Below are 288358 nucleotides of genomic sequence, written 5' to 3' on the forward strand. Positions count from 1 at the left end.
CTGTGGGTGTATGTCTTCGGAGAGTACCCACCACCACCACACAGGGAGCCCTGTGTTGCTGCGCTGCTTGTGTGTTTCCTCCACATCCTCAATGATGTGTGTAGGATGTGATGTGTGTAGGGTGTGTGACTGTACATATTTCTGAATTTATCCATCATAGATTATTATAAGTGATATTCTTAGTTGACTTCCATTTGCCATCGTGATCCTGTCAATAAGGTCACTTCTCTGAACAATGGGTTTGTGTGGTTTGAATGTGATTTCCAAGTCTGTAAGTTTAAATTAAAACAAGAGATTGGGTTGTTATTAGCTAGGAGATAAAATATCTCGTTCTTGCAGCCATCAAAGTCTGCGCAGACGGAGATCGTAGATCACAAATTGTCTTGCTGCACTTGTGTTGACATAAATGCATGCTATGACATGCTCTGAGAAAGGCTTTTGTAGCATCAAGTGGGGAGAAGGAAGATGCTCTACAAAGCTCTTTGTGGTCTGTTTGTGGATGCTTTCGGTGTTGTTTTCTGTAATTGTGAGAAATCTGATAAGGTCGTTTCCAGCGAACAGTCTGCCGGCTAAAAAAATCTGAAAGTAATTGCACCAGTTTTGTCAGGGGGCAACTTTAAAAGAAACGAAACGTGCATGTAGCCAGACGTTTTGCCGGAGTTTGTCTTTTTAAAGTAGAATCTTAGGCTGAAATGTGTCAGAAGCGATTATGCTGCTGGTTATTTTATAAGCGCAAAACGCCTGTGAGGTTTTATGTATAAATCGCCTCAATGAGGGATGTAGCCTTCTGATGAAACACTGTGGGGCCTGTGTGCGCGTGGGGGTGTGTGTGCGTGTGTGTACCTTTCAAAGAGAAGTTTCCACTGTGTAGGTGGATGCGTGGGAGGCAGATAGAGGAGGGTTTCCTCTGAACCTGGCATCCCCAAACACAGAAAAGTAAAGGACTTCCCCATGTAACTACACACACACACACACACACCACACACAGGAAGATTTGATGCTGATTAGCTGTAATTAATTACCTTCTATAAAATTTACTCTTAATCCTAGAAGTTAATGTTAAATTAGATTCTGTTGTGGTTAGCTCAGACTCATTCCAAAGGTCTTCTCTGTCTGTGTTGACTTTGTTTTTGTGTTTCTTTTCTTTTTCCTTAGTTTCTTTTTATAAGTTAACATTTTTAAAACTAGTCAGAGCCAATGTGAATTTGAGTAGGAATATTCATATTTCTTTAGACAATTTAAAGTGCTGCGATGAGTCAGTGGCGTTTCTTTGCTTTTTCTTCTCTTATTTCAGGAAATATGCTATTTATTTTGTGTTTGTTAACCACAGGAAAATCAATTTTAGTGCTTGTTGCATTTTTCAATTTTTTTCCATTCTGTCCCATAAAATCTAAATAATTTCTTTCTTGTGATTTAAATCCACCATTTAGATGTAATTCAACCACATACACTGCTGAATGTCACGACAGCAATGCTGATGTCAGCCGGGAAAGGATGCCTCTCTCTCTCTCACACACACGCGCATACAAATGACACCTGCGTTGTTGGTTTCCACAAGATTGACTCTCTGATAAACTTTTGTCAAGCTGCAGCCAGGTGCATGGTGTCGCCGTGCGTAGGTGTGTATGAGTGTGTGTGTTTCACCACATGACTTAGACACACACTCTGTGGGTAGAGAGACATTGCTTAAGACACAAGATGCTCCAGAGGAAGCACAGGTGAAAAGTAGACACTTCCACATCCACCCATTGTTTAGGTTTTAACTTATTCATCTATAAACCACACTGCAGTTGTTTTGTTTTAGTCTTTAATTACTGATGTTTAAGAAACGTTGAGGGTTTTATTTGCAAATTATTGAAAAAAGGAACATGATGATGCTTCCAATCTCATTCCAGGACCCATTTATGCTATCACCATGTTCGATCATTTTGTCTTTTGTAAGTTAAATTATATTTTTAGGTGTAATAATTTGCAAAATAACATAAATTTAGTTATTGTTTCACATAATGATTTTGATAATTACAATTTGATCTTTATAATGCTGTGATAAGACAGATAAACAAGTGTTGCCTATGTTTTCCATGTGTAGCAGAACATTAGCTGTAGTCGCAATTTCCGGTAAATTTCATAGCGTCAAACTGGCGCATTACGTTGTCACAAAGCTTTGAACAAGGGAATGTTTTATTGCAGGCCAGCAAAGAGTTGAGGTCACAGCCTAGAAAGTTTAAGCGGCCCGTCTGGATTGCTGCTAGCAGCATAATTGCTAATTCAAAGAATAGCTAACTGGAAAGCTAAAAGCTAGCAAGCTGAAAGGGAACGTTAGCATAAGCCGAGTGGAGAATATGCTTGAACCATGGAAGAAATGCCACTTTGGGGTTTTCTGCCTCTGACACCAAACCAATGTCAGTGTCACACATCATGTAATGAGTGTTTGTTTGTCTTGTTAGTATCTGTGTTGACCTGTTACAGACCGTTAGCATGTCCATGATGTACCTTCCCTCAAGGTAAATTACTACTCAGATGGATGGATGACTATAATGATTAGTCCTAATATTATCATTATTGCTATTTTTATAATTAATGTTAGCATAGCCTCAGGTTTTAAATGTGCTATCTATTAAAACATAATTGGCATTTTTCTCTCCCACTATCACAAGGGTAAAAATGTAAACTCCACTGGGGCTTTACCTGGAGCTGTGCGCTTTGTTCAGGTGAGACAAAAAAAAATTAATTTTTGCTAACAAACTGGGTGGAGTTGGAATAAAAAGAGACAAATATGGGGAAAAGCATGACATGCAAAAGGTTAAGTACAGTGACGTGTCGTGAGGCCTTTTCTCTTCTAAAGAACCTTGGTATCACATCCTGAAAACTTTGTCACTAGACACAAAACAGTCTTTTCATGACCATTTCAGTCCCCAGATCTAAACTCCATAGGCAACCTGCAGGATGAGCAGAAGACACTTTGTTTAAAGGTTGTACTTTTCTAAAATGCTCTGTGTTTTTGCTACTTCATTTAAAAGCATGTACACAACTCTACCAGGGCTGCCAAGAACTACGCCCATGTCTGTAACTTCAGCTCCCGTAATAATTAAGATGGTTGCACACAAAAGTAAACAACAAAACACCTATACTCCTATCCTATGTGGATCAAACCCTTTAAGTTTTATTTTCTGATTTTCAATGTTTGTGTCTTGAATTGTGTTGTGAATTATTTCCATGTTTGAACACTTAAACTCAAGTAAAAATTTGGTTCCTGTTAGGCGTTGCTCTTCTATCTCCAGATAAAGGTTTGTACAAAACATAGCTGTTGTTTTCTGGTTTTAAAATGTCCTGTAGAAAACAACAAGACCTTAAATATTTCAAACCAGCGTCAAATGACATAGAAGACAGAATAGTGAATAACTAATGAATGCCTCATCTGTGCATGTAATTGCCTTAGAGGGGCGCTATTGGCTCAGTTCAGCTGATCTGTTCTCTCACATCTTGAGGCACTCTGGTCCACAGTCATTAATATGTTTTGTCACATTTTATAATTTGTGAGAATCCATCTATAATACATCACATATCCACTCGCTAATATCGCATGACTTTAAATAGGCCATAACAAATGCTATTGAGCTTCTGCTCTCAGCTGAATCTGCACTAACGCGATACGCTGAGAGCAGATTCATTCATGATCATGTCGTCAAACCGTTTTCTGTTAGGCCAGGTACCCTTACACACGTTAAAGTGGATCGTCTCTGCTGTGGGAATTCCCAGGGCTTGACTTTACCAACACTCACTGTAATTTGTGAATCAGCCAGTTGGCATATTTTGCAGGTCACTGTGACATTGTTAGTTGCTAACACGCTTAGATAGAACTGATTGATAACTTACACTGGAAAAGCTGGAGCATGCTCTCATGACTTTATCCTGAGATCAACTTTATGTGTGGTGACAAAGACTCACAAAAGTGTCTTTTTAAAAAAATATTGATTTATTGTTCACTTCACAATTATGATTTAGGTAATCCTTAATCACAGTAAACCCTGTTGAAAGACATGGAAGTTTGTGGTTGTGACGTGAAAAAGTATTAAAAACGTTTGTAAGCTACTGCAGATTGCAGCTACATACATCCATCACAAATGCATCAGTGGCCCAATCAAATTTTCCCTGAAAAGCCTGCATGCAGCTGCGCATTCCTTTTCAGTCAATGTTCGATCTTTTTTATACAGAAAACATTATTCACATGGATGCATTAACAAATAAATCACCATGTCTAGTCTAAAAACGACTGCTTCCCTGTTGCCTGTTTTGTTCACATTTAGCACTTCAATGTTGTTTTTTTATAAGGGTTGTGTTTTTTATTTATTCATTTCCTTTCAGTTTTTTTATTCTGCATTTTTAATAGCAGCCAAAGAAAACAAACACAAACGTTCACACCTTCGAGACGTAACCTTTCTGTTCTTTATTGTCCTCCCACTCACCCACAGACACATGCACTTTTGCACAGAGCAAAAAAAAAAAAAGAAAAACAAAAAACAGACAAAAGAAAAGAGTGACAGAAACAGGGAAAGGAAGACGATAACAAATAATCATAAAGAGGACGGATGAGCCGGATGAGTAAAAGTTTGTTTTTATTTTTATTTTTTTTTGCAAGCAGTCAAAGTGTGAGAGGAGTTCCCTGTTTGAATATCGAAACAACAAAGTACGCGGGAGCAAACACAGTTAAAGAAACGTTTCAAAAAAGAAACAGAGAAAAGTTTAGGGTTGTTGTCCTTTGTTGTGGTACTTCCCTTTGTCTTGTAGTCTGTTGTCTTTTGTCACTTTTTTTCCTTCCTAGTAACATCAAGAGATTTGATTTCCACTTTACATAATATGAAGGTTATGCTTATGATTTGTTGTGACCTCTAAAGCATTAAATCACTGGCGTCAAACTCCAGTCCTGAAGCGCCGGTGTCCTGCAGTTTTTAGATGTGCCGCAGGTACAAAACACTGGAATGAAATGGCTTAATTACCTCCTCCAGAGCCTTGCTAATCACCTAATTACTCTATTCAGGTGTGGCGCAGCAAAGGCACATATAAAAGTTGCTGGACACCGGCCCTTGAGGACTGGAGTTTGACACCCCCGCAATTGAAATTCAACAACGGATTACGATTTTTTAAACAAGTAGCTTTCCTTTGTACGCGTGGAGAGCTGATGCGCACTTCAAATAGTTCTGGTCTGCCCGTTCAGGAGATTTTGGGGGAATCCGACGCCGTCTTTGTGATGGAACTGTAAATAAAAGCAAAGTAAATAAATAAAATGAATTCTTACCTCCCCACATGTGAAACTATGATCGGACTGCATCGTTGTCAATTTGCTCCAGCTGCTCTACTGGTTTTTCAACCAGGGAGCAGGATGGATCGTTTTGAGCAGCAATTGCCGGAGGTCACAAGAAAAGACGTACATCTGTCCGACTCTTTCAGAATGATCTACAAAGATCGGCAAATAGAAAAGAGTTTGAGAGTTGACACAAACTTGGCTCCATGTGAAAGGGTGTTTGCTTTACCCACATATGGAGGCTGTAGTCCTCAACGTGGCCCTCGCAGTTCTGTCTTTTCAAAGTAACCAATAAACAATGGCTACATTTTATCAAAAGAGATGAATGTTCTTGTATAGCGAGGCAAAAAGGAATTTAAAAGACATTCAGAGAGCAATGTGAAGCTTTGAAATTATTATTTTACCAATCTCAAAAGAAGACACGAGCGCATTACCAAAATGGAGTAGCGTCAGATTTTTAGGGTTTTGTGGGATTTCTCATTTGTCTTTCGCTAAAAAAAAAAAAAAAAAAACACAAACCATTTCTCCCTCTAGTGTTACACTCACGTTTGTTTTGGTTGTATTTACCCAGAATGCCCTGCGCTATAGTCCTTCCTGATTTTGGAGCGGTCTCTGGTCCGCTTGCATCCACATATGCATTCGGACCACACCAGAATTCACTTCAGCTGAACCGAAACCTATTGTTTTTAGGCTGACTAAAAACTTTTTTAATTACTCTATTTGGTCCGCATCAGAGTTCGATTGCGCGTTCACACCTCTCTAAATAAACCAGATATTCTGGGCCAACGAAATGCGCCCTGATATCCACTGAAAACAATAATCTGAGCTTGATTTGTTGTCACTGGCTGCGTTTTTATCTGTACAAAAAGCCAAAAGGTCTCATTGTGTCAGAACGTTTTCCTTGCATGCAGTCGAAAGCACAAGTTTACATACACTGAATAAAATCATTGGATTTTCACAGTTGTTGATCAACACCCCTCGCCCCCTCCAAAAAACAAAGGAAACAGTAATCTATATTTAATATTTGAGCTAGGAATATAGAAAGCCATCTAATTTCAGATACTTTTCAGATAATTCGTTTTTTGGGAAGCTTACAAAGGTCATTGAGTTTTTAGGAGATAAGAATTTCTGTAACTTATTCAATCTAATTGTGCTGATGTAAGTTTGAGCTTAACGTTTTTTTTAGTTGACTAGAAATAACTAGAATTTAACAGACTGTATGAGAGCTGGACTTTAATTGAATCTGGCATGAATTTATGTTGACAAATAACTGTAATAACGAAGTGAATTGGTTTAATGTTTCATTAGAGGCCGTTGGGTGGTTCAGTTGGTAGAGCAGTTTTTTGTCCTGGTTTGATTCCAGCTCTCAGATCATTTGCTGCATGTTTTTTTTTTTTCTTTCTCTCTCTCTCCACCTTGTTTCCTGTCGATTTCCTGTTCAATGAAGGCCACTGTTGCCAAAAAAATAAGCATCATTCTAAAGAGAAACATGTCGTTAAAAACGTTCATCCTTTAAGAAAATCTACTTGTGGGAGTCATTATGTTATTTACACTAAGATACTTTTATTCATCGTTGACACAAACTGGTTTAATTTGGCTGCTTCCTGTTATAGATGGCCTTTTAAACAGAGGTATGTGTTTGTGTGTATACCATTTATTACACTATCCATATGCCCATATGCATGTTGTCTGTCACGTACCGTCCACTGTGTGTATTTGGAGCAACTTTGCACCCTCAAACTGCATGTTTTATTTATAGAGTATTTTGTTGTTGTCTTTTTGTCAGTATCTGTCTGCAGAGTTTTGTCAAATGCGGTGTTGGGGTGTGTGTGTGTGTGTGTGTGTTTGTGTTTATGTGTAAAACCAGTTTTCCACTCATCTTGTTTCTCACCAGCTTGTAGAGGAAGCCCTTAGTTCTCATTTTGAGTCAGCCCACTCCTCTCTGTGGAAACTTCACACACAGATATATTATAATGGAACATGCTGTTTACATGTGTGTATACGAAAAGAAAAAAAAAAAAAAGATGACTATCGCTTTATGCCCTGCTGCCTTCTGCAACTCAAATGTGAAATTTCTGGCTCCACTAACTTTGTCGAGAAATTTCTTTAAAAAAAAACAAACGATGTGAGCAGTTGAGAAATTTTAAAGCCTGCGTCGTCAGCCAGAACCGAACCCTCGGTTCGCCGTCATCCTCTTGCGTCCACGCGTGTTTGGGTGCTGATTTGCAAGCAAAACGAGGCGTGAAGGCTGATGATGCCACACACCAGTTTGAACAGCTTTTGTTAAAAAAAACAGACTTTTCCATTAGCTTTAGCGGTTGCTCTGTCAAATTGTCAGCGAATCTTGTTTGTGAAAACTGTTTCGGTTAATTAAACCAATGATTATTTGCTAAGTGAAAGTCAAATGGTCAGGTCAAAATGTTTGAAGTGTGGCCCTGTTAAAGGCTGTAAGAGTTTAAATGCTGTATGATGCAGATTTTAGCTACTTTAGATGACTTTGATGTGGTAAACCAGTCGGTCTCACTGTTTTTCAAAAGCCTAATCTGCCTATTGTGCCATTAGTTGCACATTTTATCAGTCAAGCAACATTGCAAATTGGATTTACTGCCAAAATTGTTCACATGCGTGTCGGAAACAAATTACTTGGGATGAGCCAAAGTCGTTTACAGGTGGAGTTCGGAAAGTTGGACCAAAATGCAGAGGAGAGCTAGGACTGATCTCAGTTGAAGGTTTCATAATAGGATAACAGGAAAATCGACATGTATTGGAGATAAACGTCCAGGACGTTTTTGAGATTGGAGTGGGTAAGATTTTAGCCGTCATTGTAGCTGTCTAACAAACCCCTACTTCTAAAATTCTAAGCCGTATTTTGAGTAGTTTCTCGTGAATTTTGGAATTTCGTTGAAAGTATTCAAGTCTACAAGTTTGTAGACTCTGAATAAGCATCCTAAATGACCACTGACCTAAATGAAATATATACTGAAGATTGATTTCGCACTCAGCCACTGGTTGTTTCAGCTGTAATGAATTAATGTAAACAAATAATATTAATTGGCCAGATAAGTAGTTGCAATTGTAATTGAATGACATAGGGGATGTTCTGTTTAATATAAATTTAACTTTTGGGTGCAAGGAGCAGAATGTGTGTCTTTCACAATTTCACAATTGATGTAATTGACATGAGCTCTGGTTCTCTTACAAATGCCAATTGAAAAAAAAAACTTCACTTGAACAGTCATGTTTAAAAGAAGCCTTTTATTCTATTAATACAGTGCTCATGCATTTTAATGTATTATGACTATGCATATCACAAGCATATCTAAAGGCATTAGTCATTCAACACCACCAAAAAATAAATCAAATGTGCCTTCTGGTTAAAGAAGAATTGTGATGTATTTTTAAAAAAATACCTTTTGACGGGGCGCTGTGGTGGCGCAGGGGCAAAGCATGACCCACGTTGAGGCCTTATTCCTTGTAGCGGTGGTCGTAGGTTCGATTCCCGGCCTGGCGACATTTGCCGCATGTCTTCCCCCTCTCTGGTTACCCTGTTTCCTGTCAAACAGGAAACAGAGCCACCTGTTGGCTCTAGTGGCCTTTTCAAATAAAGGTCACTAGAGCCAACAAAACCTTTAAAAAAATTAAAAAAACCTTTTGACAATATTAAAATGTCACCACACCTTATGTAGGGGAAACACCGTCTGCACGTTCCGCTTTTTCTGCCTCTTTCATCTAAATATCTGCATCCTGTCTCTGAAATATCACATTTTGGGTTTTTGATGGGAGTGTGTGGTGGGTTTCATATTTACATGCTCCAGATGAGTGTGTCACATGTGACTGCAGAAAGAGCGAGATTCGGTTTCACATTGCCAACGTGCTTGCCATGAAAATGTCATAAGGTTCTGTTTCTGAAGCCGTGTGCGTGGAGTTGGTCTTTGTGAGCAGTGTGGCCTGTACTTTTTTGTAGCACTTTATCAACTCCAAGGGGCCTTACAAAGCAGGAGCTTTGATACTCATGTTCATACACTGATGGTGGGGAGCCACATTGTAGCCACGTCTGCCCTGCGGCAGGCTGAAAGATGTGAGGCTGCCGTTCAAGTAGGCGCAAGACGGCTCTGACAAGCACCAAGGTGAAATTTCTTTTCCAAAGTCACCAGAGACAGTGACTGACACGGACAGAGTGGGGATTTGAACCAACAACCCACTGGTTACAGGACCTATCAACAAGCTTCTCAGAGAATTCTGGTTGGATGTTTGACAATTTGTGTCATCAGGGTTTGGTACAAATCAGAAACGTTCACAAGTTGTTTGTTTTTGCAACTCCAAATCAGGTGTCGAGTCTTTTTTCCTCAAGTCAAAGTCAAGTCTCAAAACTCTGGCAACTACATTAAACATGTTCTTATCAAATTAATGACATCTGGCCCTTTAACATCCCACCGCTGTAGGCTTGGACTACGCTGTTTTCCTTCGGCCTAAATTGATTTATAAAAATGCCCTCTGTTTATCATGCCGCCCTGGCTACTTACAAATAAAACATGGATAGAAGGCTTTGATAACAAGTTTTTATTTTTAGTTTTATTATTATCGTTTTGTGTTAAGGGCTTTCTTGTGATGTTTCTTTCAAGAGCACAAAAATTGTTTATCATTTAGAATTTAAAGGGTCTTTTGAAAGAAAAATGTCAACTAAAGGGACACTAAAATAAAAGTAAACGGGAGCAGTCTTTTTCTATTTTATTTTCATTAATTTCTTAAAGTGCACTTTAAATTGTAGTGTTGAATCTGCTACCATGTTGTGCTCAAATGAGCAGATCCGTCAGTGAATTATTTCCATACCCTTGGTTTGCATTGGCTAGAATTGATTCTTAAGCTGAGTAACTTTCTGGTTGATGGTTTAAGATGTTGGTTCAACATTTCCACATAGTTTAAGAGCCCGTTCTTTCCAAATGGGTCTTTATGACCAAACTGGGAAACAACAGAATGTCTCCAAAAATGAAGGTCTTTGTCTCTGAGTCTATTTGCAAAGTGTAATTTTACTTTCTAGACCTGTTTCTTTATGGTCAGACAACACGTCCAAAAAAAAAGAATGAAATGTGAAGCCAAAAACTGTTAAAAGCGTAAAACATCATTTTATTCATTTAGTGAAATGAGGCATGTGTGAAAAATAAATCTATATTTGGTATGAGCAGATGAAAGTATATAATTTTATATCACATGTGTTGAGCAGTCATAATATTCCATTGCCATGGAGACAAGCTTGTATTTGCTCAGTGGGTCTCAGATTAAACACTCCCACGTTTAAGTGCCAGGTTATGTAAATGCAATGCAGAGAAAAAAATATTTGATCACTTCAAAACTTATTCCATAAATACTGTCACATTTGTCCTGTACAGCTCAATTGTAGAAACAAAACTGTAAGGAAGATGAAATGTAAAAATAAACAAAATGGTGCTTTTTTTTTATATGTCTACACACCTGCAAGCTAATACCTACCAAATATTGTTTCATAATCCAACATTGTTGAGTTCACACCAATCACTCTTAATAGACTTGAAATACAGTTCAGTCAGTCCGACTGAATACCCCTGACTTCAGTTACACATTTATTAGTTTTTTTTATTTGTAATTCTCCAAAATAAATACCATATATACAGTACAGACCAAAAGTTTGGACACACCTTCTAATTCAATGGGTTTTCTTTATTTTCATGACTATTTATAAGGCAAGAAATCCCACTTATTAACCTGACAGGGCAGGTTGACCTATGAAGTGAAAACCATTTCAGGTGACGACCTCTTGAAGCTCATCAAGAAAATGCAGAGTGTGTGCAAAGCAGTAATCACAGCAAAAGGTTGGTACTTTGAAGAAACTAGAATATAAGGGATATTTTCAGTTGTTTTACACTTTTTTGTTTAGTGCATATTTCCACATGTGTTGTTCATAGTTTTGATGCCTTCAGTGTGAATCTGCAATGTCAATAGTCATGAAAATAAAGAAAACCCATTGAATTAAAAGGTGCGTCCAAACTTTTGGTCTGTACTGTATATGTGAAAAGGTTTTGAAATTATTCATGATGGTCTCATCGTCTACATCACAAGTACCAGGTGTTTTAATAGGTGTATAAACCTTTGAGAGCCTGCCTCATGAAAGCCTCTCCAGATAAAAGATGATCGGTCATTCTTTGCTAAAAAGCCTATAAAAATTAGGACGAGTTGCCGGGGGCACCAAGAGGCACCGTTATTGAAATGTTACCGTCGCTATCGGTGCACATGCAAATGTTCAAACTGACAGTTGTGAGAAGAAGCCGTGCAAACTGAGCTGTGTTTTGAGAGCAGAAAGTTGATTTGTTTATTGGAAAAGAATAGCTCGTGGTTAGTGAGTTACCTCAACTGCTCAGTGTGAAGAGAGGAAATGGAAATATAGACATAGGTGCTTTAATAGATGGTCTCTAGAGTGTGCTTGTGTTGGTCTTAACTGCCAACTGAGGTCAAATCAAAGAGTGGAAAAAACACACTTGCACACGTACACTTTTGCACTGTTATCTCATTTGACCCAATTACCTGCGATGCAGATCTAGACCCTCTCTGGTTGTCACTAAGAGATTTTCCATGTTGTTTCCCAGAATGTTTTTGCCTTTTGTTTCTTTTTGTAATTGTCAATGAACAATAAGGTAAAACTGGTAGCATCCTGGTTTTCCAGAATTTATAAAGAGGAGGTGCATAGGGTTGAGTTTTGGTTTCAGGTATTTATTGGGATGGCAAAATCTGAATCAGTAGATCTATTCACTTGTTGCACATAAATAGCAAAAAAACAACAAAAAAAACCTCAATATAAAACTGTCATGATCAGCAATTCAGAGCTGCAGCAGAATTGGCTCAGTGAAGCTTCAGTAGGCGCTTAATAACAAGAACTCAGCTAAAGTGTTAAGCGACTCCTGGCTCCATATTTTTAGACTTGCAATCTTTAAAAAGGCTGTTAAATAATAATTTTTTTTCTCTCAGTTTTTGAAACATTTCCAGCAGAAGTCGGGTTTTATAAGAGAAGCTGCGGCTGATGGAAACTCAGAGGGGAGAATCTGCCATCGGGAGAAAGGATTTTGCGAAAACAACCGTAGTCGTGTACTCTACAGATCCAGGCTCACAATAAGATCGTGCTGGAAGGAAGTCCAGTTTTTTGGGGGGTTTTTTAAGTTTGAAACAAGCCGTTGAGGGGACGGAGAAAAACATTTCAGTGACACGAAGAAGGTGCTCTGGTCGAATGAGACGAAAACTAAGTTGGTTTGGTTTTGGGAGCATAATGTTTGATCTGGTTAAGTGTTGCTGGGCAGAGTCATGTCTGAGTTTCCTTACAGGGCCCGTTTACCCGACCTCAGCTGAGCAGATGATGATGGATATATAGATTGTGTAATGAAGAAGTCTTCATTACTGGAGCCATTGTTACTTCAATAACATGTACAGCACTCTTTTGCACTTTATTGTTTAATTAGCCCTTTATTTAGCACTGTGTTAATAACCACTTGCACACTAGACGTTTTAAATATTTGTTGAGTATTTTAGTAATTAGCATGTTGCCTTTTGTTCTGGGCCCTGGAGAATAATTGTTACTCAGGGCAAATAAGGGCTACTGTTCAGTGAAACTCAAGCAAATGTTTGTGTACAATCTGTCTGTAAAAAGTGTAGGTGAAGAAGTAGTGATGTGCAGGAATGACTCACCTGTCTTGTCTGTTTCCTCTCTGGGGTGTTTGGACAAATTCTTCCCCAGAGAATCCAGACGCCGTTTATAGGTTCCAGGAGAGGCTGTGGAAAAGTGCAAGAAACAGGTTTTTGCTGCGTTTCATGACGGTGCTTATGTGTAAGGATAAAATGTAACATATTTATAAAAAGTAAATAGGAAAGTGTTTGCATATTTGTATTTAGTAAAATGTAGTGTCAAGTCAATTAATTAGAAAACAAAACAAAATGACAAAAAAAAGAAAAGATCTGTGATTTTACTTTCACTTCCTAACTTGATATTGGCCTGTCACAGATAATCCAAATAAGATTCAACACGTTTAAAATGATGAAATGTGTAAATGGGTTGTTTTGTAGGATACCCAATCTACCAATTACTGCTGTAATTGACTGATGTAAAGATTTGTTAAGTCCAAAGTTAATGTTTGGGGTTTACTACTGCTACTGGCATCCAAACCTGGATTCACATCGTCATCTTGCCACTTAGGAGCCAACTCTAGGGCCAATAATTTATAGTAATTTCATGTTAATATGAAAAATGTCTAAATGATAGCATTCACATCTGCCTGTCAGAAATGTGTAAGATTGAAATCACTTCTTTTGCTCTCGCAATGCTTTCTTATTTTGAGATGAAACACGAAGTGAAAACAGGAACTGGAAAAATATTTAGTAAATCTGTGTAAAACTTTGAAAAGCTACACATAAATATACAAATATTTAAAATGTATTTTTTATTTTATTTTGCTCTTTGTTTTGATTTTTAATTATAGCTCTTTTTTACTCTAAATAACAGTTATTTCCTCTGTTGCAGGCATGAAGCACACACACACACACACACACACACACGCCCACAGCTCTGCATTTACTGAGAAAACATGGAGCAGCATTTCTGGTGGTCCATGTTTGTGTGCTCGTGCACAGCTCCGTGCCTGTCGCTGCGGTTTGATCACCGTAAAGTGAGAACAACTGTAGTACCAGACTGCTGAAGACGGTCAACAAGCAAATGACACATACGCACAAACACGAGGACGCTCTGCCGTTTCCGTGCCTTTCAGTCGGCAAAGTGGTTCCAAATGGAAGTGAGGAGGAGGAGAGTCCAAAACAAAAGGTCATCATAAGATAAGAAAAAAATGAAGAAAGAGCAAAAAGCTTCAATTATTATTCTACTGTTTACGTTAGAGTGAGTTACGACAAGCATTAACCATTAGACCCACTGTGTCTGTGCAGTTGTAAAAGTCTGAATAAAGCAGTGCAGGGTGACAGATTTCTTTTTTTTTTGGTTTGTTTGTCTTTCAGTGGAGCTGAACAGTTTGTCCTGCAGCAACAGATCAAACTGTCACTGAAAGCACTGTCTCCACCACTGCGTTTCAAGCTAGCAGTTTAAGCTTCTTACTGTTTCATTTTGACAATGTTCATTTACCTGGACAAGATCTGAATTGATACAGCTCTTAAATGCCACATCCTACAAAAGCACTGCCTCTGTTTTTAATTTTTTTAAAAAATCCTGAGCCAAATGTAAACTTTAGTTCTCTCCTACCACATTAGCCTTAAATCTCTTTACATTTTGTTGTGTTTCAGCCACTAACTTCAATCTGTTTAGCTGGATTTCATTTTTAGCTGGAAGCAGTTATGCACTGCTTTGTGCATAACTGTGCACAAAGCAGTGCATAACTGTGAAGTGGAAGGAAATGGTCATATTCAAAACATTTAACAAATAAGTTTGAAAGGCACACTATGTCTTTAAATCCATTTACACCCATCCCCAGAATGCGGTGCAGATGTTATGAAGTCACTTCATTAGTAAATACACTCCATACATGTGTATTTTATCCCAACAGCCTATTGAAGACCTGGGAACAAGGCAGACACATCGGGGATAAAATTGTGGAAAAGTTTGAAGGAAGAAAACATTTTGTACATCTAAAGAAGCACTGAGCTATTCCTATTGGGAAAATCGAAACAGTGTGGCACAATGCAAGCCTAATAAGACATGGCCATCCACCAAAGCTGATGAACACGGCGAGGAAGGATTTTGATCGAAAAAGCAGCTAACATCTCCATGGTAACTCTGGATTATTATTTTGCAACTCAGGCGGAAGGATTTGTCTAACATCTCCAAAATAAAAGATAACCATAATAAGTTCTATCTGCAGTCAAAAAAAGAGCTCATCACCCTGAACACACCATTCCTGCTTACACCAAAATCCATTAGATTTTCTTTTTTTATGGAAATACACCAAAATAAATTCCAGCAGTGCTTAACTAGCAATGTTTTATTGCTAGTTAAGCAATTTAACTAGCAAAAAACTAGCAGAGACATACACACAGGCACCATGCTTTGGAGATTTTATTTGAATACAAAAGTTGGCTTCTGCTTCACGGCTAAGCGCTGCTTTGTGTTTGTCAACAACATAAAATCCCCCAAATAATAGTAACCAAAGCTTGTTCATTCAACAAGACGAAATGTTTGTGGGTAATGAATTGTGCAAGGCGCCGTTTGTGGATGAGCTACCGTAAGAACAATAAACGACCGGTCGTTAGCCACGCAGTTTGCGTGCGGCATAAAACTCAAATAAGCCCATCAAATTCCAATAATGCCGTAACATTCTCAATTGAAACTGATAATTGATTTGAACTAGGGTTGGTGAGATTAGTAGTAGCACGGAGAACACTAACACTGTCCCATCATTACTGTGGGTGTGGAGCGTTTTGCCACTTAGCTGTGACCTTTCTCAGCGTGGTGTTACGTCCTCAGAGTCACAGCTCTATTGTGTCCTGACCTCTCGCATTACAGCCAGCCTACGTTGTGGACACATTCCCACACATGCAGACACACACACCCACACACACCCCGACACAGTATTAGTGTGGTCCAGGTGGTCAGTATTGTCTTACTGGGGGTGAGGGTGTCATGCTTCAGTGCAAAAGAACTGCATGGTGCTTCCCATTAGTACCCAATGGCTAGCAGTCAATATCTTCAATCTCTAGGATCTCACACACACACACACACATGCCTAAACACCCCCACCCCCACACCCCTGCACGCACACACTCTTTGTGTCCCCATGGCACTCTCTTTTGACATCATGCATTCCTTAGGTGTTACCCATTCACCACTTAAAGCACAACTTTTACCGTAAGCTGGACCACAACCTGCTTATGTAATTAAAGCGAAACAGAAATAATTTGGGGAGAAAAAAAAGTGAAGATCACAACTAGTTTTCACATTTACGAAAAGTCCTGACCAGTTGGTATTCATTAACCTTTTGTACCTAGACATGGCATAAAAGAGCAAACAACACAAATTCACATGTTTGCAAATAATCCCTGTGATATTATTACCAAATGTACAATCCAGCATGAGGCCACATCATTGGACAATTAATTGGACGATTGATTTTTAAGAATTGTTGCCGATGACTCTTGTGTTGCAGAGAATTAGGATAGTTCTGACAGCGACGTGGGTTTCCATCTGGCACTAGGAAGGCCTAGCTAAAGAAAAACGTCAGCTTGCAGTAAACACAGAACCTGCAGCATACATTTTTTGCAGATTGATAGTAACCTGACTTCCATCTATTGTCTATTTTTGGTTACCCTGCAGGGTCACATGGGGTTGGTGCCTATTTCCAGCAGTCACTGGGCGAGAGAGGTGGGCAACACAGAGACACAGAGATACACAGCCACACGCGTAAGGACAAATTGAACAGACCAGTTAACTTAACAGTCATGTTTTTGGACTGAGGGAGCGAGTGGGAGTACCTGGAGAGAACCCACACATGCACAGGGAGAACATACAAACTCCATGCAGGAAGACCCCAGACCAGGACTCAAACCCAAGACGACGTTATAGTGCTTATATGCCAATAATTATACTTTAATCATACTATCCTATGAATATTACCTTTCATTAGGTGCCTGGTCATTAGAGCCCTCATCGATGATTGTATGTTGAAGAATAAAAGAGTGACAACCATTTGAAATTTGCATGTCAAGTGTGTCCACCACAATCCGGTCCAGCTGGGGAAAATGCCTGGACATCAACATGCAAAAATCTTTACATTTTTTCCATTTCCATTTTTGAGCATTTTTTTTTTTCTAAGTACATAAAATTTCTTATCTACAAGTTGATAAGTTTTATTTTATTTTCCAGTTCACATCTTCAATATTGCAATATGTAGCTGGATGAAAAATAAACAAGAAAAATCCAGGTGAGGCAAAATCTTTCATTTGTTTTTGTGTTACAAACTTAATGGCCACATATCTTTGTAGTCAAACATGTTGCAGTCAAACAGATGCAACATGTCTGACTGCAGAGATAAACAATTTAGAAGGCTATCTTAACGAGACCAAGCTCATGTAGAGGGGTTGGGTAAGCTCCGTCAGGCACTTTTTGTGATTTTGAAGACATACCACGCACCTTTTCTATATATTTTTAATTTAATGATTTTTCCTGTCTTATCTTTTGACTCAGCTCTGTGTTCAACACTCGCTGACATTTCACTGAGCTTTACGGTCGGGTCAAAAGCTGGAATAAAGCCACTGCTGACACACCACTTTTGAAGCTCTGGCAGTAATAGCAACAGTAAAAAAAAAGCTCTAATGTGTTTATTACCCTTAACTATGGGTGTGGCTGTTAAGATACATCTAAAAAGAAATCTAATATTAGGTGGCTGGAACTCCACAGTGTGCATAAAAGTCTTTTTAAATTTTTTTATGGTCAGACTGGGGAGATATTTGTCTGATTTATTTAAGCTAGCTCAACACAGCTGAACCCTCAGCCATCAGTTTGTTTGTTCAGCATGAAATCCTTAGCTTGGCACGACAGTGCAATTTACAGCTATTTATGATCCACTGTGTATAATGGTGTCTACTGTAGTGAGTAATCTGTAATTACCCTTAAATTTCCCCAGGGGCAGCTAAATGATGCCATAAAACTCTGCAGGGTATCGATCGTCCAGTGACTCCAATTGTTATTTGGCTGTTAAAGCAAACAGGCTGAAGGGAAGCCAGACTACCACAGATGTCAACATTGTAAAAGACTGAACATTTTAACGCACTGTATCAGCCATACCAGGAAAGACTTTCACACACACATATATGCATATGCATATATATATATATATATATATATATATATATATATATATATATATATATACTACAGACCAAAAGTTTGGACACATCTTTTAATTCAATGAGTTTCCTTTATTTTCATGACTATTGACATTGTAGATTCACACTGAAGGCATCAAAACTATGAATAACACATGTGGAAATATGCACTAAACAAAAAAGTGTAAAACAACTGAAAATACCCCTTATATTCTAGTTTCTTCAAAGTAGCAACCTTTTGCTGTGATTACTGCTTTGCACACACTCTGCATTTTCTTGATGAGCTTCAAGAGGTCGTCACCTGAAATGGTTTTCACTTCATAGGTCAACCTGCCCTGTCAGGTTAATAAGTGGGATTTCTTACCTTATAAATAGTCATGAAAATAAAGAAAACCCATTGAATTAGAAGGTGTGTCCAAACCTTTGGTCTGTACTATATATATATATATATATATATATATATATATATATATATAAAGATGCCCTTTCATGAACTGGCGACCTGGCCAGGGTGTACCCCACCTCTTGCCCATTGACCGCTGACAATAGGCACCAGCACCCCTCGCGACTCTATGTGGGATAAGCGTGTATAAGGAAGGATGGATGGCTTTACATATATTCTTGTACTTTCTTTAAACTCTACAGAAGTGGAGAGAGTGGAGGCTGAAGAGTTTGCTACAATACAAACGTAACACGCAAACATCTTGGTTGAACAAGAACCAAATATTTTGTTGTTAGTCAGTTACCCTTGCTGAGTACATCTGGTCATCTTTAGAACATATTGGCATGTTTGTGATTTCGGGAGTGACCGATTTTCATGGAAATGAAACGCACTCTCTCCGAGTGGCTGGCAAGAAAACAATCATTTTGAAACCGTTTTGTTCTTAAAGTACTAAATAGCTGTTTGGCTGTGGTGGAAAATGTCTCAAATGCATAAAAAGCCTTTCAGAATGACTCTCAAATCAGCAATTTCAGCTCATTTCCAGAGTGCTGCAGCACCATAATGAAATCCTTTTGTAATAAAGACAAAATAATTCAAAAGGCATGTGTTTGCATGACAACGATGCAAACAAATGCTCCACCATGTCTAGGTGTTTATACTTTTGTCATGCTTTGCCATGCGCAGAGATCTTTTAATAGGTGAGACAAAGTCAGTAATCAAAGTTACTGACAGGAATAACAGAGAGGAACCAAAACACAGGAACCAATGTACGAGAGGAGAATCCAGTCCAGGACATTGGGAAAAGTATTAAAAATATTATTTCGTTTCCATCAATTAAAACTCTAATAAGCATCTAACACTTTTTGAAAAAAAAAATCACCTCAACTGCCTCCTGTATCACTAAAACTAATGTTGCTCAGGAATTAAACAGTGAAGACAGAAATGGGAAGCACTATCAGAAATATTTTCCCACACTCAGACACTGACCGGTATTGATCACATGCAAATGTTATTGATCGCCTCACTCTCGTCCGTCTGTATTGATCCGACTCCTTTCTTTGTCCTTAAACCTTCCAGCTGTCGGAGTTCTGTGGACCGGATCCTCTTGTTGCTTTCAGCGAGTCGAAGTTCTGCATCAGCATTACTGAATCAGTGAGCACTGTGATTTGCTTTTGCAATTCGTGTTTTTGCATGTTGCTTTTGCAATTCACAGCACTCACTTGATTAAAGCGCCATGTGTGATGCGATGGTGTGGCTTTGAGTTAATGTCATCTATTTTCTACAGCTGAGCACCTGTAAACTGCTTTGATTCATAATACTTATGTTATACTGCCTAACACCCATTTGTTTGCCAATACTGGATGCCAAATTAGATAAAATGAAAAATAAATGTGTGCTATATTGATTTACTGAAAGACCAAAACCTCTTTTTTGATCATGTGACATTTAATCATTAGAAAGACAACATAGTAGTACATGCAAAAAGTTTTGTTTTTAAGTAGATTTTATTCATCCATGCCTTTCTTGATAAACAATGAGAACATTTTTATTGGTGTTATCGCAATCAAAGGTAATGATGAGCAATCTATACCTGGTAGTTTAAGAAACAAAATAGTTTGTAGAGTGTGAAAATGACAGGGTTGTGTTAACTCTCAGACCTGTGCAGGTTTGAATGTATTAATGTCATAGTCTTTGATTAAAAAAGCTATGACAGCCACAAACCTATAGACCATGATGTATCCACTGTGGATTTTTAAGGATTTTGAATGTTATGGGTAGAAAGGATTTATAGAATTAACTGAAACATTCTGTGCATGAGGAAAAAACATGTAACTTAACCGTCCTATAACCATTTGGCCATAAGCTGCAGACTTAGATCTACAACTTGGCGTAGAGGAAGATGGCTGCCCCTTTGGACACTTCAGCTAACCTCCATAACTTCCAGTCAACTGGTGGACATAAACTTAGGATGCAACGGCACAAAATCCCCCTGTGCATATCATCCTAATCACTAGGTCTGTATTTCTTCATGAATTCCACTATTGCTTAATCAGTACTCTTTATATGATTCATAAGTGGAAAGATATTGAAATGTACTTTCATTTCAAGAGTGGTTTTAACCTTTTCAGTATTACTCAAATCGCTCTCTTGCCAACGTCAATATATAGCAGCGAATGTGTTGAAGACATTACATGTGATTTTGACAGTTGGGTAAGTGAGCTCTCAGATCGCTTTGAGGTTGGTATTTTTGCTATGAATATTTGTAGAGTCATTCTAAAACATGGCATTAGCTTTAAGGTTAACTTTGGGCAGGGTAATGGTCCTAAAACACACAAGCAATAAAATGCTATAGAATGGCCCAGTCAAATTCTAGATTTTAATCCATGTGAGATTAGGTGTCAAATCTTGAAAATTGATGATCAAAGACACCTTTCATCCAATGTCACTGAGCTGGAGTTATTTTTTGAAAAGAACGATGGTCCAAAAATGTGTCTTACTCTCTAGACGTGCAAAGTTGGTAGAGACATTCCCCCAAAATGCAGCAGCTGTAACTGCAGCAAAAGGTGAATCTGCAAAGAGCTGGCTCACGGTGGCTTCAACAGAAATGCACGTTACGCATTTCTGCTTTTTACTTGTACAAAAAGATGCAAAAACATGAACACACACACAAAAAAATCTTTACTTTGGTCTATTAGGTGATCTTCATTAAACTTTGTGGTTGAAACGTGGCAAAATGCGAAGGGTTTGTTTAATGCATTGCTATGTTCCATCACAGAAGTGAATCTAACCAGATTTTATTCTTAATATGCCGTCCGTTGCCATGACTCATTTGTTATTGACTGTTTTAATACCAGCCAGAAGATCGTCTTCTCATACGAGAAGCCGTAAGTTTAAACATTTTAATGTTTTTTTTAAATGTTTAAATTTAAACATTTAAGCATGTTTAAATGTTTCATCTCTGCGTTTTGCTATGCGTTTTTGTGCGCGTTCTGTGCCCATTTTTTTTTTATTTCCCTCCACTCAATTCCAGTCACAGGTGTTTCGCTTGAACGCCAGAGGGCGACGGTGAACCGCCTATTCACCCAGCAGACCATTTAAACCCAGAAAACTGCGTCACACAATGGGGGCGGAGTGATCTCAATGCAATTTATATACAGAGAACTGAGAGCTTTTCTCCCTGTAGCTTCACGGAGAGCGAAGGAAACATCTCAGCAACAAAGGGCAGGCTGGAGTTTGTTTACCTCACACGGTGGAGTTTCCACACGGACTATTCAACCACTTTTCAACCGCTGCCCCCGTCCGACTCTGGAATATACTCGCTTGTTGACGTCGACGTCTTTCCCCTCCACCTTTTATTTCTTTTTCGGGATTTATTGTCGCCACTTTGGACTAGTGGACCAGCATTAGAAGTCCCGCAAACTGCTTTCCCACAGTTTTTGAAGTTAGGGCCAATGTGTCAACGCATGTCAGTCTTGTGACTGACATGCACTCTTTAAGGTAAGTTTTGTCAGCACGAGCGAACAGTGAGCGCGCGCGTTGTTCGTCACCCCGCTGTTTAATTGGAATAATATGATCCGCCGCTTCACGCCGGCTTTTCCGTGACTGCGCTGCACCCGCGCGCACTTTATCCGGGTCTGTTTGCCATTCCTTTATTTATCGCAGCATCACCGCAATTATAACAGCAGCAATAATATGTGCATTTATAGTTTAATGAGGGCTTTACTAAACCTGCAGTTTGCCAAGCACTCCGAGTAGCATGTCCGTAAACACATAATCTGCTTATTTCACGGTAGTTACTGAACTAGTTGGAATAATACTTGAAGAAAAAATGATTCGGTAATTATTGTGCTTTTCTAAGCTCCGGTGTTTAAGAACGACACGCTCCAGCTCCACTTCTTTATTGACCCTTCAGGCGCAGGTCGGGTTGCACCGGGGATAAAGGATTTTTGTGTATTGCTCCAAATGTTGGTCGGTTTTTGTGGAATCTGTGCTTTATTTGCTAAAGAGAAAGAGAGAGTGGTCTTTCTTTCTCTCTCTCTCTTTCCTTCCTTTTTTTTTTTTTTTTTTTTAATAAAAGACGCGTTTGCGGTATGACGGAAAGCACTTTTGGGCAACAATTGCTTATTTTCCCCTTCTGGAATAATAGAGACACTGATTATTTCTGTCTTAAGGATCTCTTTGTGCCTTCAGATTGCAGCGCAGAACCCAGGTCACCGGGTTTACGCAGTATAAGAAGTAACCGAGGATTAAAAAACAACTTTAAAAAAAAACAACAACAACAAAAAAAAAACCCCATCCAAATGCACTTGTCTTTTTGCGTGTAATTAGATGTAGCCATAGCGGGTAATTAGCGGTCGTTGACTAATATATTTGCACCTCAATCGCAACATTTGCACGTCCCATTGCACCTCCGGTGGGAGGCGCACACGCACTGAAGCAGAATCCAGAAGCTCGCGACTTCCGTATGCTTGAGCGGCGTATATATGTGCTTCTCTTCATGTCGCAAACTGCATGCTTATGGTGCAATCTTAAAATGTCGCATGTTTTCCCGCCCCACGGCTGACATAAAAACACGCAAACAAACTCCACTTTATAAGTGTACGGTGGCGACGGTGAAGTGCACTGTGGACGGATTTCCTTCAACATTTCATCACACGGTGGCTTGGTTTCCTTCCTTTTCCTCTGCCTGTTTTTCCTCTGTCTCCCTTCCTCTCTCTCAGTGTGTGTGTGTGTGTGTGTGTGTGTGTGTGCGTGTGTGCCTGCGCGTTAGCAGCCGCTGCCCGTGCCCGTCGAGTTGCTGTTTCGCTTTCCAGTTTCTCCTCGTGTTTGGATTCACGCACAAATCCTCGTGGGATTCGTAAAAAAAAAAAAATATATATATATATATATATATATTATAATGTATCCACCAGGAGAGAGAGCGGCGCGTCCAGGTCAAGTGCAGTAGCCGTTTGTGCGCGCGTAAAAGGAAATAGTTATTAAACTCGCGTCTGCGCATACAAAATGAAAGAGTTTGCGCTAAAGAAAACACAACCTAAACACATTTTCTTTCTTCTTCTTCTTTTTTTTAATGCCAATCTGGAACAGAGGCTTATCGTTAAGGCTCTAAACCCAAATTTACAGATTACTCTGAGCAGTTGTATTGAAGCTACACTTCTGAGCTTTCATTTAATTTAGCGCATTCTGGAGATACTGCAATAGGATCCCATTAAAAGCTTCCAGATTTGTCTCTTGAGGCGGGTGCGTTTCAGGTTGACTGCCTGTGACGCAGTTAAAGTCACCCCAGCCGCTTCCTATATGTCGGATTTGGTTTTTTTTTTTTTTTTTCCTCTCCAGCAAAAAACAAATAAAAAATAAACAAAGACTTGCCATAATCAGCAATTTCTGACAAACAATAGATACTCGCTGGACGTCGGTTTTGGAACAGGAAACTGGGTTTTACCGCTTGTGCTGGGGGGGAAAAAAAATAGGCTGTGGGAATCAGGTGCTGTGGACGCCGATGAAAATAATCCGCACAGGCCCCACAGGTGAAACGCCGACTTCTCTGATGTAAAGACACTAGAAAGGTCAGCGCGCTATTAAACGAATAGGGTGTAGAAAAAACGCTGCGATTCCGCATTTCTAAAAATAAAGAATTGCAGAACAAAGTCCAGGCGTGACACAGCAGGTTGCGCTGCACGCGCAGCTGCGGCTCCGGAAAACACGCAGCACAAACGCGGAGAGGGGCTGTTGTAGCCGGGCAGAGGGATGAAAGCCCATGCTCACGGTGACGCTCTGTTCATCCAACAGACCGCCAAATCTGCTCGATGGCTCGACCGAAGTAACGCCAGCAGAGGGGACCGGCGGAGACCCAGCATCCTCAGCGCGAACACCACGTTCCTCGAAGCACACAGAGCGGAGCCGCGCGCCGCAGGCGGGCGCCTCCACAGCCGGGGGAGGAGGAGGAGGAGAAGGAGAAGGACGAAGAGGGGAGCCGGACTCGGACTCGCCGCCTTGCTCCGTGAGCCCGGCCAGTTTAGACGTCTTTCGAAGCAGGTCGATATTTCGCCCTACCCGCCGCTCATCCAGCGGATACTTCTCCTTTGACTGCGACTCGCTGCCGAGCTCCCCGCTCTCTCCGCACCCAGTGACGGCTGACAAAGCCACGCAGACCCCCAGCCTCACCGGCCAGGTGATGAACCACGCCCTGCAGCGAATGGCTGTGGAGCACGGTGGACTCGGGCTGCAGGGTGAGCAAACTTCAGTGCACTGCAAAAAAGAGAGAAAGAAAATAACAAAGAGGGAGGGGTGAGGGATTTAAAAGATCATTCCGTTTCAGACATTATATATTAAATTATAATAAACTATGGTAGTTTGTAGATGGGATGGGTATACAGGGAAGGCTGAAATAAAGAAGAACAACAACAACAACAACGAGCCAACTGAGCCCAAACCTCTTACTTGTGATCACTCTCCTCATCTGGTTTGTCCACTTGTGTTAAAACAGAAAAAAATACTGTTCAGACTTTAAAGGATGAGATGTTAGTGAAATATCAATAATAGGTTTTGAATTGATATTAATAAGTTGGCAGATACACCTTCTCTGAGGCATAAGAATGAACAATGCACCGATCTGTAAAATTTGGGCCGATATCAATATATTACTGTTACGGCCGATAATCGATATTTACCAGTATATATTCCACCATTCTTTCAACATCTTGAAAAAAATCAACCACACCACTGACTTCCCCTCTGCATCTCTGCTTCTCCCCACAGTCACATGACCAAACAAATACCACATGACCAGCCTCCCTCCTCCCCCTTCTGAAACATCAACAACATGGGAACAAATAGCTGTTAATATCGGCCCAGTTTTATTTATCAGGCCGATACCGATGTTAGTGCCGATATATCATGCATCCACGTTAAGAATCTCAGCTCTCGAGTAAGTTTGACTTTAGCATTAGCACTGCCGCTAATCTGACTAAAGCTGGAAACAAGCTTAAAGTTTTGCTCCTCTACAGAAACTTAGTTCATGCATTTGCCTGCAATACAACCCTTATGAAAATTAGCTTTAAATTTCTCTGCTGGACACTAGACATGAGGAAGAAAAATTGATTATTATTCAAATTTAAATAATCTAAAATGAACAATTAACTCAAATAACTTGTGAACTTCTCAGAACTTTCCTTTCCTTAAATTGTGATTATTTGGGCCAAAGATGACAAGTGTTGCTAAGGGGGGAAAGAAAACAATCTGCTTTGCACGTGAAAACCAGAGACTTGACTGTGCAATACAGGCTGCTTCAGATGTTTTCACTGGCTGCAGTTTTTGTGTGGGTGTGCAGCAACATGCGAAACCAAACAGAAGCCCGACGCCCGCTCCTCAAGCGCTTCTTCATCAGAGTTTTGGAGGGGCTGATATTGATATTGATATTAAATACATGAACAACTCTCAGGGAGCGTTTTCTTTTTTTTGTCTGTTGGAGTTTTCCTCGTGAGGGAAACCTGGATTTTCCACTAAAGCGTTTGCAACTCTGTCAGATGAGTAATACCAACACTTTTACACATTCTGGTTTATTGACTAATACTTGGCTCAGGTCAGCTTGTTGGCTCACTGAGGAACCTCTGACAAACTCAGGCAGAAACATGTATCCTCCCCTGATTCCCTCATGTTGCCCAAGCCACTTTTACACAGCTCAATTTGAAAGGAAAAGAGAAAAAAGGGAGAGGGGTACTTCGATGAATATTACTCACCCTGAGGTAACTCATCAGTCATTATACCAAAAAGAGAAACAAACCAACCCGTTTTGTCTTGTGTCCTCCCAGTGCAACTGATGATTCAGCAGTTTTCTCGTGCAACTTCCATTGCTAAGAAAAAAGGAGTAGGATATGATTATTAATATTATTACTACATAGATCGTTTCGTTTTAAAATCAATAATTAAATCCGATGTAGTATAGCATGTTTTACCGCATTGTTCTCTGGAGTCCAGCGCTACGTTTAGACTGCAGTGTGCTCAAGATACACCATAAGGCATTTTGCTGTAACAAAAGGAGCACACTTCCTCTTTAACACCGGATGAAAAGCGCACACCTAAAGATGACCTGCACAAACGTTTTGGTTAAATGGGAAAAAAGGTTGTTGGACCCTGACAATAGAGTCTCCAAAGACACGGATGAGCTGCTTGGAAGATAGGAGCAGAGGGTGTATCAGCTGATACTTTTTAGGAAGTGTTTGTCATTTGAGTCCGGTCCTCAAACCTTTTTTTCTTTGTTCACCTAATTCTTTCAGTGGGAACGTGAGATGTCTGATGTATAAATTAGTCTGACAGGACATCCTGTTGACTTTAACCTGCCAGCTACAAGGTCAGGTACAGTGTAAGGGCTGTGTGATGCCTGGTTTTCCTGGGATTACTTCACGGTGTAACCATTCCCAGAGGCTAAATAATCTGACAAGCATTGTTGGCAGCAGGTATCATAGGACAGAACTGTTATTGTGTCACCATTTGTGGTCATATGTCACTTCCCTCTCTTTGTGTAAATAAGCACCTACACCACACAGTCAGCTGTGGTGGGTGGCAATCTGGATCTCAGTGATTTTTTTTTTTCTTCTCTGTCCCAAATGACATTAAGTGGAAGCATTGCCATAGATTTACATGCTAACACATTTAGGATTCAACAAGCCTGACTTAGTGGCTGCACATATTTGAGTAATGTAGGTTTTTATCATGTAACACATGTGGTTAGAGAATGATGCAAAGCAAGCAGAAGATGACGGATCTGTGAATGTTGCAGAGTGTGTTCACTAGTGAAACAAAGGTTTCAGTTTGAAACTCCGGAAAATTTGCGAAGAAAAGCTGAAAGGAGGCAATGGCGAGTCAGCAAAAAGGCGACTTCTTTTCTTATCTCTCAGCTGAAATCTTACTGTGCTCCCATGCGAACGGAGAGCCACATTTATTTTCTTTCTTGCTTTATTCACTGCAAGTTCTCTCAACACTGATGCCTTACCAAAAATAGCTGTCAGTTTGTCAGCAGAGGATTGACAAAGTTCTTCCTCACTTGTTTAAATCGCGTTGTCTTTTTCATCATACAAGTGAATGTGTAGAGGTCTCAGGGATATAGACTTCCAAGACGTGCGTCTGGGATGGCGGAACCAAAGGGGCGTGGCCTATAACGCGCAATGTGCAATAATGTTGATGAATTTTGCGATATTCACATGAGTATAATAAACAAGTAATTTAACAAAGTTATTGTATTTCTGACAAGCTCACCAAACACTTTATCTTATAAAAGATTTCTAAGTGGCAAAAGGTCACCAAATATGCATAGGAATCCTTACATAAGTAGCTAACACTTACTGTGGTCAAATAAGTTTTTTGTGATATGCATGTTACATACAAATTTACAACATATCATGAAGCTGTTTCTGCATGATGCTCTGCTGAGCTACATATTCTGTGTTCAGACTCAGTGTGGGAAACGCGTGTAGCTCACACCTTAAAGGTGTTAAAGTAGCCACTGGCTGTATTTAGATCACCTCAGTGTCAGGATGACAGGACATGACATCAAAATCGGATGGATTTTCCAGGTTGTACAATTTTTAAACACCAAATGAGTCATGATGTGGAAAAAGTTGCATATTTTTTTTATTGTTTTACAGCAGCCAGTGAAGTGTTTCATGGAGTTTCAGCAGTTCTCATGGTCCTTCTGATTCTGTTTTTGTGTTTGTTGTATGGTTCGATTGAAAAACAGAGCGAAGCACGCAAGGCTGTCACCTCCAGCAATAAAGATCGAAAATAGTGCTGCAGTGGACTTGTTTATATCGACATCATCTACAATAGAAGACTTTTTAAGTGCTGTGCTGCCGGCTAGAGTTGCAGTCTGTGTTGACTTGTAGCTTGGTAACAAAACTTGAGGCGAAAAAAGGGCAAAAAACAGCAAATATTGAAAACAAGCCATGAAAGAAAAGCCTTAAGAATATAGAGGGGTACTCTCGGATTTCACAAATGCTGCACAAACAAACACTTTACTGTTCATTAGGAATGAATGGTTACATTTAAATTCAAATGCCACAACAAATCAACTGAGATTGAATTATGTCCATGCATATTTCTGTGTTTATTCTAGAGATACACTTGTGCTATCTCCAGATGCTAGCAGAAAACCCTAAGAAGCGTCAGGGTGTTGTACTCTCTATAAGAGAATATAATAGAAGTGATTAGCTTAACTGATTTCCTTGTGTCTCTTTTATTTATTTTTTTCCACTGCAGCCAGACAGATAGCAATCAGAAGATTGTGCATGTGTGCACAGGTCACTCATTAATTGCGCATGTTAAGCAGTCAAAATAGGCCTGCAGCTCCTTTGTGTGACCCAGACGGAAACTTTATGCATCTCAGGCAGTCTGCTTTGTCTGTCGATGACAATGTTTAACAGATAAAAACACACGCGCAGTGCTGCAGCTTGTCATGTGTTGTCGCCAGCATGCAATAAAGGCTTCAGATATGAAGAATGTTTCCTTGTTTGTGTGTCGGATGCCAAAAGGTACCGTAAGAAGGATCAGTTTATCTTCTTCTTGTCAGAGTTCGGTCTCTCTGCACTTCCTCATGCGGCAGCAGGAAGAAAACACAATAGTCAGCTGTCTGGAGAGTCAAAGTGAAGCTACGCGAAGCGTTTTTGTTCTGTTTTTGTTTTTTCTTGACATGAACACCTTCGTAATAGAAGAAACAAACAAACAAATAGCTACACAAATTGCTTGATGATCAGCTTTGATTTGAGCTGATAAATCTGTATAAAATAACCAACATGCTTAATTGGACTAATGTGTAATCAGTTTTCATATTCAGTCTGGGTAACTTTAGAATTTGGACTTCTTCTACAGATTTAATTCACAACAAAGTTGTAAACATCTCTTTGGCCATTTGGTTCCCTTTGGAACAAAAAGACAAAATTGTTGAGTATTTGTGTATGCTTTCAAATAGACATATTTTTATGTTCACGCCAAACATTGCTGGTATTGGATATAGGCAGTGTGGTTCTCTGCCCTGGGCAACCTGAACATGGGGGATGCCATTAGCACAAACACAAAGTGTGCTCTTTAAATAAGTTATTTCCCTTAAGAGTCTGATTCTTTTACTTGTTTGCATGTCAAGTGTCAAGTCAATGTGAAGCTTCCCCAACCACTGCTGGATACTGATGCTGAACCTGGTGTCCGATTCACCGCGTTTAGTACTAATTTAATGATCTAGTTCTTGGTTTAAAAAAAAGAAAATCAATGACAGTAAACAATCATTGACAGGATAGGATCAGTTAAAGGTGCAACCATCTCTTGGGTTCTTTTCGAATACGGTAAAACATTTTTCATGCAGCCTAGTCACATTTTGGATTAATCATCCCTCTGGATAATTTGTTGCAATGTTGATCAAATCTAGGACTACTTTATAAATGCTGAAGACTTTTTTTTTTTTTTTGCTGATTTTGACACTTTTGGAAACCTTCCATGCTGTGATTTGATATGTAATATATAATTTTGCTTTGCTTAACTCTGCTTTACATGGTTATAATTTCTTTGCGCTCTAAAGCATTTCAATTGTTCACTGTTTAACAAGCATCTATTTGAGCGAATTGACAAATGCTTGTTTTCAGTTGCATTTCCAGCAATGATGACACATTCTGAGCCTTTGCAATTTTTCCTTGTCTCCTGCTTAACACCGTTCTAGCCATGCTTCAGCAGCGCCTGACGGATTTATCGCTGAATCAGTAGCTTCAATATTGAAGGATGTTAGAAATATTAAGTCTGGGTTTCATAACGGCGTGAATGAGTCATAAGCGGAGATCGGTAAGAGGTCAGAGCCTTTCATACTTATACTGTAGTTCAGACTGAAAATTTAACAGATAAACCACAAAAACAAACACACACACACACACACACACCAATGCAGAGGTACAAACATGCGCTCACACGGTCAGCTGGTGTGTTTTTGTTTCTATCACAACTGTCAAAGATACATTTTACATGTTATATTGCAAGTAAATAATAAATATATTTTATATGATCCATTTCCTAGAACATACAGTGGCATGTTTTACATTTTGTCAGAGTACATCTACAAACTCCAATGTATTTTATTGGGATATTGGATGTCAGATCAACACCAAACAGTGTATAATTGTGAAGTGAAAGGAAAATACATGGTATACGATACTACTACTGCTAATAAAAAGAGATTTATACTCGGTGCACTCTTTTGGATGATATCCAAAAATACAATTCAGTGCCACCAATTACCTACAGAAGTCATGTATGTGGTAAAATCTCAATAACATACACTTAAGCTTGTGGTTGTAATGTGACAAAACAGAAAAAAAGCTGAAGGTGTCTGAATACCTTTGCAATGTGATGCTAACTATAAATGTAAAAGAAAATGTTCTGTGACCCAGAATAGTACGGGGTCACCCATATGACAAACAAAGAAGCCATTGAACATCATACAAGGCTTTGTAGAAGCATCCACTGAGCTTAGTTCCTCTGTGGTTTCCTTTAATGCAAGGAGTCATATTTAAAATATGTCAGTGCTCAGGTTGACTTGGTTTTCAAGTCTTAACCCCCGACCACAGATCCTGTGTGATAACGTATTTTTCATGTTTCACTTAAATGAATCATAGATGAGCGAACTGTAAATTTAACAGGGAAGCTCTCGTCTTAACACCTAATCACTGCAGAAAATGCTGCTTCTGACTGTACTGACTCATAATGTTCCAGACACACGTTACGGTTTTACGAATATGTTGAAAAAATTACTATGTGTTTTCTGCTCTCTGTTTCAGGGCACTCTCCCAACCACTATAGCACTATTAACGCGGCACGGGATATGCAGTCAGAAGCAGTTGGTCGTAAACTCCGTGCTATTGGAGATAACTTCAACAACGAGCTGATGGTAAGGGTAAGAGTCAGGGATCACATATCAAACTCTTCTCAATGTAAAGTTTTGTGCAATACATCTGTAAATGTATCTAAATTATTTGAGCGCTGATGAACTTAACCCCTCACTTCCTGATTTTATTAAAAATTATTTTTAAAAAATGAGGTATTTGCTTTTGCTTGGCAGTTTTTGCTGCTAAACAGATTTTTCAGATTGTTTTTCTTTTTAATCATTACAGTATTTCAAATAGTAAAGTTTGTTAGTTTGAATATGACTAATTCAACTGCCTGAATTAATGCAAAGTTAAGGTATGATGCAAATTAGGGACATTAGGCATTATTGGGAATAATAGTAACTAAACAATATTGCTGTTAGTGAATGGCTAAGTGAATTAAAAGGAAGCTTTGAAAAGGGAAAATCTGCCGCTATTAACAATATGGATGAATTATTTTTGATACCATTACTCACCAAGAGTTTTGAAGTTTTGATATGTTTTTGAATATCATCACAGTGCTTCAAACAGATCGGGATAATGCTAAGCCACTTTCCCTGCACACACCCAGGTATTTCTGTTACCTTTTTTTGCAATAACAAAACTGTTTGTTATTGTTATTGATACAGTGACACAGGCAGAATAGATGGCATGCATTTGAGGACAAACGTTTATTTTTATCATCTAATACTTGAGACTTGACTAAAACTTGTGAACGTATGATAACTAAATTAATAAAAGTTGTGACCAGTCGGTATTTTAGCTAAGCTAGCTAATGGTAATGAAAACACTGGCCCTTCAATCACAATCTGATTATAATCAGTGGAATCATAATTCAACAGAAATTAAACATTCACGGAAAAGACAAGGGGAAAAAAGAGATGAGATGTTGTTTCTTCTGTTTACCATCTAGTTTTAAGCAATAAAAACAAAGTCAAAAGCAAAACCTTGTGGCACAAATTGCGGTGGAGCTGACATTTTCAAATACCAAATTATTTGCACAGCATGTTAAGCTGCTTATATCCTCGCTGGCAGGCATGAAGATGAAGCAAAGTGTTCACAGATGCTGAAAGCAAATCTCAGTGCCGGTTTACCTCTGCCATGTTGCATTGTTTGTCACCTTGTGGCACCAGTGTGGCTGACACACTTTTCCCTCATACTTTGGCCTATTTTTCAAAACTCTCTTCTGCAGTAATCCAAAAATAGATAAGACATTTAGCGCCTGTCTCTGATTGTGACATGAAATTACAGTTGCATTAGCCTCACAATTACTTCCCTGAAGACATGATTACATTATCACAGGGAGCATATAACCACTGAATAGACCCTGTTGTAAATTTGAATAACCGCAGTAAGACTCGATTTCCTCTTGGCTTCTGATTCCTTGGCAACGTTTCTGCATGTTGCATCATCAGAGATTTACTTACTGTCAAAGGGCAGACTAGCAAACTGGAAAATGCAGAGATGAAGGGGAAGAAGAGTCTGTGCTCATTTAAATTAACTTTAATCTCATGAGTGTAGTGAGCTGAAAAGTAAAAGTCAGGAAAATGCATGACGGGAGTTTTATATCCCTCCGAAGAGCTTAAAAATCTCCCTTAGTGTCAGAAGCTTAACATCTAGAAAGCTTCAAGTCTGCATCTCAGCAGTTTGATGCATCACAAATGTGCTTCCACCCATTTTGTTTAGTGCCTGATTTGGTAATGAGCAGCATCAGGAGAATTAACCCGTTAGATGTTTTTCTTAGTCGCACCACTTGTAGAATCCTCCCAAAAAACATCAAAAATAGTCAATGCTCTTTCTTTATGCTTTTATAATTATAATATTAACAGAATGTATTGTTAGAATTACAAAAAAATATAGGCTCCAGTATTTAAAGATATTTTCCAGGATTATTAGTAGAAAATGGGGTATTGTTTTGAAGATACTTTATGCTTTTTAAGTTGCCTTTCTGTAGCCTCTATTTACACCAGCAGAACTCATATTTCTATGGCCCATATTCATAATGTTGGCTTGTGTTTGTAGCAGTTTGTCTACAAACAAATTCTACATGCAATATATGTGAAGGCACAAGAAATAAAACCCAGTGACCTATTTTGTGCATTATTGGTTGGGTTGCCTGTTTGAGGCGTTAAATAATCATTTATCATTTCAGTGGAGTTAAATCTAATCAATGGTGATGGTTGATGCACTTTCCAGTTGCATATCAACTGATGCACTTTCCAGTTGCATATCAATAGTAAGGATGAAGAATATTTTTTCCACCAAAAAAAGAAAAGAAAAGTCTGAAATGGGAAAAAACCCTGAAGAAAGAAGAAATTTGAATAAAACCTCTCACCTGGTGCACACTGTACAACTCCATCATTCTTTTTTCTTTCTTTCTGTTCTTTCTTTCGGCTGCATACATTGGTTTTGAGTCGCAAATCCCAGCAGGCATTAGGAATCTCATGTAAAATTACACAACCTTGAAATAAGTAGAATTTTAATTTGAAAAAACAAGGTTTAGTTTGAAAGGCCTTGTCTGGTGACACTACTTGTGTATCCTTTACAAATGTGTGCAAAACTTTGTCGATATTCCACTAATGTCAAAACCACCCCCACAATTTAGCAACTGCAGTGTTTCCACAGCATAAGAAACGCAATTAAGATCACTCATGAATAAGGTTGTTCTCGCGATAAGTCTTTAAAAAACTTGCAGTGACAACATCCTCCTACCACTTCCTGCTGTCTTCTTTGTGTTTCGTCAGTAGTAACATCCGGTCGTTGATCACATGACTCAAAGAAAGTGTTGCCATGAGTTGTTTTATGAGTTTTTTTTTTTCTTTCAAAATTTTTGGAATTACATGGTCAAAGGAAATGCAGCTAAAGATAATTTAAAATCTGTGGGTTTGACACGGAATTGAATTTTGGAATATTGGTGCTTTTATTTTGAACAGTACTTGTTCGCTTTATTTTGAAAAATAAATGTTGATTCTGTTGTTGAATCTTTAATGTAGACCTATTAGGGTCTACATTAGTGCCTGATTTCTACATTAAAGGGTATAAGGGCTTTGAAACCTACTTCCAACCAATGTAAAACTGAATCTTTTCTTATCTGCTAGTCCCTATCAGTTTGTCCTGTTTTCAAGCATTACAACTTAAAACACAATGCTCAGTAGCACATTTTATATCACCACTTAGTGCGCTAACATCAGGAGGAATGTAATGTGATCCTTATGTGGAGGATTCCCTGGACTGATGTTTGGTACGTGATAAGAGACACGTAAGGCCTGGCTGCTTGTTAACCTCACTGCTGTGATTCAAATGGTCATCAAACGCAGGCAGAAGGGTGACTGAACGTGAGTCAGCACCTAGTCACATTAAGCAAGTTGGGGGAAAAAAATCTGAAGTGTGTATGTATGCGTGCGTGCGCGCTTGTCTTTGTGGCGAACCTAATTTGAACATGGCTGCAGAGTTATCTGGAGTATGCGCACGCATGTGTGCTCGTTCTTGCTGTAGAACAATGAAGAGGCACAGATAAGAAAGCGGAACAAGGAGACTCGTTCCTTGTTTTCTGGCAGGCAAAGTTACACATCGTTTGACAAACCGCTATTGTACAGCACGTTTCAGGCTGATCACTTTTAATCACTCGCTAGGTAATGCAACCTTTATAAATGTAAATTTGATTGAAGCTTTCAATTATTTAGCTATGACATGTTCAGTTACATTCACTCCCAAAGGATTTGGTTTAAATTTGAAGAAAAAGACAGCTCTACCTTTGATTGGATCCTGCACTTCTGAAGCAAAGTAGGATGAAAAGATGTGAACCAAGCTCTGCTTTAAACTGCAGACTACATTCTTCCCCATCTGGATGTTGCAAACCACAAGCCGTTCCGTGACCTTCTTCAGGTTTTGACCTCTTAAACAGCTATACCACAAATATTACTTAATCACTGAGCAATCTTCATAGGCTATAAACCCGTGACAGCATGAGTCACGGTCATCTTAAAGCCAGTAAAATCTCTATGGTTTTCCCAAGTATCACTTGACTTAAGGTGAGTCACAATTTCTTGTGTGAACTCAGTCACAGAAGAGGTCGTACTCTTGGTAGCCTGACCTGAGCAGTGAAGAAATATGAAAGAAAAATAGGCTCATCTGAAAAACTTAGGCAATCCCAATGAACTGAGCAGGCCCATCACATTGACTGATTCATATCTGGCCCTTGTGCTGATGAGTTAGACAAGTGAATATGGGATGTTTTTCCACTGTTCTTTTCAACAGTGATCCTCAGTTTCCTATATTTTTCCTTTGTAACAAAGCAATTCCTATTTTACAACACATTTTGTAAGCAGGTTTTCGTCTGTTTTGGACGATCTAATCATAGGGCCTTTTTATGTTTTAGGAAAGGCAGAAAAACAGTGAAGCTATAAAATTATATTCCTATTCCCATTGACAACAAGACCATGCCTCCTACGTGCATTAATATTTTTTTCTGATTTTTAGTAATAAGGACATTTCAGAATGTTTTTATTTATTGTGATGCACCAAGAAATCAACGCAATTCTCAGCAGCTCTGACAGCTGGAAACTCAAAACGTTCCATCTTTTTCAGGTCAGTGAAAGCACCATAGCCGGTCTCATTGATGTTAACACTGTTTGTTATGGAGGTACTTAACAAGTGAAATGAAAAAGACTCAATGTTAACTATTTTCACTGTCGTGTGTTTAAAAAGAAAGACAAAGACAGAAAGAGTGAGAAAGAATAAGACTTCAGCAGATAACAGGAAGGCTGAACAGATACGGCAACTTTGGCAGGACTGTGGGACAAAAAATGAGCTATTTTCCCCTATTATTTTACTTATTTTCTGTCAGAAAAGTAAAATAAGAATCAACAAACCAATAATATGTTTGTAGGCCTGTCACAATAAGTAATAAATCAATTAATCGCATGATAAATTAGAACAAGTTAAATAATTTTCATTTGCATGATTTATTTATCGTTTGTTCTCTTTCTACCAAAAACTGGATGATAAAAGTCTTCAAACTGGTGTTTTGGTCTTAACTACCTTTTTTTTTGTGAAGGACAGTTTTGTTTAAAGAGACGTCATAATTCATTTTATTTGTTTTTTTCTGTTGTTTATTTTGCATATTTAAAATGTCTTCTAGTACCAGTGTTAAATGTTCACTGAAATTTAAAGAAAGTTTATTAATCTTTGAGAATGTGTTCTTGCATTATTATGCCTTGACCGTTATAGTTCTTGAATGTTGTCTCAAAGCAATAATGTTATTGTTTATCGCGATAACTTCTGGGGTCAATTTATTGTCCAGTAAAATTTGTTATCGTTTGTCTGATTCTAGAGAGTGATCTGATTTCTTTTTAATTCACAATGCATTACTTTTATGGAAAGTTTACTAAATCCAAGGATGGATTGTTGTAAAGATTATACTTTCTGTTTTGCTACACCGTCATAATAGAGTTTATTTCTTTGGTGGCGAAAGACGAGGTCAAAAGAAATGCAATATTTGGAGGAAATGACAGCAGACATCTAAACAGCCTTCACATTTTCTTGTTTAAAAATGTAACTAATGTGTCTAAAAACACAATAATTGTCTCCACACAATATGTAAAGTGGAAAAACTACATTAAACATTGAAGCACACCTAAGGATGTTTTATGGTACAATTTCTTGAACTACTTCACCACGTTTTCCCATTGTTAGGTTTTCTATAAAGAGTTAGCCTCCTGTGCCTGTACTGTTGACAAAAGAGCTTATTTCAGGTTCAGTGCTTGGAAGCCAGCGGGGAGCGAAGGCTGCATATGGCTATGGAGGATTTTGACTCATTATCTGTAAATACACTAATTCAGCCACACGGCGTTGCATCACATCCATTTTGTGCCAGAGAGGTAACTAGAACTCTAAAACACATGATTAATAAAATCTTAGTGATCTTTTTTTTTTTTTTTGCATAAAAAAATAATACATTCTGTACTTTTAAATTCGCTCTTGTTTCTTTGTCCTCATCTCTTCCAGAATCTCTCTGTATCGGTGTCTCGGTTAAACATTTACACAGCGCATGCATGATTGTTGGTGTGTGTTTGTTTTGAGACATCTGTGAATGTGCTCAGTACGATGTACGTGCCCATTTCTGTGTGGTGTGTCAGCCTGGTGTCCGTGACTGTGTAGTTTCATTACGCCTCAAACCTGTGGTTAGAGAACTCTCAGGGAGGAGAGCACAAGGTCTAATTATCCTGACCAAACACGAACACGCCCACGCACACACGCGCACCCACCCCTGCAAACGCAGAGGCACACACATACTAACTCCAAATGCATGATCCGTCATCTGTCACTAAGAGGTGAAACCCTTTGTCCTGAAGGCAGAAATAACCCTCAGAAATATTGTGGACCAGTAGAGTGTGATTTTTTGGCTGCTTATGTCATTCTCTGTGTTTCAGAGTGTGTTGAAGGAAAAATAGCGGGAAAAAAAAGACAGGATATTTTACCCCTACCTTATCGTTTTCATTAACCTGTGCAGTTCAGCTCAGGTTTGGTGTTGAGCCTGATTGGAGCGTGGCTAGTTGAAAGATTGTGTTGTTGATTCGTTGTGTTGGATAAAACCATTTGTGTAACTCAAGGAAGGTTTGTAGTAAAAAAAGAAAATAGAAAACAGGAGAACAGGAATCATTTTCTGACTGAAAGTTTTCATTAGTCCGGTTTCTGCAAAGCGAGTCTCGTGCATGTGCCCCTAAATGTCAAAGTATTCAGCTAGTCTCCCACTGCTAGTTATTGAATCTGGAGTATAGCAAGTATATTTCACAACACATTTAAGATTGTAAAATCCTTGCAGTTTTTTATTTACACTACAGGATATATCAAGCACACCCAAATGTTTTGGGTAGTGTGTTTAAGCTTCAGAACCTCTGTTTACTTCTGCTGCCTGCTGCTTCCAGGTGCTTCTCTCCAACCCCTCCTCCACCTTGGCAGCTGAATTACAGTGAATCCCCAGTCCCAATATTTACAAAGTCACCTACTAGCAGATTTGTCTGTAGAGCACATCTAAATTATTTGAAAAAAAAAAAAAATGCAGTTTTGGAAGCTGAGATACCTCGATGCTATCTGACATCAGTGCACTTTGCAAAGCAGTCAATCCAAGAGCGCCATTCTTTTTTTGGCGCTGATTGACTGTAAGAGCAGAAATAAGGAACAAGGTAGCTACTGGGGTGTTGCCAAGACTGTTTCTACTACACATAATAATGCATATTCTATGAACTATAAAATGGGCAATAATAAGTGTTTTTAGAGAAGGTCTCAAGGTCTCACAAATTGTTGCTATTTGGGCAGCTGTGCTTAAAGGCGCAGCGTTATGTAAAATTGACATTTCTGAGTTTTACATCTTTGTTATAATGTTATTCCCTCAGCAACATAGTACCTGGAGTGTTTCTTTGATTCTTTGATGTATGTTTAGGAAATCCTTCAATCTCCATGGTAACCAATCAACTTGACAAAACAACACATTCTCACTCCCAACTCGTCATATATTGACGAGATGGGACGATTTCTGACCATGCGTCACATATTGACGTGAAGGGTACCCCCTTTGCGTCAATATGTGACGACTTGGGCAGGGTCCTTCAGCGTCACATGTTGACGGTTTGGGTAGGTCACATGTTTTACGTGGATTATTGAAGCGAAGGGTTCTCGCAACCGCTGCCGACACTTCAAAACCCGACGATTTGGTTAGGTTTAGGGCAAAAATTACGGTAAGGCATAGGGTAAAACACCTCGCGTCACATATTGACGCAAAAGGGTACCCTGCGCGTCAATATGCGACGAGGACGGACCGTCCGATGCGTAAATATATGACGAGTAGGGAGTGAGAATGGGCTGGACAAAAACACCTGGTTGAACATAGCGTCTCCTTCAAAGTGCAACTCCTCCTCGAAGCTGCAGTTTCCAAGTTTCTGAGCTTCTGCCTCACAGAGATGCCTCCCCAACAATGTCACCCCTCAGCTCCTTCAGACTAGCCAGCAGCATTTAGCAAACACCTGGTAGACTACCCACCAGGTGGGTGGACCTGGTGGACCACCAGCATAGCTGGCATCAGATGGGTAGTTCATTATACAAGCTACTTCTCAGTGAATTGCTGGTAAAAACGCTGTTAAAGGGTTGGTAGAGGAGTGATGTTATGTGTGTTTCAAAAAGAGCAGGAGTTAGAGACAGTGGCCCAATTTCAAGATGTAAAATCAAGAAGTAAAATTTATTTTAAGTCACACACACATACCCCCCCCACACACACATACTGTATATACGTATATATATATATATATATATATATATATATATATATATATATATATATATATATACACTGCTCAAAAAAATAAAGGGAACACTTAAACAGGTGTTTAACACTTAAAGTGTTCCCTTTATTTTTTTGAGCAGTATATATCTATATATATATAAATAGATATATATATATATAGATATATAGATAGATAGATAAATATATATACATATACCTGTATATATATGCTGCAACTGGACAAATAGATGTTTAAAAATTTGTCTAAAAAACTTCAGAAAATGAAGGAACTGATTCTAAAGAACCAAACAAAGTTCAGACAAATTTGAGCTGGAAAATAGAGATAACTGGTTTCCGAACATAATAATCTTGACCCAGAAAGAGATGGTACGACACAGATGGGAAGTTTTGACATCACTAGCACTTCTTTTTGTTTTTAGGCCAGCTGCCTTACAGAAATGTAGCAGCCTAAAAACACAGTTAGAGCTGTGAGACCCGTTTCAGTGCCAGTACATATCAGTACTTCCTGAGAATCCAAAATACCGTTATCCTGCATATCGATTGCCTTAAAGCAAAGAAAAAAGAAACATGTTACTCCTATAACCACCACATCAGAAAGTTATGGCAATGACACCAGTCTGACCAAATGATTGTTGTTTGCGTTTTACAGTTGTTGTTTCACTTAGTTGTTGGATCTTTAATATTGTTTTGGTTCAGCCAAAAGTTGTTGCTGAGCTATAATGCTACATTTATTCAGTGGCTCCCACAAAGAAAACAAACTGTAAAGACATATTGTTGCACACTGCACACTGACTTTGCATGCAATTTCTAAATCAGTGCATGTTTGAGAGTGCTTGTGTTTTGCTGGCTTGCATGTAAAAAGATAATTGGCAGCCACAAGCCAGGGAGCGCACACATGACACTCTGAGAGACTGCAAGTTTTGTGTTTAAATTTTGCTTGGAGGTCTTGCAGCAAATATATCATTTAAAAAACCTTTTGAACATTTGGAGGTATGCATTGTGGCAGAAAGAAATTAAGAGTAAGGAAGGCAGAGAAGGAATATAACAAAGCCAGAGTCCCGTAATGTGGTGTGTGTGTGTGTCTGTGTTCTTGTAAGTGTAGCTTTGTTTTGAGAGCTATTTTTAAGAGGCAGCATAGTAAGTTGTGGTAACCAAATAAAATCACATGAGCTTTTTGGCTGACTCAATGTTTCCACTGTGAAAAGAGCGACACAAGAAGAAGAGCAAGAAGGCAAGCTGTGAAAGTTAGGATTTACTGCAATGGAGATTTGTCCTCCTCTGCTGAAATTCAGAAATAAAAGGTTATAATTAACCATTCAGCAAGCAATATTATGTGAAGCAATGAAGAATTTATTGCATTAAAGATTTTGTACAGAAAGAAACCTCAAATCATGCATTAAATCCCAAATCTATATAAATACAAAGCAAACAAGCGAGCCCATCAGGACTATAATAAGTCAATATAGTATGTACTATAGACTTTAATAAGTTTATATTGGTTATTGTTTTGGCAAGTGATTAAATGATTATGTTTCATTTGGTTTTTCTCTGAAGTCAGAGCTTTGAAATGGGAAACATGTCACACCCTAGCTCGGACCGTTCTAGTTACGAGTCAGAAAACACTACTTATTGTTCATTGTTATGGTGCTTACTCCTACTAGCAGTACAAACCAATGTCAATGTATTTCTTTCAATTTTGTGTGTTAAAAAATGAAAAGAAACATGTTCAAAGATAGGTATTTGTTTTAGGGCTGACCATATATTTCAGTGGATAGTCATTTTTTTAACACATCAGTATCGGTCTGATAGATAAAACTGGGCCGATATTACCAACCAATGTTTATTTACATCCAGTTGCTGTTTGTTTCTGGAGGATGAGGGAAGGAGGCTGGTCATGTGGTATTTGTTTAGTCATGTGACAGTGATAGTGGAGCTGCTTCAAGAGTTTATCTGAAGTGGAGAAGCAGTGGTGAAGTCAGCAATGTGGTAGTTTGTTTGTTTGTTTTTCCCAGTGTCAAAAGAGTAGGATGTATGTTTGTATATATATCAAGTAGAGTACATTTCAAAAAGAAAGTGTCTGAGCATTGAGCCTAGGGGTACGCCACTGGAAAGACAACAGGACAAAGATGTTTGTTCTTGCTTTGACACCTTGAAATAATATACAAGTTTTAACCAATAGGGAGGCATGCTAATTTACTCCATCCTCTAACATAGAGATAGTTATAATTGCTAACAGTGGCGAAGCAACAGTAAGGTCCAGGAAGATTAGACCCTTTTCCTTGTGGTGCACCTTTTCGCCCCGTCATAAAACTGATTAAAACATGAACGTTAGCCACTCTTGCACGTTAGGAAACTTAAATAGTCAGCTGTTGGTGTTTGTATGTGCAAGTGTTTATAATGTGTTTCTATAGTCTCTTAAGTTATGTCCCTGGAGATCGTTTTTGTTGCATGTTTTGGCTTGAAATCCCACACTCAGCCTGCAGTTTGTCAGCTGAGCAGCACATCTGTTTCTAGTTGTGGTGAAAATCCAACCCTTCACTCTGACTGTGATGTATTACCATTTATCAAGATAACTCATCAGCCCTATTGTTAGCTACAGTATAGTGTATGATTTGTATCCTCAGCTCTCCAGACATCACTGTTTTTATTTGGATTAAAGCACAAGATTAAAAAATAAGGATTTGTTTCTAATAAATTTGCGTCTAATCTTTATTCCGACCTTAGCAGTACATTTTCTGTTTTTACATTTGATTCTAAGATGCAGGAGTAACATTAAATCAATATTTTTCAATTGCTAATAGCTAATCTATTTGTGTTCAGAAAGCTAAAACAAAACTGAGAATTTGAACACTTTTTAGCTGAAATAATTATGTTATCAGTTACAGTACATGGGCAGTTGATCAGGGTGGCATTAGAAAGGGGGTGCACAAGCACATGATTAAAAAAATACAAATGATCAGTTCCACCTTGAACAAGTTTTTTTTTAAATTGCTTTTGCATGTGAGTTGGAGCCTCCTGTTTGCTACTGAAAATCGATCTGAGGTTGTATTGCACTGCATCGTACAGCACCTCCAAATTTGAAAGATTTCTCCATTTTGATTGGCTGGGGTATGGATGGGCTCGCTCAGGGTGCCGTTTATGCAAGAACCACAGGAAAGAAAAGAAGACGTCATTTAAGTAATGAAGGTTAAAAATAATATACAATACAACTTTGGAGCGAAGAGTGGGGCCACAAAGTCTCCATAACAACTATTAGGTGCTCTCTGCATCCCAGCTGACTATAGAGTAGGCAGCCAGAGAAAAATCAATTTCTGCCCAACCACCACAGATGCAACAAGTGGTGTTTGCTAATTGTAGTTGGGACTAACTGTAACTGGGTTTTTTTTTCAGCAGAGCTAAGATTGCGGATGATTTGTTGATAATTTCACTTTTAGGTATTGTGGCATGATGCTGTGGGCTTTTTGCCTCCAAAAGATCACCAGAAAATTTTTATTATGCCTTCTAATATGACTCCAAGAGCTTTAAAGAAAGACATTTCTGGAATAATTATTCAACATCAGTCTGCTGGTTAACTATGCTGCCCTACACATTTAAAAATAAGAAAAGTATGTCATTGAATGCAAAATTAGTCTTTATCTCGACAAAACAACTGACTAAGATATGAACTGTTTTCCAGGAAATTGCCTACCACATAACAAAATGAAGGAGTTCAAGATATAGAAATGTAATGTTCCAATAGATTTAGAACGACACATCGTAAAGTAAAGTAGCAGCCATGCAGTATTGAAACAAGGTTTCAGTATTCTGCAGTTCAACCGTCTTTAGTGTCAAGTCATTGCTGTGGTCGATGAGGTGAAGAACGGGTTCCAAAAACTCTGCCAAGAAAACCCGCAAGCCTTGTTTATGTCTTCCACAGTGGATTTCGTGATAGATAAGTCATTTTGCAACGATTAACACTGCTGCAAGCTAATTACCTGTAATGACAATATTGTTAGAGTTTCCAATACAACTTTCGGTATTTACACACCGCAAGATTTCTTTTTTCTTGTAGTAAAACTGAAACTTTTGATAATAAACAGAAAGCCGTGTTTTCTCTCCGCAATCAAAGGTAGCCCTCTTTTTTTAAAAGACTTGTGTGCAGAGGCTGACTTAATAAGTGTTCACTCGAGCTTCTGCTCTGACAGAAATTCTCATGTATGAAGATGGCAGACATTATGGTTGCAGAAATGAAATAAAATTCCTAAAATAAACTCCAATCAAGTTAAAACTTTACTCTTCCTTTTTCTGCCAAAAACAACAGGTCTAGTTGGTCAGCTAGGGACAAGTCAGCATTAAAGTACTGAGTCTGTGTCTGTAGTTGGGTATTTGCTCCCATGGAGTTCCCTTAAATGTTGACTTGAAAGATTTGAAGGTTCCCTAAGGCGATGATATGAAGGAAAATATACCCTGAAAGAAGGAAAAGTATCACATGTCCTGTCAAAATAAAGTGCTTGTGCAGATGTGCTTCATTTCTTCATCTATGGTGGGAAGTCCTACACAGTAAAACTGAGTTTGGGGTGATATTTACGGATGATAGTGCACATAGTCCAGAACAAGAAAGCTTCTATTTCTGCACTTTGCTTCTTTGCTATCATTGTTATTGGTTGAACTGAAGAAGCTGCTAAGCCCAACTTTATGTTTCTCCCTACTTACTCAGATATCCAACCTATTCAGTTAAATAACCTATCAAACAAAGATCAGCTTTGTTCAGCCAGAGGGAAGCATTTCCCCTTTAAAAACCAAGATGGGTCAAAACCAGCCAATATGCGGCATTTGGACCTTTGCTTCTTGTCAGTGGTGGGGCGTTGAGTGCTTCAGCTCTTCTCTGTACTTAGCCACAGAGCAAGAGAGCCACTCTTGCTGCTCTTAGCAGTAAAGTCAATTTTACTATCTTCACATACCAGGTATCTCAAGAGAATTTTGAAATTAAGATTGCCCTCTTGATTTTGATATTGATATTGATATTATCGCTTGAGGTGCGTGGCGTTCGCTGCAGTTCCTGCTTTAAACAGTGGATGTTGCTGCAAATGAAATCTGCCTGTGTTCCACAATTGGTAGTGAAAGAACTGATAGAAAAAAAATCATTACTAGTATTATGTAAATATCTACTGATTCAGCTACAAAACTTGTCCTTTCAATGTTAATTTTAGGTATTTTTAGAATCATATGTCATGTTTTGTGAAACAGTCTGTTGATTTGCAACTATGCACATGCATGTGAAAACAGAAGTAGCCTACTTCCAGACCTTTTGTGCTCTTCCTGCTAGGCAAGCACCACTTGCACTGCTTGTTGGCTGCTAAGCTGTAACTATGCTTTTACTCAGCAGATGTGTGTGGAGAGAATTTGGCCATGACTAACTACCTCTTTGAAGAAGTAGTCAGCTGTGCCTACGATTGAGGCGCAGTTGGCTTGATGTAGTTCTTGTTTTTTTTTTAGCTCATAAAACTTGCTAGTATCTATCAAGTGTGGCAATTGAAGGAATTTGCCACAAGAATCAGTATGCTCAACCATCCACAGAGAGTATGAGAGGATTGTGCGCTGCTCACAGAATACGTACAGTGTGTCAGAGCATTTAGTACCTTAATTGGGAGCACATTGACATGTGACAAAAGAACACTGGAATCAAATCTACACTGTCCCAATTGCAGTAAAACTACTCCAGTCATTATATGACGTAGGTAACGAATGAATTCAGCACTGTTTTATACCTGAGCATTTATACCCGAAGAGCTAAGTGCACAATGCAAAGTTTTGTGGCACAACTTTAAAATGTGACATCAAAACAAAGCAGAATGAACTTCCCGTTATCACTAACTTTAAGTTCCTGTGATAACTGGAAGTTCACTTTCTCAGGCAGCTGCAGGAGAACATCAAAGTTTCTCAGGCAGGTTCAGTAGTGGGAAAACGGTGGGCTGCACCAAAACTATATGTCAGCAGCTGTTTTTCCATCAGTGTTTTTGTGTGCATGTTTTGAAGTATTACATCAGAAAAGGTGAAAGAGCAACATTTGAAGTAACTTTCTCAATGCTTCAAAAAAAAAAAAAAGGATTTTGGAAAAAAAACAAAACACTTTTTTTCTCTTTTTCAGAAAACAGCTCTTGTCTGAAAAAGAGCTGTTAAACACATTCGCTGAATAATTTCTGACGCAGCAAACACTTCAGTCCACAAGTGGGTCCGTGCCTTACCAGAGGCACGAAACTCAGAAACGTTTCGAGATCTAAACCTCCAGTATGGACGGGAAGGGTCACTCCACTTTTCTGGGATGGATGGTCCATGCTATGCTAGCTTGCAACCTCCACATCTTGTTTATTTCAGTAGCGCCAACATCTGATGAAATCATGCTTTGTGTAGCCTGGTTGATTTGCTCCAAACCTGTAGATGGAAATGCCCTAATTCACATTTTCTCTTTTTCCTTTCCTTTTTTGTGACATTTTAAAAGTCCACTCAAAATTTGCACAACAATTGGACAGAAACATAGCTAGTGAACACATCTTTCAACAGCAATGAGATGCATAGTGTACTTATCCTAATTAGTCACCTGAGACACAGTCAAGCCAAATGTAAACATCATTGGTACTGTAGAAAAATCAGCTAACGTCCAAATGCCCTCCTGTACGAGTCCAAACTTGCACATTGTTTGAGATACAAGTCTGAAGAAGGTTCATTGATGAGAGGATTTTCCCAACAGCTGCACATGCTGCATTGAGTCATATCAAAAACATACCGAATAGTGACCAGGATATGTACCAAAAATCTTTATTAACATTGTCTGTTTTGCCATTTGTATGGCAAAACAAAAGTTTTTTATTTCTCTATTTATTGCTATTACATCATAGGGTAATTATGTAATGGTATGTAAAATATGTACAGAGATAAAGTGTACTTCAGTTTCTTGGAATCATAACAATTGTGACAGACTGCTTCCACCTTTATGTTCCTGTCAGAGTCCATTTGCATAAAGTTTTGCGTTATCCTTCCCCAAGTCTCATAATTCAGAAACGTGTTTTGACAAAGTCTACTTCACTGTTATACTTTGGACATCTTTTACAAACCCAAATCAGCGGAAATGGATTTAATACAAATGATTGGAAAGACAGAGTGTAGTGCTAAAACTGAAGCTATTGTTTGCTCAGTAGCTGTATTTTATGTTTCCACCACTGGAGGCAGTGTCTCTATAACTGGTAAACTGGTTCAGGGCCAGAAGAAAGAAAGAACCGTGTTCTCAGGAAGGTTTATGGAGACTGCCAATCAAAATGTTCCACCACACACACACACACACACAACACTGTGTTTAACTCCAGTTTTCAGATATTAGCTGATCATGACTGTGGAGTATCCATGTTGATTATACCAACGTTAATAAATTCAGATATCCAGAAATTAATTGTGAGATTTGTGTAGCTTAACTGTCATTCAGAGAACATATTCTCTACAAATAATCAAAATAAAACTGATAAATCTTCACACCCTAACTGGACATTTAAAGTGGTTAAAATAAGTGGTTCCACCTCTTTGCTTGTCAAAACCCAAGGCGGTTGCTTTATTGCACCAGTAAAGAAATGTTTGTAATACCAGTCCAGGTTAGGCATGCCCACTACTTTGATGGAAAAAAAAAATCCTATTCCTTAAACTAAATCAGAAAAAAATGCTTCACTTAAAAATGGTACAAGATTCCCTCTGTATAGAAGTCAAAAATACAGATTTGTCTTTGATTTGTCACTCATCTTTATAATAATACGTTTGAATGCAAAGCTGGTTCTTTGTCAGTCAGGAGCACTTTCTTTATTTAAGTTTACTTAGTCATCTGTGAGCAGTGTGTTTGACTTGGATCCAAGTGAGAAGTGAAATTAGAACCAGACCGTGTTTCAAATGTAGGGTTAAATAGTCTTCCCCTCACCTGTTTCCTCTGCTGGCAATAAGCTTTTCTGTGGTTTCTGGCTCACCACACCGGCTTTGATATGCCTCTCTTACTTTCATCCGAAAAGATCCTGTTTTTCAGAGTGAAGTCTTGCCCCGAGGCTGGAAATTTATTCTCTGCCAGCCATTGACTGGGTAGAATTGTAAAGTCCTTCCGGACAGGCCGCATTTTGTCAGCTGAATGCCAACTTAGGTTGTAAGGCTTGAAATGGGGATAGAAAAAAAACTGGGTACAGCTGCTTCAAAAAAGAAAAATTCTTATATTACTGTAAATGACCTTGTTGCAGCAAAAAAAGGTTTTCCTGAAGTTGTATCTATTAGAATGAGAAAAACAGTGTGAGTTTATCTAAGGCAGTGTCACCTTAGAGGTACAGTGTAGGCTTAGCTTTTTACTGTCATTCCTTCAAAGTGGTTTTGTGAGTCAGCTAAAAGTCCATTAACCCTAAAGAAACAGCTTTGAAAAGGAAAGCAATTCTTACTTTCAGACGTCCACCAACATATTAGCAAAACTATTTGTTTGCACTAAACCACCAAAGTGGTAATAAATCAAAACTGGAAATATCTGTTTCCAGTTGGTGAAATTAAAACTATCCTGTACTTTGCATGGTGGATATCCTCTTTTTTATCAACAGGAACCATACTGTTTCTGAAAAATGTTTGATAGAAATCCTCCCGGTGTGTATAAACCCAGAAGAAATTTTTATTTCTCTTATTACTCAGGCAGATCTGTTGTAATGGAGAATCTGCTGCTGAGCGATGAACCAAGTCCAAAGCACAGAGCTGTCAACAAGCAGCAATAGAAAGAAAAAAAACACTGTTTGGGTGTAAATACAGCCAAGTTTCTGTGAATCACCATAGAGGGGTTGCGGAGCAGTCGGGGGAAAACAAGTGGGAAACACTTTGTGAGTAAAATGTTTACTAACAGCCCCAAAATAAAGAACAATAGCACATGGTTTTAAGTTAATTGTTTGAACAAATGTTTTAAGAGTGAATTGCTGAGAAGAGCTGCCTAATATAGAACGATCTGATGTGAAACTTAAATAAATATTGAGTTTAAAATCTCTCATTTCTGTTTTTGCCGCTCATAGAGCTTCTGTTCAATCCAGTAGAAAAGCAATAGAGATATTTATTTTCTTTCCTCAGCAGCCTCCGAACTGCTGATGTCAATTTGGAAACTCAGACGTTCATTTTTTTCTGTTTTCTAAAGTCATTTTCCGGATAGACATCGGCTTTTCTCCTAAATAAACTGTAATCTCTCAACATGTCTTATCAGTATTTTCTTAGCTTTGTTTATTTATTGCTATTCACAGTAACTACTTGTCATCAGAGGCTGCCAATAGTTCTTCACCCAGGTGTTCCTGCACCTTTTAGCACGACTCCTTCTCATCACGGAAACACTGATTTGCCATTCGTGTAATACAAAACTCCAGGTTGCAACATGAGAAGTTTATTATTTCCACTTGCCAAAATTAACAGAAACAATAAATGCATATCTGGATGATTCACCCCCTCTAACATGTTGACGACATGGGGCCCCCAATAGGGCCCCCAATAAAAGCCTTCCACTTTTAAGAATCACAACATGATTTGGCCTGCTTGTTGTGCATGTAGCATGCTATTAAAGCGTGACAGTGTTGTTTCCTTTCATTTTCAGTTTCCAAAGCAGACTGCAGTAGTCCTGACAAACATGCCTCTGGAAGCAATCCAAGTTAGAACAATATGTGTGCCTCTTAGCAATATGTTTCAGTTGTACTTTTATATCCGCCCAATGTTCCTCTTGTTAAAACTGATGTGATAGCAAGAAATAGCAGGAAATACATTTTTTTCCCATTCCAAGTAAAGTGCCAAGTCTTTAAAGGACAAGTCCAAGTCAAGTCTCAATCTATATCCAACTTAAGAAGCATTATTTAAATAACAGCATTGTTAACAGATACAGTACACAAAGTAAAGGGAGATGGTGTCTGAGAAAGATTAGTAGCCTTCATACAAACCTAAGCTATAAAAGCTGGACAACAAACACGTGTTGGCACCTGGAGAGTCAAAGGTAAAGAGAGAGCTGCGGCAGGATGTTTGACGTCTATACTTACCTGCTTCCTGTAGATGTAAACATGCAGAACATATGCCCGTTTGATTTTTTTTATGCCATAGTCAGTCCTGAAGTGTTCACTTGAACATCTGATGTTTAGGACTGTACACTCAGAACTTTTCATGGCTGATCAAATGTCTTAATGTGAGCCTGAGGATTTTTTTTATCGATAGAACAGAATGTCCTTTGAAATGATGTGGTCAGGCAGTGTGTGAATTGAGTCAAATAAATAACATGTAATAATAGAAAAAAGACAATCTTTGACGCTTTGGGGATCGTCTTCGGCCCTCTTAGCCTTATACATCTGAGCAGCTGTTTGGACGTTGACCTAATATTTTGGCGGTGGCACTAATAATGTGTTTGTGGTTTCTTTTTGTGCCAATAATTAACATTGTTTGCGGAAAAAGTGGGTTTCTCATCTGTTTCTTACAGAGAAAATAGCAAAAGCACTAGCTATAGATGTTGTTCACTTGCCTTCATCAAGATATAGGTGTAATATGCAGTGTAATAAAAGAGCTGGACAAAAATAGAGAGTTTCAAAGAAAAAAAAAAGAAGTTGTCTCATGTTTACCAAAAACATATTATTGACCCACAACACTTCAGGAAAGATTGTCTGTGGACTGGCAAAAGGAGGTTTTCCAACAGGACAATGATCCAAAGCACACCAGTAAGTGCACATCCCAGGGGGTAGAGAAAATTATTTTTTTTCAGAGCGGTCTAGTAAAAGTCTAGATTTAAATCCAACTGAGATGTTTATGCACCAGAGACCTCAAATGTGGCTGAAATAAAATTATTCTGTTTAGAAGATGGAGCCAAAATTCCTCCACAGCAATGTGACGGATGGATTCCCACTTAACATTGGCTTGTTTTTACAAAGCTTTTTTTCGCCTTTCTAAATGAAACGATAACTCCAAAAACACTTTCTGTACTCACTTTGGTTGTCTTTGTTAATAAACTTTATTTGAACATCTGAAATATGTAATTGTGACATAAAGCTCCATTTGTGCTGTCGGGAAAACGAACATTTCCATGACTGTGAGTACAGTTGTGTGAAAGACTAAGTGCACCTTTTCTGCTTCTGTTTGAGAGGGAAGTAGGTCCGGTTTCGGTGGAACATACTGGCATTGGATGTAAGCTGTCAAAATCATGTCTTAGAAGGATTTTTTACAATTTTACCAACGTCGAATATGAAAAATTGACAAGCGTTAAACTGCAATTTGTTCCTGCAGGGCTTATCAAGCTGAAAATCCTCCATTTCTCTCACTAATATAACGCGTCCTTTCTTGTGTTTTCTTTTGTAGGGGATGGCGAGAAGACACCAACGGAATATAGTCCCTCTAAACCTGATGCCGCACATCCAGCAAGAGCCTGTTGCCATGCTTTGTGTCTGCCTTCTGCTCCTCCTGGTCGGACGAATAATGTACATGCAAGGCAACACAAGCAGCCATGACCACTCTCAGGTTTAGCCTTAGGAAAACCCAGCAGACGTAGCATTCTTCTTGAGTATGTTTTGAACATATATCAAATCTTGACTCTTTTAAATATATATGATTTAATATGCCTGTTCCTTCCCCCTTTGAACTCTTCTCTTTTAGGAAGGAACTCTAAAATGTTTGATTTTCCCTAATGGCCTCCGAGTCTCCATCATTTTACCAAAGAGGCAAGATTTGCACTCCGTTTCTTGAACAGAGACAGTCATTTGACCTGAAAAAATATGCCTGTGGAAATTCAAACGTGCCTTGTACAGTTTGTTGTTTACTTTATTAAGATTGATTTAAGTTGTGTTTTGTTTTTACTATTGTACAGAGATTATGTGCTTCCTGAGCGACCACGGTCTGTGACCCAGATTTGTTCAAGTTTATGGGTCTAAAATGATTTTCTCTTATTTTCCGCCTGTCATGCCTTCAAAATATAAGTGCATTTACGTTGTCATAATCTGTGTTCCCAAACTACGATCATTTTAAGGTTTTATTTCCACAAAATATGTTGTTCTATATCATCCTTTAAAGCTGATGTAAACAAAACTGCATTTTTATCCAGAAAGAAGAAATATATTGTGATTGTCTCATAACATTGACTTTAAACGCGATGAAAAGTGTTTTGCTGGTTGATCCGGACGGCTGTAAACCTTCTTAGAACTGTCATGCTGTTTAAATGATTTGGAAATGGGATTATGAGATGCAGCAATACGACGGCGCTTTATGACGTTTGTAGATAGAATAAAAATTAAGTAAATTTTTGCCAAAAAAATCTTCAAAAGTTTCTACAAAAAAAAAAACAAGAACATTTCTGATGTTGAAAAGTAAAAAAAAAAATTTAAAAAAATCTACACAAGAAATCTAGAAACATTTTGAGATTAATCACAGAAATCTTTAGCGAAATCTTGGAAATTTCTGAGTTTCAGAAGTCACAAATTTTCTATTTCAGAGTTTCTTTCTAGAACATTTCTGAGATTAGTTTGAAAATTTCAGCGTTTTGCCTAGCAAATGTTTCACTTTTTAAACTCTAAAATTTTCTTGATTTTGAATTTCTGAGATTAATCTCAAATATTCCAGGTGTTTTCTGGCACTTTTTAAACGTTTCAAATTGAGAAACTTCTTTATTTTTCTAAAAAATTTCTGAAATTGATGTTAATTCTTTTTTCGCAGAATTTCACACCCTCTTTTTCTACCCATTCCAGATTTTTTTCCCCATCTGCAATGGGCCTCATATGCCATCGTACAGCAATAATTCTTTTTTTAAATATCCTCCAGTCTTCCATTTTTCTCAAATTCAGTTTTATTTTCAACATAACAAATCAAATAACAACCTTTACCCATGCATTTCATGTCAGAAATACCTTAAAGAGCATTTTCTGATGTAGTTTCAGCACCAAATGTTTATTCAATACTTCATTCAAAAATGGCAATAAAAAACAATTCCGTATTCAGCATTAAAACAAAGGTTTTGCACCGTTTTAACTCAAACCTACTGCTCAGTCAGCCACTGGTTAAAGCAATGACTGTTACCTAACTAGCCCTACAAGCAGAGTGATGTTGATGAACAAAGTAACAATTTAAATCAAGTCAGTCATTAAAACTAGTCAGTAGTGTCATTTCTTGCTTTGCTGTTTATTAATCTATAAACTTTTCCATTGCTCTTGCAATAAGTGATCAAATTTTACGGTCTTCCCTCATCTGGTTTTCTCGTTAGCAGCCAGGGTGAAAGTAACCAGCAGGTTTTGGTTTGTTGACAATTTTCCGTTTATTAGCACAGTGATTCAGACTGAGCCAAGTCTGCTCATGCCTGCCAGGTCATTAAACACTCCGAGAGGTTTCTGGATAGCATCCAGCCGTGGCTAAAACAGTGAAGGGATGGGTGGGGTTTTTGTTTTGGAATGATTGGCTATTAGTAACCAAACTAACAGAGAAAATACAATGGTGAAGATGAAAGAAACATTTAGATTTTAAGCTGTGCACATTAAAACTGTTCAACTCTTATGAAGAAAAAAATAAAAGTTTTGAGTATTGTTATAAAATGTTTTTTTGGTGGAACAATAGTCTTTTCCATTTTGATTTTTAGAACTCTGCTTCAAAAGGCCCACAGCTGTTAATAGGCCTGGACCGGCCTGAACGTATAGTAAAGTTTTAGAAAGTCACAGTTTCAAAACTTTCCGCCGTCGACGGTTTTCCTGCTTTCCTTTTCTCCCCCATCCGTCATGTCTGTTCTTTTCTTTCCCACTTTTCTTAGTTTCCTCCCTGCTTTGTTTACTTCCTACTTTTCGTACCTTTCGTCCTGTCTGTATTTTCTTCGGTCCCTCTTTTGTTTTTTCCCGTCCGTTCTTCCGATGTTTCCTTCGTTTTTTTCCCCTGTTTTGTAGAACTAGAACTGAAGTAAATGAATCGTCAAATGTTATGTTTGTGAAAATTGGTCATAGATTCTAGAAGAATATTTCTAAATTGAGGACTGGCCAGTTCAGAGTCTGGACATGAAAAATGTGTAGAAACTGCACTTTTACGGACAAATTGGGCTACAAATTCAAACAGTCATGCTGCGGAAGCTGTAAATCGTGCACAGTTTTTACAATATTTGTGTAAATTAATGTGAATTTTGTCGTATTTGTGGTAAAGTATCACACCACGAGACTCTCGTACCAGCTCTAGCCTAGTTGCTAATTAACCAACTGGTGATGCTAACAGGCTAGCTTCACCGGTTTCACATCCAGATAAAATAGTTTCCAGTACCTGCTACTGCATCTTTACTAAGTACTTCACAAAGTGACACATTTGAAGTAATAATGAAATTGCAGCTTGCAAATTAAAATCAGCATGTTAGCTAATTTCCCCTAGCATCATTATCACAGTATGTGACACATACGTTTTGATGAAATAGTCTTCTGAATGCATAACGCTAAACAAAAGAGCCCAGTCAGTAATCATAGACAGCTATTAACGTTGTTAAATATCAGTCCAAATGAATCTACGCTTCATGTCTCAAATAGTTTTAACATCCATGTATCACACTAATTTCCTTTTTTTGCTATATTGGAGAGACGCTTTCCTTTTCCATGTAACTATTCTGATTAGTTAAAGCGATGCCGTTGGTTTTTTCTGCCCCCCTTTAAAATGCACAAAGCTTGTCTTCCTTCCTCTTCACCAGTGTTTAGCTGCTTCGCTTCTCCTTCACTGTGACACTGAGAGCGCTGTGACTGCATGCTGATTTCTGATATTGTGCCATGTGAAACCTACAACCTCATTTTGAAATACTGTGTTACAGCCGGTGTGCGAGAGGAGAGCATTTCAGGGAGGAAACCGAGAGACGATTTACTGCTTTCTGAAACTGATATGGAAACCTTGTAATGAGCATATTGTTCGCATGTCTTCTGAAGGTGTTCGAGCACAGAAACGCTTCTACGCGTGTTTGTTGTGTATGTGTGTGTGCGTATGTTTATGACACATTCAGGGTTTTAATGACTTGCATCAAGCACTGCTGGAATGACTGTGTCAAATTGTGTTGCCCATTTCGGTTTATTTGACTTTTGGACCATGTGAAAGCCACAACCTTTAGCAGATAGATAATTGTTGCTTGCTGTAATGCAGGAGGATGGCCTGTTATTTCATTGGAAACGTTAGACAGGTTAAATGCAGGAAACTTGTGGGACCCAGAGACACTGCAGCGCGCTGTGCTTTCGCTGAAAATGTTGTAAATGCTTCTATTGAACCTTAGATATACAGGAGCCAAAACAAAAAAAAATAAAAAAACAAGAATGACTCCAGATGACCCAGTACAAGTGTAGCAACCAGTACGTTTTGTTTATATTGTAAACTATAACAAAAATTCAATTGCTTCCAATTTCTGTCCTGGAAACGATGCTTTTACAACTTTGTACATTAAAAGAAATGAATCATGTTGTATGATGTGATTTTTTTTAACAAATAAAAATGATTTTTTAAAATATCTTTTTTCTGTTCTGGTAATGATGTGCATGAAGTCTTCTTATGAGTCTAATCTCAAGAAACAACCTGGCAGACTACCATACGCTGCAATACGTGGAAGAACTTACAGTCTTTAGTTGTCACTTGTGCAGAAACATTTGTAGTGTGAAAGTTTTGTCAATTAACAAGTGTGTTTTACCCCCAACTGTAATCATTTTCTCAGACTAACCTATTTAATTGACAAATCTCAATCAAAAAGTGTAAAAAAAAAAGTCAACATCATGTGCAGGTGCATATCAAAGATTCAGATTCATTTGTAGCTTTATTTAACCAGGAAGTCGTTAAAAATGACCAAGTCATGCCTAAACAGAAAGCTAACAGGTTGAGTATGAGTCAGATAATCTGTCAAAAAAAAAAAACTGAGCTCCTCTGCCTTCTCCCAGTGCTACCTAGAAACAACCAATCAGATCCGAGAGGAGGGCCTTAGCGCTGTCAGTAATCTTCCATGTGGTGCTGCCCTTCTCCTCTTTGTTTTCCTTTGCTCGCTGAAGCTAGCAGATCCTGTTGTGAACGCTCAGGCTAGTTAGTATGGCCAAACGCCTTTCTTGTAATGGTAAGTTGTTTTTCCGCTACTTTGAGTTTGAGAAGTGAGTACATGAGCTTGATGAACAGCACTAACACCCTCCTCCCTGCTCTGATTGGTTGTTTTTGGCCGGGAGTGGTGCATTTCTTAACGCAGCAATAGTATCTCAGGGAGGAGGTGGATCTTTTCACAGTTTATCTGTCACCATGTCGACCGTTTTAACAAATATGTAAAATATTTCTTTCTTTATTTTAATAAAAGTTACATACTTTTACAAAAGTTACATGCTTTAATGTCCTTGTTTTTTAAAAAACTGACTTTCAAAAAATGAATAGGAGTTGGTGAGTAATTACCAAACTCTTTTACTGTACTTTGAAGATATCAAGTTTTCAAACAAAAATATTAACCTACTGATTAAAAGATACTGTAATAATACCAGAGGCAGATTAAGTTGAAATAAGTATTTTCAGATAACAAGCTTAAAACCTTAGTTATCAAATAAATAACTTTTAAAAACATAAGTGTTCACACTGACTTCACAGTTCAGCTTAGGTCATTTTGTTATAAAAGGTTTCTTAGGTGAAATGAGGACAGTTTTCCTCTTTATTTGAGAAACTCTGTCTCTCTTCCTCTTATTTTCATCTTTCTCTTGTCATTTTCTGTGTGTGGGGGTGTGTGTTGGCGTGGGTGTGTGTGTGTGTGTGTGTGTGTCTGGAAAGTACGGTGCCTTCCACAACTTGGCACAAACACATGCCTGGATAATTATATGTCATCCACACAAAGACACACACACGCACTCATTAACATTCATAACTCACACATACACACACAAGCAGATCATGCGCAACAACACCACCACCAGATGTGGGTCAGAACAGCAGGTCAGCAGGGTGGATACCTCCACCTGTTGAGAAAGAACAAGTTTTTTTAACCCTTTGCGGTTTTTCACGGTGAAACTGAAATAATTCCATCGGAGAAAGAAATGAACAAAATGTTCTTAAACTGGTCATCGCTTTCCCATGACTGTGTAGCAGTGAGAGTTTGTATCACTCTTTGATAGTGATATAATATTATACTAATAATAATACTGGTGGTGCTAACATATAAGTCCTCTTGAGGTGACTGTGGCAAAAATTAGAGGGGTGTGATAACATGTTGTTATTTTAAAGAGCCAAAATATTTCTCATGAAAGTCAATTCTGTATGGTGAATCATTATCAAGCTGCTGTCCACAGTCAGCCTGATAAACGTCAGCTGGTGAAATAAGTGTAAGCTCATTGAAATAATAAGCTTTCCTATTCTTAGAGTTGCTTGGCATTTTTTTTTTTCTACGTGTCAGCCTCTTCCTTTGAAGTAATAAATAAATAAGTGAGGATTTCTTGATAGGTTAGCAAGCAGTTTCAAAAGCAAGAAGAAGTCTCTGCTACTTGTAAATCATCTCACAACATGCAGCTTAATCTGTGTTCTGTAGAAAAAGGAAGCAGCAGCGGTGAGACTCTCAAGGTACAAATAACTTGTTAGGACTTTGAGAATACTGCAACTGGCTAATCCACCAGCTGCTAAGGTTGGCAAAGTTAGCATCTGGTTCATCCTGCCAATAAACTGACCAGAGATTCTTGAAAACAAACCTTTATTATATTTGCGAAAACACAAAAAATGTAAAGTTTTCAACGCTTGTGTTTGGCTTTAAGACCACCTTAGAACTAGACACCCGCTGAAACTGCATTATGGGCAAGTAAGAGCTGAACTGGATTATTCAACACTGATTTCATGTGTAAAGCTAAAACTATGTGATTTGTGAAACCTTTACTCTATTGCAGATGACTAAGGAGTTTGTTAATTTTCTCAACTGAATTGCTAACAACTTGTCTCCATTACTGTCTTGTGAGGTTGATGCAAAGCTTTTCCTGTAACTCTGGCCCTGACATTACTTTTCAATGGCTTCATGGTAAACATCTGTCCCCTTTAAGCTATCGCTACCCAGGGTGTGAGACACCGCAGGAACCAGGTGTACACATAGTTTCCTCACCGCTACTGTTTTCCCTCTTAACTTCGCCCTGCTTGACACAACGACTGAAAAAAATCTTGTTGCTGTGGCTTTAGGGCCAAGAGGAGACATATTCAGGATGCTGTGGTCAAAGACCTTCGGTCTATTGCCTTCCTCTACTCGATACCGCGCCTGTGGAGCGTAAGCCAAAGGAAAAAAAAAAAAAAACAATATTCGTATTGTGTTGAAAAGCCGCAGCACACAAAGGAGTTCTTCCTTGTCATATGTCTTGTATTAGCAAGTTAAATGGGGAAAGTATGTGGTGCTACTTTTTCAAACACAAAAGGTTTCCACCCCCGAGATGGTAAAGATGCGCACAATAGGAGTAATTCATAGAGTAGATTCATACAGAGATTTGTCAAGCGGTGAAGAGGACAATGCTCATAAAGAAGGTTAGATCTACGAATATCAGATAACAGGAAAGTGACGTAACTGCAATTCAGAGAGAATTGCTGAAAAGTCAAAGTTTTAAATGTCATAAAGATTTCTTTCTGTGTATTAAAAACCATGTTTGTTTTGTTTAACAGATTCTGGAATCAAATTCTGGAATTTGCTGGTGCATAGAAGATTGTAAAGTTCATTTTCTCAAGGAAAAGCCATGTGCAAATGTTTACATCCAGCTCTAAATGTGGATTGAAGTCGTGTTTACAACATATCGAAGTAGGTGATAAATTAGTGTTGGTGCAGTTTGGCCTGCAGAAAAGCTAAAAGTCAATTTAATTAAAAAAAAAATAAAATATATATATCAAACTGATTTTGACTGCAGAATGGATCAAAGTTTTCAGCGGGATGAAGATCAAGTTACTGCAGTGACTGTCATTTGTTCTATAAAATTCAGTTACTGTTTTTTACTGTTCATCTTTGGCTTGTTTTAAGTACAACCTGCAAATAAAACACAACAGACAACACAACATGATGGTTAAATTTAAGTTCGTTTAATGTAAGATGTACGTATATTCCTCATCATATATATAAAAACATCACTTACGCCACTCTGACACTTGCATCCATGTGATTTAGAGTCAAATTTGCGCAGCCGTGAAAGATGCTACCAGTTACAAAGAAAACATCTTCCTCCAAAGTTTCCCCACTTACGGAAATTAATTTGGTTTACAGCAGCTACCGCTGCGCTCAGTTCCCACTTCCCAGTAACATCATGATGTCAGAACACACCTGTCGCCACATGCTGGCAGCAGACGTTACAGACGGTTCCAGGCTGCGATGCAAAATAGATGTTTGGTTTTGTGTCCTATGCAAAGTTGAAGTTCACTGAAATCTAGCTGTCCGACAATGATGCAACTGTTTGGCAGCGGTGCTGTCTGATGCAGTGACCTGATGTCATTGTGGCCAAAATGAAAGCCTGTTATTGAATCAGTTGGCTGACACACATTCCTCTACTGCGATCTGACATTAGAAAACATCCTCCACTAATATTTCATAGCACAATCAAGAAGCCATGTTACCTTCAGTTGCTATAAACATGACTTAATACAAATTGGACTTTGCAAACTGATGCCTTGAAATTGGCCTCTGTCTCTTTAAGAAGCTTCCACTCTTTCAGACATTCATTACAACACCCCTCCTCCATGATGTGCATAGAGATTACTCTTTAATGTTGGCCTGTTCAGCCAAACTGAATAAAAAAAAAAAAAAGTACCTTGCTGATTTATAGCCAGCGCGTGACTCAAGGTCGACTAGTGCTATTGCGAGGAGCCCCAGTTTGATCAGCGGCTATATGGACACCAATAGCTCTTCACTGGGTAAAACCTCAATCAGTTTCAAAGGAATTGCTTTGGGTGCAACATTTGAGAAGGTGCGCAAAAAGGAATGTCAAACCATTTCAAGCCAAAGTTGCCTCTTGAAATATATGTATAAAATGTTCTTTTGAGCATAAGCCCAAGTGGTAAGCACCTTTCACAATACTCATCATTGCACGTCGTGAAAACACATTTCATAGAGCTGGGGGTCTGGTAAAAGACGATAACAAGAACAAGAAATCCTACAGCAGGTTTGGGAAAACTTAAAAAAAAGAAATCCAACCGACACAAACTTGTACGTGTTCCTGTCCATAGCAGTGAACTTTTTTCTCTTGTTTCATCTAAATTAAAACAAACCAAAAAAAAAAAAACCAATTTAAAGAGCTACACCACTCACAGCCAACAGACGGCAACGCTAAAAAAAATCCTGGTTACAGGTCCGAACTCAAATGCATTAACTGGTTTCATAAAGCTCCAAGCATCAACTAATTACCTTTTCCTGTTTAATTCTGTTCAGGATCACAGATCTGTCAAAAGGCAAATATCTTCTGCAGGCCATTAAAGAGACAAATACTTCAAACATCATGGATGGATTAACAAAAGGACAAAGAGGGCACTAAGCTCATGCTTGAGAGTTTCAAACATCTGTTAAGTAATGCAAAATAATGCAAATGTTATGCACATTTTATTATGTAAAATAAAATGTTATTATGCAAAATAAAAATAAAATGTCTTTTTTTGTCACAAAGAAAAATATTTGGGGCTAGATTGTGTGGGTGTGCATTAAGAATGAATGATCAATATGTGTATTATGAGGAAAACATTTAATTCAAACAAATGCATTCATCTGAACATTCAAATACATTGTTGTCCTCATTTACATTTTACATCATCTGCTTTACCATTGAAAACCCTGTTATTTCTCATGGTGCTTTCAAAGATTCAAATCTTACCACTTTTTCAGAAAACTTTAATATTAAGTATTATTTGTGTCTTATTTTATTTCTGTCCGATGTCTTCTAGGGGCAGATTTGTTGTGGGAGAGGAACGACTGTGACACGTGTTCAAACGAGATATTTGACGTTAACGCTGGTAGCTGCTAAGTGGAGTCAAATAACCACAGTATCTTGCACCAGGCAACGAATACGTAGCAAAAATTGCTTTAAGCTGTGGTTTGTCGAAGTGGGCATAACCCCGCTGTGGCAAGATTTCACGTATCATGAATACCAACCATCAAAGAGTAAAATTGCTCACTTTGGTACACAGGAAGTCGATGCATAAAACAACCAAAACCACAAACATACACATTGGTGAAATGACCAGAACTCAATCTGAATACAAGGTGTCTCAATTTGAAATCTTGACCTGAATGTTTCCATGACTCCAGGCGTTTAATAATCTTTATTAAACACGACCATACGAACGAATGAATTTGTTTAATTTGTATTCCTGCGTTTACGCAACACCTTATTACACAGTAGCGACACATACATAATTAAATTACAAACAAATACGCCACTTATTTGGTGAGTACGTCTGAAAAAGGCCAGGAAGAAGTTGATTAAATCAATCAAAAGATATCTAAGTACAACTTAGAGAAAGCACAAAACACTATTTAGCTGCCCACAGTCAGGGTGGAAATTTGTCCTAAAAATATACTGTAGCTACAGTTGTTTGTAGGGCAGCTGCCATTGCAAGTCTTTGCAGTATTTATGCGTGGCTATGTCACAGAGGCTTGCATCATGTGACCCTGTTTCTTTATTTTGAAGATTTTAGGCTTCTCATTAAATGTTCTTTGAAAAAAAAAAGTGTTTTTTGCTATACATAATGTTCCTTTAATGACTAGAATGATAAGAAAGTCTGATCTCTTTAGAAGGGTCAATATTTCTGACGAAATGTGTGTGTGCGCGTGTGTGTGTGCGCGATGTGTGCACATGAATCTGTTTTGTGTGTAGTATCAAAGCACTACTGTTTGCGGAGCTGCACCACAGAGCCCAGCTCACGGTTGCAGCTGTTTTGCTCAGTGTTGCATCACCTTTTTTTTTTTTTTTACAGGCAAGATATGCAGCTCCAGAGCAGTTGAATTTAATATAAACACACATTTACAGGCCAGACCCATAAAGATAAACTCATTTAAATGTGGCCGTTTGTAGTGTCACTTTAATAAGTCCCGGCTAAAGTCGCCACAAACAGCTACAGATAAGCAGAGCTCAGGAAAGTACGTTCGAATGCAAGACAGTGGAGACGACACATCCAGGCCTTATTCTGGTCTGTGACACTAATTACAACAGACATGAGAAACTGCTATAACAAACAGATGAGATGTATTTTGCCTGTTACAGTAGTTTCCAAAACAAGATCCCCCAAAAAACCCAAATACATTTTCACAGAGAAAATACAACGCAGGAAACAGACAGGGACAGGAAAAAAAAATTTGTTTAACTCATCCATCTTTGACTGACCTGTCAGAAGCACACAGGGCTGTTCTGTCAATGGTACACAAATCAATGAGAACACGTTAGCCACTCAACGCTTGGCAGCAGCGGCCCCTTGGCTCGACCCGGTTCTCCCGTTTAGTCTTTGCTGTTTAAACCCAATTTGTTTTATTTGCATTGGACAGACTGAGGACTGAAAATCAATTAAACTCGCATTGCATATGGCTCAGCTTCTATAAAACGAAATGCCAGGTATAAACCTTCCTTTTAGTCAGGTCTGTCTTGCTGTGTTGTTGGAAATTGATATGTAATTGGATAATTAGCCAGCTTTCTAATGCTGAACCCTTCAGTAAAAAAAAAACAACAACAACAAAAAAAAACCCCATCATAGTAGTCGTCAGCCCGCACCAACAGTGTTTATCTAAGGCACAAAATACGACTACTTGTTTTTCTGCCTGGTTTTTACTCACATGTCTTTCTTTAGTGAGCTACATAAAACCACTGAGGCACACCGTGAACCTTGCAAAGATTTCCGGGTAATTCTGCAGAAAAGAAAAACAAAAACGAATGTAGATGGTTAATGAAAATAACCTGGAGAGACTGGAAGGGACAGATTACATTATCAATAACCAACTTCTATGTATCCTACTCTGAGCCACAAAACCACCTGACGTACTGGCCAAAGTCTGGTGGGCAATATGTCATGATCTAACCAAAAAAGTACGTTGTAACTCATTTTTAATGGCTGTGACGGCCCATTGGTTGATTTTGCTGAAGGACATTGAGGTAGTCCAATGAAATCAACTTGACAAAAAACGTTACACAGCAAACAAAGTAAAATATTAGCTAAAAACTTAAAAAAAGAAAAAAGAAAATTAGACGTAATTAAAACAACTCATTTGTTCTGAAAGGGAGTAAAACTGAAACACGAAGACTGAGGTGTTTGTTAATGAATGAACAAACACTATAATGTATGTATGTAGTATGTAAACACAGCAAAGGAGTATATCTTGTGTAAAACTTTGAAAAAAACGTTCATTTTTGCATCCTACTCTTCATATAATAGTTGTGCAGCTGTAGAAAATGAAATCTGGCCGTTCACATCTAGTCATTAACTTTAACCTGCCGAGGAACCGCAGCTCTTGCTGCTGTTGCAGCAACAAATCAGTGCAACTAGAGGTTGTCATTTTATGAATGGAGTCAAGTTTCACAAATCTAATTTTTTTAAAACTTGTTACCACTGTAATAATAATTCAGTGCATAATCCAATTTATACACTAGAAATTCCCGGCTTGGCTGAATTTTAAAGCGCTTCTATGTCTAAAGAAAAAAAAAGAGGCTTTTTTGTGTGTTTTTAGGATCTTAAACTCTCCCTTTAGAGTAAAATAATCTGGCTGAGGTTTGACCTGGCCACTATAGTTCAATTATGAGGTACATATAATCAAACGCGGTCCAAATTCCTTAAAAAATGGACCCTTAAATTTAGGGACAAAAACTGACTCCCATAGTTCTGTTTTTTTATATCACTCCCTGATGTAGTGATGCCCTGGGATCAGAGCCATATTTCCTTTATCAAACTAATTTGATTAATTTGATACAGGATTAATTTGTTGCTTAAGAAAGCAATGATTTTCGAGCATTTAAAGGGGAACACGCATCTTATTTTGTGTCCATGCACACAAATCATAAGTCATCTTTAGCATGATACAGTATATGCTCAGTGGGTTGTTAAAATTGTAATATTTTTGTGCATAAAAAAAAGAAAAAAAGAAACAGGTCAAAACATTGGTTTGGTCGTATTTTGATATGTTTTATCCAAAAACAACTGTGCCTTAGAGTTACTTCTAGAGTCAAAAGTCGCATGTAAACAGAAGCATAAACTACTACCAATAAGAGTGTGATGGTTTGTTTCTGTAAACCTGTAAGTTACCATAAAAGGTAGCAATCTGACGTGAGTTATTGGAAATGATAAACTGTCTGAGTGACACACTTCCTGTGCTGGCTCTCGTGCTCAACTTAACTTCCTGTTTATGGCTCTAACATTCCACTAAAGGCTGCTCCTCTAATTTAGGAAACGCTACAGTCAAGCTTTCAGGTTGAGTGACTGGGTCATCCTAGTCTGCACAGTTTAAGTGAGGAACATAAAAATACTCAAGTCAAATCCAGACTTTGTTTGGTTGAAAATGTGTGGACCTGGTGCTTGCCAAGACGTTTCTCTTAGTCAGCTCAGTAGAGTATTTTGAAGCTATTTTACTGTATGCGAGAAATTTCTATTTTGTCATGTTGGAACCAAAATCTCCTATTTATTTTATTACCATTTCGGTGATGAATGGACACAGTGCAATACGCAAACAAAAGTTGTTGTTAGTTTCTAAGTTACAAAGGCTAGCATAAAATTTAGGAATCAACTGCACTTGCTATTATTTTATATTTATATGATGCTTATATGTTATATATGTTACTTTTCAAATGAAAGCCCACGTCTTATATTGGCTTCATCTTTGAATTTTACCACATTTCTTCAACTTTAAGCAGTAATTTTTTGGAATGAGCCATCCAGAGTGCCAACTTGATTGTGATAGAGGATCGGCAGAGAGCTAAACATTAGGGTGATGGAAAGGAGACCTTCACAACTCAATGACTCTGAACTCATCACCAAGTATAAATAAAACACCAGTGGAGTCACGTTGCTCAGAAAATATCTGATTTCCCCAAAAACACTCCCCCCCCCAATAATTACAGAGACATAAAATCATTTTTGACTTGCCATTTTAATTCTTTTTATAAACCAATACACACTTCTTTTTTTTTTACTACCTAATGAGAGATACCCGTCTCATTACTTTTAAGAATCAATCTTCTTGGCTGAACGGCAAAAATTCAAAATCAGGAACGTGCACGAGGCGCATGAATCATTTTGGTCTTGGCTGTTTTCAGTCTCTCTTACAGAACAAAGCTTTCACAACAACAGCGCCATCTGTGGTCGCAGGTCCACCCGAGGAGTTCAGCTGACAACGAATCCTGAATCTGAACTGTAAAAAATGTATTTTATTTTAACATCAGGCAACAGTATATATACAGTATATATATATATATATATATATACTGTATATATACTGTTTATATACTGTATATATACTGTATATATATATATATATATATATATATAAAGTACAGACCAAAAGTTTGGACACACCTTCTAATTCAATGGGTTTTCTTTATTTTCATGATTATTTATAAGGTAAGAAATCCCACTTATTAACCTGCCAGGGCAGGTTGACCTATGAAGTGAAAACCATTTCAGGTGACGACCTGTTGAAGCTCATCAAGAAAATGCAGAGTGTGTGCAAAGCAGTAATCACAGCAAAAGGTTGCTACTTTGAAGAAACTAGAATATAAGGGATATTTTCAGTTGTTTTACACTTTTTTGTTTAGTGCATATTTCCACATGTGTTATTCATAGTTTTGATGCCTTCAGTGTGAATCTACAATGTCAATAGTCATGAAAATAAAGAAAACTCATTGAATTAAAAGGTGTGTCCAAACGTTTGGTCTGTACTGTATATATATATAAATATATATATATATTTTTTTTAAAGATTGATATTTCCATACTGTTTATGTTTCGAATTATGTGTGTTGATTTTCCTGTTCGAAGCAAGATTCTCAGTTGGTTGAATGAAGATAGTTTTCATGTAATTCTGCCCCGAGGTATGAATAAATAAACAATAAGCTCCATCGCATGTGAAATGGCGTTCACAGCAGAACAAGCTCAGACATTGCATTAATCTTCTTGGTTTGGATGAGCCCGCATTAGTCAGTCGTTGGTCACTGTTTCGTTTTTAGAGATCCTGCTTCAGATAAACGTTCAGGAGTACACAGCGGGGCTGCTGTTTTTCTCGCTTTTTGGCTGGGATTTCACATAATTGCCTGATTTAGTCACTTTTGATGGTAGGATCGGTCGACGCTGGTTCTCCTCAGCCCTCCCTATTTGTGTCACAAATTCCGGGTAACTTATTCTCGGGAAATGTGATTAAGGTCATGCAGGTTTTGTGAACTCACACGCAGGTTTCCATTTTTTTTAAGAAACCGTGAAACATATATTTCTAACATCTGCCGTGCTTCCATTCGTGATTGATCGGTTGCTTTGACTATGCGCCCTGAGATCGGTTCACACACCGCTCTAGTGCCCCGAGGCTTGATGACAAGTTTATTCCTCACAGCATGTAATTGCTGGCAGTTAGAAGGGTAAACATGTCATGCAGTGACACAGAGCTACTCTGTCTTTTGGCATTCCCTCAAGAAAGAAGAAGCTACCATATCCCTTAACTTGGAAAAAAAAAAAGACTGAGTTGTTCTTACTAGACACTGTGAAACTGTTTAAAAGCATCATTTTTAAACTTTCCAGATTCAAAAGTGTAAAGCTGGGAAATCGTGGCATTGTTTTTCACCCCACGTGTCTCATTACATCACTTTTAAATTGCGGCAACCATTTTACTGTAAAGCAAGATGTCAGAAAGAAAAAAAAAACACGCCTAATCTCTGTGAGGCTGGTGAAAGACCTTTTAAATCCCACTGAGGGGGGGAAAAAACAAACCAAAAAAACTACTGTTGCAGAAACTCAACCGCAGGTTTCTGAATCAAAGGATTTCACATCTTCAAAAACAAACGTATCAAAGCTGCTCTATCTATCACCTCAGGCAACCAGAGGTGGATATTTCAAACTGAGCTCCAGGGACAATCATACGAGCAACACCTGACTAAAGTGAAAGGCGTGTGCAATAGACGGGACTTTTGGTGTTTATTTATCCTAGGTATAACGTTTGAAGTTTTGGTTTGAGGAGCTACGTTTCATTTCTTTGTATTGAAAGCTTGTTCTTGTGAATTTCCGTCTAAATCGCTTCAAGTTGCTTTAGTGTCTTTTGTTGCTTCTAATATTGCTGATCACCATCTATTTTTTTTTTTACCTTCAATGTAGGTGAAAGCTTGAGAAGACCCATACAAAACCTGATCGTTTTTGTTTTTGGACTCTATCTCTGTAATTAATGATATTGAACTGAATACATGTGCAATAAATGGCTAAAAAAATAACCAATTGTATTGCATACTTAGTATTAAAAATTTGTTGTCCCATTTTCTGTTAAAACCAATGTAAACTTTATGAAGGGCTGGTGTTGGTATAGACACATGACCTAGTGACGGTCTGCTGTCTGACAGCACATCAGCCGTGACCCTAGAGACACGCAGCCGCTTTTCGGGTGGTTCCTTTCAAACAAAACCGACTGTTTTCTAAGTTTTTGCTGCTCACAAAACTTCAATAGTTCGCCTATGTCTTTTTGTTTTTATTTATTACAACATCTGGATTTTACACTACAGTATAGATGGAAATGAAATGAAGATGGCAGAGGCCTTCTGTCTATCACTCTGCTCCCTCTGGTGAAGCAAGGGGCGCTACGCTTAGCGCAGCTTAAACATTAGTCATTACGTTTCCCAGCGTTTACAACATATGTAGCTGTAAGTTTGTGAGGCAGCAGAACAATCTTTGGTGTGCAGTTTGCTTGCATGTGATCAATGGAAAACACCTGACTATGCTATGAGTCTGATCATCAATGAGTCAGAGCAAAAATAGGGATAACCACGCTACAGATAGCATACCAATTCACTACCAATTCAAAACTACTCTGACTTTAAAATAATAACAGGAGCAAAATTGTGAGTTAAAATTAAAAACTATGACCATAAATGCACAGTCAGCTATCTTTAGTAAGAAACATTAAAGGTTTATTTATTTAAGTTAACACATTACCAGACCATTACATTCTTCTGTTAAAGTAAATGTTGTTTTTATATATATATTTAGAATTTATTCACAATTTTATGTAAGTAAACTGTGCAAAAAAAAAAAAACAACCCATTGTGCCTAAAAAAAATGCACTTTGAAATGAAAACATTTTAATTTTTTTAAATTGTTTCTTTTTGTAACATGTGCTCACGTGAAACTACATCGCGTATTTTACAAGTTCAAAATATACACAATTGCTATCCAGCACAAACGTCTGGAGTGAGTGAGAATTAACCAAGTTACAAAAAACTACTTACTGTATATTCACCATATGTACTTACTGGTGAGTATTTAATGGTGTACATATAATTATCATTAACAGGTATTTAGATGTCTTTTGTGGCTTTGGGGCACAAACAATTGAGAAACACGTGACAGTGTAGTCCTGTCATGTTTCTCGGTTGTTTCTGAAAAACTCATTAAGTAAATATATCTGGACGTGATGTTAACCAAATCAGTCGTGTTTTGATTTGATTCTTTTCCATTTAGTTTCATGACTGCTAATCTGTTTCAGCTGTTTCTGTTTTGTAACTGCAAAAGTTTTTTTTTTATTATTTCCTTTTTCCCAAAAAGCTGTATTGCTAAGAATCATGTGCTCTAAGACTTGGTTTCCTGTTTCGCTTTTGGGTTTTCAGAAATGACTGTCCTGAAATGTTTTTGTTTCCGGTTTTAAATTTGCATTTTGCACTCCAGGGCCACCGTAGGCACAAGTCACATCGTAGCTGTGTGAGCTGGAAAAAGCCACTAGTTTAAGCAGCTCGACTGAGCTGTTCACACTGTGGCATGTGAAGTTATTTCTCACAACCACCAGAAATAAAACCAGAAAAGCTTTGAAAAGAATCACAGGAAAAAAGAGGGACGATTACTGGCACTAAAGTGACAAAAACATCTGATGCCTGACTGTACCTTGAGAGATGCCTTGATTTCCCAGAAATGGAGCCTAAATGAGGAAGTGATCTATTTTTTTTTTTTACCGCTGTGAATTGTTCTAATTTCACAACAAATTCAATTCATGACTTATGATATGACTTTGGTATGGTATGCCACAAACTGAGGCAACGTTGCTGCTTGTGTAAATATTTCTGAGAAAACAGTAAAAGCAGTAACATGACTGTGAAAACAACTCGGTTCTTGGCAGCTTCAACCATTTTTGGAAGTTAATGTCCTCACACACACACACACACACACACACACACACACACACACACCTGCTATCAGCGATTGTGCATACATGCAGATACACAGAAGCTGGTAGTGGGGTGTGTGGCTCACGTTCTGCTTGAAAGTGGAATCTATATCACACACATTAAAGTAAACATGCTTCATCCTTCTGATTTGTATCTGCGACTGCCCAAGAAACAGTCTCTTTATCATAAATGCTTAGATAATGCTCAGATAGCTGAAAAGACAAATGGATTAGATTAGAACTTTCAGAGAAGGGCTCAAGGAAATATTTTAATAGAATCCTTAAAAGAAATTCGGTAATCCCCACGGCGCTGACCCTGTTGAGCTGCATTCAGACATGCAGAGCACTGAGAGCGAACATCAACTACATTCGCCTTTGAGATTCCCTTGTTAAACGAACAGAGAGACCATTACAATGTTTGCTCTAACTGGGGGGACCAGGAAAGCATTCTGGTGAGAGACACAGGTGACCGTCTCCATGATAAACTCACCACCTCTTCTGTGGTGAATGTTATCTGATTACTGCCTACAATCTCAGTTCAATGCAACTGAGATGTTATTGGATCTGACCTGAAGGCTAGCAGGCAGCAGAAGAACGTGGAGGAGCGCATGGCTAGAGCCATTTTAGGAGCTCTATCCATAATAATACGAATATGAATAATGATAGTTATGTAGTGCCATTTCCTTCCTATGCAATTTTGCTCTATTTTAATCCCTCTTCAGTACTCCGTCTGGGTTTTCTCCCATTGAAGTGGATTTCTCCGGTAAAATTTCAGCGAACAGAAAGGGGAGTTATGAACAATGACAGCCAATAACAGCCATCTTGTTCTGCTTGGCAATTCTCTCTTCAATTCTCTCTTCCCCATTAAGAAACCCTGTTTTTAAACGCTGCGTTTTGTTCCAGCAGCAGCATTTGTAAAGCTACTCCAAGACGAACATGTTGAGTCACAATTATTGTATTTAAGTTGAATCTGTTGCATCATTTTATCCATTTAATTGATTCGTTTTATAATTAAGTCGATACTTTTTTCTTTTTTTACTTTGTATTGCCATTAGTGTAGAAAGGTTACAGCACACACAATTTCCAGTTAGCTTTGTAGCATCAAACCGGCATATTACATATGTCACGGTCAAACGTTAGCGATTGGGTCATATTCAAATCAACAACGGAGACCATGTCTCCAGGAAGCAATCATTTCCTAACAACTGAGGGTCCAAACCCTCTGTATGAAGTGTGGAGCAAAGTGTTTTTACGAGTCAATCAAGATGGCTGTTAATATTGATTTAATATCTGGAAGCTTGGCCAACATGGACTTACTGGTTTCGTTCCCTTTCTCTGCTGCCATTGCTAAAACTACAGACAGTCTAAAACAATGCAAAAAAAAAAAAAAAATCTACATCTTTGTTCACAACTTCTTCTTTTCGCTGATTGGCCAGGTGAGATTCTACAGGAGAAATCCATTTGAATGGAAGAAAGTCCAGGCGGAGCAGTGAAGGGAGATTGGAATCGAGCAGAGTTGCGTAGGAAGGAAATCGTCAGCCTACAAAATGTCCTGACAAACAGCAACAATTCTTCTCAAAGTTGTAGCCCACAATACACACTCTGATTCAAACTGTATCTGTGTATTCATCCCTCTATTCCCTGTGCAAAATAGGTTAATACTGCTGGGCCATGAAGCCTTTGTACTGAAGCCTGTTTCGCCACATCACAAGCTTTTAACATCACTGAAAATGCAACATGGAATGGAAAACTCTGCTCCAAAAGACGTAGAGTAAGCAGACACTATCTTGGGATGTACCCAATGTTTACCAGGATGCAACTGAGGGGAAATCTAGAGAAGATCTGTTTCTGTTGTTTGTGTGCTGGTTCAGAGGCTTTAAAATTAGCATCCTTGTTTTGGCAGCACTTCATTTTTCTCTCAGCCCACCAATCATGCAGAATCTGTACTCCATGACTCCTTGACAGACACGGTTGAGGCAGTCAAAATTGTTTATGGCTCCATGACCACTTTTACCTCATGGACCAGCATTTGGGCACAGGCTCATGTTCTGGTAAGGTCGATATGCTCTGGTTAGCAGGGTTAATGATTTTGGTCTCAGTCCCTCCATGACGTTGAGTAGAAGAGAAGCAAAATGGCTCCTCTGCATCTCTCCTAAATCATTTTAAACGCAACCTTCCAGTTTACTGTCTTGTTCCTTTTTGTTTTGTTGTGTTTTTTTCCCCGCTCCCGTTTTCTGGCCTTCACTCTCACAATTTCTGTTGTTTGCTATTTAAACAAGTATTTACTAAAGACAGACACTTTGCGCTAGCAACTTGCACCACTTCTCCACTAGGCGATGGGTCAAATGGAGGCATACTTGTGTCACAGCTCCAACTCTCTGAGGCTTAGGAGTGTGACAAGGCATCCTAACTTACAGTCTCCATTCAAATTCACACCAAAAACGTTCAAAGAGTTGAGATCTCTGAACTTGACTAGGTGCGGAGTCAAGTTTCTCCGCACTGATCTTGCTAGTCCAAGTCTTTGACGTTGCTTTGTGCACTTCAGCCGTCCTGTTGAAGAGCGGGTCATCTCTAGACTGTTCCCACAAAGTTACAAGCACCAAATTATCAAACCGTCATTACCCCTGAACCAAACTTTAAGCGCGACACAGTTCAGTCAAGTAAGTCTGTTCTTCCTTAGACAGAGGAACATGATTCACCACTGCAGGAAACATGACTCCGCTGCTCTAGAGTCCGGTGGCAGGATGCTTCACACCACAGCATCTGGCGATTTATATAATGACATCGCCACATAAAGCCTGGAGGTCTGCAGCTATTGACTTTGCAGAACTCCATTCCACTTTGTCACAATACCACGAGGAGCAGACTTTGGAATTTAGCAGTGAGGAAATTTTACGATCTCACTTGTTTTTGCACAGGTGGCTTCCCAGAAAGCACCACACTGGAATTCAAACCATTTCATCGTAAATGTTTGCAGGAGCTTCACGCTGAGCTGCGCCATATCAAACACCTGTGTCCATGGAAGTGAAGAAGAAGTGACATTAAGACCTGAATTCAATGGTTCAGTGTGATGATGACCCAATACATTTGGCTACATAATGAGTTTCAAATGAGGGAACTTAACAGTTCTCTGGAAAAGCTAGAGCTTCTGTTGTCTGGGTTACAAGTCAAACAACTCAACTTACGCTATTAGCAAAAAAAGGTTCGCTGCGATTTAGTGACTCATCAAGTGTTTTAGTGACTCATCAATTTTCATCACTAAGTGCCCTCTGCGGGTCTAAAGAAGTGGTTGACTAAACTGTCCGATAGTTCAGTGACAACACCAAAAGAACTCTGACTCAAACTCATTCTCCCCATAAATGCAACACCACCCAAATGAATCAGTTAGATAACGTGTACTGTATTTTTCAAGATGTCGAACGTGTCACTTCTGCTGCAAGGTTTTGGGCCGCATGTACTCAGAGCGTCAAATCTTGAGGCAAACTTCTGACCCGCATTTGAGTAAACTCTCAGCAGACAGTGGTCGAAGCTAACGGGTTTATTATGACACAGGAAGTGGTGTAACTGTCTGGTCCTGGGATTTCCCTTAGCACTGTGAGGAAAACTGAACAAATGAAAGGATATGTTGAGGTGTGAATCGGAAACCGATCACTGGTTTGCAGAGGTTTAGACCAGGGAGGAGTGTGACGTGGAGTAGATGGTTAAATGTGGACAGACCGTGATGATGCATTCAAAGGATCAAAAGTGTTTGATTGAAGCGTTTTAGGACTGTGTTGGACATCACAATATGGTCACTACACATAATTGTGAAATGAAAGTGGAAATGCGACAAAAATAAAACCACATCAAAATGTGACCTCCTCTGAACTTTGAATTTACATTTCCCTAGATTGTGATCTCATAAAATGTAGTATGTTTTTTTTTTTTTTATTATTATTACACTTTAAGTAGGTATTGTCTTTACTGACTACAATGAAGTGTCGTAGACGACAAGTTGAGGTAAGCCTGAGCTGGCGGTCTCTGTTTTTACTCCTTCAGTAACAAACAAACAAGTACAAAATTACAGTAATCACAAAATTGACATTCCTAGCCTATTAAAAGACACAGAAAATCCAAAAGTAACATGTTTCGCTGGAGAAAAAGATGAATCTCCTGTGCGCTGATTATGCCTCAGTCTCCAGAGACAGACGGATGATTCTTGCCATCGTTTGTCCTCTCTCCCTGTCCTTCCTTTTTTCCTACCAGGCGCTGTTTTAGAGCAGCTGTGAGTGTTGCTCAGTGACGTCTGAGTGGGAGAGAAACAGGAAGAACCGGGACATTATTTTACTGATGTAGACAAAAAAAAAATTTAGCAAAGCATAATTTTTCATGCAGTTTTTACTGTTTAAAGGATCAATACAAAAGCAACAGATAAGAAATGATCCCTATATTCAGCCTGTTATGTCTGCCCTGTTTCAGAAATCATGCAGTCAGTTCCCAGAAGCTACCAGCTCATATCCTGGTGTCTTTGACTCATATTAGAATAATTCTCAAGTATTATTCCAATATGAGACATGAAAAGAATCATATTGGATCTTTAGGAATCTAATGTGATTCTCTAGAAGTTTTCTGGATCATCGGTAAACCATCTACACTTTTTTGATTTTACTTCAGTGTAATTTACATTTGTTTGTATCTCGGCACTAGGAGTCTCTACTTCTTTTTTTTGTTGTCTCAAATAGATATGTGTCACAATAAATGTGAACGCGTTTGTTGTCAGCAGGTTCTCACACACACCCACGCACGCGCACACACAACTGACTCTGCAAAAATCTCAGGTACTTTCCGCAGGGATGAGCCCACTTTTATGGGCGGTCACACCACTCTGAACATCCTCTTAGTTTCTCCAAGAGCCAATCAGCAGCCAGAGATTTACTGAATCACAGCCTGGGGGGGGGTTAGACTGACATCTTAAAAAGTGAGTATAAAGTTTTTAAAGTGTTTAAAACTGGAGCTACTTTAGAAACTTTACTGAAGACAAATCTAAAAGCAAAATAAACTTTTATTAAAAATGATGACGGAATATAATTATTGAAATATAATTTGTAAATGTAAGAGTTGCTTTACATGACTACCGGATCATCGCTGTGTCAAAAATAGCTGCTTTGTGTTGATTTTTGACCAAAAGTCAGTATCACATGCACAGTATGTAGGGTAGTAGAGTACTACTGTATATCTGGCTGAAGTTCTTTTTATCTGATATTCACCACCGAAAGCAACTCAGCCTGTTGGTGACTCATAAACTGTCATGAATTATTAACCAGAATTATTTAGTAAAAATATTTTCACCATTTCTAATCTATAACTCTTTCTGTCCAATGCTGTCTAATAAAGCATTTTGACACACAGTAAATTAGAGCATGTTGGGAGTAGTTTATTGTGTTTCACCTCAGATCAGCTGTCATTTCAGCAGCCACAGTGAATCGCGATAATCGATAACCTGATCTCAGCGCAGCTTAGACAGAACTGGCAATATGAACCAGCATTTGAGTTGCTGAGTTGGAGTTGCTCTTAAATTCATCTTCCTCCAAGAGTTAAGTCATAGCATGGAATCCTCTATAAACTATCTCTGTCTTTGCTCCTTTTGCGACTTCCGCTGGTTTCATTTTCTGCAGAGTCGGGTAAATTCCAGCTTCAAATGAAAGCACCAGGAAGCAGAGGCAACTGATTCGAACAACAGGAGCGGCTGCGTACTCTAAACATGAATAAACATGTGCCTGTTATTGTACCGGTCCCCGAATTTACCCAGATCTGCCCAGCCTCACCTGCAAGTACACCAGCGCTCCTTTTCCCACCTTCCTCTTCACTGCCGGAGGTGGAATCTGCAGCGACTGGAGGGGAAAGGACCTCATCATTTTTTTGCGTGCCGTAACTGGTCCAGTGCTGTTTAGAGGAGAACAGGTGTCCGTGTTTTATTGTTTCTGTGGAATCTGTAATCTTAGCAGGTTTCATCTCAAAAATCAATCAGCCTTGGCATAAATAATAACCACGATTAGTCGTAGTTACTGTTACAAAACAGAAATATCACAGCTTTCCTTTGGCTGCTGCAAATCCAGAAAAACCAAAACTAAAGTAATACTAAACAATGCTCTCTGTAGCAAAAGACAAACGTATCTGCAGAAAACCTTTCATTTACACATTGATTTAATTTTACTAAACACTTTTTTGCCAATAATGTAATTATTTCTATGTATTTTAATGTAAGTTTGGTTTTGATTTGAACAACTCACTTTTTTTTCAAACAGGGTAGGTAGAAAATTATACAACGGTGTAAGCATTATGAAAAATACACCATCATAATTTTGTGGCAGTGAGTTCAGTTTTATATTAATACGTTTTTTATCACTTAAAACTTTTGAGTTGCAGTTTCAGTGTATGGGTCACACCACATAGAGGTAAAACTGTCATTACTGGGTTAAACACTTTTTTATAACTACTGAAATTGTTTCAATAGTTATAAAAAAATAAATATCTGTTTCAAGGTTCTGCAGGTACTATTTGTGTTTTGATTTATTGAAAAAAAATCTATACTTCATCCTGTGTTGTGGGTACTCAGAATCTCACAAAGACCCATGCATGGGATTTGAAAACAGAGGACTTCCTTGTGTCAAAAATCAGGGATTTTCCACTGGAACGGCAGTGAGCATATTTACACAAAGCGGTGCGTTGTTCAGAAGGTTCAAAAGAAGCAGCTTTTCTTCCTCATTGTTATTATTATAATTCAATATAGCAAAGTCTGAAACCAAATAACACGACCAAACAATTCTATTAGCAGCAATTTCAAAATAATCAAAACTCACTCTCAACCTTTACTTAGGAATTTTTTTTACTCCAGATAACTCATATACTGTCATAAAAAAAACAACAAATTATCCCATTGATCCAGCCATTGAAGTATGGACTGAGCTGCTTCCTAATGAAGGGATTAATGTTTCTGTTTTCCTGCATTGGGCTGGAGAGTAACATTGAGATTAGAAGTAAGTATCTTGCGTTACTTAGACCACAACATTCACACACCGACACTTTTCAGCAGAGACAGGGAAGCTGGTCATGGAGTTAATAGCATGATCACTGGAGCTAAATACAGGACAACCCAGGAAAACAGTCCATGGAGTCTACAAAATATTTTAGACTGGGAGGAAGCTCCCCTTCAAATGGGACAGAAACACAAAGTCAGTCCTGCAGGAGAGCACAGTGGACCTCGCCTATTCGCACTACAGTTTTTGCAGATTCACCTATTTGCTCATCTTTCTCTGGAACGTCGCAAATATTTGGACAAGCGTTCCTTCTTCCAGATATTTAACATATTCAAAACAAAATGCAGACGGGGGAAACACCCAGACACAAATCTGTCCGACACGCTATGAGCTGGTGTTTGCAAAGCAGCCAATACAGGAGCACCATTTAGTTTCTTTAGCTCCTGGTTGGCTGTACCCCCTAAAGCAGACATGAGGAAAACTGTGCTAAGACAGTTTCCAATGTGCATAACACATATCGAGGTATGTTTCATGGTTAAACGCTTAAAATAAATGATGGTAAGTGTTTTCAGAGGATGTCTAAAGTATTTCACTGAGGGCTGTGAGGTCCTTTGAAATTCAGGTCAGATTATATGAAGCAAATTCGTGATTCATCTTTGTTTGACTTTCTGTTCTGCTATATTTTGGACACCGCAGTCGATGAACCTCATGAAACTGAGCAACTCAAAACAAAAACTGAACCTATTTGAGGCCCGAGGGTCTGATAGTATGAAAGTTAATAGAGCCTATTCAGAGACAAATGTTTGCAATTAGTAATTCCTGAAAACAATTAGAAAAATTTAAAACAACTTTTCTAATTCCTAATTAGATGTGTCCCTCTAACAGCGTTACAGCGTTAGCGTTAGAGGGACACTGACACATGCGAGGTTTATTCATGAGGAGAACGAACAAATCTGTAATAGTTATTTGTTTTTTCTACTGTGTTTTCAGAGCATTTGAAGACAACCGCATCCAGGAAGTGAAAAATGTGTTACAAATGAGAAGTGAATCAGCAGGCTCACAACAGCTGATTAGGGCTATCGAGAGTACCGCTCATGTAAATAGTCTGCCAGAGATTAGGTCACTCAGCAAGTAATAAAGTAGTATAGAGATAGGGAGATCACATGTAGAATAAAATAAACCACCAGTTAATTTGAATAATCCCAGAATAAAAGGGACACGATGCTGTTATTTACAAAAATGAACAAAGGAAGTCCTTTTTTTCTGGCTTGTACCTTAAAATTCAGTTTTGACATGCCTGATGTTTGATGTTGATGCCTCAGAGGAGTCTGAGATCAAGTAATATGCTAAAACAAGTAACCACAGACATGTAGTAAAATTAGGTGGAACAGTCTTAATATGGAGAATTCTTGTCTGAAAAAAAGCCATATTTCTGATAAAGATCATTTTAATAACTGTATATTTCTGAATGAGACCAACAAAGTTTGATATGTTGCTTTAGTAGCTGAACTAAACATTTGAGTCCAAGTTTCCTCGTTGTGATTTGCTCACATTTTTCTAAAAAATTATATTTGCATTTTTCAGGTAAACTGTAAAAGTGGTGGCAAAATATTACACCAGAGCACAGCCACCTGCGTAGTGTTGGTAAAACCTGCTGCTCATCAGTTATAGTGTAGCAGTTACTCATCCAACGGATCAGATGAAAATACCTGAGCCACACATATTTTTATGTTTCAAAATAAAAGTCTTTCCACGTTTTTATGTAGGAACTATACACTCATTGGTTCAGCCACAATCCAGATTGTTGGAAAGTAACAGAGTGTTTTGTTTAACAGACATTTATGACCATTAATTCTGGTCTTCGCAGGTAATAAGCAGTATTTTATTTCCAGTTTAACATGATAACTCTACTTCAGTGCATGTGTGTGATTTTAGAAGTAATAGACAAATGTCTGCTTTTTATTTGCATTCTATTTGTACCCACCTGCTTTGTACAGCTGAGTGAGCTGATGTTACCTGGTGAAAAACAAAAAACAACAACAAAAAACATGTTTATTAAGCACAAACAATGTCATTTATTTTTATGTCTTCTTTCAACTTTTCATGAATCCCCACTTGGTCATTGGTTGAGCAAATTAACCAATAAAGAGCTGTTGCTCGGTGCCTCAGCTCTCTTCCTCACCAACTGTGACTCATTTTGTTTTTTATCACCGTTTCAGCTGATTGGCTGATGATGCATGACTCAGACTACCTGCCTCTGCTGATTGGCTGAGCTATTCCTGTACAGCTATATAACCAGAGAGCCTTGAAGGGTGTCTTTTTAGAGGGACACTGACACATGCAAAGTTTATTTATGAGGAGAATGAGGTTATTGCTAAAAGATGGCCTCAGCATATTGTACATTTGGCACAGATGTCACACATTGGCTGTTGTTATAAGAACAGCTATAAGAACATTAGGTATATTAAACATTCATTCAGTAACCCAAAGGTTACAGCATTTGTTTAAAAGATGATGAGAATGAGAGCTTCTTAGATAGTTCTAGTGATAGGAGTGATGTGATTTTTATCATCTGGGTGAGAGGTCACTAGGCGTGGCTCATGATATTCCTTCCAGAATTTCTTAACTTAAATCATATTAATAATTTAAGATTTTAAAGTTCTAGTTTCACTAGAAACATTGGCCACTCACAGTCTGTAAAAATGTAGAACTGATACAAAATCACATTTGGAGGGATTTCACATACACAGTTTATTTTGAAATGCATTATTATTATTATTATTTATATTATTATTATTCATTTTTTTTACACCGAGCACTGTCAAAAGGAGGTATGTTCATATCAAACCTCCATATCACAGTTAGAATGCCTTTCATTCACTTCAGAGTGTTAATCCAATATAAATATTACAAAAAAGCTCTAGTTAATTAAACATTTTGTGAATGAATAACTAATCTTTAATAATTCCACTTAATCAGATTTTTTAAAAAACAATAATATCTGGTGCAACAATAATAATAATACAATTTTTGTTAACATTTTTTTTATAAATGCATCAATTAATAGACAAATACATGAACTGAAAACAGTCATGCTAGACAAAATCTATCTTTTGGTTGGTTTTGGTTGTGATACATTATCAGGTCATCTTTGGGAAGTCTGGACTATTGCACTTTAATTGTGGGGGCACTATTTACCCCTCATATAAACTCTGGAAGACTTTAATATCCAGCGTCATTAGAAATAGGACATGATCTGACATAGAGGACCCGTGCAAGATTTTTATTGATTTTAACAGCAGTGTGGGCGTCAGCAGAATTATGTGTGGAAAGACAAAATGGATTTTGTAGTGAACTGAAGGAGGGAGAGTTGGTTCACTCTCTGGCAGACAGGCAGTGATCCAGTTGGATCTCTGCCTCATCTGTATCAGATTTATAGTCATAAAGATCAGAGTTGGTTCATTCAGGCAGTGATCCAGTTGGATCTCTGCCTCATTTGTATCAGATTTGTTGTCATAAAGATCAGAGTTGGTTCGTTCTCTGGCAGACAGGCAGTGATCCAGTTGGATCTCTGCCTCATCTGTATCAGATTTATAGTCATAAAGATCAGAGTTGGTTCATTCAGGCAGTGATCCAGTTGGATCTCTGCCTCATTTGTATCAGATTTGTTGTCATAAAGATCAGAGTTGGTTCGTTCTCTGGCAGACAGGCAGTGATCCAGTTGGATCTCTGCCTCATTTGTATCAGATTTGTAGCCATAACGATCATTCAGATGTCTCATTTTGTAGTAATGCTTGAACAAAAAAAGAAAAAGAGATGTTATCAGCAATCGTTTCAGATTTGTTGTCATAAATTTTGCCTATTGTCAGTTATCTCTCTGTTTATTTCCTTCTGTTGTTGTTCTGTAGCTGTGGCCCTTTTCTACAGCGACCTGAAAAGTTGCTAAATCTTTTTTTCAGCGCATAAAGGCAGTTTTTAAAACCGCACTTGGATTCAGGCGTCACACTTTTAAAAACAAGAATTGCATACTTCCTGGTGATATCATAAACAACTATACCAGGGCCGGTATGACTGTGCAGTTTCATATTTCAACACAGAGACATCGGTTTGAAGAAGCAAAAAAGAAAGCAAGTTCCCTTCAAGTGTGAAACCAAAGTCGCGATATTTACGAGCCCATGCGTACCTCTTTGTGTTTAAAATGTAATAAATTAAACAAGTTCAACAGTTGCATCTTTTATACAATGTAGGGGATTTTTAAAATTGAACTAAACCGTATAGAATATGGAATATCTATGGCCAAAACCTATATTCAAAGCTTTTCTACAGCCACATTATTGTCTGTTACTGTTAGGGTCACGTTTTTTGGGGGTCGAAATTGGCTTGAGTCACTTTCCAGTGAGTTGGTGCAACAAGTGAGTGGATCGCATTTTCTTATTTTTACTAACTTAGCTGCAACACACATGCATCAATTTCTTCCATCTAGGAAAAACCTCGTAATCAGCCATTACTCAAGTAGACATGTAATGAAACCCTGTGGTCAGAACTTGAAGGAGAGCGGCCATTGTTTAATTCTACAACTTAAGAAGAAAATAATGACACACCATAAAGTCTGACTGAATAGACTGAGCAGACAGTTTTCAGTAAACAAACTCACCCCCAGATTGTTGGACTTTATCATTAAAGGTTATTTGTCACTTTTATGAGCAAGAACTAGATCATTATGCAACCGGTATGTAAATACACTTTTTTAGAAACAAGAACTGCCATAAAAGAATTAGGGAATTGGAAAACGTTCATTTCCCACCTCTCCCTTTTTTAGTCTCAGTTATTTCTTTACCCTCCATGACAGACAGGCATCTGAAATGAGTATGTCTCAGTTATGGAGGAAAAAATCTGTCTTCTTGCTGTGTGTCTGGGGTACAGAAACCCAGACATCAGACACGTTCGCCAATTGTGGATCCCAAAGTGCTTTCAGACAAGAATGATTCATCTTGACTGTTCAGGATGTCTTGGGTTGGGCCTTGGGCGAGGTTCCCTGAAAACCTCAAAAGAAAAGAGACCAGGACGCATACAGAGATGCTCTAACAGCCTCCTTCAAGTGAAGAAGAGTTGACGCTTTGCCCTGATTTTCATCCTGACGATGGAGGTTCGCACCATCTAAGGCTAAATCTGTTCACCATGTGGAGGAAGCTGATTTCATCCACTTGTATTAATGGTATGATTCTTTTCAATCACTATGAAAATATTCATTTTTACTATCCTTCAGTGTGATTCAACCCTTCTGACTTTTTTTTCTTTTACAGTAAATACTATTTACTGTATTTTCCGTACTATAAGCCGCTACTTTTTTCCCACTCTTTGAACCATGCGGCTTGTAACCCGGTGCGGCTTCTCTGTGAGTTTTTCTTCATCCACCAGGGGGCTCTTTAGTAGGAAGTGAATCATTGGAAGTCAAAATTGGAAATCAAAGAAGATTCATTTAGAACAAGCACATGCTAGCAGCAGGCACGACTGAGAAATGTTTTCAAACTCATACGCCCTCATCATGGAAACCACACAAAGAAGTTCATATGATGCAGCTTTTGAGTTGAAGGCTGTTGATCTGGAGGGAAATAGAACCGCTGCATGTAAGCTCTGTGAACGAATTTATGGTTCGGGGTTGGAGACGGAGGGCTGCAGATTTATTAAGGATGCAGCCCTCTGCTGTATTTCCAGTTTCCTGTTTTTAAAAAAAACTTTGTAGGTGGCAGCTTATAGTGAGGTGCGCTCTATAGTCTGGAAAATATGGTATTAAGAATCTCATCTTCATGTTTCTGTACAAATGTTGACATTTTTATATACATTTGTTTAGTTCTAAAGTATTGTGCCTCAAACCTTCTCAGCGCTGACCTCATTAGGTCAACCGGAGGATGTGCAGTTGAATTTTACTATTGGTTACAGCAGCACAGCTGGGTGTAACTGCATCACTCAACCAGGAGTTGGACTAGCAAACGTGGAGAGCAATGATTGATAGTGTTGCTCAAGTTTGAAACCGTGTGATTTATTTTATTTTGACAAGGAGTGGAAAGTGTCTCCTCTGCTACGACTGTCGGTGACATCCTGCCCTACAGACGACCTTGCAACACTGTGTTCACTTGGCCACGCCCATCAATGCCTCTTGGCTCCGCCCGCTGTCATTGAATTGTTCAAAAAATCGTCCGGGGCGGGGTAATGCTTCACACTTTAAGATGCCCAACAGCAAAATGTTTGATTAGGAATCAGTTCAGTAAATGTCTTCACCTTTAACAGTTGTGTTGACAATTATGTGAACATTAAACTTAGCAAGGTTGTTTTTTTTTTATTTGATTAGCTTGAGCAGAGAGTGGTTCACTCTGGAGATATTACACAATGTTACTATATTTGGAAACAGTGACTACTTGTTGGTTCTTGTAAGCAGACTCATTTACTCAGACTGATTAACCAATTCTATGCTGTGATGCCCTCTGTTCCAAATGGCCCCTTTGGAGCCATATTAGTTTGATTGTTGTTGATGTGTCAATTTGTGACCCCTGTTACCTCCAACCACATTCAGAACTGGACAAAAAGTGAAACGTCTCCAAAAAACTACGACAAAGATTTGCCTTCTGCTTGACATTCAGGAGAAGAGAAGCCGCTTCATTAATGGCTGTCTGTTAAAAAGTCTTTGCTGAAGCATCCTTGGTCGTTTGGTTGAGAGCTTTGCAACAAATTGTCACCGAGATGCACACAGTTCATGCGTGTCACTTTTTGACCCATATTTCTCCTTTTTTTTTTATTTCCCACACTTCCTGTTTACACAATTGTTTAAAAAACTACACCAGTTGCAAACGGCAGATCTGACCAGATAAGACGTGATTTTGTAGTTTTCCAATCTCATGCTCGTAAATCATGAACTAAAGGTAATGCACAGCAGTACGTTGTATTTGGGAGAGGCTTACACAAGTCATTCAAGTGAAAGAAAAACTATTAAGATTGGAAGAATTATTTTCAACAGTGCGAGATTTGTTTGGTTGACCCAACATATAAACATACGAGTCGCAGCTGAGATTGATTTATTATGGGTGGTAAATGTGTGGGAGCAGCTGGTGTTCGACTGCAGGCCCTGGCTGTGTGTGTGTCCTTGAGTGTTTATGAACACAAAGACAAAAATAACTTTGCCTATCTGTTTTAAGTGTACGCTTGTGTGCGTGCGCGCGCGCGCGTGTGTGTGTGTGTGTGGTAAGATTGGTTTGAGACATGTCTGGGCATATTCTCTCTGTCAGTGTTTCACACATGCCTGAACCCTCGCAGACGTGGACGGTCTTCTTTGCTCCGTTGACTTCCCTCTCCAAACCCACGCCTTAATAAAACGGGAAGGAAGCGTCTGCTCATGTGTGTAAAAAATATATTTTAACTACAGTTCACTGTTAGATGAATTGTTCGGATTCATCCAACAGTTTATTCAAGTGTATAGTTTTTGTTAGTGCAACTTTTTGTCAGTCTAGAAAGCTGTAGTCTGGTTTCTATAAATTTAGACAATACTTTGTATCAGTAGGTGCGTTATTTTTATTTTTTTTCACAGTTGTTTCAGAAATCAGTCACAAACAAAAATTCTACGGATTTGGCCATGAAATTGTAGTTTTGTTTATTAAAAGTCAATAAACTGATTTATTTTACACTGGAAGAACCAAAAGATAAATAAATGAAATAATTATCTCTGTACTGTTAGCTTGCATTGCCTTTCTTTCACTTTTGAGAGAGTTAGCATTTGCATACTTCTTTACTAAATGTGACATTGGTCAGTTGCATTGAACAAGGCCGTGTTAAGTGAAAAATCATTTGTGTGAAGGAAATTATTTTACAAATTGAACGTCAGTTAAATTTAAAATTTTTGTTTAGGTTTTTTTGTGATTTGATTTCCTTGTAAATACACTCATTGCACATATTATTGTTTGGATCTACAAACCAACAGAAAACAAGTAACTGTGATTTACGCCCAACGAACAAAAATAACCAAAACGATTTGCTCACGCTAGTTGATTTAGATTCTTTAGAAACTTTTCAGAAGAGAAGAGCAGCTACTTACACTATTTACCTGATAGTAAGGAATTTTCTCAAACCCAGTTTAGCCATGTTTCTACGTTTGAAAACCAGTAAGATTTTCCAGCCATATTAGCAAAGTAAGCCAAAAACAAAATATTTCTCTACATTTTCCACGTTCAAACGCTGTAGTACCATGTGCAGCAAGTGATCGTGTATATAGTACAATGTCTGAAAGACTTATTGACGAAAATAAGCACAAACAAAAAATGTTTTTGGTGCAGAAAATTTTATATGGATGCCAGTCATCCTGGATTTTGAGGGACGGGCTGCTGGGAAAAACTTAGACGTTCCTTGAGTTCCGTCTCTTAGGAACGCTCCTGTTAATGTTCCTCACTTCACCACTGTACATGTCAGTGTAGCTGTAAAAAGCACAATTACACTGCTTCTTTCAACGAATCATCCAGTTGATATCTATTTATTTTCTCTTTTGATGACATAACTCAGCAAGATTAAAAAGTCCTGCTCTATGCTGGTTTTGAAATAATAAAGCAATGCTAATTGGAAATGTTGGCATTTAGTGAAATGGTAGTTTGGGAACAGTGTATGTGGATATAGGTGGATATTGAAACTTCAGCCTAATCCTCATAATCCTTACGCCGGGTTAGTTTAAACTCATTTTAACCCTACTGAGAATAAAAGTCACATGTTATTAAGCAAGAAGGTTTCCTGATGTGTTATTTATGAAAATCCTTGAAACAAAAGACTGTTTTAACACAGACTGCCAGTAAAACCTCAACATTCTTACCATGATTTTTGGGTAAAGCAGTTTTATTAACCATAAAAAAAAAAAAAACAGTTTTCAATGAGACAGTCATACCTGTAAGGTTTGCATACGTTCAAAATTACCAGTTCTTCAGATTTAGAAGAAGAGCAGCGATAAGAAGACGCCGCGGTGAGTGAGTCACCACTGCTAAGAAAAACATGACACTCTGTCTGATCCCAGTGCACACACAAAGCACACCTTGATGAGTATCTGCCTGAGCTGCGGACGTCAGAAGGCAACACGAAGGTGAACTGTGAGTCAATTTTATCACAGGAACTTGTAAAAAAAAAACACCTGGGTGATTAAGTGGCAGACATTTTAAGAAAAACGTGCCAATGCTTCTCCCCGTGTTTTTAAGATGTCATGATTTACGGGTGGTGCTACTGAATCGTGTTGCTGGGAAATTTACAAAACCAGGTTGAAAATAATTAAGCAAGCCATTGAGTTTTTATTTCTTATACTATTGTAAAAAAAAAAAAAAAATTGTTGTAGAAACAAAACAGTATGACGATCAAAACACATTTCTGTTCAACTCACAGAAATGTGAGTTGAATAGTTTTGAGTGCTGAGTCAGCCTATGGTGCTAGTAAAGACAGTAGACTTCTTTTTTTTTTTTTACAGGAATCAGATATTATGTGGAAAACCAAAAGGTAGGAACACCCGGTGTGTGTGTTAATGCTTGCTGATCTTTGAAAGTTAGAGGATGGAGAACTAAAATGAAAGTTACAGAGAGCAGAAACCACTCTGTGTTTTTTGACAAAGACGCCTGCCCCGTCAACTAGCTTCCCCTTCTGAACTATTTTTTTATTTACAAAAGAAAAAAAAGAAGAATAGAGCTACAGAACACAAATGCTTGTGCTGTCACAAGTACAAGAAGTATTGTACTCGCTGTACTCAAGACTTCTGCAAAACTAAGTTCCTGGTTGCAAACTCGAAAGGCAAAAAACACTTCTGGAGTGCAACAAAAATCATAGCTCATAAATAATGTAAATATCAGCAGGGTGCAAGGAGTGATTCACGCACCAGTCCACACAAGAGACAGACAGGACTAAAACTAATAGAGGGAAATATTCATGAGTGAGACACTAAGGGTCTAGTAAATACCTACCCTGCACAAAAATGCTCTAGTGGCCAGTCCAAGATTTGCAGGTCTTGTGTTTTTTTTAAACACTAAAAAAAAAAAAGGGAATCCTGACAAGAAGAAAAACCCTGTCTCCCTCTAAAAAAGAAGAAAAAAAACCACAAACACAAATCTTATACAGGTGCATAAAGTGCAAGTCAGGGAATAGCAGTTTCACTGAAACGTGAAAGAGTTTTCAAGCAGAAAAGCTGTCAGATTTTTTTGCGGAAAAATAATTCAATCACTGCTGCATTTCTTCTTAACATTTCAGTGACATACAACGACATGCACTTCCACTGCCTTTATACTCATCTATTAATGCCAGACTCTTAGCTTAAACTGTACCACTGCAAACCAAGTGGAAGTAAATGGGAAAATGCTACAAAATGTCGTAGCCTATGTGCACAAGCATCTTTTATACAAGTATTTTCTGAATTTTGACTCAAATGCAAACGATATCCTGATTATTATAATTCAAAGACAGATGCAAAGAAGAAAGATGCAGCTGGTCATAATTTTCACACCTAATTTCGCACATAATGCTACACCCTCATTGTAGCATTTTTAAAATCAAGCACCATCATTTGCTTCGATCTTTTTTCTGCAGGTGTCTGTTTAGGTCATCTGATAAAATCAAACCCACGGAGAAATTAATTGTTTCAGTCAGCAATAAAAACCTGCACCAAATGCACAAAGATCATAATGTTAAATTTGTGGGTTTATGTCTGACATTTAGTTTGACCTTTTCAGCACAAACCGTTTTTCACTTCTAAGCCAAGCGTATCAAATATTTTTTTAAATTTTATTTCAAATGCAGCCAGCATTTCCAGCCAGTGTTAAAATTAAGGAAAGATATTTGTCTTTATATTTTCTCCTTTTTTTTTTTACCCCTGTCACAGTCAGTTCTGTCTTTAACAGCTACAGCTATTTTCCTTTTTAGTTTATGTGACCCAGCTGCAACACATTTGAGCATTCAGCAAAAGCAAAATACACTTTTGGAACAAATAATTAAGAAAATGCACAATGAACATGAAGCAGATTCAATTTTCAAAAACTTACCGCAAATCTTGTCATTCTATTTCTTTTTTTTTCTACATGTGTCCCTTCATCATCAAAACCACAATATGTCTAAAAAACAAGCTTTGCGGCCTTACCTTCTTCTTCTTCTTCTTCTTCTTGAGTTTTTTGGCGGTTGGCAACAAACTTTAAGTAGCATTACCGCCACTTACTGGTATGGAGTGTGGTTCGAGATGGACTATCTATTTATATAAATTTAAATATACTCCTACAAATAACAATAATGAATAAACTAAATAAATAAATCATACACATATATATATATATATATATACACACACATTCATCCATTTTTATACTTAACTTTATACTATACCTCTCTAGATCATGCACATATTCACAAACACACCTACTATAATCAAATTCTGTGAAACAATTTAGTTGTCTTTAAATATTTAATAATTATTTGTATGTGTTTACTCCCCAAATTCTTCCTCAAAATATCTAATAAATTAATCTTTTCCTTAATACATTCAAACTCTCTTCTCATGCATCTTCTTTCTCTTTCATACTTATGACAGTCTAATATAATATGCTCTATTGTTTCATATTTTCCACAGTAATCACATTTGCCATTATCATGCTTTTTTATTTTAAAAAGTGTATAATTAAGTCCTGTACGTCCAAATCTTAATCTTGTTATCACCCTTTCCTCCTTTCTATTTCTTCTTCCATTTCTTCTCTCTCCTACTATTTTCTGAATTTTATAAAACCATCTTCCTGTTTTTTCTTCATCCCACCTTTTTTGCCATCTTTCCATCAGTTTTCCTTTAACCATACTCTTTGCCTCAGATTTACTTGTTTTAACTGTAAAACCAATAGGATTTTGAATTGCCCTCTTTGCCATTTTATCTGCTCTCTCGTTTCCTTCAACCCCAATATGTGCTGGAACCCACACAAATATAACTATTAAACCCATATTTTGTATCCTAAATAATGTATGAAATATTTCTAATAAAATGTCCATCCTACTATCTGATTGAGTGTTCTTTAAACTTAATAGTGCAGAGCTAGAATCTGAACATATCACTGTTTTTAATGGTTTTATTTCTTCTACCCATTGTAAAGCTAATAATATTGCCAACATTTCTCCTGTGTATACTGATAATCCATCTGTAATTCGTTTTCCCATTTTTAAATTGAATTCTGGTACTACAAAAGCTACTCCTATTTTTCCATTTATTTTTGATGCATCTGTATAAATTTGCATATATTGATAATAATTGTTTAAATGTATCTGTACTGAATAACTATCTGCTATGTAAGATTTATCTTGTTTCTTTTCCATTATTGACATGTCTACTGTTGCTTCTGGTAGAATCCATGGTGGTGTTATTGATATTGGTGTCTGACTTATTTCTAAACTATTCATTTTAAATTCTTTTATTGTATTTTCAATTGTCCATCCAAAACTCCTCATTTCTTTCTTTTCTTTTTCCCAACATGGACTTAAAATTTCCCTAGTTGGATGATCAAATTTATTGCTTCGTACATTTAACCAGTAATTTATTTCTAGTTTTGTTCTTCTTAAATCTAATGGCATTTCTCCCATTTCTACTTGTATTGCTGCTGTTGGTGTGGTTTTAAATGCTCCAGTACATAATCTTAATGCCTGGTGTTGAATAATGTCTAATTTGACCAGATGTGTTTTAGCTGCTGAACCATAAACTATACAACCAAAGTCTATGTTAGATCTTATCATTCCAGTGTAAATCTGTTTTAGTGATTTTCTATCTGCTCCCCAGTCACTGCCAGCCAAGCATCTTAAAATATTTAAGATTTTTTTACATTTATCTACCACTTTTTGAATATGAATATTCCATTTTAGTTTTTCATCGAACCATATTCCTAAAAATTTTATACACTTTACTTGCTCTAATTCTTGATTATATAATTTCAATTTTATTTCCTTGTTTAATTTTTTCTGAGTAAATATCATTACTTTTGTTTTTTCAACTGAAAACTTAAATCCCCAGTGCAACGCCCATTTTTCTATTTCAATAATAACCTTTTGTAATTTTCTTACAATGAAATCTACATTTTTCCCTCTTTTCCAAACAGCTCCATCATCTGCAAAAAGTGAACATCCAATTTCTTTTCCAATATCTTTAAATACATCATTTATCATAATTAAGAACAATAATGGACTTATAATACTTCCTTGCGGAGTTCCATTTTCTACTTTATATTTTCCTGAGATCACTTCACCAATTCTAACTTGTATTTTTCTATTTGTTAAAAAGTCTTTAATCCATTTAAATAATTTTCCTTTAATGTCCAACATATATAATTTAATTAATAATCCCTCAACCCACATCATATCGTATGCTTTTTCTATGTCAAAAAATACTGCCACTACACTTTCTTTATTTACTTGTGCTTTTCTAATTTCATGCTCTAGACATAACGTTGAATCATTAGTGCTCCTCCCTTTTCTAAAACCACTCTGAAACTTTGATATATATCCTTTACTATTTCAATAATATACGATCCTATTGTTAATCATTCTTTCCATTATTTTACATATATTGGATGTTAAAGCTATTGGTCTGTAGTTTTCTGGGTTTGAATTATCTTTTCCTGGTTTTGCTATTGGTATTATAATTGATTCCCTCCAGTTCAATGGTAGTTTTCCCTCCTCCCAAATTTTATTATATAATTGCAATATTATGTCTTTTGATTTTTCACTAAGTTGTCTTATCATTCTATAATAAATCCGATCTTTACCTGGTGCTGTATTTTTTGTCTTCCTGAGTGCAGAGTTCAATTCAGCTTTTGTAAACTCAACATTTAACAGATTATTTGTTTCTTCAACACTCTCTACTAACTCTTTATATTTAAGTTTTGTATTTTCTCTCCCTTTTCTTCCCTCTTCACTAATATTATTTGAACTATGAATTTTACTAAATGTTCTTGCCAATATTTCAACTTTATCTTCATCTCTTACTATATTTATATTATCCATTTTTAATATAGGATATTCAAACTCTCTCCTTATGCCATTCATTCTTTTAATTATTTTCCAAATTTTTTCTATTTTGGTTTCTTTCCCTATTGTGCTACAGAAATTCCTCCAATATTCTCTTTTAGCATTCTTAATAGTTCTTCTTACCATTGCTTGCTTTCTTTTATAATCAATTAAATTCTTATAAATTGGGTTACCTTTTAGTACTTTAAATGCTTTATTTCTTAACTTTATTGCTTTTTTACATTCATTTGTCCACCATGGCACCATTTTCTTATCATTTCTACACCCTGTTTTCTTTATAGAATTATCTGCTGCTTCCATAATTATTTTACTAATTTCTAAATTTATATCATTTATATCCATTGTCATATCTACTTTCTCTAAATTTATTTGACTCAAGTATCTAAATTTAATCCAGTCTGCCTTATTAAAATTCAGTTTTTTATTGACCTTTATATTCTTATTTAAATTTAATCCTACTCTTATTATAATGGGATAATGATCACTACCTATTGTTGAATTTTTATCAATGAACCACTCACAAATACCAGCTAAAACATCTGAAACAATTGTTAAATCAATAACTGATTCCATCCCTGTTCTTACATTGATTCTTGTTCCTCTCCCATCATTAATACATACAAGATTTTTCATTCCCATTAATTCTTCTATAACCTGTCCATTTCTATCATTACTTTTACCCCACAATGTACTATTTGCATTAAAATCCCCACACCAAATTATTTTCCCTTCCAAATATTCGGTTAACTCCTCCAATATTTCAATTGATAATGTTTTGCATGGATTATAAAAATTTATTATTTTAAATTTGCCTTCTTGTTCCCATATTTCAATTACAATATATTCAAGTTCTTTCCCTTTCCCTAATACCTGATATTGTATCCCTTGTTTTATAAATATTCCACATCCTCCTCCACCTCTCTCCTCCTGTCGGTCTCTTCTAACACTATTATATCCTTTAATCACAAAATCTAATGTTGTTTTTAACCATGTTTCCTGAACACAAATAATTTCTGGTTTATCCTCAAGACTATCAACATAACCTTTAAGTTCCTGTCCGTTAGCAATTAAACTTCTTACATTCCATTGTAATATTAGCATTAATTATTTTCACCTGGTGGTCCTGATCTACCATCTACCTCCAGCTTTTTGTTTATGTTCTCCCATGATCCCTCTTTAAACCCCAAAAACTTTTCAGCTCCTCTCACTATTATTTTAATTTTCTCAGTTTTATGCTTGGCTTGGTCAGTGCAGTTGATAACATATGCTACAAATAATATTAGTTTTTCTACTGATACTGTGATATTATCTTCTGATTGTACTTTGTTTTGCTGTGGGATTTGGCTCGCTATTTGTTCACTCTTTCTTGTTATCTGCTCCTTCACATTTTTAACAGCTTCCGCATAACTAATGTTTTTAGTTGTTTTAATCTGTATAATTTCTTTTGCCTTCTTCCTTACCTCACATCCTCCATACGTAACTCTATGTTGCCCTCCACAGTTACAACATTTTTCTTGTGCTTCTTCTTTACATTCTTCTAATTTGTGATCTTCACCACATTTTGGACATCTTTGTTTCCCTTTACAAGCTGCTGCTATGTGTCCATATCTTTGACACTTGAAACAACGAAGTGGTGGAGGGATATAAGGTCTGACCTGAAAACTAAGATAACCTATTTTGACGTTTTGTGGCAATTCTTTCCCTTCAAAGTCAATGAGGATTGACAAACTTCCTACTCTTTCTCCATTTATTGTTCTTGACAATCTCTTCAAGTTATTTGCTTTTGCTCCTACAATACTTCGCTTAATTTTATCAAGATCTTCATCTGGAGGGATCCCATAAATCACTCCTCTAGTTTTTTTATTTTCTCCCACAATTTTTTTCTCCAACACAGTTTTTTTACATATATTATCCACATTTAAAGCCTTATTTTTTTGTTCTTCATTTTTACAAACTACCAATAGGTTTCCATCTCTCAAAATCTTTACCATTTCAACATCTCCAATTTTCTTTTTTATTTCTCTTGACACCACAATGGGGCTGATGTTATCCTGTTCTTCTTCGTTCTTAAGTTTTAATATTATTTTAAATTCCTCCCTCACAACTTTCCTCCTAACTATCCTTTCTTCTTCGGAACTACTTCCTTCCAGTTCTCGTTTATTTCCTTGAATATCACCCATTTCCTTTCCTTCATCTGTTTTATGCCTTCCCCGTCCTCTCCCTCTTCCTCTCCCCACTGGCGTCCACCCTTCAAAATCCATGTCTTCCTCATTTCCTGTCTCCATTTCCAACCAAACCATTCACATACCAGTTTATGCCAAAATCCGCCTTTTCCAACTCTGATATGTGTTTTGTTTTGCCGCACTCCGTCTCACAAAACCAGCAGCAAGGCCTGCGGCCTTACCTAAGCTCCACAGGAGTTCATAACCTTTAAGCTCATGAGATCTGATTTCCAATCTCCACCAACCTGCTGGTGAAATGCAAGCAAACTTTTCTTCAGAAGGATGCATGTTGCTGCCATAGCAGTGGACCTCATTAAAGGGCAGTAATATGTGTTTTCCAGGCACATAGTGCCATATTATAGTATAATCAAGTAATTATGCTAGCTTCAGTTGTTATCAAAATGCTATTTATATCAAATACGACTAAAAAGAAATTTTACTTCCTGATTTAATGCCTTGAAATTGGGCCTCTGTCTCTTTAAAAACTCCTGCTCTTCCTGAAACTCCACCTTCAGGAAGTCGTCACAACGTCACTCCTCCATTAACCCTTTAACAACATCTTTACCAGACGTAGCTTGCGTATGATGAGCTAAGCAGGTGCGCAGTTCCACCAGGTGTTTGCTAATTGCTGCCGGCTAGTCTGAAGGAGCCGAGTGGAGGAGCCATGAAGGAGAGCTGCTCTGTGAGACGGACGTACGGAGACCGCAGCTCAGAGGAGGTACTGCACCTAGTTGGTGGCGCTATGCCCACCCAGGCGTTTTACGCAGCTGGATGGTTGCCATGGAGATTAAAGGATTTCTCAAACATGCATGAAAGAATCAAGGTAACTCTCCAGGTGTGTTTTTGATGAGGCAATAGCATCGTAACATGATGTAAAGCTAAAGATAAAGGTACATTTTACATGATACTGCCCCCTTTAACGGCTTTCCATTGTTTACCTATCAGGCTGTATAGTTTAAAAGGCAGACTAGATGTTTATGCTTAGATGTAAGTGCTACAAAACCTGTGAGAAAACCCGTTCACTTGTTACCTATCATGATCTGCCATCCTGATCTAACTAAAGTCTATTATGGATTGATTTAAAAGTACATTCAGGTCCTAATTTAGATGTTTATACTTCCTCACTATGTTGAGAAACCAATAAACACATTATCTACTGAATCTAGTACATGCAAGTTTTGGTAGTTGGATTTTCTCATGTAATTTTTACTGTAAATGTAACTGCAACATACTGTATGTGTAAAACTTTAAAATTGGTTTGATTTTCTTTATATATATATATATATATATATAGAGAGAGAGAGAGAGAGAGAGAGAGAGATTCTGCTCTCCTTGTGTTTCTTATCACAATTTAGCAGTAAGCCTAACTCCCGTTGAATGAATGCTTGAGTATAATAGCTGCGTTTAATTTATTATCATTAGAAAAAGGTTAAACAGAGAAAATTATAATGCCATGCCCAAAATAAATCAACATAACCCCATAAGCACTATGCAGCTATCAAATTCCACATTTACTTCACACATTCTCAAATAAGATAATAAATAAAATCTACTCAAAAATATAGAAAGAAAACTTGCAGACAGTGATGTCGTGGGCATAAACAAGAACCTGACTACAACAGATGCACCTCTTCACGCGTGACTGAGTGAAAAACTCAACAAAGTGGCTGATTTCCTGTCCCATCCCTGACATGACCTTGAAAATAAAAGACTCAATGTACTGTCACAAAATGAACACTATTATTAACACCATCATTTTACAACAAATTACAGGGCAGAATATATATAATATTTTAAAATTTTTATATCACAAAAGATCTATTATACAAATCTATTGTCATTACTGTAAATCATCACTGGTTTCCGATGAAAACATCCAATGACCAAAACATTAAAGGAACTCAGCTCAGTGTAAAACTGAGCTGAGTTCAGTTTTACACTGAACTGAACTCAGTGTAAGCTGTGCTGAGGTGAACTCAGCTCACCTCTTTACAAAAATAATTCAATAGCTAAGCTAAAATTAAACAATTGTAAGTGAAATAAGCAACAGTGTTGGGAGCACATAAGTACAATTGACATGTTAGTGACCTCTGTCCTCAGTACCAACAACACCTCCCATGCTTTGACCTTTCAGCTGCCAGGGTGGATCTACCCACAAGTTTTAGCATGTTTTTTTTTTCCCTTTGAGCTGATAAACTGTACACAGTGCAAGACTAATTCGTTTCATGCTTTGTGCTTTAGCAGTCTGATGTGGTAAGTAGATCTGGTTAGTTTCTCAGTGTCTTTTTGTTTTATGAAAATCTGTTAATATCTAGTTTAAATCACCTTGGAGAAAGCAACAGTAAAGGAACAGCCTAGTGTAGCATCTTGTAAAGCTGCAGTATGTGGTTTGTGTTGCAAATTAGAGCCCGTACCTCCATCGTTAGATATGTTCAAAAATGTAGAGTTTAGATTTTTTTTGACGTTGGCAGATTTAAAAGTCTCTGAGAGACGCCTCTAATGTTTCCCCAACTGTAGCTTGCCGTGTTTCTGCTGCGTGCAGCGTTCAGTGTCATCAATCTGGAATGTTTCCCCACACACTTTGCGCTGTCTCAGTTGTCACTGACTGCACCTGGCGATGGTAATCTTCATCTCTACAAGCAGCAGCGCGAGGAGTGGCCAATGAGGAGCAGTTATCTGGAGTCTGCAGGCCAAGGCAGCTCCCAGCTCTCTCCTGGGAGGAAAAGACTGTGCCTACTTCCACCGCCACCTGGGGAGGCCAGATCCTGATCTGAGCAGAAACACAAACCTGGCAAATGTCAATAGATTCAGATTTGATCCAACTGAAAGAAGTTGTAGACTTAGGACCTTATCTTTTATACTTAAGGTAAGTTAAAATATGAATTTCCAGCCTAATAAAAGTTGATGGGAGGTGTGTACTGGTCTGCTTGTGGGATGTTGTGATATCAAGCCAGTTCAAAACTCCCAACAACTGATAAAGTAAACATCTATTAGAAATTATACTTTTCTTACAGCCTCCAGGCCAGCAGAGGGCGCCCAGGAGCATCTGACTTTATAGTATAGCTTATGTTTATGAAGAATACACCTACTTGAAATTTTTCTTAAGAGGTTTATGCCTCAACATGTTTCTTTAATTGATTACTTGTATTCATCCAGAGGAAAATATTCATAATTTGAAAGTTACGTTGGCATAGCTGATTTGAATAGTCCGTTTCTTAGTCATTTCTGATTGTGTCTGCACTGTAGTCACGCTTCAGGCTCACAGTAACTGCGAGTAAATGATTAATGACTATGCTTAAGGTTATTTATTGCCATTATTATTGAATAACATGCATGGAACAGAACAAAATAGCCAGTGGTAGCAGAGTGGTTTCTTCATGTAGGCCTATCAGAGCCGGCCAAAGGCAAAACAGACTAAGCTACTGCTAAGAGCTTCCAGTGTCCATCAGCATACAAGACAAAAAATTAATTGAAAGAATATTAAGGACACACAAAGAAAAAAATATACAAACATTTTTTAAAATATGCATGTTTATTACTAAATATTCTAAACAACATAACATAACTATTATCTATTTTTTTTAAAATAGCAAATAACTTTGTTAATTTAGGCTAATGAAATAAACAGATTTGAGAATCTCTTTCTGGGAGAAGAAAGAATGTGAGCCGTTTTCTATAAATCCAACTTCTTCCTTATCCGGTCTGCATGGAGACGGGCCAGATGTTTGGGGGGATTTCCCCAAAATTTTACTTAATTTACTTAATTTGATGTCGTATTTAGGATTGTAATGATCAAGCTAAGCAGCAGGTAACTGGACTGGCCAGGTAAATGAGAACATCATCTACATAATTAAACTGTTTTTGAAGATTTTAGTAAGTTCTCAGCTGTTACGCTTCACAATGACGCCTCAGTGTTGACACTTGTCTTCGTAGGCCAGAAATTATGTATAATATATTCATATGTTGCACACAAATAAATTCACACATATAGTCAAACACTGGTTGCTCTGCTGTCGAGTTTTTCTACGCATCAAGCATCAAATGCTCATTTTCTGGATTGCGAAAGCGTTGAACTGCAGCAGTTCACAAGAAACATCCAAACTTGAAAGAAAATGGTAAAAGGAAATAGGAAATAAATCACATTCTTTTGCATTTTGACAGGATGTTGGGTTAGTGTGTGTTCATCACACACTAACCCAACATGGGCACTAAACTGATACCCAAGAAAACCTGCAGTCTCTTCTGGTTTAACAAGCGTTTGTCAGGGTAAGCATAACACTTTGGATCATTTTTCTAGAAATGGGGCCAGGCTAATCAGAAAGATTTTAGAACGTACAAATGCAAACATCGCTTTGGGAAATTTCTTTCAAGCAGGTTCCAAGACCTCGAAGCTGATCTGTGACTGAATGACTGATGATTAAATGGCACCCATAGTTAGTCTGGTCTCATAATCTGATCTGTAAAACAAACATTCACCATTTAAAAAGGGTCATGGAGATTAGGGACTTTTGTAAAAATAAATGTATACTGTATACTTTACTCAGACTTGTAATTTCTCCTTAAAAATGAGAAGTGCATGGAGCGTGTTCTTCACGTTGTGTTCATTTACAAAAGGTGCTAAACTGAGAGTTATTGGCACAGTTTAGCCAACATGGCATTTCTGCTCATTATCACTTGAACTGATCATTCTCAGCATCTGTGGACACAAACAGAGCAGAAGCCAGAGGAAGCAGCACACTCACAATAGAAGAAAGGATGGCAAGCCGATGCTTCCCACCTCTATTTTTGAAGCTTTGTCAGCATAGATAGGTAACTCTTTCAACACAAACACAGTCACCTCTGAGTCACCTCTCTGACTGGATGACTCTATTTAAAGCACAAAGCTCACTGAACTGAACCAATATGTGAAGTAAAGAAGTTGGAGATTCCTTGAGGAAAAAGTGAACTGCGGTCCATTCGGGGACACGACAGAGTTTTGAACTTCCTCAGTTGGAGATGATTTCCCACTGCCAGGATTAACTTTTTCCAGAGTTCAAAACAAGAGGAGCACATCGCACTTTATAGGGACCAAAATACCGCTCCGTTGCTCACACCCTGACTCACTACAGCTTCTTTCACACACCCGCCTTCCTGTTCAGTTTCTTCCCTCTCTTTCAGGCTCCCATGCTCTGCCGTAACAGAAACACACTGGCAGGCTGCGTGCCTCCTTCGCTTTGTGTTCACTACACAAACAAAGAGCTGGCATGCTCGTGTTTTTCCCGTCCTCCTGCAATGCGCCGCTCAAGCTGATTGCCATCTAGCATGAGAAATGATTCCTTCTAGAGAAAAGCAATGAGTTTTCTCTCTCTTTTCTGATTTTCTTTTTCTTTTTTTAACACATCTGGTAAAAGTAGACAGCCAGCACTGAATGGTAATAACACACATGAAGCTTATAAGTCAAAGGAAACCATTTATTTTGATTCAATATTGGTGGAAAACAATTGCAAAAGGCATTAAATACAAAAATAAAGCGCAAAGTCTGACATGCAGCTTTACATTCAAACTCCAGGACATAAATAAGCTTGTTTTCAATAGAGTTACTAGAAAAGCTCATCTAAAAGGGCCAAACACATGTTATGATTTGAATGTTAATGAAGTTCAAGATCTGCACGTTTGTGAAGGAGGGAAGTCATCTGAAGGCCAGAAGAGATATTTACATTTTTTAGTTAGCTTGTTAGCTGAAAGCTGACTTGGACAGATTCGTCTTCAAAAATAAAGAAAGCTACTTTTATCTGATGTCGAGATCATTTATTTTAAAAATGCAGTCAGATTTAGTCACCTGTCAATACACTATTTGTTTTTGTGCAAAAACTATTGGTCAAACTTGGCAGACCAGACCTGTTTTTTTTACCCTCCAGTCTTTTGTGGGCTCTAGTGTCCCTTATATGACAATAGGCTGACAGGAAACGGGGAAGGAGAGGGAGGAAGACATGCGGCAAATGTTGTCGGGTCCGGGAGTCGAACCCACGACAGCCGCGTCCAGGACTCAAGGCCTCCAAATACGGGTCGCGCTAACCGCTACGCCACCACGGCACGCCCCACCAGACCTGTTTTTATTGCTATTGTTGACGAAAATGAAGCATCTGCTGTCCTCTTTATCAAATTTTTACAGTGTCTGTCACCTCGGGTGAAAATAATTGACAGCCTATAAAAAATAAACTGTACCTTTGAAGCAAAGTTATACAAAATTAGAAAAATGTAACCTTTACTTTGATTACATATTTGCAAAGGGGGCAATATCCCCCACATAGAAAATTGTCAAATTGTTTTTAGTGCTTTCAACAATCCCCAATAAATACATGTCACTGAAGCTTTCTTTTTTAAGTTGTACTTTTAACTTTTGATCAGAATGTCAATGAGATTTTAATTAGGGAACCATGACAGCCTGTTTGTTTGGGTTATAAATGTCTCATTGCCCTTAGTCGCTTTATTTTATCCTGTGTACAATAGATGACAATCTCTACATCAGATGGTTTTGAAATGCAGCCAGGAGTAACTTATTGGGTTCACCAAGGTGCTCTCATGCCAGCTGGTTGCTTTGGATCCATGCCAGAAAATAAAAGCCTTTTTACATCCTATTGTCACAAAGGTAAACATGTGGAGTTTGTGAAACTTTAGAAAGACTCACTGCAATTATGTGGTCAGATGAGACGAAGACAAACTTTTTGGCAACCAGCAGGTCAGTCTGGTGTCAAACAAGGGACGAACATGTAAAAAAAAAAAAAGCAAGAAAAAAAAAGCACCTCTTAAAAACGGCATAAGATGTGTGATGGTGTGAAGCTGTTTCACACCAAGAGGACCAGGAGTATTTGTTTTAGTACATTGCATCACACTGCAGAAACACAAAATATTATTAAGTAGTTTTGGTCCAGTTCCTACTGCAAATATCACAGTAAATAAGAGAAAACTAACTTACAAGTAATTTTTCAGCAATAAATATGAGCTTTTTTAAAGCCAATAATTCCTTAATATTGATGAAACAGTACTAGTTCCATTGGCAGATTATTTCACTTGTAACATGGATCTAGTGATTTTTTTTCTTCAATAAATCATTGACTTAAAACAATCTGGTACATCTTGCTGAAAAGTTACTGTATGTCAGTTTTGTATTATTTCTAGTGTGCTAAGGTGTTTGTACTGGAAGCTAGACCAAAATTACTTGGCAAGATTTTGTGTTTTTGCAGTGCACGACTTCTCTGAAATACCAGATTTGAAATAAAAAATCAGTTGGAAACCTGAAACTGATTAGCATCATTATTATTTTAGCAATTTGTTTTTTTGAAATGCCCTAAAAACCACAGAAACAAAAACAAAAACCAACCGTCTCAAAACTAAAACGTATTCAAAACGTGTCAGTGACTTTAAAAGAAGAGAGCAAAGCAGAGTATAGTACACTGAACAATCTAGAGAGGTTGAACAGAGTCAAAAATCTCTTTTTCTTTAATCCCTCAACGTTGTGAAGTAGCACAGGAGAAGACTAATCGCTGTCTTTTAACAGCAGAGGTGTCAATAGATGCATCATGGGAGATTTTGCTCAAAACAATTCTTTTGTATTGCCGGATCCACACCACTCCTCTTGCTCAAGTGAAAGGTATGCAAGTAACAGAAATGGGTGATAGATGTTTGTTTTGTTTTTGTCGGTGGCGGACCGAGTTCAACGAGTGGACAACCTGCTGGATGCGTTTTGGTTTTGTTAGTCGTGTTTCTAAACCTGATGGGACTTTAACAGAGTCAGCATGACTTAGTGTGAAGATTGTCGTAAAAGACAAAAAGAAAAAAAAAAAAAAACAGCCACAGAACTCGAAAACCCGTTAACAAGCCAAACAAACCCAGGCTCCGGGGGAAGTTAACAGCATTAATCTCCAGCTGGTGTTTTTATGGTCATCTGATGCAATGCATCGATTAAAGTCTTGCCTACTGCCGCTCAAACCTCTCCGCTTTGTTCTTCCTCTGAACACTTCTTCCGATTATTCCCACAGGCAATTCCGCAGCACAGTTTAGGTCACTGAGGACCGGCAGCTGCTAACCACGACACCCAGCGCCACAGCCTGCGGTCGCCAGCCTCCTCATCTTATGACCATGTTCTCACCGACTCAGCAGCTGGAAGACAACCAGATAAAACACTGTTAGCGGTGGAGTTGGGGGGGGGGGATACAAAAAGACTCTAAACTGAATAAAGGATTAAAAACTGCAAAAGAAATATATAAAAATACCACACTTCGGCCCTGCTTAGATTTCTTGCTAACATGTGCCCTGGGTAATTGGTTCAGCTGACAGTGCTGAGTATGAGTGTTAACATCTGCTGTTACATGTTTCCAAAAGCGATCATAAAACGAAACTGCTGCGATGTCGCAGAGGTTAACGTCCGTGCACTTCTTCAGATTAAAGTCCAAAACTGCAGATTTTCAACCTCGCAGTTGTCTTTGCGGCCCAGCCGTGGGGCCAAAGCCTTAAAAATCTGTGCAGCTCAAACACCGACGTTAACGCCAGCAAAACACCCGTGGGTTGTGAGCGCCGCCACATAATAACAGCAACATACAACCTGCTCGCTCAGACACCGTTTAGTGCTGATTTGCTACATTAAAGCCAATCAGAAAGATCCTGTTTTTAGTCTTTGCAGAAGGAAAATTCACTTGTCACAGCGGGGTGGTGCACTAAGTACACAAAATAAGAAAATGCACCTGGTGTGTAATTAAGTGAGCATTTAAATGCCAGAAGGAAATCTGCCCAGCAAGTTAAAGCATGAGTTACTGCCCACAGACAATTATATAAAGCGCAGCATATGTGCACCTGGCAAAAAAGAGAAAAAAACAAACAAACTGTACAGTAATTGGACAGTAATTGCATGTGGTAATTACACAGAAAATTGGATTTATATGGCATATTAAAAGCTAAAATACAGGGTTATTGGATAATAAACAGTATTTGCAGAAAAAACGTTCAAGAAAAACACGGTGTGGATACATTAGTGTGTGTTAAAATAAAAATTTTAAATAGGGGGTTATGCAGACTGAAAACCATTTGAGGTTTAGGCAGAGACATTAATAAGCAAATTTCCCCCATTCAAAGTCAAGTCTCGGGTTTTTGAAGTTCAAGTCACGTTACTTCCCATCCACTCATCCAACTTAAGCTTCATTTCTAAAGTCATTGACTGGAAAATCTAAAGTCTTTGTTGGGGAAATCTCAGTAAAGTCCAACTTTTTCCCTCCCAAATCCAAGTGAAATTTCAAGTTATTTGCCATAAGACCAGACGGAGTCTCAAGTCTTTGAAGGGAAAGTTCAAGTCAGTTCAAGACAAGTCTCAAATTATTTGCGTCAAATCCGAGTCTATAACAAAGATTATTTACCAGGTTTATTTGAATTTCATGTCATTGAAAAATTAGTCGAGACTCACAGAAATAAACATCAAGCCTTTCAGTCAGCCAATAACGCTGCAGTGCTTTAGGTTAAGGCTATACGTTGTTTTTGAAATTCCATATTTACCTCATTAGAAACAGGAATTTGCTATCGCTACAGAGTCTAAGTCAGTCATTGTTTGTGTGACTGAAGTGTGTCTGCAGTCTAAATCTGACGAAACTCCTGTCCCATATTTGGTCTTAGGACCTGCTGCTCTTAAAACATCAGAAAGCAGTTGGGCTTGACACGGTGGTTTTCCTGTAGATGGGTCACTATACTTTAGCTACTGCTAAAAGAGCTATGAGCTCCCTTCCACCGGGTCATACAGAGTCCAGTTACATCCCCAACTTATCGCATTAAGCACAATGACTCTTATTAAGCGGTTTGTAAATAAGATGCACTACAGTAAGTGTTTTTATACTTATGCAGTAGATATTAGACTTTCAACAATAAGAACTTCAGCTTAGTTCAGACAGTTGTAAAATATATATTTTTTTTGTAGTTTGTACTTCTAATTTAACAGCTATGCAGAGCTGTGACAAATTAACCTAAGAGTGTATTAAAGTAATCTAATCTAAGTCCATCATGAGTTGCATTTGAAGCTTACTCTTGAATAAATGCTGTTTCAAATAAGAGTCCTTCTAAAAATAAGCAATAATTAGGGTCACTTTGTTTAGAACAAGCCCTTCTTAGTCATGATGGGTCCCATCTGTCCAGAGAAAACAAATCAGGCATCGAATAATTTTTGAGGCTTTGCCTCGCTGCTAGGAGAGAAGAAGAGCCTTGAAGTTTTGGCAATACAACAGACAATAAGATCTCCTCCCTGGAGAGCTTTGTGCATTTTGTGGAAAAAAAACACAAGGCAGACATTTACAGTTAAAGCTTATAGCAGACAATGTTTTGGAAATCTTATGATCCAGCGTAGAGTCAACAAGGGTGAAACATTTGGGCTGCAAATAGAAATTGGTTCTGTTCGCGCTTGTTTTGCGATACATCTCAATGGATCTTAAATAGTCGACATTTAGGCCTATTTGACAAATTATGTACAATCTTAAAATAGATAAGATTTTATTAATGTTACCTGGGAATGTTCTAGCCCCGGCACTGACCGTCAATAACCTCTCTGGATGTTTTCAGTAAGAAGAGGAGAAAGAGTGTTATATAAGAATACAAATTCACATATTGTGGGCACTAAAGAGTCCCTGTAGAAAGATGCTGATTAGCTCTATAGCTGCCATTTCAGACTTACAAAGTAATGGAAGTTATTGAAAATGAAAGCCCTCGCATAATACCATGTGCTGCCTTCATTATCTAGACAAAGGCCTCCGCTTGTCGAATAACTGATAGGCTTTCCTGCAGAGGATAAATGTGTTTAGTCGTTTTACGAGTACTGTCGGCAGACACTTTGCCTGAAAAGCTAAAAACAAGTGCAGAAAGATAAATTACAGTCTTCAATTATTAACCCTGCCTTGCTCCTTTCTGTATCCTCTGCACTGATCGCAGCCCAGGCAGAAGGATATTCCTGGGCTCAGACATGGTGTTAATCATTCTGCTGAGAGCTGGGGAGATGAATTAGCTTGCTGCCCTTTTGGTAAGAAGCGTATCACTGTGTTTCACTCTTACTTAATCTCAATGTGTAAAATGTTTTTTTTTATTTTCTTTATTTTACTCCCAGCTTTTGCATTAACATCAAAGAACAGCAGCTCACTTTTAAATTCGGCCGTTCGTGACATGAATCATCAGCGCACATTGCTGAAAAGGCCCCGAAGTGCAAAATGCTTCAACTTGCGGCAACAAAAGCGCAATCATTTTCTCCTCAAGAGTAAACAGAGATATGAAAGAAGGAGAAAAAACAGGGATGTCTATTCAATCCACTGACTTTTTTTCCTCCCCCCCGGGACAAGTAGGTGTAACAATGATTATTCTACTGAGCAGACAGCACCAGATTAACCAGTCTGACAGATGACTCGGTGCTCTGTCATCCCGGTTTGATAAAGTGGATCTGCATTTAGCTCCCTGACAGCTGCTTTAAACACTCCACAGTTCATTTATTAGAAAGGAAGCAACAAGATGCCTTAAAAGCTTGGGACTGATTAAATGTGGGCACCCAACAGAGACAGAGATTCACATTTGTTTTGCTATACTACATTTTTTCCCCATGCGTTTCCTTCCTTGTTAGAGTATTTATTATTATTATTATTATTCTTATGAAAAGAGAAAAGTTTAAAAGCCTTTAACTTTTCACTTCACACTTCATAAAAACATCGCTGCCTACACATTCAGCTTAAAGGCCTTCTTGGCTAAGAGTTTTAATAGCTTAGCAATGACTGGACAGGGAGAGCACGGCTGTTCTCAGCTTATACTCTGGTTGAGTCATTAAATATGTTTTTTTTTCCCCCACATGTGTTTCCTTAAGGTTGGGTTAGAAAAGAAAGCATTCGCAACGGTCTGACACGATTCAAAAGTATTTCATTCAAGAGTACTCAAATTTGGTTATGTGCAAAATATTCCATGTTATGAATGATTTTACATGCACAAAAATGATTAATGTTGGGATTATGTTGCCATCAAAGCTACTGTAGGGGTGGATGCTAGCCTATGCTGTCTGAAAATCTAGTTAGAAAGTTTGTCTTTCACGGTCACCGGTCAGGAAATCCAGCTGAGTAATATCTGCTTAGAGGGAACTGGCTTTTGTTGGGGCCCCCAGAAAAGCTGAAGTGGACTCTCACGTCACAGGCGGGGTTAAACCCAAACACTTGATGCGGTGTCATACTGCAACGACTAGTTTCTGCTTTTACATGAGAAACAGACAAAATAGCATTCCCGCCGCGGTACCGCTCAGTTGAATCGAGGCATTATAGCGCCATCATGCTATTTAAAAAAAAATATTTGTATTATCTTTGTACTTCACCTGAATATCTAATATCTATTATTTGCTGTGCTTCAAGCAAATAATGCTCTGAAATTAGCTTTCAAACACATCAGTACGCATAACATGTTCCAATCAAGCTCCCACATATCGTTTGGACATGTGAAAATCAACTCTGTTGTAACTTAAAGATATTGAGTATACGCCACATACGCACCAATGTTACAGAAAATACGCAAGCATTAATCAGATTTAACTGAAATGGTCTGAAAATAACATTAAATAATCTCATTTTGTGCTATGCAGACGCCCTGTCTACACCGATGAAGATACACCCGCCGCAAATAGCTGCAGTGTCAACAAGGAGAGGGATTTCTAGTTTTCCTGTCTGAACATGGCATCTTCCAAAATCAGATAAGCAGGAGACTATGACTGGATGAATGATGAAAGAAACAAAAAGCAGAAGAAAGGTCATGCTTTACAACTAAACTTTCCCAAAAAGAACAAACTTAATTTTAAGACGTCAATCAGACTAGAAAAAGCAAAACTCTTACGAGGCTCGCTTGTGTAGAAGTACATGCCAAAAGAGAAAGGCTGGTCGAAGTGATTTCAGTTGGTGGTGGAAATGAGATAGTGAGATAAATTTTGGTAACCACTGCAGTCTAGCATAAAGTAATGTACGATGCCCTGATATTGAGAGCTTCAATTCAAATAATAAGACAAGTAATACGCTTCCTATCTTTTGAAACATAAAAGTATTTTTCAAAATGGATGACAACAGCTCTAAAACAAAATTCATCTCCAATTATCTGCGCCATATATTTGCATAAGAACTTCATGCCTTTGTGTGAAACAGCCGTCATAATGAACCTTTACAGGCTTTGCCACTTTAACAATTGACAAAAGTCGAGTGTGTGCATACAAATTACATATTGGTCAAAGATCAGAGGCTGTGCGATTAATTCGGTCTGGCCATTATTAGTGAAATGAATGAAATCTGATTGATGGATAAGTAGATACTTTATCTTGCTGTCACTTTGGATAAGGCAAAAAACCTTCATCGGCATTAAGTAGGTTTAGGTGTACTTAACACAACTTGTATAAATTGGGTGAGGATCAAAGGTGATGATAAAGAAAAAGTGCAGCAGATACATCACCATCCCGACGAGCCATTTTCCACACTACAACATTTTTCCATGTGGGTTTTCAAAAATCTTAGTTGCGTTTTGAAGCTTCAAGTTATTTGGCCGAATATTTAAACGAGAGCTTTCATTAATCATTTTAATCAATGCTTTTTATTAACCGGACGTAAAGTTATGCTAGATTAGAAACTAGTATGATTCGAATTTGTTTCAAAAGGCAGTTTGCAAAAGCGTGCTATTAGGCTACTTGAGATTTGTTCTCTGGAAGGGAGCAGAAATCACAAATCATTTCAAACCGACTTACTGATCTTCTGTGATCAAATAAAGAAAAATAATCAATACCAGCCGTCTCTTGTGTTTTATATTTTGCTTGATAGGAACCAGACTTTCAGATCTCTTTTTTGCTCTTTTTTTTTTTTTTTTTTTTAATAGTTCTACTGAAAAGCTGTGAAAATGTTATAAAGATCTGTTTCACATTTAGGCTTTAAGCTGGGCCCAATTGTTGCCACTTAAAGAGACACAATAGGATTTAAAGGGATGGATATGTTCATTACAGTAGTGTGATAGCGACGAACTGTGCTTCAAAGATACAGAGTTTTAGAACGTACACACTGCATTGATTTTTATTAAACTGGCTGAAATATGAGATTGTTACTCCGCATCAGCAAATTTCTAATCTTAAATGACCCAAACCAGTTGAATCACTATTAAGGACAAAAAAAAAGATCCCGATTCATACGTACGAACCACACTTCCAATGTAGGAAATCCTTGTTCCAAGATATAAGTCGTCTTTGCCTCTAGCAAGTATTAGGTAGTTTCTTAAATTTACCTTAAAAGCATCAGAGCCACACATTTTCTAATCATTCATGAAGAACCAGGCAATGGTGCAAGGTAATTTCTCTCTACCTGGTTGACCGCTGATGACCATTTGTCAGATTGAGATGATTTATTTTCCACTTGATGGAAACATCTGATCAGATCGTTCTTATTCGACAAAGAGAGAAATGAAGGTGGAGATAGCATCGCACAGCTAAGGACCCAAGCCAGGGAGCTGGGACATTTAACACTAATTGGGATCTTTTCCTGCAAATATACACACACCCTCATGCACACACACGCATACCCACACAGCTGTCAAAACAAGGGAAAGAACAGAGGTACTCCTGCACACAACATTTTAGAGGGGAAAATTAACATCTGTGGCCTTTGTGCCTGGTTTGTGTGTAACTTTTTATTGCTCATCTTGTGGAGATATGAGTATGTTTACAAAGTTAAATTGTGAGGAAACCAGCCTCCTTCGGGGACAAACTGCAAGAACCGAAAACCCCGAGTCATTTAAATTTGAGGGTTAAAAGTTGACGTGGAGAAAGTGTTGGGTTATGCTTCCAAACATCTTCTGAGGAGCAAATGTGAATTTTTTTTTTTTTTAGAGTTTTCTAAGAGGATGGAAACTAATGTGTGTGTTTGTAAAAGATTACCCAGAGCTGTCGAGCTGCACATGCTCTCACGCACAGGCGCCGAAGGGAATATAATTGAGTTGCATCTTGCGGGTCTGCGTTTAATTTCGTCTAAAATACTTTGGTCTGAAACGACCGGCCGAGCCATCGAGACTCGTGTCTGCAGTCTGTATTATTTTGGTAAAAAGGACCATCTTGAATATTCCTCCCAGGCCAGAACAGACACGTGTCTCAACAGCTGCCTCTACTTTCTATAATAACCCACCAATCCAACAGCAGTAACAGCTGGCCACAAGTTGACACTATGCAGTGCTGTGCCCAGCAATCCCATTTTCAGAAAAAAAAAAAAAACAACTTTCCATTTGTCTCCTGCTCTAAAATCGAAGTTCCTCTAACAACCTTTCCTCTAATTTGTTTTCAGCATTTCCCTTCCTTTGACCTATTTTGCAGCTCTGTTTTGAATTGAAGGGGTTTCTAAAATGGGTGGGGAGAGAGTGACTGCTGAAACCCGGAGCTAAATGTCAAGGAAGATGTTGTCTAAAGATGTAATCCTGAGCACTTTGGTAGCTCAGGTGGAAACAAGGTGCTTTACTAGTGGCATATAGTCTAAAAACAAATACTTTATGGAATACGTCTAGCTTAGTGAGATTGGGAGTGCCTGCGGTCACCAACATTCGGGACTTGCAACAGTTTTTTCACTGGATTAAAGCCTGGACTTTGACTGGGACACACGGATCTTTGATGTGAACCATTCCAGTATGGCTCCAGACATATACCGCCACCACGTTTCACTCCAGGGATTTTCTCCTCAGGGTTAGGTGTTGCGTTATGCCTTTCCTTTTCTCTCTCCGAGTAAAATTCTAAATTTGTTTTGTTTTGATTTCATCTGACCAGAGCACCAAACATGGAGAAGCAGCATTCACCTTCTACAAACCACAAATCTAGAACAAAACAGCCGAAACACTGAGTTCCTTTAAATCTAGACTGCAACCCCACCTGATTACAGTTGCTTTAGAAACATCATAAATAAAAGCTGACCAACATTTTGATAGGAAATGTCGGCACTTGGCAAAATGTATCGCTTCAATTGTTCACTCTGTATGCTACGATTTTGTATCTTTGCGTTTTGAACTGCCTTGTTGCTTTTTTTGTACAGATAAACCCGATTGATTGATTCCATTCAGGGCGACGGGCTTACAAGCACACCGACTGATGAAGGGGCAGAGCTCCAAACACTTTTATCAACGATGAAAGGAGAAATATCACGCTGGGAATGAATTTATTGGTTTCTGTGGAGGCCAGGTTTGTAAAGTGCATGACTAATAGTTGTGTAGTCAGCAGATTCTCTGGAGTTACTGCGGGCCTCTCGGCTGCCTCTCTGACTAATCCTCCCCTCGCATGGCCTGCTTAGGTGTCTTTGTCCTGCTTCTTCTTGCAGTTGTGCCCTTTTCTTCTTACAGATGATGGATTTGACAGTGCTGTGTGAGACGTTCAGAACTTGAGGTACATTTTGCAACCTGACTGGTTTTTATTTATCCACAACTTTCTCCCCGACTTGTCTGCTGTGCTCACTTATTGCCGTGACGCTGTTCGTTCACGTCTGTTGCGTTCCTCTGGATTTAAACTTAATAAATTACTCTAACAGGTGGACTCCATTTACAAAAATAAGTTGAAAGACTTAAATATATTGGATTTTGTGGTTGCAATGTAGCCAGATGTGAAAGGCTCTGTTCATAGGCCATTAAGCAGATGTTGCAAAGCTGATTTAAATATAAATTTTTACTAAAGCTTAAAATATATTAGTATCCCTGTGGTCAGGTGTGATGCTGCTGATTGCTCCAAGTCAAATATTTACTCTGCTCATAAAACATTCTGAACTACTTGTTCCTTTTTTTTTTGCTGTAATGAGTTTACATTTGACCTTAGGCACACACACTTCTTAACTTACCAGCATACACAAGTTAGAGGATAAAGTGTACCATATTTTAAATCCTGTCTGACATTCCTTGAAGCATTAGGAAAAAACAAGTTGCTCTTATCACAAGTTATCAACTACATAATTGCGGTGAATTGATATTAATTAAGCCATAAGCCGGTTGTAATTTCTGAATCGGCTTGCATGGGTCCAGACAGGTTTATGAGGGACATGTGAGCTATACCTCGGAGCTTTGCTCCTCTGCGAGACCTGGCTGTACATCTTGTTTTATTAGCAGCCTGTCGCTGGGTTTCTTGGTTTTGATTCTGTCGCCACTGTGTGCCCAAGTGTGAGGACTTCCTTAAATACCGACACCGAGGCAGTAAAGTGGCTCCAGTGGCGACGCAAGCTGTTTTTTTTTCTCTGACGCAATGACACATATTGACATTTTGGACTTTGATGTATGGATGAACTCCACTTCGGCTGATTACTCTCGGTTGCTAAGGCGTCCGTTGCTGCCTGTCAAGGAAACCAGCTGACGTAAACAACAGCTACCAGAGGAGAGTGATGGAAGTCTAAAGGTCTGTACGACTGGAGTTATGGCCTTTTCTAAAGTTTTTCTGGGATTTCGACTTTTAAGTAGCTTGATTCCTAAATCAGAAATTGATAATGTATGATCAGTGTGACAGAATAATAACTGGAAAGTAGTATAAAATTAAGAATAAATTCAGTCATATAAATTCAATGTGTTGGAGCAGGGACTTATAAACAAGCATCAGTCTTGGAGAACTGGAATAAGACAACTAGGATTAAATATCATCAGGTCTTTCAAACCAAGATGTTTTACAATTTCTGACAAAATAAGACAAATGTATAACACTTAAAATGTGTTTCTGACACTAAAAGAGCTTTCAAAGCCATTGATCTCTAAAACAGAAATGAACAGTCATATATGGATCATGATATGTTCTCTGGAAAAAATCATCTAAGACCGTCCAATGCCGTAAAAAGAGAAAAAAGTGGATTTTCTGTACAAAAATCCCCCTTCTAATTGTAAAATATTGAATATAAATGTGGCTATTTGTTGGAAACTTAGAAAAAGGGTGAAGTGTGAACTCTCCTTTCTCAAAGATTTGTCCATGCAGCTATTTGAGCATAAACACATCGAGAGGAAAGATTTTTTTGAAACAACAAAAACGGATCTGTGGGAAATTATTACGATTTTGGCATGAGGGCACAGAAACAACAACTCATGCTCTACAATAGATATCTTAGTAGTGTCTCAACACCCAGATCACTGATGAGACTTTTTTATTTTTTATTTTATTTGTTTGTTTTTGTTTTCTTAGCAAAACACTTCTCAGGCACTAATGGGGATGTAAATCTTTGCCATAATCATTTCACACTGGCTCTGGAGACGTTTTTCTTTTTACAACATCTTTGTGGTGGCCGCTGTGTTATGCACTGCCGGCCAAGTTTAGCACGTCGCATGTAAAGCAAATCGTCTTCTGTAACTTCCTAAAGTATTCTCAGCTGCTGTGGGCTCAGATTTTTCCTCAACCTTTTACCGAATCAGAAAACTTAATTTATTCCTGGAGGCACCATTGTGTTCATTGATCCAGATATGAAATAAATCATGAAATAAATGGCTCAGGAGAAAAATAAACAGAAAAAAACAAAACAAACACACGCAGTCTTATCATCAACAAGATTTGTTGACCCTTAGTGTAAAGGGTCAACAAACGACTAATTAGTTTGACGTGAGAAGGCATACAGAGAAACTGCTCCTCTAGGTCATGTTTCCGTCTACTAATGACGCCTTTAGCTTTTTGGACTGCATGTCCCTTCCAGAGAAAGGTCAGATTATTCAAATGGACATCTACGATCTTTGAGCAGATTTTTTTTACAATCCACGAGAAGACAGTCCTCATCTTTAATTGACAGCCCATCAAATCATACTAAAAAAAACAGGTAAGACTCTCTGAATAAAGGAAAGATTAAAAAAAGACATCAAAAATATATATTTTTAAAAACCTAAGAGAGTTTAGTCTTGACAGCAGGTAGATTATTTTTGTCCACTTTTGACCACAGAATGACACGGACATTCAGCAGACAGAACCCAAAGACTCTGTGATCTCTTGACTGGGGCTGAACTGGAACCAAAAAATAGCCACAGCGGCCCCCCATGATTATTTATATATGATATACAAAGGCACACGAAATACCCCAGGATACATGTGCATGTGTTGTGTTTCAAAAGTTAAAATAAAACGAAGCACAATAACGAAGAAGAGAGTAGCCACATATTTTTAAAAATCTGATACACTCTTTCAGTAGTCAGAGTTTCATCTGGTCCCAGACGATAATTATCATCATGAAGTAAAAATGGATGTCAAAGAAACACTGCTGCAGATTTCCTTCCAGTGTTTGATGAAATATATTGCATACACAAATAAACAATGACGCCCATAATAAAACCACATAGAATAAGACCATGTAAAATAAACAAAGAGCTCCTGATCAAAGTGGCTCCTAAAAAGGCAAAAAATCTTTTAATCTGGTTATCTACTAACGACAAATCATCCACTTCAGCAAAGCAGTGATTCTCTAGAATTACATGACAACTGTAAGCTGTAACATCTGCAAACTGGAACTTTGTGGCAAGCTAAAATAACACAAAGTTGGGCACCAATCTCACTCATAGCACTATTTGAAAACAAATAATGTTTTCTCACACACACCGACACGGCTTGTGCACAGAACTACAAATTAATGCACAGCTTTGTGCACTAAACAGCCCTGGAGGCTAATATTATTATGCATGTTTTAAGTCTTGCAATAACTTCCTACGTTGAGCATTTTATACACTTTTTGCTACAATTTCCCCAGATGCTACTTAGTGTCTATAAACTTTTTATCGCTTTTAAGTAGTATTAATGCTAACTGTTTACAACAACTGATTTTACCCTATCGCTAAACGTTAGGCCATGAAATATGTAATTCGCCAGCTGAAACGTGAAGGAAGCTACACTATTAAGCGTACTGGAAACCGAGTGGGCTGCATGTGGAGAGTCATTTTTTGCCAGCAATGGAATCTCTTACATATTCGTCTATTAATTGCACATTATTCGGAAACGTGGCCAACATGAACTGAAGGGCTTCGTTCACTTGCTGCCAAACTACAACCATGGCAGCCTACAATACTAAATAAGTACTAAAAAATAAAAAAAATTTTAAAAATCAGTGTCATCGTTCACAGCTCCTTCTCCTGTTTGGCCTGGATGAAATGCATCGTGGGAAACTGAACTGAAGGTAAGACGAGAATCCGGCAGAAACGCTCAGGAAGGCAGTTGCCAGGCTAGTGTGACGTATTACTGTCTAAAAAGTGAACCTGAATGAAATAACATCAAGAGTATCATGTCATGAAATTTGTTTGAAAAATGTTAAAAAATGCACACAAGTCAACAAACTCAAAAACAATGGAAATATGACAAGCTTATTACCAAACAAACCCGTCTGGTTTCAAGACACTGACCGGTCTGGTAGTACAGTAATTCAGAGATATAAACTCCTACCAGAAAAGCTCAGACCAGGTGGTTTCCCCGGCGCTCGTTATGATGGGCGAAGGCAGTGGAAACATGCCTTCAAGAGCTGTGGTGAATCTGCCTCCTCGTCGTGTCTCTGCCCTGCAAAAGAGATGACAAAAGAAAAAGAAAACCCCCCTCTTAGACAATAATCTGAACAAAACGGGAAACCTGGAGACATCCATTGTTCAAATTAACTTCTTGAGGTAATCTGGAGGCAAATTCACTCCATAAATATTAAAAACTATTCTCAGACAAGTGAAATAGTCTGGTTTTAGTTTGGTTAATTGAACCAAAAGCACCTCTAAACGTCACAGCATTTATATTCAGGGGTTCAGTTTATACTTTTACGAAATTAGATGTGCTGTATTTAACTTTGCTCTGTTTTTTTTTTTTTTTTTTCTTTTATAAATACAGTCAAAATACAATTGTTGAAATTGAAAATGTGAGAAATCTCAAGATTTTTTTCTGTCAAAGCATTTCTGGAAAAAAAGAAAATCTCAGCCAAAGCGATTCTTACATGTTATCGTTCTGCCGTTGATATCACACTCCTTTCAGCTGACTCATAAACATATTAATGGTGCAAAGCGTATGAGGAAGAATGCACACACAGCAACACTTTTGAGAAATCCCCATTTCTGTTCAGAATGAACAGTAGCTGCTCTCCTTACAATATCGAATGAATGCCTGAGAAAGTTGCTCAGGAGTCACTCGTTGGCATAAATAATGTAGCATTGGTGTCTCTTTTTTTTTATTTCTCGACAAATACCAACATGCCCTCATCTCAGGGATCTAACATGTCTCACATGTTAACCACCGAAAGACTCTGGATGACTACACCTTGTTTCATAATGTTTGAAAAGTGATTATTCTAAAAGGAACAATAATTTACGCAGTACGTGTCGTGTTTGGACGAAAAAGGAAAAAAAATCTAATTGATTTTCTGCTCTTCAAAACAGTTAGAAGGTGAAATGAAGACAAGCCTGAATGTTGGAAGCAAAAGAAGAAAAAATAAATAAATCAGTCACATTTAGGATTTACATATCAGATTAATATGAAAATTAGGTTGGAGACACATTAGCAAAAAAAGTGAAACTATTTTATTAACGATGCAAAAGTTTACAGAACTTTCACTCACACACACACACACACACACACACAAAAACGCTTGTTTTTTCATCTTTATCTAACATTTTTGGGGTTTTTGTTGTTGTTGTTTGTTTTCAGGTCTCAGATTATCACTCATGATTTACACGTGTTTGAGTTTTGTGTAACAGATAAGTCAGCGCCTGAAAAGTCGACCCACGCACTTAACGGACGGACGCATTATTTCGTGGGCTGAGCTCTGACTAGAAACGAAGCCCGTTTCTGTGTGACAGAAAAAAAAAGATGGAGGAAAAAAAGAGGCTTGCACTGGGTGTTCAACCTGACTTCAGCTCATACATTTTAATCAATACATCCCAGGCTACTTTTAGAGTGGATTTTAAGCCAAGTCGATTAGTCCACCTTTATTTTTAATTAACATTAATAAGATGATAAATAGATACAATACGTAACATTCTTGTAGATTTCTAAATACTGAAAAATCACAATGAAGTTTATCTGTTTAAGATATCTCTCTTTTTTTCCAAATTAATAACCACGACTCCGTGCATGTTTCTTTTCCCCAAAAAAGTTCCCCAAAATACGCAAATTGGTCAAAAATATAATTCCTACAACTCTCTTCTGTTGTGTACTTCTTTTCCTCATCTCACGTTGACTGGAAAGCTGTCAAACATTAGCTTTGTCTTGAGATTTTCACACATCTGTGCAGCTATTCTAAAGGAGCATCTCACACTTTAACAATCTACACCATAACAGCACAAAACCCAAAGTGCTTGTACTGAATCTGCACCAGAAACTTTACAACTTAGACAACTTTACTGTGTTTTCCGGCAGTGGGAGAAACATTCAGTGCTTGTCTTTTTAATCTAAGATAAAGGACTCTACATGATTGTGAAAAGCAAAGTAAAAAATGAAACTAATGCTCAGATGACTAATCTGCCAGGAGTTCACACAAACAATGCACCATAAATGCAAACAGATATTAAATGTGGAGCACGTTGCACTTTGCCTACAACCAATTTTAAGAAATCGCAACCTTTAATGAGGAAATTGTAGACATTTCCTTAACTCCAAATTAAAAATCCAACCCTTTCGATCTCAAATGGACATTGTCACAGCAGTCTTTCCCACATCCAGTGTAATAAAACAATATGGTTGTATTTATTTTTATTGGGAACCTGCACTCATTAACAAGTGAGAATTAAGTGTTAATACTGAACATTTTCTGTCCACCTTGGACCGTCTGTCTTATAGTATTCCTAATAATCCATTAAATTGTCTTGAAAACGTCAAGGCTTGGATAGCGCAACATTTTTTAAGCTTCAGTGAATCCAAAACAAACGTTACTATATTCAGACCTAAATGTACCTGAGGTAACTTGCTTATTAATTTTGCTTTCCTCAGGCCATTCATCAAACATCACATATCAAATTTGGATAGTAACGACTGACACGGGCTAAAAGATTTTGTCAAACAGATCAGATCTGTCTAGCAAAAAAACAAACAAAACAAAAAGTTTCTTCCACTTGCGGCAAACAGAAAAACTTCCGTCAGTTTTGTTGAGGCATGACTTGGAGAGAACAAAACACGCCTTCATCTCAACCCGTCTCGACTATTGCTATGAACTTCAGCCGGCGTCGGTCATGCATCCCTTTCCCGTCGTCAGCTGGTTGAAATCGCTGCCGTTGTCTCTTAACTGAAACACACAGATGCTTTTAGCTGTCGCAAAAACCAGGCGGAAACATTTCCTACTGTGGCTGAGTCTCTTTTTAAGAAAAGCATATTTTTTGAATAATATTTGACTCGTGTGAGTTAACATGCTGTTTTTGCTGTCTCTGTTTTATGAGTGTTTTAATGTCTGTTTTATTTCTTGCTTTTATCTCTTATTTATTCTATTTTTGTATGATGCTCTGGGAAAACTCGCTGGGTTTTAATTTTGCTTTACAAATAGATTGGATTTGGATTTGAATGCCGACCTGTCAGAACTGTTCAGTCGACTCCTCACATCCATGGTTCATGGAACTGAACTTTTTTTTTTTTATTGCACAGGAGTAAACAAAAGCAGAGAGCCTGCAGTGAAAAACAAAAACAAAACAAAAAAGACGCAACATTTTTGTTTTAAGGATTAGACATTGTCTCTCCCTATGTTTGTACATTAAAATGTATTGCTTTGCATTGTTGTTCCTCTCATAATAACCAATTGTGATCTAAAAAAAAAACAGAATGTAAAACAACTTAATTGACTAAAAAAAATAAATGAAGCTAAGATATAATTTCTTACATTCATAGAGACAAGAACAGACAAATGAACCGTTCATTTACACAGTCTGAATTACTAAATTGTGTAGATTTGTGTGTTTTACGGACTTAGTCTGAAAGTCCATAAAACCCACAACATTCAACTTGTCAAATGTTGCATCTGATCACCAGACCTCAATGTTGTTTTTACATAGTGTGTGATGCATTTGACTGATGGTAATCTGCTGATCTTCAGGTTTCATCGCTGACCTTTCACAAGCAAATTATTGGAAGTGCGACAGAAGAGCTTCTGCCTCGCAAGACCTGTTTTTGTATATAATCCTCAGTAGCCAGTGAGCGCAGGCGAGCCAGTAAAATCTTCCTTAAAGTCATCAGCACAGAACAGCTCAGTCTCGGAGCAATGAGGTAGTTTTTGTTCGGTTGATAGTTTTGTCATTTCTTTTTTTTCCTTTCAACTAAGATAAACAGAAAAAACAGCTTAAACAGCCAAAGCTAATAACAGGCCCAGAAGAAAACCTTCATTCATTTACCATAAAGACGAGGTGTAGAGAAAAACATCCACCCTACTTGTGGTGCATGATGCAAATTAGGCCTACGCACAAATTTTCATGAGATGAAAACTTCACATCCTCATACTTTTTGTTTATTTAACAAAGTATATTATACCACTGTATAATTGTGACTTAATTTGTTCTAATCTACGACATAGTAAGCTGACGCATGATTGCAGATGGATTTACAGTCTGCCCTGATGAAACGTCTGTTTTAAACGTGGTTCATCAGTCAGGCCATGAGTGCTGTGGTCTTTAGCAAAGGAAGTGGGTAGTTGGATCTTAAGAAGCAATCACACAAATGTCATTAAACATATTTTTCTGCAGCGATGCAAATATCGCTGCATCCCCTGTTTTACTTCAGATGAAGCCACAACTCAAATGAATTTCATACAATTTTTTCTAATTTGTTGCACATTTCTTTTAAACAGAGCATTTAATAACTATAAGGTATTATTTTTCTTATGTTGTAAATTTGCCCTTACTGTACAGCCTCGTTTCTATTGTTCTGTTTTTATGTTAGTTTGAACCTGCATGCTTCTAGTTTGGGTCAATAAATTTCTATCCTATTCTATTCTATGCTTCTTCTATCTGTGTTTGTATGATTCATAAATAAAAAGGTGAAAAAGCTTATTTTTCCCATCTATAGCTAATTTATGTAACCAGAGAAGACACCCCCTGTTGGTGACTGAGCAGAATATAACAATGTGGAGCTAACAGCTCAGAAAAAAGGAGACGGGGGAACATAAGTATGCAACACTTCCTTAAATGAAGTTCAGTCAGGTGTTTTACATTCTAGGGAAAAGCAAATTAAAATATGACGCAAACTATTTTACTTAAGAACGGAGCATTCTGGTTTTGTTAAACACACAAGATTACCTTTTTGAAGTTAACAGCATGTCCATTTTTCCAATGAAGTAGAGGGAAAAAGCATATAGTACTTTTTTCCACCTCGTCTGACTTTTAAAACTTAAATTGCTTAAATTATTTGACTCCACAGTTTGTGATTTGCTTCCAAATGCTAAATTGCTATTGATAGTAAATCTCCTTTGGTCTTCTTTCCTAGTTAAAGTCAGGGAAAAGGTTGTAACTTTGTGAACGTTGCTCTGGGCTACTACGTTGTGTCCTTCATCCAACATTTATCTATGTAGCGCAAGTAATATCATCTGTTTCTACTTTAATGGCACATCACTGCAAAAAGCTTGCAATATTTAATGTACATGGGAAGGAAAACTCTGAGATTCTGAGATTTGCTACCTAAATCCAAGTTTCACAACAAACGAACCAAGATCCATGAGCATGTAGCCCAGACTGCACTCAAATTTTACATTTTAAAGTTAATCCCTGCTGTTATTTTGGTAATTTAAGGGTCTTTAGGAACCAGGGTTAAAACAAATAGTGTGTTAAACATTAAGTTAAAACTAGCAAAGTTGCAGCGGATCCCCTATGAAACAGAGTCTGTTGGACAAATGAAGCCATTATGAATGAGTCATTATGAATCCCATCACTTCGTACAAAAAACATATCTAACATGTTATGATGAACACCTCACATCAACTGATAACCACAGAGGTGGAGGACTGGTGATTAGCTAGCAGAGAGAGGACAATTAGGCCAACCAATGTCAACCATAAAATCTTGCATATTAGAACATAACAGATGAAGGTGAGGCATTCTGTTCAAAACAATAAAGCACATATCAAGGTTTAACTCAACCTGACGGATATTCTGTCATCTGTCTGATCTAGACAGATGGAGAAAAAAAAAATCTGTTTAAAAATACGCCAAAATCACTAAACAATGATGTAGGAGGTCAGAAAAAATGATTACGTCAATGTATTTCTACCAGTGTTGGTTATACAAACTGCAGAATCCTATAGTGTTCTTGGTTGTTTGAACAATGCTTCCCAAGTCTAATTCAGTATTTATGACAAAAAAATAAAAATAAAAGAAACACAGGAAAACGCATGAGCCACACAGCTGGACAGAGACATCTGGAAATATAATTTATGTTTGAAGGCAATTATGATGCTGCTGGTCTCTTAGTAACCATAATTTTCCCAGATATTTTGCAGACATGCGTGTCTGCTCCCTCACCTTGTCACCTATGTCAGCAGGGACCCGGCCTTGTATGATTCTCTTGGACCACCGTCAGGATGAAGCTCTAGCACTAGAGGACCTCAACGCTGTTGCCTTGGTAACATGCATGTGCTGTGTAGTTTTCATGGCCTTAATACGAAGATTTTTCTTCCTAAATAGTCTGAAAGGGTGCCTTTAAAGGGGTTTTCCACATCCTGGTGAGCCTTTTTTTTTCTTCTTCTTTTTTTATGCGCGACATTCTACTCAATCAAAAGTAAACATCAAAGCGTGGGTTATTCGGGGATATCACCTGAAACTGCAAGGCTATAAAATCTGCATGAGTCACTAAGTCTGCTAGCACATCCTCCTCCTAAGTCAACATGATCCTGGCACTTTTGAGTAGCGGCCTGATATGTGCGCAGCACAGTCAGACTGGAGCTTGAAACAGTATTTCCTTCAGCCTGCAATCAATCACCACATTTAAGGAGGGGGTGCAATTAGGAGGTGTGCACCCTTCTTTCCAGCTGAGAGCTCTGTGCCTCCCAGAATCACAGATTCCTCCCTGGAAAGAGTCTCTTGTACGGTAGATGAGTTTCTGGCATGTGGATTGGTCATCAGCAGCTGCTGACAAAAAGGCAGGTGTGGCTACAATGTAGCTTACCACCATGTGAGTGTGCGTGAACGGTTGCTTTGAACGGTACCATTATGATATATACCGTACATCACCACTGCCTCCACAATGCATCCCCATGTCTCGCCATTGACCCCAATATGCTGCCATCATGACAACAAACAGTGTCAGTATGGACATTTTGCCAAAACTCAAACCAGTCAGAGTACTATTGTTATCACTCCATATTGTGCATGCTAGGAAACCTACTGTGTCCTTAAGAGAGTCAGGATTATGGCTGGTTTGCTAATACCGTGGAAAAGGCCTCAAAATCAGAAGATTGTTTTGCAATGTCCTGATTTGTGGGACCTTCACACTTTATTTCTAGCATGACTGTTCAAACTGCACATTTACCCATCAGGTCACCTTGCGGCTACTCTCGTGGTTATCTCTGCCTGAGAATGTCGACCTGCAAAAGTCATAAAATGATTATGATACACCTGTATGCGAGATGCACAGCAACAGCAGCACGGGTGGAGAGGACACATCCTTTTCGACGGTAAACGAACTCTTGCTGGTGAGAAGAAGCCTCCTGTAAAAATAGCTGGTTGGCTGGTAAACAAACCGGCCTCAAAAAGGAAGTGAGAGGTTTAATATCAGTGAGAGGCTGAGGCAGCAGAGCACAGGGAAAATCCAGAATCGATATGTTTCAGTTCTCAGTGTGGCCGACTGCAGCATATTTACATTTCACTGAGGTTTGTATACAGTTCACCACACATGTCTACAACAGCAGACAATATAAGACTTACAATAACAATGAGTGAAGCTGAAAGTATGGCCAATATTCACTGCAAATAAAGCAATGAATCCAGTTAGTGCAAACAGCTCTGGTATGAAGGTGATATTGTTAACCTAACCTGATTTTTTTTTCTTTTTTTTTTTTGGTTGATTGACTTGAACTCCAAATTTACCAGAGTTGGTCAAACATTTTAAAGGTTCGAAAGGAATCGAGTCAGAAACAGAAAACATTTCACTTACAAAAGTTCTGCTGATTCAACCCCCTTCCATCTCTGTGTGTGTGGGTGTGTGTGGGGTGTGGGTGTGTGTGTGGTGTGGGTGTGTGTGTGTGGGGTGTGTGTGTATGCTGGCTTTTACAACATCATCCAACTTCTCCTTTTTTTCCCCCCCTCCCTTCTCATCATATTGGCATCTGTGCTTTCGCAAGTGAAGGTAAAAACACACGGCTCGGAGGCAGAACGGATGTTCTTCTTGGAGTGACTGTTTCGACAGCCCACTCATGTTGCTTGTGCAAAATTTGGATTCTGCCCTGAGTGACTGTGAGAGCTGCAGAATGTTTCGTGTGCACCCTCCGGTTCTTGTGACCCGTTTCAGGTATCTGTGATTCCAGCAAAGTCGCTGTAACCACTTGGAACAAGTGCAACAATGTCACGATATGTGGCAACACAGTATGAGCCAGTACGAGTTTTCCATTGCATAATAATCTACAGTACAGTAAGATACTACAAATTTATAAAATCATCGTATTTAAAGGGAAAAAAATATTTAGAAACATATAATATGATGGAATAGCTTTTATTTTACAAAACAAGCTAGATGGTTTGTTACTGTAGCTTGAATAACCAAATATTACATTGGCTGCAATATTTAACAGTTGTGTCAACTATTATTCTAATATAAAAATTTAAGTAAAAATGTTCCCTTTTTACCATTTTGCTCATTTAAGTCTCCAAGTCACGATTGTGTCTTTCTTAATTGTACATTTCTCCAGTTATGTCTCTTATAAGAATATGCAACATCATTATTTCACAATAATGTTCATGCTGCTTCAGTGTGACATGAGAAAAAGTAACAAACGTAGGAATCAGAGCATGCTGGCGCATGTGGTTTGGAAGGTACTTCATATCAGGCAGGATATGGTAAGGCTTTAAGATGTTTTACTTAAACACCTTCACACCCACTATAAAGGAGAAAAACAACCTCAGAACGAACCGTGGCTTATTTTCTGATACACAGACTCTTGTGCTGCTGCAACAGACTTAACCGAACCCAAACAAAGTCATGAAGTGATGGTGGTGCTGTGGAGACAAGACAAAAAACTATTTCCTCCACACGGGAGAGGAGCCAAGCAGAGCAACGTCAATATCGCAGCGAACGCGAACCCTAAAATGCATCACACGAAACTACACAACTGAGAATGTCAAAATTACAGGGAGGAGGTGAAATCTAGAGATGAAAACATGACTGATATCTGCATGCGTGAGTGTCATTTGAATTTTAGTTTCAGGAGGTTGAGCCCGTCCAAAAACGGACCCAAAAATGGTGCCAGAAGGGCTTATTCACGCTGATGACAGATACAGTAATAGTAATGAGATCATCTAAATAATTTCCACTGATACGTTTCGAATCCAAGCCGTGTCGCACAGATGATCGTGTAATTAAAAACTGTGAGGGGGGAGAGAAAAAAAATGAGAGTGTTTGATGTATCAACACAGATATGAGTGGTTGTGTTTCCTGTCAGAAATGAAGTTGTCAGGAACATGAAAAAAGGGGAATTTTTTCACAAATAAAATAATTAGGTGCACTAAGAAGATCTTCTGGGGAACTAAAAAGTGACATATTTTCTCCAGTCAGTGAAAGTCAAAATCAAAGCTCCATTTTTTTCGCCAAAAGGAGTGGAAGTAGTTACTAAAGAGAGAAGATTGACGTTTAGCCTAGCTAGGTTCAGTATCAGTGAGTTGTTTAAGGTGAAGCCGGTGGAAGCACAGGGAAGTAAGAAGCTATTTCAAAGGAAATTATATTTTCTGCGACACCTCAAAGCCTGTGGCTCATTCAGGCTGAAAGAGAAAACCAGATTTTGAGCACATAACAGAAAGGCTGAACAGCATGTGACAAACTTGCATTGTTTCGTCTTTTTGAGCTCTCCGTCTCTTTCAGTTATGTCGTACGTGTCAAATCTAGAAACATTTGCAGACTTTAGGAAATCTCAGAGATAAGATAAAGAAGGTACTTCTCTAGGGAATACACAGACTGTCATTTACAAGAACTAGTACCGCTAACGGCTAATAAACGATGCTGAAGGCAGTTTGAAATGCTAACTCCATACTCATTTATGGAGTCTATTTCTGAAATATTAAGCATAGACATGTAATTTCACAAATATAATAAATGGAGATCTTGTGTCTAATTTTGTCACAGTTGCTGAAAATACAAAAGTTTTCAGGAGACAGTCGTACAAAAACTGAAAACGTCAAATCGGTCACAAACATCTGACTGATGCAGCGCTAAGATGACAAAAGTAGATAAATAAATGAAATTAGTACTTCTGTAACTCATTTACATTATTTTCACCAGTCCAAAATAAGCGGGACGCTCCGACTAAGGAAGTAAAATTATCAAACGAACTGAATATTTTCAAAGGCTTCCTTGGGAAACTAATCTTTTTTTCCAGTTATTGGCCTTCAGCTGTTGCCTTCATCAGTCAGTAAAAGGAAATGCTATTGTTCCAGCTGAGATTATTAAGTAAGTCAAAGTCAATGTGCCTTATGAATCATATGTTCATTTAAAACATAAAAAGGTATAAAGAAAGACAAAAAGGTTTGGGGACAAAAAGATAATAGCATCAACGCATAATAAAGCTGAGAGGTAATTATTAGTTTTATGAGTGACATGACCGAATATGAAATGTATTAATTTTTATATTATTATTATTTTTTTAATCTAAATAGTTGTGTAACTCTCTTTGTTTGGGGTCCCGCAGACCTTGCTCTTGTTTACATGCAAGTGTGACCTTATCAAAACCCAATTTGTGCTGAGCTGGTAACTCCTCCCTTTGCCACAAACTGCACATTGTACAAAGGTGATAATATGGAAATAAAGAACAGACTTCTAAAAAAACGACAAAAGAAAAACACTCTGACATTTGATAAAGTGAGAAGCATCACAGAATCAAAACAGATATAGAAGCAGAAGAAGACTCTAAGAGCAAGCAAGAACATCTAAAGTCAATTACACACAAAAAAAATCAACACTTGAGCTGAGAATATATTTAAAATTTAAGAGAAAAAAAGGGAGAGAGAGAGAGAGAGAGAAAAAACCCCATGAACTGCACAGTGATGAGGTTAAAACAGGGCCCTTGTTATGGTTCCTGAAAAGTTGCCGTCTTACAGATGCGAGGTTTCAGCTCGATTTCAAAACATCTGTGCTGAGTGAGCCTTTGCATGCATGTCTTCGCATGCAGTGACGCCGGTGATTAGCTTAAACAAAGCAAGAAATCTTGTCATGTGTCTCAAAACAGCGGATAAACAGTCTCTGATTTGAATGTGTAAATGTCAGGCGGGACAGATGATGAGCGGAGCGGAGAGGGAACAAACTCCTTCACACACCCATGCGCATGCAAATACATACTTACGCTGCTCAGCACGCACACACACACACACTTTTTGAACTTTTACTTTAAGTCTACAAACTAGGATTAAGATTTTATCTGCTATGATGTTTACACTAAAGGCCATCTGATACATACAAAAATGCCCCTCTCTGCACACAGTCCTCGGAAGAGCTACTCTGAACATAATCCTCAAATGCAAAGAATACATTTAAAAAAAGCAGCACAACCTACCCAAAACTTCAATATCTCAGGTTTATATTTCTGCAAAGACCAAGTAACAGGTTTGTGAAGGCCTACTTCACACATAAATTGCATGAACACACTAACATCAGCATGCATGCGCACCCCTACACTTCCAACACACCCACACCACTACAGTTGTGCATGCTATCTGAGCCCTGCAGATAGAAATAGAAGACCCCACACATGAGCAAACATGCATTTTCACAACACGAATGTGAACAAATTTAGGGCAAAACGGAACACATGCATAAATACCAGCCAAATTTAGAAAATGCTACTTTAATGAGTCACATTATTCTTGTTACTTTTTGTAATCATTATGTGCCTTAAGCATAGGAAACAGCAACTAAACACACCTGCTCTACAGAAAAGGATTCACTCCTAAATTCAGACAAAAAAAAAAATCAAAAAAATACTGAAATTATATAATTAAATATACAAAAACAATAGAACAAAATCGCACGTTGCAAATGCTCTTAAAACACAAATAGCAGACAGTAGCCCACACTATACAGCAATTATTAGCACATAAAAATATATAGAGAGAGACAGAAATACACATGAAAGACCATAGACAAGTGAATACCAATACTGAAATACACATATTAGTAATTTGATCTCTGCAACACATATGTGAAACACACATACACACACACGCCTACACCCACGCCCACACACACACACAAGCACATCCAAAAAGCTGTGTGTACTCAGCGGAGAAAAGTGTAAAAAAAATGCTGTGTGTCCAGGATGGAGCGCACACACGCATAAAATGTCACAAATAAAAGCAAATGTTTACTCATCTCAAAAACAAGCTAGTCGTTGCATTATTAATGCATATACTTACATATATGTAGAAAGGCATGTACACACGCAGGCAGAATCACACACTGCTGTGGCTGGAATATTGTGAGATGCAAAAGCCACAACAAGCCGAGACTCTCGAGTACAAACAAACAAACAAAACACATAATAGTTTTCTTTTATGTTTATGCTCTTGCACATAAATTTTAGAAATTTGAAAAAAAAAAAAAAAGACAGGTTCTAGTTACATGTGAAAGCACTGAGCTGTGCAAAGATGCAAGGAGACGGTTTAACAGCCGCCGATAGCAGCAAGCTGATGCCACCCACGGCCCCAAGCATGCCTTTCTGAAACTGCATGAACATATTTATATTTACTTATTGTCTCATTTTAGGTCAGGGGGACCAAATGAACGGTGTGTGACATTTAATGCCTTTTCAGAAAAATCTTTCAGAGAGCCAAAAAAAACGCAGCAAGAAATATTAGAAGGGGCTACAGACAGCAACAGGGAGCAGATGCCTCAAAAGTCTCTAAATGTCACCAAAAGTCTGTGTGTTCACCACAGCTTGATGTTTATTAATCTAGGAATAAAATTTGGATTAATATTAAAGGCAGAATTTGATTTGCAGCAACGAATTAGTCGAAGGTGTGGTGACACAGAAGCAACAGCCTGTGTTTGACACATAATTACCCAAAGACTTAAACTCCAGATGTGAACTAAATGATCCAGTCAGCAGTGAAATTGCATTTTACTTTATTCCACACTCTGCAGACAGAGTAGGGCGAAAAACTACTGAATGTGTTATTTTGAAACTTTTGGTTTGTCATCGAGCTGAAAGGCATTTTCATTCAGGCATGTAAGGCTGGAGATGAGGTGCTGGAAAAAAAAGAAAGAAAGAAAAAACGCCTGCATTCAGATAAAACGTCATAAGAAAAGCAGTGACTCAAACTGTGTTTTAGGATGACTGTGATCATTCAAAAAATTTAACTCTTTGTAGCCAGCAGCATAATTTTCTATTTGAACCACTTGAGCAGTGAAACACCACGAGAACCTGACAATATTCAAGCCACTATCACTTCAGATTTATTTTCTTCTTTACTTTTCCTCTTTTCTGTTCTCTTTCTCTCTCTGTCTTGTTCTTTTTTTTTTTTTTTAAGCCTGCATTTGTTGTTGCTGAAAAGGTTAAACGATTTTTTTTTTTTTTTTTTTTTTTCCAGTCGAAACTGAGTGGGTTGTCAGAGAACCGAACATTTCACAAGGCAAATTTCCCCTGGTGCTCTGGTAATATTATCACTCCAAAGCATCACGGTTTCAGAATGACTTATGGATTTATTTATAAGAAGAAAACAAGTCTGACACCAATTAAAACAAAAATACAGCCACATGCCACAGTTTATACATCAGTGTGACCAGCATAAATTAAATATCACGTCAGGTTTTTGGCAGTTTTGCAATTTCAAAGCCGATTCTTTTTACTTTTCTTGTTGTGTCTTTTTTAAAATTTTTATTTGCAAAGTACAATTTAAATGCCGCCTCCGAAACACTTTAACAATAGTACAAACAAACTCATGCCTCCCTATTTGAGATAAATGTCAATGCACAGCAACACCTCTATAAATGCACCTCAAAATAGAAATAATTGTTTCCAAACATTTAACATCCCTCCTACTACCGCCGAAAAACTTCATATGTCACCCTCAAAAGTTCATCGAACAAAGTGATTCTCGTTCTGATTCAGAGTTTCACTATTACTACAAAGTTTTATTTATCGAAAAACACAAACCCAACGCAAACAAACCGCACTTTTTGCACCGGGTCGGGCTTCCATAATTACTTGGCATTATTTTTTTACTTGACAATCAATTGTTTGGTTTGGTTTGTCACACTGTGGCACCCGGAGAAACCTTCAGGGGCCTGTGTCTAACAGGAGCTTCATGAGAGAGAGAGAGAGAGAGAGAGAGAGAAAAAAAAAAATAAACAGAAAAGCTACCGACTACAATTTTTTAGCGTCAGCCGAAAGCAGAAACCCAAAAGTCAAATCAGAACCAAGGTGGACAATTTTTCCCGAGACGGCAGAGACTGGGTTTGTCTCTGTGGGACGTAAACAGCTGCCACCGGGGAGGGGGGGACGACCGTCGAACCCGAGCCGATCTGCAGGGCGCACCTGAAAAACGTGACACCGTCCGACATGACTCTGTCACCTAAAAATACAAAGGGGGGAGACAGAGCGGCTTTACTCAGCGTCTTTTTTACTATCGCAATTAGTCAGAAAGCAAGAGAGAAGACGCAGAGGCTGGGGCTTTGATGCGATCAGGCGCCGCGCGTTTCAAAAAGTGAAAAGGAAGCCGAGAGGATGAGAGGCTGGAGGGCAGAGCAGCAGAAATCTGCCTTTTCCTTTTCCTCTGCTGCGTATGTTTTGACGTTAAAAAAAGGAAAAGGAAGGTATGAAAAAAAAAAAAGAAAGAAAGGCAGAACAAAAGAGCTGGATGGATTAAAAATGTGAGCTTCAGAGGAGAGTGAAGACATAAACAAATAGGGGAAGTCTGAAATTTAATAGGATGGTTTAAATGATCAAAAACAGACTTAAAAACAATCTAGTTGAAGTTGAAGATGTACGCACAAATTAGCTTTCATGTGTTTTTGCATTGGTGTTAATTTAAGATGGAAGTGAAAGGGTAAAATAATAGAGGGACTGTAAACAAAGCAAGCAAGAATTAGAAAAAAAAAAAAAGAAATGTCAGCACACCGAGCCGAACTGTGACGCTTCTGGACGCACGCAGCAAGAAATGAAGAAAAAAAACAAACAAATGTTCCGTCATAAATCAAGCTTTAGACGCAACAGTCATAGTTTACATTTCAGTTTTAAGCACAGGTTTCTAAACGACGGGCTCAGTCTGAATCATGTCACCTTTAATGCCTCGTCGATCAAAGCAAGCTTCTCTTTTTGATTCGGTTTCAGAGCAGGCAGAGAAAAGAGAAAGAAAAGATGTGCTTCTCTTTCCCTCCCTGTCGTGTTCCTCTGTGTTTTTCTTTTCTTTTTTTGTCCCACAAGAATTGACAGAAAAGTCAAAGAAAAAAGTAAAACAAACAACAACAACAACAACAAAAAAATAGGTGTGTGAAAAAAAAGAGAGAGAAGACTTAACAGAGAAAAGTGACACACAGAGAGACATGTTGGTTAGGCTGTGGTGCGTGTCGACCTGCCTCCGAGCTGACAGAGCAGGGATATGTGGGAGGCTGCACAGACGCACACTAAAAGTCCCTGGGAGAGCTGTGGCCTAAAAAAAAAAAACAAAAAAAAACCCGGCCGACTCCATTTTGAAGTGAGACGTGAAAATGACACCACCATCTGTTCGAAGTGTTGAAGTGATGAGGAGAGCAAGGCCTCACACACCTCTGCACAAGAAAAACTCTCAGTTTTTACTTCGCGTCATCTCCTCCTGAGTAATCCCTGATGCTCAGAAATGCATCTAATAAATTGTGATGTATTTATCTAGTTTTATTTTTTATTGCTTTTTTTTTTTTTTTTACAGATCTGCACCGGGTGACCCCGGCTGAGGTCTGGATCATGTGGTATTATGGATTAAATCAAGTGGTTTGAACTTTACTCATCGTGACTAATAGCGCAACCTGCCCGTCTGCAGCTGGCGTAAAACAAGGCGCAGATCGAGAGTTGAGCTCGGAAAAACTATGAGGAGAAAGTGAATGAGTAACACTCTCATCCACCTCAAAAAGAAAGAAAAAGAAAACACACTTTACAATCAAGGTGCTCGACATCAAGTGGTGTGATCCATGTGTTTTCTAACAGGAGGTCTTTGGATAATAAATATCTGTAAAGGGAACTCATCAGCCCTTCTGCATAACACCACACAGTTCTCAAAAATTAAGGGAAGCAAACTTTATATAACTCAAACACATGCTGTGCTTTTTACCTTATTTTGTTTTCTTATGCTACAACCACAAACCGCAGCACACTTTATTGGAATGCACCAATTTAAAAGCCGTGTGTCGTTGTAAAGTAGAAGTGTTTTATGATTTTTCAATTCAAAAATTCAAAAAGAAAAAGAAAAATAGCGTAGCATTTAGCCCCTTGGTACTCCGATAGCACAAAATAAAACCCAGTGCAAACAAATTGCTTTGAAAAGTCACCAAACTGGTTAAAAAAACAAACAAAACAAAAAAAACAGCCAACATGTGTGTAATTTTAGAAATAAGTATAAATCCAGCTCTTCTTTGAAGCCATCAGAAGGTTGTTAGGAAACAAACGGCATCATGGAGAACAAAGAACGCAGCAGGCAGGTCAGGGACGAAGCTTAAAACGAGGTTCAACAACAACAACAACAAAAATTACTCTCAACGTTTGAACATGTTAATGAGCATCCATCATCTGAAAATAAAGGGCGTGGTAAAAGTGAACACAAAAACCACGAAACGAGAACCAGACTCAGAGAAGCAGCCAGGAGAGCCATGCTAACTGTGGAGGAGCTGCACAGAGCAGCAGCTCAGGTGGGAGAATCTGCTAAGCCAAGCATTCAGAGCATGTCTGCTCCGTTAACCTTTGCCACATCAGTAACAGCCTGGAAGCAAGTGAACAAAATTTAACCCAAACAGTGGATCTTGTCTTCTTTTAAAAGACAAAAAAAACAGATACAGTATGAGAATAAAATGGCCTCAGTAGGACTGACAATCCAGACAGGATGAGAATTTCATGCTGTCACTTCTTTCCAAAGTTTACTAAATTTAAAATCTTCAGCTGCGACATTCAAATTCACGCACAATATCCTCCTATTGCTCTAAATATGTTGGCCTTTCACTCGGTCAGCCGTGCAGATAAGCATCATGCTTCACGTCATTTTTGACTAAGGACTTGTTGTGTGGAACCTAAAGAGAGTGAAAAGGCCAGGTCACAATCGAGCCCGGATGTGATGTGCTGCTTTTGTTGCTGATGAGTCAGTATCACGTGAAATTCTTAAATGTCACGTCGCAGGTATCCATGCTTAGTGTTATGCAACATTAATTAAAAATGTGCACTTTGCATAAGCGCGGGGGAGGAGGAGGTCGGCGTGAATTCATCACGTCCTCGTCCGACGGGCGCTTTGGTTTTCTGGGGATTTTCAAAGGACATTGAACTCCCAGCGAGCCGCGTCCCAGCTTACAGGGAACGGCCGACAACCTGTGCAGCCAACAGATCCACCTGCTGAAATCACAAGATATTTCACACATGACTGATCACCGGCGTTGCCCAGCAACAGGTAACAATGGGGAATCAACAAGCAGAGGTGAGCTCTATTCAAATGCGTGCTGCCTGGCCGTGTGACCGGCTCTATTAGTAATGGCTGGTTTTGCTCTGTGTTACTTTCGGTTTGGGACACAAAGGCAACAACAGGCATTCGTGAGGCTCGCGCTGTTTCCTGGTTTGCTGCCGCCAGAGCAGTCAAGGAGTTTGTAATGGGTCAAATATTTGAGACACGGTGTTCTGAGGAAGTGTTTCCGTCCTTACAGATTGGCAGATTTTAATGTCAGACAAAGATAATGTGAGTAAATACAGAAAGGAGTTTTCAAATGATTTTTTTTAAAGTAAAATAAAAACAACAACAAAACAAAGATATCAACACGACCAGGCCTTGTGTGTAAAAGTAATTTGATAAATTATCAATCCCTAATAAACCTCATGCTTTGGCCAATCATAAGTCTGATATGGTATAAAACTGGCCAAGCAGTTTATTTAGTTATAATTATTTATTTCATTTGTTTACAGTTTAAAATGCACATGTCCAATGTTGATATTAATAAAAGTTTGGAATGAAAAGGAGTAGTTGGAAGAAAAAAACAATTATATAGTCTATACTTGTTTTTTTTTTCTTACAAGTCAGTTCGGTCCAACATTAAGTAACTCAGCATCAATCAACCACACCGACTTCAACCGCGTTTTTAAAAACACAAAACAAGCAATACACACAGAAAACATACATTATCTTTATAACAATACAAAACTCTATAGAGTCCATATACTTCATTATACCTTGACACCATGCTATGTTTTCTTAAGAGAAAAAATTTATCTACTCTCTTTGGTTTCTTCATGAACAGAAACAAAGTTCCATTATTTTAGTTCTGGCTTTTTTAAAATTATTATTATTTCTGATCATCTCAAATTATAAATGCAATCTCTCTTAATATATATAAATTTTTTAAAAATGTCATCATACTTAAAGTCCAACATGTAGATGTATGGCAGTGTGAAGTCTGAATCTGCTTTGCTGCTTTTGGACGATTGAACTGAACCGTTCTGCTCTCTAAAGGAACATTTTAAAAGTGACTCTCCAACCACCGGTTCATGACCTTAAGCTCAGGTGAACTCGGGTTATGCAGCAGGACAGTGATTCAACAAAACCATAAACCATGTTCTGAGTGGCCTAGTAAAAGTCTGGACTTGACTCTGCTTGGCATGACCTTAAACAGGCCAGTAATGCCACCTGGTAGTTATTGGAAAAGCTTGACGGCAGCTGCTGTTGCCGTTGCCAACAGTGATGCAAACAGTTGTTAGGGTTAAGAGTCAATTACTTTTTCAATTAGTTTCAGGTTGACCTGGCTGTGTTTTTTTGTTTTGTTTTGTTTTTTTACCTTATTAAATAAAAACATGACTTGGAAACTGCTTTTTGTATTTATTTAAATAGTTTTTGCCTGATATTATTATGAGCTCGATGCATTTAAATGACAAAAGAAAAATCGGATGGAAATTATACAGGGACTAATTTTTACGTCACTGTAAAACACAGCTTGTGTTTATGAAATTATATGACATAGCCACCTCTTAACTCATTATGATTAACAAATCTTTCATTTTAACAGAAGAGTCTTCAACTAACATGTCTTCCTTGACATAAGGTAGTCAAACAAAAATTGATGTGAGCATCTGTTAATATTGAAAATACAAAGAAAACGTTCTGAATCATTTCAGCCAAACTGTGCTCAGATCAGAATACGGTCAGGCTGCTCAGACATTAAATGACTGGAAAGGGAACCGCAACCTAAGGCCCAATGTGTGGTTTCCATCAGATAGCATATAGTGAACAGCTTTGTCTTCCAATGAAAGGACAGGAAGTCATTTTGAAAGACAGGAAGGCTGCGCTCACGTGTCATTCAGTGAAATCATGAAAGCAACCACAGGCCGAGAGGATATCTTGGAGAAATAATCATAAAATAACAAGCCTGCTATAAGCGTGAGTCGTGAAAGCACTGTCGTCTCTGTGGAAAAGCTTTTTTTTTTGTGTGTGTGTGTGTGTGTGTTTAATCAGAGATCTGCATCTGACGTAGAGCCGGTTGCAAAAGAAGTGACCCGCGTTGTAGCAACTGAAATCTAATCCTGGGTCACAAATTAAAATGATCCAAAGGAAAACAAAACTACAAACTGTTTCCAAGTTCAGAGTTTACAGAAGAGACTCGTACTCCCACTCTCCTCACTATATGCAAAGTCTAAAGGATCCCGAAATGATTGAGCCTGCAGCCTAGAAAAGCCCTCTGTTTGCACCCAGCTGTGAGGAATTTATTTACAAAAGGAGCCAATTTAGACAAATGTTGAGATAATGAAACTTTTCTTTTTTTTAATTAATTTCAAACAAACAGGGTGTTGCTTGAACAAGATCAACTCTCTGATGACCCCAGAGCAATTGTTAATTACATTTACAAATACAAATACTTATTTAATCACATAAAGCACAGAAGAATTTACGTTTCAAATTGAATTCTTGATTTTTTATTTTTTTTTTCTTTGGGAACAAAATATCATTATCTACGGTTTAAAAAAAAATTTAAATAAAAAAAAAATCCTCAAAGTTCTCTGTGTCAGAAAGGTTTCAATCTTAGCTGAGTCACACTGATATCCATAAATGAATCCAAAGTGGGTAAATTAGACCACTTTACCTCACTCTCTTAAAACCTCTGCAGTAGAAAACATCATAAAGTCAAGGAAGCAGAGTCATCAGGAGGAAAACAGTCAAACCTCCCAGCAAATGTCATCCTGCCCATCTTAAAGTCATAACATTTTATCTCGAATCAATTTGGCCCTGAGTAAAAACAAATGTAGGAAGAAACATAAAAATAAAAAGTCAATTTTAAGAGCTGTGCTTTGAACAACCTTGAGAAACTCGAAACTACAAGATAGGAAACATTAATATTATTCACATCTGTGCTGCTGAAATGCATAAAACTGACTTGAATAGTTGATGGAATGAACGGAAAAACATTTTCCACATGACTTTCGATTCCTTTTACCTCGCAGAACGATAATTTTTTTTTTTTTTTTTGAGTGAAACGAATGACATCCAAAAAAACACTTGTGTATTAATGTTGTCTCCAAATGCTTAAATGTTTTGTGTTTTGTTTTCTGTTAAACAGACTAAAAAGCGGCTCAGTATGTGGAATTGCAGCCATAAACTCATGCTGCAATCGACAATAATTGTTAGCTTGTTACGTCTGGAGTCTCACGCGGCCATGCTCTCCATGCAACAACACAATGAACCATTTGGATGGAGTCACTTCTCACACCCTCCGTCACGTCCGACCCTCTGCTCACAGACAGCGACAACATGATGACAAAGAGGGAGAATTAGAAAGAGAAGAGGGGTCAGAACGTGGGTTAGCTGCAACAGATTTTGTGGTTGCAAAACTCAATAAAAACACAATAGGATGCTTTCCTAATAGTGCAGCTTCAGCTGACGTCAGAACAGCGAATCAGCAAAACACCAGCTGCAAATTTCAAAGTTCCTTTGATCTGAAGTCAGGCTTCTGGTTTTGCACCTTTAACTTCAATATGAAAGTGTAAATACAAATTTATTAGGCTTTCCCCCCCCCCCCTCCAGGATAGAAGCCCCTTCCTATCGATAGACTGGTAAGAGCTTTTAGCCATAAACCTGTTTTCTGTTAAAAAAAAGGCAGATATTCTATATTTTTGCAAAAGTACTGTATGTATCTATCAAAGATAAATATAATAAAAAATCTAATAGTATTACTACTAGAAAATTTGGAAAACATTGTGTGAATGAAGTGATATCTTCGCTGTAAAAAAACAAAACCTTATGTACTTTTGGTCTGGTTTCTAGTGTAAATAGTAGACTTGAAATAAGACAAAACTAACTTACAATAACTTTTCAGCAAGATAAAGGAGCTTGTTTTCTTTAATAATTCCTTAAAATTGATTTTTTTTAAAAAAGGTACTGGTGGGTTATTTCACTTATAACATGGGAATAATGCGTTGTTGGAAAAAATCTACACCACTTTTTATAATCAACATTAAGGACATATTTACTCAAAATGAGCTCTTGCTGAAAAGTTTACTTGCACATTAGTTGTGTCTTATTTCAAGTGTACCAAGATGTTTGCTCTAGAAACTAGACCAAAAACACACAGTAAACTTTTGTCTTTTTGCAGTAATGAAATTGCTGTTTCTTTCCTTTATGCCATTGTGAGAAAGTCACAACTAATCGATGCACAGGTACAGAAATAATCCACCGTCATCACATAAACATGAACAATTTGCACAAAAGTTGAAAAGCCTCAAAGATCAGTCTTTGCACAAACACATCAGACGCGTTGCAACGTCTGTCGGCATGGAGACCGATCTGGTCAGGTGGGAGGTAAGGCTTGAGCCTTGCCCTTAGATTTCTACTTTTTTTTTGTTTCCCCCTCCCCTCCCGTTTCATAACGTGTGTGTGTGTGTGTGTGTCTACTTGGTCTCTGCATCGCAGCACAGTGTGTGCACATCTGTGTGTTGGTGGCAAGCAGACGTCTAGCTGTCCTGATGTGAAACACTGCTGGCCTCCCACGGTCTAGGAGAAGAGACAACCACGAGTGGGACATGTCTCGACAACAAACACACACCACACAGTTTATGCAGTTGATAAGAAAGTGGTGGTGAGTTCTTTAATCTTTTTTCTTCTCTTTCTCTCTCTCACTGTCCAACCACCCATGACATGAGATTATCTCACTGCTCTCTGACAAAACAGTGAGATAATTTCAGTTTATTTTATACGTAAATCAAACTAGACTCACGTTTAGCATGGTAAAACTGATTATTTACTGTGGATTTGTTTTTGTTTTTGACTATAAATCTAGAGGGCTGCACAGTGGCGCAGTTGGTAGCACTGTTGCCTTGCAGCAAGAAGGTCCTGGGTTCGATTCCCGGCCGGGGTCTCTCTGCACGGAGTTTGCATGTTCTCCCTGTGCATGCGTGGGTTCTCTCCGGGTACTCCGGCTTCCTCCCACAGTCCAAAAACATGACTGTCAGGTCAATTGGTTTCTCTAAATTCTCCCTAGGTGTGAGTGTGTGTGTGCATGGTTGTTTGTCCTGTATGTCTCTGTGTTGCCCTGTGACAGACTGGCGACCTGTCCAGGGTGTACCCCGCCTCTCGCCCGGAACGTAGCTGGAGATAGGCACCAGCAACCCTCCCGACCCCATTAGGGACAAGGGTGAACAGAAAATGGATGGATGGATGGACTATAAATCTACACTGTAGTTTGAAAACTTTTGCTGTTTTTTTTTTTTCTTTTTCTTTTTCTGGCATTGAGGCGAAAGGAGGCAGATGATCTTAGCGGATCAACATCAAAAGAAAAAGAGAAACATTTTCCTGACCCGTATTTGTCTCAACACATTCTAAATGGATTACTTAACATGAATAATAACGTGGCAAAATGAAGAAATGGCAAAATCCCACTGTAGCTCCACATCCGGAATTCACCAAACTCCCTAATCTGAACACAAACCAAACCACAGACATCAGAGCTGGAGTATTCAGTAAACGTCACAGTGGATGACTGTCTCCCTTTCTACAGAGGGAGGAAAACACAACCACACTGCCGCAGTACTCATCCTGCTCCATATCGCTTCTTTTGATGCTTCCTTTTAATCACCCTTCACTGATCCAGATTAAGCTCATTTTAACGTCAAATGAAGAGAACCCGAATGACTACAAAATGCAGTTTTCAAATTAATATTTTACACGTCAAGAGAAAAATGCTGTACAAACCAAACAGTTTACTGTGTTACAAAAGCTTCATCCCTTCTTAAATCATGGTTTGACAGTCATTAATAGCTGTTTTTTGGGGGAGGTTTTTTGGTTCGGTTTCCTTATTCGCACCCAGGTTGGATTCCTGTCAGACGTGTGCAATCAAGAAATGATATAAATAGGACCTGTCTGCAGCTGGGCTAAAAGATCTGCAGTGACATTCAACAGGTCAAAATCAGATTCAGAAACAGCTATCAGTCTGGGGAAAAACAGGCTTAAAAATCATTTCTAGGCCTTCAAGTCAACAGCAACGAGAGTCTATAACAGGGGTCTCAAACTCAATTTACCCCGGGGGCCGCTGGAGGTAGAGTCTGGGTGAGGCTGGGCCGCATTCACACACACGGTCTCCTCAGCCGAACCTTTCTGATTGCCTATTACCATATTTGGCCGTAGTCAGGCGCTGTAACAGCCGTAATTGTGTAGTGTCTCTTTAAGATTGCTAATGATGTCAGAAGTATGCGCCACGGCTTCTCTGTAGAGCGTGGGAGAAACGTGCTAGACGGACATGTTAGCTCCCTAACTTTTTAGTGATGTTACGGGTTGTTTGGACGCTGCTCAATTTTCATGTCTGATAATATAGCAGCCGCTCAACCGGGCTTTGTAAGGTTGGTGAAGAGCGTATTTATTAAAGGACAACACTGTGGAATTCCCAGTACCAGTGTGGTTGTGAGTTTTTGACCATCCTGACGAATCTGCCGCCTCCTCTCCTCGCTTAAACACAACCCAAGCGTTACAGCGCCTAACCTTAATTACGTTACACTGATCAGCAACTTCCGGGTCTAGACTGGATGCTGAAGCACGTGAAGCGGGAGCGGACACGGAAATTGCGCATGTACCGCATGCAAATAATGACACATAGAAAATGCAAATAGGTCCCTTAGAGCAATATACTCCACCGTGATTGGTAAGTTCGTTCAGCTCCGCACACAACACTGAAAAGTGCCAATTATATCAAACTCGCGGGCCGCACTAACATTAAACTTTCATATTAAGGCGGGGGCCACAAACTATCGTCCCGAGGGCTGCAGTTGGCCCGCGGGCCGCGAGTTTGAGGCCCCTGGTCTATAACCACGCAGATAAAACCTTTTCCGAAGTGGCTGGACAACCAAAATTCATCAGTTTGCAACTGTGGTTAAAACTGTCCAGAGAAACTGAATTAGAATAATTTTGCACAAAAAAGAGGCAGCTGAAATTCCTCCAATGAGAATCTTTAAAAGACTAATTATTAGTACTAAGAACAGAATATAAACCCAAAAGGCTTTTTCCAAAAAGAGAGCATGCTCATGGGCCCTTTGGTCAAATCAACACTTTGTTCTGCTACCCATGAATAATGAGAAGTGCAAAAACACAACAACGTAAGTTTGCGATGAGCAGGACTGATTAGAAATTTGCATTTGACAAATTTCAAATGCTTCACACCAGGAAAGCTACAAGCTACAAATGCATAAATTAGCAGATTTGCAGCAAAGGCTCTACTTTCCCACATGATACACTCGGTGATTAGGCAATTTCAGGCTTAAAATAAAAAGTTTTGTATTAATAATCACTCACTGAAAGCCAGAGTTGAGTTCTCAGGTATCAAAGGAGGAGATGTACACTTCACTAAATGCAACAACGTAAGTTTGTGATGAGCAGGACCGGTGAGAGATTTGCATTTGACAAATTTCACATGCTTCACACTGGGAGAGTTAGAAGAGCAACTGCATAAATTTAGCAGATTTGTAGCAAAGGCTCAGTTTTCCCACATGATGCACTCGGTGATTAGGCAATTTCAGGCTTAAAATAAAAAGTTTTGAAATACTGTTAACTCACTGAAAGCCAGGGTTGAGTTCTCAGCTGTCAGAGAAGGAGATGTACACTTCACTAAATGTTTGCTTTCTTCTGGTTTGACGGAGAATAAATTTTATGCTGACATGATGTACAACATTTTTTCTGCTTTGACCAATATGTCAAATTATTCTTTTGACATTTTGCCACTTTACAACACCAAATTTCTGTGTGTTTTCTAGACCTTTTATGTAATAGATCCACATCCATGTAGCACATAATTGAAGGCCAAGAAACACACCAGCCATTTATATCCATTCACATTCATGTGTTAAAATGACCCAGTAAAAGTCCAGACTTAAGCCCAATTGAACATCTACATCTGGACTTGAAGATTGATGAGTATAGTAGAAACAAAATGGAAACCCTGTGTCATCTTCCATCCATTTTTAATGAAAGTATAGTTAGTGCTGGTCTGTCAAATAATATCCCAAAATGACACACTGGAGTTTATGAAACCGCTCAGAGAATATGAGCAAAACAAGACATGTTTTGAGTGACGCTTCACGAGTTTATGTCCCTAAAACATCCGTATCCAAAAGGCTTTAAAATGGTCGGCTTGTGTCCTGCGCAGTAATATTTAACGGCTCTTTTTCATCAGTGTTCGAATTTGAGGAAACATTTAATTATCCAACTAGCAGCGGTAGAAAAGAAATACTGTTTTTGATAGATAAACTTAGAAAACAACTTAAGCAGGACGTTTGAATTTAAAGTGCCAAGCCAGCATGAGAGCTTTATTGTTAAAAAAAAATATTTCAAGAGAAAATCAAAAGGGAAAATTGAAGAAATTAAATGTTTTATTAGTGTCAACAATCCACTAAACATGATGCTTTTTTATTCACACCAACCACAGTGTATTTTTATTTTTTTTACTAGAGCCACATTCACACGGCTGCACTCACAAATGCACAGTTTGATGCGTTCGACCCGCCTCCGACGTACACCGTCTGATTCTTTTAGAGTAAAAACGTTTTCGCAGTGGATTCCCAGAGGTTCCTTCGTGCAGGAAAAAAAAAAAAAAACACTGCATGTTTTTTCCTTTGTCCGCGCTTCAGTTAACTCTAAAACAATAAACCTATACAGTGGTGGCTTTGTGGCGACTTTTCAGACATGAAGACCAGACCAACAAACCGGGCAAACAATTCTGGAACAAGTGAGCACAGCTCGAGAAAATAAATAGAAACACAGATTCCCTATTTTATACGGCTTGTGCCGAGTAGAAACACACTGGTGCATTCTACTCGGTTGAGAAAAAGGAATCATTTGATGTCAATGCCTTCTTTTTATCAATTAATTTATTTATTTATAAGGCTCTTTTGGTTGACTACTTGCTTTTACTTTATTTGTTTTTTTCATGTGGCTTTTGCTTCTGTTAGAAGCCTTGGGATTAAATGAAAACACCTGTGACCAAGCTTGCCGCAATAAGCGATTAATCAACTAATCGTAGGATAAATTAAAATGAGCTTCATCATTACCATTCTGAAGATTAATATTTCTTGAAAGGCAATTTCATTGAAGACTTAATAATCCATTTTATTTAAGGTTTTGGGGGAATATTTGTGGTTTTTCTTTCTTTTGTTATTCATAGTTTTTGGTTACTGTGTTTTATTTTGGATATTTAAAATGTTTTCCAGTTCCAGCATTAAGAGTCCTTTACAAATTCAAAGTACATTACTCTTTGAGAGGGCGAACTTGCGCTGCTCTGCCATTATCATTATATTATCTTTATATTGCATACGACAATATTACGGTTTATCGCAATAATTTCGGGGACAATTTATCGTCCAACAGTAGCTGTTTTTGTGAGCTGTGAACATTAAAACGTTCCACCTATCGGCTCATTCACTCTATGTAGGAATGGACATTTCTTCTATCAATCATCATTTAGCATAAAAAAATATATATATATAGTAATAACAATTTAGATTTATCATTTGTCTTGAAAAATTTCAACTCATTTCGTAAGAAAACTGACTGAAGTTTCATTTACTATTTTCTCCACTGTTTGACGAGAACAACAAGTAAATCTAAAAATAGAATTAAATGGGCAAAATATGTGCAGCTCAGTGATATAAATTACACTTCTTTTAGTAAGTCATTAAGAAGTCTTCTTTGAAGAACAACATTTGCGTTTGTGGAGCTGTGAATGCTGTCACAGCCATGCGGTTACCTAAAAGAGATTTGTTTTTGTGTGTGTAAATCATCATTTTCACAATAAAATTCAAAGTCCATAACACCCAGATTCTAGCTGTGTGCGATTCAGTAAAACCTGATTTATGATAAGACTAGAGAGAGTCGAGGTATCTTTTTTTTTTTCCCCGTCAGCCTTACTTTGTGCGCTCTCGGATGGCCCCGTATGTTCACCACGTCTGAAAAGTCGCCGCAAAGCCACCGCTGTTTAGGTTGTCATGTTTTAATTTCACGTGAAGCAGAGGTTGAAGGAATAATACGTTGCTTTTAAGGTGGAGGAAATCTCCTCTGGAAACCCAGCACTTAAGCTTGGGACTGACTCAGTCGCTGCTGCGGTCAAAAGCTGTAACTGACTCAGACTTTGTTTTCTTCTCACATTGCACCTAAAACCCACGGAGAGTTCCCCACAAGCTCAGGTGGATGTGCAATAGCAGGAACTGCTTTATTTTTACATTTCCTTTTTTAGTAGAGTTTTGATCAGAGGTTCGCATCCAGTCACCAAGGACATGAATATAAGCAACGCTGGGTCTATACTGATAGATTTGGACCGTTCCAGCTGCAGGATGGAATAAACATACAACAGACATCTTAAGTTAATTTATAAAATAAGTAGTTGGTGCAGAAGTTTGAATATATTATGCATACAAGTGCCTGTATATGTACTTGCACTTGCAATTTGACCACTCTTCTTGGTTAGATAAACTGGACTCAGATTTCAGGCTTAGTCTGTAACTTTTCAACAGATTTTGATTCAACTCATCCCCTGATTCAACATTTTCTAAACCAGTTTTGATTTTTTTGGTTTGGATTCAAATCGAATCGTCTCTCCCAGCCTTTGGCCCGGTTAGTGTTCAACGGCCGAAAAAGTGGGATTTTTGATCCGGTAAAACAGTTTTGAGTGCCGCTAATGCACGACAGCCATCGACCGCTTACGGGAGCAGCACATTTACGCTCACCTGTGTCGAATGCTGTCGTTTGCAACTAACCAGGACCGCGTTTCAAGGAGAAACTACTGAAACGCCCGTTTGGAAGCTAGCTTAACGTCGACACAAACCTGTATGGTCAATAGAAGACGAGGCATGAGGTATATGGCCACAGTGGCAGAACAGGAGTTCAAGGAGACTTAGGAACGCTGTACCAAGTGTGCACAGTGATGGTGGCATCATTCTATAGCAGCTCCGATCTCCAAATGTTTTAATTTTACCTTAATGCAACAGCAAGACTGTTGAAATGAAACGTGGACATCCTGGATGCTTCCACAGCTCTGTCCAAATCAAAGCTGGTTTTGGACAGAATAATTGGTAAGCAACTGGAATGGGGTCTTCAAAGCCCTGACCCCACACCTATTTGCTTTTAAGCATTGGGTTTTTAAACCGGCTTCCTAAATGGAAACCAACTTATTTCAATAAAAGTTTGACAAGTCCACCAAAGGAGTGGTCAAATATCCAGGAATATTTATGCTGTTGAGAAATACAACTTGCTACGGGATTTTCTTTTTTTTTTGTCACAGTAAAGTCAAACTGGATTCCTAAAACCACATAAGATGTTTTCTCCACAGTAGAGGCTCTTCATTCAAAAATAAACATAATCCTCTGCACAAAAAGGAAAAAGTGCACCAGTGTAGAAATTCAGAATTGAGATTCAGTGAACTTTATGTGACGCAAAGATGCGTGGAGGGTTGGTGCTCCAAATGTCTTTTCATAAAAGCCAAACAATGAAGCCTTACGGTTCTAAAGTTCAGTTTTCATCTAAAGTGGCCGATGTGGTTGTTTTAGTGGTTACAGTTTGCAGAGCCGTGAGTCCATCGGTCTGTCTGTTGTCACTTAAAGGACGGAAACACATTTTTTACTCATCAGTTGACGACTTACTGCACACGCTGCAGAAAACGCACGTGTTAGCTTAAGCTGGGAGTAGCTGAGGACAAACTGATAACGGTAAATGTCAAATGCCGCCTGTGTTTTCCTTCGGTGCGGAACGTCGAGGATTTGGTTCCCTGTCGCTCCACAAGCAGCTCAGGTTTGTTTGCACTGCATCACGACGGTCCACCATGTTGGATGGAAATTAAGCCCCTCATGCTGCCCCACCTACATATCTGCTTAGCTGTTCAAAAATATATATATATATAAATCATGCTGTTCTCCATCAGGCTCTCCACGGGGAGCAGAAAAAGAGAAATGCACAATATGTGTTGGTGCTGTCGAATTGCACGCAATTTTAAACTCTGAGGACTGCTGCTATTGCAAACATCTCCCACGCAATTTCCTGCTCATAGCAACACAAAATGAGTTAAGATTTCAGTCTGAAAGTCTCTTAAACGAGCAGCTGATAACTATTTTAAGGTTTCAAAACATCTATCTTGTGTCTGATTGTCCATTTCTCCAGCAACTGGTGTAGTTAATGTTCCTGGATGATTATACTTGTCAGCAAACTTTCAAAGACAAAAGAAAACAGACTGAAATCACACTTTAGGCTTATCTGAAGAGAGTTTCACTGGAAATCTCTGCTTTCATTCCTTTCTCTGTGAGTGGTCAGGGTGGTCCTGGCCAGGATTCCCAGTTAGTTAGAGAGATGTTGATCGGAGCCGATGAGTAACGGGACAGCGCGGCTCTCAGATGACTCGAGGCTCCGCTTTACCGCTGACGCGGCTTGATATCTGCAAAAGGCTGGAGAGAACAGTGGCAAGGCGACGAGCTGGCCTCTGATAAATCAGCAGGCAGGAGGGGCAGACGCTCAGAGCGTTCCGCGAACACGAACGTTTTACCAGCTTTTAAGGTGAACCAACACTTTTTCTTTTTTTTTAACACCTTCTTCTGAAAAACAAAACTGAAAAAAGGCTTGTGGGTTTCAGACAAGGCTTTACTATTTAAGGAGATGTGTTTGGCAGGAGGCAGAGATGCTACCAGCAGATTTTTAAACATTTTCTCTCCGGCTGCCCACACACTCTTCTCACCTGAACTCTAAACAACTTCTCTGACTTATCTGCTTCATTTTCTGTCATTTACATCTCTCTTGCATGCCTCCTCTGCACCTTTTCAAGTTGGAGCGGCCATTTAAAGGTTTCTTATCTGGCGGCAACAACACCTAGCTCTTCCGATAGTATTTTAAATGCAGCCTCTGGCTTCAAATCTCAATAAAGGTTGATTTTTAAATATATACATATATATTAATGTGAAGAATTAAGCAAGTCAGGACTGACTGACTGACATTTAGACCATAATCACGTTCCCAACAAGTGTACAGGTCATAAACACTGTGTTGCTTTTAACGTGACAGACTAAAACAAAGGTTTGGTGAAGTGGGAAAAACAAGATTCATAGATTCATGTTTTTTTTTTATTGTTTTTTTTTTATTTTGACTCGAGTGTTTTACTAAAATTGTAAAGTGTTGTGCAAAATTTAAATAAGTGTCCCTCAGTCTGACACCCTGAAATAAAATGCAAGAGTAGAAAGCAATTGTCTCCAGGATGAACATATTTAGTATAGAGAGTTTTCCATCTATTTCAAGTGACAGGAAAACATGAATCAAAGAAGCAGCCAAGAACTCCGGAGGAACTCCAACGAGAGAATTCATCCGCAAAACAACTACTTGTCACTCACTCCACATGTCTGTCCTTGATGGAGGAGTGGCAAGAAAAATAAACATTGTTGAAAGAAACCCATCTCCGTGGTAAAACATAGTAGCGGCAGCATCATGTTCTGGAGAGGCGTTGTTCAACAGAGCCGGGGAGGCTGGTAACACTTTACACTAAGATTAATAAAGTTAAATTCAGGTTAAATTCCATGTCGAGAACATCTGTGACAAACTTTTTTCCACAGTCTCGACACAGATCCTTAATCTGATCTGACAGCACTTGAGTTATTTTTGGGAAGAATATTGGACAAATAAAACTCTGAAATCCAGATGTGTAAATCTGGCTGAGGCATATCCCAAAAGATTTGCTAATTTATCGTGGCAAAAAGGTGATTCCGGAACAGACTAAGCCACAATTTTCTTCCAGAAAAGCAAAAAAAAAAATTTTATTAAACGCCCCTATAATTTTGCACTAATTTGAGTCGATCTGTCAATTAATAATTGAGATATGTTTGTGAGTTAAACATGACAACATGTGGAAGGTGTAAAAGTTGCTGTGGATGACAACAATTGTCCTGAGGTTTTCACAGAGTAACTGTGTTTTGCTATGTTGTGTGTACAAGTAAATGTCTGCAACTGCGAAACAAAGCAGCTTATGAACCAAATTCAACTCACACACAATTATTCTCTATTGTAAAGCCACGTTTCTGCATATTTTTAAACTCTGGTAGATACAAGAAAAAAAAAAAAAAAAGAAATCCCTGTGTGCTGTTCACACTATTTACACACTATTTACAGCTGCGTGCAGCATTCAAATGAGTTTTTTTTATAAACTGACGTTCAAAGGTCACACTCCTCTTCTGTAAATGCCAAGCTCACAACATGTGGAACATCAGGAAATGCAACTAAGCTGCAAAAAGGAAAGTGACATTTCTGTCACAAGAGTCGGGCCAGGTGGTTATTATTTCACTCAGCTCAATGCATGACTGGCGAAGAGGTCTGCTTTAAAAAAAAAAATATGAACTGCAAAATAATCCATCTTCATTAATGGATCTCGGATGGACAAAAAGCCTAAAGGCGGCTGTTTGTGTAAGCGATACATTTATGCGTCAAATGTTCCTTTAGTGATTCTAAAAATCATCTAACCTGAAAAAGAAAGTTACAAACATCTAGTTCAATCTCAGACTTTTGAAATCGGGGTCGCTCTCAAAGCCTGCGTGCATTTTCGAAGGTCTCTGCAGCTGGAAGCAGCAACCTGGCGAATAAAATGCAGCTGTTGTCCATTGAGTTTAATGTGTGCTACTTGATTATTGGTTGTAAATTGTTTACTTCAGTTGAATAAAACAAAGATTTTCTCACACACAAAAGAAATAGTTTCTCACCAATCAACCCCGATCTGCTGTTCGAAAAAGGTCGACTCATTTGCGAGCAGATTTGTTCTCCGGCGGTTAAACGGTGATTCAGATTAAATTATAAATGGAAGCTCTGCAATTTTTTTTTTTTTTTTTTATATAAATGAAAATGACAAGGACATGACATAAACCCAGCACCAACCTACTGACTTTAGATCAAAATAAATCATCTTCCTATAGCTGCATATTCAAATACTTTCACCAAAGTAGACATGGACACAAAGGCAACGTCCACCTTGTGTCCACTTAGTGATCGTTTAGGTAACGATCCCCAAGTGTGGTCCAACAGTTTTCATTGAGATCGGATTTTTTTGTTTCTTTTGTTGTTGTGTTTTTTTAGAGTGGCTGTTTTTCGGAATCCATCAGAATCCAGAGCGAATAGTCTAGAATAGCCTGAGCCGCACACACACGGACACATGCAGCACTTTTCAGAAAAACTGTGCCTAGCTACACAAACAGTATCTGCTGTAATATTTAACCATGTTGTTGTGGAAAGACTTTTGATTTTTTTTTTTTTTTTTAGTAACAGGAAGCCAGTAGCCTATAGAGTGCGAATAAAGAGACACAGCTGAAACCATGAATGCATGCTTTTAGGCAACGGAGGCACAAACGCAACATCTGTCATGCTTGTTTCGTCCGTTGTTTACAACTTTCCGTCTCTGCCGGCGCAAAAAAAAAGGTAAAACCGTCACATGCAGTTATGTAAAAATCAGAAGTGCGGCGACGTGACCCAATGAGACTGATGCTTCTTTAAAAAAAACATCTGTTTATGTGTTTGTGTGAAGATGACAAGGACATGGCATGAAAAACAAATTTGAAGTGATGCGACTCATGCAAAAAAGAAAAAGTATCAGATAAGAGTCACATATGGGGAAAATAAACTGGATTAGAAGGATTTTTCTTCCTGCAATGAGAACACAGGTTGATTCTGATTTAGCTGAAACAGAGCAAGAAGTTATCAGAGAATATAATGTAGCAAAGCTGTTCTGTTTGTCACAGAACCTGAAGAATGAGGAACTGCTGGCCGCCTTCAGCAAACTTCAGAGTGAGGTGAGGGTCTCCTCATCATACAGGGAACACACACACACACACACACAGAGAGAGAGAGAGAGAGACTGGTGTTCGAATCACAAGCTCTGCTACTTGCTAATAAAAAGTAATTAAAGCTGACCACTTTAAACTGCCACCGTCAGCACGGTGTGTACAAAGTAACAATAAATCACAGAAGGGCTCAGTGTTCAGAGCGAAAATAAATGAATGATTCATCAGTTTGACATTAACTAACCGCAAATCAGCTGAGAAACGCCGAATTATACAACTGAATTGGTGAGAGGAGACATCATCCTGTGACCCTGAAGTCGGGGGCTCGATCACAGCTCTCTCCAGTCGCATGACGATGTGCCCATGGGCAAGGCAAATGGGCGTGGCTCTGGTGTGAAGAACTTCTAGTAGTTAGTATGACTTATATTCTGAGATATAGTAGAGAGCTACATTTTATCTTGTAAAAGGACTAAATGAAATATGTTGCAGTTCCTTTCAATAATTTTACTTTACAATAACCGTCTTGTTATTGTGAGGACGTCTACATTTTTTAATTTCTCAAGAAAGCAGAAAATCTACATTTTAAATATCCTCATTTCTGCTTAGAAGGAAAATATAGTTGACTGAGTGCCACATTCAAGGGTCCTCCAACTCTTGTTTACCTAAATAAATGCAAACATGTCGTTTCTTCTTTGAATCACACTAATAATAGAAAAATAAAGGTAAAAACAAAAAGATTACACTCATCTTAAAATAGCAACCAGGAACAACTCGTGTCTATTTGGCTAATCGGAGACAGACTGAGTCATTTGATTAAACCTGTCCTTAACTTGTGACCTAGAACCTGCGTGAGTTATGGTTTCTTAAATATGAAATTGCTTCGATACATTCAGAACAATATGCAAACACACCTCAGTGTTGTCCTGGTGAATAAACCCGAAAGCTCAAAGGTTTCACTGAAGTTTATAGAAAATAGTTAGAACTTTAAATTTAAATAGATAAACCAGCTCCCTTCCTTACACTCATTGTAAAAAGTCATTTGCAAAAAGAGCCACTAATAAGATAGTGCCATCGGATCTAGATTTTTTTTTTTTTTTTTAACAAACTTCAATCCCACAAACTCTATTTAAGCCGGTAGACAATTTGAAGAATTCCCTTTAAATCATACGCTTCTGCAGCAGTTTTTAAAGACGAACTAACACATCTAATATTTACTTATTATAACAATTAAAAGCTTAAATGTGAATCAATAGAGACGAGGGGCTAAACATGACAACAGATTTATCACATCAGTCAAGGTGACCCATTTAGTTCCTCCGAGCCAAAGGCCTCCATCCAGTCGGTAAACATGATTATGAGACGTCCAAATGAAAGAGCGTGCTGATGGATACACAGCTGAATGTGTGTGTTAGAAAAAAGGAGCGAGAGAAAGAGAGAGGTGAATAGGTGTGGGAGTGTTTACCTGCGTGAGACTGGATGAGGGTGGCAGCCGCTCTGGGTGGGGAGCCGTGTGTGCTCTAACCGGGGCGGGATGAGTCAGAGCGGTAACAATATCTCATTTCCCTAAAGCTGGTCCTGCTTCGCAGCAGGAACCCTCCCCTGGTTGCCTAATGATGTCCAAGACGACACAAACATCAGGTTGAAATTTTTAACCACTCAGTAACAAGTTATTAAAAAAAAAAGAAGAAAAAAAAGGTTGCGTTCATGCTTTATGTGAAATAAACCTGAACATTACCGAGGTAACGCGTCCTCTGGGAAATGCCCTGGTTCTTTTTTTTTTTTTTTTTTTTTCCCAGACAGACGTAAACAATGAGACAGAGACGTGTGTGTTTGGAATAAAGCTATTGATCCAACAACACCTCACATGGAGGCTTTACATAACCCTCATGAAAAAATAAAAATAAAAAAATCACGCATTGCTGGCAGGGAGCGTTGTTTCACTGCATCATTTAAAAAATCTGAACGTCCAGCAAACGAGAGGAGAAACATTTTGTGCGAAGGTTGAAGTTGAATCTTGTTAATTACACTTACTTTAGCTATCCCAGTGGTCAGCAACCTTTAAAATCATTTGAGCCATTTTTTCCCCAGTGCTCCTGTCAAATAAAATATATAAAGAGCCATACTGATTAATTATAAGCATTGAGTTTTTTTGTTATCATATGTGATTCAGCACATCTTTTACTGCCTGGTTCATTTCATTGTTTATATAATTTTTGCAATTTATCCATCAAGTAGAGTTGTGCCGTCAGCATTTTCCCTTATTCCCGGATATGAGGACCATGGGAATAAATCTTATCTCTGTACCTCGAGAAAAAAAAAAAAAAAAGAGAGGAAATTGAACCTTTGAAATGCTCTGAAAAAACAAGTATTATTCAAAGCTTTCTAAACTGTCAGCACGCTTTGCGCAGCACTCAAGTGCTTGGCACTGTCTTCTCCGTGCAACTCTCCACGCTTGCACAGTCCCTGGTAATAAGCCCCACTAATGGATTTCAGATGTCACAGCAGGAGTGGACGCGCTGATGCGTTCATGCAACAATTATATCCAGACACACAAACGGAGAATATACGACTGTGTTCACATTTCAGGAAAAACACTAAGCCCCATGGAAACTTTTACAACATGTTTGACAGAAGAAAAGAAAAAAAAAAAAAAAGAAAAGAAAGAGGGTAAAATAAATATGCACTGTACGCAGGAAAAGCTCGACTATTTTCCAGTAAAGTGCCGTTACATTCCCGGGCCTCTTTGTTCAAACAAGATTTTGTGTATTGATGCGCTCAGTGTTTCGGGGCTGATTTTTTTTTTTATGCAAACAATTTTACGCATATTACGCGTAGGGCGTGTTTTTTATTTTGTTGTTTTTGTTTTGTTTTTCTTATGCATATGCACACAGAGTGTTTGTTTCCGTTTGTGATTGTCTCTAAAAATACAGCAGTTATCCAGTGTTGTTAGTTTCCTTCTTGCCTTCATAGAAGCTTCCTAAAAGGCCAAAAATAAATAAATAATGACAGAGGATGATATAGTGCCAAATTCCCAAATTAGTCATCATTCATGTTTTTTTTTATCATTGAGAACTGACAAACTTTTAGCATTTTTGATCATTTCAAGTGTACTAATATTGTTGTGCACTTGAAATGAGACAAAACTAACTTACAAGTAAGTTTTGAGCAAGACACAGAAGCTTGTTTTAAGTCAATAATTGCTTACATTTTTTTTTTTTTTTTTTTTTAAAGTACTAGTCCCACTGGCAAATTATTACAATTATAAAAACACATTTTTTCCATGTCAGACGAAATAATCTGCCAGTGGAACTAATGCTTTGTCATTAATATTAGGAAATGACTGACTAGCTCCAACTTTTTTTGCTGAAAAGTTACTTGTAAGTCAGTTTTGTCTCACTAAGACATTTGAAGAAACTCGACCAAAAATACCGTGTAAGATTTGGTGTTTTTGCAGTGTGTAATCACCCTGGATCACTCTGATGCACTCACAGTTGTAGAGGGAAAGACTAAACGCAACAAGCAAATATTGAGGAATACTTAAAAAAACAACAACAACAACAACAAAAACACTGAATGTCAAAGAAAAAAAACAAAACAATGAATAAATCAATCTCTGGATCAGATTCTGACAATCTGCAGCTTTCCGAGAGTGTGACAGTGAAAACAGAACCATACAGAGAGACGATAAGAGTTCCACTTTGACAAAAAAACGCACAATTAACACAGAGCAACTCATAACCACAACAACAACGCAGCTCTGCTTTGATGCCCACGGCTTGCTTCGCGAGGGGAGCCGTCATTTTCCCCTGATAAGAGAAATTGTGTTTGTATGAAAGTATCAGACTTATTGTGCAGTTTCATTTGATGCAGCCACCAATTTCAGCAGGGGGAAGGCCGGAGTAATTTCTCTTGGAGGAAGGAGTTAATGTGAGGAATGGCTGAATGCAGGTAGAGTTGAGTTTATCCAGAAGAATTACTGTGCAAATCAATAAAGTGCAATCAATTACATCACAGAGGCTGAAAACTAATTAATTCAGACTTTGTTGTTTTTGTTTTTTTTTAGGATTAAACTGCACAGACAGCGTCTGACTTGTTCCTTTGTCAGGTTATGGCGCGTCGGCGCAGGCCTACTTTATGTTAATAATAAAACCGGCTGGGCTCATCAGCAGCGTACAGTTACAGTGATATGCAAAGGCATGAAACAGAAACGGCAAAATAGAAAACACGCGGAGAGCGGCCTTTACGGTGGAGCAAGGTCTTTTTCTAATGCCAACAATTGCAAACTTTTTACATTTCCTTTTTTTGACAGAGTAGACAGGAGAATTTCAAAACGAGATCCCCTTTTTAAAGAAAAAAAAAAAATCAGACAAATTATTCAATAAATTAGATTTCTTTTTTCCCCAGTTTGTACTGAGCCATATGCAGCCTAGTTTGAACAAAACGCCACATGTAGTGGAAAAAAAAACAAAAACTCAACTGCATCTTAATGGCTGGAAGCTTGGAAATAAATATATTTGATCATAATTCAGCATATACTGAGAACTCAGAATGATTCATTTAAACTGTCAAAATCAAAATATCATTTAACTGCGTGAGGTTTTCAAAACAACAGGAGTTTGGAAAAGGCAAATAGAATGAGATAGTAAAAGGTGCAAGTGAAACACAAACACACAGAGGCTGAAAATGAACATAAAAGATGTAATAACTATGTTTGTTCAGCTACAATGCTAAGGATATGATTTAGCACAAATTTAAGAAATTCAAATTACATGCACTTCTGTTTAAATATTGTTTATGCTCCCATTATAAACAGGGCTGCATTTGTCTGAAAGAAATTTAAAACTGCACATCAAATTTGTTTCCCCCTCATACAGGTTTGAAAGCTCATATTAAATCGTTGGAATGGAATGGAATATTTTTTTTATATTATTAAATTAAAAGATTATGAAATAGTTATTTATATTCTTGACATCTATTTTAACATCTTCACCCTGCCTTTATTGTAAAAAATAAAATAAAATAAAATAAACTGCAATAAAAAGAAAGAGCCTCAGAACAAAAGGATGGCCGAGCAGAATTAAGCATTCTGAAAGTGATTTTAGTTTTTTCATGTTTTGTTTAGTTTTTCTTTCCCCACTACAACATCTGGTTCTCAGATGAAGCAGAGTGGGAGCTCCTCAGACTCAAATAAAAGCAACAACATAAAAGTTTTTTTTTTTTTTTTTTAAAACACACACACACGCACAAAAAAAACAAAAACAACAGTGCGACACCTACACACTTCTTAGCTGCTCCAATTCAACCTTTAGCATTTCTAATATCCAGTTTGTGCTGAGTTAAAGCGAGACAAAGCAGCGGGGTGAATATCGACGTCCTGGAGACCGCAAGTGACTCAGAAGCATAAAAACACACACACACACACACACAAGAAGCAAAAGAAGAAGAAAAAAGATGTGAAACTTTATATATTCTAAGTTCAAAGAAAATGAAATTCGAAGACTGCAGTAGATTGCACAGATGAACGCTTGTTTAGGCTTGTTTACGTCTGTTTTTGGATTTTCCTGCCCCAATTCTTACTGTCAGAGGCAGTAATGACTCAGGTAAACCAGATCGATTTCTTCCAGGCTTTTGCTTCCATCCGTAATATTAATATTGGTATTGTTATTAAAGTAATATTACACAAATAAACAAAATGAGGAAACGTCTTCGATTTAGTCAAATCATTCACTTTTGCAACAGGATATAGTAAATGTAGGTTTATTGAATTTGTAGGGAATTCCTGCTTGTGTGAAATTGAATTCCCCTGCATGCAGGTGGGTGGGTGGGTGTGTGTGTGTGTGTGTGTGTGTGAGAGAGAGGGAGGGAGTGTGTGACAATGAGAGAAGGAAAAACAACCCCAAAATGTCAAATGTCTGCCTTCTCATCACACAGGAAGCTTATCAAGCTGTGACATTTTGATTATCTGCTCTTGTTTTTTGTGTTGTTTACTCGGTGCCCACGCAGGATGCAGCCATGGATGTTCGCGGCTCCTTCTGTCCCACATTTATCATTTGATCTGTTATTAAAATCACCACATGGTTTTGTCATAAAACAAACAAAAAAAAAATACAAAAACAAAAGAAGCGAGCAAAATAAACAAAATGCGGCTGCGGGTAAAATTAGAGCTCATTTGGATCCATATGAAAGTGAGTCAAATTTCAAAAAGCGTTTTTGGTTATTGTTTTTTTTTTTTTTTTTTTTTTTTTAGGTAGCCTGAAGGCGATGGTTTTTTTGTTTTTGTTTTTGTTTGTTTTTTACAATCCTCATTTGAAGACGTCAGAGAATGAAACAAAATAATAAAAAAAAAAATGCAGCGTAACTTTAGGATAAAAAGAGCGCACTTTTGTTGCGCTGATATCTTAGAAAAGTATAAGCGCAAAGGAATCGAGCCGATAACGACGCGACAAGTAATGAGACATTTAATAAGATTTCACTTTACAGCAGAGACATGCAAGACTGTCTTCTGTCTCTGATGCGTTCACGGACAGCCTCTCCTTCCCGACGGGACTGGAGTTTGAAAGGCCGTCGGATCTCCGTCCGATTTCCTGCGTGGATAACAGAAATGCTGCACACATTTCTCCACTTAATGCGCAAGAATTTTAAAAGAAGGGCTTCGTTTTGTGTAGTTTTTTTGGGGGGGGGGTGTGGTTCACTTAGTCGAGTCGTTTTTCTGCATTTTGGTGACGCAGAAAGACTTTCACAAAGCAATTTGGGGGAAGGAGGTGAAATTAAGTTCGAGGAGAAATCCCATTTGAGAAAACGGAATATTTTTTTGCTTGTTTGAAAATATCCAAACCTACAGAATTACAATCCTCCTAGTGAAATATATCTCTATGTGTGACTATTAATAATAAAAACATAATTTTAAAATGGATTCTCACTCAAGCCAAGAGAGTTAAATAATAATAAAAAAAGAACATACAAAAACTATTAGTATGGCCATTTCTTTCTGCGCGTACATGTATAATTCTTATTATACACTTTTCTATTTTTAGAGCAAATATTGGTTAACATAATGGTTATTTTTGAGGTTTAGACAGTCGCTTTAATCCACCTCGCATTCGTTTCGAAATCCCTGCTCCGACTAGGGAAAAAATATTCCCGATTTTAAATTCATAAAACAAACTATTATTTACAGAACACACTGCGTGGGTTGTTAGTAACTATATTAAATATTTCAATTTATAAAAGCCAAAAAAACATCTCGGGGTATGAGATACTTTTTTTTTCCTTCTCCATGTTGACTTTGATTAAATGTTGTAAAGAGCAGCAAGTACACATTATAAAATTAGTCAAAAAAATTTAACACTTAGAAATATAGAAAATACGACCAAGTATTTTAATAAATACCAGCACGAGATGGGGAGCATGCATCAGCTGCGTGAATTTACACAACTACATGGAAGTTTTTAGTAAGCTTACATCGATTTGGACCGAATGTGCCCCATTTTCCCGACAATAACAATCATTTGAAATCAACCTAATCCAATTGCCAAACTGATTTTAGTTATTCAGATCAATACATAAATAGACAAGTGGTTAAATTGTACAATTAATGTGCCGTTTGGATCGGAACTAGAAAAGAAAAGCGTTCAAGAAAGAGACGGTGGTGGTGGGGGGGGGAGGATATTTTGGTATTAGGTGGGAAGGAGTCGCCCTCTAGTGGTCGAGAAATATTTACACCATATTATTTTTGGCTCATCTACCTAATTTATTTTGATGTTTTCAAAGAGTTACCATGGCAAAGACTGTACGTCACCCAAATGTGTTATCAATTTACTTCCATGGCCCTACAGAGTGAGCTTCTGCCCCCCACATCACGGGTCAGCTCTCCTGATGACACATGGTAACTGCCATGCAGTGGAAACAGTCAGACTGTGCTAGTGTTTCCTGGAAAGCCCGAAGATTTCTGCGCGATCAAAGTAACAAAAACACAGGAAGGCTTTCTTTTCTGTTAAAGCAACAATAGCATCACGACATGAACCCATTGCTCCGGCAACAGATGGTAAAGAAGCCCACAGTCGTCAAATTGGACTATTTTCTACGCAATGTTCTGCTGGAGGAGAAAATGCAAAATGCTTTCATTAAGATTAGATTTTTTTTTAAAGAGAAGACCTGCGATGGTACAGATTTCTCCAGCTAAATCCAGAAGAAATATGACATCACTGGCACTGTGAAAACATTTTGGGCCAGATGGGGCCCGTGGATTATCCGGGGTTGATGCACCAACTCTAAATCCTGAATAGAGTTTTATTTAAATTCATCTAATCTTGAAATCTAAACCCTTAAAAGCCCCCCCCCAAAAATCTTGACATTTATTATGATTTTTTTTTAAAACAACCTAATGACCTGTAAAGTTATGTTTTCAATGATCTATTTACCAAAAATTATGTTACAACATCCAACAAAAATTAGTGCTTCTGCTTTTTTATTTAAAAACATTAAATTGTGACACCAGAGGACAAAGAAAGAAAAAGGATGTCTTTAAATAAATACATTAACAAATTAATTTTGAAACTCATCCAAGTTGCACATTTTTATGAACATTTTAATGCATAAGTAGATCTACTGATGTTAGTGAACGCACTCTTCAGATTTGTGAATGCAAACCTAACCTGTCAACATTTGTTATGACATTTTTTTTTTTTTGTATGTGTCTGAATGGCTTTATCATGTGGGAATAAATACAAAAAAATAACAGTTTCTCCCAGCATAATTATCGCATCCATCCGGTTTCCTGCTGTATCTACACCTTTAAGCGACCGAGTCCTAATCTTTATAACTTGCAATTAATGCATCATTTTTTTACGGCATAAACACAAGCCGGATTCAGCAGTTCCCATGGCAATAATTCCCAGAATGAAAGTCCAGAGTTTCCAGAAACCCTCCCCTCTCCACGGCTTTGTTCTGCAGGTCGGGGACATCTGAGGAAGGAGCCGGCAACATGTCATCGAGAACGCAAAGCAGGTGGAGAGACGTAGAGCCGAAACCGTGTGGTTAGAACGGGGAGAGCAGAGGAGGATTTCAGAAGCTCTAAAGTTTTTATTTCTTGTGCTTCGTACCAAGAAACGTGTAAGATATTTACAAAAGAGATTTACAGGAAACAGAGAAACAAAACTGAGACTTTTTTTTCTGTTTTTTTTTTTTTTTTTGCTTTTTGCAGAGCTGTAAGGTTTTTGGCCCATGACCTTCAAGAAAGCGATTTGCCCCACCATCTTTCCAACAAAATCCTTTCTGATGGCTTTGTCAGTATGTTATGCATTACTCACTGTGGCCTGTCTCTTATTTAGAAGAAATGACTACTCAAAGTAAGTTCACGCAGAACTGTTTGTCTTGGCAATAAGTGACCTAAAAAGCACAAAACAAAAAAACTGCACCCAAATATTTTGGAGTGCTTTGGAGGCAATCTTATCTGACATTGATTGCATCTGTGAGGATATAATAAGTACAGTGCCGCATATATTTACTAATATCCTCAGTAGGTATGTGTAAAATAAGTTAAAATTGATTAATCTTCTACCATATTAGCAGAAGACTTAAAAATGTAGTAAAAATTCACCCTATAATTTAGGTACATTTATTCAGTGGGAGTAAAATAAATTCTACAAAATTGCTGTTGCCGTGATCGCCTAACAATCCCTTTAAAATAAATATAAAGCCAATATTGGTTATTTTAACAGGAGGATTATCCCAATTATATGACCAAATCAACAATATTTGATAATCTTAGTCCCAGATCTAAATCCTATATAAAATATAAAAATGTTTATATAAAAAAATATACAAATCCAGCACACTCCATCCTTGTAAAACGGTACGGAAGACAAAATGCTGTCCTAATTGTAAACATATTTTGTAGCACAAAGCACTGATAGAAAGAGTATTTATGCAAATTCAACACACATTTTGAAGCTTTTTAAACATCATCGGGGGTTCCTTCAAATTCACCTGTGGCTTGATGTCAATCAAAGCTAAACAGCTGCTTAGCAATGCCCTCAAACCAGAAAGTACTTTTATTTATTATAAACGCCATAATAAACGTCGATAAACCACTAATCTAAGAATCTGAACTAAAGACAACCAGAATACATTATGTTAAAATGTAGACAGATTAATTCTCTATAAAGAAAATGAATGAAGACGGAGTACAGCTGTTAGACGTTGCATGCTGGGTAAATCAAGAAAATGAAGCGCTGCGGCCACTAGAGGCTGACAGCCCTTCCTATCACTGTTTCTGCTTTTTACACAAGAGCCACATTTCTTAGGCTAAATGTAGCAGCAAGGCGATCAAAAGGCTCGGCCCAGCAATTTTATCCTCGCCGTAAGCATATTTCACAAAGCAGTTTGAACCCTGCAACCTCTATATATCACAAACAGAGTCAGGAAATTAGCTCTGCAGCAGCAGGACATTAGTCATTTCATAAGAGAGTGAGCTAAAAGAGTTCGATAAACAAGAACGCCTCAGTCAGAAAATGAGACAGCGACCCGAAGAATATGAGCTTCTGAAAACACGTTCGTCATTTGGGCCTCCTGTTATAAGCCGAAGCAACACAGGCAGAGTGATGTCTCGAGGCGCTCTTTGTCATTTACTGTATCTGGCAGCGTAACCGGTGATGAGTAAAGGTGCAACAGAGCACACACGCCCACGAACGCCCACACGCCCCTGACCTACTACTGTTTTCACCTTGACAAGACAACTTCTGACATTTGTCGATCTCAAACCCTGACTCATGGGAACGCACGCGCTACAATCACAATTATGCTACAATCCTGAAGTGGTCTGAATGACTTACAGTCATCTGAGGAAATGATTCCCACCATCAGGCTGGCCTCACACAGGCTTAGCTGTTGATGCTTAGCTGAGATCCAATATTATGAGAAAATAGATGTAATAGTTTTGGTATATGTTATATATATATCTATATATAGATATATATACTAATGAATTAATTTCACCAAAGTCCATGTAAGTGTGACAGCCCGACCCTGTGTCTACTTGACATTACTGACTCATGAATTTCTAAAATGAAAAGGCTTTTTAAGGACACCGTCATGGTTTCATGTTCTGACGAAGCAAAACCAGCTTGATTGAAACCAGTACTAAACTTACACATACTGACACTGGGAGATACACACATTTACGACATACACATATTGTTGTGACCAGAGCTGAAGAGGAGGACGGGTCACACTTAGATATGGTTTAATTCTCAGTGTCCGCTAGTCTGAAGCCCAGTTTGCCCAGTTTGACAAATTTATCACCAGGCACAAATAAGATAAAGCTCTGTCAGACTCACTTTTGGGCATCTGCTTTGCATTTTTAATTAAATAGAAGTATAAACTTTAAGCAAATACTCCTTATTTACTGCTTTCTGACACTTCAGCAAATTCATTCTGACCAGTAGCTCAGTCTGCCACGGACATTTTTGGGCAATTAGAGAAATTCAAAGTGTTGCAACTCTGACGTGTCATAGACACCTACCCGTATACGCCACTGCAACAAAATGATTTGTGCAGCACAATTGTCGAAGCAAAGACCTAATTCTGCACTTTGCTACACTATGCAGACCTTCTGTCTGCGCTGATGAAAACTTGCTCGTCTTCCGTTAAATTACTGTCATTCATTTGCAAGACTGGCTGACTCAGCTTAAAAAAGGAACTCAAATGTTTCTTTGTCGTACTTGAAATCTAAAACATTTAAAAATGTTGCGTCTTATGCTAAAAGCAAAATAATTCCTCGGTTTCACTTCTAGTCTCGGAGTATGGGACGTTATTCAGCTACATAAAATCAACGCGAGTTTGAGTTGTGCAGCTTAAAGAACATGGATGTCCAGCTCCAGTCCTAAAAGGCCGATGTCCTGCCAGTTTTAGGTGTGTGTTTGAGCAGATGATTCAAATGGTCATCGACATGTCATCAAATTATACGGTTAGAGAGCTTTTATTTCATTCAGGTGTGTTGAGCCAGGAAAAGAGCTAAAACACACAGGATAGAGGCCATTAAAGGGACTGAATTTGAAAATCAGCGTTGTAGATTCTTTCTGGTGCTTTTTCTGGTGAAGGTTTTTATTCATACAGCAAAATCGACATTATGTGCAACTATTCTTGCAGAGTAAGCATAATTGTTCCCTTAAACGTGGACACAAATGTCATCATTGACTGCTTCTGTTCAACTGAGCCTTTTAAAGCTTTTTGTCTCTTTTTTTTTTTGCAGTTCAATGTGGTCCTGGTAATGCTATAAACAGAAAAAAACATCAACAACAAGAAACAGCTTTGGGTTGCTGCTTTAACACAAATACAGCACAGAAGCTGTTGGACGAGGAGATGATTAAGGTTAACCAAGCACTGTTAGTTTACAGTTTACAGACGGCCAAATTGAACTACAACAACCTGATTATACTGAACATCTGTCACTGGATAAAAAAGAAAACTACAAGATGATGTTGTCAAACAATACTTTACGTAACACTAGGGAATAAATTACCAAAGATACCATTAGGCCTTGACCTGAATAGCAACCAGAACAAGTTAGTGTCATATGTTTAAAATTCACACTTGGATGCAAAATCAATATAGGTAAGAAGCATTGTGTGAATCTGCTTAAAGGTGTCTTGCAATTATATTTTATGTAACGTTGTTATTAACTTTTGAAATTTCAATCAAAAATGTTATGAGAAGAACAAAACCCTGATTAATTACATACAGTGTTAAGTTCATGTATCAAGTTCAAGTTATATTTACTATACTCATATTTTGGTTCGTAGAGGTTTTATTATATATTAATAACAATACTTATTGTTATTTTTTTTTATTTCTTCCAAATATGTTTTATGCAGGGTTCAACTAAGGACAAAAACCAACCGTTTCAGCGAAGGTTAGTCTTTTTATTTCACTCTTTGGTAAGGACTTGAACCTACTAATGGTTCAAGTCCTACTAATGACTTATTTAGACAACAGTAGACAAAAACTAACCAATCGTCCAAACATCCGTTACGTACAAGTTACTTTTCTCATTGGATCTCAAAGAAAAAACAGAAATTAGTATAATGTTTTTTTTTTATTTGATTGGTGCCTGTCTTGGCACAATTTACTTCATGTCGAAATACTGATCCTCTGCATTAGATCAAACAATAAAGTGTCAAATTAAACCATAGCGGGATTGCTCCATGATTGCTACAGGACTGTGTGAGGAAAATCACCCAAACTGGGCTATTCTGAATATTATTTACATATATATACAGTACAGACCAAAAGTTTGGACGCACCTTTTAATTCAATGAGTTTCCTTTATTTTCATGACTATTGACATTGTAGATTCACACTGAAGGCATCAAAACTATGAATAACACATGTGGAAATATGCACTAAACAAAAAAGTGTAAAACAACTGAAAATACCCCTTATATTCTAGTTTCTTCAAAGTAGCAACCTTTTGCTGTGATTACTGCTTTGCACACACTCTGCATTTTCTTGATGAGCTTCAAGAGGTAGTCACCTGAAATGGTTTTCACTTCATAGGTCAACCTGCCCTGTCAGGTTAATAAGTGGGATTTCTTGCCTTATAAATAGTCATGAAAATAAAGAAAACCCATTGAATTAGAAGGTGTGTCCAAACTTTTGGTCTGTTCTGTATATTATTAACATATTTTAGGGTGCAAGTCCCTGCCTCGATGCAAAAAACTGTAAAGTTTTACAGTCCAACCAAGAGATTTCCTAGATATTATGTCAATAATTAGACACCTTAGGATATTTTATCAATAGCTAAACTTATGCATATAGGCTTCAGATGTCATCACTACATAACATTTAACTTATCAATCAATATGCAACAACAAAAAAGTTGACATGACAACATTAACTTCCAATCCTGTTCGATTATGATTTTTGCAGTAAAACAATCACCTTTGGTGTCTCCACAATGAAGGGTGACAGATAAACCAAGTAACTTTTTTTTTTTTTTTTTAATTGTATTGCATGGGGGTGGGAGAGCATTTCTCTGCCCGGCAACAGAGAGAGCTGAGTCATCTCTGTCACAGCCCTCCCACGCCTCGCCACGCTGCACTACTCTCGGTATCTCTCGGTGTGGAGAAGCACAACCATGGACTTGATACCAAAACTAACATCATCACTTCATCCAGGCCCACAGATGACAAAAACATGCAGTTACCGTAAAGGTTGGCGGGAGGAGGGGGGCCCTTGGTGGAACAAGGCTGGCATGGGTGGGTGTGGGTGTGTTTTGTAGCTGTAATGCGTGTGTGTGTGTATTTGTGTGTCTTAGCCTTTCAAAGATAATTTACAAAAACTGAAAATGATCAGTTTCTGTAAATGGATGACAGTCATCCATTACGAAGGGAGTGTCTGAAGGAGTAAAGAGGAAGCGATTAGAGATGTTTTCTCTTTGTATTTTCTGACCAATCTGCAGGCAGAAATACGCTGACTTGAGACAAATGTGATATAAAATGTCTTCAAGGCAAGACTTGGTTGATGCGCTGTTGTCATATTGCATTTGTAGAAAGGCATTCACAACTATAAAGAAAATATTCAATAATAACAAAAATCAAAATTACATACCCCCAATTTTAAATATTAGGAGTATTTAAAATACCCCTAATATGCTGCAGCTGCACCATAGATCCTTGCAGCATCTATGGTGCACCCATTACCGCCATTTTTAACACTCCCTTGCACTGTGCCAAATTTTGCTGCTCGTCTATTTCAAACTTTTCTGACATATTGACATCTGTGCAGTTTGTTTAGCTTGCTCAGCAATTTGTCTTGTAAAGTGTTAACTGGCGGTTTTGGTTACTTCACTGTGATCTAGGTTTCGATATTTAAAGCCCAGGTCAATAAATGAATTCCTATATTTCTGTAACTATGTAAAACAGCTGTGTTACTTAAAATACTTGAATCCTGATTTGATTTGATTTTTTAGAAAAGGTTCCAAACACAGATAACATTTCCAAGAAACTGAAAGGTTACATAATTGTTTCTCTGCTAAAAGAAACCAAACTGTTTTCTTTTTTTCAGCTTGTGCTCTTTCCAGAAGAAAGATTGTAAATCTCTCAGAGTATTAATGAAACCATTGTGGTTAAAGGCTCTCAAATTATCTAAAAAGGAGAAAAGAAAATCTCATTTACCTGCACAATGCTTCTACAGACTCTAAAACCTGAACTTATAATGTGCTTAAGACTAGACAAAACAGAATAAATATCATAAAATTAATAATTTTAACATCTTGGACTTTCTTTGTGAAATGCTTATTAAATTAAATGCATGTTGTCCAAAAGCTTTCCACAATATAACACCAGAGAAGGCACTCAATTGCCAGCAATTTACTTTCAAAACGGACTAATTGCTAATAAATGCATATACAAAGGATTCTATTACAAAAGTGATATTAGTGAACAAACGTTCTGTATCGATGCAGTTTTTAATTATCATCTTAGCGACCTGTCCGGGAGTACCCTGCCTGTCCACTTGATGACCACAGGAGACAGGCACCAACACCCTGTGACTCAGCAAGGAAAAGCAGGTAGAGACTCACGGGATTTAATAAAAATCCAATTATTACGCTGTACACAATAGTACTGACATGCAGTGTGCACTGAGGTGGCTGCATATGTCTAATCATAAACTTTGAATCAACAAGATGTAGCCTGAGTACATCATAGCTAGCCAAGTAGTTCCTGACATTAGCTAAGCAAGCTAATGTTGCAGGAGGCAGCAATTTGTGAGCACTGCAATTTTCTGATTAATGTTCTGGACTCAACATGAACATGGATTGGAAAAAAGACAAACGTTAATATCTTTACTGCGGTTCAGATTTAAAGTACTCTGACTGTTATTGTTTTAGTTGTATTGGGTCATTGTCCCCCTGCTACCTCTTGTACTTTAGAACACAAAGATGGTGAACAAACATTGATCTAATTTTTGAGGAAAGACTGAACCATTGGTAAAATACATCAACCAGGGAGCCCCAAATGGCTTGAAATTACTATGGGAACATACTTTACCAACTTTTCTAACATGTCATTATTGCCACTTGTTGGATTAGAGAGTTAAACTGTATACCAGAGTCAAATGTTGGAGTGAACATTAGCATTACCTTTAACTGATAGACTGCTTCAACTAGCTAGCAGGAACAAGAAGTGCTGCACAGCCTGCTCTAAGGTAGCTAACACCAACATTGTGCCAAGCTTAAGAAGGTATGTACTGTAGTTTCACAATAGTACTTTAGCTTACCAAGAATAAAATAAAACAAACACCAAGTAGTTGAAATCCTTACAGATCTTGGCAATTTTTAGTTTTATCGGTTATGCTTGATAAGAGATTCGTATGATTACATAAACCATACAGTAGTTAAAGCTAATAGACACTCGAGATAAGCTCCAATAGGGCTGCGCGAGGGAGTGGTCAGATATAGTGATTTTGAAAAAACAAAGACATACTGTCCTTGACATACATTCATACATTCTTTTTTTTTTTTTTTTTCCCATCAGACAGAATCGCTAACGCAAATTCAGATTTGACGGAGTTGTAACTTTCCTAACTTCCAGGAGCTAATGGGCCAAGATTTTCATATTGATCCATCACTGTGTGCCTGACACATTCTTACAAAACTATATGAGAGCAAAAAAGTCAAAAGTCAACTTCAGGCAACTAGTTCACTATCTAAACCTGGAGCTTGAGGTTTTTTTTTATTATTATGGTACAGCTTACGGATAATATGCGCGTCAATACAGACTGTGAAACTCTCACCAACACCACTAAAAGATTCATTTCTGTACATAAATTGCTCCCGAGTTGTACTTCTTTGATCGTGTTCTTTTTTTTTCTCATTGTGAGGACAGCTGCTGCAATATCACCTAGAAATCTAACACACACGCTTTCACTTTAGCCCTTCGAGGTGCGGACTGCGCATTATCATATGATTGAGCGACTAAATTTAGAGCAGCCGGTCACAGGACAAGTGGAAAACGTAGCCAGTGTTCACCACAGCCAGCCCTTCCACCAACAAAAAATGGTTCCTGTCCCCGTCTGTGATTATCCGCAGTCCGATTTTACCTCACTTGTGCTATTTTCAGTACTTTGCAACAAGACATTGAATTGTGATTTTTATTTTACACCATATTTGCTGAATGAAAATCAATCAGGGTGATCAATTTAAAGAGTGTTTTAACACTAAAGAGAAATTAGTAAGTCTCTAGTAGCGAGAGTTAAAATCATCAAAGATGAAAAAACGCTTTATATTTTCCGTCCAGACCTTTATTTCTTCCTGCTTTAAGTCTTATGCTGTCGCTCAGGTTATAACTTTCTTCGAAGCCTTTTCATTTGACCACCTGAAGTAGGAAAACGGCAACAAAACACTGGAGAGTGCAAACCAGTCATTAAGGTTAAATTATGAGGGGTTCTGCCCACCTCCTTTGATTTTCAAACAGAAAACGCCAGTAATGGCCAAAGTAACGCTCAGCTTGCTTTCACTTACCAGTTTGTCTCCCTTCATCCTCCTCTTCATCAGAAAGTCGCCAGTGAACACTGAGAAGAGAGGAGAGGAAAGGGGAAAAGAAGAGAGAAGGAATGTTTTAATCACTCTGAAAGAAGCCAACTACCTTCCCACTCACATTTCTGAGTATTCACCTCACACAGACACACAGCACAGCTCAAAGCACAAACTAGGAGATGCCTCCAACAGACCATGAATCACAGCAAGATGGGGGGAAGAAAACGTAGTCAGGGGGTTATAGAGTGAAAGAGTGACAGTAAGACAGAAAACGTAGATCCAGAATAGAAAAGAGGAATGAATAGAATGTAGAGAGGACAGTATGATGAAAGGGGGAGGAGAAAAAGAGCGAGAGTGGGGAAAGAAAAACTGAAATGCATGGCTTGGCTGAGTCATCTGTAACCACCACTTCCTTCAGTGCTCTTAGAGCTCTACTGATGACTGGCCAACTTCTAAAACAGGCACACACACACACACACACACCAATCATCTCCTGCTGTCAGCTTCACACCACTCAACATCTTTTGTTTTCTAAAATAAAAGAAGAAAAAAGTAACTCTTATGTGGCTCTACTTCTACATATACCATCCTGGGGAGCATTAGAATGGCATAAATCTAACGGGAGGTACAAGGTTTTAATGTTACTGCTTGAAGATTGTGTTTAATTATGTATTTAGGAGTTAAGATACTTCAAATAACTGCAATATGCAGGACTCAGACGTCCGTTGCATCCTTGAGATTATGTGAAAGCCTGGGAAAGCGAGTCATGGGCTGACCCCACTCCAACCAGTCAAATCAAGACCGTTTCCTTTCCCAGAATCCCCCAGGGGATTGTTTCTAAGTTAGGCATGTTCAGAAGCTCGCTTCATATGTTGCTAAATGATGGGGAATCACAGAAAAGTCAAAGAAAATTTAGCTTCTTTTCTGAAAAATATGTATTTATTCCATCTACCTGGCAGTTAAATGGCCCTTTTTTACTGGACTATAATTGATTAGGTACATTTTGTAGTAGCAGGCTGGAACCCTTTTTATCTCCAGAACCTTAGGCTTCGACTGCTGCTTGGAGATTTACAATATGTTTGGACATTGATTGGGAAAAATTTCCACCTTTAGAAGCACTGCCATGACACCTCGAGTCAGCTGTAGTTGTCATGCCAGGCCACTACATGGCGCTGTGATTTTTGAATGTCACTGAGCTCTGTGCTCTTAACCCTTAGCTTCCACCTCGCTAACTTTCACCTCATAGTAAACAGTAACTCATCTCCATCTGCCATGAACAAAGTGCTTATGTAATGTATTCCTCATCAGAAACGGTGATAAACTGAACAGGTCTAGTAGGACAATGCTAGCCGCGTTTGTTTGTGTTGTTTTATTTCCGTGCAAGCGTAGAACAAACCCTACAGGCGTCCATTCTGCACATCCACGCTGGGTTGTTATGGAAAAGTTTCACTCGGAGACCCGGTTTCAAATAATGCCATTGTGAGACATCCTGGCCCCTGATGTCGCGTAAACGAGTGTCTGGATCGCAACAAAAATGTTAGAGTTTAACCGTGAAAATGGGCGCTTATTTTTCACATCATAGATTCCAGAAGAAGTCCTCAGACATTTTGTTACCTCTTGACATTTGTTCACAGCATCAGTTCTCACCTATTGGATTGAGACCTGGTGACTGTGGAGGCCATTTAAGTATAGTTAACTCACTCAAGAAGCCATTGTTTTTGAGATAATTTGAGCTTTAGGAAGCCATAAGAACATAGACATACTGTGGTCATGTAGGGATGGACATGATCAGCAGGCTGGGGTGTTGAAGGAATGGTCAGTTGGTGTAAAAGTGAAAACAGCTTCGACACTTTGACATCACTGCCAGCACACCACCACTTTCATGTTGCTTACTCGGAATTTTGACTTTTACAGGTAGACTACTGTATTGCTTTTTTTAAGTTGTTACAGGAACTCATCCCACAAAGCATATTTGTGTATATTAGTGATACGCATTTCATTGAAAGTTGAAAAAAATATTTCGATTTAAATATCTCATGTTGCAACACAGACAGCTGAGAATCATATAAAAGTAAATATTGTACTTTTTTCATTTTCTTTTCAAAGTTAGAGGCTGAGACTTATATCCAAGTGTGCTCAGTAGTTTGGGTATTACTGTTTCCTTTTACTTCAGTAGTTTGTGTATTTTTGTTATGTTTGAAGACAACGTTTTACAGACAAAGGAACATTCCTCTGAAAAGTGTCAGATCTTGGGCTACCAATTACTGAAAATGCAGCCAAATTGAAGGAGAAGCAAAAACACTTGAAAAGTCTGACACTATTGCTAGAGGCCAGTTTAAATTGGGACAAGATGCCATGGTACCTCGTAGGTCATTTTTGGTTGCAGTGCTGTGGAAACGGAAATTCCCAACATTGCTGAGATAAAGAAATACCTTTATGTCTCCTCCATAATCGTGCAGACAACATTTAACCTTTTCAAATGTCATTTAGCCACACAGGCTTAGGCTTATCACAAAAAAAGCAAGCTTCATATAAACAACAGAAATCAAGCGAGTGCATTTTTGGCATAGTTGTGGAGAAAGACTTGACTCGAAAGAGGCCAGCCAGACTAGACTGTCTGGGTTTGGGGAAATAAAATGGCCGTAAAAGCACTTCTTTAAAAATGAAAAATTGTCTTGTTGAAGGAGAATTATGCAATATTTCCTGACAAAGATCTGATTATGCGTTGAGTGCTGAAGCAAGTGGCCTGATTTTTGTTTTAGATCTCCGAGAGAGTGAAAAAAAAAAATTTTACTGCACCATGACAAAAAATAAATGCAAGCTTTTCAGAATGTTGTGTTAATACCCAATAACTCATTTATAGTTCATTTATTCTTGTCAGAAGTTACATTAAACTATGTTTGTAGATGAGATGAATACATTCTTTATTTGTATTTGGGTTTTTATGCAGTTATTCAGATTTGCGTGTCACTGGCACACACACAAACACACACCGTTCTTGTGTCAATATGAAATATCAACTCCCTCATCTCAGAAACAGAAACAAACCTAATGAGCCGAACACAACAGCATCACACCCCAGGACTGTTCCTTCTGCGCACAAACAAACATGCACCCGTTGAACCGATGAAGCCCATTTGGTCAGAAACAAATTGCAGATTATTTTAAAGTTTGGCTTGTGACACTTCAATATCTCAAATCAAACTAAATTTGACGTCAGACAAAGAGAATTAACTCGATATAGTTACTAAAATAAAATAGTGATTTTATCAAGGGAAGAAAGCATCCAAAACAACCTGGCAAATTTGCTAGAAACAAACTGCAGCCTTTGTAAATCATGACATTGTTTCAGTATCGCGACTCCCACACGGGCCTTATTACCGGACGAACTGCAGGCTAAAGCAATCACTTCAAAAGAATAGTTTTGAAAAGCAACACATCAAAAGAAATTCAAGAACAAATCGGAAACAAAATCATTGCCAACTTTGCAAAGGGTTGCGAAGCCATTTCTAAGGTTTTGAGACTCCACTGAACCACAGCGAGAGCCGTCATCTAAAGGAGGAGAAGAGCTGGAAACAAAACTGAGCCTTGCTAAGAGTCTTGAAACGTTACTGCGAGAGCACACCGACTGCTTGCCCAGGAGGTCACAAACAATCCAAAAATAACAAAGCTCTTCAGGCCTCGTGGTTACCGCAAGGATTCATGATTCAAGAAATTAGAGACTGGGACGAAATGGTGATTGTTGTTCTGAAAAAAAATAACTATTCATCAACAGGAAAATAAGGGACAATTTCAGAATCTGCCCAAAATCCCGATGATCTCCAAGTCTTTGGGTAAACAATTAAGTTGACTGTTGAGACTAGAGCATAACTTGGAGGGTGCGAGTCCTTTACAAATGATGTTTAATAAACACATCAACAGAGAAAATACATTAAAACATGACAGTCTGGGACTTCTTTACCATTTCAGGATCTACACAAGTCGCCACAATTGATGGAAACGTCAATCCTCTTCTTTACCACAAAAGTGGAAAAGAATGTTGGGAATCATTTCACAATCCTAAATGTGTTTTGCAAAAAGTCACTTTGTGGTTGAGCAACAAATCAGAAGAACATTACCACTTACCCCTCTGCACCTGACAGGGGATCTGACATCTGGCGCTGTGATTTCTTGTAAATAACTTGGCATGAGTAGAAATGGTTTCGCTTAAAATAATTCTGTTTTTTTTTTTCTTCCATTTGAGGGGTAAATCATAACCCTTGAAACTATCTGCAGCCTGTGCTCGACCAGCGCTTCCGTTGACATTAAGAAACACGTCACAATGAACCCACCGTTCTGCAGAATGACACATCAAGAGCATTAGTTAAAATGAAAACAAAATTACTGCCTCATCATGAGAAGATTGTCATCAGCAGCATGCAACTTTGGCCTCCTGTTCCTGTTTGCAATGTAGGAGTCGGACTCCTACTCTGTCCAGCTGAGGAAACGATGGGAACTTATTAAACGCGAAGCTTCCTCTGCAGTTCCCACACTTATCATAACACACTTGAACACTCGGGTACAAATAGTTGCTCACAACTATTTGCCAGTCGTGGCCCACGTGGAGTCATAACCGCGATGGCTAAAATCGAGAGCACATCCTGATTGTGCGTTTCATTCTGCTGCTCAACATATGAATGGTCTACTTCCTGCTAATGATTAATAACGACACTGATGCATTCACTGGTTAGCCATGGAGTACAGTGAACGCAAGCATGACAAGTATTAAGTATTTTGATCAAAGATAACTTTTTGAAGTGGATGTAATGAGAACTCCCAGCAAACGAGTTCGACACAAAGTTAATATTCAATCAGATTGATCATCTGATTGAATCTGATTTGTCAAGTACCATCTGGATGTTCTTAGGATCATAACGCACTCACATACTTTATAAGCCGATATAACGTGTGCAACTTTATATTATCTTGTAAAGTAAGTATGAGATAATAGGTCCGACAGATTAAGATGAACAGCTGGACAAGATACAAAATATCAAACTGTATGTCGACAGAATTTTCAACAGTGTGGCCACCTTTTTCACAGACACAGATCTGTCTAATAAACATGTAAAAAATGTACAAACTTTAAAAATAATTTAGTGTTAATTGGGGCAAAAATATTAACTATTGGGCAACGTATCACCGTGTTAGAAAAAAATTTGAGTGTTGCTTTCCTTTTTAGCAAAACAGCAAATACTATAACACTTACTAGATTTAGTTCTGTATTTTTTCCAGTGTCGGAAAGGTTCTGCATCTCAACATGTTTCTGCAGTGTAAACATTGTCCTGGTCCATACATAAAACTCATTTGTACATTGTAATTGACGAGCTGATAATTGCTCTAAGTCTCTGTATCTTTCTTGAATTTTGCATCGTATTTTCTTTGATGCAGGGTGTGTTAGCATAAGTCCTGACTAGGTTTGGCTATTTTTCTTTTATTATTTGCCACATTACTCACTAATATCCCCTACTTTGAAACAGAGTCATGAAGTGAAGCATGCCAGTCATTTTGCTGCTTTCGCATTTCAAATTAATGCCATGCAGCGTTTGTGTAAAAACACATATTGACTGGTGAACGTAGACCTGCACAACACTGTGATGGACGTAACATTACAGCGTTTCGTCCATTAATATTTAAACAAATACCATTAGCTGTTGCTGTCTGGCATTTTTACAACTTCACTGTTGCAAGGTCATCAATGTTTTTGACATTTTTAAAGTCTTTTCAGACATCAGAGTGTTTGTAATTAAGATGCTTCTACGGGATTGTTGTGGTACTACAGCACAGCTAGCATCTGGGGGTTATCGGTATCTTCTGCTGTGTCATAAAGCGGTTTCCAAAATGCAGGGAGAAGGCAGGAAGCAGGCGGATTAAAGTCAACTGGTTACTTAAAAATAAGAAAACACTCAAGCTAAAGTCAAAAGGTGAGTCCAAAACATACAGCCGGAGGGAAAGACAGGGATGCAAGCTGCAAGCACAACAGGACCAACAGCTGTTCTTACGGAGATATTTATGCAGCAGAGATTGTCGCTGAACAAGGAGCAGGAAGAGGATTAGAAACTTGGTGCAGGTGTGAGAAGAGGCAAGTAACTGAAGTTGAACTGAGGAAATGGGAGAAGCAGCTGCCAGAATACACAGGGAACATGGAAAACATGGAGACAATCTAAATACAGACAGAGAGATTCAACCCAAAACCCAAACACCTCAGAATTGTGACAGTACATCAGTCTGATATGTAAAAATCTCCAGAGCACCTTTCGTTTTTGTCTTTTCAGCTAAAGATGAAGCAGATGAATACGCTTCTCTTTTTTTGCATGTCTGTGTCATTTTAGTGACGTTCGGGGAGCAGCTTATTATTATGATTCTCCTCCATGATTCCGGTGAGCCAATTAATTGAGGGAAGGGCGTGCGTGCACGTGTGTGTGGGGGGGTGTGTGCGTGTGTGTGCGCAGCCCTGCTGTGTTATGTACCAACAAGTTTGGATAATTTTTCAAGCTATACGTCTACCTGCAAAAAAACCTTTTTTGCATCTACTAAGTTTTGAATATTTTGCCAACCCCATTTAGCCATTCAGACTCCTGTAAAAACATTGTAAATGGTTTAAACATGGGCAAAAATAAGTGAATTTTAGTCGCATTCTGTGTGAACGTCATCATATAATAAAGGAGGGCTACATATAAATGCATGCTTTTCCTATTTTAATTGGTAAAAATAAACACTGAAAATTGCGCATACCTGTTTTTCCACTTCAGTGCATTGCACTACGTCGGTCTTATCTCATAAAATTCCAGGAAAATACATTCAGGTTTTGGCTGTAACCTTGCAATATATGAAACATTTGTAAAAAAAAAAATAACTTAAATACTCTTACAACAACTTACTGAGGTGTTTCTGAACTTTAAATTCCGATACCCGATTGTCATTTTCTCCAAGGACGGATTACATTTAGTCAAACAATTATTACTTCTCAATCTCAATAATGGTAAATAAAATAAAATAAAACTGGGAAAAAAAACACGACACAGTAGCAATCCCCACACATAAATATGCAAAAAATAAAAATAAAAATAGGATCCAATTGAAACTGAAACCTTATCTGCTTTTATCAGTAAGACCAGACAGCCTTGAATACAAAATCTGACAGGCCGTCATAGATAAACAATAACAAATGTAACAAAGACGAGATAGGTCTAGATTAAAAACCTAATATGGAGGTTCTGGGTGGCTCAGTTGGTGGAGTGTGTGCAACATGTGCAGAGGCTCTAGACCTCAACATGGCTGCCCTGGGTTCAATTCCTGCTCTCAGGCTGCATGTTTCCCCGTTTTCTCTCCTCACTATTTCCTGGCTTTGTGCTATTCAATAAAGGCCACAAGAACCTAAAGAAAAGTTTTTAAAAAAAAGACTAAAACTTAAATAAAATTATTAGTAGCAGCATTCCAATAAGCTTCAGTGCTCTGAAATCGAGGAGCAAATTCATTCTCCAAAACACAGCACAGAGTTGTCAGGACAACCAGAACCTCTGGTGCAAATTTCCTTCATGAAAAAAAACAAAAACCTACAGCTATCTTTGGTTTTTATCGCAGCTCATTTATCTCTCTGACATGGAGCCACGCACGGCCGGTGCCCAAACAGAAAGTAAGACTTTGACGAATGCTGGCTCAGCAGAGCGCTCGCTGTGGGAGGATTGTGGGAGATTGAGTTTGCAGATGAGTCAAGGAGACCCATTATACTCGATATCAGTATGAATGGGCCTGGCTGTCTATCTTTAGGTTTCGTGTGGGAATCGAACCAACATCTGCTCGGTTGTTACCTAGGAAGACCTCTCTGCACTGTGAAAAACATCTGACACAATGTGTTTTGTTTCTCAGCTTCGGGTGAGGTCTTAACTGGGTGGTTTTAAAAAAAACAACATTATTGCATCTAATGTAAAGATTGTATAAGTGGTTGTGTTACACTGAACATCTCCAGATTCTGTGGTTTGTTACAAAAGAATGAGAGAACTTTCGGTGACCTAGAGGGGTTTTCTAAAAGTCTAGATTATTAGAAAAGTTAAGCATTTCAATCAGCCTGTTCAAATTAACAGCTCAGCTGTACATAATCGATCTGAGAGTCCTGTGACACAAAAAGGAGGCAGGTTCTTAAAAAGACCAAGATACAGCTCTTCTTTGAAGCAGCCTAATTATTTTTCGAGCTAACTGGTTATCACCTGCTTGTATCAGCAGGCAGACAGCATGTTCACTTCTTGTAGTATTGTTTGTAATATTTCTGACAGATGACCGCTTATCTGTCTTTTGGCAGTGGTTCAGTGAGCCTGCTTTGCAGATTTCATCATGTGACGAAGACTCTTTGAGGCAGCGTCTTCAAGTTGTTGTTGGCAGCAAACAAAAAAATGAAATAATAAAATAAACAAGTTTGCGTTTCAGCATTTCATTTGCCTTAAAGGTCGAATCTGGACAAATTTCAAATATACCAGCCGCGACGCCTTCAAGAGTTTGACTCTGACACTGAGCAGTTGTGAGGTTAGTAATTCGGCAGCTGCACGTGTTGATGAACGATAACGTGCTGCAGTTTTGATTGCATCGCTTAGTCAAACATCAATGAGATGACTGTGCTCAGAGCTTACAGGGTCCCTCTGCCGAACTCCAGTCATGGTCAAAAGGTAACCTAAACTTTGTAGCGGTATTCACGACGGTTCGTGCCGGGCCCCAGTCCAGAAACCTGTCATGCGCTTTACCTTTTGCCCTTACTCTCCTAATCCCACCGTTTATCTCGCCAGTCAGGCGAACAAAGGCAAAGGCGACTTTTAAAGGCCCGCTCGATTCCCGTGTGATAACGTCTGGCTCCAAGAATATCAGCCGATGACGGATGACTGCACATCTGTTCTCTGAGTGTCAGAGGAAAATCTGTAATACAGACCTGGAAACGCAAGTCAGCAGTTCCTCGTTTCATTGTCCTCCTTCCAGTTCTTGCTGCTATGATGCACGGCGAAACGAATGAGATCATTTACTGTAAAGAGAGAAAGAGAGAGAAACAGGCAGGTTTAGAAACAAAATGCTATGAAAAAAAAGCTTCACAATAAAGGATTGTAAACGATTAGGGTGGCGGGTCTTAAGAAATCTAACCCTCTGAAATAAAACACAGAAATACCAACAGTAAGATTAAATTACCTAGCCTCTGAATCTTTGGACATATATTATGCATGATAGTATATTTTAGACTACGGTGAGTCCATATACATATATCCTTTAAATGATTATAAAATCTAGTTCGACCTGTTTAGGACACGTCCCACAGACGACATAGAAAAGTTGATTGGGGTTGATTTGATTTGTTTTTGGCAAGTCATGTAGATTTACTTTGAATTTCTACATAAAAGAAAAAACAATATAAAAGCAGACAGTGAAACAAACACAATGTGGGGAGGTAAGAGTTTAGGGTGTGAAATACTAGTAAACCATATTTTTAGATTATTAACCCACGTCTTCAACACACATTACTCTCTCTTTTTTATCGTCGTGATGAGCCAACACCATTCTGAGTGTTAGCATCTGAGCTCAGGAATCGGCATCAAGGGCAATGAAGTTCATCCAAACTGGGAATATGTGTATTGTTGGTGGGCAAAGTTTGAATCCATAGCAACTGAAATAGAAAACTGTCAACCAAATGATGTACATAAGCTTCAGGGTTTTTTTTGTGACTGCAACATTTCATACATTGAAACTGCAGGATGACCCGCAACCCAACATTGTGCAGCTCTGATGCCGACTGGAAAAGAAACATTTAAGAGAATCTGCATGCCAGTCAACAACCAGACAGATAGAAGAAAAAAATGAATTGAAAGAGTTATTTTTACAAATAATTGCATTCATTTAGCATAGACGCCGCCTCACATCTTCTGATTTTAGTTGGCAATCAGTTCTGAGTTGGAAACATTTTATCAGGTAGTACATTATGACTGTTAATCTGATGTTTATGTCGTAATGTATTACTCGATAAAATTCTCTTTAATTAATCAAATTAAACTTTATTTTATCTCCACAGCTTAGGTTTTCTGCAGCAGTGCTGCTGGACGGTTCCTTCAGTCGTTTTTGTGTCAAAATCTTGTCCATTTTGCTTGTTATGTTAGCTTGAGTAGCAAAGAACCTGATTTGATTGGCAGCCAATCAGAAAGACGAGCAGGGCAAGTAACATTTTCCTGAATTTTGCCCCTGACAGTAAAGGCTATTTCTAACTCCATGTTCAATTGTAACAGATTGTATAACAATGACGATGCACTTATACTGTGTGACATTTAAAAATGGTTCTCTACTGTGTTTATGTTTACGCTTGTAAACTGCTGTTAGCTAGTACCTCAGTTTGATGAAGTGAATTCATTCGGAAACGAAAGAATAAGTGCTCAGATGTGCTCTAGTATTTGTGGGGACTGAACAATTTCTACAACTAATGTAGAAATTGCAGCCTGGTCTGGATTTTGCCCTGATGAACTCAAACACTGTCCTCAACATCCACATGGTTGGAACATAGAATTCTCTGGTTCTTAAAATAATAATAATAATAATAATAATAATAATAATAATAATAGGCAAGTTTCAACTGCATGCAAAAATGAATGGAAATAGCTCAGACCAGCTGGATTGGATTTGTATCCAGTTTGTGTGCTTTGCTTATGCATATTCTCTAACTGAACATTGTGTCAACAGGATTACTATCGTAGCACTTTTTCCAGATTTTTTTTTTTTTTGAGACAAACACAACCTAGAAAAAAAAGCTTAATCAGGCCTCTTTTTTCTTGTTGAACATCGAACGTTGAAGTACATAACGTTTTCTACTAGAAACCATTTTTCATGTTAACATGCCCTTCTTATCATGCCATCTCCCCACCAGAGTCTTTCCGTACTGAGATCAACCCTCATCTGCCTCAGAATTTGCTGCTTTTGCGTTGACATAAGTGGAAAAAAAATTGCCTGGTGTTGTTTAGCAGTGGAAACACTTTCCAGCAGAACAATTCTGAGATTTTACAAGTGGGAATAGACACCCACACATCCACTTACTTAATTTTTTTTTTTTTTAGTTCATGTCACAAGGAGTGTGTCTACGTGTCTGAGCACATCTAGAGGGACAACAGATGCCATTTAGTAACTAGTGGAAGACTGTCAACAACTTTACCAGAGCAAACTAAATTACATTTAGTAACTTATGTTTTTAGTTAAAACGAGGCTTATGAAGTTACTTTTGCGATTCATTTCACAACCTGAAACAAGTCAAACTACTTTGTGCAAAAGTTTTGAAAATAGGTTAAATAAATAATTAAAGAGGAATTTGTGTCGCGATCACATCTCTGAATGGGACAGATTTCAACACTATTTTTACTTCCACCATAAAGGGGGAAGGGTCTTGTCTTTCGCCGTCCTTTCTCCTCCCTCCCTGCAGATGCCTCGCCGGCTCTGTTCCTGTGAGACCCCGGACACAGAGCCGTCGTGACTCAGCCAGGAGAGGATCTGACTCACCTCCTGTGGAGTCTCGGCACTTAATTCCCACGAAGGTGTTGCACAGAGATGCTATTGTGCGTCTGATTAGGCCAGACGTACGGACTGAAGGGGCGGGAGGGGGGAGCGCGACGCTCTTCCTTTGGGAACACTGGGTTATTTGTCTCTGAGAAAGTTTACAGTACTGGTCCTAATTCATCTTTTAAGAGCTCATTCAGGAAGCGAGACTGCATATTGATACGTTTGTGTGTGTGTGCGTGTGCGTGTGTGTGTGTGTGTGTGTGTGTGTGTGTGTGTGTGGTCTATGATGAATAATGGCTGGGGCAGACCACCATGGTCATGTGTTTTATACGCAGATGGCCTCTTAATGATCTCATGGAGTCTAAAGTGACCTTTGGGAACTGCCTTGTCAGACATCAGACATGCAGGCCGTATTAAACTTAACTGGCTGCACTTTGATGATTTAATCATTTATTATGTCGTAGAAAAGGTGAATCAAGAAAGCGGGCGAAACTGCAGACACAATGGATGGACCTGTTTGAGATACTCATGGAGAGACAACTTTGAGTAAAAAGAGTCTCACAGTAGACTTAAAACAAAACATTTTTAACAAAATCTATATGATTTCTATTTACAGTGTGTGAATTGTTTGGAGCATCTCATTGTAAAAGATTTTAATTGATATACTGGAATATTTTAGCTGAAACCTGCAATTTGATAAACCCGACAATGGGGCATCAGTTTAAATGAGTTGTTTTCATTTTTCTAAAAGGAAGAAACTAAAAAGACAATAAATATTTCTGACTGGAGAAACTAAATGAGTGACAAAAAACTTTTATGCTGTCCAATATGTAGATTGTACATAGAGTTGAGATCCAAATTATTCAAACACTGGGCAGATTTAGGTTTACTGAAATGCTTCCTTTGACTGGAAGTCATGTCAGCAGGAGTCCCAACTTGATTAAAGATTAGGGTGATGGCCGGGGGGGGGGTTCCAACAGAGGCGGTGGCCGGGACACCACTGGACACCCCAGGTGTCAACCATGATGACTGTCAGATCACTACAACTAGCATTCAAAGGTATGTGAATTCAATATGAAACAAAGACAGAAATAATTCATGTTTGCCATCAAAATGGCTAATTACCCTTATGACGCCGCTCTACGTAGGTAGAGATGAATCAGGAATGCACTTCCTCTTTACACTCGTCTTCTGCTAACACTTTTTATAATACAGGCAGATGTCATCTGCAGCTCCGTTCACCACTTCACAAATTACAGTTAATGTGTTATTCTTTAACTGCAAGAAGGAAAAAATATTAAGTTATGGAAAAATCAAAGCTACATTTAAAAAAAAAAAGTACTACTTTTAACTGAAACTCATATTTGAGAGGGCTCATCAGGAAATTGATCATTAGCAAAACGGATAGTTTTCTTGGTCGTTTTGGACAGTATGACCCCTGTGACAGAGAGAAGGTCAGATGCCGGGCGAGTCGTCAAGAAAGTATGTTCTTTAGGTATCAGCTTACTCAAACAGAATATTTTCCTTCATTAGTATAAGAACCCCCAAATCGCCACCCTCTCGTCACCACTTTTATGAAAGTCTAGCTCTGCCACGGTCTTCCAACCTCACAGGCATGGAAAAAGAAATCATCACTAAAGATACATGATCAAAATTATTAGAGGAAAGATGCAAAAAGTCAGTCAGAATTAGAGGAAAAAGCATAACTGCTGTAATGACTCTAAAGGATTTGTTAATAATTATTTTTAATTCTGTTTAACCATAAACAGATACATCTTTTTTTTTTTTTCTTTTTTGTTTTTTTATATAATTTCCATCTCCTCAAATCAGAAGCCACCTTGTTTGTTGAATTTGAATCATTTGAAAGCTAAATTTGTCAGGAATAAGTTTAGGCTCAACTGCAACTACATTAATGCGCATGGATGTCTTCATAGACCCGTGCATTTCAACGCTTTGATCAAATCAAAAAAGAGACACTATGTTCAGTCAACTGCAGGTTCATAAAAATTGACTGAAAAGAAAAAGAAAACCTTGCAATTTTGTCTGACAACGTGAAACAAGAGCTGCTAGGAATAGCCTCGCTAAGAGGCTATTTCAGCGACCATGGCACAAGCCCCTCTCAGGAGAGGCGTTAGCCCCTCTCCTGTTGCTTGTTGGAGGCCTGTTGGAGGCAGGAGACGGGTCTGTTGGAGTCAACAGCTCCCTCTCCTGTTGCTTGTTGGAGCCCTGTTGGAGGCAGGAGACGGGCCCGTCTCCTGCCTCCAACAGGCTCCTCCAACAGGGCTCAAGCGTCCGGGCCAACGCAACAGGAGAGGGGCCTCCAAGTTTCACTTGAGACACTGGAAACTAATAGAAGCTGAAGTTTCCAGGTCACTGTGTCGGACTGACTTTCACATTTGTCTCGACAATAAAACTTTCACTCAGACACCATCTAACAGTCACCATCCAGTCAGACCAAGAGACGCAGCGAGTGCAAACTGCCGCAGTGTGGGAGGCAAAAGTGGAAAGCGCAGTTGTTTTGCTTGCACAACCTCTCTCTGATGTGGACCGCTTCAGACGGAATTCATCTAAAGTCAGTCATCTGGAAAGACAGCTGAACAGAAGAAAGAGTTTGTCCTTTGTGTCAAGCGGACGACTGTTTAAGGTAATTCAAGAAATACCTGAATTTATTGCGGCGTCCTAATTTGCAACAACCCCCCTAGATCCAAGATGGAACTCATAGCTAACTACAGATATTACTGACTGCCTTTGATAAGCGAACAACTGTACGTGACCTAATGAGGCACGTCATGTAGTGTAGCTTTTAGAAAGAAACGTGATCATCTGCTGGGCTTTTTTTTTGTATTTATGCATTTGTTTTCTCGGCGAAAGCAGTGCTTGCAGATTTGCAGAGGCACCGTGTCTCTCTCCAGGAATCAGAGGGGTAGACCCAACGCTGAGACACATGATGCAAACAACCGGCGCAGCAAACAGCCACACCGAATGAAAGGTTTACTCTTCTGCTAAACCTGACCTACATGCTTCAGCCTTCTTACTTTTTTTGTTTCCTAACAGAACCACAAATCAATGCAGTTTATTGGAGTTTTATGTGATCGACTAACACAGCGCTGCTCATAGTTAGGGGAAAATAAAGAAAGCGGGACATGAAATCACAAATAAAAATAGAATATAAAGTGATTTGTATACAGGCCTTTGGAGAATTACATTTGCAAGTCTGACTAAACTCCCCTTTCCAAATGTTTAGTCACTGCTTTTCTTCTTAAAGCTCAAGCTGTCCTTTCAACAGATTCTCCCACATGACCTGTGGACCTTTGCAGCTCCCCCAGAAATATAATGAGCCTCTCTGCTGCTTCTGATAAATGTTTTCCTGGCCCTCCACGTCAGTGTAGGGCTGACATGAAGGCCCTACATTCATGTCAGTGTAGAGCCAGGAGAAGGTGGAGGGTCAAGCCTTGGCCGGTTTTGTGTTTTATGAGTGCAATGCCTACTAAAAACAGACACAGTTGATACACAACAGAACAAAAAGCGACTGAAATGATATTCTGACTTATTGAACATTTATGTATTGCTAAGTCAGCAGATCTAATACCTGCAGTTAGGAATAAAACTACATTTTTATTTGTTGAAATTTGATTTTACAGGTAAAATATCAACTGCTCACAATAGTTCATATAAACAATTTTATAAAAAAATTCAACTGAAATCCTCCTTTATTTGTCCCATTATCTTATACATATGTCTATTCAAATTAAAAGCGTACTTTAGTGGACTTTAAGGGTCTGATCATTGCAGGAATAAACACAGTGCAAGGTTTAGCTAAAGAAGCTAGATTATAAGAACAATTTGTCTATTATTGCCAAGTCTTTGAATTTAACTTAATTTATTAATTTGCTTATTTTCTGGTTGATCTCTTGTTCTTTTCTTTTACTTGTTTAGAATAAATTTGTAGGTAAGTTATTTTAGCTTATGTATTTATTTTTTGTGTGTGACATGGGTATTTCACATACAAATACAGAGGTGTCAGGCAAATTTGTATGCGTGTGGGTGGTCGTATGTAGGTTCACCAGTCAGTCAGTCAGTGGGCGAGCATGTGAGGCACTCAGCCAATCAATCGGTCACGCAGGAACCAGAGCAGGAGAGGCAACAGGGATCCTGTGAACACGTACTCCACTGTTTGCCTGCAAAATTTGAATCATTTCATCACGGAACTGCATTTTTGGACATTTTCTTTCCCCGTACCTCATGAACCGCAAACCCGCGGTGCATCGAATTACATTCACCTCGAGTTTGATCACTCTAGAGTTTTCTCATTTGCAATGGTGTTCCAGATGATAATAACTAGAAGAAGAAAAAACACAGGAAGAAATTGGAACTGCTTACATTTTCAGCAATTAAGTCATATTGAGAGCTGGTCTTCCTGATACACATGGAAACCGGATCACAGGCGGGGTCTATTTAAACCCGACAAAACACGGGAAAACTAAAGATATTAAAAAAAAAATTTTAAAATAAAAACCATTACTTTATAAAAAGTTCTCAGTACGAGACTAAACACCTGCAGTCACCTCTTTGTCATGTCAGAAGTGGAACAATACTACGCAACCCAATCAGTAATCACTGTAATAGGTGTTAAACACAGACACACACACACACACAAGACTAATTATTGCCACAGCTGCCTCCACCGGGCTGATTTAGTGTGTGAACCAAAACCTGGCTCTTTCTCACTGCTCCTCCTTTATTGTGTTTATAAAGGGTTCTAATCAATGACAGCCAATCAATATCTGAAATTCCCAGGAGGCAGAGTTTTAAGTGATCATCCATGGAAATAATAGCGATGCTAAAGACTCGATTAAAGGCACTATTTCTGAGCTAGAGGGCACAAATCCCTCACTAATTTGAGGATTTGGAAAATGCTGCCCTCTTCTGGCTTCAAAGAGAAGTTACATTCGAACCAGCAATAGGAGCTTAGTCTGACATTGCAGTGGTAGACAGATCAGATGTCTGACTGCCACTGCAAACAGACATCTCAGCCCTCCTTAGATTGGGCTGATTTGATCAGCACATCCCACAGACATTCGACTGGACAGAGATCTGGGGAATCCGGAGGCCAAGTCAACATCTAGCATTCGGTGATGCGCTTCTCAAACCTTTCCTGAACTAGTTTTGCTGAGTGTTAGGACACATGCTGCCGTCAGGGCATACATTTTCCATGAAAGAGTGTACACATTTCTTATGTGGATGCAATGAGTCCTAGGAACACATAAGAATAGAAAGACCAAAAGTCATTCAGTGGAACACAACCGTCTTGACCCTCTTCCCTTTTTCCCATTGTCCATTCTGTTGCAGTGTTTCCCAGGTGAGCCATGCACACACATCCAATCACCCAAATGATGCAAAAATAATTCTACTCATGGTTGGTTCTTTTGGCATCAAACAGGGGTCAGCATGGGCATCCTGACGGGCTTAAAGTTAAATATACTCCCATAAGCAAAAAGTGGCAATGCTGCAAAAAATTCCAATCAAAATCTTTCACTTGACCAGCAAGTGTGAGACTTTCAGCTGTCTTTGTACCGCAAGTCTGGGTTTCTGGCAAAAACATAAACAGTGATCTCAAAGCTGCTTCTTCAAAGATTCAAATGTCTTTCACCTGACCAACAAGATTAAGAGGTTCCCTTACACGGTGAGATGACAGAATTAAGAAGCACATTTTTTTTCCTGCCATACCAATTCTAAGAACTAAATGTTCACACCAACAAATAGGTACCCTGACCATTTCATCGGTGAGTCGTGCAAACGTTATGCCTGATCAGCTTAAGTCTCACTGGAATGGATAATAGAAAGGCAGGAGTGACTTAAATAACCTTTTATTATGACTCTATTTAGAGAGTAGCATCTCTAAAAAAAAAACAGCAACACCAGTGAAGCTGTGATTGCAATCCACACAAGATCACCAAACATAGCCCACAACGGCATTAGACTCAAATTAGCACTGTTCTCCAATGGTAACCACAGTCTCCAGTTCTTAATCCAACAAAAAATCTTTGAGGAAATTAGTCCAAATCAAAGGTTTAGTTTCTGAAACCTTTGTCCAAACTGTAAGAGCTGGTCAAAACTAAATATTTCTTAGAACCTGGATGTAGATATGTAAAAAAGCTTTTAAGAATCCAAGCTGTTTTCTACATGCAGTCACATTTCTAGAAGGCAAAGATTTAGTCCATTAAACTGTGTACCGTTTTTAAATCTTGGGAGCATGTCTTCAAAAGCCCCAGGCTTTGCCAGTGTGGTGAACTAAGAAGGATGTCTGTGAGATTGGCGCCCTTTTAACTCAGACAGCAGATGGAGACAGAGAGTAGTGAAAGACCTGGCCCTCAGTGTCTGGCTCAAGCCTTGATGGTAAATTGTTTGTTTAAACGATTTTTATAATTACATGTTTGTTGTAATCTCTCAAAAATTAACAACAAGGAAGTCACTGTCTAATATGAAAGGAAAAGAAAAGCTGATAAATCTTCCAGACTAACAGCTTTACATTTATAGTTTCAATATTCACAGCAAACACCCATTCCTCTAGACTACAGTGTGTACAAATATGACAGAAACCCCACTACAGATCGCTGACATTCTCATTTGCATGCTCCCTTGTAGCACTTAGCTACAAATCAACTCAATTGTTTTCTCTACAGTTTTGCTTTCATTGTAAGATTGAAACTTCTTTTGCTGCAGCAAACACTGAGCAGAAACATTGCCTTAGGGTTCCGTCTTATGTGACAAATGAGCTCTTCCACTAGAGGGCAATGTAAATCAACATAATGCAAAGCTTAGAGAATCTAGAAATCAAAACTACAGTGCATCAAGAGATTTTGTTCTCTCTTTTTTCTCACATCCTAAGTCCGAGGAGTTCTCTGACAGATAGTTGTGTCTTCATTTGCTAACAAGCACATATCGTAACCTTCCTAAAATAATGGCCAAAGTTATTTTTTGACAAAAGATGATTTAGGAAAATACAAAAAAAAAATCAGTTTTGACAAAAAAAAAAAAACTTAGGCCATTATTTTAGGAAGGTGACGTTATTCAAGACCTGCTTTTAAAATGCTCTGTGAAGACTGCATGAGAAAAATAATCAGTACCTGAAGCTGCAGAAAGTAATTTCTGTTTAATGCACCGTGTCATTCCCATGACCTTTGATCCTTTCTCTGATGGCGTACTGACAGGAAATCCTCCCAACATCGTTGCATGAAATACAAAGGAGAGGACGCATGAAAGAAGAGGCAGAAGCTTTTTGCCTGAAAGGGGAAGCAATTGACAGATGAAACCTCTCTTCTTTTTATGAACAGAGTTTCGCGCTCCACCACCACCACTTCCTCTGTTGTGAAGCTGACGGGTGCAGTTCTTTACTGGAAACCAGTAGCTCTGACTAAGAACACCACAGTAGTATTGTATGGCGAGCTTGTGGCAGCCGTTAGTTGCCTAATTCAGATTGTAAGACAGTTAACCCCTTAAATGGCATCTACATGAGAACCGTCGCATATCCTCCATGTTTCCCAGGCACACGCTGTGGCAACGTCTTACTGGAAACCAGTGGCTTCAACTGTAAACTGGTATGGTGCGGTGACCGTATGATATTCGCACGCAGCAGGCCTGGGTGTGGGTATAGGTGTGACTGAGCTACGCTGGCTTTGCAGGATTTGTTCTAGAGTTCAACTACTGAAATCAAACAGAGAGCCGTTGAAGGCATGAGAATTCGTCCTCTTGATCTTGCTTGGCCGCTGAGCATCGTCTAACTGGCGCCAGTGCAAGACTTCGTTCTCGCCAGCAGATTAAAGCAAGTCACATGTCAAGCCTTTTGACAAAGACCTCGTAAGAAAGTCATGAACTTCAAGATGATGACAGTGAATTCGTGCTTCCATTAAATAAAGTCTGAATACTATCAGAGGCACCTTATGTGTCATAGATGGAGTATCTAAAAATATACAGCCATCACACGTGCAAAAGAAGTGATGTCAGCCAGACTCAGAAAGAGACACTGAAGCCACAACCAATGAGCACACATGCTTTGATATCCACCATAATAAGATACTTTTTGCCCAAAGTTAACTTTTTAAACAGAAGATAGTGTAGGTCAGTTCACTAACACACCATGTGCACATTGATTTCAAACAGCTGGAATGAAAGACACGATGCATGCTTACAGTACCTTCTTACTTCTGCAATTTGCACCTTCACCCTCACGCCTGCATAAAAATGCGCCACACAAGTCAGTAAATACTGATAATAGTTCTTCTGCAATCTATAATGCAAAATACTCACTGAGGCAACTGTCTTGTCTTGTGAAACACTTTTTGTGGTTTTCTTGTTCTGCGTTATGAGAAAAGACTTAGATTCTCATAAACCCTCAGGCTCGAAAGCTAATCAGTTGAGTGTCAAGCTACAGACAAAGCTGCCGTTCCGAGTTCCTGAAAAGCTGAGATATTGAAGATAGCTTTTTTTTCTTTTTAATTTACTAAAATTGGCTGTATCACAATGTAGCTCGGCGTTGAGTGCAAGAGAGGAAGTGCTACTGTCCCTGTGCTGCAAGCCAGACCTACTTGCATTTACGACCACTGAATTGATGCTAAGCTTCTTGGCTAAATGTTCTGCTGTGTAGTTTTTTTTTTACAGTGATTTCTAAGAAAACACCCAAGAGTAGCTGAGTGGTGTTTTCTTGCTGGAAAAGGTTAAACACTTGAAGATCTTATCATGTTCAAGTTCAAAACGATTCACAATATTTCTCCAATCAGAAAATAATCTAAGATTTGAAAGAAAGAAAGGCAATAAGCAGAATCCATGTCGATTGGCTAGTAACAATGAAATAAACTCGTATTGCAACAGCTGGTATTACAAGAAATAGCTTTCTCAAGAGCTGATTAAAAATTCCTCAGTGGTAATCGGTCTTGTTTGTTGCCAGGAAGAGATGGTAGTTTAGGTCTTTCTGGAGGTATGGCAATCAAAACCTCTAGCTGTCACTAATTGGTATAAAAGCTTATTTTTAATTGTTCTCTATAGTTCTTCCTATAGAACACGTATGCTAATGGTTGTACAAACAAATAGTATTCACAACTATTTGTTTGTTCCAAATACAACTGGTGCAATAGCTAATTTGGGAACGCTCATTTGTTAGCAGCAAGATGGGACTAGCCAGTCTTAGTTAGCATAGCCAGTTCACATTTTCAGTAAATGCTTACAAAAAAAAATCTCTTATAATGGCCAAGTGTTGTTTTTTTTTAATCAACATATCATCTTTGTGTGCTTTCTTTTTGTAGTTCTTGTATAGTAAAGAACACGACTGAGGAGGAATGCTAGGATACATTATGTGCTATAAAGGAAGTTAGACTTTTTTCAAATAAAAATGTCAATACAACCAAAGAGAAAAAAGAAAATGGAACCAAGTAGATGTAACAAAGCGGAAAAACCAACTATACTGCCAACTAACTGTACTCTGTAGTTTTATTAAGATTTAAGGAAGTTACTAGCAGCTATGAGATGCTAACTGATGCTAATCAAATGTAGTTAGTGAGCTAGTCCTCATTTTAAAGCTAGTATAGCAGGGTAATACATTTTCTGTCATAAACTCGGAATTTCAAGATCAACTCTTGGATCATTTAAATTTTTTGTTTAGTTTGAGTATTTTTCATAGAATCTAAGGGGAATATTGACTATTTTAATTCAAACTTGACTGTAGTGATGCTAGGCTAATTTTCTCCCCCTGTGAGCCCAGGGTTTGATGCTACAAACTAGAATAAAGTCATCCTAGATCCAAGTGAATACAGACGAAATATGCTGTTTTAGCCATAGCAAGTAATCATACTTTCCAGAGTGTTAAACTATTTATGTAAGGGGAACAGCATGCAGCTTTGACAGAAAAGAGAACATGAAAATGGAGTCACAGCTGCAGGGTTTCAACACTGGTTATTTGTAGAAAGTGCAAGTAAAGTTCCTCATTCATAACATAACGTCAATCATAAAGGGACTAATTTGTTAAAGGCAAAACTATTTGAAAGACCCGTGTTGAAACCCAGAGGGATTTTGTTATTATTCATTTCTAATCTGGAAAATGAAACTGAATGATTAGAGACAAAGTTGTCAAAGTTTGAGCCGACAATGAGAAGACAACGAGCGAGCTGACTTGTGAAAAGCTTTAGTTGCTGCACAGTGGTTGACGCAAAAGCTGACTTTTGTCAATGCAACCTTAGACAGGAGGCCCGCTTTCATTTGAATGAACCACTTGTGATTTGCATTTTTGCAAATCCTAATAACTCCATGTTTGACTCCTAGCAGAATTAGCTGCCGGAGACGTGTCGACAGCGTGCTCAGAAAAGTGAAGTGATCCATCTATGGCAGAAAAGTCAGATGAGGTAAAAGTCGGCAGTGTTAGGACTGCATTACGGCTAATCTTCATCGCTGCGTCTTTTCCAAGAATATGCATAATCAAGTTATTATAAAGGGGTTTTTTGTTGTTGTTGTTTTTAGCACAACTACAGCACTAAAATTAGCAGTCCCCTGCAAGAATAATCTTACAGCTTTTCTGGTCTGTCATGAAGATTACTACAAGAAGGAAACCTGGTAGTCACACCAATTCGACAATTTTAATGTATTTTCCCCAGAACTAGTTGCTTTCCTTGGGGGTTTGAATCTACAAAATGGTACACGTTCATTTTAGCATCTAGGCCATGTCACAGTTTTATATTTCAATCTGGTTTTGAGGCCCCGTACTCGTACTCATGCAGCTATGTCATCAGCTGCACGGTTTGCATTTGCTGCATGTGGGTCATCTGAGAAGGTCAAAGTGTGTTATATTATTTATCTTTCTTTTATTTACAGGCCCTTATGCGGTAAAATAGTGTCTCAGTTTCAGTTGCTAATAAAAAAAAACCTTGATACATACTAGAGAACTTTTTCCACATATTCAAGCTTCCGTTCAGTGACTGACCTGTTCAATTCTACACCGTCCCAGTCATGTCCAGGTGGGACAACGCGGAAAGCATTTAGGCGTGACATGTTTCTAGAGCTCGGTTTCCTGCGTGACCCGTCAACCACCAAAGAGAAGGTTTACCGCGGCTCATCCAGTCAAAGACTGAGCCGATAACTTCAGCCGCGCCTCACCTGTCTGAGACAGTTTGAAGCCGAACTTTAGGTGACCTTCACAACTTTGGCAATCACTTTTGCTCAACTTTGGCCTGAGTTTCCGGAGCAACATCTTGCATGCACATTTCCCTCTAATTTGCCAACGAGGAGGCGCAGCACGCACAAAGCAACCTGTAATCAGTTGGTTCCGGCTTTGACTTCATTTCCATGCTTACCGACTCGCAACACAAAGGACGAGGGAGGGAGAAGTGGAGGGAGACATAAATGGTGGATCCTTAGCCAATCAGCTGCTATATGCAGAAAAGGTTTGCATAGTATGCAAACCTTTTATGCTAACCATTGTTTACAAATCCAAAATCTAAAACAGGATATTATAAGTAGTAACAACAGGGGAGGAAAGAATTTTTATCCTCCTGAGAGAGATGGAAATTGACCAAAGCAGCAGGTAATGTCTGCATCCATCAAATATTACTGAGAAAACACATTAGTACTAGTAAGACTAAAGTCTGCACACCATCACAAGTGTTTCACTTGTGTTTTGTTTAGTAAAATTAGTTCACCTAAATGGCACTTCTTTGATTCTATTTAATACTAACTTAACTTAATAAATGTATACCACCCTTCCTGTTTTATTGCCATTTGCAGCTCGTTTAAGAATTATTGCTCTTCCAACATTTTATATCAACACTCCAGAGCAATTTTATTGTCCAAGACTGATTGAGACCTTTCTGCTACCAAGACATTGCTTCAAGAAAAATTGTGCTACACTAAGAAACCACTGGGTGGCACACTAAAGCAAGGTAATCTCAGTTCTGAATAAACTATGTCAAAACTAACCCAGACTTTGGGGAAGAACATAAGTCCACTGGACTTATGCAAAGAGGATTTATCAGAAGAGTTCCTTTAAAACTCAAGAATGTACTCACACCTCGTCTGAAAATGGAGAATACTTTTGATTATGCCCCATGGAGACGTACTGCTGCATGTGAAGTGTGTGCAGAAACTTATGTTGCTTCGCTTTGACGGTGGCTGCAGAGTGTCTGCTGTTGCACCCTAATAGGGGTTAACTAAGGTTAGGTCTGCTAAAAGATTCTAAACAGTTATCATTTTACCTGCAGTAAGAAGCTGCCTGTAGTTTTATGCATACCTCTATATATGAATTACTTCAACAAAAACGCTTTACACATTGGTTTCGCTTATTTTATGCAGAAGCCTCATCTGTTTCCCCTGTAAATGCTTTCTTGGCTTATGTGAAACATGACAGTATAGCGTTTGGAAATCCCTTTAACGCCGCCGTATAAATAAACGAGGCAATGCTGTGCACCTTCTCAACCTTACCATAATCTAGGTTAAAAATACTTCTTACATAATCTAAGATCTTGTCACTGAGGTATTTATAATTCTGCATCAGTTAACATCTGGCAAGACTTTACAAGCCTCACTTCCTTTTGCATCCAGCATAGCTGCTGTGGATGCAAAATGGCCCAAGTGACAAGAGGAGGTTTGTGCTGCGAAGGTGGCCGAGCAGCGCATCAGGCAGAAAATAACGCGATAAAACCACAGAGCAAATTATCTCAAAGTACAGCCCTCTGAATAAATGCGAGACCAATAAAATATGCAAACACACTCCCTCGCTTTGTGCACACACAAACACGCGCATGCATGCTCACTCTCACATAGTTTCTCTTCCTCTCTCTTTTAAAACGCACTCAATATTCAGCTCATATCCGGGTTGACAGTTCTGCACCACCTCAGACTCCAGCCACATGAATGAAGGAAACAGGGACAGGGAATCCCCATGTCACTCATTATGAAACTCTCACACACACTTCACACCGCCAGGCAGGGTTAATGTACATGTTCAGTGGGGGTGAGCAGAGAAGTCGGTTGGCGGCAACAGGGAAAAGAAAATGTGAAAAAGGAAGGTAAAGCAGAGTTGAGCAAAAAAAAAAAAAAAAGTTTAAAAAAAACACCTGATGCTTTTTTGAGTGTTTGAGTTTTGCATGAAAGAGAGAAAAGTTACGTCTTTTCTTAGAAAGAGAAAATAGTAAGAAGAAAAATAATCAATCTAAGTGTGACAAATAAAGATGAAACACTTTTTAAAGTCAAAAGGTAACTTCAAATATTGAAAACAGGAAATTGATGTGAAAGGAAAGTGAAATAGATCAGAGGAAGGACTATTTTTCAGCTAAAAACCACATCTGCAAGTTATTTTGATCTGACATAACTGTAGTATTCCCCAATAAATGTTGTAAGAAGTTACATGGTTCCAATAAAATGTAGCTTGAAAACTTTCGGGAGGTTCCTTCAAAGTTCAGTGGGAGGCTATACGTTCAGTCTTGGGAGAGAGATACGAGAACTAAAACCTAAAGGTCCGACGTTACATCCAAATCAGACAGGACCATTTACAATAGTGGGTTTAAGAGGATGAGACCAGATTTGAGCTCAAATGTGCTTTAAAGAAACTCTTTTCTGTTCTCAGGTCAAGTTCAGGTAATACATTTCTATATATTTAGAAAATGTGCTAAGGGGCAGCTTCTGTGAAACAGTCAGTAGAAAGCTCTGAGGGAGATACTAGCTTTAGAATAGTTAGCAACTAACGCTTAGCCAGTCGAGGTATTCTTAGAGAGCGCACAAATAGTATCCATCGTTTTTTTTGTTTTTTTTGTCAGCATTTTCTACTAGACTCAAAATACTGCACTTCCTGTCTCATTTCAAAATAAGAGTCTCAAATGCAGTAACAAGAATTCAGCCATCTTAAAGCCATCTCCTTCACATCTGTGGCTCACAATAATAGTTTATTACCAAGAACAGGACACAGATAGAGACTGCACAAGACTGAGATAGACTCCGAGTTTGAATATGGCGTGCAAAGCATCCTGTGACACGGCTAATAAAAGCCATAACGCAAGTTTTCTTTCTTTTTTCTAAACCAAAAGGAGTATTTTTGCAAAAAGCAAATGAGATTGTTTTATTTCTAAAAGTGTAGTTTCGACAATACAACCCGGGAACTTATTTTCACATGACGTCTTATTCCAGTTGGTGCTTTCTTGTGTACTTTGAATTGGTGCGGATATGCACAACATTTGTGTTGAATCCAACAGAATAGGCTGGGAGGTATCAATTCAACCGTAACTGGACAGACAGCTGAGTCCTGACGCCAAGGATTTAAAATCTAAACCAAACAACTTTAACAGAAAATATAACCCTGAGAAAAAATATTGAATCAGCCCAAAATGTTCAGCACTTTTCCTTCACAAAAGCGGCTAGTCAAAAGGAGCATCCCCACAGCATCATGCTGCCACCATCGCATCTAAATATAGGGGCTGACGTTGATCTGCAGTGTTAGTTTCCTCCACCCAGTATTTTTTGCATTTAGCCCCAAAAGGTCTTGTGAGTGTGCTGTGTCCGCTGCATGGCTTGTGTCAAACATGGGACTTCTGTAGGCTTTTTTTTTTTTTTTTTGTGCCATTAAAGGCTTTCTCATTAAGGGCAGTTTTGAAGACTTGACAATAAAGAGTAGCTAAGTCGCGGACTTGAAAAGTCTAATTCTGGCTCGTAGAGGAACTTCAAGCGCCCCGTGAACGCACCACGCGACTTCCCGAGAAGCCGGAGAATGCATTAATAATTTAGGCGACGCCCATTGCATTCCGGCTTGAGTCTCCCATAGGAGGTGACGCAGGTCTCAAAGATAGGCAGCGAGATTTTATAGAAATATATAGGGGTTTTTTGTTGCTGTTGTTGTTTTTAAGTTTGTGGATGAAGATACAGTTACTGACAGGTGCTATGATGTATCACGCGGAGCTACTTAACCCCGCGTCAGGTCAAGCCATTCAATAACTTAAAAAATAAAATAAAAATAAAAAAGGAAGAGGAGGACCTGCATACTATCTCTGTCTGACACCGCACACTTCCTTTTCTCTGCACAAACCGCCCATTATGCATGAGTGAACGCTGCACGGCCTCCAGAACCTTTCAGCTTTTCAAAACTCCAACTCTGATGTGTCAAGTGCAATTCAAAGAAAAAATATAGTCGTAGCTGCAGTCTAGTTGCAAAAAAAAAAAAAAAAAATCAGGTTAGGTAAATGCATCTTCATCAAAGTCACAGGCACAAGCTGCTTCCTCATTTGGGCTTTGAAGGGACCGCACAGCTGTGAAGTGGAGACCTTATCTGAACTTTTTTATGCGTTTAATTCATAGAACAAAAATGAACTCACAGACTTACCCCGAGTCACTGGCGGCCAGGCGCAACTTTTGCATGTCTTTGCTCCTTTTTTTTCTTTTTCTTTTTTTTCTCTCTCTCTCTCTCTCTCTTTTTAAATCAGCCAAGCATTTACGAGGCGCGCACTGAACACCAACATGACCTGACACATTTTCTTTCACTTTCAAACTTCTGCAGGTCGGAATACATTTTTAAAAATCTCCTCTTCCCCTCCCACCGCCCCCATCCCACCTGAACGTGAGCTCCAGGAACCCATGTGCGCGCTTTCTGTCCCATCTCTCCCCCCGTAACCTTCCTAACTGCTGCACCAGCCTCCCCCGCTCCGCTGCGGCTCCACCATTCATACTGAGCCCGTCTGACAGACTTGCAGAGCAATAGATTTTCGCATTTCTGGGCACACCCACCGGTTCAGACCTCCCATTTGTGCCGCAGCGGAGAAGGCTTGGTCATGAATGGAATTCTCTGGTTCCCGGATGAGCCGTGATCCCACGCTCAGAAGCATGCAGACATTCCGGAACTTTAACACACAATGCAATAAGTGATGGCACTGATTATGGTGAGAAATGGGAGAAAAATGAAACCTTCTCTTCCGTAAAAAAAAAAAAAAGAAAAGAAGTTAAAACAGCTTAAAGCTGCACTTTGTAATAATATATATATATTTGTTAAAACTGTCACGATGTTATGATGGTGTGGTATGACATAATCTGTGAAACATTTGAGCTCCTCTGCCTTCTCCCAGTGCTCATTTGAAACAGCCAATCAGAGCCAGGAGGAAGGTCTCATTCTACACTGTTCACAACCCGTCTTCCCTTATTCACTGCTACGCTACAACTTCCTCCCGATAACAGAGTCTGCCATATTTAGCATGGTCACAAATGATATACATAAACAGTTTCCCTCTACCAGTATGTTGTTTCTCTACCACTGGTACATCAAGCAGCATGTACCTGAGGTTGATTGACAGCACTAAGACCCCCCCCCCACTGCCTCTGATTGACTGCTTTTGACCAGGAGCGGTGCATTACTTCAGATGGCAATAGTAGCACTGGGAAGAGGCGGTGGAGCTCGATCTTTTCATATGCTATCTAATAATAGCATACAATCATGACATAGTGACAGTTATACAAAATGTGAAAATAAGAAGCAAAAAAAAGTTACTTACTGCATCTTTAACTGTCAAAACCCTTAAACACATTTTTCTCCCCACATTGCCACATTAGCGAGACACGTTTTAACGTTTGTGGGTTTTTATCATAGTGCAAATTAGCGCACATATGAAAAGCAGAAGAAAATTTATACACGAGCTTCAATGAGACCATCAGAGGAGTAGACAAGAGAGCCATGGAAACTCTAGGTAGGAAGAAGGATCCCGCAGTTTCAGGCATGCACTCCACAAAATGGCAAATAGACCGACCACCGTTGAAAGGAAGTCACAAGAAGCCCGGTTACAGCTCGCCAAAACCCATATAGGACAGAGCCAACACGTGGAACACGGTGGCTCTGTCCATGCAAAGTGTTTGTGCGTGTGTTGGCACTCTAAATTTGCACACCATCTTTAGGGTGAGGCATGGCGGCAGCGGCATCATGCTGTGGGAATGTTTCTCTTTAGCAGAATACATGAGACTGGTTCACCTTAAGTCGGATGATGAGCCTGTATGTAGGACTGGATCATAGCATAATCATAAGATAAGATAAGATAAATCTTTATTGTCATTGTCACAAGGACAACAAAATTCAATGAGTTGGAAAGAACCGGTCCTGACCTAAATCTTGTGAACTGTCTTATATCTTTAGTATGCAATTGATTGTCTTTCAAGGTGTACAATTTTCTACAAACTATAAAGCCAGTTGAAGAGTAGCACTGCCAAAAACACAAAGATGTATTCATGAATGTCTTTACCTTTACAAAAATAAAACTCTTATCATTGCAGTACTTTGAATTCTACCACTATCGTCCATTTCAGTTTTGTACATTATCCCACTTCCATAGATTACATTATTGAACATTTCTTACTTGTGATAGCAAGTAATGAGGCAGACGACACCACGGTGACCGGCCTCATCAGAGATAATGACGAGGCCGCTTACAGGGAGGAGGTAGACCGTCTGGCTGAGTGGTGCGACAAAAACAACCTGCAGCTGAACACCGAGAAGACCAAGGAGCTTATCGTGGACTTCAGGAGGAACGCTGACCCACATCCACCCATCCACATTAAGGGGACAGTGGTGGAGAGTGTGGACACCTTTAAGTTCCTGGGAGTCCACATCTCCGAGGACCTGACTTGGATGACCAGCTGCTCCAAACTCATTAAGAAGGCGCATCAGCGCCTCTTCTTCATGAGGACCCTGAGGAAGAACCACCTGTCCTCAGAGATCCTCACGAACTTCTACCGCTGCACCATTGAGAGCATCCTCACCAACTGTATTACAGCTTGGTACGGGAACTGCTCTGTCTCCGACCGGCAGGCGCTGCAGAGAGTGGTGAAAACTGCCCAGTATATCGCCGGGGCACCGCTCCCTGCCATCAAGGACATCTACAGGAAGCGGTGTTTGAAAAGGGCCAGGAAAATCACAAAGGACTCCACTCAGCCAGCACACACACTCTTTTCCCTCCTGCCCTCTGGGAGGCGTTACAGAAGCCTACGGTCCAGAACCACCAGGCACCGGAACAGCTTCTTTCCCACAGCTGTCACGCTTTTGAACGCCTCCTGACATAAAACATAAACTATAAGGACTGTACTCCCCTATCCTCTCATACAACAATAACACATGGACTATCCTCACACACACACACATCACGGACTGTTTTCTTCACACACACATAGAACCTGTAAATTTTATCTGCCATTATTTATCTATAATCCATTCCCTAACATTCTTGTATATTCTGTATAATCTGTATAATCTGTGCATACAGCTCCCATATTTATATTTATACACAATATCTATATCTCTTGCTATAACCCCTTATAGTCCATACATACATAGTCTTGTAAATAACTTTATTTACTTGTAAATAAATATTTATATCTCGTAGAGCACTTCTGGATAGATGCAAACTACATCTTGTTGCTTGTACTTGTGATAGTGCAATGACAATAAAGTTGAATTCTATTCTATTCTATCTATCCAACTTCTGTACCCATTCAGTTCATTCAGGCTCTTGGTGGGTGTGCTGGTGCCTACGCCGACGGTCGATGGGTGAAAGAGTTGTGGGATCCACCCTGGACAGGACTCTGGTCCTTCCCAGGGCAACACGGCTCCTTGGAAAAGGGAAAATACCTGTCTCCAGGGTTCGGGTTACATAAAGCCCTCTCTGAAGGGTTCGTCTCACAACCTTTGTGTTTGCACATCAGGAACTGCAGACAATTACAGTCATCAAAGTTTTGTTTGCAGAGTCTTTTCATGTCCTGTGCTGGGAGGATTGGTACTTTCCCAGCGTAAAGCGAACCATCTGTGATTTAAATCTTACGGCAAATCATCCAGCTGTTGTGAAAACAGATCAGCTCAGTATATCACTGCAAGCCAACAGTAAAAAAAAAAAAAAAAAAAACCTTTATATATGTGTTCAATTTTACATGGACAGTAGATACAGTAGATATGCTTAAACCTTTTCGTTGTACACTGGTCCTATAGATTTTGTCACTGACACAAAGTCTACTGGATGCCTGTAAGGTCCAAAATTGACAAAGATGTAGTTTTGTCTTCTTATTGGCTTTTATCATCATATCACCTTTTAATGCTGCAAACAATTTGATTTAAAAAAAATTTCATTTAAAATCACAGTACAGTGAACTGTATGAAGAATAAGGGCTTCTCTAAGCTGATGGGAGGTCCTGTAGAGTTCAATTTAAACCAATGCTAAATCTACTAAGACACTATATTTTGCCATTTTCATATCATTTGTTTATGCTGGAGGAAGCTGGTATATTAACAACAAGTCATGCATATCCAAAGGGGAAATTTAGAGCATTTTTGTGAACATGGAGGAAGTAAAAGCAGAAGCTGATATAAAAACTGGAGTGACTTCCTTGCAGCTTGTTTCGTTTAGCTTAGTAGACACATGCTACCAACAGGAGAAGGAGGTTGTCCCTGTACTCCCCCTACATGCTCAAATGTGTCACCTTCTGTCATTCAATGTTGCTGCTCAAAGGAGTCAACAAGAGGATTCTCCCATGGAAGCAGACTTTGTTTTGTACGACACAAACCAGTGTGCAATCCAGCCAGTTTCTACATAAACACCAAATTACATAACTTGATAAGGTCTGCAATCGTCAACTACTGCACCAGATGTGACGCAACCGCTGGGTTTGTAGTTCGCTTGACCCTTGGAAGAAAAGTGGACGTTAGAGAAGAGGGAAACGCAGCTGTGGCGACATGTCAGGAAGTCCTCCCACACCAGATGTGTCAGTCTTGTTTCTTAAAAATTGTTCTAAATCCCGTTGAAGCAGTTCCCTCTGTGCTGTGAGCAGCATACAGAGGAAAACATAATCTAAGTAAATAAGGGTGTGAAAGCAGCCCGACATGCAGATCACCTGTTTGCACACAAGTGGCAACACTTTGTTTTGTTCCAACTGCACTGAGTTGGATGTTTTTAAAGGGGCTTATTATACTTCCTTGAACAGGTTAGGATAGGTCTATGGGCTATACAACACCTGCTCATTCATAGATTATGAGTTTTCAGTCTGGTCAGTTCTGCCTGTGTTACTTTCAGAAGGAGCTGTTTCAGGGCCTCGTCACTTTAAATCCAAATAAGCTGGTACTGGCCACGCCTCCCAACTTAATGTTTACACTCACACGTGAAAATGACTGCAATTAAAGAACCGTACATCTTTGACAAGCAGAAGTGGAGCTTCCTGCGCAGCCAACAAAAATGCAGCAAGTGGTTTCTGAATAGTTGGCCCTTTCCAGCAGCCATTGTACAGCGCATACAGCTGTACTGTAAAACCAACTGACCAAACGTGCAGGAGCGCTGCTTGGGTTGCTAGGTAACAGGGCTGGGTTCAGCTGGGGTTGCTAGGTAACAGCACAGTGAGTTAATAATTGGGAGGTTTGTGTTGTTTTCCAGACACAAAAAACTGTAACTTATCGTCAAAAAAACAGCTGGGTCTTTATTAAGGACTGTTTTTAGAAGCAGTTGAGACACAAATAGAAGTACAAAAATGTGCAAAATGTGAATTTTGCATAATAAGTTCTGTTTATGATTCAACATTACCTTCTTTAGGGGGAAAAGCAGATTTTTTTTGATCAAGAATTATATTTCAATAAGCTTTTAATAAACAAGGTATAATTAGGTTCAAGATACGCTTCAAGCCAGACAAATAAGTTCCGACTCCTCAGCCAGCATTTAGCCTACAGTTCAGAAGACGTCTTTGTTAGGAATAGCCCAACAAACCTAGACAAAGGCTCTGTATGTTCTCAACATTTCCTCGGTAGAAATGAGCTGAGATACTGAGAACATCCGTTTGAGACCCTTCCCCACGTCAGCCTGATTGTGTAAAATTGTTTCTGCAGCGCCTTTGTCCTGCTAGCTTCCATTTTAAGTGTTTTTTCTGGATTGGACTGACCAAAGAGATTCGACATTTTTATTTGCCTTGTGACTTTGGTGATTTTTTTCCCAGCTTATTCTGGGGGAAACCCTAAGGACTACCCTCAAATGATAGACCCTTAGTCTCCCTCTGTTGGAAAGCATAAAGGAGGCATGCTAGTAAATGAATGAATAATATTAGTGGACTCCCTTTGGTGCTAAAAAGCTGCTGTGACTTTACTCTATACTCCAACCCAAACAAAGGAGCTACAGTAGTTTCTCTGTCTCCATGGCTGAGCTCAGCTACTCTAAGGACAAGACTCATTTCAGTTTCTTATCCATTTTTTTGGTCCTGGTCCAGGCCTTGGTTGAGAGTCAAAACATGCAACACTAAATTCTAGCGCTTCATTTGTGGGCTGAACTCTTTCTTCACCAAACCAGAATGCAGTGGCACAGGTATTACTGCTGAAAATTTGACACAATTAGGTCTCCAGTCAATCTACCCCAACTCTTCCTGTCATCACTCAAACACCTCATCAAGATACCCAAATTCATCCACTGAGGCAGAAATTGGACTTGAAGAAAGCAATCCAGCTTATTCTCAAGCCCGGCCTCAGATGTAAGAGACGAGTTGATCTGAGCTGAGCTGAGCTGAGCTTACATCCAGCCGGTTGTAAGCTCTGGACAAAAAAAAACGAAGATAAAATCAGTTTTTATTAAACAAGACACCCTCTCTACTGCGCCATGAGAACTTGTTCACAAACGGAATCGGTGACGACCGTCGGCCATGTGCCCAACCCACAACGGGAACAAAAAACAGTGCCAGCAGACTCCATGGTGTTACTGTCTATTAAACAAAGATGATACCAAAAGACTGTAGTACATTATGAGTCAGTAACTTGTAATCTAACCTTTAGCAGACAGAGAAAAAAGTGAAGTAGTCACTTTCTGTTTGACATAATCAGTCTCTCATCATTGTGAGAGATTGCACTTTAGTTTACTCTTCTGTGCGACATTGCTCCATAAGATAAGATAAGATAAGATAAATCTTTATTGTCATTGTCACCAGGACAACAAAATTCAAAGGGTGCCATCAATCAGTGCACATGCCCAAAAACAAAAAATAACTGTCTCACAATTCACACACAACACAAGAATCAACAAACTGGCAAAAAAAAAAAAAAATCTCACTGAGGTTTTAAGCATCCATTAATGTACAGCCCTTATGTTTCCACTGCAGCTTTTAAATCAAGTTGAGATCTGGACTTTCTCTGGACCACTGCAAAACACTTAGAGTCTTTAACTTTTCAGCCATAATGGTGAGAGTTTGAACTAAGTGGGTCTAACTTTAGATGTACTCAAAATTTGACAACAGAATACTTTGCTGTATAAAAGAAGTAATGTTTGATCCCAAGGATCCCATGGAGGTTTTAGTCAAAGACTTGGGCTGGAGACTTGGGATTAAAGTCTCATGAATAATCTTTACACTAATTAGGCTGGTAAATAAGTCGTTATATATTGTTTTTGGTCTAAACAACAAAATAAACTTTATGAGTTCTTGTCCTGTGGTGAAAGAATCATTAGAAAAATCACCCAAGGTCACGACAAGATGGAAATAGAGGAGTGAGCGGGCTTTTTAACAACGTCTCCATCCCATCAATGTCCCTGATTGGGCTCCATTACTAGTTGTTAATGGCAGGATTTCAGTCATTTTCTCCACTTTTCATAGTCAGCAGAGAAAATGCTTCTTTGGAGGTAAAATCTGACTTTTCCAGAGGTTGTCCTCGATTCTTTTCTACTTTCCTTGTGTTTCATCTCCTTGGTGGTCCTCGGCCGGCAAGTTGTTTACAAGAGAAGATCGCAGCCTGGGAAGGAACTGTTTACACGAGTGTTAAAACTGAATGCACAAAACTCCCGTGTAAAGTTAAGACGTGAGAAAAGACAAAAGGTGGAGGGTGTGTTCTCTCTGACACACTTACATCGATTATTGTGGAAACAAACACAATGACGTTCCCCTCCCCCTCCCCCCAGAGAGACAACACTCCTTTTCCCACAGGCTTCACAGATAAAGAGTTGCTTAAAAAATAAAGCAACATTCACTCAAGGTTGTCCGTTTCCCAACACACGCTGCTGTGTAATCTGCCCCGCTATTACACAATAAAACATTTTTGCTACACTTAAACCTGATCAGGCATGACTGAGAAAAATCCACCCAAAGTGACATCTGATTGCAGTTTAATATCTGAATTTTACACATATTAAAATCCTTGCAGCATGATGATGGTTCAACACTTACACCTCTCTTTCTAAATAGCGTGTGTTGGCCTACAACGACCTCACCTGGACTGTGAACACCACGTCTCTGGTCAAGAGGGCACAGAAACGTTTGTATTTCCTGCGGAGGATGAGAAGAGCACACCTGCCCCCGCCCATCCTCAAGACGTTCTACAGAAGCACCATAGAGAGCATTCTGACCAGCTGCCTCTCTGTGTGGTGTGGAGGCTGCAGCGCCTCCGACTGGAAGAACGTGAGGAGAGTGGTGCGGACAGCAGAAAGGATCATCGGGGCCCCCCTTCCAGGACATTTCATCCCAGCGCTGCGTGTCCCGAGGCCGAAACATCGTCAGTGACCCCTCACACCCCCACCATGGACTGTTCTCCCTGCTGCCCTCAGGAAAGAGGTCCCGCAGCATCCGGTGCAGGTCCACCAGGTTCTGTAACAGCTTTTTCCCACTTGCCATCAGACTGCTGAACTCTTAACTGGACGGCACTCAAAAACTGGTCTCCACTTTATACCTTGCACATGTACAGAGCTAAGTAACTTCTATTTTACTGTCAGTTCTGCACTTTATATTCTATATTTATATTCATATTTTATACTGTATTTTATTTTATTCTGGAGTAACCTCACAACATTGAAAGCTCAAAACATTGTCCTGAGCCGTATGCAACGAAATTTCGTTCTGTATACACCCTGTGCATGCAAAATGACAATAAAGTCAGTCTAAGTCTAAGTCTACATAGTCAATGTCAACTCAGTTATCTCTATTGGAAAATAGCCTGTTCATATATAAAACCCCAAGCCCATTACTCAGGAGAGAGACTAAAAGCAATTCAAAATTTATTTTCTCTGTTAAACCTGATGAAATTGTGGCCCAACAACCTGAACTTGCTTACCAAGAATATTGGACCAACCAGAGGTTTTCAGTGAAGGTCTTGTCCATTTCAGCAAGATAATGCATCATCCTTTCGTCCCTGATGGGGAACTGGTTTTCTAACTGTGAGGATCCACTGGAGAAAAGTAAGGAGTCTGAATGAGAACCTGGCTAATTGCATCAAGTCTGGCTTTGTAACTATGTAGCCACCCAATCAAGCTTGAGTCCACAGTGGGAAGGAAAGACTAACTGGAACGTTGCCTTCATAATCTCTGATGGGAAAAACGTAGACCCCCAAACTTCAGGAACTGTGCTGAAAATGTGAACTAATGTAAATGTTAGCCTCGCTAGAACATTTGCATGAGCTTTACTCTGTTTTTAAGAAAAACAAACAAAATAAAAGAAACATACGAGTCCTGTCTTTGTAAAGTTCTTGACACACTTCAAGTCATTTATAAACATTACCATCGGTCTTTTGCTGCACGGAATAATGCAAAATGCAGCTTTGATACGCTGTGTGGGATTAAGAGTATGCTTTAGTCTGGAGTGTTCATATAGCTTTGTAGAGCAGAGTAATAAAGAAGTCTTCTAATATTTTTAATTTTGGTTTAAGGAGGCTTATCTCTGAACTCGAGTGCTGCTTCCACAGCTAAAGCATGGGCACATGGAAACAATCTAAAGCAGCCTGATGGTCTTTTCTTTAATTGTATAAAGCCTTCTGTGGTTTAAAATGGCATAATGCTGCTTTTAAACACATTTTTTCCCCTTAGCATCACAACAACAGGAGTGTTAAAACTGCTTAAGGGTTGATCAACAGAGGCTCCGGACTTCTCCGGCTGTTAAACACCCATGCTTTGATCATCTGGAAGACACCCATGGGCTGTACCGGTTTCCTGTTGGCTGTGGACTCTGCTTGCTGATCAATGTCATGTGACATTTCCCTGGAATATTTGCTAAGACGCACTGACTGGAATGGAATGTGTTTCCAGGAAACCACAGGAATACTAAAAAGCCCAGTGCAACGCGCTGGAAGCGTGATTATCTTACAAGTCTCACGGTGTGATGCTATGCGCCCAAGTCAGATGTAACGGTGCAAAGGTCACATGTTGGCATGCAAAGTATTTACCAACTTTACATAAAACCTGGATGGAAACAAGTGAAAGGGAGCAAATTGACTTATGTTTTCATCAAGCCTTTGTTACTTCCTCATATGGTATTGACCACTGCTGTCCAGGAAATCGTCACAAGTTTGGGCCATCATGACTTTGATCTTGTCCAACTTGATTAAATCTTTCCAAAGTCAACTGTTAATCATTTCATCTGCCAGTAATATTGAAAGCAAATATCATGCAGTTTGTCTTTTTAGAGTTTGGTTTTGTCACAAACGCTCCATGAAAATGTCGCAACTCTAAAGCAGATTAAGTGTGTGGAGTGATTTTTTTTTTAAATACCAGAATTACCAGATGACAAATCTACCTGGAAATCTTTTCTTAGCATTGTTAGCAGTGTTGGAGGGCGTCAGTTTTTATCAGTGTCTGATGTGACCGTAGTGACCGACTTCAAAATGAATGAAACCATAAGGTAAACCAGACTTCTGCTGCTCATAAAGAATCCCCCAACTCGCAACACGGAAGATGTGAAGTTTGATTTCCGTGCGTCTAACGTCTTTGCAGGAAAAAAAAAAAAAGGCACTGCAGTGATGAAAAGAGCGTGAAGCATTGTTGTTTAGGTGGAGTCAACTACCGTGTCAGGCCTTTGCCCAAACAATCTTGAGTGATGAAAAAAGCCAGGAAGTAAGACACAACAGAAATACCCGCAAACGTTTCCTTGTGTCAAAGATTCCTCCACACTCCTCGAGCTCTGAAAATCTCTTCCTTTTAAAGCCTCTGGAATCACGTGGATCCGGTCTGGATGCCTTTTCCGGCGTTATTAACCACTTCTTCCTACTTTGTGCTGCCACGGAGACAATGGAGTCTAAATATGGGTGGATCAGCTAATTTAAGGTTTAATAGACTCTTAAGATCCCACGTGTCTGGCATAACAGAGAATAAGCTTCAACATGAAGAGAAGAACATCCAAAACAGACAGAAAAGTCCACAGTTAATCGTAGCTTGCCAGTAATGGTACACAATAAAGTGAACCCAGCTGCAATTTGCATCGAGGCTAACTCTAGCAATGAGTTAAGGGAAGTCTCTTAGCAAAGCAAACACTTTGCACCACTAGTTTCCTACGGGAATGAAGAGCTGCTCGTTGTGTGGCAGTTCTGGGACAAGGGTGTGGACCACTTGTTTGTTCGGATGTTTTCCATTTGCTCTGGAATGTTCTCCGAGCTATTGGTTAAGAGAGAGATCCAGAACTGAAAGGACACACACACACACAACACATCTTCTCTCTCACACACACACACACACCAACCACATGATATAAGGATTTCTATGCTCAGCCGAGGATCAAGATTAAAAAGCTTATAGTCTCTTGAAGAACCGGGACACGGAGTAGGACTTGCTAAGAATCAGTTAAGGAAAATTCAACAAGACTCATTAAATAAAGTATATTTAAAGTCTTAAACAGTCTTGTGCCCAGTTTTAAAGCTATAATATAATAATAAAAAAAACAATCAAAATATCTAGATATGAAGCAAAAAAAAAAAAAACAATAACTTTTTTATTTGGGTTTTCCTCGACTGTTTCAAGCACATTTTCAGCTTGGAGTATGATAAATTATGGTTGTAAAAAATAAAAAAAAGACATATCTTTAAAAAATTTGGTAAACCCCAAACTGAGTGAATACATACATTCAAATCAAAGTGACCAAATAACACAGTCATATCACTTTTCACAAGCTAAGGTAGTCTGATCTAGGAGAAAATGAAACCGCTCATCTAAACTATGCAGCTGAACTACAACTGGCAGGAGAAACGGCTTCGATCTGCGTGACTGGAATTTTTCTTTCTAAGCCAAGTTTCAAGCATTTATAGTATGCAATAATTCCTGCACTGCTTGCTCAGACCCCGTTGGTCTCAAGATTCAAGTTGTTGCCTAAACAAATCCTTTTCCTGTGACTGAAAATGTCTGACAGTATCAGAAAGTGTTGGAATGTGCTCCAGGCAGCAGAAAGGACAGAAGAAAATGTTTTCTGAGCACTTTGGGCTTTTTTTGTTGTTGTTGTTTTCATAGAGAATCATTATTTTAACCAGTCGGATGCTTGTGCTGTGGTCTGCTGACTGTTTTATGGCGTAGTTTTAAGAAACTCTCTGCTTTTAATGGGTGCCACGAATTTCAGTGGTTGACTGATGGATTCTGAAGAAGTAAACCAAGCCGCTTTCTGTGTCATACTGAAAAGATTTCAGTGAAGGCACCAAAAAGGTTTTCATCAACACAGCTACCAGGTCAGATCCTAATATCAAAAATGTTTTTGTTTTTTCTTTAACAAGTGTTGGACAAAAAGTCTAAAAAAAAAATGTAAAAAAAGAATTGAAAGGAAAAAAAAGAATTTGATAACTTCAGGTTCAAAGGCATCATTTTGTTTTGAGGCACGAGACAAAAGCATGGACCTGAAAGTCCGCTTCTTCCCAGAACAACAAGTAGTGACTACAGATTTGGATCTCTGCTTTGGAAGTCGAGGGGAATCCTTTCATGTGGGGAACCACCAGAAACAACGCAACAACATGTCTTCATCTCTGAATAACTTCAAAGTGCATTTATCTTGACCACAGGGACGAAATGCTGCCAACACCACGCTGCCATCTGTGCTAAATAAACAAGACGTGACAGAAAACTGAGCACAGCATAGAAAAAAAAATAGACATAAAAAGACCACAAGGTTTACAGGTATTTTCTCTTTTATTGTCATGCCTTACTTTTGGTGTTCATTTCTGTTCAGCTCTTTGATGAAAGATGCTGGACTCAGTCCCACAGTAGATTAGTTGCACCATAAAATTGGTGCGTATGCAGCAGGATTGCTGCAGTTTTACCTGTTACGCTGTAAAAAATGCAAAACACATCACTAGCATATAAAAAAAAACTTACGTTATTCAATTTAACGGAGGTTTAAAGTCTATATTTTCCATTTTTTCACTGCAACATTGAAGGTGTCACAATTTGACACTTTTGTTTTCCACCACTTCTTGCAGCACAAGGCTGAGCTGCATCCCAGAGATTCAAACTGACTGGCTTGGAGCATCAGGATGAAAATGCTTGCAGGGGGAACAGCAGGGACTGCGGTCCAGATGCAGAACTCAAGAGGATGGGCACCAGTCTCAACAGGTCTCTCAAAGGGATGCCCAGCTGGTTGCTACGCAATAATAAATCTGCAAATGAGTTGCAGCCTGCAGGGAAACACGACAAGACGGAGTCACTGCCATCTGCATTTACTCTCCTATTGCAACTTACAAGCCCTGCTAGTGTAGTTGTTTCAGATGTTGTTTCAGATGCTAAATAATTAAAATCTACAGGTTTTTCAGTAGATTAGCATGCTAACATGATGCATCTCAGAGGCTGTATAAGATAAAAGTCCTAAACAGAAACTAAATTTGGATTTGCAGGTTGTGACTCGAAAATTATTCCAATTTTCATTTTTAAAACTGTGCTAAATGTGCATAGGGATTTAAAAATCCTTACGCACATCCTCTAGATCCCCTAAGGCGAAAATCCTTATCTGCAGAATTATCTAAGCCTTAGGCATGTCTTTATATTATCCTAATATTCATTAAGTAAAAGAAATTCTCGCTGTTTTCAAACTGCATTTTCGCAAACAAAGAATATACAGACTACATAAACACTGAGGCAGTTTTCTGCAAACGTGTGTGTGAGCCCCTCTTACCCTCCAGGTTTGCTTGCGTATTTCTGAAGCACGGGATGGACCGGTACACCAGGAAGCAGGCCAACATGATGGACTGAGCGTCTCTGGACAGAACCTCGCCCCTCATGTAGGATCTCACCAGTGAGCTGTGGTCTAAAAGAAGGCAGAAAAAATAACAAAACACAGATTTCACCAGACATCACACTTTATAACCGCCATACAAATCTTGATCTGCTTTTATTTTAGTTAGCAATTATAATGTTAATATGGGAGTATTTCAGTCAGGCAGCATCTGTTTGATGTGCTAAGATGCATATTGGAAACTACTAATAACTTACAGAGACAGACAGATGACGCTGCATGCAGAATACTTCCTGTCCTCCTCCTCATATGGTGTACAGAGTATTTTAATTAACTTATTAACCAAACATTTGCAAGTCAAAGCTGACAGATGCAGTGATAGGTGTGGCATACAGAATCCCTTAGAAATCTACAACACTATTATGTTTCTAATTAGGAAGAAAGACAATTTTAGGGTGACATGTTGTGTTGGAATACAGATCCCAAACTGTTTCTGGAAAAAGGAAATCCTTGTAAATAAAAATCCTACCAAACAGGTGGCTTCCATCAAGCTCAAACAAACATTCGGCAGAGGCAATTGTACTTACAACACAAACACACATTTTTCACATGTCAAAATGTTACTGTGAAAGGGATCTTAAAAAAAAAAAAAAACATGCACTGAGAAATCAGCTTGTGACTGGAAGCTTTTTAACTCAAAATTCTGATTTTCATCCAATCACAGAACAAATCAGAGCCAACACCTCGAAGTCGAGCTAGCAACGCTCTTCACTGTCAAAGCTGTTATTCACAGAAAAAGATCAATATATTCATTACAACGATCTCTTTTAAATGTGAAGAGGCACTTTTTGAAAAGCATTTACTACAGAGGCATGTAGGTTTCAGTGTTGCGATACATAAGTTCGTCCTTTGCAGCTCCGGTTGTTTCATACTAAACTTCTTTTGGGCACAAAAGATCGACAGAGAACGATTCCTACCAACCTTTGGGACGTTGAGCGTAAATCAGGGGAAACCGTGAAGCTTAGACTGAGTAAAGTCAGGCTCTGGTATTTTCAGCATCAGTCAGGTGTTTAAGAGGAGTGAGAGGAAATACAAAGACGTAAGAAGCAAACTGTATTTTCAACAAAACATGTGGAAAATGGCTGCGGTTTACCCAGGCTGCAGGATAGTGAGAGAGAGCAAGACAAAAAAAACAGAGCAAAACAAAGATGCTTGATTTTATCTTTTCAAGCCTTTAGAAAATAGCTTAGATAAGGACTGGCAGCTGCTTGGTAATATACACAGAGACTAGTGTTTACAGTTTGTAATGCTAACCATGCTAACATAAGATGGCAAAGATTGTTGAAAACAACAGAATTATTTTGTCTTTCTTGTAAATTATTGCGCTCCTGTTCATTTTAAAAAAAAGATCCATTAACAAGATGTTAATTTGAGCTACTAACAGGAAAGATGGCTAGAAAATCAAGACTGGGAAAAAAAAAAAAAAGAATCAGACCAATTGCAATTATAAAACTCATTAAGACTTTCTGGAAAGTGTTTTTTTTATATATACTGTATCTTGTTGAAAAGCCATTTCAAACTTTTACATGCAAGTGGAAAGGGAAACATTTAGATTGTTTGTGTATAAAATTCCCGCAGCACTGGCTTCTGGGAAAACTGCACAAACAAAAACACTAAAAATAAAGTTGCTGCACACGTTTCATTTATGGAGAGTTACAGAGAAGACCAACATTCTTGATCCATGAAGTAAAGGCACTCTGTACTTCCTCCCAGCTATGACCCAGAACTAGGTGGTTAATGAAAGATTAAACTAAGAGCAAGTTTCAACTCCTTTTATGACGGAAATCTCGCCTAACTACATCACCTGTTTCCCACGACTTGCATAGAGTGCTTTCTTTCTTTTTTTCCTGAAAGTGTTTGTGTTCGCTGGTTTAGTTATGGAATGTGTGTTTTGGTGTATGTGCCGCATGTTTGTCCTCTAAACTATGATATTCATGCACTACACCGTGCACATAAAAACAAGTGGAAACAAATCCACCCTGCGACACCGCTGCAAATAAGGGCCGCAAACAAGTGTTGAGTGCTGACAAGGTTAAAATTAGCAATAGCATTTCTTTCATATGCACTCAGCAAACAGGAATGCTACGGCCACCTGGCAGTTTATGAGGAGTTTATCGGCGAAACAATACCAGCTGTTGTCACGTCAAAATAATATGCAACAGTTGACTTTAGTCAGCTGAGTGCCGTCACATGACATCCTGCTGACTTTGTCTACAGCACAAGTCATCAGAATGCCTTTTAGCAGCAATAATACCTGCTGTGAAGTGCAAAGGCTTCACTGACATCCTGTTGCAGACGGCGAGAACCAATAAAGAGAGGTGTGATATGCTGATCGCTGCGTCTGCATTACGTAGAAGAATTTGGAGACGTTCCAGATCAGATTTGGCTGGAGAAAACAGAGATTGCCATAATTTGCTCAACTTTGTATAACAGTCACTGCAAATTAGTTCAGGTAAAAGGAGCGTTTACCAATGTTCCGAAATGAATGGCTTTACATACAAAAACATCTCTTAAGAAAGATGTAACTAAAAGGAGGAAATCAGTCGGGAACTTGATGCAAAGTGTGTTTTCTGAGACAGAAGATTGGCGGAACTAGCCTGTTCCTGATCACTGCAGTGTAATGATCTGATTAATGACATCATACCACCATTAAATGGAGGTTGCTTGTCTGCTTGTCCCCCCCCAAGCTAACCGACTGAAGGCTAGCTCTTCAGGTGCTATCGGACTCAGTTAAGGAAAATACAACTCAAGTTTTGAAGTCCTTTATTTTTATTATTGTGGATCACTTTTTAGACTTCCACCTCTGTGTTTTGCATGACATAAGCACATTAACAAAACTCTGTACTGCCAATGCTCAGTCATCTTCATTTTTTAAACCTTCTTCTTTAGTCAAACCTGCCCAGCTGAACACACAGGTGTGATTGGGTTATGGACATATATTGGCAACTCAATATTAAACTTTATAAGTGAGCAGTAGATTAATAAAATGAATGCAGAAGGAGACTGGGAGTCAGTGAAGGGAAGATTTTTCTGATGATTACAGTTTCCTGCTCTTTGGAGAGTTAGTAAAGCGAAATCAGCAGCATCATAGTAACCAATTACCATCAGAAAAAATGAAATTACTGAGAAACCAACACAAGTTTTAAGAGGATTAATAATGTCTTAGTACGTGGGTGAATTTGCCAGCAGTAACTAAGCAGTATTGGAAGAAACTGGTAATCAAATAATTAAATCCCAAAACATAAATATGTTCCTTGTTAAACTTATCTAAAAGACTGTTACTAGAGGTGTGTCAAATCGATCAGCCACCGATCATAATCAGCCAATTTACGTGAAAAAGTGACAGTGATCGGCGATCACCGTCTCTTGTTGCAGATCACCAAAACCGATCACATTTATCTCCCTTTGCAGCCTGCCTGTGCGGCTGACCTCCTCTTTCCTTCGGGACGTTTGCGTGTTGCAGTGGAAAATTACCTCGGGGGTGAAGCGCGTCAAAACGCATCAACACAACAAATCTAATATGGCATTTAAAAAACAAACACTTGACGGAGTTTGGCTACATGGAGGCTCAATGCAGGAAAAAAAGGATCCGGAGCGGCCAGATAGCAGGTAAAGCAGCGCACAACTACCAACGATCACCCGGATTAGCATGACGGTCAGAAAGCTAAACAAATAACCCGAAAAATAATTCAAGTCTCCGAGCTGGCGGTGTAAGACACTGGTTCTGCTCTCGCTCTTGGACCGCTGCTACGCGCTACTGTTGGTAACATTTCACAGACACAGTGCTGCTCATCCTCCACCAGACAGTGAACTCTCACACCGAACGTCTGCTTAAACCAGCAGCATGTAACTTAAAAAAAAAAAGATTTTAGATATGTATTAAAATATGTTTATTATGTCTAAATTATGTAAATTTATTGCCAGATAATTTTTCCATTTTGCCAGATAACATAATATCATTTATATCTAAAGCGAAAAATTAACAGCCATTCTAGGTGATTGGCAGCCATCGGCCTCATGGATGATCGGTATCGGAATCGGCAGCAAAACACCTAATTGTTACAGATCCATTAAAGCATCCATTCACCTTTGAGCCAGTTGTCCAGCGCCACGTCGACCGCATTCTTCATGACTGGAAGAAACTCTGAGGTTAGCAGGGTGTCATGTTTGTTGGCAAGGCCTCGTAGCATCCGGCCGTCCCATAACTCCACCACCAGACGCAGCTGCCACAAGGGGAAGGTTTGCTGAAAGTCACCCTGACGCAGAGCCCCAACGGCCTGAAAAAAAAAGATGAAGGCATACGCTAACCTGTAGATTCAACGTTGCTAAAGATGTTTAGACAACAGGGGCATGTTCTAGGAACCAGATTAGCACAGTAACTGAAAATGGACGACCCTCGAAAACCTTTCAGATAAGAATGTGGTAGTTTTGGGATGTATTGTGATGCAAGTAGGAACAGCTGAATTGCCCAATGTCTCCTGGAAATAGAAACCAGTCAGCTGCTGCCAAGTGTACGTTTAGTGGTATGGCATCTTTGTGTCATGTCGGAGAGGTTTTGTTTGGTGTGATTATCAATCTGATAAGTTGCCTGTAGGAATTTAGTTTTTTTTATTTCTGTTTCAGTGTCAAAAAAGCGAATTAATCACTAGCCATGTTTGCTTGCTCTCTTTCTCTACTACAAAATCAGGATAATACAATTTTCCTCAGTTTGTGTCAGTTGTACCTCAACCTGGGTTTTAGTCTTCGTGTTTTATTGCAAAAAAAAAAAAAAAAAAAAAAGGTCAAGTTTTTTTTTTGTTTTTCTTTTTTGCAATACACTAGGGGTTAAGGAAGACGTCAGAAAATAAGTTAATATGCTTTCAAACGTTTTCTTTTCCATACCTCGTGCCAAACCTACTAAGGGCCACAAACTGAAGAATCTTTAAAAATGTTTTAACCCAATAAAATGTTTGGAACATTTTTATTATTCATGACAAAATATTTGCACTACGGCCAGCTGCTGTCACACAATGTAAAACAGAAATGTGTGTGTCCTGTGCTGAGTAGGTGTGTTACCTGCTCAATAGCGATATATGTTGGCAGCATCTCCGGACACTCTTGCGAGACGCACTCGTACAGCATTGCTGAGAACAACATGAGGCTATCCTCTCTCTGTCAAAACAACAAAACATCAAAGCACGCAGTTACTGTTTTCCATTAGCATTTTTGTACTAATGACTCTGCCGTCATCGACACCCCCTACTTCTTCATTTGTTTCCCGCATTTATGAATGATAGTTCCCATTTCTTGTTGTTATTTCTGCCTGCTGAGCATGAAATGAATGAGCATGTTGATATTGTGGAGCCAACAACTGCATTCATATTTGTTCTTGCCGACTAAAATTGACTTTTCAGACATCGCTTAGGGGTCTGCAACTCATGGCTCTGGAGCCAGATGTGGCTGTTTGGCTAGAAATGCAAAAGGACTGACCAATGTTTTAAAATGTAAAAATCATTTTTAAAAATATGCTAGCTTTAGCAGCCTTTCCAAGCTGTTTTCAAGCAGTAGATAGCCAACATTTCCACAAAACTAGCACAAATGGTGTAAGGAATATTCTTAATAAAGTTTTGTTTTTTAGCCAATAGTTTGCAAACTACTCTCATTTTTGATATTCAAGAAGAAAAATAAATTGAGTGTCCCATTTGGGGTTTCTGCAGTTTTCTCCAATTCAAATTTAAAACGTTTTAAGACTATTTAAGACTAGTGTAAGTTAAGACTTATATCGCCAAAGAAATGCATAAACATTGTCCAGCCAACGGGCAATAAATTTGCACTGACCCACGATGGATGCAAAAACGCTAACTAGACAGCAAGCAAGGAAATGTTAGCGGAGAGCAACAGAGTGCAATGAATATGTCGGCATGCGACTCAAACTTTTGCCTGACATAAAAGTTCCATGATGTAGAAAAAAACCCCATAATTATACAATAAATAGTCCTGCCAAGATAAAATTTAAGACCTCTGATTAACTTATTTAAGGTTAATTTAAGACATGCTAAGGCCTTCATTTTAGACACATTTAGGACTTTATGGGTGCCTAGGCACCCTGCCACTGAAGGAAATTAAACTCAAACAGAAATAAAACTAATTTTAATTTAGAAATCTAAACTTGTCCTACACTAGATATTATAAAAATCAAGCTATTTTGCTTCAAAGAGTCGTGTTGCTTTTGAGTCTCAAAACAAATATTTAATTGGACCGAAGACCAAACAAAAAACAGCCCTTAGGGTTGTAAAAGAGGCTTGTTAATCAAACTCAAAGCTACTTTTTATTCAACAGGGAAAGAGTCAAAGATGAGGACAGAGTCTAAGTGATTTGCTTGTATGAGCAAGTAAACAGTTTTCATAATTACAATTATATTAATTTAAGTGATTTATTTATGTTCATACATCTCCCAGAGTGGAAGTTATTTCATGCCAACTTAAAACAAAAATCTTGCAATTATCTGCAAGGAAATTAACCATCCTCCATTTTGATACAAATGCTGTGTTGAAGTGGGTGGCTGGAGAAAAACAGACGTTATCTTCATTTACAATCGGTCACAGTTATCCGATGTGATGAGCTTTCTCCCATTTTTAGAGCTGAAGCTGAAACTACAGGCCTCTAATCTACCCAGTTAGCCTGATGTCACGATGAAGCAGCCCACTTTCTCGCAAAATAGAGGTCAAGTGATTAATAATCAGACTTAACAACCGTCTGTCCACTTGAAAACAATTAAATGAGTGAGTGCAAGGTGTGGTGCTTATGAAGACACTTTGCTTAAAACAGAAGAAAAACTGATTTTAAAAACATTAATAGTACTTATGATGGGGGAAAAAAAACAGATGTTGTAGACATTAAAGCTTTGCACGTGATCTCGCCATGGTAGTTTAGGCGATCACAAGATAAACATTGGTGGTCTTGAATGAAAAGCCTTGATAACCATCACCATGACATCCGTGACACAAATTCAGCGAGAATTCTCATTTCACAAAGAATGGATTATTTGCACATTTACAGGCTGCAGATTTTTGTAAACAGACAGGAAGTCGTTTAGCTCTACTGAAGGATGACCAAGCAGTCTGGAGCAGCCGCTTTAAGTTATTCATAAATCCTCAATCACTTGTTTGCACTTATCTAAGGACCACATATGTTTTTCAGATAAAACTGGAACATGCCTTTAAAAATCATCTTTTATGATCTCAGTCGAGATTCGTTACCCATTAAAGTTATCATATTCTTTCTAATTGTGTTTATTTGGAGTTCAGTTTTATTACTAATGGCTTGCTCCTCTACGTATTTATATTTAGTTTAAAAGGCGCCTTATACTGAAGACATGAATTAAAATAGATAATAACATAAATCCAGGTTGAGATATGAGTATGAATAGGAAAATACCACATCTGAAAACAACTTAATTTTAATCCCCAGGGAGTTTCTGTCTGGACTAACCCAAGAAGTTTCCAGTGTTTCAGTAAAACCCCGAGATAAAACTGAAACATGACTCACAATTAAATTTGTTTTCTAAAGAAATAGTATTTTTTTTGTTAGAGGTCCCTTTGGCTTTGCTTGCAGAAAAAACAAACAATAGGTCAAGTCCTTTCCACCTGATAACCCAGAGATTTTACAAACAAACCCAGTGTCAAACTGTCTCAAGCTCCAAATATTTCTTTGCTTGGTCTGAAACTTACAGATTTCAGTCCTTCTGAGGTTTTACAGAAGAATTCAGCAAAGGAGATGAGAGCCGGCTCTGAGGTGAAGGTAGAAATGGCTTCAGGCTGCAAACAAAACAAAAAACAGAAACTAATTTTCTACCCAAAAGCATAGACTTCCTACAACCGAGATCGGGTTTTAGGTTTTAAAAATAATACTTTAAAAACAACTTAATGATCATTGTCATATACTGTAGTTCCTAATTATAGTGATAGTCCAGTTAAGCTTTATATTTTTTTACTTAATGACAGTCTCATAACAACAATAATTTAAAAAAAGCAAAATATAAGCCGGCACATGTAGGAACGAATAACTTTATGGACAGAATCCTGTTCGAATAAAAAGATTTTAATAAAATAGAATAAAAAGGAAAACACTGAAGGCAGGCAAAGAAGGTCCTGAAGGACAAGAAAGAAAACAAACTGCATATTTTTCCCCTGCAGGTCTATTGACAGAAAATACAGACGCCATGAGGTAAGCAGTAATGGTCTGTCAGCTGCAGAGTTGCCAGCTAAACCTGCAATGGCAACCTGCCAAAACTGGACAAAATTATTCTCCATAGGGGGTACGAGACAAAAAGTTTCCACTCAATTCCACTCATCTCTTGACCTGTTGTCAAAATCTACATACTAGATTAAATGTTTAATGCTAACTTTTACATTCAAAGTAACACAAATTGCTCTGTTAGATTAGAAATGCAGCTAGAATTGACCTTTTTTTGTTCTAAGACTATTTCTTTAAACACTTTCCAATATTTTCAACAAATTATCTATAACTGCATTCAGCCATTATGGCTTATACAAGTCACTGCAACTAATAAAAATTGTTATAATTATTATAATTAGGCAGAATCTTTGTGAAGTCCTCTGTTGTTTACCTTGAAGGCCGTGACTCCAGAGTTTCGGGGGCTGACGGCTGTGGCCAGCAGGCTCTTCCAGCCCTGGGGGTCGTCTTTGTAGGGCAGCTGTCCAGCCCGCAACTTCACATACAACACGCCATCTCTGACCAGGATGGACCTCAAACAGAAAATTTATTTATTTTTGGGGTTTTTAGATCATCTTGAGCAACACGACTAGAATGCAAAAGGCTAGAAATGTGAAGGTTTGAACCTTGTTCCCAAAAGGTTCTGCCTGTACTTACTTCAGATGCTGGGTTTCTTTGCTGAGGTTGAGAGACAACTCCCAGTATCGTGGCCCCTTTACTTTTACCTTCACAGCAAACAAAGCGGTTAAAAGGCCTTTCAATGATGTGCTTAATGCTATTTTAGTTTTGTTTGCCAGAAAGGAAAGATTTAACTCTGCTGAACTCTGCTTTACCTCTTTGAGAAGGTGAAGCTCAGGAAGGAGGGTGGGAGCCATCAGTTCCACTGTCGTCTCATTATACCACTTGGTTCCCTAACAAGAGCAACAATTCATCAAGCAAACATTATCATATTATGTGACTTATGAGCTGCAAGAAACCCTGCTCAGATTTGTTAAAACAACTAAGATACATTAAAATATGCAATCAATTTTGACAATTATTATGCGACCTAGGGATTGTGACAGCAAAATGGCTAAAACTAAGGTGTTGTGCCATAATTAACATATTGAAAATAATTGTTACATGACCTGTCAATCTATCTTATGTTTTATCTTTTATAAATTAAATGGACTATTGTCTCTCTTGTTCGTCTGCAGGTGTGCATGTGCTGGATGGTGCACTGAATCTCGTCTATAGGTCAAACTGAGATTTCTGCTGAGAATGAAATTAAAGTGCCGGGACGCCAACGGCAGTGCTGAATGCAAACAGCCACCTCAGCTTTTAACTTTTAAAACCACCTTTAGCCGAGGAGCCACCACAGTAACAATAGCTCAATTTAATTACTTTAACATATTTCAACTACAAAGTTAACTCGCACAGACAAAAAACCTGGAACAATGAAAGAATATTCCAATTAATTCAGAAAAATCTATTTATGTAAACATGCACCTGTGGTCAACAAACACATACTTGTATCTAAAGTATGGGTGCACAGATAAATGGCCAATACTTGCATGAGAGACTGATCTCATCTACCACCGCAAAGGTCTGAAAATCAGCCGCTGTCATCTTTTGTTCTGCTGTGAGAGACTGATAGACCCATCCACCTGGTCCCATCTGTGGGTAACACTAATCACCCCTCTGTTGCCAACTGAGTTACTTAGTCACTATTTTTGGCAACTTTTCAGATGTAAAAATAAACAAATAAAAATTAGCGGCCAAAAATCAAAACTAGCAGGTTAGATTTTTTAAAGTTCGGTGATCGGCCAGAACAAAGCAACAGATTATGCACTCATAATCTGTTGCTATTTATGATGGTAGAAGAGAAACGTTTCCAGAGCTCTATTTTTGCTAACTCCATTCAGAAGCATAAATTCAAATGTTTACAGCACATTTATGCAGTTATTTATACAATGGCCAAATTTTATATAGAGAACCTGATTTCTTTTTCTCTTTAGGTAGTAAAGGTTGGAGAAACAAATATTTTCCCATATTCTATTCTCTTTCCCTTCTATTCCACTTTAAATAAAAATCCATACTTTTTTTTAGACCTTTTGTTCCAACTGTGATGCTATTTCTGAATTACTTCATTATTATAATCACCAAACGCTTTATTTTCAACTTAATTCAGAGATTTTTGAGAAACTGCCCAACACGTTTACAGTGACCAAGTTCGGGTTTTCCCACAGTTTTTGTAACAAATTATAGGGTGTTTGAATTATTTGTGATAAGCCTCAGTAGAAGTACTTGTAAACTGAAATATTTTACAATATTTTCTGTATTAATAAAAATACAGGGGAAACGAAAAAAAAACCCAAAAAAACTGTACATGATGACGCACATGAAGCCACAGTGACGTGCACAAAGAGGCCAACAACAAAACCAGGCGACACAGAACACAATAGGTTCTGTGTTTAGACACATTGGCTTTGTGTATTGGTCTTTACTCTGGAAACCTTTTCAAACAATTCCCTTTGAGGGAGTATAAATACATGCCATGCTGTGTATTCAATATAATTTCAGTTCCTCAAAGTTGAAGCAATTATTGCGAGGCTAAAACACCGACGTTTTTCATGAACAGAAGTGAATTTCATTCATATTTTTTCAGATTTTTAAGAATCGATTTTCACGCACGTTTGAGAAATGTGTGTAAAATGGAAAAAATGATTTCTCCATTTTGTAAACATTCTGTCTTTTGACAATTTTGTATTATATTTTATTATTTACGAATAAGAGGACAGAACGAGAATTGATAGCAGGGAACATCGTATAAAGGAACCAGAAAACATGAAAATATGACTTCTGTGATTCAGTATAAGCTTTTATTTAAAATACCACATTAAAATAATGTAAGTGGTCATACACGATTAAAATAAATATTAATCTTGTCAAAACGTAAGAAAATTAATCAATAGAAACAGTTTAAAGCAGAAATTTGTTTTTACAACTGAAACATGAATGGTAACTACTGTATATGGCTAAAAGTAATGAATTTTATTTATGTATTTTTATTTTAAATGCTGTTGTTTTGGCTTTTTATTAAAGACCTGAGTCCAAAAAAAACAAACAAACCAAAAAGTGCTCATATAATCAATTAAATCAATTATTGTTTTTAGGAGTGTTAACGTTCACTGACCTTGTAAGTGACCTCTAACAGAGCATAACAAGGCTTCAGAGAGTCGACGTCCACAGGAACCAGGAGCCGGGGTTCTGCAGCCAACACGGCCAGGTGCCGCAGGGCCTGCAGGTGATAGCTGCAACATCAACAACATCAACCCAGTTTTCAATTAAACACACAAAACAAATGAAAACCCGATATAATCGATTTGAGAAAAAACAGTCATTTTTCTAAACTTAATTTGTTTTTGACAGTAGAGGTATTTTCAACTTGCAAAGATGGCAATAAAATGGTCCTTTTTCAATGTAGTTTTTTTTTATTCTAATATTTCAAATTCCGAGCAAGTGTACCGACTTTTAAAATACTCAATATTTTTTACTAGAATCTCAAATTACAAAGTGAAAAACCTTAATTCTCTGGAAAGTAATTTAAATGAATGTTTTGCCAAGTTCAAGCTCATCCTAGCAAATGTAGAAAAGCTAAACATTTGCTTTTTCATTCGGTCCAAGACTCTGTAGGAACCCTGACAGCTGTGTGTTAATTTTCAGGTACATCCAGGAATGCCTGGTATTTAAGAAAATTAGGTTTTTACATGCAGAGATTTTCTCTGCGTCCAGCAGTGTATTTAAAAAGGTTTTGGTCTTACCGGTTGTCAGTGCTGTGAGCAGGAAAGTGAGGGTACAAGGCACACAGTAGGGCAGCGATGGCTGAGTTGGAGGTGCTGAGGGTGTATCTACAATGAAGGACAAAATGACAAACTTTAAGAAGCACTCCGACAAAAGATTTGCATCAAAATAACAGTTTTGTGATGTAAACTCAGAACATAATTCCTATAAGACAGAAATGTTATTTTGCATGTTGCAAATCAAGCAACAGTTTGTTGATTTTTACTCAACATAATGGAACAATTTTATGTCTTGTATCTCCATTTTTAATTAAAGAAGGTGCTGCATCATAATCGACACAATCAAAGGTCACAGCAGTCCCTCTTAAACATAATGACAGAGTGTCCGCTTTAACTAATTGGATCATTATCCTAATGTCAAGCTGCACAGGGGAAAGCTGTAAGGCTCCAACAGGTCACATCTGAGAGTGTTTAGTAACAGTTGTCTGAGGTAAGGAATGTCACTCTTCAATTAATGACTGTGTTTGCCCGTTTTAATGTATTCAAGCTTTCAATTGAACCTGTGATTCAACAGAGGATCATCGCAGCTATTTGAGGAAGAGAGTCATGGAAAACTGACACCAATTCGCGATCGACGCAGCACTATCCATTAAAAATGTTGACAAGAAAAAATAAATGCACATTTTCAGTAGTACTGTAGAACTTAAGTTCTAACCTTTAACCTAGCAAACCTAATAGTTTGCTAGGTTAAAGCACGTCAGTTTAAAAGTGCAGTATTATAGTTTAAAAGGGGAAATTTTCCGCAACCATCGCTCGACATCCGCAACATTATTCTTTCAAGCTTGCAGCTAAAAGTATTCGGCATTTTTACTTTTGGCTGAACATACAAACTTTTTATTAAAGCAATAAAAACGGATACACATAAAAGTTGGTAAGTAAGTGGGAAGGAATGATTGATCAAATAATATAAAGGCTTAACTAATTCAAGTCAAATTGCTATGTTTTGTTCTTTCAATCTTACTTTTGTATGGAACATGCTGGGTTTGAAAATGTTGGTGGACATTTTGAAATTTTAGATTTAAGATGGGGGTCTACATTTTCTAGGGAGTACATGCAGACACAGAGTCAAGCTAGCAGAACGCCATGCTAATATAAGAAGCTGGAGAAAATTTTAGATGCCAACTCCATAATTAAACCAGATATTGAAAATGGGTCACAAAATTCAAGATGTTATACTTCAATTCTGAAAATGACGATGCAGTCATTGTATTTCTACTCTACTCTAAAAAGGAATGTTTCCGACCCTATCCTTAGGGTTTATTTTATTAAATAAAACACCTACAGGGGTGACTAAAAGTCTGGACACCATGCATGACTTTTTGGTGAAAAAGGAACCAATTTTCACTTTAGTTTCCTCTTAAAACTAAATAACAGGAAGAGAAATTTACTGAGCAAACAGAAACAAAATGAAAGGAAGAGGGTAAACAGCGCTGAAAACATATAAGATAAGCAGTGAAAAACAGATGAGAAAAATGAATGGGAGAAGTGTGTGAGGCATATCTGAATAGAAAAGTTTGATGCAAATAAGCGAGTGGCTGAATGGTAGATAAGCAGAGGGAAACTGATGGGGTGTAAGAATGATATCACTCCAGTTTTGACCCTTCCACCTCTGCAAATCCACAATGAACCAGACCTCAGCCCATGGCATTCAAGCCTCCACTCCCTGCAACTCCATGGCCCAACATCTACAATGAAGTAGGAGCAGAATAAATCAAAAGGTCCATCAGATTATGACTCTTGTGGGGGAAACATTTGCAACATCTAATGACAGAGTGTGAGCTGTTGTTTCTGTTAGAAACACGCAGGGCGAGGTCAGCAGTTTGAGGTACCTCGTTAGGGTGTGTGTGAGTTTTCTGTGTACACCAGTCATTCAATAAGCTCAAAATAATACTTGCAGCAGGTCTGTGTATTTCTGCACCAATCACACAGTGAGTGCATGTGGTCTACCTGATGCTTTCCAAAAGCAGGAGACGTAAATCTAGTGGGTGTGTGTGCTGACTTTTGATTAGAAAACCTCACAAGGACAGACTTTTTGCCTTGATTTTTCTATTCTTTGGTGACTTAATTATACACTGCATGCCCCTTGTCGCAGGACGCATAAATTACTGAATGCCGAGAAGAGAAAATGTGATCAAAGTCTTTAACTATTATAGTTGGGATTGTTACTCCACTGTTGATCTCCTGAGAGCATATAGAAATATCAGTATAGTCAAAAATATGAATAAATGCAGTTATTGCATGTTAATCATGCAATAATGGTTGCACTGAGACAAAATGGCTGCCAGTTTTCTAAATCTGTTACAAAGCAGCTTCACTGCCAGGTTTTTTAGATCAAGTATGAGGATTAACATGCATTCTGCATCAACGGCCGCATGTTTCAAATGATTAAAGCGTATGTAACCTTCATGTAAAAGCTGATAAGTTTTTTAAAAATACCAAAGTGGACAGAGTCAAAATACAGAACCAAGAGCCGGGATGAGGTGAGGAGGTTAAGTGCACATGTGGTCAGGATGAAGGAAAGCACTGTTTCCAACTTAGCTGCTCTATGGCAATATTTAGAAACTCCCTTTGGAAAAAAGAAAAAAAGTGACTAGCTACAAACCTAAACATTTTTTGTGTTCCTGGAGTCTTTGGTGACAACATGTCAAAGCACCATCCGTTCTGCAGCAACTGTTCTGAGCAAGAACTAAGTGCTGCTAAGCCTCTCCCACTTCCTAGGTTCTGTAGTCAGACATTGTCCACTTTTCAAATGAGTAACGCGTGTGCAAAGCAGAAAAATGCTATTGAATTGACACTCGCCACTTTCACAATTCCAACTGCTAACTCGCAACGGGGGTGTGTGTCTGAGTGGGACGGTTATATACCAGAATGGAGGTAATGTAGGTATCAGCAAAACCGTTCAGGTCGTAAGCAATAGGAAAATTCAACTGCAGCAACGACCGCTCAAGAGGACAGCACGAAGACGGTTTTAGGCCAAATATTACAGAATTAGACACATTTACACAAAAATGTCTCAAATTGTATGTTAGTAAATAGGGGTGCACTGATTACCGATTACCTTTTTTTTTTTTTTAAAACAAGCCTTACCTGCCGATTCCGATTTTGGCTGATACCATTGTTTTTTTGTATGAAATATTGCTCAATATAGGAAGAAAGCTGCTGAGTTAGCAACAGAGGGGAAACTATTGTTAATGGTAAACGTGGAGACATAACTTGGTGGGCCAGTCCATCAGTAAAACTGTTCTCACAGGAGAGCAGAAGAGAACAGTAGTTTGTTTGAAGACCTTCCTTTACAAAGATAGATAAGATCGGCTTCACATGTAAGATTTGACTGATTACCGAATTTCCCAAAATTAAGAAAACCGGCACTGATAAATCGGCACCAATAAATCGGTTCACCCTCTATGGATCAATCTGTTTATCTGCAAAATAAAAGTACACCTATGGTTTCAGTACCCTTCAAACAAAACCTGAACATTTTAGGAACATGTGTATTGAAGGGTCATTTACACTCCCACTGATCTTTTCATATCAGCCGAGTCCCCTCTAAGAAGGACTTTAAATACAGCAGAAGGTTAATTTGAGTAATAAGAAAAACAAATGTGAAATTGCCAGCAATTATCTTTTCAGCAGCTGCCCAAAGCTTGCAGATGAGGCTGCAGAGGATTCTCTGGTGGCTCCCTCTGCAGACAACGCATTGCAGGGGTGGCTTAGTGGAGGGCCATGAAATCTGAAACCGAAGTCACAGAGAAAGCCACAGGGTGGTTGTTGTGTGGGTTCCAACTGGGACACAAGTTGAGGTCTGATCAACCCTGGCTGGGTCCACTGGATGATATTGAGAGACCTGAAACATCCGCCGTCCCCAGGTTGCATGATGATGCAAGAGATATTACCAAATCTAACAAACCTAAGTTTTTTGCAGAATAGCTGCTTTTATTATAAAAATACTGTTTTACTAATTAGATTATTGAAGTCAATCGGTTACAGTTGATTATTTATGGGTTTCAGATAAGAAAATCTGTAGAAAGGAAAATGTCTTTAAATATTCCTTTCTACAGATTTTCAAGTGTTGTGTGCATTCACATAGGAGATGAGTATATTTGATGCTTGTTGACGCAAATCATTAATCGTTAATATAGTTAAAAAAACTTAAGCATTTCTATATTTCATAGTTGTTGTTTTTTTGCAACATTAACTTGCAAATAACAGTGAATATCCATAATTTAAATACTGCTAGATTAATTCTCTGAGCGTTATTTCAGTGTTTGGAACATATTTATATTGCCTCTGTGTTCATCTCACCTGCCACCTCCCAGGAAGAGCAGGCCGAGGGCCATGTGATGAGCCATGTGGAAGCCGTAGTTCATCTCGCCGCCGGTTCGCTTGTGGAAGAAGCGGCACAGCTGCAGGACCTTCAGGTTCCCAGAGCCTGCCATTACCATAGACATCGCCAGCAGGATCATCGACAGGCAGGTTTGTAGATTATAATAACCCATCTGCTGAGAGGGACCAGCATGCAAGTTAAGGCAAAACAAAGTAGAGAAAAATGCACAAGTACTTTCCATGACTGTGGCAAATTACTGAAAGGTGAAGAACATAAATAAACACGCACTGCACCCACAGCCGCAGTGCCAGCAAATGACATCATCTTCATGAAGGTCTTGGCAAACTCGTAGAGGCAGTCGAAGGCATCGGAATTGGCAGAGCCGGCGAAGCGTAAACCCAATGCCATGCACGCGCCAGCTGTGATGTAGTCTTGGGCTTGACTGGGAAAAACAAAACCTTTTAGAAATGCTATATCAAAAAACAGAAGATTTTTTTTATTAAAATATTTCAATGGATAAAAAAAATCAACAAGACACAAAAATTAAAGTGCTTGTACATGTAAAAGAATATTCGCAAAACCCTGGAAGTAGAGAAGTAAAATAAAAGCACTATTCAGGCTGATTTAACTGCTAAAACAATAATGACTTAACAGCAGCAAACAAACTTAAACTGATCATTTTGGGTTCTGTACTTACGCCATTGTGTCCATATTGATGTCTTCTGAGGGGTCAAAAGTCCCCCTCATGATCTAAAACAAACCAAATGATACATTTAAATTATTTAGTTTCAATAATTCAAAGTCAATGTCAATTGACAATGTCAATAAAAAAAATTAAGACATCATGGCATCATAATGAATGAAAAATGTACCCAAAACTTATATGAAGTTCTTCAATAAGAAGCGCAAGTCTTGAATCATGCCCAGTTTCTTCTTGCTTATTTTAATGGTGGGTTGAGATAGAAACAAAGCTAACTAATATGAGTCTTTATATCTACTTAATCATGATTAAAAATAGTTTTAGTAAACAGCAATGTCTAACACAAGAAAGTTTAATTTATAAAAAATGTGATCCCTGAATCAATACCTTAATTTAGAGGAAAATTTAATTTTGTGGCTTTGCTTTGATGCTGGGGTTCAATCCCACCAAACAGACTGGGATGTAGTTGCACTAAAAATGTCTTAAAGTTTGAAATCTGAGTGAAAGGTTATCCCATGGTCTCCAGTAAATTTTGCCAAAACACCAATATATCTTTTTTTCTTTTGGTGAAAAGATAATTATTGCAGTTTTTTCCACATTTAATTAGAAAATAACTGCCAACCACTCAGCATTTAACTGAATGTAAAATAGTAAAACTTTATTTGGAAGAAAGAAAACATACAACTGGATAATCTGCATAACAATGATAGGAGATGTCCTTTAAAAAAATGACAATATGGCAAGTAAGAGGGAGCAGCCTGATCATAAACAACAATGACCCCAATACAAAACCCAGTGGAATGCCAAACTGAACGAGACAAGAATGAGATCTGTAAGTTGATGTAGTCAAGAAGATACATCCATCAGACAAGACGACTTCTGCAAAACAGAACCTGATATACCAGCCTAACACCTAGACCTGTTTAGCAGCGTCAAAGGGTCAAAAGCACCAAAAGCTGAAGTCAGCTCTAACCGAAGCAGCACAGAACATTTACTGTTGCACTCTGCATCAAAATATCATTTGAGATTCCAAGAAAAGCAGTTTCAGTTGAGTGGGATTTTAAAAAACCCAGACTGAAAGCGGTGCAGAATACAGTACCAATACAAACTAGCGGTTAACTGTTTGATGACAAAACTCTCTAAAGGCAGAAAAGGCTGGGATGTCTCAAAGCAGAAAATAAAGCTTTGAGATGAGTCTTAAACTGCTGAAAAGAGAAGGCTCCTAACTAATTTTTTAAGGTCAAAGTAAAAAGAGAAAAATGTTCTGGAAGGAAAACATGCTGACATAGTAGCACTGACACGTTCCAGCTGTTTTCTCTACTTTCACCTCATCAGGATGTCTAATTCTACCACAGACACTGCATTCTCTGGCTTTAGACTTTTGAATACATTAACATTCTATAGAAATAATTATCCTTAATGTTTGCTCTGGAAAAAGCTTTGTCACGTAAAATACACTCAAAGCTAACCAGTATGATTTTAGGGATGCGTGTTACAGCACCTTTCTGTAAGCTCTACAAGAATACAACACCACAGGAACAATATGTAATGCCGTCATCTGTGCATTTTCTCACCTGGGGTATATTACTCTTAACCCACTCTGTGTTTGGCAGGATTTCATCCCACATGATAATGCACCGTGCAAGAGTCTGTTGGAGAAGAGAAGCAAGTACATCAGACTTAGGAGAGGTGGGAAAAATATCATCCGACTCATGAGCGAAGAGCCAAATAGCTGCCGTCAAACTAACCCTCAGCAGCAGAAACTCTGGCTTAATGAAGTCCAGCAGAAACCAAGTATCTGGAGGTTTCAGCCAATCAGCAATCGACCTAAAGGACAGAACCAGGATGAGAAAAGGGAGTGTTAATACCCTGCCTCAACACCTTCTCCGCTAACAGACAGGCAGACAAAGTTGGGCGAGCGTTGACGAAATTAGGAACCCCTTGACCAACTACACAGCTGGGAGGTGGAAGAGTTTTCTTCTGTCGTCAGGTTATGATGCACTGCGGTTCACATGGATTAGAAGTAGCTCGATTTAGCAGAGATTAAGCACCTTTAATAAAGTAGTTCTATATTAATTGCACAGATTTAATAATATGGTGTGCACAAATCTACAATCTGTGCACAAATGCCCACTTAGAATTTGTAATGCATCCTTTGCGCCAAGCTTCACCGCCAATCCCCTCACCTCTTTTTCAACCGGATTCGTTTAAAACTTGCATGTATCCTTCAGATGATATCAAAGTCACAGAGTAGTGGAGAGAAAAAAAGACAAGGTGGCACAACAAGGAAGTAAGAAGATTTTCAGCAGACCTTCAGTTCTTTAAAACAGGGCAGCAGTTAGGAGATAAAGAAGCAGAAAACTGCTATACAAACTACATCTATAAAGCAGAATAATGACAATGTGTCATTTCATTTATAGGGTTAGGTACTTTAAAAATAGAGTACAGAAACTCATTTTGTCACCTAACAACCACAAACTTTAATATAGCTTGTTGAAAGTTATGTGAAAGCAGGGCTAGATAATAAAATAATGTCCCCAAGCTTTGAATGACTAATAGATAACTGCTGATTATGAGAAAAACGCTGCAGGACAACTGCAAACCTTTGATCACATGGCTATCCACCTAGACCAGGGATGTCAAACTCCAGTCCTCAAGGGCCGCTGTCCTGCAGTTTTTAGATGTGCCTCAGGTACAAAACACTGGAATTGAATGGCTTAATTACCTCCTCCTTGTGTAAATAAGGTCTCCAGAGCCTTAATGACCTAATTATTCTATTCAGGTGTGGTGCAGCAGAGGCACATCTAAAAGTTGCAGGGCAGTGGCCCTCCAGGACTGGAGTTTCACACCTGTGACCTAGAAAGAAAGTCTGGGGGAGGAAAGCATTAACCAGAGAAGGAGCCATGTGGCTCATGGTACCTCTGGAGGAGCTGCGGGGATTCACAGTTAAGGTAGGAGAATGTGTGTATGGGTTTGAATACGAAGTAATCCTGGATCAAAACCTCATGAAAACTCGTCTTACCTGTTGTTGGTCTTCAGGTAGATCATAGCGAGGGCCAGCGTGGCTCCTGGACACGTCACGTCTACATTTATTGTATCACCCTCCTGAGAAGATAGTCATTCGAATGAATAATCTAATGACAGCAGTCTCTTTATAGCACTGTTTCCATGTTCTTTCTGAAACATTTTGGCATGTGAGGAAACCTCATTTTGGCGCTTGCCATTTTTACGGCACGGCAATCTGCAATTTCCTTTTTGTATTCTGTAACACCTTTCAATTCTGTGTTTGCGTCTACCTTGATCTGATAGCTGGGAGACTTGTGCCTTTCCCTGCTGGCCCCGGCCTGAGCTCTCCGATGGCCCCCGACCATGTACTGGTACAACTGTTCGGGAACGTTGAGGTCCGTCATTCCAATCAGGTTGCTGCCGTGCTGAAAAACGCAGAGGAAATGGTAACACAGAGAGAGAAGAGATCAAATGATTAGGGGAATCGATAATAAAAAGAAAAATTAAAAGGGACTCACACATTGAAGTATCTCAAAAACAGTAGAAAGAACAGCTTAATAGCAAACAAAAATTGGCATTGTAGAAGATGGTGAGTGTTTCTGAAAAAACTGCATTCCAAAGACTTGTAAAAGAAACATTTAAGCACAAACCTACAGAAACAATACTACTAATATTATGCATAAACCTGCAGTAAAACCAAGATTTGACCTTGAAAAGAAAACAATATTAACAGTCAAGGAAATCTAGACCTACAAATGTTTTCCTGTTGCCATTTGTTTCACAAACTTTGTGCTTTTATTTGGGTCACTCACCCCAAGACAAACCATGCCAAGTGCGAGTCCTGCTGCGAGTGAATAGGACTCCCTGTCAGTGCAGTACTCCATCTCTGGACCTGGAGGTCGGCCTATAAAAACACATGCAAGACTTTATTAGTTTAACTTCATTGTTGTATAAACACACAATGTCACGGCCACAGAAGCAATAAACAACACGGATAAGGTAAAGAAATCAAAGCTGAAGTTGAATAAATGAATGAACGATTCGAATTTTTGACAAAAACCAGTGCAGTTTTTGTAAGATGAATTCAACAGAACTTTATTTGCAGCAGTGACAGCTGTTCTAGTTTTGTTAGACTGTTCAGCTGACATTGACACTGTTAATTATCCTAATCGAAATAAAGCAAAGTTTAGAGCAGTACTTTTGTAGGCTACAAAATTTGTGACAACAGCGCAAATTTCGCACAGAAATATAAGAAAATCTATCTAACATTTTTACGATGAATAAGTTGATAAAGCTGACAGGTTTTGAGTGTTTCTGTGTTTAATCTAAAAAATGCATGTCCCAGTGAATCATTTGAACTTTTTTTCTTTTTTTGAGTATCATACAGACTAAATGTTACAAATTGAGTTCATAAACTTAACTTGGAAATTGTTTTAGGAATTAAAACAATAAAAGAGCTGCAATAACTTAATATTGAGGTTGCATGACAGAAAACAATTGAGAACCACTAGTTGGAGATTATCTCTTGGATTTTTTTAGATTAGTTGACCTTTGAAATAAAAGTTTCTGTGTCTGTATAAACCACATCATGTCACACTCTGCTGTTTTGATCTGTGGGATGCCCAAAGGCTCGGTTTTGGGTCCACTTCTTTTTACTATATACTAAGTCCCTGTTACATCCATTTTGTGCAGGAATAAACGTGGGAGTTCCCCCAACAACTTCCTTGAAAAAACTGCATTTTCTAATTCCATTTTACACAAAATATAACAAGTCTTTCTTTTCAGTTTCCACAATTTTCCCACATGACTGTATTTGCCACAGGCTATGCATGTTTTGCATTCAAAACCAAAAGTATAAATTCTGGGACAATTATAAAGTTTTACATTTCCACAGAGGCAGTAAAGGTTTAAAATCTTTTTTTTTGTTAACCATTCATCTTTTACAGAAGAAAACAACACAGACCAATCTCAGACAGCAGGACTTCAGCGTTGTGTCTGTGTCCTGTTCCCTGGTACACCAGACCGATACCAATGACAGCAGCAACCTGCAGGACAGACAGTGACATTTAAAAATGATTTTAGTGCAGTTTTTGTGCTGGGTGGTAAATAGAAAAAAAAACAAAAGACCTTGTGGTATTTTTAGATTTTGATTCGCCCAAAAATAACATTCATGTCTACAATGCACGCACCTGAACATTGTGTGGCACGTCCAGCTCAGTGGAGGTGGGAGGGAGCAAAGCAGGAATGTGAATACTGAGCAGTCGGGTGATTGACATGTCCATGGTGCCCAGTTTGGCAGAAGAAACGCCCAGCAGGAGTCCAATGCTGGTCATCTCGTGTCCCTTTCAGAAACAGGGACAGACACAGAATGAAAAATATTTCAGTCTCACTGTTGACAGGTAATCACAAAAATAACTACAGAGGCCGTTTTCCTTTACATTCTCACATGCAATACAGAAAACGTGTCATAAATCAGTTCATTTCGAATTAATAATCAATTTTATATAAATGTAAGTACTCCATTCTTTTCGAGACTTTATGGTTGAAAATAAGAAATAAAAAGGTTTGCTATTAATTTGCGGCATACATTGCTACAGTGAGACTGGTTTACATAAAGGCACCAGCAAAAACCAAACTGGAAAGCAGAAGGCACTGGAGGTAGACAGTCAGAATGGAGACAGGACACAAAAAGAAAAAGTAGAATGAAGAAGGGACAGGAAGGAAAAATGGAAGTACGTAACAAAGGAAAGAAGGACAAGATACAGGACAATAAGGAAGCACAACAACGGAAGGAAGAACAGAAGAAAATTGACTCAAGGAATGAAAACCGGTAAGTACAAACAAAGGGGAAGGAAGAGAGGGAGTGGTAGCGTAAGAAGCCTGTGGTTATTAACGTTTTACAGAATCCTGCTGAATGGTTCCACGTGTAACACAACAGCAAAAATGTTTGAACAACTATGGATTTGGATAATTTTCTACAGTGGATGTCCGGATAACAATGACAGCATGCATCAAGTTTCTATTAAATGGTTTTGAATATGGTAAATTTTTGCTCTATGCCACAAATTAATATATACAGAAATAAATTCTTACTTGTGTCCTTGCCTTATGTACTTCCCCGCTGTTTCGTTTTTACACTACTAATGAAATTACTTCTGGTTCATCTTTTTTAAGTGCATTTTGTAAGGCAAGGTGCTTTACCTAAATTCTATTATGGTTTATGTGGACAACATTTATCAGAATGCTTTAAAAATGAGATAATTTATTCACTTAGTATTTCTGAAATCTTTAAAGCATCTCATTACTACCAATAAAGTTTGAGTGTGTAAAATGTACATCTATTTATTTAGCTGCATTGCTGACTCAATGTATGTCAAAAAGCAGCTGAAGCCTGGGGATTAACGATCTGCATGGTCGTGAGCATGATTTGAAATTCTCTTTAAAACCACAGCCATGCACAATTCTGACTAACTGTTCGTTTGCATAGCGGTGTAATTTCTCTTCAACAGCGAAAGTTGAAACCAGAAGAAAACCACCACCGACGAAAACGCTTCACTGTCAACCATGTTCACAACTTTCATTCACACTGCTGGGTTGAGCTGTTAATACTCGTCTTTGTGAATAAATAAAAGGATACTGTGAGCACTTCTTGGATTGGGTTTACACGCTTTCAATTTCAAATTTATTACAAAATAGGATTACTTTATTTCCATTAATCAATACTTTAGGCATTCACCAATGATATTATGTTTTCACTCAATCAGTAAAATAATCTTTATGAAAAAGAAAAGAAAAAAATTTGATTGCTTCCAATTTAAATTTCACTTCAAAACCAGAATGAACATTGCAGCTTGCAATTAGAGCTACCTGTAAGTTGCATGTGCTTTCTTTGAGTGGACCTTCTTACACTGCATATTTACATAAATGAGTCACAGGGGATGCACATTGACAACTACAACTTAATTTCACAATCTGAATCAACATGAAAACGAATCTTAACTGCTGAATGGTTGCAGTGGTTCCTGTTTGTCTTTATTCATTTCTCTGGTGACTTTTTATTATTTAGGTAAAAGAAAGAACAAGAAAAAATAAGTTTTGACACGCAGCATCCTGTTTTTCTCCACTGAAAGTGGGAAAGCATCGTCTTATTTCTAAATTTCTCAGAAGCCAGAGTTTCGCTTTGACTAGCAGTCGGGCTTTGATGCAAGTTTACAGTTCTCGTTTACGCTCATCTCAAGAGAGGTGAGCATGTTGTTGTGTGTGAGAGCAAGCAAATCAAAGCAATGAGGAGCATCGTCTCTGTGTACTAAATTCCACGTAAGTTTACTGTGTTCTGTAAATTACTGGTGCAGCGGTCGTTTAGAGCAACCGCTAAGTTAAATCAAGGATATTAATGAGCATTAATCTGCATATTTCAATCAGGGAATATTGGTGGGATTTACGCTACAAAATGAACAAAAAAAACCCCAAAAAACTGTTGAACTCTGTTTGTGCAAACCTTGGTGAGGTAGTCATGTATGTTGAGCGTAGCCAGCTTGGTGAGGTGTCCGTTGAGGCCGAGGGCCATTAGAAAGCCTGCGTACTCGTTAGCCAGCTCAGGGCTCTTTGGCTTGTTGTATGCGATCCATGCCGAGTCCACCTTAAGACAAGAAACAAAACATAATCAGACTTGTTTGTAGAAAAAAAAAAAGGTTTTTCTTTATTGACGAGTAGTAAAGAATCAGCATTTTTAAGCAAAAGACCAAATCTAAACCCGATTCCCTAGCGATACCCAAACGCGCCTGCCTTTCCCTGGATACTTAATAGAGCTGTAAGTTCTATTAATTAAAGTCTATTAGTTAAAATATTCAGCCGAGAACCAGGAGGCTCCTTCAAAAATGCATCTTTAAAAAATAAAGGAGAGAAACTATTTTAGAGTGTTACATTTCTTGTTTAGAAGTTAACATTTTAATTCAACACAATAATGGGTGCGCACTAAACTACACATAAGAAGTTGTAACATAATCATACTGAATTATTGCCATAGGTATTATTCAATTCAGCTTATTTATGCTCTATTTGATTTGTATCATGTGGGAGATTAGATCTTCGAATAATGTTACTAGTAATGCAAGTTGATACATTTCTACATTTTCTGCATTTAAACACTAAAAGAAAAATGTTTGCAAAGAAAGGAACATGCAAAAGAAGCAAGAGAAACAAATAGTTTATACCTGCAACTTCTACTAGGTTTTATGTGCAGCCATATTGCGGCTTCCTAAAGATAGACTTTCCAAATATGGTAGTAAAGCAAAAGATTTGGAAGCAGTTCTTACTAAACTTTTAAAAAATACATGTTCACATGAAAGCAGACATAAGGCTTGAAGCTTTGAGCTAACCTGTGAAGCGGGGGCTATTTTAAGTCCTGCTGCAACTCCATTATGGAAACTGGGCCAATTGGTCATGTTGGGAGGAACATCAATGTTCCCACTGTTGAGATCTACCATAGCGTTCCTGGGAGGAGCACGGCCTGGAGCAGAGAAACACAAAGCAGACAGCATTGCAAAATAAACGTTAATGATATTGTACTCAATTAAATCAACCTGTTCTTTTTTTCTTCTTCTTCCTATTTGTAAGTTTTCTTGTTAAGAAAATTCCAGACATAAAAAAAAATAAATAAATAAAATCTTGAAAGCAGTAAACACTGAGGTAAAAACATTAATGCTATTGTAACAATAACCTGTAAGGTTGAGTTTTGGTACCGGCAACGGTTCAGTTGGTACAGGATGGTAGGAAAAAAGCGTGAAGAGGCCTCTGCCAACCGGAAGAGCCATCGTCCTCTGGCACAACTGCAGAAGTCTAAAGCAGACAAAATAGTAAGGCAAAAAGATTCCAAGAAATTAAAAATGCCACACACACACACACAAAAACCAAATCACATAAAATAAAACAGATCAAATGTCAAACATCTTTAGGCGTGTAGTATATACAAAACAAGAACCAAAACATACAGGATGTTTCGCATCCCTTTAAAAGCTGCTGCATGCTCGATATTTTCTTCCAATTAAGCGTCTGTTTTAGATCATACATTATTATATCAACACATACAAATTGTGCTTACTTGTTTTCTTTCTCCTCTATGTACTCGTGGTCTGAGACTTCAGGTTGCTGAACAACACTAACCCGGACCGGCCTTGAGCTCTGGAGGAGCCTTCTGACTTCCTGGATCCTTAAATCTTGACTCCAGATCAGTCCTGTAACCTGAGGGAGAAAAATGAAAAGACAAAAGATTTCATCTTAACCCTCCAGCTCTTTAAAATAGCAATAGTGACCATAGCAGTTGACAACTATAAACAGCAGGTTACAGCAGTGCTGCACCGAAGATACAGCATTCCCATGGTCAGTGTCCAGAAAACTGAAAGTGTGGCAGAATCAGTCTGAATTATCGAAGATAATCTCTAGACAAACTAGAAGAAGCAAAAATATTTCAGTCAGAAAAAAAAACGACCCACAAACCAGTTACCTCATGAATTATGTCCAACATGCCATCTTCCTCCTCATCTGCTTCTGAGGATGCAGGAGGGACCAAGGAGAATCCTGATCCTACAGACTGAAAACACTTGGAAGTGAAAATCTTTCTGAAGAAACAGATGAAGCTGTGAGCACTGGCCTTTCAGGAGATAAAGGCGGCCACTGCCTCTGGTATTAGTATATCTGCATCCAACTATACCAAATGTCTTCATAGATCTGGGTAATAGAAAGGTTTTACACTTCACGGCCAATTTTGTTGTGTTCAGATTTTTCATCTCTGTAGCATTGTTAACTGTTAAGTTTGTAGCAAAGTGACAAGTTGTGGTTTACAATCTTTCCAGACAACTTAAAATCCACATAACTTAAAATCAAAGCAATATCCTTGCTTTGCCTTATTATAATAATAATAATAATATTCCTTTATTTAATCAGGTAAACCCCGTTGAGATCTAGATCTCATTTTCAAGAGGGACCTGAAACAAACTTCACTCCCCATCAGGGAATCGAACCCCGGTCTCCCGCGTGACAGGTGGGGATACTCACCACTGTACTAATGAGGAGATATATATTTTTTATATATATTGGCATGCTTTTGGTAGTTTTAAGGGCTTTAAACATGTAGATTTAAAGAGAATGCAGTTATCGATAATGTTGTAACCCAATGGCAGAATAAGAGTAAAATTGAATTCTACTATAGATGGCTACATCCTGATTTCAGGAATCTCTACTTACAGCTTTGCTTTTTGCCAGGGTCATCTTGTGAGCTTGCTTGGTCAGGTCCTGTCGGCCAATCAGCAGACAGACTTCCTCTGGCCAATCAGAGGACGGCTGCTCACGACATTGGTAAATTGCCTCTCTGATGGGCAAAGCCACCCCGAACGGGACCGACTCCAAATCCTTCAGGGTGAAGCCTGCAGCGGTGGAAAGGCAGGGGTGAATAATTTTGGTTATTTAGAGTTTAAAAGCAACCATAAAGACAGATTATGCATTTTTAAACATGGACCAAGTGCTGTTAAAATGATGTTAATGAGCAGAAAACAGAAGTTTTAGTAACTGGTCCAGACCCACAGGGAGAGAAAAACCTACACCCAACTTTTAACATGGACAACGAGTCCTCCAGAGGCAGTAAAAACCCCCGTTTGATTAAAGAATACATTTTATAAACTATAACCTCACTAACCACCTTAGAGGAAACTGAACTGGAGAAGTTGAACTTCTATAAATTTTCAAGAACCTTAAATGATTCCCTCTTTTAAAACACATGTTGAGAGTCTTGTGAAAAAGCTGCAACAGAAACTCGGTTTTTAAATTTGAAAATAAAGATATGTAGCCACTTTTTTTATTGGTGCTGGACAGCGGGAATGTTTGAGTGAATGTGTCTTCTCAACGTCTCCATATGGTGGATTTCCCATACGCTTCACTGAGGTTCATGACAGAGCGCTCTCTTTTTTACTCCTCTGCCAGCTTGTATTTGTTATCTGACAGCCATATAAAGTACAGAAAGTTAATGTTTTCGATCTCAGGATTAGTTGTTGCTTTTGGTTCAGGATAATAGCAATGAAACGGAGGCTGTTTTCCCATTCCCCTTCTGTAAAAAGTAATGAGCAGCAGAGCAACTGGAACAGAACTAATTTTACTGCGTGTGTTCAAATCCAAATTATGAGAACTCATATTTTGGATTTGAACCCTATTCCTAACTCCCTTCCATATACTTATTTTTAGCTTTTTTTTTTTAATTGAATCTCAAATGAATAAAACCTGGTATGATAAATGTGAGATTAAGCTAAATATGTATATTTTCTTTTTCGTTACTAGCTATTGTTTACCTTAAATTTTTATTTTATCAAAAATATTTTACTATTTATCAGATAGTTGATTGTTTTTTTTATATATAATTATCATATCTTCATAAGTTTTTATTTGTACTTTTCCCACAATTCCTCCTCTATAGTTCTTATTTTAGCGTTTCATGTGCAATTGCCTGTATTTAACCTTTGTATTACACGCTTGTAAGAAAAGGTCTCTACCAATAAAGTTTGATTGGCTACATACCCCACAATTGTTCACTTATCTAAATAACATATCTGATTTGGCCGTGAAAGTCAATTTGTTGACTTTAGCTTCATTGCAAGTGTCAAAACATCCATTGTTGTGAGGCAGTGTTGTGTTCAATGGGAGGAAAATGATACGCTGCTCGTACCCTGTGAGGTGAGCCACACCACCAGCTGCTCAGCTAGACTCTCACTGGAAAACCTGACCTTCACACTGCTCTGCCTGGAAAAACAAAACACAGAAGTACTTTGTCAGAAAAATTACCAATGATTTCAATCATGATTTGATGACAGAGTTTTTAAAAACACAAAAAAGTGTCTGAAGATAGTTGTACAAATTCTTTGAATTTACAAAATTTTCTTTCAGCTTATTTTACCTTCTGGAGTTTGGCTCACTAACACGGGACCTCTGGCCTGGAATGATAAAGACACGGACATTAAACACAGCAAACAGCAACAAAATGCAAGCAATATCTCAACTTCCATAAATTAAGCCTTATTTATGAGTTAGGATTATAATAACATAAGGTATTCTAAAGTTTTCCTGAAATTATTTAAATCTGCTACTAAAATTTGGCATGAAGCACACTTAGATTAAGAGTGAAAGTGCCAGTATTATATATTGTCCATGCACATAGTAAGTAACTCTCTTAACTTCAGTTATTATGAAAATGCCATATATCAAATATGATTTAAAAGAAATGATATTTCTAATTAAACTCCTGCTTTTTCTGAAACTCAGCCTTCAGGATGTCATCACAACATCACGCCCCCATTAACCATTTACCATTAAATGGTAAAAACATTTAACAACGTTTTTACCAGCGTTGAACTGAGCTAATTGCTGCTGGCTAGTCTGAAGGAGCTGAGTGAGGGAGTCACCGGGAGGGCTTCTCTGTGAGGCAGATGCTCAGAGGAGGAGCTGTGTCTCAAAGGACACCCAGGTGTTTCCACAGGTGAATGGTTGCCATGGGAGATAATTGGATTTCTCAAACATTCATGAAAGAGTCAAGGCAATACTCCAGGTATGTTTTTGACGAGGGAATAACACTATAACATAATGTAAGGCTAAAACAAAAAGTAGATTTTACATAATACTGTCCCTTTAAATACAGGATGAGTAAATCATGTTTTTCTTTTTGTAACAAGGAATCTGTTCCACGCAAAAATGAAGTCTTAATGCTGGAAGGAGACAAACTAAAGTTTTCTCATCACTCACAGGCTCAAGGCTAAATTCTGTGACAGAAGAAAAATGGCGGATCAAATAACTGCCACCAAGGAGCTCTAGTGGGCTTTAACATGAGGGGACAACAAAGAAGGACGAAAAGCAGGAGACTGTGTAATAATCTGACTCTGAAGCACAGCGCAGTGGGGCTGACGGTTAATATGGGTGACTTGTCGATAAATGATTACACCAAGAAAAACAAGCTGTCCAAGTGTTGTTTCGGGCTATTTAAAAGGTACACAGAACTTTAAGTTTCAGGGATATTTCTTCAGAAAATTCATCATGACCAGAAGATTTGTGCATTTTTGTTGGTTTCTAATGTGTTATATAAAGTATGCACTAAACTTTTCCCCTAAAGTGTGAAAGAGAAAATAACAACTCAGTTAGAATAATGCAGCCGAAGAGGACAGAGTCTCTGGTAACTAAACCTTTGACGCTGTGACAGCGTCAAACAGACAAATTATTTTATTAAATGTTTTATAAAAGGTTTAGTGAGGGATTTCCTTTGTCAGGAAAACAACTAAGAGCTTCTCCCATTTTAGGTGGTCCCTGTGCTGCAACATCCTGCACTAAACTGGTTCTATATAAAGAAATACAAACAGCCAAAAGTCACCTTGGTCCCTTAAAACTTCCACTCTGCTGCTTCCTGAGTTTATATACAGGATCAAAACACTTTAATTTTATTCTTATGAGTAGTCATCTTAAAATGACCCATTTAATTAATACATAATGCTTTAAAAAAAGCAGATCTGTATTTATAAAACACCATTGCACACAGGTGTGACACTTACAATTTCAAGCAGGATTCAAAAACACAGGCTTGTAACAATGGTAGAGCAAGTAACAGACTGTATTTATGAATTAAACAAAAACAGAAGTTGTGCAGAAAAAATAATGAAAATGGTGTGCTGAGCTACATTTACTACATAATGGTTGATGTAAAAACAAACAGGAAGATTAATTTCTTTCCAAGACCTATACAGGGTTCCTTCACGTGTTACACTTCAAAATGCTACACTTTTCCACATTCAAATTTAAACATTGCTCCTGCAATGATCTTAAGACATTCTTAATGTTTTTGTACCAAACATTAACCTGGTTGGGTTTAATTACTTGTTTGTTCCTCAAATCTGGATACTGGATGCTCAGCAGAGTGGTAAATGGTCATTCTGCTGACGTTTCAGGATCTGGACTAATTCAGATCAGCTGAATTTATTCATTCTTTTACTCTGAGCTTTTGCACAGACTTCATTATTCTACCGCAAAGAAATATTTTTTAAGAGATCATCATAGATCCAGTTTAAGAATCTGGACCTTTGTATGTTTCTGAATTAGTGTGTGTTTATCTTTAGGTTCTCTGTCAGCAAGTTAAAAATCTAAAGTATCAATAATTTGGTCAAAAACTCAAGCTGCATTATGATAAACTAACCAATGTTAAAATAAATGTAAGAATTTTAATGGAAAAAAGGCCTGGCTGTTCTTTTATCCACATCAATCCTGACATGAAAAAATATAAAACTAAATTGTAAACTTTTTACGACAGCGTAGGAAATCGAACTGCAGTACATTGAAACTCATTTGCATAAATTTTGTTTCATTCATGCATCAAAACTTCTGTTCCTTTGTCTAAGCTCAAAACAAAAGTAATGAGAAAAACCAAACCACTCCGGCCCCTTTTTCTTTCCTTTCTCTTCCCTTTTTGGGCCAGACAGTTACCGGTCTCGGCTATTTTAACCACTGGCTGGCTGATTGGTGCACTGCTGCTTTGGTCCAAAACCCCAACATCTGTTACAAAAATAAACAACAGTGAAACATACCTGCTGAGAGCTTCAAGAGGTACTTCCATACATTTGTCGACGTAGCATTATCATCTCCAATGATGTACAGAGCATAACTCTGTCAAAAAAAAGAAAAAGAGATTCAAAAGAAGTTATTATTACGTAAAAGGCAATGACTTAAGTGAAAAAAACTTCAAGGACATTGTTGATATTACAATAAGAAAAGCATTTAGCTAGTTTTGTCAGTTCTTTTCAACATGACTGAACATGTTTACAAAATGTCAATATTCAGGGTTGAGAGGAAACATAATAAAATATGTTTTTGTGTGTTTTTTTGGAAATTTTGGAATAAATTAAACAAATTTAGGATATTCTGACAGAATGTTTCCACTTTGCATATGAATCGGAGTTACATTATTTAGCTATATTTTTCAAGCTGAAACACCAGAAAAATTTTAAATTTGAACTATTCATTCAACTTTGAAACTAAACGATGAAAGGCCCCCTTACTGAACTAAAAAAAAAAAAAAAGTGAACAGGCCATCATCCTAACCAGTTATAATAACAAGAACAAGCATCAAAATTGCATGGTTATGTAAACATGCAGCATTTATTTTTGTTTTTATTAAGAACATCTGTAAGAGATCAATATGGCTACCACAGCGTCATAATGTTGAGCATTAATCAAAAACATTTGACCTAAACATTATATATATATATATATATATATATATATATATATATATATATATATATATATATAAATAAATAAATAAGGAACAATGGCTTAAAAACATTCAAAAACAGGAAGTATGGTTATACCAGAACCAGCAGCTTGGTCCTCTGACAGATGCCAGGCAGGTAAGGAAATGGAGGGCTTGCCTCCCCTCTCAAGCAGCTACTGAGCCAGTTGAATACACATGGCGGATCAGAGCTGAGGAAGGACGGCCGGTGCATCTGACCAATCGCAGCTGAGAACAAAGAGTGGGCCAGTCAAAGGTCAAGGCAATGGGGAAGAGGAAAAAAGTTCAGCCATTGCTGGTAAACAACAATTACCAGAGAAGCAATGAAATTTAAACTTTAATTGGATACACAGACTATGGAAATAATATGTTTATACTGGAATTACCTGGACAAATGCAAAGAGCTCTCTAAGCTTTTATGAGCATCAAAACCTTTTTTTTTTTTTGCTTTACAATTACATGTCTTGTGTATTTCCTGCCTGAATATCACATTAACCCATTTAGTCTCTTACCCTGGTCTATGATGCAGCGCTCCGTAAAGCAGCTAATTAATGAAGGGTAGTCTCTCCAGTACAGATCAACATATTTCTCCAGCTGCAGGTCTCTGCAAACAAACGATGAATCACATAAATAGAGTGCCAAAAAGTATTTGCCCCCTTGTAGATTAGTTTCCTTTCTGCCATCTAGCATTTGTGATATCTGCCATTCAGTCGCTTTTTCCTTTTTTTGCTCAGCGTTAGTATCTTAGATAACGTTCTGGATTTCTTTTTTTGGGGGGGAGGGAGGGGGGGGGGGGGGGGGGGGGGGGGGGGCAAACCCCTATATGCATTGTTGACCACTGTTTGCAGTTTTGTCCATTTTTAGATAATTCTGCTTACAATGTCAGCCTGGTGAAAACCAGACCTGGACTCTCAGCTGCTGAGAAACAAATATTTACTTCCTCCGCTGACATTACTAAAAACTACAGGCAGATTACAATTTTATAATACCGCAGGAAATCGACATCGTAGTTCGCAACTTCTCCTTCTGTTCACTGATTGCCCTGGTCGAAATTCAACTTGAGAAATCAAAGTCAATGGGAGAGAGCCTGGATAGAGCAGTGAAGAGAGACGAGAATCAAGTGGAATTGTGTAGAAAAGCAATGGTTGACTGGAAACCCAAAGCCTTAAAAATGTCTTTGTAACCTTTTGCAGACCAAAACGTTTGCAGATCTTAACTTTCTTTAGGCTCGATGTGTCGCTTTCAGACATTTTAGCCTACTTCATGTTGTCAGACAAATTTTAGGTCAGGTGTGGGTAGAAAAACTGAACCATATTTGTGTAGTGCTAGGTTAGTTTGAATAGCTTGTTTCCCCTAAAATTACATTTTTGTATTTACTCAAAATATATTTGTTTAATGATCTGAAACATTAAATGAGCAAAAACAAAGAGTAAAAGCAGGGCAGCTTGGATTCTGTCATTTCCCTTTGATTAAAGTGAAGGACCATTTCCATTATTAATAATTCATAGCTTAGAAGTTCATGTCTACCTTGCAGTAGTTTTTTTACTAGTGTCTGCTGCTGCACAGCGAGGCAATAAACTGAAAAGTCATTAGAGCTATTCTAGAAATATCCCGACATTCTCAAATAGCTTCTGTGACATTTAACTTGTTTAGGGCTGCAACTGCCGCAAGATGGAGCAAAAGTAATTAAGAAACATGAACCACTGCTGTTGACCTGCAAACAAAGAGCTGAATGGCAGTCAGTCTTTTATCTGATTTTCTTTTTTAAAGGAACATTTAAAAATATCTTCTTTACACCCTATATTTAGATAGGTAAAGCCCTAATTAAACTGAGAAAATAAATAAATTAAAAAAATAAGCATATAGATTCTTCAACTTAAGTAGGAGGAAATTGTCCTCCTTATCCCTCCATCCCAGATTCAACAGCACACTTCAATCTAAAGTGAAAATCTTCTCTACCCTTTATTGCCTTGTTACTTTTTACCAGAAATTATTCGTTTTACTCATCTTCCAGTCTAGTATAAATTATCTCACTAAAGCAACCATAAATTGTGTTGTATTTACTATTTATAAACTCATAAAATAAAAATATTAAGCATGATCTAATATCATGATATTATATGTCTTTTCTTTGTTCTGTTGTGTGGACTAACTTTGAGTTCAAACAAACTAATAGCTGGTTAATTAGGAAGGCTACCTACACCTGTATTCAGAGACCCAAACTCACTCCCAGTGAAGAAAAGAATGACAATCATTTCAATATTCTGACCATAAGAACTTGAAAAGTGCAACTAAATTTTGCAGGTGTATAGCATTTTTAATTGGTCTGCATTTAAAATAAAATAAAAACATTATAGATAGTTGTATTACCAGAATAAAATTATGTTAGATTGTTTTATTAACAGTAATAATAGTTAGTACTTTTGTGTTTTGAACAAAAGCATTCAGGTGACACAGTTCTTGCATTTTTTGAGTTGCCACCATGAAACCGGGGTCATTTTCACTCAAAGGTTATTATAGCAGAACAATCTGCCCCCCTCCCAATCTCACCACTAATGGATATTTAGACAATTTGGGCCAAATGCATGTTTCACAACATGATTCTGAATATATTAGTTTCAAAATAAAACTGGAAGCCCAACGAGTAAATTTGCCCTGTGGCTGCATCTGTAAAAAGTTCATCTGAATACTGAAACTTCCTTCCTTGACTGGCAGAATTTGTGTCAAGAAGACAATCTGTATGACAGAATCTATCTTTGGACTCAAAGTGTTTACAAACCAATAAAAACATTTCTCTTTTACAATAGCCTGTCTCCTCATTAATTTATCATACTGCCTTAATGAAATGTTACATTTCCAGAGGAACGTGAGGCTGAGGATGGGATTCAAACTGATGAAATTACTGTGAATATGACAGTATTAAAAAAAAAAAAAAAACGACACATGGCAAAACAATTCAACTCAAACAAAGAGGATAAACTATTTTTTTAATTTAAAATACAAAGCAATCAGAGTTATCATTTGCGTAGCCAGTTAATAAAGTACAGAAAGCATTAAAAAAAAATGTCAGCATACTTGAATACAACCCACATACTAACAATGTAGAACAATTACTTTAAAGAGCTCTTCACTCTCCCACGCCTCTTATTCTCTTATTGTCATGGTCACCAATAACAGGAGTCACTTGACAATCTGTTAAAAGTTTATTTCCCAACACACAAACCACTGAAGGGCCTTAGATTACACACAAAGTTTCACTGAAAACAACGAGTTGCGTTCCCCATTTCCTTCTGTGTGCGAAAGTTCAAAGTAGTTTATGAGCATGTTCAACAGGCTGTGTTTGTAGTGATAATTGTACGGGCCTTGTGTCAGTATGCCAACATTGTTTTATTATAGAAAGACAGTTTCTTCTTCTCTTTACTAAGTTTAATGACTTACAGAACTTAACAATGGAAAATACATAAAATAGCAGCTACCTGGCCAACTGTTGCAGCAGACACACCAGTGATGAAGCTCTTGCCCTGTGCAGCTCGTCCAGCTGCAGCTCCTGGTAGAGCAGATGCAGGACACCGAAAAGGGCGGGAATGTGAGGGAACAGAGGAGCCGAACTCTCAAGTTTCATAGATGAGCTGGAGGGAGAATCCGCCTGGTGTTTCAAAGAGGGAAAAAAAAAAAAGAAAGAAAAAGTTGAAAACAGCCAGTGTTGATGATTACAAGCCGTTTAAAAACTCTGAACTGAATCTGGAATTGAAATGGAATCAATCTTAAGCACATTTGGAGTCACATATTGTTCTATATAACTGTATATAAATTGGATTTGTGTTGTATAAGATACATTAGCTGTGAATTGGCACCGCATTAGTAAACTTTCAAGAAATGAGAAAATATTGCATTTAAACTTTTTCCAGCAACTCTAAACAAAATTAACATCCTTCTGCCATTTAAAACATACACTCCAATTACCTCCTTTTACAAGTAGTTTCTGCAAGGTAAAAAATCAATATTAGTGACTTATAAAGCACTTCAAGTCAGACACACATGATGTATACAAAGATGCAGAAAGAATAAGAGAGGGGACAGACATGGATGTGGAGAATAACAATACTACATCTGTGAAGAGGCAGAAAAATCTTTTACTTTTATTGATCCTTATGTGTTGTAAAATCTAAATAGCATGGGTTCAATAGGCTATATGGAGTTTATGGAATAAAGCAAACTGGGTTACATACAGAAAACGGGTCCTCTTTTTCTGCGACGGGAACATTGTTGGGGTCCACTGACCCACAGACAGGCTGCGAATTTATCTGACGATGATAATGAGATGCCAACAGGTAGTCCCAGTCCTACAAAACCAGGATTACAGATCAATGCCAGTCTAAAGTTTGGATTAATGCCACCATAACCACAACTAAATTCAAATGCTAAAAATTATAACATTATAATGACACTTAAGTGAGTTCTTTCAATTCTAGAGGGGTAAAAAAAAAAAAAAGTACTAAAGTCAGATTTAGAGCATAATCCAGAAATGATTCCACTGAGCCACATGTTTTAACCAGCAGCACCTCTTAGTAAACCACATAGTTTCACTAACAAGCTATGCCTGTATGGGTTAGATGTACCTTCTGTTATAAAAAGTCTTAAATACACTCAAACACACTTTTTCAACTACAGACATATTCCAAAAATAATTACAGCACCGCTTTCTTTAAAAAATAAAGAAAGAAAAAAAACATCTGTACCAATCAGACCAAAATGATGGAATGGAAACCTGTTTTCACTCAACTTGAACATGTTTCAGTGAAGTTCAATGGACAACATTAACAGATATTATCTCAGGTCTTTTCAGAAATATTAAAGTTGTCTCTGACCTGGCACTGGCCATATTTCAATCAATGTTTCTTTAAGCACATTTTGAAGTATCTCATTAGAAAAGGTTGTTGGAAACAGAAAAATTCAAAATAACTTTCCTCAATTTCACAGAAATGTTTTTTCGCTCGTTTGAAGTAGTTTTTGGCATTTTTTAAAAGGAGTTGATGCACTAAAGGAGTAGATGAAAACACATTAGCCGAATAAGTTCCGACGTAGCAATCTTACCCATCCACCGGTGTGTCTGTGGCTTACCAGAGGCACAAAACTTTTTTTTTTTTGCAACATTTTAAGAGTTTGCTCAAAATGTGTATGACCATCCATGTTGGAAGGAAACGTGGATTCTTACATCACACTCAAACTGAGGGCCTTCTGGTCGGAAATCCAAAATGACTGACATTTCCGACTTGTTTGGCTCCATCATCAACAAACAAACAAAAAATAGTATAATTTGTCTCCATTACTTGGGTTCAAACAAAAAAAAAAAAAAAAAAACGTCTCAAGTAAATATTTTACAGAAATGTTTGTTTTGATCTTGTACTCGGAATCAGCTCGATTAGGCTTTGACATCCAAGTTTTATTTCTAAGCAATAAAGACCTTAGTGCTGTTTAAGACAGATGTCAAAATTTACAAGTCTCCTTCCGCAGATTTGTACTTTCCTACAAGAAGTAGGAAATTACAAATCTGCTAAGTATGGCCTAATTCTGTGTAGACCACTGCTTGGTTTCTGCTCTGCTCATACTGCTCGTTGTAACAGCAGTACAAAGTGGTATGAAAACATGTTCTCACATTGCTGTTGTAGGCCAATTACTATTGGTTTTGTTTTTCCAGGATGGCTTTAAACCAAGTAACCCAAGTCTGTTGAAAGGTGAAGGGATGTGAATACTTTCTGGAGGCACTGTATATCATTATGTGCAGGTTACAGCAGGGGTTATCCTCAACTAAAATTAACCACACAGTAGCTTAAGTAAAATCTGACACATCTTTCCTCAGGTCAAAAATAAAGCAGCACACTGAGCCTGCAGCTGATTGACATTTTCCAGATGCGTTTGCTTTAATGAGAAAAACACACAAACACCGATTAGCTAAAAAAAATCCCCTTTAATGAGACGCATTTTAAGAAAACCCTCGAAGGCCAACTCGCAGAGGAACGATTTGTTTCAACTTTCCTTAATATATAATTAGAGTGCAGGTCAAGCTTAGAAAAGGACAGAGCGAACGTCCACTCTGGGGGTCTTTCTTCACACGCAAACAAACTTATGTGTGAATGTAGAGCAGAGGACCAATTATATTCTCTGCTACTTCAGATAAACTACACTAATTCTCTCTGTAAACAAAGTTTAAAAACTGGATGATGCTCTTTTTTGGTTGGAAGAATTTAATATATTTGAATGGAGTTCTTATTTTTGGCTGAACTTTGTGCATTAAATTGTTGCCCTATATATATAATGCTAAAAATACATATGATAATGGCAGCAATGCAAATAGAACAGCCAGCAAGTCTGAGTAGATCTTCTATGAAGGTTCTCAAAAATACATCTTGGTTATATTTGTCAATATAACATACATGGCTTCTGATAAATAGTTTTTTTTTTTCCCTCCACAGATACATATACCGTATTTGTTATTGTTGTTCACATTATGCATCTTGCATACCTCATCAGAGCCTCCGTCAGAAGGACGAGCCTTCTTGGCAGCAATAACTGGAGAGAGCGGGACTTCAAATTGCAGCTTAAGAGAGAAAACAAGAAAATTATCAACTGTAGGAATATTTTTGTTTGATTAAAAAAAAAAATAATAACTTTTTTTAAGTTGAAAAAATGAAATTTTTTTAGTCAGCTGAAAACTTTCTCAACAGTCGGATCTGATTATGAAAGTGTAATCATCAGTCTTTTTTGAAGATATGCCAAGTCTCACTGAAAATTGGAAGAGAAGAATCAAGAACAGCTGACTCACATGTCGAGTCCAGGCCAGGCGCTCTGTGTTGTAGCCCATCAGTGTCATAAAACAGGTGACGAACTGGCTCCACTCTGCATGAGCGCTGGGACCGCCGGGGGCATTGTAGATGTTGTACCACTTCACCAAAACCTGCATATTTTATTTATATTAAATCCAATTTCTCTCATGACCTAATTATCGTACCAATATCTGTACTTTTAAAGGTTTGACATGAAGTTGAACAGAAGTAGCATTTTTGCTCTGCAGTTGAATTAAGTCATCTGTAATTACCTCAGCAAGTTTTAATGTAGATGTAACTAAATTAAATATATTCACGTCATTATTTACTAAAGTAGTGGTAGTTTCTACCTACTAAAAACAAACTAAAAATCATAATAAAGTTTAAATGGGGAAAAAACGTTTAAGGAAACAATTGGTAAGGTTGTGGTAATAGTTCTATCAGCATAGGAAGAATCTATCAGTGATGACTTATTTAAAACAATAATAAAAAAAGGTTTAATGTGAATATTATTTCAGATTTATTTAGCTGTGCACTCTCAACTACTGTAGATTAAATCTGGGTTTCAACATCCCCACTTTAACAAACCTTCATGGCAACTTCTCTGGGCAGGATGAACCGAATCGCTTGAAGGCACTTCTTCACTGCAACAAAACAAAATTAAAAAACATTTTCTAGAGTTTCAATTGAATTGCATGCTAAACTCCACAAAACGTCAGGTTGAGTCATGTAAGAGACCAACCAGGTGACTGGATTTATTAAAACTACAGTTTTTCTATAAGATATTTTACAAAAATAAAATAAAATTGAATGCGTTTACCCTCCTCTGATCATTACTTTGACATAAAAAAATATATATTAATAACCCTAGCTTCATTCATTTAAAGCAAGAGCTCTTTCCTGGTGTGATATCCATTTTATCATGACAATATCTGGCTGATGCTTTTTAAGAAATGCCAGATAAGAAAACGGAGAAAAACCCCCAAAACAGTAGCACATTAATTAATGTTGCTGCCTGACCAATCCGATTCCTAATCAGCATCACTAGGCTATCTTAATTGGTCCTCCGAAGTCAGAAAGGTCGAAAAGGAAGTGGATAAATGCCATTTCATTAGAAGAACGCCTCATCCGTTCGATCGATTACTAAATAATAGGAAACGGTGCAGGAATGAGGAACAGGCAAGAAAAAAAAGGGAGATAAAGTTGTCTTCAAACACAGCTGACAGTGGGAATTAATTATATCTAAAAACAGAAATAAATGACAATTTTGGCTTACAGTAAAAACCAGAGCTCCCACAGGACAGATAAGATTTAGATAATAGAAGATGACAAAGATGGTCCCCAGTTTAACTGGTCAGACAATTCATTATGGCTACATTACCTTATTTTTTGAACATTAAGATATGACAGGGATTAATAATTAATTTAGGTCAAAGCCGTATTACCAAGTAAAACTGTCAATTTTCCTGATTTATGAGCTCCCTCAGGATAAAAGCAAAATTATTCATGTAAATGTCTCGTAAAGGTTGTAACCAATTGTGCCATATGAATCGTATTATACCATACAAAATTATCAAATAACATATGAAATGACAAAAGCAAAAAAATCTGATTGCTCTTTCTTTGTAGGTCATTTTCAAAAGCAGAGAAAAGAAACAGACGTCATTAAAGTAAAGCAGAAAGGTCAGAATGACAGAGCCTCTTATTACACAGCAGCAGATTTCATCTTGGTCCTCCATCCTCAGCTGTCAATTATGACGAAGATGCTTTTTATTTTAGAAAGCAACTGCTCAAAAACTCCAAAACAGAATAGCATTTAAGCATTAGCTTCTCTTGAGAGAAACATATCCCACTACATCAAGTAGACATGTGATAGAAAAATCTAATAGATAAATGATCAGAGAGAAGCAGTTCATTCTCATGCTTTATTTCCAACTCTACAAAATAGGTCACCTAAAAGTAGATAATTCCCAAAGGTGTTGGAGTCCAAAGAATAATTGTTTCATGCAATAATTAACATCAAAAACTATAATTAGGTGTTTAAATGTACATACAAGTAATGTTAGGGACCGAATGATAAACAACCCCACTAGCGAGTGTGCTCTGAGCTAGCAGGTTGTGCACAACACAGAATTAGTGTACTTCTATATTCATTATAATTTAAGAGATTTTTTTTTCCTCCAGTTTGAACTTAACTGGATACCCACCACAAAACAAAAAATTTTTTTTAATTAAATTTAAATAAAAAAAGGTGTTTTATTAACTTAAAATATTTTTGTTCTAAAGTATCTGTGGGAATTAATTATTTCTGATGTCTTTATTATTTTTTTAAATAATCAAACAAAAATTATGAGAACAACAAGTTAGGTTGGAGATGTCCATGTGATTTTTTTTATTTATTTTTTTGTCCCCAAGCTGCAGAGAACATTGACGTGGCGGATTAATTATAACCGTTAAGAAGAGTCAGCCTGTGTGTGTGTGTGTGTGTGTGTGTGTGTGTGCGGGGGTGGGCGCGTCTGTGTGTGTGCGTCTGCTTTGTAATGGCATCCTCAGTATAAAAGATTTTACGTCACTGTGAAGCATAGAGCAGCTCGCAAACCTAATTCCGAAGCGCTTTAACTGCTCTGACTCAATCATTTCTGTCTCTGTCTGTGCAGTAATGGGGGAGTAAAAAGAAGAAAAGTAAATAATTTATTAACACATTGCTTAATTAAACAACAACAACCACCTTGTTTTTGTTGCCTGTGCTAAATCAGTGTCTTACCCAGCTCAGAGGTAGCTATCTCTGGGATACAGATCCTCAGCATCACACCACTGCTTAGCTCCTAGAAATAAAGACAAATAGCACAAAAATTCACATTACAATTTTCAACTCCAATTCCACACAGGTGTAGGGGAAACAGATGAGCTGTTTAATAAGACAATTTCAGAAGTGCAATCCTCCAATCTGTACAACTGTAAACTCCAACTAAAGCAGGTAAATTGAATTTGTCCATCCTCTATTTGATTATCTCTACCTTTGCTTTTTCTGTTGCATTATGAAAAAGATGCTCTGTGAAAAGGCCAACTGGTTTCCATCAGGAGATGGAATCCCTCAGCACAAGAAAAACCCTGAGGTATATAGAAATATAAATTGATTTGTGAAATGAATGATTGTCTAGAAGCGGAGCACATACACTTGGTAAAAAATAACTGTTTTTGGAAAACAGAAACAACAGATTTACTTGCAGCCAGAAACTTCTGCAGCGTTGGACCAGAACTGAAGCTCCTGCTGAAGGTACTATGGGGAAATTCTCCATTCCTCTCTTTACTATGTAGATTGTAATTTAGAAGCAGTTACCTCCTTAAAATCATTTGTGGAGCTGATTTTTATTTTTATATAGACAAACCATAAAATTGAAAATACAAAAAAATTAATTAACTTAAGTTTTTTTTTAAATTTCATTTCAATGTGCTAAAAATTATTTTCACTTAAATTCAATTCCATGCGGTAAAAAGGCAACAGGGATTTAATTATGATTTGATATTAAATCCTTTACTGAGGAAAGAAATAAATGTGTGGTGTTAGTATTGGAAATGTATGAACACAGGGGTAAAATGTCTGAACTGTTTCAAAAGAAAAAAAAAAAAAAAATCAACCTACCAGAGTGACCCGGTTGCACACAGGGTCCCGCAAAGAGAGGATGTAAGGCGTGGCTTGTTGAAACGAGAAGTCTTCAAAGAAAGAAGCTTCATGCTGTTTAATGTTTAGACTCTTCAGCTCTGACACTGGAGACGGCATTGCATCCTTAAACAAGGAATAAAAAAAATTAACAAATGTTTTTTTAAATCAGGTAAGATGACAAGAAAGACCAGGACCTGTTTAAACATGTTATGAAATTCAAATACATACATACATACATACATAAGAAAATGTGCCTGAAATACTAAAATACCATAATTTCCAAACTATTGAGCTGCACCATAAGTTTTAAAAAGAAAAAAAAACATATACCTGTCTATAAGATGCAGGTGTCCACATTGTAACATGAGATACTTGCACATTAAGATTTTTTAAAAACATTTAATGAAATACCACTAACTACAAGTACATACAATACATACTCTTTCATGACATGGAAAAAAAAATAAAATAAATACAGCAGCCTACCAGGAAAACTCATTGATTACCAGCTTCATCAACCTAAAACCACTAACGTCGCATTCTTCAGCGTCTGAATTAAACAGCCTCAGAAAATACACTGTTGCTGCAGCGTTCAAAGCACGTGAAAAAAGTAGAGACTTATAGTCCGGAAAATAAGATATTCAAACATGGACAGGAAAATTTGCAATAAATGTAATGCATAAACCGTAAAAAATAAACCATAGCGTAATTCTGTCATATTTGACCATTTAAAATCTGTATAAGTATTCAAGTTAAAAAGACAACTTAACGGATAACTTTGTGGAATAAAAGCAACTGTTTCCTACTTCAAGTCTGAAAAATAAATCTCCAGTGCGTCGAGTGGAGTGCATTAACGCTAAATTCTTTTACCTCATTAAGCCTGTGGATGTGCCTGCTGCCTGCATTAGCAGGTGTACTGACGGTCTCTACTGGTGTGCTGAGATAAGGGAGGTGATTGGTCAGGCTGATGGAGTGAGACAGCGGGCTGGGGAGATGCACCTTACTGACCTGCAGGAGCACAAAGGAAGCCGATTTAGGACTGCATCACTGTGTTGAAATACTCTATTAAATACGTTAACACTAACAGTATGTGAGGCAGCTAAGCGTTAATGCAGTCATGAACCTGTCCCCATGTTGTCCTTACCCTTGTGATTCCTGTGTAAATAACCAGACTGCCACAAGCCTCCAGAACCAACATGGCATCTATATTCTGGGGAGCAAAAAACAAACAAATGAGACTTTTCCAAAAAGACAAAAAAAACAAAGCAAAACAAAAAACTTGTTATTTGTGTTTCTTCCCTCCACAGTGATCCAAATTTCAGAATATTTTAGACACATTTTAGAACAGAAAGCAGAGAAAATTAATTAATAGTTAAATAGGATTTCAGTATACAAATATTTAAATAGTAATAAAATTAAATGGGTTGATTTTATACTAAATTCAAAAAAATATATACATGGATCAAAGTCTAGATAAAATGGACCTACAAACACATAATAAAAATGGAAATTAATAAGACACCAAAATGATAAAATATAATTTCAAGTTTTTTCATATAACCAATTAACTTCCATCTCTACGTTAAAAAGGAAGTCAATTTATTTAGCAATTAGAACACACTGCTTCCCTTTCTGATAGGAAAATGTTTTGGAACTGGTTGTACTGGAATGCCATGAATACCTGCAGAGGTGCAGCATCTTTTGCAGGAATGGTTGTGACAGAGGGGAAGATGAGCTGAGTGACATCGTTGCTCTCTATAAACTTCACGCATCTGTGGGAACAAAAACACAGATGCTACTCATCTGTAAGTGCACATTTCACCATTTAATCCAATAGGGAAGGGAAAAGGAAGAAGGAAAAACACAGAAAAACATTCAAGATTAAATTTGCTTTGTAGCGATAATCAATTCTCCTTGCTCTAATGGCTCTGTAATGTTGACCTAATTGTTTGGTAGAACTCAGACAGCATCCATCAACTACATTGTTGTTGCGCCTTCTTTGTTGTAGGTCTTTAAATAAGAAATGATCAGATCTTTACTCGATAAACTCTTGAAATCCAAACTGAAATAATAAAAATGCAACAGGGGTTGGCAAATTAGAAATGTAGTAAGTACAGACTCGAAGCCAAATATACAGACAAAAAAAAGTGATGTACAATATAACAGTGTTTGTTTTTGTGCTTTTGGTTCACTGCAAACACAGATCCCAGATAATGATAGTCAATCCACCTAAAATATTTTATAGATTACTTCCATATCAAGATCAAGAAGGTTTTAGAGGTTGCATCCTGTTACATCAGCTGTTTTTCTTGAGAGAGAAACCCTGTTTAGTTTCTGACTTACTTAAAGCATTTTCTGCACTCCTGAAGCAATTTTTGCACCATTAAAAAAAGAAAAAAAAGAATTACAATATATATTGCTGGCATAATGATAAATTATTAATCATTGTAGCAAAGATGTTCAACAAATGCACATTTATGCAATCGTTTAATTTCCCATTATTATTATTATTTTTTGTTTGTTTTGTGTTTTTGAAGATGATGGTTTGGCATTGTTGCAGCAGTTGCTGCTCTTAGCAACCGCCTATTTGGCCCATGTCAAAGGCCGGCCCTGCCTGACATGTAAACACTACACTAAAATATAGTTCTACACAGAGAAAGCTTATTTGATACCAGAACATGTTTTTTTATTTCTTTACATAAAGGTACTTTTCACTTCCTGCTACTCCAACATTTTCTTTTGTTTATTTTTCTGTGTTGTATTTTTTGCTGCCTCTTGGCCAAAACTCCCTTGAAAAACAGGATTTTAATCTCAATGGGGTTTTTTTTAAATAAAAGTTAAATAAAAATCTCACTCAGAGTGATGTAAATAGATCTGCAAGCTGCATCAATAACTCTGAAGAGTATAGATGGTATAAACTTCAACTTTAAAGGTTGCTAATTAAACTCGATGTGGCACCCACTGTGGTTATCAGATTGTACAGAAAAAAACAAGGAAGCAGCTGTAAAGGAAATGGATTCATTCCGAGTTGGAGAAACAAAAATGTTTTTGTTGCTTCTTATGCAATAATCATCAATGGCAAAATAAAAGCCATTGATAAAAGTCAAAAATTGCAGCAGTAGTGCATATTTGCTTACCTCAGGTGTTGATGTGATTCCACCAGGAAGCAGAGGTAGTGGCTCTCACAGAGGTCAGAGGTCAGAAATACTTTAGATGCCTGGCTGCTCATCTCCCTGAAAAATGCAAGAAATTAATACTAGTAAAATACTGAGGGATACAAAACTGGGACAGTATGACAGAATGTACAATAAATAATGTTTTTATGTGTATTGTACAACTGTGTCATATTCACTATTCCCAGAAAAAGTTTAACATTTTGCTTAAATGATCCAAAGAAAATTTTATTCAAACATAAAATATAAAAATGAATAAAATTATTAGAATATCAGACACAGACATTAATCATTTCATTTAAAAATATGTTATTATTTTATTTGTGGGATCTTTTTGTCATGAAGTAACGCAACCCCGGTTTCCAAGATGACAAACCAGAGTAGCTTTACATGACAGAATATTTTTTAAAAAGCATTCAACTGGAAGTTAAAGATAAATTTATTTCGACACAGAACTAATCTAGTAATCTATCTAACCGCTGTAATAGCTATAAATGAATCCCAGGACGTCTCTGGGTCTGTGTCCAACACGGCTCTATTACCTTTGACAGCCAGAGGAGACCGCCTCACTCCACAGCTGCTCCACGCAGAGGTCTGGTATGATCGGCTCCATCTCCGGCATCGCCATGCTCTCGTTAGCAGTGCTGTTAAGAGACGGCAACAAGCCGTGGTGCCCCCTGGGGGACGGGCTGTGGAAGGACGTGTTGAAACGAGACGCGCCAGAAAAGGACGGAGCAGCCATGCCTGGAGAGTGGGCGCGACTAGGATAGATGGAGGAAGTGAGAGAGATCGCAGAGAGATTTTACCCTTTTCATGTCCCAAAGTGGAGTGATAAAGCTGTGGTTTACACTTACTCCCACCTTAAGGCGGCCATGTTGGATATGCTTGGAGAATGAACTCGAGAATGTACTCCCGGTGAGGAGGTCATGATCCTGCTCGGGTGACTGTGCAGGGCGCTGTAGTGCAGAGGAGAGCTGAACGCAGAACTGAAGGAAGAAGACAAAAGGCAGGATGGGACAACTACTTCTTAAAATTTTCATTTACATTTTTGAGCAAACTTTATGAGGACTTTCAGTATTATCACTCCAAGCAAAACTGCAAAGCCCGTTGTGACGAGCAGTAATAAACCTACCTGACCAAACATGAAGCCCTCCCTTGAATTAAAATATCATTGAAAAACTGGCCAACTATCATTTTCACTAAACTATTTATGACTAGCTATAGATAAGCTATTTGCGTAAAAAAAAACTGGATTCAAAGATATAGGGAAAATGTTTAACTAACCTAAATATGAGCAAAAAGGCAAGTTATTCTCTTACTTGAGTTATTATGTAAAAATTACTTAAGTCTTGAATTTAATAAATTTTAAAGGAACCTTGAAAATTCTTACATTTCTTACCAAAACCCTGTTTGATGGTGAATTATGAAGCCAAACGCAGCACAAAGTGTTTAACTTCTAATTGTGAAAGAACTAATTATTTTTTTATTCTGTGTTCAGAAACATTTATTACATTTTAGATCCAATTTAACTAACAGCTAAAATGCCATTTAGCAAATAACAGCCATAACCAATGTCTAAGAAACAAATAGTCTGACGTTTTGAAATGGTTGGACAGGCCCGTCCACAATATATGACAGATTTTAGAAGTGAACCAGCAGGAGATAAGTTCTGCAAGACTGGAGTATTAAGTTCCAATTTCATAAAAATAAAATAAAATGAAGGAAAGAGGAAAGCAGGAATTTCTCTTTTTATCCATTACCTTATTCCCGCTGCAGAACCCAGCCCTCCACTTCCTCCACTTCCTCCAGGTGAGTCAAGATGGGAGGCGTTACGTAAATGAGATGCTAGAAAACCTGAAGCCATCAAACCCAACGGTGTCCCAGCTGGTTCTGTCGGACACCGCAGGACCATGGAACGCTCCTGAGAAAGAGGTCAGGGGTCAAACAAAGCATTTGTTTTTGTTCAGGATTTAAACATTTTTTTAGCCTGAGTCACTCACATCATGTGTGACTTTCCGCAGGGCCCACACTGTGTGCGTTCCTTGTACAGTATCATATGATACAACTATAGAGGGCTGGCAGCAGGTGAACACTATCTTCATGTTGGAGTCAGACACATACTGCACACGGGAGCCTTCAAACGGGCCTGCAAAGGCATAAGAAGTCTAATATCAGGTTGGTCAATAAATACTCAGACAGGTGGAAAGAGACCAACAGAAATCTGTGCTATACCTGAAGGTTTGCACACAATTGGCGCAATCTCATCTAAAGGATGCAGGATGCTGAACACTGTTGGAAGAGGTTCTCTGTATAGAAAATACACAGGAATTTAATGAGGAAGCACTAGTTCAGGTTTAAACATCTGCCTTAAGCTTGTATGTCCAAGTGCTGATTGGTTTTATAATCTTACCCAGGAGGATTTGGTTGTGTGTCATTCGCTGCGTTTTTCCTTTCCAGCAAAAGTCCAAACTTGGTCGCCCAGACATTCGAAACCTAAAACAGACAATATGAGACGGATCAGGAACAAAACCGTTCACTCACAAGCTTATAGAAAAATTATGTAAAATAAAATCTAGAAAACAATATGACATTCACATACACGGCATGCAAACATTCATGGACTTTACATTTACATTCACTTAGCTAATTTCAACTGATAAAAAAATATTTTTTTCCCCAATTATTACTTTTTAGCACAGTCTTGGAGAACATTATAAAGTTATTTAGTGGTCCAATAAGAAATCTAGCACAATGAAGCACACCAAGTTGTGTCTCTTTATTTTCTCCCTCACCTGGAAAGGTAGCGGTGAGATGAAATCTTTACCAGTCACAGTGTGTACGTTAATGCAGCTACTCTGGACAATACACACCATTTGCTCCACTTCTTCGGCTGAAAAAGAAAATAATCAAATTCTTTCAGCATAAATAGACCATGAACAAAAGTAAAGGAAAATCACGGAAAGGTTAGCCTAGGCCTGTCAAGATAACACATTTTGCTGAAGAATAAATTGTCCCAGAAATTATTGCAATAAACAATAATATTGTACGGCTGCACAGTGGCGCAGTTGATAGCACTGCTGCCTTGCAGCAAGAAGGTCCTGGGTTCGTAATCTCCTGTGCGTGCGTGGGTTCACTCCGGCTTCCTCCCACAGTCCAAAAACATGACTGTCAGGTTAATTGGTCTCTCTAAATTCTCCCTAGGTGTGTGTGTGTGCATGGTTGTTTGTCCTGTCTGTCTCTGTGTTGCCCTGCGACAGACTGGCGACCTGTCCAGGGTGAACCCCGCCTCTCACCCGGAACGTTAGCTGGAGATAGACACCAGCACCTCTCCTGACCCCACTAGGGAGAAAGATGTTAGAAAATGGATGGATGGATGGATGAATAATATTGTCACTTTGAGATAATCGTTAGACAGATAATGGCATAATAAGTATACCCCGTCTAAGATCAATTAATAAAGAGAAAAAGAGACATGAGAAAAACAATCATGCAAACGGAAAGTATCAAGCTCTTTTTAATCTTTCATGCAATTAATTGATTTATTGCGACACGTTAGCCTCTTAGTAAAAGCTTAATTTTACTGTACCATCATTGTTGTTCTGAGGAACAGCAAAGTTGCACCATAAAGCCTGCAAGAAGTAGAAGACAGTCAGCTCCAAGTACAGAGAAATCACCATGTTCTATTATGTTAAAAAAAAAGATACTTTAGACCAGTTTTGATGAAAACAAACAATGAAAAACATAATTAGCATCAACATTTTGCAGAAAATGATGGTGAAGCTAAAACACTTTTACACTTTCCTGAAAAATATCAAAAACAGGAATCTTGCTTTTCCTATAACCCACCTGCTGCACTGGGCTGTCCACAGTGAAGGCCTTGTACACACTGGAGGCTTGTGTACGACTGCCCTGGCTCCAAACAGCCATGTTTCCCGCAGTATAAAGTTCTTCCTCAAACTCATCCTCTTTGACTCCTGTGCAACCTTTCCTGAGCTGCCAAGATTCCTGATGATGGAAAGAAGCCACTGCATGTTTAAGATGAAATATATTTTTCAAAGAAAAGCTACGTGCAAAAGCCGTGCCGTCTCACCCTCTCTCTTTCCTGCAGACTGACTTCCTGCAAGGACCCCACCAGCCCAGCAGCACCGTCGGAGGACCAGAGCTCAGAGGCTGGCTGGAGCTCCCTAAGCTGCAGGTTGAAAGCATTCGGATGGTTCCTGCAGTGCTCGCGGCCAAATGGGACAAACGACTGCAAATCCCCTGCGGCAATCATCGTGGCTGTCTCTTCATACACGACTTCCGACATGAGTTCCAGATTTCAGCATTATTTCTGGGGAGAAACAGTTTGTGGGGGCAAACGTTTTTAGCTTATTACTTGATCAATTACTTGATCTGACCTTATCTGAGGAAGGTTTTGAGATCAAGCTGTTGTTTTTTTCTTTTATAAGGAACACAATCTCATATTTATTGTAGATCCAGCACCTGTAGACTACCGCTGCAATAATGTGATTGTGAAATTATTGCTGAATATTGCAGAACATGTCAACTGCAATTTACCCATAACTGTGCTAAATTCTTGTTCATGTTCCTATGTGACTAACTCACCCCTCTCATTAAACTTTACCATCTTAGTTAGTGAGATTTTTGTACAAAGTTGGCATAATGGACAGTAAGGAATATGCAATTTATCACATATATTATTGGACAGCAGAGTTTGAATACGTAGCACCTGAGACATTATAATTTAACATATTGTGCAGCTCTACAATACACTTTTATTCATAATAGTCGTAATGTTAGTTTCTTTTCCAGCGAGCTTTATTCAAGTATAAACCACATAAATATCAACTATGAGAATGAAATAGTGAAGTAAATGTTATTTAAAACGAGAGCTTGTGTAATGCTGTGCGATGCCATCTAGCTTTAATCACAACAACGCAAATTATCTCTTCTGATCACATAAATCTATAAGCAGCACCTATTAACATACAAAAATAATCATGCGAAGTTCGTGAAAGGGTTGTCATCTTGTGAGCAGTTTCTAAATTTTTATATTCTGATTCTCCGAATAGTTCAACTAATCAGCTAAATTAGACACCAACAGGAAAAATTTGGTAGCATCTCCTTATTCTCTTCTATTTATTATGACAGTGCTTTTTGCTCAATCCTTTTAACGTTTAGTACTAATACGGTCTCGCTTCAAACCCACCACAAAACCACACAACATACTGAGCTTTAACAAGAAATACTCAAAAGCAAAGCTCACTGCCTGTTAATTAACTTCTTGCAGAAAAAAAAAAGCTAACAATAGCATGCTAACGCTAAAACATGTTAGAGGTTCAATGGCATCAAAGCTAGATTAGCATGTTAGCTGTGAGTTTACTGCGAGGAGTTTACCCACTTACCAGCTAATAAGGAATAAACAGGCCCTTGTCGCGGTGTCCTCGTCTTTTCTTAGTGTATAGTTGGCTTGGCCACAACGTCTTCAACCGTGCTAACATAAAAACGAGTCGGTTGTGTTGCTCAAAATGTGAATTTGGCTACGACAGGTTTTCAAATGAGCGCGGACATCTTTGCTGTTCTGACAAGCCACTTCCTCCCTGTCTCAGCCAATCAGCAGAGAGAACGGCCGGAGCTGGGAACTGATAGGTGGCTGCGTTAAGGAACTGTCAGGATAGAGCAGCACGAGATTACGTTCATCTTTGAAAGAATGCTGAAAATTGTTCTCTCGATACAACTGGTTAGACTTTTTGAGCTATAAAACCTTTTGTTGTTGAAAGAAGATTTGTAAGTTATGTACAAATTGCAAAACGATTTTTACAATGTACGTAAAAATGAGTTTTATTCTGTCTATATTGTTGAGTTCATTTGACTACAAATTTCTGTATTTAATCTGCCTTGATGAGACCCTTTAGATACATTTGTTGTTAATTGGATTCATCTGACTATAAGCAGTAGAAATAAATCTCTACAGATAGAGTGCTTTAATAATGAGTTTTTGGTCATAAATTTACCAAAAACTCCTAAATTTATTTTCTTCATTCATGAATGAATTTATAAACTGTAATCCCGCTTTGTGTTTTGTTTTAGGAATAATTCCTTCTGCTTCTCTGAGTGACTTATCAACCCATGTTAATACAGCAGTTGTTTCTTTTAGGATAATGATATTTTCTCCTCATATCATTTTAACAATGTCTTTAATTTTTTTTCTAAGTTTTTTGTTTACAAGCATTTAACAGCAAATTACATTAATCTCTTGTTGAAGAATATGAAGGCTGGAAATTCCATTCATGTTTTCACTTTTATGTAACTCAAAAGAAGAACTTGGTACCTTTAAACATCTGGTTTATCTTCCGCAATGTCACACAAAGAAGTTGAATGTTTGACAATTTGTAATCAGAAGAGTACACATCCTCTAGGCCACATGTGTCAAACTCAAGGCCCGGGGGCCAAATCTGGCCCGCCGTAGCTCTTTATGTGCCCCTTTAAATTCCAAATTACATCAATAAGTCCTTCCAGTTCTCACAAAAATCAACAAATCTCCACTTTTTTCTTTCTGATTTTATTGCTATTTTTTTCCAAAATTGGTCAAAAACATCGAGTTTAAGTGACTGCTGCCTCAGCCTTACTTGAGGTCAAGTTATAGTCCATAATAGAAAGTCATATTTAACATCATACGTTAGTGCAAATATAAAGAGTCCTTACAAACATTTCTAAATTGGCACAAAATCTGTAATTTTGATTGTAAAGAAAAAACACACACAAAAAAAATTACAAAATTCTGAAGCAACAGCTATTTATTGATATTTTAACAGTGTAATTGGTTTTATCATTATATCCTGGCACAACTGACCCTTTAAGAACATTCAGATTTTTGACATGGCCCAAAATGAAAATGAGTTTGACACCCCTGCTCTAGAGATAGGATTAGTGTATGTAAACTTTGAACCTTGAAAATGGCATGACATTTATTTTTTCACAAAATACCCTTCACTATTTGGGCACTTAGTAAATGTTGGTAATGCTTGCTGATGTAAAGCAGGAAAAGTTGAGTCACATATTTCAAGTCTTATAAATAACATCAATATTTGTCTTTAGACTGTACTGTTTTGTGGACTTCTATTTTCTTTTTACACTCATCTCCCTTCTCCCTAAAGATCTAAAGGTGGCTTAAATAAATCTATTCACTTAAAATAAAAATAAAACTTTTATCATAGTTTTACCTCAAAATGCTATTTCCATTATATCTAAACACAAAAGAAATTTTATCTTTATATACCAAAGGAATTACCATGACAAATACTATCTAAATTCTTACATTCCTGCTTTTATAATCAGATCTATATGACAAAATGTATTGTGATTTTTTAGGAGTAAATGAAGGAAGTTGTCTTAACCAAATTCTTGTGTTTTGAATAAATCAAATTAAAGATAAAATTATTTTACATTCAGTAAATCCACTGAAACACATAAAGAGGTTTTGAAAACAAAACAGTAAAAATGTCACCAATTTATTAAACTTTTGTATGTCATCATACCCTACGATACTAATAAAGACACCACATAGAGTCCCTGTCTCTCCCATTATTAATAATTAGGCTGATATTTATGAGGATGGCAGTAAGTAATTACTGGAATATGTCCACAGTGCAGTCACATTAAGGTTTTAGCCAAGCACACCCGACTCTTAAAACTCTATTTGTGACGCATATATTTACAATTGACGGTAAAATGATGTCCAGAAAAAGGCACACACAGTAGAACACTGAAAACTATCAATTGCTGCATTAAAAAGCATATTTAGGTCATGACAAGAAAATCAAATGCAGCCTAAGGTTTCATGCTGTTGAAAGACAAACTACGCAAACTTTTACATCATCGTGCAACACAAAGCGTGATGACAGTCGAAAGCATGGCTGGCTCTGGACATCGACAAGGTATTACACAACTCTGTCAGGTTAGATCAGGGGAGCGCTTTCCAGATGCCAAGCAGAGAAAGAGGGAGACAATGTGGCAGGATGTTTTATCTATTGAATAAAGTGTTGTTGACTGGCTAAAATCAAAGTGATGAATCAAATGACTGTGGACATTTATTTTCCTTCACGCTGCAAACTGCTGTACTGTTTTCTGTAGACTATGGACAGATTCAGGGCTGGGTAGATTTCACACAACTCGGGTTGAGTTATGGGTTTGACTGCATTGAGAAACAAGGTCCTGCAAAACTGTGTTATGTTAGAAGACAAACCCTGAGTCAAAGGGTTTGCAAAGCATGCAAATCCGATGTATGCGTGTTTTGATGTGGGGTGACTGGAACATGGAAAACCCAAGAGAGGCCTAAATAAGAGTTTAAACCCAGGAAGTCATTGCTGCAGGGCAGCTCTTGTAGCAACAGTTCTACGAAATGCTCAACAAAATCAAAGAAATCAAGCTTGTAAATGTAATTTTACACAAAATGGATAACATATTACAACTGAATTGTGGGAGCAAAATTCATGGTATAAAATATTGCTTGTTGAATATAGCTAGCACTAGCTCACACTAACTACTTAGCAACAAAAAGATAATGTTATCGTAGATGAACAAATTTGCTCTCTAGTGTGAGTTAAACTCATTAGAGTAACAAAGTGATATTACCATTATTATACTGCATTTTTCTTATCAACTTTCCAGAAGTTATTTCATCCTATGGATGAGGCTCAATAAAAGAATTAAAAATATCAATAATAAATAAATAACAGCAGCTTTCACAGTGTGGGATATCTTGATTCTATGTTACATGAAACAATGTAAGGTACAGAAATGTTTCTAGGAAAAGTAATTATTAGAGAAATTGTTGCCGTGTTGAGCAAAATTGTCCATTTTCACACTGCTTTTCTATGAAAACAAGCACGTTGAAATTCTATAATTCAAAAACAACCATGAGGGGCGTCTCATCACGCTCATTTAGCTGAAGAATCCCGGCTGATTGCAATGAGGTCATCCTGCTTTGACAGGCATTCAGGTTTTATTGCTGAAGGGAAGTGCATCTGTGACGCACAGAGGTAGACTCGCACTCTGGTGACTTGATCTCTAAAGCCGGCGGTTTTGACTGCGTCAAAGACCACGCCAGTCTGTCGCAAATCTCGCTCTGGGTGAAAAATGGTGTTTATAAATATGTCAAATTCTCCCACGCAATCCAGTGCAATACAGTTATCTAGGTGAAACTCATAATATTCTGTTTTCCTCGATTCTGCACCGCAGCAGGTCATTTAGAATCATTTTTGTCAATGTATTAGATTAGACTATATAATAAGACATTAATGGGTTTTTTTCAAAGGTTTTCTTTGAAGTTCAATATTAGTAATCCACTTAATGATTTAATGCTTATGAATCATTTTACCTGTACTGCTGAAAGAGAGGGATGAGTGTAAGTAGGAGAGAAATAATTAGTTGGAATTCTCTTAATGACGATAAGCAGGAGAGTTTTCATATGATTTATATTTTTATGGTTATCGGTACTTTAAAAAATAAAATAAAATCCTGTGACCCCAGAAGAAAATGACCTCTCGTGGCACATTTTGACATGTCATTGCAGAAAGGCCCACCTGCAGCTAATGACATTCACAAAGGCTCTGCTGGTTGATAGGTACTTTTCAAACCTACATAAAAGAGAACCACAGACAACGTTTTAGTTTTCAATCAAGTCTTTTGCAAAAGGAGAAAACATAGCAAACCACTTCTCCAAGGTGTTTACCAGGCGTTCTGCCATTCTGCTGCAAAACTTTTCTTTTTATCAGCAGAGAAAGGGAGTGAATGGGAAGTGGGAGAGTGATCTTAGCCAGACGGTGGCCTACCCTGATAACAAGGAAGGGAAACAGAAACTGAATTCTACACAGAGACAATTAGAAGCAACTAAGGAGTATCTCAGGAAGGCCCCCTAAAGAAGCACCTGTGAAAACATGCTTGAGGTCAAGGAAAGGTTAGTTATGTCTTACACACAGTTGAACAAGTTCCTCTTCTCTGGGGTGAGAACACTAAACCTTAAAATATAAAACAACTAGTGATATAAAACTACTAATGTAAGAAAGATAACAAAACATAATAACTCTAACTCTGGTGCTCAGGTTTGCCGGTGACCCCGCACACACAATGGCAGCGCAGCACAAAAAATTAAATGCGGCCATCACAAAGGTATGAGCTTCACGATGTTGAGGAGTTAAAATGTCTGCAGCAAAAGAATGAAGATTTTGAAGAGAGACAGTATCACATCCCTCAATAGATAGATAGATAGATAGATAGATAGATAGATAGATAGATAGATAGATAGATAGATAGATAGATAGATAGATAGATAGATAGATAGATAGACAGATAGATAGATAGATAGATAGATAGATAGATAGATAGATAGATAGATAGATAGATAGATAGATAGATAGATAGATAGATAGATAGATAGATAGATAGATAGATAGATAGATAGATAGATAGATAGATAGATAGATGACATCATTTTCCAACCAGGAAGAACAGCGTAATCCGATTGGTTCCCATAAGAGAGCCAGGCGGCCCCAATGCATTCTAGGTACATTTTTCCAGCTAATCAGAGCTAATGAAGGTAGTGTGAGTGTGTGCTTGTGCAAGTGTGTGTTGCACCAATTACAGTCTCAAGACTGCATGTGGTGCGTAATGGCTGGCTTGGGGTTGAATCCAGACCAAATGTATTTATGTCTTTAGTTAATTTAGGATGCATCGAAGAGCTCCAGAAGGCTAATTGAGCTGTGTACCAGACAAGCACCAAACAATCCCTTCGTTAACGAAACCTCCAGGGAGTGGACCCTCACTGCCTGTGGTTTTGTGTTTAGCGCCAGAGAGAATAATTCTTATGCATTGATGTTTTTGTCACACTCACGCTACGCACTTCAGTGTATTTTGACTGACATTTTATTTGATAGGCTACCTTTAAATGAAACATACCGGGAAGTAAGGAAAGAAAAAACAATACATGGTTTCTGAAAATGTTTAACATAAATAAAGAGCTTAAAAGTGTGGTATGTGTTTGTTATCAACTTACCTGAGCTGGTACTTTATAAAACAAACTTTTGCTGTGATTACAACTGTGAACAAAAGGTTATTTAACAGTAACATCTCACATGAATCCAACTGGTTTGAAGCTCAGTGTTATTCCCAGTTTAAATGTAAATGTTAGCAACATGTTTAAGTTTCCAATGAGAGATGAGAGGTCTAAAAAACATTTCCTGGTGCAATTCCCTGATGTGCAGATATTGTCTAAAGCAAAGTTCTCAAGCAAAAATGTTATGTCCCCTTTACGGTTTGCAGCGAACTGCAAAATTGAAATCTAATGACTTACTTTCAACAGGTGCTACCTTGTTTCCACTGATTTTGAAAGTGCTCGTCTCATAGCTGCCACTTTGACACATTTGCACTCATCTGAAGCACCTTCAAAAGGCCCCACAACAGGAGATGTTTTTTTGAAATAAGCTTTTGTGTGCAGAAAACAGAAAACCTTTTATGAAAACATGTGATGATCCTAACTTTGTCATCATTCCATGAAATTTTGAATAATTACACTTTTACTGCTGTCCATATTCGCTTGAATAAAACTAACATGGCCACTGGCTGAGACTCTCCAAGTCATCAGTGAGGAACGGAACTCCAGATAATCTCTGTCATAATCATATCATTTACATTACGGTCCGTTTAACTGGTCATTTCTCTAAATTTCCTCCGGTCCTCTGATTTCTTGTGATCAGTTTCAGCTCTGAATGCAGCTTGCATCCTGTCCAAGTGAATTGGGTTTAAGCATTAGAGAAGTTCAACTGATTCATCAGGGTCATCTCATCAGGTTGGGGATCACGATCCGTCATCAAAACGAACGGGGTCTGCGTTTAGTGGCAGAGTTGGGTTCACATGGCAGTAGCAGAAAAATAGGCTGACATTTCAGATGATAGTTATTGGTTTATGGAGAAGATAACAGTTCTTCGAATACCAAATATTACTTCTTACTTTCTTAATTGCACGTCTCTGAATAAAAACATAAGAGAACCATCCCACTTTTGGTTCCAAAGGGGGGAGGGGGGGGTTACAACACAATAAGGATGTACGCTGCTGAATTATGCCTGTTTTACCTTCTGCTACAGTTAGAGCAATTTCAGCATGGACTTGAATTTTCAAGAGAACATTAAATCTACTATTTTAGTTTTTGTGCTTGCACAGCTGTTTAACAGTTTGCAGACATAATGTTTTTATGGGCCTGCAAGAAAACTTGTGAGCGGCTGTTAAAGACTGGAGCGAAAGTTCAACTAAGAGAATGAAAACGACTCTAAACATACGACTAAAACTACTTTTAAATGACCTAATTCATGGCATGATAATGTGCTCGAATGGTCCAGTCAAAGCCAAGACACAAATCCACTTGAGAATTTATGGCACAAGTAGGAAACTGCTGCTTAGACAATATCCATCCAATCAAACTGAGCTCCAGGATTTTTGCAAAGAAGAATAAATGAAAATTTCAGTCGCTGGACACCGAAACACTAGAGCCCTGCATTTGTTATTGCAGTGAAAGGCAGAAAAAGAAAAACATCAAGAGCAAACACCCTGTGATCCTCTTAAAAAACTTAAATGTACATATTTATTTATTTTAACATCTTTGGGGTATTTTTATTTATTTATTTTGTCTTCCACCTCCCTCCATGTCTCAGACATCCATTGCTCCTACCTCCGGTGCTGCCTCTCTTTTCAAACACTCCTCTCACCGTGTCTCTGAGTGTGTCTTATCTGAGCCGCTGCACTCCATCTGTCTACCTGCCACCTGCACTGAGAGGAGACGGAGACGAGCGAAAGTGGCAGCGAGACCCCAGAGCGTCCCATCAGGCTGCCAGCTGTAATCTGCAATCAGAGTTGTTACTCTGCAGTTCGCTAATTGGATAATGTTGGCCAAAGGAGGCACTCAGCCAGCCAGGGGATTCCCCTCATCACACCCACTGCTGGAAGAGTTGTGATGCAGAGTCTCTTGCTACAAAGACATGCAGATGTAATAGCTGCACCACTAATCTGTTACTTGTCTTTTTCTTTAACATTTTTTAGCCCTACTCTCACATTCTGTAGTGTGTTTTCTTTGTGTCCCTCACTGCCTGGGCTGTCATGGTTGTCAAATTTCCAACTCAACATCACACTAACAAAAGTACCTGAAACAGCCTTGTCTGAAGGTGTAGGGTAATTTCTGATGGACTCGAGAAAATATAACCAGAGGGAGACAATATTTTCATTGTGCTACATAATTAAGGTAATAACAGTGGCGCCACTAAGTGGGGGGTCAGTGGGGCCGTGACCCTATCTTGAAAAATGCTGGTCCGTCAGAGAATTATATTCATATAGAGTCTTCTTCGATGACAAAAATGTAAAACCTAATAAATACATAAATAATACAAAAAATTTTTTATATTTAATGCATGCTGTAGATATAATTACGTTTTTTTCTTCCTTTCTTTTTTTTAAGCTGTGTCTCTATAATTTTTACTGGCTCGGACTAGCCACCCTTATAAAAAATTTCTGGAGCTGCCACTGATAAGTAGTAAAGAATTCAGCACATATTCATGCTACCCATTCAATAATAATAATAATAATAATAATAATAATAATTCTGGTCTCTGTTTCCTGTGTAGCAAAACAGTAGATAACTTTAGTTACTACTAGAAGTATTAATAACCTTCATGAGTGTATATATCCTGGTTTAGCTAGATAAACCAAGATATCAAGTTAAATAGATAGCAATTTAGCTAGCTAAATATCTAGCTAAATAAATACATTTTTGCAGAGTAAAACTAGTCAGTGAAACAAGAATCCTGTACAATTTCAATGCTTTTTGGAAATTTGAATTAGAATTTGGGATTAATTTGAGGTTTTGACTAGTTACAGGGGTTTAAGTGCCATACTCTGGTACCTCACAGAAGGAAGGTAGAATCGATTCCACAAGACAACTATGCTACCCACTGTAGTGTGCAACACTCACCCGTGTTTTTTTATGATAGCCAGAGAGCCTTAAGACACTTTTCTATACAGTTCCACGTGTTTTCCCATCATTCTCTTTGTATAGATAGTCTGTGTGGGTGCAAAGGTAAAAAAATAAAAAATAAAAAATTCAGTCAGCTCAGCATTAAGGCATCAAGGTTTCTGGGTATTTACTGTATGTGTGTGCTCACTTCCTACACAGTAAGAACAAAGACCATCCTTCCACTGTCTCCAAGCTCTGTCTGCATTGCAAAAATGATGAGACAAACCAGACAATTCAAAGAAATTGAAATTGTCAACCCGTCTAGGCCACCCCTAGACGGGTTGTAACAGTGAACAGTAGGTGTCCCCACAGGGTTTCTGGCTGCTTCAGTCACAGGTGTTGAGTTTACTGCCAGGACTAGCAACAGCATGTGGTGTTGATGTAGTTTACAAATAAGCATGTGGGACTTCTTGATTTTGACAAACTGTAGTCACTTGTGGCTGTTTCTGGCCACCATTTCTGCAGACTTTAAATCAGCTGCTGTGGTTTTGTTGATGGTGAGATTTCAGCAGACACAAGTATGTATACCTCTTTATTTCTAACAATTGTGGGATTATGCACAAATGCTTATTTGTCAGCTTATTCTCTTGTAAGATCAGTTTTTAAAAAAATAATAACACCGGTTTCCTCTTTCTCTTTCTCTCTCTGTTTAAGGACTGTAACTTTTTACATTCAAAACAATTGAAGAGCCCTTTTTATTTAGTGATAATAATCATTAATCACAGAGTCATGTAGTTTTCCCATCGACATAAATAATCTAGTTATTAAACACATAAAACGATTACATTTGTTTGCATGTCTGGCAAGAATGAATAAAAACCCAAGAAAAAAAATATATCATTCCAGTGTTTCATTAGCATAATCACACTCTTAAAACCCTTAGAGCAATCTAGCCTTTCATTCAAGAACAGACCTTACATTTAAAAATACTTGTTTTTAACAAAATTACCAGGCTTCATAGCTGTTACTATACAAATACTATTGCAAATTTGTCCAGCTTTCTTTGCCTTGTGCAAAATTTCCCAACATTTGAGAGAAGAATCCTCGACCATTCTATTTTGTATTAGAACAACAGTTATCACTATTTACATTTTAAAAACATATAAGATCATATGGGATTTTTTCTGAATAAATTCCCACTGAAGACATATTGACATTTTATTTTTTCCGAATCAGATGCTACTGCAATAAAAATAACATTATTAGGACCTTTTACACATATTTTGTGCAAATAAAACCATCCAGAAAGAAAGAACCATGATATGTTAAGCATTTACCTTTCAGGTTCAATTTAAAGCACTCAATCCACTGAGACCCGTATTTGACTCCGCAATAATAATAATAATAATAATAGATAGAAACTGCTTTGTAAGAGTTATAAATGTTCTCAAACCAAATTATTTAAAACTAATTACAATCTGCATCAAGCCTGTAGCTAATCAGTGTTCCTGGACGCAAGGATGAAGTCATTTGCTGTGCTCTGTAGACAACACAGTGTGCAAGAACGAAGCCGGGAGAGCCTGGACTTAAGACAAAAGCCTGAGTACGACCAGTTTATTTGAATTCTCTGAGTGAGAACCACCGTCTTACCAAATTTAAAAAGTGCAGTGGTTTCTGGCAGCTCCTTATCAGTAGTAGCAAAAGTGAACGACCCGCTGTTTGTGCTGGGAGCCCAGAACGAATAAAGAGCCCCGACCGTGTCGTCCTGAGCGTGCACATAGTCGAGACGGTCTGATTCACGTCCATAGGAACGTTTTCCTCTGCACATTCCGTCAACATGAACATAATGTGGCTGACATTTCCTCCATCAGCTTCCTTTTCCTGCTGGGATCTGTCTCCAGTCACCGCTGTCAATTAGAGCAGCTCCTTCTCCCTTGGACTTCTGCGTAATGCACTTTTTCTATGAACTGATCACATTAAGGTTTACGTAGTGCCATCATGGCTGCGAAGAGGCCAGATAAGAGGTGGTGGTGGTGGAGGTCATCTGCTGACTAGGAGGATATACAAATATATAAAAGATATAAATCTATGTGCAGTGATAAAATAAGATTTGTAGTCATTATCAGGTGCATAACCACAAATATGAATCAAAATCAATCCTGCTCCTTGGAAAATGTGCGTAAAACAATATTATTTGTTTTTGCTGCAGGGAGCAAAATTTAATGCTGCTGTGTTGTGCTCTCGAAACCAAACACTTGATATTTTCTTATTAGCACAAATCCAATGTTGCCTTTCTTATAACTGCAAAACCATTTAAAGCTGCTATCAATCATGTTCATGATTATTGTATACCGTTGCATTATTACACAGATAATAATTGATTTGCTGTATTTGCAGTAACTTATACATAACCGTCTTTAATGTAGTCGAATTGATGCAGAAACTTCTTAAGCCGTTCGATCATATGTCCTTTGAGAATGTTTCTGTACGGGGGAGAAGGGATATGGAACAACATCGGTTTTCTAACGTGGTCATGTTTTATTACCAGTAATTATCCATCAGCTCATGACTTGGAGGTTTTTCAATCCCTGAGAGAATTATTTGCCTCCAAATTGAAATTGTCACTTAAATCCAGTGAAGTGTAGAACTTAAATATTGAAAATATCAGAGCAATTTCATCTTAAATTCTGTTAGCTTTTTTTTTGTCCACCCATAACTGCGGAGTTGAAAGGGCAGCTTAAGATGCAAGTAAACATTTCTATCCATTTCTTCAGGTCAGCAAGTTTTTCCTGATGTTTTCCTGTTTTACTATTATACTTTTCATTCTTCAGTTCATTACTACATATAATTTTGTTTTGTCTAAAATAAATTATACTTGCTATACATGCTCATTTTGTCCCTATAATTCTCTCTTGTTGCTGTTGTTTTTTTCTTCTTCTTTGTTTTGTTTTTTTCTTTGTTTTGTTTTGTTTTTAATCCAGAAGAAAGTTGATCTCGTAATTGTTAAACCATTTCTGTGCTTATCGAACCATATGTTTTGGATCACTCCCCCTTTCCTGTTGTCCTTTAACAATACGTCCCGTAACGTCTGTGAGTGGTGGCAAGATGAGATGGACTTTTGTGTAACCGTATGCCGTCATATTCAGACCCAAAGGAAACAAAACCCCATAGATCACTGAAAAAAAAGCTGCAGTTTTTCGACTTTGCTACATCAAGAGTCTCTCATCACGCTCTGTATCTCATATGTTTCAGACTGTCATTTTTTCCCCCCAATGCAGCGATTTAAGATAAATGGCTCACACTCATTCGGATGGATGGAAAGACGAACAGAAGGACGGACGGATGGACGGACGGCAGGACGTGCGGATGAGGCGCCAGCAGTCGTCACGGCTCTTTCACTGTGCTGTTCCAGCAAAACAAACCGGGCTCATCGAGAACACTGTGGGTGGACTCAGAAACCCTTCAGCCCAGCGTGGTGGTTCATTCGTAAAAGCCCCCAAACAACCTGAAAAATTACAAAAAGAAAAAAAAAAACATCAGTGTCTTTGGGTGTAAAATGCTTAGCCGCATTTATCAGCGGTGGTAATTTCAAAGATTTCCAGAGTCCACTTTGCTTTGTGAGTAAATGGATGGATGGAGAGGGCAAGGTGAGAGGACTGGAGGATTTTGTTGCCAATGTTGATGAATGAAGTTTTTATGTTTTTAAGAGGCAAGGACATGACAAAGAAATAATTTATTCCTAATAGTGCGTCTGAATATTTAAGCCCCAAATCTTTGTTTAAAATTGATGACATCATCTCCTCCGTTGACAGGTTTTTGATTTTTCAGAAGATGTTCCTTTGTTCTTCTGAAGACTTCTGGATCCTTCTAATGTGCACTGGGAGGCAACACCAGAAATACAGCGATTACAACAAGTTCTACGTTCTGAAGAATGAATGTTTTACTGCATTCGATCTGATACTGTGATATTAAACAGGTGAAACGACAAAACACCTTAGTTCAGAGCAAAGCTGAATTGGACTTAAGCCACATTAATAAAGGATCTTTGCATGCTTTGATTAACTCTAATGATTTTGGCATTTTGGCTTTCAATAAATAAAAAATACTACATTATGTTTTTTTAAGTGTCCCCGGAAATAAAACAGAAAGACTAAAAAATGTACCAAGTTTCAGTGTTTCTATGTATTTTTTTAAAGAATTTATCCAGTACACAGATTATAACTACCACAATTATGGTTTTCGGATGCCTCCGTAGGCATGCTGTGACTTATGTACGCTGTGTCTCCAAAATTTTACAGCAATTTTTGTCTGTCTTTGTCAGACTTCTATTAGTCTGACAAATAGAAGTCTGACGTTGACATTGGAGTGGTACTCCAATGTCAACGTCAAATTTATTTATAAAGCACTTTTAAACCAGCTAAAGCTGCACGACTGTGCCGTACAGGAGTCTACAAATACACTATTTCTTATAAAAGACAACAATCATGAATTAACTTACAACAATTACAATCAATCACAATGATTTCGATGCCATAGAATAAAATAAATGAATCCAGACACCAGGAAGTCAGAATAAGTTATTCCAGAATAACTTCAAAGAATACAAAGCTTAATGAACCTTAATGAACCCACAGAACTACACATTATGACAAAGTAAACAGACAACACTGGGGACCAGAGAAAGATACCCCCCAAGAAAGTAATAGTGGTGTAAGCAGGATGATCTGACAAGGCTCAATGTAGTCTAGCGGTATTTATGCAGGGAAGGGTGATTACTGGATAAACAACAGCTGAGATGATTAGCAAATGAATAAAATTTGTGATTGCAGCAGGAAATGTTGGTACTGAAGGGCATGACTTAAGCTCATACCCTTCAAAACCAGTAGGAAAAATGAAACTGTCTCTCCTAAATGACGACCATCCTGTCATCTCGTAATGTTGAAGTGTTTTCGTGGAGATCACCAAACTGCCAGCCTTCCCATATCACCCGATCTGTGCAAGATGGCCTATTGTTCCAACCACTGCACTGGCGATGCGAGAGCCACCACTGACCTGGACAATCGCCTCCACCCGAATGATTTCATTTTAGCTCGGCGTTTCATACCATCCTTTCCCATAAACGCTATCACCGGTCTCTGAATTGTAACATTTTCTGATATAGAAATCTGAGGCATGTGGAAGAAATATCGCCAACATCATTTTGAGAACTGGGGCCTCTCAAGGTTGTGTGTTCGGTTCGGTGCCGTTCATAACGTTGACGTGACAGGGACACGTGTTCATAATCAAGTGGAGAAGATAATGCAACGACCAGTCAAGAGGAGGTAAGGAAATTGTTACAATGGATGGAAAAATAAAAAGTCTTGCTGCTGAAAGTCGTTTAAAAGCCCTAAATGTGGAAGCAAACATTAAGACACATCCAAGCACCCAGAGCTCCCAGCCTGAGCAGACATGCATGTAATGCTGAAACTTAGAACAAAACAAAAGAGAGATAAGATGCTCTTGATGTTCCTTCTCTCTGTCCTGAGCCACTACATAAAAAATGTAGGTTTTAACCTTCGGGCTGTGGGGGGTTGATCATTCTGGTGAGTCAACCCGAAGAATAAGTTCATTTCTCCTCGCAACTAATTGGAACACACACTCAGAGTAAAACTTCCGACAAAACCTCTGCACATGGCCTCTTCGGTTCCGACCTTGAGCAAGACCGATGACGGAAGCGGCGATCCTCTGACGTCTCCTCCTGCTGCTGATGGGGCTCACGTCCCCCCACCTCCCTCCTGCGAGCTAGATACATCCAGGTGTATAAAACGGGGGCAGAACCGACGGCGAACAGGAACACGCAGACAGAGGCAGACGGGATCGGCAGTTTGGAGCTACACGCAGCTGTTCAGGTTCAAGAGAAGAAGACCCGACGATCGCAACTTTCCGCAGAGCAAATGTAAGATTTTATATTTTATAATTTTCTTTTTCTAGGAAGTGTTGGGGCTTCTGTTGAATTTGGATGAAGTTTTCTAAGTAGTAACTTTTTGAGTATAATTTCAAATACAACGCTCTTTATGGAGTTAGCAGAATCTCGACACTAACCCATTTGTCTGCTTTCCTGTCAGATGAGCTCGCTGTTGCCAGTGCCTTGCGTAATTGCGCACTGATTTTTGGATGAGTTCTAATTTCCTCATATATATAAAGATTTGTGGTGATCTTGGAGGTCGGTGTGTTATCATTAACCTAACCCACCAAAAAAAATAAGTTTAGAATAAGAAATCTTTGTCTTTCATAAAATCTAGACTTTATCTTTAAGCAACAAAAGACGCACGCAGGGTCAAATTAAATCTCGATAATTCCAGCGTCCCTTAAGACATTTTGGAGCACAGTCGGGGCATTTGATCAGAAACTCGCTTTAAAAAAACGAAAGAAGGAAAAACTTGTCAGATTCAATCGTTCATTATTGTAATGTGTGGTTTACAGCTCTTCACAACACGGTGCGTAATTACGCATGAGACACCCTGAGTTTTGTACCGTTTTTTTACATTAGCGTCCCTTGAAAAGGATTTACAGATCTGTTGTTCTTCTCCAATTGTGTATGTCTGTGTGAAATTAATTTAGACGAAACAATATTGTTTTATATAAAATTTTTAAGAAAAGGGAATAACATGCCACCATTTCCTTCCTTAGGTGTAAAGCGATGGTACAACGGACCGGCCCCCACCTGCTTCTCCTAATAGCGGTGTGCAGTGTGTTATACTCCCGGACTCTGAGTCTACCTTACGCATCCACGAGGTGAGCGCAAAACCTTCAGCAACAGAGCTGAGTGTGTCTCGGACGAGATCTGCGCGTTCAGGATCATTCGACTTTAACTCATCTCAGATAATCAGACCGTCTCCTTAAAAACAAAATTGTACTTTACGCATTTGAATTTCCTCAGAATACAGCTGCCCTTTGCATCATATTGTAGCACAGTTACAGGTCAGGCTGATGCGCGTCTGTTTCACAAAAACAGATGTTCGGATGGAGCCAGTCTGAGCGCCTTCTGATGTTATTGCCCTATAAATCTTTTCCAGGCCGATTAGACATGCAGACGGTTTGTTCACCAGCGGATACAGCAAACTCCTGGGGCAGCTGTCGGCAAGGAGGTACCTGGAGTCTCTGATCGGGAAGCGCGTCAGGTAGGCGTCATACATTTTGGACACGAGAGTGAATATTATTGTATCATGAAATACGAAAAAAAAAAAAAAACATTAGAAATGGTCTTGTAACGTAAATTAAAGAGAAAAACAAAACAATATCCCAGTTTAGCTCACAATTAATTTCTAAAATCTTGGATTTTAAAAAAACATTAGAAAAGTGGAAGACCTAATAAAAGAAAGCCAGCAAACCAACAATTACCACTTCCTGAGGTCTACATATTCAAAAAAGCGTGGGGACTATAAGTGTAGATATATTTTATTTCACCCAATCGCCTCTCGAAACATATTTATTACTGTGTCTGTTGCTCTGGAGAAAAACTAGGCAACAAAAAGGAACAGTTATGTGGCAGAAATAATAATCACTAACTTTGAAAATCTTCTTTATTGTTGTACTTTCACAGAAATGTACGAGCATAATATGAAGAGTTTTAAGTTTTACTTTTGATGATTATTTCATTCCTGCACAGAAAATAAGATGTGAATCTGTCCTGGTGGCTATGTTTCCTATTGCTGTTTTTATTCAAAATTTGAAGTTTAATATTTCACAAAATCGACAACGTTTTTTCTTACTTTGAGGTTGTAACAATTGTAAATTGTTGAAGTCCCTTTTGCCCTTTATTTGGAAGAGTCAAGTGGTTGTTTCCCCACTGTACGGTGGGAAAGCTACATATAAAAGTAAAGGGAAAGAGAGACGTCTAAATGATCAGATTTTCTTTTTCAATTTACTATGTTTATTTTAATAATTAATATAAATATGAATATATTTCAGTTTTTGTTCTGAAGAGATTATTTTCATTCCCATTATTTCATTTTCTTTCTCCCTAATACAAAATTGGTTGGACAACAAAAAAAAAAGTTCAACTTTCTGACAGGAGCAAGAAAAATAAAACAGCAATAGTTTATTTCACTGATCTGTTCAAGAGGACCAGCTGACATTTGAAATGAAAAGAGCTGACCCGCTCCATGACGCGTTTTGCAATTGGTTAAACATTTCTAAAGGTTAATTTATGCCGTGGTAGCTTTCTGTTGCATGTCTCCAATAGACCCTGGGAGAACTGAAGCACTCACACACACGCCCACACACAGATGCAGAGATCTGCCGCGCTCTGAACTTTGACCTCACCCTTCTGTTCAGTGACGACCTGGTGGAGCCGGCGAAGCGCCACACAGACGGCATCTTCACAGACAAGTACAGCCGCTTCCGGAAACAGAAGGCGGCCAAGGAGTACCTGAACACTCTCCTAAAGGGAACGAGAAGGTGGGACTTCCAAAACCTCTCGCATGAACACTCGATTTTAACACTATAGGATCTGCAAGAAACAAAGTGAACAAATATCACAAGTGTTTTCCATCGGCGTGGATTTTATATTTGCCGTTTGTGTTTTGTTGTTGTTTTTTTACATGTAAAAGAAACTCTCATGTGACTTTTTCTCTCCTGCTAAACACAAACAGCCTAGAAGATCCTGGAACCAGCGAAGCGGAGGAGTCCAGGGATGAACCCAGCTCTTTCCAGGAGCGCTACGATGACATCAGCGTAGACCACCTCCTAAACAACTTTCAGCTGGTGGGCATCTTCACGTCTTCTAAGTAATATATATATAAGTACCCAACTCCACCCAATCCTTGCCTGGAAATGTGGCAAACTTTACTTAAATTCAGAAGCAACAAATGTGACTCAGACTGATGCATATATTTTTTTTTTATTTTATTTTTTTTTTTTTTGCGTTAGAGATCAAGTTGAATGAAGATGTTATCCGTTAGCACATACTAATCAGAGCTTCACAGTAAAATGTGTCTGTAGGTTTTGTTAGCATTAGTAGCCTTTTCCTTCTTTTTGGTGACAGAATAAGTATTCCCAAACTTTGTTTAAAATGTGATTTTCAAAAGAGCGGCCTCAGCAGTATTTAAAGGAATTGCCGTAACGTCCTTGTGTTAGTCACATATAGGAGGGTAGTTTTCTTTTGCGTGATACATTAAAAGTCATTTATTGGTGAAGACAACAGAATGGATTTTTAAAATCCAATCCAACTACCCAGTAGTTCAACTATAAATCCCACTAGAAATACTTATAAAATCCAGATGCTCCATGGTGTCTGTCCTGCTTTTTGTTATTTTAGTAAACATAGGTAACTGTCTAACACTCTACGTCTGAAAAATGATTGATTTCCTGTTTCTTTCGATCCAGTGACCTTGTCCTTTTTCTTATTTGCAGCCACTTTGAGGAGGGGTCCACGTTGGAATGAACAGCTCATCTCATCTTATAAAAATGCTCTTTACAAAACTAACAAACAAAAAAAAAAGAAATCAACTTTTTTTTTTTAATGCACACACATGGGATTCGAGGCAAAAGACATTCAGAAAGATTTAACCAACAGTGGTATGTTTTTTGGTGTGGCTATTTATCTATCCATCTACACAGTACATGTTTACACTGTATGTACACAGTATGTATTCAGATCATGGTAACGGTTAAAGATTCTGCAGGCAGCACTGAGCAACGTGTGTGTGTCTGTGTGCAGGTTTGATTGGTCAGAAATGCTACGGGAGGCGTTTATTTAAAACGGGGGGCCACGTTTGTCTGTTTCCAGGTTTCGTTCTTCTTTTTCCAAAAAGTTTCTGACATTGGCGTCAAATGTATTTTTTCCTTTCAACCGAAGATGAGCATCCCGATTTCCAAAGACGATTTTCAGCTGTGTAAAGTCTTAAGGAATTCTCTCAGATTTACATTTGGAGACCGTCTGTTATAGAGTCCATCTGATTTTCAGTGCCATACATCTCCATAAGCTTTTATTTTTTTTCTTTTGAAGAATATATAGACACCACATATTTTGCTATTTTGTTAAACTTGTTGTATTTCCTGTTTTTGTCTTAATGTCTACAAAAAATGGTGTTTAAATTGGAACGTTCAGAAACAAAAACAGATTTTCCTCTGGCCCGCTGATTTATTGACTTAACTCGTAAATGTAAATTTTTTGGGAATATTAATTGTAGAGTTTAATTTTTGGCAAAGCAACTAGAAACTTTGTTTAAAAAAAAATCATTCCCTAGCTACATAGTTGGTTAAAAACAGCATGGTTCAAACAACATCATTTTGAAAGTTGTGTAATTGGTGTACCTATGTGTTTGCATTAGACCTGTAGCACACATCTCTGTCATTAAAATGTGTGTTTATAATTATTAAATTACTTTAATTACAAGCCAGTCATGTTCTGTAAGATCTTCCAGTTTGTCAGCTGCAAAGGGACTTCCATTGATTTCTGCATATTGAGAATTTCACAGTATAACGAAAAACCTGCCATTTTTGTTGTTCTTGAATGTTAAATGATATAAATTGTAACAATGAGCCATGGGCTCCGTTCATTTCTAGTGGTGTATTTTCTGGAACGATTGCGGAGCGTTTTCGTCGAGTCTGTAAGCGAGTCTTTGGATTGTGAAAGAAGGAGGCTGCAAGGCAAAGGGCCGAAACTCAGAAAGGACAGATGCATATAATCACTTTATACTATTCGACATATAGAGCAAAGAGGTTTTCATTGTGCGTGGAACTGCCTTCGGCACATATAGTGTCGTGGACAGGAGTGACCAAATAAAAGATGTTGGTTTATTTTTCAAAGCTGAGTCGTTTTGTCTGGTTGTGACTGTTTTATGGCAACAATTTTCTCATTTTCATTTATTGACATTTTGTGGGGAGCGGGGGGTTTCCAACAAGAGCAGATTATCATGACCCAAAGGTCATCTGTCTTGACCTTTTTCCGTGATGTCACTCAGAGGACGACATCACTTTGGGATAGGCATGTACAATTATATTTTATTTCTCCTCTCTGCAGTCTGTTGACTAACATCCAGTCCACTGGCAATTTGTCACTTTCTTTATTGAAAACTGATGCATCAAAGCATCAAAGTTTGCCAACAGACCGGTTTCATCAGCAGTTCTTGTGATTTGATGTAAATATGCATCTATAATGTAAATGAAGCAACAATGGTAAATATAACAATAATTACCTGTTAAAAAACAAACATTAAGTTACAATTGAACACATGATTTTGCTTTAAAAAGTAAAAAAATAATAATAATAAAAGAGTCTGTCATATAACAATCATCTCATCCAACCCTGTATTTAATTTAAGGCTTAACTGAGGGGCATGTAAAAGACCAAGCAGGTGATCACTTGCCTGAACTCTGAAAGGAAGAATAAGTCTGAAAAGAAATACAAAAGTAACTGGCGTGTGTAAAGCAGCAGGGAGAACGGGTTCACTTCAGCACCATGGACAGAGACAGCTAACCGCCTGCCGAAGAAAACCGCAAAACAAAAGGTGACCATGTTTCAGTTTCTCGCCTCCTGCTCTGGTTGGAAACATTTTCTCGTTTTCTGGTCTTTGCCTTTGAAACGGAGAGCAGACAGGCAGGAAGTTCTACAAACAGAGCCCGATTATAAGACAGTTCTAATTAACCATAAAGTCTCCACACTTTCTTGCTTCGAGGGAAAGGTTAAAGCAGTGTATGGGTGATATGGGACAATTACCAGATGGAACAAAAGGACGCGTACAAAACTTTGACATGTAGGTGAACACATTTGAATTTAGGCCCCATCAGAGGCCCTACATGTTTGCTGCGTCCCCTACATTATCTGACTGGAAACAGTATGACATTTTTTTTTTTTTTTTAAATAGCTCTCTCAGACCGGCTTCATGAAGCTCACAACCAATGGACCTCTCTCTCTCCTTGCGGAACCAGTCAAATAGGGTGGAGAGTCATGCGTGTCTTGGAAGGTGTACGGTTGTGCTGTCCCTCGCTGTCCCTCGCTGTCTAAATAAATAAATAATTGTAGAAAAATGCCTTCTGTATTCTAATTATCAAGAAAGTGAAAACGAAAAAAAAACTTTATCTCCAAAAAAGATAATTATGAAATGAACCTTTCTTACAGTGCAGTGTTTGTCTTCGTTAAGAAAAAAACCCTAATAAAACAGCACATCTTGTGATTAAGTCGTCACAGCTTTTGAAATCAGTCGGACCAGTTTTCTACACGCCTTCGTTTCTTCTCTGGCTGGCCTTCGCCGTTTCTTCTTCTTCGTTTTCTGATGTGACGCGACATCAGAAAACGTGCAAGGAGGCCGGTGACGTTAAAAGGTGTCGCTGTATAAGAGCTTGTTGTCATGAGTCGCAGCAGAACGTGAGTTTTTCCACAACTGCGTTGTTTCAGGCGAAGACAGAAAAGGCGAACTCTGTGTGGCAAAACTCTACGTCTGTGGCACTCCTGTAGATGTCTGCTTCACTCCGTTTAACACTGAAAAACTGTTTCCTTCTTTCTTTCTGTTTTAGATTTGACACTTGGTTTATGTAACGTATATTTATTTAGTAGCCAGACAGGTTTACATAAGGGGCACTTATGAAATCAAGTCTGCATACCCAATTTGACACCAACTGCTTGAGGGAGAAGCAGCAGGAATTTTGACCTTTTAGACCACCCCTATTTATCTTTATTTCTTTTTCCAGAAACTGCCTTTTGTTTGAGCTTTGCGTGTGTAATTAGGGTTATTGGTCTATAACCCAAACTCGGATCAAAACCAATTACTGTTGTTTTCTAGCTATGCTGCTATTGCCTTGTTATCCACTGGGCGACTTGAACAGAGAAAAGGAAAGTTAACAGGAGAAACTTTGGCTCAGTTCAATACTTTTCACATTTTGTTCATTATCCACTCGGCTTTGTGTTTATTGAGCGCCCTCCAGTCACTTCCCAATAATGTTCACATATCAAAATTGCTTTAAAGAATCTGTGATCAATGTAGAATAATTTGGTTCACATTTCAAATAATATGCAGGTTTCTCATTTGTTTAGTTTTGAGACCTGTCTCAATTTTCATTGCGTTTTCAAAAGTCTGTACTATATAGAATTATCTAGCTTTGGTTTGATATATTAATCCTATTATGCATTAATATAATGAAGGCTGGTCAGCAAATATTAGCAATATAGTCCAGTACATGAAAAAGGACAGTGGAATGTTTATTATGCTCTAATAAAACTTTTTTGGAAAGGCAGCATATGAAACTTTAATCAGATGACTACAGCCACATGTTTTGATTTACCAAGCAGCCAGAAAAGGCAAACTAAGTTTTAAAAAGTTACCATATTTTCTATCAAACGTTTTTTTTACGCTTTTTGTTTCGTATGTATGTAATTTAATTTTAAAGCGTTTTGAAATTGGACACACAGGTTACATTTTAGTACTTTGCGAGATAAAAACACAAAAACAGAGGAAAATGAGACAAATTTGACTGCAAAAACGTACTATTTTTGCACAAATTCGTGACACAGATCATGTTATTTATGTCTGCAATATAACATCAACAAGCCTGCACATTTACAGTCCGTGTCGTTGTGCTGTACCTTCATGATTACCGGCTGCTTTGTGGAGAGGCTTAACTCATTAAATATCATCATATTGCTGATCTTAATGGACCTAACAGAGCAAAAATAGAAGAGAGAAAAGGACAGCTGCCTTTTAATACCAAGCACTGAGTATGTGGGTGTGTGCGTGTGAAAGAGAGAGAGAGTGTGTGTGTTGTTTCTTTTCAGAGAGCTAAATCAATAATTCTGCAAAACACATACTTGAATCTTCAAATCCACAAATAAAGAGAAGCTCATTAGTGGGTAACACCAAAACACAGCAGTATATTCAAAGCCTTTGATGAGAGACGATGCTCACCCTTCCTTAGCTCAATGTCTGCAAAGGAAAGGAAAGTTTGTGCAATGAGTCACGCGGACATTTAGGCCCTTATAAAAATTCACAAACATTTTTCTTCAACATTCGTTTTGTGGTTCAATGCTTAGCTTTTACAAAGCCGAGCAACGTAAACAAGGCATCGTGTGTTGCTGAAATGTGCAGAGAGCGCATGAATTCATGTGGAACTAACTTGCTCGCCTGCCACATTTTAGTCAAACTCGAAAAAGCCAAATACTAACAGGCTAAAAGGGTCACGCAGTCACTAACAGCAGAGTGACGTATCTTGCGCCATCTGCTGAAACACGACAGGGATCGGGACAGAAGTCCAATTAAACCGCCTTCATGAGCTTTAACTGTAGCTTGATTTCACTCTGGTAAAACACTCTTTAGCATCGTTAGCAGAATGAGAACCATTAGGCTCCCTCTAGATGAGGTGGAATAAACTTATAAACAAATTAAAAGAATTTTATTCAGTGAAGGAAAAAAGATTACACTGAAAAACTGACAAACTTTAATCTGCTGAAAATAAAAGCTAAGGTGTTGCATTCATTAGCAACGGCTATCTAAGTGTTTGGAAGCTGAGCTTGCTAGCAAGTTTGGCTAGTTTAGTTTAGCTAAATTAGTTCTTGCTGAACTAGCTAAGGGGCCTCGCTGTTGCTAAGTTTAGTAACAGCTAACTTAGCTGTTGCTAATCTAGCTACAGAGGGATGAAAGAATTAAATTCTTGTTTTAACACAAACACCTTCTCAACCTAAAAGTCTTGCAGGAGAAGTTGAAACGTTTACCAAGTAAACACATTGTTTCATAACACCCGCAGTAGAAAACGGCCTTCCTGTTGTCTGCACACAAGACAATTAAAATTGCGGTTGGCTGCACCATCATCTTCCACTAAATTATAATCTAAAAGTCAATAAATAAAAGGTAAAAAGCTGGTCAGTGGTCATTAGAATCATTAGATTGCTACAATATCAAGAACATTCCCTCTGTCATTACTATGAAGGTTAGAAATCATTTCTACATTTCTGATCAAATGTAAATAAAGACGCATTAATGCTTTTTCGCTGGGACTCGTTTAACATCGTTTTATCATCTTTTGAGAGATTCTCAATAAAAATAGATTTGGGGTAGACATGGTTCAAAAGGAAGAGTAATCATCTCATCTATGGTGAGTTGTGAGTTCGATCTCAGCTTCCTCAAAGGCTGGTGTGCCCAAGAGCAAAGTCTGAATGAGGCTTTAGCCAAAGGACGCAAAAGAGCAAACAAAAATCAAACCGGGGCACCTGACCTGTATGTCAGAGTCCTGAGTTTCTTCATAACTGATGTTAGGTCTAAAGATGAAATGCTGAAACTAAATAATAGTGCACTTCATCAAAAATATTAGCCATTTGCATAATTATCCATTCAGATTATTGTAGGGTTTTTGTTTATTTTTTGACAGATGTGTTTTCAGTTGAATTCAAGAGGATATTTGTCAAATTAAAAAGGTGGAAAATTATTTATCTTATTTTAAATGTAAGGAATCTGGAATTTCAGTAGTGTAGTAGAGTAAACTTTGGAGAGCTGGGCTTGTTTGTTTTGCTCCGCTCTTGAATCATTTCCTCCTCCATTCATGTTTCGCTGCAGGCGCTCGAGTGACAGCCTCATTTCTGGGCCTTTACAGTTCCGCTTTGGCGACATCCAGCCAATTGACCTGTAGAAGTCACTGCACATCAAAATCATCAAGTCGAAAACGGGGGGGAAAAAAATAAAAATAAAAACACGTCTCACATGTCGTGCGTGTTGCCTTGTTGTATACCAACCCCCTTTTACTTCCTCAGTCCTGAGGCTGAAATGAGCTAAGAGCAGAAAAAACTGTTAAACTTCAAAAGTGGTGAACAGATATAAAAGCTTAAATGCTGAATGTCAGGACGAGAGAAGAAGAAATATTGAGTAAATAAATGCACAGAGGCAACAAATTATCGACATATCTTATTTCTGGTCTTCGTTTCTAAATGGACAGGCTGTCAGAGGGTTTTGTTACAGGCAAGTTCATTATCAGACAACACACAGTCACAGACACACCTGTGCTAGGCTGCTCTAATGACTTCCACAAGCAGCAGGTCTGATTGTGTCAGGAATGTGCGCCTCCGATCAATAAATTTGCCGGACAAATGATCCCGAGTCGCAGAGGGAGCGAAAGGCCAGAGTACAGATAATTCACCACGGCCCTGACACCGGCTCAGATGCTTTACAACAATGTCCCTCGAACACCATCATCATGAAATTTTCTTGTTGAGAGAAAAGCGGCTGCTTTGGCCTTTGTTATATTAACTCACCTGTGGCCCCTCTTTCAGACTTTCTATCCAAAAAAAAAAAAAAAAATTTGATCAGTTGTTATTTTTCAATATCTCACGATACACAACTTGGACACGTAATGAGAGCATTAATCAGAGACTGTCATGGTACCTCTGGAAAAGCTGTAGAGAGCCACAGCTCGGGTAGGAATCTCTCAACAAGGCAACAATGAGTCGGCAAGAAAAATGTCCTATTTGTAGTTTGTCACATCTTATTTAGAGCAAAACAAAAAACAAAGGAGTTCTCCCTTCACTGTCCTTTGCAGTTGCAGCTTCCTGGACAGTAGGGGGTGCTCTGGAAATTTATAGCTGATTTTTCTCCTTATAAACTACTTAAAGACTCGTTGACATTTAGGTTCTTCTTCACTTCCAGACTGGTTATGTTGATTCTTGAAGTTATAGTCATGAACATTTCCTTCATGACTACATAAAAGAAACCAAGTAAAGTTTTAAAGCTAAACCTCTTGCCTGTTTTCAAAATGATCTTGTGACGATTCAATCATAGTAATCAAGTCTTAAGCACAAAAGACTTGTGCTCTTTATATTTAAAAAAGAAATATAATGTGAACCTAAGGCCTTCGCTTAGGTTAATATGACACGTTTCTCCAAAAATATAGCAAAGTAACCTCAGTCATATAGCTTATTAACCCAACTTTCCAACGTTAGCTAAAACTGTGTTCATGTTTTAAATATACTTGACATAAAAAATTGCTTCACCTTTTTTTTTTTACAAAAAAATTGTGATTGCATTGTTTATTTGCATTGATTCAATAGCTCAATTTGGTTTAACGTTACTTCAAGCTACGAGATCTGAAATGATTACGGCTCATCCTCCGATTAACCCCGAGTTTGGAACCGTTAAAGATAAAGTGAGCTGTGACACCGGCACATTAATAAAGACAGAAGAAGAAGATAATGAGAGCTGACTGCTGAGCGCGTTTGTGATCCCAATAGAAGCAACTCTGCTCCGAGAGGCAGAGATAGGAGACAAATGGGTCATCTTGCAAATGTCAGGGGTAAGCGTCTGGTGTCAGTGATGCTATTTGTAGATTCATAACTTATCTGAGTGATGGGGGAAGAGGAGGAGACAGCGGATTCAGCCCAACCTGTTTGAGGGGAAATTGCTGATATCCTGGGAGGAATTTTTCAAAGCGTACAGAGTGATTGTTTTAAGCAGGTGCTTTTCCAGAGCTGCAGCTCAGAGGAGGAGATTACCTGAGATTTTATCACACAAAAGTCACAAGATTAATTTTTTTTTTAACTCATCCAAGCTGAATAAGAAAGGCAATGAAGTAGCAAAGTGCATTCAATAAATGTCTGCTTTGCAATTATTGGAAGGAAATTGATATCTCTGATTCATCACAGGGAGATCCTGAAGGTTTGACCGGCTCTACGTGTGCTTTCATATTTTATCATTCTATCATTCAAAATTCTGTGTGTCTACATGCAATGGAATCACAAAATAAAAGGCAAGTGCACATAATTTCAATTTCAGTTCAGTTCAATTGAAACTTTTTTAAAGGCAGAGTCCTGGTACATAGTAGAGATGAAAAAAAAATAGAAAAATGGAAAGAAATGACTTAGTACAAGTACAAGAAGAATAAAGTAATTATCCACTGACCACAGAATGAAATATTGCATTTTTTTTAAAAAAAATCTGACATTCTAAGCAAATATATTAAATTGAAGAATAAATATCAGATTAAACAAATCAGATTTAATCAGGAATAATTCTCACTGACAAGTGTAATGGAGTTTTATTTCTGGACTCAGGGGTCATTGACCAATATTTAAATGTGCTACTCCTCAAATTTAGATGACTTTTTTAAATGCAGTGCGAGAAAGCTCCACAGAGAGCCTCCCAGCATGAGAAGGTCTGACCGGATGAGTCAGTAGGAACTGGCCCTCATGCTTCATGTATGAATGTAATTGAAAAAGAAAAAGAAGTGGATAATTTAAAAGCTGATTTTAAGGTCCACCTAAAAGCAGGAACAATACATCCATTTAGATGCTAGGTCAGATCTTTTCCTCCTTACAAACCCGCTGGGGGGGGAAGAATACAGTATTTAAACGACTTGTGACTTTGGTTTCGAGGGCATTTTCACCTCAGACTTGACGAAGATAACTCGTCCATCGCACATTTTGCCGACCAGTTCTTCTCCAAGCTTACAGTAGGAAATGCTGGTTGACATATTGTGTTCTCCTGATGTAATGTGAGAGATAAAGTGGCCCTGCAGATGATAGGGAGGGGAGCGGAAAGGTTAATGTCCTGCCTTCTGATGGGTTTTAGTGCCGGAGAAACAAGGGCGTGTCAGCGAATCTGCTGTTAAACAATTCACTACGCAGGATTGCTTAAATTCAGCCATATTGAACAGCCTGATTTATGTAATAGAAAAACAAAAAAACTTCCTTTTGATATTTCAAACCAATTAGATGTGGATTTTTCTGTGTTTTATATAATTAGCAACTTGTTGCCATCATTTCACAAACTGATGGCTGAAAATTCTTCTCTTTGGCTTTTTGGTTGAAGATGCAAGCAACCCCAGAGCATCATACTGCCAACCCTTTGTTTCACCCACAGTATGCCGTCCTCTTTTGTATTGTCGCTTTTTGAGAACTTTCAGCCTACTTCGTGTTGTCCTAAAGGCTCGAGTTAAATGATTTTATTTTACACATCAGACAGAAGGCAGGCATACGTGTACCAAACTGACTTTAACCCCTAAAAAGAAAATACAATACAGTTAATTCATGAATTCAAAGGAGGCAAGGCCAAGTTCGTTTGGGTAACTATTTGTAATTTGATTATCTGAAGCGATTTGTGACCAAAACAAGAGAAATCTTTTCTTATACAATACATGCCAGACACAAAGAACGACGATACTGTGTTTAGAATGTGTTATTGGAAATCTTTGCTAATTTTATGTACAACTAATGTATTTTTTTGCACAGCTGCATAGAATGGAACCTGATCTGTATATCACTTTTCTCAAATGGCTTGTCATATTGTGCCTGTTTCCTCCTCCCCCCCACCCAAGAAATCTGGCAAAAAAAGGTTAACATAGCCAAAAACACGTTTCAAAAAAATGACTATGGACATTATATTAGGTAGGTGACAATATTGTAGATAAAAAAAAAACAACTTGTGACTAAATGGATCAGTGAATTTAAATTTAAGAAGAAAACAATACTGCCCTCTTGTGCAATAAGCTCCAATTATTCTTAGGAAAGACTTCCCAAATGTGTTCACTGTCAAAATGAAAAACTAATTAGAAAGAGGGCGACAGTTATTCTTGTCAGTTTATTGAAGCTTTTAAAAACAGTTTTTATAAAAATAAATATTAGCTGTAAAGTTTTACAGCCCGTCTTATTTTAACTCTAATCTCTTGCTACAGCTCATATTTATGTTTGCCATATTGAGGAACCGGCACCTGCAACTGTCAACACTGGCTGTTAAAATTCAGCAATTTCAAGTGATTAAGTTGGAATCAAGTAGAAATACCTTTTTGTTGTTTTTGAAGCTTTGGAGAAGGAAGGAAAACCACAACACAAGAAATTTTATGGGAAAATGTATTTACAAATAGATTATAAAGCTGCAGAGAATCTGAACAATACCTACTACAATAAACATTTATTTTAAAATGCTTCTAAAAAAAACCTGAAAATGTGTCACATTTATTCTGTTTTAAAACACTATAAAAACATACAGTTTAAAGCTCAACATTCCCCATTGCTTTCTTTGAGAAAAAAAATAATATATATATATACAATAAAAGTGGCTGCTCACAAGCAGCAGGTTTCCAGTAGATTGCCCCAGCTGTGCTTCAAGTGCTCACTTAGTTCATGTGATCGGAGTCACAATGCTACAGTCATTAATCTCAAGATTGATGTTGAGTCTCTTTAAAAAAAAAAAAAAAAACAGGTTGGAATGAACCTTTATCACAAGCGTTTGACGTTTCTCTTGCTGCGAGCGCTGCCCGGGATGATGGCGGTTTCTTTGGAGGAAGCGAAGTGGACATGGGGCTTGACTGTCCGGCAGGGGATGGAGCCGTGGAAGGGCTCCTGGCAGCTAGTGCAGAAGTCAAAGAGGCAGCTGGACCGAGAGCATGTGGCCCTCTGGGCCTCGGCCAAGTGGGTGGCAGGAGACCCGCAGCGCCTGCAGGAGCGCAGAGACTCGTGCTGCTTCAGAGTGCTGGCTGCCTGCGAACGAGAGAAAGATCAGGGTTGGTGAACTCGACAAAATTTCTGGAAGAGGGTTTGTCCACTTTTTCTCCCCTACAGTAAAATTCTGGCATTTTCAGGGGCCAGCACCCAAGTCAAGCATTCTTCAAGGATTTCAATCACTAGCTAGTGGGTTTGCATAAAACTAAGACTTACTTGCACATATTCATTGAAGCGTGTGCTCGGTGAGGGCGTGCAACTCTTCTGGCAGGAAGCGGTGCGTCTGGAGGCCACAGCCTGCATGCAGGATAGCACCACCCTGGATGCACCAACGTCTCTGGTCAGACCGCTAGCAGGATTTCTCTGAGAGCTTCTCGACTCCTAAAACGTCAAAAGTTACACTGGTTAGCATGAAAAACACAAATCTAGCAGGTATGCTTGAAACTGAAGAATAGCATATTTCTTTGACCTTGTGACGTTACAACCATTTATTGTATATATCGTACATCATCATTTTGAGAAGAAAAATCTATATTTTCTTACACAAAGGTCTGAGCAGTGTGGCATCCCTTCACGCTAATCAGAGCTGCAAGTTTCTGATAGTGTGATTCCACTAGTTTGCAGTTTACACATCCATAGAGAAACTTTGGCTCATTCTAGTTTGTGAAATAAGTCTAGCCCAGATTAGATGAGAAATCAAGTTTTGGAGTCTCCCAATAGTGTTTCTCAAAAGTAGAGCTGGGTAATAACTTGATATGAAGAATTATATTTGGGGGGGATTGAAATCTGACTTTTATTTTTACCAATGTACACCTTGATTTTTTCGTAGGTCAGAACCCACTCAGGACCCGACATCTTGTTTTACAGCTGTTTTACTTTACCATAATGCCCAGCCCTACTCTTGCCTTGCATTTAGCTCCCACCAATGTGTATTCTGTGAAACGACCAGAGGGGAGGGGCTGGTCAACACACTCCTGTTACACCACAGATGTATCAACATGCATTGGCTTAGTTTCATGAGGTAACCTAGTGGACAAGTCCCAAGACTTGAGACAAGAGTTTGTTTTAGTTTATGTTGGAGGTTTTTTTTTTAAACTAGGCTTTAGTTGCCACTACAGTTTTTTCTCAATAGTTGCCCTTTTAGCAAACTCTAGATCACTTCAACTGCACCTGAGTTACTAGAAGTCTCTTGGCTGTTTACTTGTCAGGCTTCTTTGTAGTTGTGCCATATTTCTCCAATTTTCTGACAATGATGTTCAATGCTAAAGATGTTATTTTATAACCTAACTGCTTTAAATTTCTCTATAACTTCAACACTGGCCTGTGCTACTTTCATTGGTCTAATCCTTGCTGTTCACAAATGTTCTCTAACAAACCTCTTTAGCATTAACAGAACAGCAGGATTTACACCGGCACTCGGGAAAATCTTATCAATTGTGTTTTGAACATTTAAAACAAATGTTTTTTGTGCCTTCCTTGTTTCTGTTATGGGCCGATCTATCACAAATGCATTTTAGTTTGTAGATATGAGAGGAAAAGTACAATATGCACAGCTACAGGTTTCCATATCATTTGGTTGGTTGTGTCAGTTTTCTCACCCTGAGAGCCTGCTCAGCTTGCCGACACCTCCTCGCAGCAGCCGAATCCTCACATATGATTTTCTTCCACGTCTTGCTCACATTCTTACAGCTATAATGGAGAAAAACATGGACATGTGAATGTAATGCTAAACGATATGTCACAATATACCAAGAATATCTTTTTTTTTATTAAGATTGTCTATCTTTTTTTTTTTTGTCCTGAGGAAGAATTAAACTTACCTTATGAGGTCCAAGTCTCCCAGCAGAGCCAGAATGTCTGTCAGGATGCATTTCATGTCCCTGGAAAGCAGAGATGTGAACACGTCGACGTTCTCCAGGCCGATTTGTCCGCCGATCACACGATCCAAAGGATACTTCTCTGCTATCTTTGAGATGACGCTAAAGTCATACCTGCAAAACACAGCATTCAACCATCACTAAACAGAAATGACAAGGAATTCTTTCTGAAACACAGACCAGTGTGTGATAATCGCAAAAATAATCAGAATGGTGTATAGAACGTTTGAACTGAATTAAAAAATTACCTCTTATTCTTCTTGTAGCCCTTTGTGAGCTCCTCACAAACAGCCTGCTGGAATCTTAAAATGGGCAGGTTGGGGGTGGACGACAGAGTTGCTGTGCTCCTTCCATGATGATCCACAGGTGTGGAAACTGCCAGAGACCCTGAAAAGCTGATTCTAGTCCTTTGCTGGCATTTTGAGGGGGAATTACTTGAGGAAAGCCTTTTCCACTGGTGTGTCTCAGCAATATGGTCCTCTTCTTCATCTCCATGGTGATCAATATGACTATTCTGCAAAGATAAATAACCGCTGTCCTCAAAGTATTCTTCCAGGGCCCCATCTTGCTCTCTGCCAGTGTTGTTCTCTTTGTTGTGAACTGCACTGGTGGAGAAGAAGACAGTCGTCTGTCCAGCTGGCCGATCCTGAGATTTAACAGGGACTGGCTCTTTTTTGGGGGAATCTTTGACGTAGAGTACTTTAGACTCTGCAGCAGGTGCTGCTGCTTCTGCTAATGTGCTTTTCTCCATCGTCTTCCCTTTAGCAGACTTGATCGTGGGACATTTCATGGCACTTGAACAAACAACGTGTGCTCCGACTGAGCAGTGTGGTGATCTCTGCAGAGACACAGAAAGAGGAGACGTGTCAGGGATCGTGTTTGACTTGTGGACGTGACTGACGCTCATCAAGTAGCATTGCTCCTTTAGAAGAAGTCTAAACTCTCACAAACACATCAGCAGGACACACAGTACATGCTGGAGTAAATATTAAGGTACATCAATCATATAAACTAACTGTACACGTCTTTAAGCAAAATAGTTGATTTTGGCGCGATGTGGATTTGGCGGAAAGTTTTTCTACGTCATCTTTACGCTAAGTTTGTATCCCCCACAGCTAAACAGGGTTTAATATCAACATGAAAAATAGGCTAAATCTCCCTTTATGCATAGGTTAGTGGACTTATTAATTATGCTTTTATGAATTCCCCTCATGAGAATGTGTGTTACTCTTATAATACACAAACTCCGTGCAAAGTAGCCTAGAACTAGAATGCAAGTTAAACTCAAATTATACTAAAGTAAAGTCCCGTGAAGCTTTCTCTAACATTTTGATTATTTCCTCTTAAGTTGTGCACAAACCTGTAAACCAGTAGCGCAAGAAAACATCCCAGCTAATCATACTCTGTCTTGCTAACACAAAACATAAAACTGCCTCAATAAAAATACAAAAAGGCCCGACTTTAACCTAAAAGATAATTAACAAAAACTCATACCTTGAGTTATTCTCCTAAAATAGCGTCGAATGCCTCTTGTTCCTCTTCTTTCAGCTCTCTCCGCGCCGTTATCTTCCCGACAGAAAAGCTGCTTGACAAAGTTAAAATCCTCTACATCTGAAAAATCCGCCAGTTGCGGCTTCTTATTTGAAATCCGTGCACAAAGGCGCAAACCAATCACATTAAAGCAAGTCCTGCCGCTTTGCAGCATCAACCAATGAGATTTGTGGTTGAGCGGACGTGGCGCAATTGGTGCAATTGCATTGTATTCCGACGAGGAACATATCCCATGACGGATCCTCTTATCCCTTCATTTTTTTTTTTATTATATATATATTTTTTTAATTTTTATTTTATTTTTTTTAATTAAACAAACAGTATACAAAGACTCGTTGAGGTACACGAACGTTGCAACATAGGTAGAAAAAATAAATAAAAAACAAGGGGCTAAGACTAAAGACAAGCACATAAACAGTAAGGCAAATGAATAACAATAGAGCAAGATTTTAAAACAAAAGAAAAGTAGAGATACTGGCAGTTACATTTTTTGCAGAAATAGATTTAA

At 38.2% G+C, this 288358-nt stretch overlaps 4 protein-coding genes and 3 long non-coding RNA genes across 16 annotated transcripts; 2 read left to right on the plus strand and 5 right to left on the minus strand.

The window, feature by feature from the left end:
* Positions 1-19432: 19432 nt before the first annotated feature.
* Positions 19433-55256, plus strand: bcl2l11 (BCL2 like 11). 3 transcript variants are annotated; one of them, XM_028007970.1, is made up of 5 exons: positions 19437-22079; positions 24372-24811; positions 31391-31506; positions 51120-51321; positions 51414-55256. In XM_028007970.1, exons 1-4 carry the CDS (start codon positions 22066-22068, stop codon positions 51282-51284), a joined length of 735 nt encoding a protein of 244 aa, XP_027863771.1. In that variant the 5' UTR covers positions 19437-22065; the 3' UTR covers positions 51285-51321; positions 51414-55256. The 3 variants fall into 3 exon arrangements, with proteins under 3 accessions (XP_027863772.1, XP_027863771.1, XP_027863770.1); XM_028007971.1 differs by having other exon boundaries at positions 19433-22079; positions 31391-31500; positions 51120-55256; XM_028007969.1 differs by having other exon boundaries at positions 51120-55256.
* LOC114138599 (uncharacterized) lies at positions 24718-31372 on the minus strand. Its single transcript, XR_003594245.1, has 3 exons — positions 26537-31372; positions 26369-26434; positions 24718-24830 (listed from the first exon to the last, which is right to left on the minus strand). It is a non-coding gene; the product is annotated as an uncharacterized LOC114138599 (long non-coding RNA).
* Positions 55257-67007: 11751 nt separating the features above from the next.
* On the minus strand, positions 67008-87216 carry LOC114138598 (uncharacterized). The gene is made up of 4 exons (XR_003594244.1): positions 85159-87216; positions 78082-78113; positions 74886-75003; positions 67008-73366 (listed from the first exon to the last, which is right to left on the minus strand). It is a non-coding gene; the product is annotated as an uncharacterized LOC114138598 (long non-coding RNA).
* A 10588-nt stretch (positions 87217-97804) lies between these two features.
* LOC114138597 (uncharacterized) lies at positions 97805-190583 on the minus strand. 3 transcript variants are annotated; one of them, XR_003594241.1, is made up of 7 exons: positions 190362-190583; positions 172425-172514; positions 163454-163503; positions 147395-147539; positions 112764-112874; positions 98455-100507; positions 97805-98245 (listed from the first exon to the last, which is right to left on the minus strand). It is a non-coding gene; the product is annotated as an uncharacterized LOC114138597 (long non-coding RNA). The 3 variants fall into 3 exon arrangements; XR_003594243.1 differs by having other exon boundaries at positions 190354-190583; XR_003594242.1 differs by lacking the exon at positions 147395-147539.
* Positions 190584-202862: 12279 nt separating this feature from the next.
* anapc1 (anaphase promoting complex subunit 1) lies at positions 202863-255668 on the minus strand. Of its 6 annotated transcripts, none has more exons than XM_028007409.1 (53): positions 255440-255668; positions 254125-254364; positions 253881-254039; positions 253621-253663; positions 252827-252924; positions 252445-252527; positions 252267-252340; positions 252035-252180; positions 251795-251955; positions 250895-251020; positions 250577-250795; positions 249999-250094; positions 248543-248633; positions 248006-248071; positions 247732-247869; positions 246841-246984; positions 245962-246022; positions 243786-243841; positions 243197-243328; positions 242897-242971; positions 240603-240716; positions 239850-240019; positions 236886-236977; positions 236453-236601; positions 235670-235748; positions 233005-233041; positions 232777-232850; positions 231309-231487; positions 230569-230655; positions 230167-230306; positions 229786-229904; positions 229445-229575; positions 228565-228705; positions 226256-226408; positions 226030-226111; positions 224879-224970; positions 224357-224491; positions 224083-224165; positions 222809-222887; positions 222635-222709; positions 221058-221110; positions 220658-220802; positions 220339-220532; positions 215998-216084; positions 215370-215487; positions 213028-213105; positions 212852-212919; positions 212589-212727; positions 211690-211776; positions 209036-209131; positions 208068-208257; positions 203861-203992; positions 202863-203366 (listed from the first exon to the last, which is right to left on the minus strand). In XM_028007409.1, exons 2-53 carry the CDS (start codon positions 254338-254340, stop codon positions 203221-203223), a joined length of 5928 nt encoding a protein of 1975 aa, XP_027863210.1. In that variant the 5' UTR covers positions 254341-254364; positions 255440-255668; the 3' UTR covers positions 202863-203220. The 6 variants fall into 6 exon arrangements, with proteins under 6 accessions (XP_027863210.1, XP_027863209.1, XP_027863206.1 ...); XM_028007408.1 differs by having other exon boundaries at positions 250889-251020; positions 255440-255666; XM_028007405.1 differs by having other exon boundaries at positions 220339-220535; positions 220649-220802; positions 250889-251020; positions 255440-255666.
* A 14168-nt stretch (positions 255669-269836) lies between these two features.
* vip (vasoactive intestinal peptide) lies at positions 269837-274826 on the plus strand. Its single transcript, XM_028006026.1, has 6 exons — positions 269837-269965; positions 270700-270804; positions 271086-271190; positions 272347-272469; positions 272664-272775; positions 273424-274826. Coding segments are annotated over exons 1-6 (456 nt in total). The 5' UTR covers positions 269837-269963; the 3' UTR covers positions 273433-274826.
* A 9177-nt stretch (positions 274827-284003) lies between these two features.
* fbxo5 (F-box protein 5) lies at positions 284004-287938 on the minus strand. Its single transcript, XM_028006055.1, has 6 exons — positions 287794-287938; positions 286548-287137; positions 286243-286413; positions 286021-286111; positions 284639-284803; positions 284004-284461 (listed from the first exon to the last, which is right to left on the minus strand). The coding sequence occupies exons 2-6, from the start codon at positions 287087-287089 to the stop codon at positions 284201-284203; spliced, it is 1230 nt and encodes a 409-aa protein (XP_027861856.1). The 5' UTR covers positions 287090-287137; positions 287794-287938; the 3' UTR covers positions 284004-284200.
* Positions 287939-288358: the final 420 nt, after the last annotated feature.

This window comes from Xiphophorus couchianus, chromosome 22, assembly GCF_001444195.1.
Source record: "Xiphophorus couchianus chromosome 22, X_couchianus-1.0, whole genome shotgun sequence".
NCBI lineage: Eukaryota > Metazoa > Chordata > Actinopteri > Cyprinodontiformes > Poeciliidae > Xiphophorus > Xiphophorus couchianus.

Excerpts from the sequence above, each read along its gene's own strand:
- fbxo5 (XM_028006055.1), bottom strand. The coding sequence starts at position 287,089 with ATGAAATGTCCCACGATCAAGTCTGCTAAAGGGAAGACGATGGAGAAA. Across the intron at positions 284,804-286,020 it reads AAGCTGAGCAGGCTCTCAGG|GAGTCGAGAAGCTCTCAGAG; the intron begins GTGAGAAAACTG and ends TTGACGTTTTAG. Across the intron at positions 284,462-284,638 it reads GCTTCAATGAATATGTGCAA|GCAGCCAGCACTCTGAAGCA; the intron begins GTAAGTCTTAGT and ends TCTCGTTCGCAG.
- anapc1 (XM_028007405.1), bottom strand. The coding sequence starts at position 254,340 with ATGTCGGAAGTCGTGTATGAAGAGACAGCCACGATGATTGCCGCAGGG. Across the intron at positions 252,181-252,266 it reads AATTGTGTGCAAACCTTCAG|GCCCGTTTGAAGGCTCCCGT; the intron begins GTATAGCACAGA and ends ATGCCTTTGCAG. Across the intron at positions 209,132-211,689 it reads CCTCAGAAGGACTGAAATCT|AGAGAGGATAGCCTCATGTT; the intron begins GTAAGTTTCAGA and ends TTGTTTTGACAG.
- bcl2l11 (XM_028007969.1), top strand. Across the intron at positions 24,812-31,390 it reads CGGTGGACTCGGGCTGCAGG|GGCACTCTCCCAACCACTAT; the intron begins GTGAGCAAACTT and ends TCTCTGTTTCAG. Across the intron at positions 31,507-51,119 it reads ACAACGAGCTGATGGTAAGG|GGGATGGCGAGAAGACACCA; the intron begins GTAAGAGTCAGG and ends TTTCTTTTGTAG.
- vip (XM_028006026.1), top strand. Across the intron at positions 270,805-271,085 it reads CTACCTTACGCATCCACGAG|GCCGATTAGACATGCAGACG; the intron begins GTGAGCGCAAAA and ends AATCTTTTCCAG. Across the intron at positions 272,470-272,663 it reads CTCCTAAAGGGAACGAGAAG|CCTAGAAGATCCTGGAACCA; the intron begins GTGGGACTTCCA and ends AAACACAAACAG.